Source organism: Chiloscyllium plagiosum, unplaced genomic scaffold, assembly GCF_037043375.1.
Source record: "Chiloscyllium plagiosum isolate Xiang-an unplaced genomic scaffold, Cpla_swu_hap1 HiC_scaffold_17, whole genome shotgun sequence".
Taxonomy (NCBI): Eukaryota; Metazoa; Chordata; class Chondrichthyes; order Orectolobiformes; family Hemiscylliidae; genus Chiloscyllium; species Chiloscyllium plagiosum.
The window spans coordinates 17,689,799-17,978,156 of record NW_028270155.1 but is presented as its reverse complement, the minus strand read 5'-3'; the positions used below and the strand labels follow the sequence as shown (position 1 = coordinate 17,978,156).

Below are 288,358 nucleotides of genomic sequence, written 5' to 3'. Positions count from 1 at the left end.
CACAATTAAAAGTTTAATATCTGTGTTAGTGATGTTACATTACTGTTATAATCTGTCGTCATGTCATTTAGCTCTGCATGATGATTGAAATGTAATTCTCATTTCATGACAAAATGATGAAAAGAAACAAAAAAAACATAAAACACCAAGCACTCATATTCATTCCTCCAGCCTTGATCATTAATATTTCTTCAGTTCTAGGGTGGCATGGTGACACAGTGGTTAGCACTGCTGCCTCACAGCTCCAGGGACCTTGGTTCATATCCAGCCTTTGGTGGCTGTCCGTATGGAGTTTGCACATTCGCTGCGTGCTCTGGTTTCCTTTCACAGTCCAAAAATGTGCAGATTAGGTGGATTGGCCATATAAATTGCCCATAGCGTTAGGCGACGGGGTAAATGTAGGGGAATGGGTCTGGGTGGGTTGCTCTTCGGAGGGTTGGTGTGGACTTGTTGGGCTGAAGGGCCTGTTTCCACACCGTAAGTAATCTAATCAGGACTTCTTAATTTCTGGACATGGCATCTGCAATCACATTTGATTTCCTGTCAATTTGGGTGAGTTTTAGATTGTATGTTGAAGGAACAAACTTCATTGGAATAACCCAGTGTTAATGTTAATGAGTTGTGGTCAGTTTAGACTGTGGTTTCTTTGTACCCATTCTGGGCATATATCTCAAAGTGTTTGAGAGCCAGTAATTAACCTTCTCCACTGAAATGAGCTGGAAGCACAGGCTTACATATTAATATGGCCTTCAGTTTGGTAAAACATCTCTGTTATTTCTCAGCCTATACAACCTTTGCCTTGTTTCGTAGCAAGTCTGTCAGTGTTGCAGCTATTGTGCTGAAGTTGGGGACAAACTTTTAGTAGAACCCATATCTTCCCAAGTATCTCATGACTTCCTACTTTGTTGTGGGAATGGGGAATTGAGCTCCTTGTTTGTACCTTTTTAGTCCCAGCCAGTCCTAGCCATTGATCCATCATGTGTCCTGGACAGGACACTTGGGCCCTACTGAACCGACTCTCTATGAGATTGACCATAACAGTATTTTCAGGAAGAGGGACTCCAGTCACTCTAAATGCATTCCCCAGGTGTAGTTGTCCACCAGGAGTTTGTCTAGGTGCACTATACAATTGGGTGATTCCAATACTATCTGGTTCAGCGGTCTTTCAGAGATTGTTCAGGCATTTTGGAGTCCAATTGGCCAGAATTAACACAAGTATAACCCATCCAGGATATGAAGGCTGAGATTTCCTTCACATGGATGCATTGTAGACAAATTGTCTGCTCAAATCAAGGTAACTAAATATGATCTCATACCCATCATAGGAACATGGTTACAAGGAGATCAAAACTTGGAACTTAACATTCAGGCATATTTGATCTTTTGGAAAGAAAAGAAGGATAGAAAAGGTGGTGGGGTAGCATTGTTAATAAGAAATGAAATGAGGACAGTTGTGACAGATTTAGGCTTGAATGACGTAGGGTCTAATTGGGCGGAAGTAACAAAGAAGACATTGGTAGGTGTAGTCTACAGACCCCGAAACAGTAGCCACTCTGTGGGAAAGGCTATAAATCAAATAATAGGAGCATGTAAACAGAAATAGCAATAATATATAGTGATTTTAATCTTCATGTTGATTCGGTTAATCAAATTGGGAAGTGTAGCTACATAGCGTACTCATAGTTTATTTGGGATAGTTTCCTAAAGGGACAACCAGGCAGCACTGGTAATGAGTAATGAGACAGGTTTAATAAATTACCTTCAAGCAAAAGATCTCCTCGGAAGTAATGATCATAACATGGTAAAATTTAACATTCAGGTTGATAGTGAGGAACTTGGGTCAGAATCAATTATGCTTAACTTTAATAAAGGAAATTACAATGAAATGAAGATAGAATGAGTTAAAGTGAACTGGGCAGATAGATTAGCAGAAATGACAGTGAACATGCAGCAGCAAACATTTAAAGAGGTAATTCATGACTCTTGGCAAAAACACAACCCAGAAAGGAGGAAAAATTCCAAGAGTGGGATAGACCAACCATGGCTAACCAAAGCAGTTAAGGAAAATATTAAGTTTAAAGAAAAACCATATTAGATTAGATTAGATTCTCTACAGTGCGGAAACAGTCCCTTCGGCCCAACCAGTCCACACTGACCCTCTGAAGAGTAATCCATCGAGACCCATTTCCCTCTTATTAATGTACCTAGCACTATGGGCAATTTAGCATGGCCAATTCACCTAACCTGCACATCTTTGGACTGTGAGAGGAAACCGGAGCACCCGGAGGAAACCCACGCAGACATGGGGAGAATGTGCAAACTCCACACAGACAGTTGCCCGAGGCTGGAATTGAACCTGGGACCCATAAGGAGGACAAAATCAGTGACAGCCTCAAAGACTGCGATAAATTCAGGATCCAGTAGTAAGACTAAAAAGACAAGACTAAAGACAGAGCAAATAAACTATGAGGGCAAACTAACGAGGAATATAAAAACTGATTATAAAAGCTTCTTTAAATATATAAAAAGGCAGAGAGAGGTCAAAGTGAATACAGAACACTTAAAAGTGAATCTGAAGAGGCAGTTATGGGAAAACACACAAATAGCAGTGGAGGTAAACAGATATTTTGCATCAGTCTTTATGGCGCAAGATATTTCAAACATTCCATAATACTAAAGAATACGGAGATAGAATTAAGTACCATTCAGTAAAGATTAGTATCAGACAAACTAATGGGGCTAAAGGCAGATAGGTCCCCTGGCCCTGATGGCTTGTCTCTTAGGATCCTATAGAGATAGTTAGTGCATTAGTTGTAATTTTATAAATATCATTGGACTCTGGAGAAGTATCAGAGAATTGGAAGATTGCTAATGTATCAGCCTTTTTCAAAAAAATGGGATTGAGACAAATAACAAGTAACTACAGGCTGATTAGCTGAACATTTATTTGATTTGATTTGATTTATTGTTGTCACATGTACCTAAGTACAGTGAAAAGTTTTGTTTTGCGAGCAGTACAAGCAAATCACAGCAAACAAAGACATACAGATCATAGGGTGCTTAGGTAGAGCAAGGCATACAAGGTTATGGCTGGACAGGAGGTGTACAAAAGCAAGATCAACATTACATTTGAAATTACAGAATCCATTCAGCAGTCCAATAGCAGCTGGGAAGAAGCTGTTCTTGAACCTGTTAGTGCGTGTGTTTAAGCTTCTGTGTGCCTGATGGAAGAGGTTGGAAGAGAGCATTACCAGGATGGGAGATCTCTTTAATGATGTTGGCAGCCTTTCCATGGCAATGGGAAGTGTAGATGGAGACCATGGATGGGAGGTTAGCTTTTGTAATGGTCTGGGTTGTGTTCACAACTTTCTGCAGTTTCTTACGGTCCTGGGCAGAGCAGGTGCTGTACCAAGCCATTATACACCCAGGTAGAATGCTTTCTATGGTGCATGTATAAAGGTTGGTGAGGGACTTTATGGACTTGCCAAATTTCCTGAGTCGCCTGAGTAAGAAGAAGTGATTTATTGTTGGGAAAGTATTGGAATCAATTAAGGAAGTAACAGCAGAACATTTGGATAATCATAATCTAATCAAACAGTATCAGCATGGATTCATGAAAGACAAATCATATCTAATTAATTTGTTCGAGAGTTTTGAGCAAGTCTCAACCCGAGTGGATCAAGGGGATCCAGGAGATATGTTGTGTTGGACTTCCAAGACTGTTCTGAAAAAGGATCATTGAACCCACACATTAACTCTACTTTCTCGCCATAGATGTTGCCAAACTTGCTGAGTTTCTCCAGCAATTTCTCTTTTTGTTTCTGATTTCCAGCATCTGTAGTTCCTTGGGTTTATTTTCCACCAAGATGATCCCTGGTATTTAGGGACTGTCTTCTGAGCAAAGGCTAAACAGGTTGGGATTGGGACCTACATACTGGTGTTTAGAATAATGAGGTGATCTCATTGAAATATATAGGAATCTTAAGGAACTTGATAGGGTAGCTCTGTCAAAAGGCATAGTCTCAGAATAAAGGAGTGCCAAATTAAAATGAGATGAGGAGGAATTTCTTCTCCAGAGTGCTGTGAGCCTTTGGAACTCCTTGTCACAAGGAGCAAAAGTCCATGGGTATATTTAAGGCTGAGATAGATAGATTCTTGATCAGTCGTGGAATCAAGGGTTAGGGCAGTAAAATGGACATGAGGAATTTCGGAACAGCCATGATTCTATTGATTGGTGGAGCAGGCTGAAGGGCTGAGCAGCTTACTCCTGCTCCTATTTCTTATGGCCTTAAGGAAACTTGCCAGTAAGACTGGAGTAGTCTATCTTGGTAACACAGGTTGCATTACCGTCCCCATCAATGCAATCTCTCAACCAGTCTATGAGGGGGTCTCCATTTACTCATCAGGATCTCATGTTTGATGGAGTGCTATTCAGGGACTGCTCCTGTCTCAGCTTCAGACTCAGCTCATGTTTTTAACAGTGGGTTAGCTAGTTAGGCTGCTACCAAGCGACTTCTCACCATTCCCTCCATTACGCTTTCCAGACTTCCGAAAATGGTTTTAGAAAATCAGACTGGTTCTTCTGGTTGTTTGTGCTACCTCCGTTTCTACAGGCTGAGCTTGTCTGACAGTGGACTGTGTGGCCACACAGCCAGGCAAAATTCCAGGCACTCTCTTCTGCAGCTTTTCCATCTCCCTGATCTCAGGCAGTCTTGGAGAACACTCAGGGACGTTCTTACCTTCGATCCTGTCAGGACATTGCCGAGTAAAGACTCAACCCCATTAAAAGACAAATTGGGGGCGACTGCCATAGTCATATGAGGTTGCATTCCAGATGCACCTGCCAAAGAGGAATGGGCACATACCCTCCTTCACTGATTTCTGATGAAGAGCTAATGCTTGAAACATTGACACTCCTGCTCCTTAGATGCTGCCTGACTGGCTGTGCTTTTCCAGTGCCACACTTGAAGTACCATATATACTCGTGTATAGGTCGAATTTTGAAGACATCTTTTAAAATCTGAAATTAGGGGGTTGACTTATACACAAGGTATTGTTTTTGAGGGGATGCATCTTTATCTACAAAACAGATAAAATGGGAAATTTACCTTCCCAGCTGCCTCCTAGTCTCTGGTTCTGGAATCTTCCCTGTAAGCCGTAGGTAACTGAAACCAACTCCATGGATATAGCGGACGCCCTTTACTTTCGTACCATTACAGTAATTCCGGAAACCTGGAGCAGAGTGTGATGGCTGGCGGACTGGAAGACCCAGAACAGAGCGGAATGGGCCAGCCGTCTGGAAAGCTGGAGCAGAATGCAACAGGCAGGCATGCTGACTCATACATGCTGATCTGTAACTCTGAAGAACTAGGGTTGACTTATACACAAGATATATGGAAAATACAAGATTTTTGGCCAAATATAAAGGATCGACTTATACATGTGATTGACCTATACACGTGTATATACAGTAAATTTTTGAATCAAACATAATTTTTTTCAAACCCTGATTTTTCAGTGTACTTTTATTTTATTGATCAGGTCCCTTTTGTTAAATAAATGAAACTGAGTTCATAAGAAGTTGCCTGTCAACAACCGTCACTAGGTAAAAATCTTGGAACTCTATTCTTAACAGCACTGTGGGTCTACTTACACCATGTGGACTTTAGCTGTTCACAAAGGCTGTTCACCATTCCCTTCTCAAGGGCAACAAGGGACAGGCAATAAATGCTGACCCAGCCAGAGATGCCCATGTCCCACGAGAGCATAAAACACTCCCAGAAGCTGATCGAAGCTGAGCCAATGTACAAACATGGTGTGAAATGAGTTTTATAGTGACTTTAACCCTTGCAGCTTTGGTAATGGGATGCATTGCTTGCAGAATGTGGGACTTCTTCTGATTGAAGTATTTGATATCAGGGCCCGGCAGGATTTTTGAATTGATACCAAGGGCTTGTTCCTGGCACACATGAGTTGCAAAACATTTCCTGAAAGACTTATGTGAGGAACGGAGCATTTGTCTCAAGTTTTAAAATATGTTAGCACTTACAGGAAAGTTCCTCCCACTACCTAAATTTGTAATAGATCAGTCCAGCTGTCTTGAACTAATAAAGGACTAAAGTGTAATTAAAAGTGAGAACTTTCCCAGTCTGTTACTTGTCATTGTCTCTCTCAACTGAGAATCAGCATTAAATGATTTTGACCTTCTAATAACATACATGTTTGAATAGTGCCTTTAACATAGTAGAACATTCCAGAGTGCTTTTCAGGAGCATCATCCGACAAAACTTGACACCGAGCCACATTATTAGGACATGTGACCGACTAAAAGGCAAAAATCAAAACATTGCAGATGCTGGAAGTCTGACTGCTAATTCTGTTTCTGCCTCCACAGTTTCTGCCAAACATGTTGAGTATTTCTATGTACGGCAAACTTTATTTCAACTGGGACTTAATGAACCTGCACTCTCAATAAACTGGCAGAAATTGTATATCTCAAATACTGGGCATTTGCTGTATTGTGATAAGATTACTCTGAGCAGTCAGTTGAGGGTACGAGTGAGAAGTCTCTCTGTGGTAAGTTTTTTTTAAGGCAAAGTTGCATTATTATTTAAGAGATTTATGCTGTAATAGAACATAACAGTGATGTGTACACTCCCTGCATTATGTTTCTATTACTTAGTGTGTGTTTTTCCATTCATTATGTGCACCTCTTGATCAATTAAAATATTTGACCAAACTGTCCACTCCTAGTCCCATAGGTGCCAGTTAATAAAACGTTTTCTGTATATTCACTGGTTTCCATATTTTATATATCCGGCTACCTCACAGCAGTGTAAAGATGATATGAAGTCTAAGCCTACAAATGGTTTATTTTCAGCAATTTAAAATCTCTCAGCAATCACAGGATTTCTGTACATTTGTTCCTAGCTATGGCTTTGCAGGTCTTTCAGGAAATGTTTGTTTACTTCAGCTCTCAAAGCCCACACTCAGACTTGATCAATCAAGCACAAAAAATATCGATCAGTCATCAGACTAATATAATTAAACACAGATCAGTTAAACCATGAACACTGATTTCCATTTTTATTTAAGATTTTAAGGAATGTTTTCTAGCAGAAGTGGAGTAGGTTTGGGGAAGATACTGCAGAGCTTACATCCTCAGCAGCTAAGGGTACTAGCACCAAGATTGGTGTGAAGAAAATTAGCAATGACTGAGAAACCAGAGTTGAAAGAGCATGGGGAGACTGGATGGTTATTGAGCCCAAATATTTTTTAAATCCAAATTTCTTTACTTCTCCTCCTTGAGGTTTTAACACCTTCTGGAGCAAGCAATTTGGAAGTATAGCATACAGTGAGGAGATAGTGGAATGGGAGTATGTGTGGAAGACAATATTAGATTCCCTACAGTGTGGAAACAGGCCCTTCAGCCTCCAAAGAGTAACCCACCCACACCCATTTCCCTCTGACTGATGCTCCTAGCACTATGGGCAACTTTGCATGGCCAATTCACCTAACCTGCACATCTATGTGACTGCAGGAGGAAATCAGAGCACCCAGATAGACATGGGGAGAATGTGCAAACTCCACACAGACAATCACCTGAGGCTGGAATTGAACCTGGGACCCTGGTGCTGTGAGGCAGCAGTGCTAACCACTGAGCCACCGTACTGCCCCATTTAAAAGCTGAAAAATGTGAGGTGATACATTTTGTCAGGTAAAAGGAATAGAGGTAGTACATAATAATTGGTATTATTGGCACTATTTTAAAAGTGAATTAAGAAGTATGCTGGGCATATTTCTGCACAGAGCTGTGAAAGCAAGTTGACAAGGTGGTTAAATTGGATCCCTGGGTATTATAAACAGATGCAAAACTGTAAAAGCCAGGATGTTATATGAAACCTATAACATGCTAGATTAGCCTAAGCTGAAGCATTATGTCCAATTCTGGGCACAACACTTCTCGAAAGAAGTGATGAAGGCTTTTGACAGAGTATAGAACAGATTCACCACAATACTTGCAAAGATGAGGGATCTCAGCTACATGGACAGACTGAGATTGCTCTGAGGGCCGAAAAGGTTGAGTGGAGATTTAATAAAATAATAAAATGTTTGGATAAAGTAAATATATTTTAAAAATGCCAAGTATTTTCAAAGGTTGGAGGATTGCCGACCAGAGACTATAGATTTAAGATAATTGGCTAGTGGCTCAGACATTGTCCACAGAAAAATGTTTCTTGAAACAAATGGATAGGATTTCGTGTGCACAGTCTGATAGGTTGATGGATATCGATTCAATAGCAGCTTTCAAAGGGAATGGAATAAATACTGGAAGGTGTAAAAAAAAAAGCAAGGACATGGGGAAAATGTGGGGAGTGGAAAGTGCTCTTCAAAAGACCTACTGCAGGTTTGAAGAACTGCATGGTCCCTCTTCTGTGCTGTACTGATCTGTGCTGTGATGCTCTGCAGCAACAAAGGCTTGCAATGCTTCATTCAACTGCCTCCACTTCATATAGTAGGCTGTTTAGTGAATAACATTCATACGGTGTGTGTATGTGTGTGTGTGTGTGAGATTGAGTGTGTGTGTGATTGAGTATATGGATGGGGGTGGACGTACAGAGCATCAGCTGCTGTCTCTTTCAAAGCTGAGCCCTTGATGTCTTTGAGAGAAGAGTGCTGAAAACAATACTGATGCAAACTCATGACCATTTATTGACTATTTACAGAAAGAGATTTTAGTAGGACTCCTTTAGAGTCTGCTTCCCTGTTCCATGTAATCTGGTGTTACTGAGGATGCACTGTTGGTGTTACATAATAGCAGTTCACTCTTTATGCTACACTGTCCCTGCCCAAGGAAGGGGAGAACCGTGATGAATTTGGGTTTATAATATCATGAGGGGCATGGATAGGGTAAGTAGACAAGGTCTTTTCCCTGGGGTAGGGGAGTGCAGAACTAGAGGGCATAGGTTTAAGGTGAGAGGGGAAAGATATAAAAGGGACCTAAGGGCAGCTTTTTCACGCAGAGGGTGGTGTGTGTATAGAATGAGCTGCCAGAGGAAGTAGTGGAGGCTGGTACAATTACAACATTTAAAAGGCACCTGGATATATGAATAGGAAGCGTTCAGAGGGATATGGGCCAAGTGCTGGGAAATGGGACTAGATTAGGTTAGGATATCTGGTCAGCATGGATGAGTTGGACTGAAGGGTCTGTTTCTGTGCTGCACATCTCTATGACTCTAATTCATTAAATAGAGAGAATGGGGAGAGATGTAAAATGCACTGCTATCATTGATTTGGCATATTGATTCTTTCAACCATGCACACAGTAAAACCATGAAAATACCTTAAGGATTTATATTTAAGCAGGCTTTTTACAACCTGGTGATTCTCTGAAGCGTTAATGGAGTACATGGGTACAATGTAAGAAGCAGGAACCCGCACAGAGTACTCTCTCCCTCTTTACTGCACTCCAGGCAGTGGCTGGTCCCTATGTTGGTATCAGTGAGTGATAGACTCCGCTGATCAGCTGGGGGTGGCTGTGCAGAGCTGGGGTAAGATAACTCTCAGATTGGTGGAGACAAAGTTTTAACTATTGCTGATTCCCTGGGTTGCCAGCAGTTGTATACAGATAGAAATTGTGAATCTTGGAAGAAACCTGAAAACTCCTGCATGTTTGAAACCCAGGGGTTTGGAAGTAGGAATGACCAACGTAGTGGGTACCTCTAATAATATAAATCACTCTCGGTACACTTGCGCATGTTATTTGTGAATGGAGTCTATTATCGTATTCACTTACAGGCTTTTCCCAGCAGTGATCACATAGGATTCAATACCTTGGTACTTTGTAACCTTTTCATTTGTACCAAGGACAGCTGGAGCATCTTTAACATTGTCATTCCCAAGACCATAAAAACATCTTTAAATGAGAGTTTAAATCCAAAGTTTTCTGTTACACATGGCTCAATGCTATGCAGGGGGATGGAGCAGAGCACAATATTCACTATGTTCTGTGGATAATCTGCCTGGTTTTTGATAGATGGATTTGTGATTGTATTTTCTAAGGACTTGAGCAGAAAATCCAAAATGATCTTCCACCACTGAGGGAGTGCTACACTGTTGGAGGTACCATCTTTCAGATAGGACAAGAAAACAAGAATCCTATCTGCCCTTGCAAGTGGAAAAACATAGATCCCATGGTACTACTTGAGGAAGAACTTAAAGATCTTCCAGTATTCCATTCAATATGTAACCCCTTTCAAACCAACAGCATCAAAAGTAATCAATAACAACCAATAATCTGGTTATAATTATGTTGCTGTTTTGTGGAGTTTCGCTGTGTGTAAATTGGGGTTTCTTATGTGATGGCAATGACTGTATTTTGAAAGCACTCCATTGGTTGTAAAGTGTGCTGAGGTGTCCTGAGGTCATGAGAGATGAAATTTTTACTTTTGTTTAGGCAAGATGCCCAACAAGGAAACATTCTGTCAGAATGAGGCACTTACTAAGCACATCCTGACTAACCCACTAGAACAGGGAGCATCTCTTAATCATTTATTATCTTAAACATCCCTGGCTAAAGCAAGAATTGTTATTAACGTCTAGATATGAACAATTCCGTTGACAAATTGTCCAATGCTGGCCCTGCTGACAGCCGAACACTTAAACAACAAAGACCGAAATGAGCAAATGTTTCTTTAATCTGAAAGTGGTCATCTTGCGGAATTTGCAAGCACAGAGTTTGGGTCACTGACAATACTCAATGAAGCAATCAATAATTTTGTAGCTTTTAAAGGTACCAAGAGGTAAGGGACAAACCAGGAATATGGCATTGAGATGGAGGATCATATTGAATAGCAGAGCAGATTTGAAAGGCCGAGTGGCCTACTCCTGGTCCTAGTTTTTTGTCTTGCAAAGGATGAGACTTTGCTTTTTCAGCTGCTTACCATCTTATTAGCAAGGATTGAAGACAAAAGACGTACAGACTAGCACAAGGGAAACCAACCTCGGATTAATATACATGTCATATGCAGATTCTTCATTCTTGACATTGCTCTCTCTTGACATGCTTTTTTTCAATTTAGGAACGACTTTATTTCCACTGTTTTTTTTAAAAAAGTATTTCCCCAAATGAAACATGGGGGCCAAAGAAACTGGCAATGCAAGTGGACCTTTGTTTTGAATTACATCAAAAATTTTGCCGTGGAACTTAAAGAAAGAAAAGCTTATCATCAAGTGAAAAATATTTGCGTGGAATGTGTGTGTGTGTTTTCTTTTCGCTGCTTTATGACTCCCTGGGGACTTCCCGACAGGCATTCTGGCTCTCAGCAGCCTCTTACAAATCAGTTTCCAACCTTTCTTTTCCTGCGCCGACCTAGTGGAGTCGACTGTTATTGTTGGCAGTCAGCCAGAGAGAATTGTCGTCCCTGAATATTAGGAGCAGGCTGTTGAGACAACACCCTCAATACCCTCCAGTGCACGAGGGAAAGGGGGCAGGGAGGAGGAGAAGGCAACAGCTCCAGTGTGTCACTTCTCTGTTGTCATCACAGACAGAACAAGCAAAACAATGTGTGACTGAACGTTTGATGCTGGTGGGGCTTGAATCAGAGCCAATCCTATCCAGGGCTGACTGGCAGCAGCTTAACTGTGCTCCTCCAACTTTATTATTTTTAATATTAAAAAATGCCTTTGTTGCAGGGGATGAGGGACTTCAATTACACGGATGGGTTGACAAAACTGGTTCTCCTCTCAGACAAGAGATCTGATGAAGCTGGGCCAAACCGTAAAGAGGGGAGGGGGTCGGTGGGGTGGACGGGGAGTCGGGGACAGAGCAGGCAAGATGAAAACGAAATAACTGCAGATGTGAAACACCAAGAATCTCAGCAGGTCTGGCAGCAACTGTGGAGAGAGGAAAAGCACATAACGCTTCGAGTCTGGTATGACTCTTCATCTGAGAAACTGATTCCACTGGGAGAAGGGACCAGCACCAGAGGATGCTGACTGGAAGGTGACTGGCAAAATCACTGGAGCTGACGTCAGGAGGAACCTTTTCTTTAGACAGCAAGTTTATAGGGTGTAGAGTGCCCTGCCTGACAGTGCGGTAGAGGATGGGTGAACTGTGGCCTTCAAGAGCACACTTCATGGTAATCTAAGTCAAAGATATTTCTAGAACTGCAGAGAAAGGGGGAGGGAGTGGAATCAGGTAGGCTGCTCTTTATAAACAGTCAACACTGATGTAACAGGCTGAATGGCCTCCTTCTATTAACGTTCTATGAAGAGAATTCTCCAATAAATGAGTCAAGTTAGGGCACAAGGGAACTTACAAATGTTGATGGCATTTATTTTAATGAAAGGGCCAAATGGGATCTGTCTGAGAATTCTGAGGGAGGAGAGGGAGGAAATTGCTGAGGCCTTGAACGAAATCTTTATATCCTCTTTAGTCACAGGAGAGTTCCCAGAGGACTGGAATAATCAATGAGAATAAGCAACGTTGTTCCTTTGTTTAAGATGGGCAACAAGGATAATCTGTGAAATTATAGGCTGGAGAGGCTTTCGTCAGTGGTAGGGAAATTATTGGAGAAAATTCTTAGGATCAGGAATTGCACACATTTGAAAAATTATGGGTTTATCAGTGATAGGCAGCATGGTTTTGTGAGGGGGAGATTGTGTCTTGCAATCTAGATTGAGTTTTTTGAGGAAGTGAGGAAGATGACTGATGAGGGCAGAGCGTTGGATGTTATCTACATAGACTTTATCAAGACCTTTGACAAGGTCCCACATGGCAGGCTGATACAGAAAGTGAAGTCACATGGGATCCCTGGTGAGCTGGTAAGATGGATACAGAACTGGCTTAGTCATAGAAGACAGAGAGTAATGGTGGTAGAGTGCTTTCCTGGCTGGAGATCTGTGACCAGTGGTGTTCCGCAGGGATCAGTGCTGGACCCCTGTTGTTTGTGATAGATATATAAATGATTCAGCGGAGAATAGAGGTGGTCTGATTTGTAAGTTTGCACATGACACAAATATTGGGTGAAGTGCAGATAGTAATGAAGATATAGGTAGGCAAGAAACTTGGGCAAAGAAATGCAGATGGAATTTAAGGTGATGCATTTTGGAAGGTCTAATGCAGAAGGGAAGTAAATGGCAGAAACCTTAGAAGCATTAACATACAGAGGGATCTAGGCATACAGCACACAATTCCCTGATCGTGGCAACACAAGTGGATAAGGTGGTCAAGGAGGCATGTGCCATGCCTGCTTTCATTGGTTGGGGCATGAAGTATACAAATTGACATGTTGCAGCTGTATTGAACTTTAGTTAGCCACTAAATATTCATTGGAATATTCATAGAATCCCTACAGTGTGGAAGCAGGCCATTAAGCACATCAAGCCACACTGAGCCTCTGAAGAATATCCTGTCCAGACCCAACCCCTACTTTTTAACCCTGCGTTTCTCATGGCCAATCTGCCTACACATCCTTGGACACTATGGGGTCATTTCCCATGGCCAATCCACCTGACCTGCACATCTTTGGACTGTGGGAGAAAACTGGAGCAAACCCACACAGAGAGAATGTGCAAACTCCACCCAGATGGTCACCTGAGACTGGAATCAAACCCATTTCCCTGGTGCTGTGAGGCAGCAGTGCTAACCACTGAGCCACCGTGCTACCCCTATGTACAGTTCTGGTTGCCCACACTGCCAGAAGGATGTGGAGGCTTTGGAGAGGGTACAGAAAAAGTTTACCAGGATGTTGCCTGATTTGGAGGTTATTAGCTATGAGAAAAGTGGACAAACTTGGTTTGTTTTCACTTGAACATTGGAGGCTGTGGGGGTGACCTGACAGAAGTATACAAAATTAAGAGGAGCATGGATAGAATTGATAGTCAGAATATTTTTCCCACAGTAGAAATGTCAATTACTGGGGAGGACAGGTTTAAGGTAAAAGGGTGAAAGTATAAATAGATGTGAAATGCAAGCTCTCCACCACTTTCTCGAAGCCAACCAGGAACTGGGCAATAAATGCTGGCCAGACAATAACACTCATGTCCTATGAATAAATAAAAAAAAATTTTTTTAACACCGAGAGTGGGAAGTGCTTGGAATAATGCATTGGCAGAGGAGGTGGTGGAGGTGGATACAGAGACATCTTCATAGAAATATGAATAGGCAGGAGATAATCCAATTGTAATGTACAAAATAGCATCTGGCTGAAATAAACTGGAAACAGTGGGCAAGTCTACATTGGAGCAGTGAGAGTCTTTTGAAAAGGAAAAAGTGAAAAGTGCAGGGCCAACATGTTCCTGTAAAGGTGAAGGGTGGGACTTCAAATATTCAGACAACATTGCACGTACAGGATTGGATCAGAAATAAAGGGGTTACCTAAACAAGAAATTAGGAAAATGAAGCAGGGACATGATAAAACACTGGAGGGTAAAACAAAGGAAATTTAAATACATTTTTATAAGTATGTTGGGGAGAAGTGGGTAACCAAGGAAGAGTAAGTTCCATTAGGGATCAAGTGGCAAAACTGTGGGTGGACATATAGAAGAGGTTTGAAATGAATACCTTACATCTGTCTTCACCATCAAGAAGGATGGTATAGATATAGAAACCTGATAAGAGGATTGTGATATACTAGAATAAATTACAATTGAGAGTGCAGAGCTGTTCACAGTTTTAAGTGGTTAAAATTAGATAAGTCCCCAAGCCCAGATGACATGTGCCCCAGGCCACTATGGGAGGCAAGGGAGGAGGTTACAGTGGTCCTGGCATTACTTTTCAAATCCTGTCTGGACACAGCGGACAGGTGTCTTATGAAGGGTCACTGGGCTCAAAACATTAATTTTGTTTTACTCGCCACAAATGCTACTGGATTTGTCCAGCATTTCCTGTTTTCATTTCCAATTTCCAACATCCACATCCCTTTGTATTACTTCAATATTCTGGGTTTGAGTCCTACCATAGCACTTGGTGCAAGTATAATTTGATTACAACCCTGGTCCAGTGGTGATCATGTAGCTGTTGTCATTTGTCATAAAAACTCATCCAGGTTCATGAATGTCCTTTAGGGAAAGAAATCTGATCAAAGTGTGACTTCAGAACTACAACAATGTGGTGGACTCTGGGCAAATAAGGATGAGCAATGAATACTGGTCCAGTCAGTGGCATTGATATCCTGCGAGTGAGTAAAAACAAGCTTGAGGGACCAAATGGCCCACTTCTTTTTCTTATGGACTTATGAGCATGTTTCCTAGATTATTACCAATGTTCATTGGATCCAGTCAATAGTTATGTACAATAGCAATCAAGGTTCTGCTCACACTTTCTAAGATTTCCTTCTCTGTAATCCAAGTCTGGCCTATCCTCAGCCATGGACAGGGAGGTATTGTCACTGGACTGTTAATCCAGTGACCCAGGATTTGGTCTGAGGACCCAGGTTTGAATCCTGCTATGGCAGATGGGAGAACTTGAATCAGTAGGAAAGTCTGGAATTAAGCGTCTAACAATGACCATGAATCCATTGCCAGTTGGTTGGGGAAAAGCCCATCTGGTTCACTAATGCCCTTTCGGGCAGGAAACTGCCATCCTTACCTGGTCTGGCCTACAGGTGACTCCAGACCCACAGCAATGTGGTTGACTCTTAACTGCCCTCCGGGAGATTAGGGATGGGTAATAAATGCAGTGGCTTAGTCCCATGAATGAATAAAAAAAAAGAAAAACTGGATCAAACGTGTGGGGGGAGGGAGGTTCATTTAAAACACAGAGACTTCCATGGGTCACTGTCATCACATGACCTTGGTCTGTGCTGTATATTCTATGTCACAATATGCAGTGAAGGAGCGTTACCTTTCAGCATGAAGTAGCACTGTCACATGATGATCCATTGTTGCCTCCCATTGTGGATAAGGGGACAGAAGTAGTATTTTAAAAGTAGAAACAAGGACTGGGCTCCAAAATTACACACAAGTCCCACTTTAGAGTGAAAGTGTCTACCATCTGTCTGTTGCTAGAATCTCAGCACTGCCTAATACTGCGAGGAACCCTCATCAAGTGTAATTTGTCAGCTGCTACTGTGACACTCTGCAGCCTTTGTCTCCCTCAGCATAATCTGAAAGCAATTGAAATACAAAAGGAACGCAAAATATCAACTCAGAAGGGAACCTGTGCGTAATGAAGCAGTCATAATAAAAGTCTGTGCCCACCGGCAGCCTGAAGGCACATTGTAACACAAAGTGACAGTGTACAAGACCCTGTCTGGAACTCTTTGAACACATGGATTTCCCCTCTCATCTGGCTGGTCAAGGAAGTTGCCAAAGAAAAAGAACTGCTTTTCAACAGGGATCAGTCAGTCCGCCCTCTTCTCTGTGTGCACTTCAAACCATCCTGTTGTTCCTCTGAAGATTTAAAGATCTTCCTCTTGGTCGTGATGTTATTATAATGCAGTGTTGTGATTAGCCTATAACAGGATATGTACATAGTCATAATACATCACAAGCCGTGATGCAGAGTAACATGTGACTCAGCAGTTGGAACAGTGTTGATCCCCCTGTGTCTACTGAGAGCTTTTCTATCACGCTGTATATTGTCTGCCAGCATCTGTGGAGAGAAGTCATGTTGGCCTTCAAATGTTAACTCTGTTTCTCGCTCTACAGATGTCATCAATCCTGCTTTGTTTCCTGGTACTTTCTGTTTTTTTTTGCAGATCTCCAGTATCCACAACACTTTGTCTGTACATTGTCCATTGTTCAACAGTAAAGAACCCAAGTGTGTTACCATTCCATTGAGGTATGACGGATAAGTTTGTGTTAGAGGTCAGTAAAACAACACAGTGGCAACAATGTGCATTTGGAGACTACATTGAACCTTTAATGACAGCAGGACGGTAGGGAATATTAGAGTTGTGGTTATTCGCTCCAGAGACAAAGTCGTGGCATCTGAATATCAGGGAAAGCTTGGGTAACACTGGCAGTCTGCCAGAAAGAGGCAGCAGCTGTGCAGTTTCTATGTCAAATTTGGAGGAAGAAGCACCCTATAATCCATCAAGTGAGTAAAGAAAGGGGAGAGAAACTGGATGGTTAGTCAGCCAGGAAAATTAGTCAGAGACAAAAAAACTGCAGATGCTGGAATCCAAAGCAGACAAGCAGGAGGTTGGAAGAACACAGCAAGCCAGGCAGCATCAGGAGGTGGAGAAATCGACATTTCAGGTAAAGCCATTCTTCAGGAATGGAGGTGGGTTAGGGGGACCTGCAGATAAAGAGAGGGGGCAGTGAAGGGTTATGGGCGGGGACATAGAACATAGAACATAGAAGAATACAGCGCAGTACAGGCCCTTCGGCCCTCGATGTTGCGCCGATCCAAGCCCACCTAACCTACATTAGCCCACTATCCTCCATATGCCTATCCAATGCCCGCTTAAATGCCCATAATGAGGGAGAGTCCACCACTGCTACTGGCAGGGCATTCCATGAACTCACGACTCGCTGAGTAAAGAACCTACCCCTAACATCTGTCCTATACCTACCCCCCCTTAATTTAAAGCTATGCCCCTTGTAATAGCTGACTCCATACGTGGAAAAAGATTCTCACTGTCGACCCTATCTAAACCCCTAATCATCTTGTACACCTCTATCAAGTCACCCCTAAACCTTCTTTTCTCCAATGAAAACAACCCCAAGTGCCTCAGCCTTTCCTCATACGATCTTTCTACCATACCAGGCAACATCCTGGTAAACCTCCTCTGCACCCGTTCCAGTGCCTCCACATCCTTCCTATAGTATGGCGACCAAAACTGCACACAATACTCCAGATACGGCCGCACCAGAGTCTTATACAACTGCAACATGACCTCAGTACTACGGAACTCAATTCCTCTACCAATAAAAGCCAGTACGCCATATGCCTTCTTCACCGCACTATTTACCTGGGTGGCAACTTTCAAAGATCTGTGTACATGGACACCAAGATCCCTCTGCTCATCCACACTACCAAGTATGAATGGTAGTGTGGGAGAGGGGCAGAATGGTGATGTAGTGATAGGTGAATGTAGGTGGTGGCTACAACCTAGTTGAAAATGATTGTCCAATAGAATCAGGTGACAAGAGTAGTGTTGCAAGACACAAAGGGTATCCTGGTGTGTTCTCCCATCAGAAATGTTTTGTGCAGGAAGTAACTGTAAGTGCCATTATTTCTTCAGCTACTGGCCCAAGTGGAACCAGATCCGCAACAACCTTGGCCTCCCATTCAATCCATCTTGTATTTCCAACCATTGACCTCCACAGCATATTTGTCCTGTCTCAGTGTTTTTACAGCTAAAACATTCACCGATCCTTTTTTCACCTACAGACTTGACTATACTATTTATTGACTTCCCATTATCTACTTTCTGTAACTTCAACTTATCCAACTCTCCATTGCCCACATCCTATCCCGTGTAAAGCCTTACCCACCCTTGCCCTTGCTGAACTCGGTTGGCTCTCAGTTCTCCAAAGTTTCTCATTTAAAATTAATGTTCTAAGATTTAAAGCTGCTCTGGAATCAAATGTGGTGGGGGAACAGTTAAAATAAAACTAAACAAATGTGAATAAACAAATTGGAACAGGAGTAGGCCACTTGACCCTTGAGCGTGCTCTGCCCTTCAATGCAATCATTACTATTCCAATTACTTCATGCTCCCACCTACCCCAATAACTTTTTACCCTCTCAATTATCAAAAATCCATCTATCCCAACCTTAAAAATGTTCAAAGCCTCCACTTGCGCTGTTTTATGAGGAAGAGAATTCCAAAAAAAATCACAAACCTCAGTGAGAGAAATAAAAAACTTTTCATTTCTGTCCTAAATGCGTGTCCCCTTATTTTTAAAAGTGACCCCTAATTCTAGATTCTCCCACAGAGGGAGACATCCTCTCCCCATCCACCTGGTCAAGACCCCTCAGGATCTTACATGTTTCAATGAAGTCGCCTCATTTTTCTAAGCTCCGGGGGTTGCGAACTTAGCCTGTTCAACATTTTTTCATAAGGCAATTCACCCATTCCGGTTATTGATGGAAAAGTGTGGTGCTGGAAAAGCACAGCAGGTCAGGTAGCATCCAAGGAGCAGGAGAATCGATGTTTTGGGCATAAGCCCTTCATCAGATATCACACATTCTTGATGAGGTACTTATGCCTGAAATGTTGATGCTCCTGCTCCTCTAATGCTGCCTGACCAGCTGTGCTTTTCCAGTGCCACACTTTTCAACACATACTCTCCAACTTCTCTCCATTCCAGTTATTAGTGTGGCAAACGTTCTTGGAACTGTTTCCAATGCATTTACATCCTTCCTAAAATAAGAAAGGCAATACTGCACGCAGTTCATAAAATGCAAGTATAAAAATATAGAAATATTATGAAGGATGTCAAGACAGACAAGATTGCGCAGTTGTTGCACAAAATAGATGAGAAATATGGAGAAATTATCCAGACAAAGAGACCATACAGCTAAGGGTAAATTCTGGGGAATTCAGCTGGGAGAAAGGTGAGGTCCAATCTTCTCAACACCTTCCAATGTTGTCACATGATTTCAATCTGCTTTGGAAAGAACTTTAACTGTTCTGCATCAAAGCTGAATGAGAAATAGATTTTAGAAACTAATTTCAAAAGGTATGCATTTATCCAAGTTTCAGAAATCTTGGCACTCAACACTGACTTCTGCTAAAATAATTCCTGGAGATATGGAACTGTGCAGCTGATGATTGCTGCCAATGTGTTGAAATAAATACTCAATGCTATTGTCCTCTGCATCATAGATAGAAAAATAATTGGTTTAAAGAAATACATCACGGGCGATACAAATAAAAACAGTCATTATAGTTTATAACATACTTAGGTACAATCATTAAAATAAAGTTTAATGTAATAAAAGCATTGCACAATTCCAGTATGCAAAAAAATGATAATAGGCTGCAAAATGCAGGTCTCCTTAGGTATACTGAATAAAAGTGAAAAGTGTACTGCATTCTGCACTATCATAAATCATATGCTGTCAGGTTGAGTTCTTTAAGTTCTCAGTCATGCTCTCAGATTCCATTTCCTAGCGCCAACTACAAGGAATGGATTCTTGGATCTGCCAGCTTCCACAGGAACTTGATGGATTTGCGTAATTGGTTTATTTGATCACTAACATATAAAATAGGCCATTTTTATAAATCATCTGGTTAACTTCCTGGGGCATTGGCCTGGTATGAACCTATGATAATGGCAGAGGTGGCAGAGAAATATAGTGCAGACCTTGCAATTACACTGTGACAAGGGATAGCAACTTTGAATGGGAAATGGTAATTTACCAGGAAACTGTGAACAGGAGAGCACCAGGGAAAGTTATAGCTGTTGACATGCTTGTGGTTTTAAAGATCCACCTACGGCCAAGACAATTAATGTCCGGAGCCCTGGAATACTGGTTCAGTGCTGCTCTGGTCATTGCATCTTGGTCTGGGACACCAGGAGAAGGAACTGAGTGGATACCAGGCACTCAAGTGAAAGAGGAATTCAGTATCTGCCAGATAACTTGCTAGTGGTTAGCTGGGAGCCATACAAACAGAAAGCTGGTTATGGACATGAATTGACATCAGATACAATGGAAAATTGGAGAGAAAACCAATTTGCACGAATAGGATGAGGGTTTTAATAAACATGTAAACACATACAGTTCAGAATTGAACTATCATGAACTATTTAAAAGAACAATGGACATTTGTCAAATAACCAGAAATTACAAATGCAGATGTTATGAAAAATGATCACCAGCGGCAGAATATTATGTTGCATTTATACTCCAGTCTCAAACGGGGAGCCAATCAGATTTGACCTTGTTCACACTCTTCAGTTCAAACTTTGAATTTTCTGGTTTGAGTTGGTGTTCAGTTGGAGCACACTACCTTAAAGTCTGAAGCCTTTGGGTTCAAGCCCCATTCAGAGCTTGAGCACAAAAATCAAGGCTGACCCTGTAGGGCAAGATGGATGAAGATCTGATCGTCAGAGGTGTGGTCTTCAGGATGTGATCCTTATCCGAGACTCCAGCTGCCTGGTTGGGTGGTTGTAAAGACTCCAAAGGTCATGTTTTGAAGATAAGCTTTGGAGTTATCCCTGGTGTCCTGGGCAATATTGATACCTCTACTGGGTTGTTACTGTTTGTGGGAGCTTGCTTGCACAACATGTTTGCAGTGTTGTTTACATTACAACAGTGACCAACCTGCAATCTACAGGATGCAAACCTGGACAAAAATTATAGAGACACCCAAGTTGCCAGACACCAATGACCTCCTGGTAACCTCTGGAGTTGAGTCCAGAGGAATTCAAAGCATTAGGGTTTTTTTTCCATTTGTTTGATTGCAGGAGGTATCAGAAGGATGATGTATTTGGAAATCAGTACATGTTTGGTCTCCACTCCAGATTTTCTTTTTGTCTGGTCCAAGGTTGGTCCTAGCCCAATGGTTGGAGTGTAGCTGGCACATTGGAAGATGGTTGTGGTTGTTGAAGGTCAGTCAAGTCAGCTCCAGGTCATTTCTGCAGGTGGTCCTCAGGGTAGTTTCCTAGGCCTAACCATGTTCAGCTGCTTCATCATTGACTTTCCCTTCATCATAAAGTCAGAAGTGGGGATGTTTGCTGAAAGTTGCATGATGTGACTCCTCAGAGACTTTTGTGCCAGACAATTCCCTGGAGAGTCGAAGGCTGAGGGGTGACCTTATAGAGGTTTACAAAATTATGAGGGGCATGGATAGGATAAATAGACAAAGTCTTTTCCCTGGGGTGGGGGAGTCCAGAACTAGAGGGCATAGGTTTAGGGTGAGAGGGGAAAGATATAAAAGAGACCTAAGGGGCAACTTTTTCACACAGAGAGTGGTACGTGTATGGAATGAGCTGCTAGAGGAAGTGGTGGAGGCTGGTACAATTGCAACAATTAAGAGGCATTTGGATGGGTACATGAATAGGAAAGGTTTGGAGGATATGGGCCGGGTGCTGGCCAGTGGGTCTAGTTAGGGTTGGGATATCTGGTCAGTATGGACGGGTTGGACTGAAGGGTCTGTTTCCAGGCTGTACATCTCTATGACTCTATGACTCTATAACAGACAATCTAATCATCACCCCTTCACATTCAATGGCATTACCATCACTGAACCCCTCACATAAACATTTTGGTGGTTACCATTGACTAGAAACTAAAGTGGACTAGCCATACAAATATTATGTCTGCAAAAACATTTCAGAAACTTGTGATGGAATACTCCTCACTTGAGTACAACTCCAACAACTCAAGAACCCAGCACAAAGCATTCTGTTTAACTTATACCACATTCACTCCCTCCACCGCTGACATGCAATTGTTTTTTTTCCAAGGTATCCACAAGGCAGTGGAGCAACTCTTCCATATCTGGGAGTTTAGTTCATGAGTGCTGGGACGTGTCCACTGCATGGCTGGGCCCCAAAGCTCCTCTGGGTTCCTCTGAAGTTTTAACCTGGAGGCTGTCTTTTTCATTTGATTTATTATTGTCACATGTACCAAAGCACAGTGAAAACTTGTTTTGTGTGCAGTACAGGTCGATCGTAACATCCAAAGCTTGAAGAGAGTGAGAAATACAAAGTTCCAGCTGCAAAGAAGGTGCATGAAAAGCAAGATCAACATTATATTTGAAATTTGAGATATCCATTCAGCAGTCTAATAATGGCAGTGAAGAAGCTGTTCTTGAACTTGTTGGTGTGTATGTTTAAGCTTTTGTACTTTCTGCCTGATGGAAGAGGTTGGAAGAGATTATAACCGGGGTGGGAGGGGGTTTTGATGATGTTGGCTGCCCCTCCGCGGCAGTGTGAAGTGTAGATGGAGTCAATGGATGGGAGGAGAAAGTGAGGTCTGCAGATGCTGGAGATCAGAGCTGAAAAATGTGTTGCTGGAAAAGCGCAGCAGGTCAGGCAGCATCAAAGGAGCAGGAGAATCAACGTTTCGGGCATAAGCCCTTCATCAGGAATGCTCAATGGATGGGAGGTTAACTTTCATGATGGACAGGTCTGTGGTCACGACTTTCTGTCGTTTCTTATGATCCTGGGCAGAGCGGTTTCCATAACAGCTTGATATGTACCCAGAAAGAATGCTTTCTATGGTGCATCTGTAAAAGTTGGTGAGGGTCCTTATGGACATGCCAAATTTCCTGAGTCTCCTGTGGAAGAAGGGGTGTTGTTTTGCTTCCTTGACCGTCGCATCAACATGGGTGGTCCAGGACAGATTGTTGATAATCGTCACTCCTAGGAGCTTGATGCTCTCGACTTTCTGCACCTCAGCTCCATTGATGTAGACAGGGGTATGTCCTCCTCAGTTCCTGAAGTTGATGATCAGCTCTTTGGTTTTGCTGACATTGAGGGAGTGATTGTTATCTTTGCACCATGTCACCAAGCACTCTATCTCTATCCTGTTTCTGTCTCGTCATTGTTTGATACCTGGCCTAGAATGGTGGTGTCAGCAGTGAACTTTTAGGTGGAGCTCGGGTGAAATTTGGCCACACGGTCATGAGTGTACAGGGAATTGCAATAGGGGGTTGAGTACTTGTCCTTGCAGGGCGCTGATGTTGAGGATTGTGGTGGAGGATGTTCTATTGGCTGACCTCACTGATTGTGTTCTGTAGGTCAGGAAGGCGAGGAACCAGTTACAGAGGGTGGAGCAGAGATGGGAGTTTGGAGATCAATTTGGTTGGTATTATCATATTGAAGGTGGAGCTGTTGTCACCACATGGAGACATGGTTGAGCATTTTCCAAGACAGGGAAAGACTTTCACATTTGCCTCTTGTATCAGCGCAGGTAAGTGTTGTAGACTGAAAATAAGAAGCAAACCAGCTCCCTAAAGCAGAAAGCATGCTGACTCTCTCTGACAACACACTAGGTGCATTGCATCATCCTGTCGAACACGGACCTGAAGAACTGGAGTCAATACTGATGGTTTTGCCTGTGGTTTTCATTCACCAGTGCAGTTATTGTAATTTAACAAGATAGAACTGTTGCTAAGTGTTTCTAGTATCCTCCCTCGTTGGTTGAGCTTATTATACTGACTACTGCAGCTGTGCATCTTTCTAGGAAGTCACAAAAATTACAAGGCATGTGTAATGTGTAATGTGTGTAGTTAAAAGTAGCAAGGTTCAGATATTAGTTCATGAGTGCAATAACAAATTAATATACCTTTCTTGTGTATTTGCTTCAAATGTTATTATCCAAAGTTCTCAGATATATTCTTCATTGTTCAGCAGCATCATAGCCAACCTGACTGTTAAGGTTTCAGCTTTCCTTCAAGTTTGATTGATGTTGGAAAATTTCCATGCAAAGAGTCACTTGTGACTCAGCAACATTGTGCAGACCATGAATGGGATAGTAAGCAGTTATCCTTAACTCTGCTCTTTCACAGGAAGGACACAGACAGGGCCCACCATATTAATTTGGCTAACTGTGATGTCAATCTCCACACTCCACGTCAAGCCTGCCCACACTACTGGAGTATGTTGGGGCATATGCTGAAGTATCAATATTGAATACTTCGTTGTACAGAACCTGTTTATTGCTGAAATTAGATGTTGACAAAGCTCTTTAGAAAAAAAGGTTAACAAAGTGAGGTTTGGTCTTTTATAAAGTGGGCAATTAGTAGTGAAAATTAAGGTGATTCCACTTGAATTTAACTGCATTTGCATGAGTCTTCACTACAGAGGATAGACCGACCACCTCAGAAATAGCTGTCAATAAGGAGTTGGAAGGGAAGGCAAGGGTCAAAAAAATTCCGATCACCAGGGAAGTAATACTCCAAAAATTGTTGGAGCTCTGGACAGACAGGATCCCAGGTCCAAATAGATTACATTTGTGGGTTGTAAAGAAAAGTGACAAATTAGTGACAAATTAGTGCTTGATTTTAAGTTTTCAAAATTCACCAGATACAGGGAAGATTATTAAACAGCTAATGTAACTTTTTCTTCAGACAAGAAGAGAAACACAAAGCAGGAAACTACATGCAGAGAGCGGCGGGAACTGGGCGGAAGTGAAGTTGGAGCGCAGAGCTAGTCGGGAAGGTAAGTGATTGATATTTGAGTGGGTGTGTTCTAGACCCCAGACTCTACATAATAGGGCCTCCCTCCCATCCTCCTCCTCTAACCTAATTTTAAAATCCACAGGTAAGCTACTCAGTGTTCTTGTTTTGGAGACTAAGTGTAGAGTAATGGCAGCGCAGGCAGTGGAATGTTTCTCCTGCAGGAAGTTTGAGGTAGGGGTGACCACCGATACTCCTGCCGACTTCATCTGCAGGAAATGCAGTCAGATTCTGCTCCTCACAGAACGCGTTAGGGAACTGGAACTGGAGTTGGATGAACTGAGGATTATTCGAGAGGCTGAGAGGGTGATAGATAGAAGCTACAGGGACATAGTTACCCCAGAGAACAGAGGTAGCTGGGTAACAGTTAGAGGTGGGAAGGGGAGGAAGCAGGCAGTGTAGGGATCCCCTGTGGTCATTCCCCTCAACAATAAGTATACCGCTTTGGATACTGTTGGGGGGGACGGCCAGCAGGGGTAAGCTGCAGTGACCGGGTCTGTGGCGCGAGGTCCGGCTCTGAGACTCAGAAGGGAAAGGAGGAGAGGAGGAGAGCGCTAGTTATAGGAGACTCTCTAGTTAGAGGGACGGACAGGCGGTTCTGTGGACATGGGCGAGACTTTCGGATGGTTTGTTGCCTCCCGGGTGCCAGGGTCCGAGACGTCTCGGACCGTGTCTTCAGAATCCTTAAGGGGGAGGGTGTGCAGCCAGAAGTCGTGGTGCACGTTGGCACCAACAACATAGGTAGAAAGATGGGTGGGGAGGTCATTCAGGAGCTCAGGGAGTTAGGCTGGAAGCTAAAAGCTAGGACGGACAGAGTCGTCATCTCTGGGTTGTTGCCGGTGCCACGTGACAGTGAGGCAAGGAATAGGGAGAGAGTGCAGTTGAATACGTGGCTGCAAGGATGGTGTAGGAGGGAGGGCTTCAGGTATTTTGACAATTGGACTGCATTCTGGGGAAGGCGGGACCTGTACAAGCAGGACGGGTTGCACCTGAACCAGAAGGGCACCAATATCCTGGGGGGTAGGTTTGCTAGCACTCTTCGGGGGGGGTTTAAACTAATTTGGCAGGGGGATGGGATCCGGACTTGTAGTCCAGCAAGTAGGCTAGCTGTTTGTCAGGATGTCCAAGAATGTAGGGAGGCTGTGGAGAAGGTAGCACTGACAGGGAATACTTGCGGACACAGAGATGGGTTCAAGTGTGTATACTTCAATGCAAGGAGCATCAGAAATAAGGTGGGTGAACTTAAGGCTTGGATCGGTACCTGGGACTACGATGTTGTGGCCATCATGGAAACGTGGATAGAAGAGGGACAGGAATGGTTGTTGGAGGTTCCTGGTTACAGATGTTTCAGTAAGATTAGGGAGGGTGGTAAAAAAGGAGAGGGGGTGGCATTGCTAATTAGAAATGGTATAACGGCTGCAGAAAGGCAGTTTGAGGGGGATCTGCCTTTGGAGGTAGTATGGGCTGAAGTCAGAAATAGGAAAGGAGCAGTCACCTTGTTGTTTACTATAGGCCCCTCAATAGCAGCAGAGATGTGGAGAAAAAGATTGGGAACCAGATTTTGGAAAGGTGCAGAAGACACAGGGTAGTAGTCATGGGCGATTTCAACTTCCCAAATATTGATTGGAAGCTCTTTAGATCAAGTAGATTGGACGGGGCGGTGTTTGTGCAGTGTGTCCAGGAGATCCACCTGGCCAACCTTGTTCCAGTCACCACAGGTTCAATGTTAACTTTGATTCTTCCCGGAATATAACCAGCAACACCCCTCCCCTGCACCCAACCCCCACCCCCACCCTCAAAGCAGACCCAATGAAAGAGATTCATGTATCTAGGTTTAAGACCAGCCTGAACACCATTTAAGACCAGCCTGAACGCCATTTAAGACCAGCCTGAACGCCATTTCTGTTCTTTATGGCTGAATCTTACTGACGGCAATGATTCCAGATTGGCTCCTGACAGAGTCCCTGGGAGCTAGAGGTCTTTACTTAAGGAATTGCCATCACCCTCAAGCCCTCTGCTTGCAAACATTTTCACTGAAGCTCATCAGAATGATTGCCAATTTTCAGGATGATGATTCAGTCCTTAAGGAATGAGCAGATTCTGTTTACAATGTATTTCTCAGATGGGCCAATAATCTGGGATTTTTTTGGAGGAAGCAAATGTTTGCAGACTTCCCCATAGGTGGATAATGCAAAATGCCTGTTGCCCGGAGCCTGGCTGTCATAGATTCTGCACTGAAGCAGATCTGAAGTTTGACTGTTGGTTCATGTCTTTACACTGAAAGGAATTGGTGAGAGACATTGGGTTGAATCTTCAGCCTGAGGCAGGGACTGGCTGAGAGGCAGGCGAGTCAGCAATTGCTCACCAGCAGGTGGCGTTCCTGTCTCTGGTTATTCACATGATGGGGATTTCTGAGAGGTAGCCAGTCACAGCTAGCCAATTAGGCCAAATTAATTGACATTTAGTGAATTCTTCATACACCCTCCTGTCCTCTCAATACCTTCCCCCACCCCCTTGACATGGCTGAACACATCCAGTCATGAAAGATGCCAGCCCCAGTCAGTAGGCCAAATTGGGCATAGACACATCCTGCAAAGCACATAACATAAATGACCATCCTGTGGAGGAGCTACCCCTCTAGTGGCCTAATGGCAAATACAATCTGTACAATTTACAATAACTCTTCACAGGATGACCAAAAACCCAGGCACTTGCAGTGACCTTCATGTTTTTTCATAGAATCCTTACAGAGTGGAAGTCGGCGAAGGAGCCCATCGGATCAACGCCGACCCTCCCATCCAGACCTACCCCATCTCTGTCACTCTGCGTTTCCCATGGCTAACCCACTTAGCCTACAAATCCCTGGACACTATGGGCAATGTAGCATGGTCAAGCCACCTAACCTGCACATCTTTGGACTGTGGGAGGAAACCAGAGCATCTGGAGGAAACCCACACAGACACGGGGAGAACGTGCAAACTCTACACAGACAGTCGCCCAAGGCTGGAATCGAACCTGGTCCCTGGTGTGTGAGGCTGTCGTGTATCTTGTAGACTGTTGCCACTGTGCATTGGTGGGAGATCGGGTGCCAATCAGATTGGTTACTTTGTCCTGGGTGGTGTCAAGTTTCATAGAATGCCTGTGGAAGCAGGCCATTTGGCCCATCGAGTACACATTGCCCCTCCGAACCACATCCCATCCAGACCAATTCCCCTATCTGATCCTACTCTATACCTGTAACCCTGCATTTCCCATGGCTAATCCACCTAACCTGCACATCCTAGAAACTATAGGCAATTTAGCATGGCCAATCCACCTACCCTGCACATCTTTGGACTGTGGGAAGAAACCAGAGCACCCGGAGGAAACCCACGCAGATACGGGGAGAATGTGCAAACTCCACACAGACAATTGCCTGAGGTTGGAATTGAACTTGGATCCCTGGCACTGTGAGGCAGTAGTGCTAACCACTGAGCCACCGTGCTGACCTAAGTTTCTCGAGTGTTGTTGGAGCTGCACTCCACCAGGTAATTGGAGAATATTGCATCACACTCCTGACTTGTGCCTTGTTGATGGTGGGCAAGTTTTAGGGAGTCAGGAGTTGAGTTACTCGCTGCAGAATTCCTAACATCTGACCTGCTCTTGTATCCATAGTATTTATGTGGCTCGTCCAGTTCAGTTTCTGGTCAATGGTAACTCCACACCCCCAAGGAAGTTGATTGCATGGGTAATCAGTGATGATAATATCATTGAATGTAAAGTGGAGGTGCTTAGGTTCTCTCTTGCTTGTGGTGTGCTGTGAATGTTACTTGCCATGTATTGTAGTGGAATAAATACTCTGAAAGTACAAGCGAGTGTCTGAAGTCTAGAAATCTTGGCCAAGACCAGAAAGAGTTGGAGATTCAAGAATTGACAAGATAAAAGTGAGAGCAAATTGCAGGCTTGAGGCAGCAGCTGGCTCGATCTGGCAGTTATGCTGCCAACGCTGTGGTTAATCTTACAAACAGGTGTCTGTCAAAAAGATAGCACAGCCCTTCATTGGACTCTGTTCATCCAAACTCCAGTGAAGATACCACCTGAAGGCTGGGCAAGATGATTTGTAAAACATTACTTGGCAACATCCTCATGTGCACTTTCCCAATGGGTGTGACTGGCTAATGGTGACCTTCACATGCTTTCTTTTAGAGGAATCACTATCAGTTTATTTTTAAACATTCTGTTGCATGACTGCTTTGTGAAAAATAATCCCAACTGAGAATCCTTTAGGAATTCACTTTCTATGCGGCATTTCCTTTTGTCTTCAGGTACAGGAAATAAAGTTGCAGAGTTGTTATACAAACTATTGAACTATTGTAGGGTTCATGCAGTGGTTTGAAATGGAACCCTTGGTGTAAACATTTGAATGTTACGCTGACAGACATAGAGTCATAGGGATATACAGCATGGAAACAGACCCTTCGGTCCAACTTGTCTATGCCGGCCAGATATCCCAACCCAACACCCGGCCATATCCCTCCAAACCCTTCCTATTCATATACCCATCCAGATGTCTTTTAAATGTTGGAATTGTACCGGCCTCCACCACTTCCTCTGGCAGCTCATTCCATACATGTACCACCGTCTGTATGAAAAAGTTGCCCCTTAGGTCTCTTTTATATCTTTCCCCTCTCACCCTAAACCTATGCCCTCTAGTTCTGGACTCCCCCACCCCAGGGAAAAGACTTTGTCTATTTATTCTATCCATGCCCCTCATAATTTTGTAAACCTCTATAAAGTCACCCCTCAGCCTCCGACTCTCCAGGGAAGCCTATTCAACTTCTCCCTATAGCTGAAATCCTTCAACCCTGGCAACATCCTTGTAAATGTTTTCTGAATCCTTTCAAGTTTCACATCTTTCCGATAGGAAGGAGATCAGAATTGCACGCAATATTCCAACAGTGGCCTAACCAATGTCCTGTATAGCTGCAACATGACCTCCCAACTCCTGTACTCAGTACTCTGACCAATAAAGGAAAGCATACCAAACGTCTTCTTCACTATCTGTGCATTTGATTGACTCTTGGAAACTCTGCATTCTGTTATGGACCAGACCAAACCCCCTCAAAACATCAAGGAGATAGCCCAGACTCTAAGTTTTATCTTATTTAAGGGTAAGTGTCAGGCACTACATTCCAGATGTGATTCAATTGGTCAAATTACTAAGCTTTAAGCACAACACTCTTTACCTTTACAATACAATCAAAATACAAACAATAAAGAATTGGCAAAACTTTAACTCTATTCAAATATTTAACAAAACAATATATATTTTAACTACTACTCATCAACTGTTCCAGCATAGCAGCATCCCATAAATACACCCTTGGCAAAGGCAAATTCAGCAAAACAGATTCCCCTCACTTGCTATCTTCTCCAGTTCAGATGGACCACCCACAGAATGAATCGAGCAGCAGCAGAGAGAGAGATGCATCTAGCAACTTCAACTCCAAAACCCAACTTCAACAACCGAAAGCAAAAATGAAAACCCTTGGAGTATGTGATCTTGACTCCATCTGCTCAAACATCTTTTGTTTAGTTTTAAAAAGAACCCGAAGCTACACCGCTTTCCATGCAGCAGACACCTCAGCACCAGGTTAAAAACACCCCTCTTCAAAGGAAACAGGACAGAACAAATCCCTTTCACAGGCACATACTGTCATAATTCATAGTCAAAGGGTCTGCAATTAACTTAAAACTGATGTGTCTTCAAAAGTAAAAGTCAAACTCATCGAGGTAGAGCCTGACATTGTGCAGCAGGATGGACTCTTTCAACAATATATATGCTTTCACACACAGATGTGGACACCTCTGACAAGAGCGGTACTTATTGTCCATCTGTAATTGTCCTCAATCTGAGTGGCTGGCTCTAAGAATTTGCGAGTGCAGTTAAAGATCAACCACATTGTTGTGGGTCTGCAGTCACACGCAGGCCAAAACAGAACAAGATAAGAGCTTACTCCCTCAAGGGCATTAGTGAAGCAAGTGGGTCTTTGTGACAAATGAAGATAACTATGTGGTCACCATGACTGAGACTAGCTTTATTCAACATTTTGTTAGTGGAATGCAGTGAGTGAATATCCCTATGAGTACAGTGAGTGTATGTCCTTATGAATATAGTGGGTATATGTCTGTGAGTGTGTGTCCCTGTGAGTAAGCCTGAGGAATATGGTGTTCAGGGACACCAAGGTCCAATCCGACACCAAGATCATTGTTTACAGAGCCGTGGTTTTCCTGGCCTCCTCCATGGCTCTGAGACTATCTACAGCAGACTCCTCAAGGCGCTGGAGCAGTATCACCAATGCTGCCAGTGCAACATCTTGCAAATCCATTGGGAAGAGAGACGCACCAACACCATGGTGCGTCACCACCCCCCCCCCCCCCCCCCCCCCCACACCCCCACCATCCCCACCCCCAACCCCCAATCAGCTACGATGGGCTGGGCACGATGTTTCCATGACTGAGCTGAGACTCCCCAAGTGGCCGCTGTACTCCCAGCTCCGAAACGGCAGGTGAGTCCCAGGTGGACAGAGGAAGCACTTCAGAGATATCCTCAAGGCCTCACTGGGTGAAGTGCGGCACTCCCACAGACACCTGGGAACCACTGGCCCAAGTGGAGGAGGAATATCCGGGAAGGCATCGAGTGCCTTGAGACTTACCATCGGGAAAAAAAACGAAAGCCCAGGGGTGGGGGGGCGACAGCGAAAGGAGCACCCTCCCACACCAATGCCCTACTCACCCCTTCCTGCGACCACCTTCCGCCCCAAGTGTCACAGAACCTGTGGAAGCTGCATCGGTCTGTACAGCCACCTACAGACTCACCCTGAGAATGGAAGAGAGTCACCCTCATCTGTGAGGGAGCGCCATTGATGGTGATGGTGAGTATATGGCACTATGTACACGGTGAGTATGTGGCCCTGTGAGTACAGTGAGAATCTTTCCATGTTAGTATGGTGCTGGGACCTTCCTAGTGTGGTGGAATGCTGCCCCCCCCACCCATAATTTCCGCATCATTCTGCCACAGATGGACCACCACCTTTGTCTCTCAGACATGTTCCTGTCTCAGCAGTGGGCTGGTGTTAGGGGTGGCCCATGCTAACTGGGAGGCAGTATGGAACAAGGGTAAGAGCCCACCACAAGAGGCAGCAAACTGTGGGTCAGACCCATTCTATGTTTCCAGGATTCTCAATTCAATGTCTTGCTCATCATTGCTAACAACGGCTAGTGGTGAACCAGAAGTTAAGGATATTTTGTTTTAAAATATTTCAAGTTTTGCATTTTGGACACATCCGAAATTACAGCTCACCATAATCTGAAAATAATGTTCATATGCTTTGTATCGTAGTCATGTGAATCATAATCCAGCAAAAAAATTGCAAAGCTACAATCTTCAGCATCTAATGCAGTATACACACAGTTTCCTTTACAATAACAAATACTAATTGGCCTCAATGTCATTTTTTTTGACACAAGTAAAGCATTCCACATTGTCCTCATTAAGGGTTGGATACATTTTCTGACATTGTAAGAAACATAAACTTTAAGTAAAAGGATGTAAATGAAGAAAAATCTTCTTTAAATCTAGCTCGTCAATCAATGAAATTAGTTTTTTCTATGAAAGCATGCACAGTATCTGTGGTTCACTGTTCGTGTCAGTTCTGCTCAGACCTGACACACTTTCCATGCACTGGACACAAGTCGCTCAACTCTTGTGAAAAAGAGCAAGACTGTAAATTCACATAATGCTTAAAATAAACATTCCATCTTTCTTGCACAACCAGGCAGACTGTGGAAACAAACTTTTTGGGTAAATTGCAGAATGATCTTCCATGACCCTTGAGTGAACTGTGCAGCATGTCGAAAATTTCTCTCTTGCTACAATAAACGTTTCTATTTATATACAGCACTTCAATGCATCATTTCAAGGGAATTGCTTTGTATTTTGGTGATGCTTACAAGGAAGCAAAAACCCAACTTCTACAGAAATTACAATTTAAAATTTTGCGCATGATGGGAGGTGTTGGGAGTTGTGTCTGCTCCTGCTGATTTCCTGTCAGATTTTTTGTACAGGTATACCCCACTTTTCGAAAGTTCACTTTCCGCCGCTTCACTTTTACCAAAGACCTACATTAGTACCTATTTTCACTAACCGAAAGAAATCCGAAGAGGATTTTCACTTTTACGAAGAAAGGCAAAATTTTTCCCAGATAAATGAATGCTTCTTCAGTCTACACCATTTCAGCTTATGAAAAGTTTCATGGGAACATTCTACTTTCAGATAGCAGGGGAAACCTGTATCTGATTTGAAGTCAATGTGAACATCAATGCATTTTGAGACTCCTGCTAAAGCTCCATGGAGGCACAAGAATGGCCTGGAGATGAGCTAGCAGTTGGTTTCCTGCCCTTTCTTTGGGTAAGTGCCCTATGTCTTCCTTTGCATTTCTCTGTGCTTGGCACAGCATATTTGGAACTCACCTGGTAGGAAGCCATCACGTGTTGGAACTGAAACTCAATTAAACAGATGAAATTAAACAAGCTTAGAAGGTGTTGAATGATTGCAAAATCCTGCCTAGTTTATTAATATCTTTTATGCAAGGAAATTTAGCTTTTTATCAACCCCGAAAGGGCTAGTGGGTCGCTTAGCCACTGAGAAGGTGCCTCACCACCATTTATTCAATTAAGGATGGACAATCAATGCCAGTCTTGTGAGTGAGCCTACAATAAAAGTCAACAACAGAATTCAGTTTTACTGTCATGCATACTCAAGTACAGGGATCAGGAGTACAGTGAAAAGTTTACAATGTCACCATTCACAATTGTTGAAACTTTATTGCTGGAACAGCACAGCAGGTCAGGCAGCATCCAGGGAACAGGAGATTCGACGTTTCGGGCACAGGCCCTTCTTCAGGATTCCTGAAGAAGGGCCTGTGCCCGAAACGTCGAATCTCCTGTTCCCTGGATGCTGCCTGACCTGCTGTGCTGTTCCAGCAATAAAGTTTCAACTTTGATCTCCAGCATCTGCAGACCTCACTTTCTCCTCACCATTCACAATGCCAGCTTAGGTACAAGGTACTTAGGTACAAAATTGTAGGTTAAAAATTGGAAAAAATAACGAAATAAGGAAAAAATTCAACATTACAGTTCTTCTCAGTGTAAATTGGTAAAGAAGAAATAAAGTTAAAGGTTCCAAATTACAGTCCTTCTTTAGCCATGGGCTTGCAGTCACTTCACGCTGGGTTTTCTCCTCGAGGGCTTGGTCTCTCTCCCGCACTACATTTGATCACTCCCCTGGCACTGAGCTCAATTGTTCTCCCACGCTGGGTTTAATCTCTCTCCCCGGCACTGGGCTCGATCTCTCTTCTGTGCTTGAATCGATCACTCGGTCCCTGCACCTACGTGCTGCTGTCTTGCCGCTGACCGCCGTTTGAATAAAACAATTGCGGCAATCCTGTGCCGCCCATCAAACTGGATGCTCCTGTTGGCGTAACAGACGTTGGGTTGCAATCTCAACAAGACTGTCACATCACTGGCATTGTCGCAAGAGACACACATTAGATGATGAGGGTTAAACCATTGAAGCTTCATGTTTGTTACTGTTTCTGACTGTGGATTTGCCAAGCTACCTCAATTGATTGTGTGGATGGTTGATCTTAGTTATCCATTTCTCGTGGTTAATTTTGGTTTGGGACTATCTTTAGCATGTGCTGTTGATACCATATACACGACATGCAGGACTCTCCTTGCTCAGGCAGTTGAAGTACATCATTAGGAATCAGTCTGTAAAACAGTTGATATTTTCCTTTCTCAGGTTTCTCACAGGTTCTGATGTGTTTGATTACAGATTTGCATGGGTTCATGGCAAGTATATAAAGTGTATGCTCTGCAGTCATGTAGGACTGGAGATTTCCTTCCCTAAGTACTACTGAAATTACCAGCATGACATTGACAAATTCATACAGTATAAAATAGTCAATGAAGTGATTGTCTGCCTCCATTTATTAGGTTACTGCAGTAATAAACTACAGATGTTAATACAGTTGGACATGATTATGACCAACATTTACAACACTCTTCGAACCAACATGCAAGTGTTTAAACAAAGCAATTTTCAGATTCATTAATTATTGTTTGTTTCCATCTGTTTCATGCCATTATTTTGACACTCTGAATAAAAGGAGCACTGTCCTAATTTTATTCCTTGCACACCCTGTACAATAGAGTCCTCTCAGAAGTCACATCGAAGTTTAATTTTCCGATGCTGGTAGCTAGCGAGAGAGGAGAATATCAGTCCACACACCTAGAAACACTTTAAAATTCTAACATGGAAACAGGGCAATTGGCTCAAGCATTCCATAACAGTGTCATCTCTCTTGGTAAGCAAGTATCACATCGATCCATCTTATTCCTTTAGCCTTTTCTTTACTGTTTCTTCACCACTCTGTTCAGTTCCTCCAATCACCAACTTAAACGATGTACTCCATCACTGCAGAACTCTCGAAGTAAAGCTTTGCTGCAGTCTCCCTCTAACTCACATATAATCTTGTAATTATGGCTACTCGTTGAACATCCGTAACGATTGGAACGCTAGTTTAGGGATTTATTACATAAAGTGTATCAAGAGAAATGGAGCCATGTTGAGCAAATGAAGCTGAGGTCATGATATAATTGAATGGCATGACTATTCTCAAGGATTTGAGTGACCCTCCACCTGTTTCTATGGAAACAGTGTATTTTCTATCTACCCTCTCCTTGTCATTCAGAATTTGGAAGACTGTTATCATATTGCCCCTGTTTTATTCTGACAAAAATGGTCTAAGTCAGAGGTGGGGAACCTTTTCATGTTGGAAGGCCGCATTATGTTAGTTGTAATCTAACAAGGCAGCATCCATGGAAGGCCGCATTATGTTAGTTGTAATCTAATAAGGCAGCATCCAAGAAACTTCAATCATATATTCTTCAAAATTCACATTTTTTAAATTGTGGCGGTCAGTCTGTGAGGATTATTTCATTGAATTTTCTTTTACTCTCTGGTATTTTAAATACATTCATTTTAAGATTAAAATAAAAATAATAAAGGACGAAAAAGCACATTAATAAAAAATAAAAGATTTGTTCTGCAAAATTTGGATTCATTCAAAAGGCCACACACAATGGCCTAGAATGCTGCATGTGGCCTTAAGGTCGCAGGTTCCTCCCCCCCCCCCCCGGAAGTATTTCAAGTCTATCTTTGTATTTGTGTGCCTTCATAATGCTGAGGAGTCTAATGTATCTGACATGTATCATTCCCTTAATAATGCAGTCATTCTTCTGAGGTACTGTGTTGGCTTATCATTATCTTTTGATTTAAAAAAAATTCTGGTCCTCTTGTGATCGAACCCCTAATGGTTCTTTGAACCTGAATTCCACAGATCCTACCTGTTTGTCTATAGCATTATACTTCCATTTGCAGTCTGATTACTGCTGATTCTTTCTAACTAAAACAGAGCAACTCACACTTACTGAGCATGAATTCTAACATTCAATTAGCCTTTCCCTCCCCATCTTCTCAATATCCCGCTGTGCTTTGCTTCAGTCTTCTGAAGAATTAATTTTACTGAACAGTGATGAATTGTCTAATTTTCCTTTATTGTTATGATTATGCATGACTTCTGTTATTGATGTGGGCACCATGGTGAGGTGACTTATAAAAGTTTTCACTGTATTTTTCATGCAAAAGTACATGTGATAATAAATTTCTGTTCTATTCCATTTTGTTCTATCTACAAATTTCATTGCCATCCTTGCTGGATTTTTTTCTAATTCAATGTTATGCAAATTGACAAACACATGGCACACTAACAGTTAACAGTCAAAATGAAACAGGTTCCTGAAGACAAATACCTCAGGTCCCCCTGCAAACAACAGGAAAAGCAATACACAGAACCAACAAAGTAAACCACATCTCAATTCTCCAAAAAAAAACACAGCGAACAGCCAAAAAAGTGCCTAAAAGGAAGCCCACATGCCAGCACCCCCAGCGAAATGTAGTGCACATATGGAAACATGATTCAATCACCACTTACATGGTAAGATATGGTGCAAACACAATATTCACATTAGGGTACAGTGGAAACCGCGAGGGGTGCCATCCTTGCTGGATTCAGTAACTGCTAAATATGTCCCTTGACGAGAGTGAAGAGGCTCTAAAACCAGGAGAGCAGCTAAGTGTAACACAACGGATTCACACTAGGTCACAAGTTTAAAGGCCATGTTTGATCTCGCTCTGTGTTGAGTTACCTAGTCCCAGCTGGATTATCCAAATAATTCACCTCCTGTCCTTCAGCACCAATTTTTTTAGTGTTGCACTGTTAGGTTCCAAAATGCTCCCAATCCTCAGTCTTGCTGTGGTTCTTTTCAGCATTGTTAGATTCCCCTTTTAATCGAATACTATCCTTAACCTCCTAAAAGTGGATCTTTCCTGCTGAGATTTTGTTTTTCAGTCGAATGTGCTTTCATTGCACATTTGAATTTTTAAAACATATTTCCCGACTCAAATTAACTACCTTTTGCCTATTCCTCCATTCAACCCTGGCACAAGTTCCTTTCTCCATCACTGTCCACAGATCTCTTTTGAGATGAGTGCATGTGGACACAAGGCATGGAAAGGGCACATCTTGGATATGATGCCCATCATTCAACAGCTGGCACCACTCTAGTGATGAGATTAAATATTGTATTAAATAGCTGTTAACTGACAACTTACTAAACATTTGTAGGAATGCATAACTTTATTTCTGAACTTCGTATAAAATGGTAAAGGTATAGTTGCTATGGTCTCAGGGCACTGCTTTCCCAACAAGAAGAGATGATGGGTGTTTAACCTGAGAGTTACCACACCTTAGGTGTGGGGCAAGATTGAAAAAGTGCGACCTTTGTGGTGACCTTGGCTGGTATGGGAATGGATCTCATGCTGTTGGCAATAATCTATCTCAAGGCCTGTGTTACTCACAGTAAGTCTGCTGTTTGGTAAGATTTTTTAAAATTTCACCATCAAACTTTCACTTATTCTAAACTTTGCAAAATCCCGAATTCCGAAAACCAGCTGGTCCTGAGTGTTTCGGCTAAAGGATTGTGTACTTGTACAATGAAGAGCTTTCATTTATTGCCATGATTTGGCTCAACTTTGAATAATTTAAGAACAAGGAAAAATAATGAAAGATATAGCTTAAAGGGACTCGATCAGTCCTGAGCCAACCATCCAGCCAATTGAGCTAAATGAAGACGGAAGTTGATGTAGGGTTAGGAGCAATGGTGCAATGCATGGAGTGCCCATTCAAGAGAGGACCTGCAAGAAATTTGTTCAACTATAAAAAAAAGCCGCTTAGCTAAGCACCAATAATGTTTTATCTTCTTGACAAGGCCATTGTTTATTGCCCATTCCTAATTGCCCTTGTTTGTTGCCCATTCCTACTTGCCCCTGGTTATTGCCCATTCCTAATTGCTCTTGAGTAGGCGTTGTCAAGCCATCTATAACAGACTAACTTGCTAGGTCATTTCAAAGGCCATTTAGATTATTGGGATGACTCTAGAATCACATGTTGGCTATGCTGCCTTAGGGAGGTAGAACTGCATCACTGAAGAACAGTTGTGAACCAGGTGGGTTTTCTTTTAATCATCATGATCGTCATAATGATGTGAGCATTTTATTCCAGATTCACTAGTTATTAACTTAATTCATTCACTTTCACTTCCTGTAGCAACTGTGATTGGACTTGAACCCTCAGTCCTGGATAATTTATTTGGTCAATGGTACATTTTTCTTTGCAACATAAGTATAGGAGCAAAGCAGACAGCACAGTCCCTGATGTACCGATTTTCAGGTCAGCAAAGAAAGTGTCTGTCGGGGAGAAATGGGGTCAGCCTCAGTTGAACCTGTCCCGCAATTAACCTCCATCCCCACCAAAAAACCCATAGTCCCAATTAGACTGCTGACTATGCAGTATGGACCTCCTGCAGTACTGGCATTGTCCACTGCTCCTCATGGCACTGCTGATACTGGGGAGCTGCCAGCCTCTGAGGAGTCAACAGCTCCCAGAGGTGGGAAACTGCCTCCAACTCCACACCCCTACCTTGATCAGAATCCCAGCATCAACCGGTTAGCTGGATTTAATGGGGGCGGGGGGTGATTTGCACAGACCAGCCATTGAGCTGTTGCCACCAGCTCTTTGCCTGGGAGACTGACCCCACTGCCGATAGCAGCAAATGTTGTCCAAAGTTTGCAGCAGTGAAATGGGCTCCAATCTCCAACTAACGATTAAGCAGCAAAGTTTGCCTTATGCCCTGGATTCAATCTATTTCCTGCAGAATTCTGAACATATTTTCAAATGCCTGAAGAAGATGGTGTCGGAGTAGGGCTCCTGGGCTGGAGCTCATCCACTCTGACTGTTTTTCTTTCTTTCTCTCTTTTCTTATTTTTTTCACTCCATACCTTTACTTACTTCTTGTCCTGAGCTTGGACCGTGGTGCAAGAGCCCAGCGTAGACCTTGAGTGTGGACCTCAAACAAGTCCAGTGCAGAGGAGAGTGAACCCAGTGTAGATCTCGAATGACCCCTTACCTACCTTTCCAGGGCGGGCATGAGGCATTGGAATCGGCGGCTGCTATGTCGACGGAGGCGACGCTGGCAATGTAGGCCCGGTGATGAAAGATGTTGCCTGATGTTGGTTGGCTCCGGCGCTGGCAGCAGTGAAGTAGTGGTGGAAGGTCATCACAGCGATATCGATGGGCCCAGCAGCTAGAGACAGACTCTGACATTGGTGGGTCGGATGCAGGCAACAGAGGAGGATAATCGGCCCAGACACAAAAGATGGCACCTGAGGATCAGCAAATTTGATGTTGGTTGGGTTCGGTGTAGGTGGTGAAGTGGGTGGAGAAGAGATGGCAGCATAGGCATCATTGATGATGAGCTGGCTCAGGACTGATGCAGTCCCTTTAAGCTATATCTTTCATTTTTTTTCCTTGTTCTTAAATTATTCAAAATTGAGCCAAATCATGGCAATAAATGAAAGCTCTTCATTGTACAAGCACACAATCCTTTAGCCAAAACACTCGGGACCAGCTGGTTTTCGGAATTCGGGATTTTTCAAAGTTTAGAATAAGTGAAAGTTTGATGGTGAAATTTTAAAAAATCTTACCAATCAGCAGACTTACTGTGAGTAACACAGGCCTTGAGACAGAATTGAGGCCTGCCAATGCTTGGTCACGCCCACCCATGTTGCATCTGAGTGACATGCATCATGTGGGTGTGGAGCTGGGTTGACTGTTTGCATGCCAAACAACCTTGTTAATGAGAAAAAAGCTTCACGAAAAACCTTCAGATTTTGGAGCTTTTTGGATTTCAGGATTTCAGATAAAGGATTGTTTACCTGTATTTTGTTGTCATTGTACTGTAAAGTACACGTGACAATGCATTATCATTCATTCACTTGCATGTTCCAAACAGTTTTAACTGCTGCACTCTTCTTTTCAATTTAGGTTATGCTTTTTATTTTTTTATTGAGAAAGATTTTTATTCTTTACAAAATTATAAAAAAAAATTCTGAGAGTATGACAACAATAACAATAAACTAACTACAACTTCACAAAACAAATTTTAAACAAACTATCTAAACTACAATTCAATAAATAATTAAACTAAATTACATTAAATTAAATTAAGTTACACCACTCAGTGCAACCCCACTAAAGCTCCCCATCATCAGGAGCATCAGTTAGCATACCCATATTTAGATTAGATGAGATTAGATTCCCTACAATGTGGAAACAGGCCCAACTGAACCTCAAACTGTGCATTTATTTCTCCTTGACAAAGTAAAATAGAAATTCCTATCAGGAAGAAGATACCGCACGCTTAGTCAAAACATGCACATGCTTACAAATACATGCCAAGTCAGCTCTAGATAGAGGTCAATGTAAACTAGTCTGTTTGTTGTTATTGTTTAAACTGAGCCCTTGTCTGTTCAGCAGCTGGTTGTAAAGATCGCATTGCATTATTCAAAGAAAGAATATGGGACATATTTCTGGCCATTTATTCCTCAGGCAACACCTAAATCATTAACTGGCCATTTTCATGTCGGTGTATGTGCGAGCTTGCTCTATGTAAGTAACATTTTTGACAATACAACCAGAGAAATTCTTAACTAAAGTGTGTTGGAACAGTCTGAGGTGATGAAAGGCACTGTATAGATGCAAGTCTTTCTTTTCCTGATTAACCTTGGCCCAGTTTAAGATTAGACTCAAAATAGCGAATGTTTCACGATTTGAAATGGGATGGACCTCAGTTCTTTGATCATGCTGGCATTAAATGTTGTGATCTCATGCTTTAACACCAACAGTCAGTACTGTGAAGGGACCTTTTCAGTTCTCCAGCTCATTTGTTTTGCCTCAATTAGAGAATTGCATCCAGTTCTGAGTGAAGATAGTAAAGGAAGTGTAGAAAACAAAATGGATCCAGAAGAACTTAAGATGATTTGAGCCATAGGGAGAGGTTGAATAGGCTAGGGCTGTTTTCCCGGAACATCGGAGGCTGAGGGTACCTTTATAAAATCATGCGGGGCATGGATAGATAAATAGACAAAGTCCCTTCCCTGGTGTGGGGGAGTCCAGAACTAGAGGGCATAGGGTGAGAGGGGAAAGATACAAAAGAGACCTAAGGGGTTACTTTTTCATGCAGAGGGTGGTACGTGTATGGAATAAGCTGCCAGAGGAAGTGGTGGAGGCTGGTACAATCACAACATTTAAAAGGCATCTGGATGGGTATATGAATAGGAAGGGTTTGGAGGAATATAGGCTGGGTGCTGTCAGGTGGGACTAGACTGGGTTGGGATATCTGGTCAGCATGGATGAGTTGGACTGAAGGGTCTGTTTCCTTGCTGTACATCTCTATGATGCTATGAGAGAAGTTAGGACTGTTTTCTGTGGAGACAAAAAGGTGGAGGAGAGATTTAAATTCCCTACAGTGTGGAAACAGGCCCTTCAGCCCAACAAGTCCACACCAACCCTCTGAAGAGTAACCTACCCAGACCCATTTCCTTCTGTCTAATGCACCTAACACTACGGGCAATTTAGTATGGCCAATCCACCTGACCTGCACATCTTTGGACTGTGGGAGGAAACTGGAGCACCCGGAGGAAATCCATGCAGACACGGGGAGAATGTGCAAACTCCACACTGACAGTCGCCTGAGGCTGGAATCAAACCTGGGTCCCTGGCATTGTAAGGCTGCAGTGCCAACCACTGAGCCACCGTGCCACTAGATGTGTTCAAAATTATGACTGATCTGGAGTGCACAGATAGAGGAAACTTGTTCCCATTTGTGAAAGAATCCAGAATACAAGGCTACTGATTTAAAGCAATTAATAAAAGAAGCAAAAATGACATGAGGAAAAACACTTTCACATGAAGTCTGGAATGGACTGCCTGAAAGTGTGGTGAAGGGAAGTTCAAATAGACAATTGAAAGGGGAATAGGACAATGATCTGAAAATGTGCAGGGTCACAGAGGGGAGACAGGAGAATGACAGCAAGTATGTTGTTCTTTCGGAGAGCTGGTGCAAACATGATGAGCCAAATAGCCTCCTTCTGTAACCATTTCTGTGATGAAGCTGAGTTGCTGAACTCAGGGAGCAATGACTTTTTAGGAAGGGGCATTCAAACCTGAGCTGTATCTTATACTCACTACAGTGACTTATGACAGACTGTCTGACTGACTGCTGACTTATTCCTCACTGAAGCAGTTTGGTTCTGTATATTAACATATGAAGGAACAAGCAAACATTGGAGTTTGACTTTGTCCAATGAATAAACCAAAGGCATTTCTTACTTGTGCAGGATTATATGAAATATATTGAGGCACTGGGAGAGTCCAATAATTGAACAGACCCCCATTTAACTTCAGCAGGAAGACCTTAGGTCAGGTGAATTGGCCATGCTAAATTGCCCGTAGTGTTAGGTGCAGGGGTAAATGTAGGGGAATGGGTCTGGGTGGGTTGCGCTTCGGTGGGTCGGTGTGGACTTGTTGGGCCGAAGGGCCTGTTTCCACACTGTAAGTAATCTAATCTAATCTAACCTTAGATAGTGGCCTTTCCCCACTGCACCTTGGTGGCAGCTGCCCCAGGCTTTAGTGCGTCCCTCAGCACAGAGTCCTGGACCTTGGAATGTGCCAGTCTGCAGCACTCTGTTGAGGTCAACTCCTTGTTCTGAAAGACACTGCTTCAAACACAGAGAGACTTTGTTGGGAGATCACAGATGCAGAGTTGAGACATTGTAGACAGTGCACAAATCTCAACTACCTAACTTCAAGCCCTAATATAACCGCACATGACAGAGTCTGCAGATCATACATTAGTCTGGGCCACCGTCTCACAACTCATCAACAGGAACAGAGGCACGACTTCCTCACTCCCGCGAGGCTGCCTAAGAGAAACTCTGTCATCAACAACAGCAAGGAACCAGGCACATTAAAGAATGATTGCGACCCAACTTTGAAGAGTTGGTAAAAGGGTTTTGTTTTAAGGGAGAAGTATATAATGATTACAGATTCCTGACATGTAAAACCAGAAATTTGAAACAGTATGCAAATGAGGTAATTTGCATATACAAGATAAGCTCCCTTAAAAATCTGTACGGAACTTCAAAAGGAACGGTAGTTATACAAAAGCTTTTATATGCAAAACTCTGCACTTTTTTCCATTTTCAGAGAATGCAAAATGTTGGTATTATGATTTTGATTCACTGTCAACTTCCATGTTCACAAGACAAAGGCAATTAATTAACCAGATGTAACCAGATCGGTGGAGGGGTGTAGTGTGACCCCTCTCTGAGGTCTTTCTGCCAAAGTTAAATGGGGTTTGTTCAGTCATCAAACCTTCCTGGTACCTGAAATGCATGTGGGTACTGTCTTGTACAAAGAAGAGATGCCTTTGAAACAGAAATAGAGATTGCTGGAAAAGCTCAGCAGGTCTGGCAGCATCTGTTGAGAGAAATCAGAATGAAGAAAGGGTCACTGGACCTGAAACATTAACTCTGATTTCTCTTCATAGATGCTGCTAGACCTGCTGAGCTTTTCCAGCAATTCCTGCTTTTTGTTTCTGAGTTACAGCATCCTCAGTTTTTTTTTTCTGTTTAATAGATGCTTTTTGGGTTTGCTTGTTGAATAGAGTCAACCGCCAACATTTGTTTGTTTCCTCATGCGCCACTGTACAGAACCAAACTGTGTTTATGTATTGATATTTTTTATGAATAAAGTGTATTTTTGAAATTAAAAATAAGCACGATCTGGATCTCACACTGCGTTGGGCAAACTCAAGGTACCAATAATAAGATCAGAGTTTCCAGACAGACCCTAGAATGTGGATGAGTTCTGTCCTGAAATCCAGTCATAAGTGGATTTGTACGTGGGAGCACAATGCAGGACAATCTATCGTAGCTGTTCATAAATACATGAAATGTTCATATGTCGAATCTTTAAAATAAGCCCACTCCCCATATTGTGTTTGTATGTACAGTGTTCATAAATCAGAGCCCCACTTTACTGTACACTCCATGTCCTCCGGTTATCTTAACATCACTCACCCCTTGTATTGATCTCAAAACCTCTCTGAGCAGCTGATGTTACCCTGCCCCAGCGGAACCGGAAAATAATTCATAACACAAGGAGAGACTGCAGCTATTGGAGAAGGCTAAGAGGAGATTTAATGGAGGTTTTCGGAAAGAATTTTTGCATGGGTATTGATTGAACAGAGATGGGGAGATCTAACTGGAGTGTCACTGATATTGAAAGTTGCCAATTTAAAATTGTCAGCAGTAAGAAAGATATGGAGATTTTGTTTTCTCTCTCCGAGGAGAATTGTGGAATTGTGCCATAATGGAATAGTAGGGTCAGAGAGCATTTCGTTGTTAAAGGAAAAGAGAGGAAATGCAAAGGGGCACAAAAAATAGCAGGGGATGTTATCAAACCTTTGGGGAGAAAATAGGGACACAGATTCATTTCCAATATCTCCAGCAAGGAGCAGGAGCAGATAAGCTAGACAGAGTGGCCTCCTACATGTTATAAATGGCAGTGGGATAATCCCTGGTGTTGGGATCTGGGCATTTGCCAGTCCAGGCCACTGCTTAAGCCAATGCATCCGGGTATTGTGCAGGCTATTAGCAACCTGGGCAAGGTCAGAGGTCAGGAAAACTTTGTATGTTAGCCAAGGTTCGACTGAATTGGAAGATCTCGAAGCTTGCCCCATTTGTTGATACTCCCTCATGCACATTTAGGTTTTTAAAAGAAAAACCTCCACAAAGTTGCAGGGAGTAGATTGAGACAATCTGTTCTTATTTACAAAAATAAACTCCTGATAACTAGGCGACACTAATTGCAGGTTTTGTTTTGGCAAAAGCATCAATGATGGCTAGAGGAATTTCATTTAAAATGTGAGAGTTAGGAATCTGGCAAGCACTGTCTGATACTGTGCTGGAGACAGATTTAATTTTGGCTTTTAAAAGACAATTGGATAAGCACCGGGGCAGAAGACAAATGCAAAAGAGAGGGAAAGTTGTTCTTTCAGAGAGCTGTCCTGGGACGTGTGGACCCCATAATCTCCTTCGGTGCTAGAACCTAATGAATCTAAGTGTAAGCTGTTAACAGGTTGGCATTGCTAACAGGGCATCTGCACGATGTAGATGTATATCTGGGCAGCAAGGTGGCTCACCGCTTAGCACTGCTGCCTCACAGAGCCAGGGTCCTGAGCTGGATTCCAGTCTCAGGTGACTGTCTGTGTGGATTTTGCACATTCTCCCTGTGTCTGCGTGGGTTTCCTCCGGGTGCTCCGTTTTCCTCCCACAGTCCAAACGTGTGCAGATTAGGTGGATTGGTCATGTTAAATGACCCAGGGTTTTGCAGGCTAGGTAGATTAGCCATGGGAGATGCAAGGTTAGGGCTCAGTGGGATGCTATTCAGAAGGTCAATGTGGACTCAATGGGCCAAATGGCCTGTCCCAACATTTTAGGGATTCTATGACCTGTTTAGCCATCGAGATTATAAAGGATTGAGAAGTTAAAAAAAACAGCAGTTTAAGAATGAGGATGAATCAGAGGGGTGAATTTGATGATAAATCAGTTAAGGAAAGTGAAATGAAGAGAGGCAAAGAAAGACTGAAGTAAGAGGGAGAAGAGAAGAGACAGGAGAAGTAAGGAAAACAGTTACATTTGGAATTTTGATAATGGCTTTTTAAAAATTCATTCACAGGAGGAGGGCATCACTGGCAAATTGGATTAACAGTTCAGCGATAATACCATTAGGCCATCACCTCCCCTCAAGGGGAGGCTTGAAAGAATATGTTCTTGACTCAGAACATTGTGAGCCTTTGGAATTCCCTTTCTCAAAAGGCAGTAGATGCAGAACCTTTAAATATTTTTGAGGCAGAGTGAGATAAATTCTTCATTACCAAGGGGATGAATGGTTACTGGGGGGAAACAGGAGTGTAGAGTTGAGGTGAAAATCAGATCATCCATGATCTGCTTCACGGCGGGGTAGGTTCGAAGGACGGAGTGGTCTATTCCTGTTCTTTGCTTGTACATATGACCTTTTATTTTAAACAAAAGCAACAACAATTCAAAACATGAAGGAATGAGACTTTGTACTTTTAATTGTTCACTTTCTAGGCAAGATAGGTGGACTGGATGTCATTATCAATAATCAGATTTTCAAAAACAAAATGTATATTATGCTGTTGTTGACAGGAGTTAGCTTTCTGAAATATGTTTAACAGGTAATTAATGTGGAAATACTGCAAGTTCAGGAAAACCTTGGTGATCTTAATGATGGGATGCTGTTTTCATGAAAGTAATGGTGAAGCAACACAAACCAAGTAGCTACCTGTGTCTCTTCTTTTCATCACAAAAGTTCCTTGGGTGTTATTACTCTGTTTTAGCAGCATCTTGGTCAAGGTGGGGGCTGAATGAACTCAGTATCAATCCAAGTTGGTACAGCCATTATGCTGAAAGATGCCTTTCTGTTACAAATGTTAACTTGGCTGCATTTACCATACTCATCTCAAACTATATTCCTTAAATAAGGCACGTTTTGGCAAGGATTTATATCAGGACTATTTGCAAGATTATTAATTTCAGGGCAATTCTAGCATTTACACTGTATGAGAAGGGAGTGCTGATTGGTTAGCAAGTGATTGATAGAGATGCTGCCATGAGGGGTGTGACAGTCAAAGATGACTGACAGTTAACTACCTGGACTCGTTTGCATGTTAAGCCGTGCACATTGTCTCTGATTGGTCAACTCATTGCCCTGAGAAATGGCTTTCACCTATTTTATTGAGTTGAAACAGTGTGTGCACATCTTCTTTCGCAGGACCCTGTGCATTCATATACATAGCTTCCTGTACATGCAAGAGTACCATACAAACTATATTTCCCGATGAGCCAACTACCAATGACATTTATCTCCCTCTCGTCCACAAAGTTGCACTCATTACAGCAATCAAAATCATTTCCATATCTGATTGGGTTTTCCAAACAAAATGCACACATTCCTAAAGACCAACAATTTAATTTGCAATCTAAAATCTAGGCTTCTACACCTTGACTATCCACAGATCAAAGAAGCTGCCTGCAGCTTACAGAAAGATAAGCTCAATTTTTATGTTGCAGTTCGCTGAGCAGAAGACGATTTCCACTCAGTGAGCGTGGCATGGTGGCACAGTGGTTAGCACTGCTGCCTCACAGTGCCAGGAACCCGGGTTCAATTCCAGCCTCGGGCAACTGTTTGTGTGGAGTTTGCACATTCTCCCCATGTCTGCGTGGGTTTCCTCCCACAGTCTAAAGATGTGCAGGTCAGGTGAATTGGCCATGTTAAATTGCCCGTAGTGTTAGGTGCATTAGTCAGGGGTAAATACAGGCTAGGGGAATGGGTCTGGATAGGTTACTGTTCAGAGGGTCTTGTTGGGCTGAAGGGCCTATTTCCACACTGTAGGGAATCTAATCTTTATTTGCTGCATTTATTAACTGCCCTGGCATATTTGAAGATTCATTAAAAGAAAACAATGTGGAAGTTTCCCTTATTCAATGCTTTTCTTTTGCCACTATATCACCCAGCTTAATTTCCCTCAGTCCCTGAATAAAACCAACAAAAGACACTGTTACTACGGCGAAAAACTTAGGCTGCTATGCATTCAAAGCTTGTCTGTGCATCAACCTCTCGCTTTCTGATTCACAACCTGTTCTTTCTGTCATCTCATTCTTTTCAAAGAAAAGACAAACACACATCAGAATGAAGCACCAAAGATGAGCCAATCCATGTCTTATCATCGTTGAGCAACACAGTTTCAGCCAAGTAGAAACTTCCTTTAAGCACAGGGCATAATTTACTCTTCATGCAATCACTCCAGTCACGGGCAGACTGCCTTATCTACGCATAGCAGTTGCTTGGGAACACCAGTTGTTCACAGTTACGGGTGGATGGAGCAAGATAGCTGCGTCATGTGGCATTTTAAGTCCTAGCTTCTTTTAGTGTGGAGTGTTTTCTGGAGGCGTGCGGATATCATTCCAGAAAGTATTAATCGCTCAAAGCAAAGAGTGCGTTTTTGCAAATTATGTTAAATAAATCTTTTCCAGTTCAGCACCACTGCAGTCTCTTTCAATGAGCCTAGTAAACTGTTACTTTTGGCAGTCTGCTGCAGGACCCACGGGCCAAAAGGCGCATTTATAGGGATATAAACAAATAAATAAATTGATAAATAAACAAGTGGAGCCTTCTCACTGATATCCCTAATCCACGCCTGACAGGCCGTGGAAAAGCAGTGTAGGGGCCTGGGTCTCTCACATCCTTTGCTGGTCAGCTGGACCCGAGGGGGAAGAGAAAAGAGGAAAACCAGATGCTTGCCCCGTAACACATGGTGCGAATATTTAGCAAGTTGAACAAAGGTTGTGGGGAGGGGAGGAGGCGGACACGAGGTGGACAGATACAGGAGGAGCTGGGAGAAATGGTGATCAAAGAAATTCCAGCAGTGCATTCGCTTTGTACCTTTAACACCACACAAATAGGAAGCTGGGAAATCCTCTCCCATGAGAAAGTGATGGTCTAGTGGTTAGACTGTTAATCCGGAGACCCAGGTAATGCTCTGGGAACCTGAGTTCTGCCATGGTGAAATTTGAATTCAATAGTAATCAGGAATTAAGAATCTAATGACCATGAATGCATTGTCAATAGTCTGAAAAACCCCATCTGGTTCACTAAAGAGCTTTAGGGAAGGAAATCTGCCATCCTTACCTGGTCTGGCCCACATGTGAGTCCAGATCCACAGCAATATCATTCGCACTTAAGTAGGGATGGGCAATAAATGCTGACCTGGTCAGTGATGCCTAAACCTCATGAATGAATTATACTATTATACTTCTCCTTCCTAAGGAAGTTATGAAAGTCAGCATCAGGAAGCAGTTGCCCTGGAAGCTGATGAACAAGTGAACTGCAGGGCTACTTGCAAGTGTTGCTTTCTGGAATGTTCTTCTATTATCTTCGTCACTCACCTGCAATCACTGATTTGGAAGGTTGGGGGCGAAGGGAAGGGATTAAATCAGGCACATTCCACATGAAATATGGGGAAGAAGAGTCAGGCGCTAGTCCCACAGTGCATCCTCAGCCAACGTGAGCTTTGCAAACTCCCAGGATTAATTCCCACTTGCAGACGTTGATCAGTGCTTTGCTGTGGGCAGGTTAGCAGGTTAATTAAAAATCACAGCCAGTCAGGCGGCATCCGAGGAACAGGAGAGTCGATGGTTCTGCTCGAAACGTCGACTCTCCTGCTCCTCGGATGCTGCCTGACCGGCTGTGCTTTTCCAGCACCGCATGTTTTGACTCCAGTGTCCAGCATCTGCAGTCCTCACTTTGTCCAGGTTAACTACCTGGACAAAGATAATGTTTCCATCCCCCATTTTTGTGGCACACGTTCGTTTTTTCAGTCATGCAAATGTTGACAATGAGGACAAAATGGTGCCAAACTGGATGAGGGTGATTGAAGATCATTTGATGAAACCCTCCAGGAATAGGCCCAACCAGAGTTGGCAACCTTAATTAATCCACGGGCATCGACTTTTCAGGAGCTCTTTACTGCTGCAGTGCCGTGGCATCTCCAGAGACTACTCCAGGAGCAGATGTCAGCCACTAAAAAGGGTTTAAGTGCCATGGTAATGATGCCAGTTTTATTTTTATATGTTCAATAAGAAGTCAAAGCAGACAACATAAATCTTGCAATGTTTAATTCATGAATACTTGTTGATATATTCATTTAAAAGTCCCCATCTGGCCTCGTTGGAATCACTCTGTTCTTTTCTGGAATGGATCCCACAGATGATTCCCAGACTCCAAACAGATTACAGGTCCCTGAAACTCCGATGAAGGGTCGGGTCACTGGAGCTGAAATGTTAACCCTGTTTCTCTCTCTCCACAGATGCTACCAGACCTGCTGAGTTTCTCCAGCAATTTCTGTTTTCGCACAGACAGTGACAACAGAGGGGTGTGTGTGGTGCGTGAGGGTCTCCTGTTGCCGGGGGATTGGAAAGGGTGAAAACCAGCAGTCAAAGATCTCATTCCCAGGGCAGTATTTAGGACGTGGGAGATCTCACCTGAACAGTGGTTGTCACTGCTTTTTGGCCAGACCTGCTGAATTATGCGCCAATCAGGCACATACTTGGACACAAGTGGGTCTTCCCTGGGGCCTAGGATGCTAAGGTAGAAGTCTTGTCTCTATCCTGCTTTCCCTTTCTCTCTTGCCGCCACCTCACCCCCAGGAAGTCACAAGCATTTCCACAAAAGTTGTTTTCCATGGAACATCCTCTACACCCTCTCCATCCCTAGTGTAATATTGACAGGGGTAGGATGAAACATGAACTAGACATTAGTTGCCTATCTCTCCAGAACGTTATTTAGTACTGTCACCTGGTGATTCGGGACTAGTAAAACAACTCAAGAACTAGCAATCTGGTGACACGGTCTCAAATCCCACCATGGCAGGTGGTGAGATGTGATCTTTTTTTAAGAAAAATCTGGAACAAAAAATTAGCCAAATGCCAAGCACATGGCAAGTGCCAATTGTTGTAAAAGTTCATTTAAATCAAAGTGCTGATGATTCGAAATAAAAGCAGAAAGTACTGGAGAAACTCAGCAATTTTGGCAGCGTTTGTGCCAAGAAAAACACATTTAACATTTTGAGTTCAATATGACTATCACTTAGAACCCTTATGAAGCCCTATATTTATGTTGACATACAGGCCGTTTAGTCTCACCCAGAAGCAGAGTTAGAATAATTCATCAGTATCTTCAATAGCTATCAGTCCTCCATTAAACTTAAAGCCAAAACATTAATTCCAGAAACACCACAATATTTAAATTGCACAGAAGACAATAGACATAAGTTATCAGAAGTCTTTTTCTTGCAAACAACTGACACATTTTTAGACATAAAAAGTTTTTATCATGAACTCATCTTCTGCAGATCATTGAAGTAACAGCTAATACCTTTCCATTGCATACACACAAAACAATGACTTTAACTTGAAAGTTGTTTGTTTATTACTTTCAGATCTCAATCTCAGACTTAAATTTAATAATTGATACAGACTTCATTATAATAGCATCTGATACATTTTAACCATATGGTACTCTTGAATATATGCAGTCTTAAGCTAGAGATTCCACATGCATTTGCAAAGAGTTCAAGGATTTCACATTTTCTTGTCTCAAATTAACCGACTCTTCTTTTGTGGAGATGATTACAATTGTCCTCTCTCCCTTTAGCTCTCTTCTCTTATCTATGTTAATGTTAATTGTGCTTTCTTCCAAAGAGGCTGCCAGACCAGCTGAATTTCCCAGTAATTTCAATTTTTGTTTGCTTCAGATCTCCAATGTTTGTAGTTCTTTGTTTTATTATCCTTCTCTTATCTGCCCTGTAGCCTTCCTCTTTTACCCAGCCATGTAGCCTCTTTCTCCCTCCATCCATCTTGCAGTCTCCTTCTGCACACTTCACCCCCACTCCCTCCACCAACAACTCTTGCACTCTCCTTCACCCTCCATTCCTATCAGCCTCCATCTACCCACTCCTTCCCTCCCCCTCCCCCCTCAGTGAGAAAGGTGAGAGACTACCGAACCCAGAATCAGTGCAGGGGAAAATGAACTCTCATGGTTGGACTGATGAGGCCACTAAAAGAGCTGTTGTAGCTTTTCTAGACATACTCAAGGACTTTCTGTGTGGAAAGGTAGCTGGAATCAGACAACCAGTTAAATGCGCAAAGTTCCTCTTCAAAGACGTTAGAGACTGCAACAGAAGCATTGACTCTAACACCTGGAAGGCTCTAGCTGACAGCTAACATCATCCATGTGGCTGCATGTACCACTGTAACCATCAGTGGGCACTGTGGCTTGGCAAGCAGGCATTGAGACAGAATACAACAACCCACATGACAGCTGAGAGCCACTTTGTGTACAGAACTTGTGGCAGGATCTGCTTCTCACACAGTAGTCTTGCCGACCGGTCATAAACATTCCCTGTGCAAGGCTGCCTCATCATCCCAATGGATCGGACTTGCTGCCTGTCCACTTTTGTCCATAAACAGGACAGAATGTTGACGAATCACTCATGTAACTGATGGTCAGTTTAACATCTAGAACAAAGGGTCACTGTTTAAAAAGTGCGGGTCACAGATTTGAGGCAGAGCTGAGGTGAAATTCTTTTCTTTCGGGGACTGTGAATCTTTTGAAACTCTCTTGCTGTGTGGGCAGTGGACATGAGTCTTTAAATAGTTTGTGGAGTTGTAAGTGTTGGACTGGGGTGGACAAAGTTAAAAATCACACAACACCAGGTTATACTCCAACAGGTTTATTTGCAAGCACTAGCTTTCGGAGCACTGCTCCTTCATTGGGTAGCTGTGGAGCAGGATCATAAGACAGAATTTATAGCAAAAGATTACACTGTCAGACAGCTGAAATGTTATACTGAACAAAGCTAGAGCTTCCAAATAAACCTGGTGGACTCTAACCTGGTGTTGTGTGAATTTTAATTTTAAATATTTTGAATGCAGATGTGAATAGATTTTTGGTAAGTCAGGGATTGAAAGGTCATAGGTGTTGGTGGGAATGTGGAGAAATCAGATCAGCCATGGTCTTATTGAATGGGAAAGCAGGATTGAAAGGCTGAAGGGCCTACTCTTGTTGTAATCCATATGTCCATAGGTTGCTATCATTTCCCCGTTCCCTGTCTCTTTCTTTACCAGACTCTAATTCCCTTGTGTTCCAACAGGGCACAGAAATAAAGCAGTAAGAGTTTAAATCAAATTCATGGCTTTTCATAGATGGTGCTGATGTCTTGACTTGCTTTCTGAGTTATGGGATCATCCTCACTGGTGATTTAATGCTTTCGATAACAACAATTGCTTATGAACTGTCCTTTCACATGTCTGCTGACAAAGAGCTTGCATTTACCATTTGCAGTGAAGAGGATTTGCTGCCTACTGTACATCCCAGTCTTAATTCGGTTTGGGTTTGATTCATTGAAGGCAAAATCCAGAACTTATCATCGTAACGAAACACAGCCTAGTCAGAGTATGTAGCAGCTACTCGAGAGCAGGAGTCTGTCTTTTCAGTAACTGAGAGACAGCTCTGCTGTTGATGGTTTCACAGAAAATATTGCCTCTTCATTCTTACAATTTGGAAAGAAAATTATTGCACAGAACTGACAGTATGGAAACAGGCTATTTGGCCCAACTGTCCATGCTACTGTCCACACACTTCATGTAACTTCTGCAAACCCTACAGTTCCTAACCCTTCAGTATTTCTCCCTAAACTATACTGATGCTGCAAAGCTCCATATGTTCTTTTAAATTGTTTGTTAAGCAAAAATATTAAGGGTTTGGGCCAAAGGCAGGTATATGGGGTTAGGCCACAGGTCAGTCATGATTTCATTGACGGTGGAACAGGCTTGAGAGGTTTGACAAAGGGTCAGTTAGACACGAAACGTCAGCTCTTTTCTCTCCTTACAGACGCTGCAAGATCTGCTGAGAATTTCCAGCATTTTCTCTTTAGGCTTGAGAGGTTACTAGCCTGTTCCTACGTTCCTATGCCCTATGTTCCTATCTCAGGTGTCTTGGTCAATATTTGTCTCTCAATCAACATCACACACAAAAAAAATGCCTGGTCATTATTCCACTAGGCGGAAGTGAGGACTGCAGATGCTGGAGATCAGAGTGGAAAGATGTGGTGCTGGAAAAGCCCAGCCAGTCAGGCTGCAACCGAGGAGGAGGAGAATGGATCTTTTGAGCATAAGCTCTTCATCAGGAATGAGGGGGAGGCCCAAGGGGTCTGAGAGATAAATGGGAGGAAGGTGGGGCTGGGGGAAAGGCAGCTGGAAATGTGGTAGGAAGAAGGAGGTGGGACTGATGGTGATAGGTCAGAGAGGACGGAGTGAATAGGTGGGAAGTGTAAGGTATAGTGTTAAGATTGTGCAGAATAAGGGAACAGATGTTGCTTCTGCAAAAGTTTACATTTTAAAATTAGGCTGCGCATGCAAATAGTAAACAGTGAGAAGCGAAAAGAGGTAGAATTATCTATGACTAATAGGGCAGAGCGACCGTGTAGCGGGATGTACCAGTAACAGGAGAATAATGTGCCAGTCTCAGGAGGGATGTGGCCAACGGATAGAATTAAGTTTGGCAGGATGATCGCACGAAGACAGCAAATTATGCCAGGATAGTCACATATAAGGAATGAGATAAATAAGAGTAAGGGGCGACAGGCTTAGAGTAATGGGAGAAGTAAACAGAGGTGGAGAGAAGCTAGACAAAGGTGGAGTGAAGCTAGAGCTTGTGATAGGCTACGTGCTACAGCAAAAGTAACCAATGGGGTGAAAGAGGAGGACCGAGAGACGCAGCTGAACAGCATAAATCAGAATGTAACCCTCAGATCGGGTTGCTTACTCGTTAGGCACCCGTTCTTGCAAGTACGTATCAATAAAATTCGCTGCTTCAGAATTTGACTCGGACTGAAATTTATTAATATGTGAGTTTTGTTTTTCACAGAAAGAAGATGGACAGGTAGGACAGTTCAACAGAGCGGTTGGATCTGGGATATGGTGGGGGGAGAGGAAATGGGGAAACTGGTGAAATCCACATTGATCCCTTGTGGTTGGAGGGTCTCAAGGTGGAAAATGAAGCATTCTTTCTCCAGGCATCGGGTGGTTAGGGTTTGATGGTGGAGGAGGCACAAGACCTATTCCATTGTTGCTTGTGGGAGCTTGCTCTGTACAAATTGGCTGCTTTGTTTCCTATTTTGTAACATTAATTAGATTTCAAAGGTATTTCATTTGGCTGCAAGTCATTTTTTTACTTGAGAATCCCCGTCAGGTCATGCTTATCTAAAAAGAAAAAAAGCCACGTCCTGTTTAGCTTTCTTCAATAGATTTATTCTGGTCGCATTTTACTCAAATAAATTGTTGCACCTTCCTGAGTGTCTCTAAATCCTTCTTAGTATATGGAGACCAGAACTCTGTCGCTACATACTGCAGGAGCCTCAGTATTTGACAAAAAAAGGTGTTGGAAGCAGATTCAATAGTGACCTTCAAAAGCCAAATTGGCTCTCTACTTTTTTAAAATAAGATAATTTGCAGCATTCTTGAGGAAAGTGCAGAGGAATGGGTGTAATTGGATTGGATCTGTCAAAGAGCAAGGAGAGGTGTGATGGCTCAAATGGTCTCCTCCAGCTCTAAATGAGTGTATTTAGTTGAGTAGGCAGTTCTTTGCTGCCATCTAGTGAGCTTTGAGGGAAATAATGAGCAATATCTGAGATGAGTGGTGGCTTTGTGTGTTTACCGTCGTTATAACAACCAGGGACTCCACTGCTTGAGCAAGGTTTGCCTTCCTTCTCAGAACGGGGCTGGATATTGTCTACAGTTTAAATAAGGGAAGAACACTTCTGGTGAAATGAATTCTCTATCGAGGTAAGGGCAACGTGTCCTCTCAATATACGCTCAAAAATGTTACCTTAGAGTAAGTGAAAACAAACAGTAAGGTTTAAAAAGTGGGACTGTCAGCCATTGATGCACAAAGCACAACACACAGCCCTTGGTATCAATTCAAAACTGATTAATTTTAGCAGAATTTAAATGTAAATACTTCACATTTGGAGATTTCAGTTTCCGTGCTGTGGCAGTCTGTTTTTCATAAATTTGGAATATGACCAAGATCAAATACAGCGACTATTTAGAGTCACCTTGCCAAGGTAAGGTGCAGTCAAGGGTTTAATTATTTACTGTGAAATGCCTTATAAGTCCTTCCTTTGTGTTTTTGAATGTGCAAATTGATCATAAAAGAGTCGGCTGACAAATTGAAAAATAAAAGCACAAAATGTTTTCCTGTTGAACTTAAGGGGCATTAAAGGACAGATTGTCACTTTAATCAATGTTTATGTAGTGATGACAGCGATAACTTTGTTTGTATCATGCACCACATCTGTCTGTAAATGTTTTTTCTCTGCCATTGGTTTCCTTCCCTTCTTTCAGAAAGCATTGTCATCTTGTGTCAACTGTGAGGAACTGTAGGGAATTTGGGGGGAGGGTGGATATTGATAATCTCCAATGAATCTGCACAAATCTAGTGGATATCCTGCACTGTGTTCATTTATCAACTTTCCATCCCTTGCAATCTCTTTCTGAATTGCCATTGAAATGCTTTAAGTGAGCAACAGTACAGTTATTAAATACAGGCCTGAACGCATGTTAGGGCCCATGTAGTATTAGTTCACAGGTATTGAATAATCAGCTTCCCAAATAACTGCTTGCACTCTGTTTTCTTGTTTGTTTCATATCCTTATTTGCACCAATGCAGCTGATTTTTAACTGTCCGATAGGGTAATTAGGGATGAGCATTAAATGTTGACCTAGCCAGCAAAACCCACATTTCCTGAATGAATAAAAACATGCACCAGTTTATTCAATATCCTGCTGCTTGCTCGCACATTGGTTAGAATATAGAACATAGAACAATACGGCACAGAACATCGGCTCTCAATGTTGCGCCGACCTGTAAATTATTCTCAGCTCGCCCCCCTACACTATCCCATCATCGCCCATGAGCTTATCTAAGGATTGTTTAAATCTCCCTAATGTGACTGAGTTGACTACATTAGCAGGTAGGACATTTCACACCCTTACCACTCTCTGCATAAAGAACCGGCCTCTGACATCTGTCTTAAATCTATCACCCCTCAATTTGTAGTTATGCCCCCTTGTAGAAGCTGATGTCGTCATCCTAGGAAAAAGACTTTCACTGTCTACCCTATCTAATCCTCTGATCATCTTGTATGTCTCTATCAAATCCCCTCTTAGCCCTCTTCTTTCCAATCAGAACAGACCCAAGTCTCTCAGTCTTTCCTCCTAAGACCTTCCCTCCAGCCCAGGCTACATCCTGGTAGATCTCCTCTGCACCTTTTCCAATGCTTCCACATCCTTCGCAAAATATGATGACCAGAACTGTACACAATATTCCAAGTGTGGCCGCACTAGTGTTTTGTATAGTTGCAGTACGATGTTGTGGCTCTGGAACTCAATCCCTCTACCAATGAAACCTAACACACTGTATGCCTTCTTAACAGCACTATCCACCTGGGTGGCAACTTTCAGAGTTCCCTGTACATGGACTCCAAGATCCCTCTGCACATCCACACTGCCAAGAATCTTTCCATTGACCCAGTACTCTGCCTTCCTGTTATTCTTCCCAAAGTGCATCACCTCACATTTAGCTGCATTGAACTCCATAACCTGTTATAACTGACTGGGATAGTGCACTGTAAATTAAGCTCCATTATTTCTGGAGTCACATTGTAGTGATTGTAACAGGGTCAGCCATGTGGACCTGATAGAATATGAGTTCACTGATTGGGGCTGTTAATCTGATCCAATCAGGGAGCCCCGGCTGACAGACATAAACAGGAGTCTTACCCTGGAGTTGTTCAGGGAGAGGTGGGCGCCGCAGGGAGTGGAGTGCATCATTTCTCCCTCCAATTCTATTTTGATTTAGTCCCTACCCTCCCCTTCACTGTTTTGATCACACAGCACTGCCCACCCGGGTGTTTTCCTATCTTCCTGGTGGTGGAAATTGAATAAAGATTGGTGCACTTTGTGTAAGAAAAATAAATAAATAAATGGGACATTAGAGGTGGGCGCCGCAGGGAATGGAGTGCATCATTTCTCCAACTCTATTTTGATTTAGTCCCTACCCTCCCTTTCACTGTTTTTGATCACACAGCACTGCCCTTTGATGCGAAGGGCAGTGTTTGTCACTGGCCACCCGGGTGTTTTCCTATCTTCCTGGTGGTGGAAATTGAATAAAGATTCGTGCACTTTGTGTTTTCCAGTGTGTCTCACACCTGCACACACACCATGGGTGCTGGGGGAAAAAAAATAAGCACTACCGCAGTTAGGTGGTAGTGTGGGGGTTAAAGGGAAAAAAAAAAGGGAAAAAAAAAATATAAACAGGAGTGAAAAAGGAAAAAAAAAACTGGCTGGTTACAGCCTGTGCGTTACCCTAAAAAAAAAACAGGAGTCTCACAGGTTCTGTTTATTCTGACAGCTGACTCTGAGGAGCTGGATCAGTGTCAAGGACTTTCCACGTGTAGATAAAAGATGACTTGGTGATGGGATAACAATCCCTGTGAAGTTATTTTATTGGTGATGAGAATAAAGCTCGCTCCTGAAGAAACTTACTTACAACTTGGGGCAGCATGGTGGCTCAGTGGTTAGCACTGCGGCCGCACAGCACCAGGGTGCCAGGTTTGATTCCAGCCTCAGGTGACTGTCTGTGTGGAGTTTGCATGTTCTCCCCATATCTGCATGGGTTCCTCCGGATGCTCCGGTTTCCTCCCACAGTCCAAAAATGTACAGGTGAGGTGAATTGGCTGAGCTAAATTGCCCATAGTGTTAGGTGCATTAGTCAGAGGGAAATGGGTCTGGGTGGGTTACTCTTCGGAGGGTCGGTGTGGACTGGTTGGGCCAAAGGGCCTGTTCCCACACTGTAGGGAATCTATTCTAATCTAATCTAAACTGACTTCTTTGAGTTGTGGTAAGCATTTCTGGCCGTTATTTGGGAAGTTTGACTTATTCAACCCTGCTGTTGAAAACTGGACCCATTTTGTGGAAAGGAAATATTATTTGTGTCTGGGCAAATGACATTGGGGGATAGATAAAAATCAATAAGTAATTCTCCTGACAGCTTGTGGACCTGTAGTTTTTTCCGATTATGAGGAGCCGAACTTTCTCTGCGATACTAAAACCATTCAAGAGTTGACAGATTTAGTTAAGGAATATTATGACCCCAAGACTCCTTTATTTCTGAGATGTCATTGGTTTTACTCAGCAATTCGAGAACCAGGAAAATCCATATTGGGATTTTTAATTTGGGTAAGACAGTTAGCAGAGGCATGTGACTTTGGTTTAATCCTTAATGAGATGCTGTGAGCCTGGTTGCTATGTGAGATTAACGATGTAACCATGCAAAAGCACCCATCATCTGACACCCAACTGGACTTCAAACAGGCACTACAACTGGCTTTGTCAAGTGGAGCATATGAGTTGCAGGGCATTCCAAAGGAAGTGGACAACCTCACCAGTCTGACTGAGCTTGGTGAACATCATTTGAATGAAGTCAATTACAGAGCCTGACTCAGGACATATTCTGAACAGAGGCACTCTAGATCAGCCCATAGCAAAACCCTAAATCAAACCCAAGCCTCAGCCAAATGGTTAACATTTCCTTCAGGATCTGGGCTGGCCAACTGTTGTAGTTACCGCTGTTATGTGGACTCGAGACAGCAAAGCAGTCCTACTCGACCTAAATTAAGGAAGAGAACTGATAGGCCTATATCCAAGAGAGTGCATACCCTGAAAAGTCCATCTACATCTGGCTTGGAACAATCAAATTGCTGAGCAACTTCCAAATCAGCCAATCAAAATAAACATCTGGTTAAATGGTCACCTGATTCTAATGGAGGTCGATACCGGCATCGCTGTTACAGTGATCACAGAACTAGTCTTTCACAAAATTCGCTCTGGACTCTAACCCTGAAGTTTGTGCAAGACCTCAGCTAGACTGAGAACCTATACTGGGGAACCTTTACAGACTAAGGGTACAACTTCCATTCCGGTCTCTTATGAGAAGCAGCTGGTTCAGTTACCACTGATTGTAGTAAAAGGCTTGGGCCCAAGCTTGATGGGATGAAATTGGTTGAGAAAGATTCACCTTCATTGGCTCAACCATTTCCAATTAGAAAATGAATGCCTGAGTGAAATCCTAATTAAATACCTGGAGGTTTTTCAGGAAGGTCTTGAGACTATCAAAGGAGCCAAGGCCACCTTGCATGGTGACCAGGAAGCAATTTCATGATTCCGCAAGGCCCGCCCTGTGACATTGCCTTATGGGAAAAAATAGCAGCAGAAATCAGAAGGCTGGAAAGTGAAGGAATCATCAAACCAGTACAGTTTGTGGAATGGGCATCATTGGTCATACCAATTGTGAAGCCTGATGGGTCGGTTCACCTTTGTGGGGATTTTAAACAAATGGTAAACCACTTTTCATAGCTGGTTAGATATCCAATCCCTCACATAGAGGATTTATACACAAAGCTAGCAGGGGGAGCTGGACATGAGCCAAGGGTACTTGCAATTGTGGTTGGATGAGGATTCCCAGAAGTATGTTACCATTAATGCCCATAAGGATCGGTACCAATACAGAAGACTGGGTATGGTGAGCCTGTGTACTTTTTCAGCAGATGATAGAAAACATTTCACAAGGTCTACCCCACATCGCTGTTAGATAATGTGCTAAGAACAGGAGAGGCCAATAAGGAGCATTTAGAGCATTTCGACATAGCCTTTAGATGTTTCTCCTAGGTGGGTGTACCATTAAGAAGGGAAATTTGTGTGTTCCACATACCCCAAGCAACCTACTTGGGCTACAGAGTCTACAAGTGGAAATATAAAGTAAGGGTGGTCAAAGGTGCCCCAGCTCTCAGGTTTGTGCCAGAGCTTAGGTCTTTCCTTGGGTTGGTGATTTATTACATAAAGTTCATACATAACCTGGCCTCCATCCTGGCACCTTCACATCTACTCTTAAAAAAGGATGAGCCTTGGAAATGGTCACGTTGCCAAGCCATAGCTTTTAGGGAAGTGAAAAAACAGCTATCATCCTCTAAGGTGTTGGCACACTATGATCACAAGCATGATCTGGTATTGATATGCAGTGCCTCTCCATACAGCTTCAGGCTGTCATTACCTCATAGGTGCACCAGTGGACAGGGATATACAATAACAGTGTATGTATCTAGGACTTTGGTTTATGCAGAGCGTAAATACACCCAAATAGAGAAGGGATGCCTGGCGGTCATATTTGGAGTCAGGAGTCAAATGTTTAGTCCAACAGCGGCACGGTGGCACAGTGGTTAGCACTGCTGCCTCACAGCGCCAGAGACCCAGGTTCAATTCTCAACTCAGGCGACTGACTGTGTGGAGTTTGCACATTCTCCCCGTGTCTGCGTGGGTTTCCTCCGGGTGCTCCGGTTTCCTCCCACAGTCCAAAGATGTGCAGGTCAGGTGAATTGGCCATGCTAAATTGCCCATAGTGTTAGGTAAAGGGGTAAATGTAGGGGAATGGGTGGGTTGCGCTTTGGCGGGTCGGTGTGGACCTTGTTGGGCCGAAGGGCCTGTTTCCACACTGTAAGTAATCTAATCTAATATAGTAATGAGATGCTGACTGAGTGATTACTGATTATCAAGTTGATAGAAAGCACTGGCCAGGTTTCTGTACTCATCAAAATTTATTATTTATTGTAAATAATAAGACTATAGCAACAAGTAAAATGATATAAAACCACTAGCATGTAACGATACTAACAGAAACCCTAATCCCCTCCTTTACTCACATGCACACACAGCCAAACAAATCGGGAAAATAGTTTATTGGCAGCGATAGAAAAAGCTGGTGAATGAATTGAATGGTCATTACTTCCCGATTTTGAGATGATCCTGCTTCAGCTAGCCAGGCCCTTGGTGTAAAGTTGTCTTTCTTCTGGAAGATTCCATTGATTTATAAGAAGTACAAAGTGACAGATTCACGTGGAAAATGTCTCTGATTTTATCAATTCAACTCACTGCAATTGTTGAAGGAAAGATAACTGTTTCTCTTCAAGTTTAAACTTTATTTTTGACTACAGAAAACAGGCATCTTCTGAGGAACACACCCTTTTGTGTCTTTCTCTCTCTGTGTGTGCCTGTGCCTTTGTAACTTATTTCCATTTCCAACCAGCCAATCAGCTTCACTTACAAACTGCCCCATGCTCCCGATTGCACATTGCAGGAGCCCAGAGTCACAACAGAGTTCCCAATTGGTGTGGAATTATACAGCCATCCTGGTAAATACAAGACAGGCTTTTGGCAGGCAGGAGATGAATTACTCACTCGAAGCTTCTGATATACGCTTGTAGTCAAGTATTTATTTATATGGCTAACAAACACGCAGATAATACTGGAGAAATGTGGCAGATCTGAGGAATTCCTGCAATGATGCCCTGTCACAGTCTCAGGACATCAAAATGCAGTTTCTAGCTGATGAGGAGGTTTGAGGTATTGTTTTACACACATTATTTCAGTGGTTTGCTGTTGCCTTCTGCAGCATGGCTGACAGAGCCTCTCCTGCACATATTGCTTCTGTTTAGGCATGTTGGAGGGATTTACCGGTCGGTAATCAACTCCTTGACCATATTGGGTGAGAATTTACATTTATAACACTTTTTTGCTTCGGGCTCAAACACACAGCTTATGCCTCAAGATCTAACTTCCCTGTAAATACTTTGACCTCAAACACTGCCTGAAGTAATAAGTTGCATAGTCTCTCTCTGAGGTGATGATGTTCCTTATGAAATTCCCATTAGATTTGGGAACTGGTGAGAAATATTTAAAAAACTTTAAAAGCTTCAATACATAACTAAAAAGGGCAAGATATGTAAGAAAATAAAGCAACTGCAGATACTAGACATCTGAAATAAATAAATACTGTAGAAACCGAACAGGTCTGGTGCTTCTGTGGAGAGAGAAACCATTCATGTTTCAAATCCAATGTCATCTCTTCCCATTGCAAGCTGACACAGGAGTATTCATGCTGGGGAATGAGGAAATGGCAGAAAATAATTAAATGGATATTTTGTTTTCACAGAGGAAGATAGAAAACTCCTCCCAGGAATTCTAGAGAGAATGGGGAACTGAAAGAAATTAATAAAAGTGGTAGTACTGGAAAAATTTAATGAAACTGAAATTTGATAAATCTGGATCTGATGAGCTACATCACAGAGTACATTGGAAGTGGTTGCTGGAGAGATAATGGAGGTTTTGGTGGTCATCTTTTAAAATTTATGGGTTTAGCATAGTTGCTGCAGATTGGAAGATAGTAAATGTAACCCAACTATTTAAGAAAGAAGGAAGACAGAAAATGGGGAAGTACCGATCAACTCTTTGTCAAATCTGTGAATGGTTTTCTGATGTTGTAACAGTCTGGATGAGGTGCATTCAGAGAATGTTATGTCTTTGGATTTTTAGAAGACTGTTCAGGTCTTGGGCAGGAGGTTATAAGCAAAGCTATAGCACGTGAGATTGGGGATAAAACACTGTTGTGGATTGTGAGAGAGGTCATTCTCCAGTTGGTATGCTGTGACCAGTACTTGGACTCCAGCAATTCACAATTTAGATCAACGATTGACATTTAGAGACTGAATATTATATTTCCAAGTTTGCTGATGTCACAAATCTAGATGCAAAACTAAGTTTTGAAGAGGATGCAACGAACCTTCAAGTGAACTTAGAGAGGCTAAGTGAGTGCTCAAGAACATGGCAGGTGGAACATAATATGAAAAAATGTAAAATTATAAACTTTGGCAGAAAGAAAAAGTGTTTCTTAAATGGTGAGAGATTGGGAAATACTGTTCCATGGGACACAAGTGTCCTTGTTCATGAGTCACTAAAAGCTAGCATGCCTGTAAATGTGCAGCAAACAATTCAAAAAGGCAAATGGGATGTGGCCTTTATTTGATTTGAACACAGAAAAATATCCAACTTTTTAGTTGTGTAGCTTTGGTGAGATTAGATCAGAGATACTGAGTCCAATATTTGTTTAACGAAACATGGATACACTTGCCATAAATGGAGGACAAAGAAGGTTCACCAGATTAATACATTAAGTAATGGGAATGCCTTATAAGGATATTTTGGAGACTGTGCAGAGAGGGCCGAAGGATATTTCTCCTGGCTGGCAATTTTAGAACTAAGTTACAGTCTCCGAATAAGAGGCAGGGCATTCCGGACTGTTTTCCTCAGAGGGTAGAATTCTTTGAAATTCTCTGCTCCAGAGGCTGTGGAGACTTGGTCACTAAATATGTTTAAGACAGAGATCAATAGATTTCTAGCTATTAAACTCATAAAGTGATTTGGGTTTATTGTAGCAAAATGATGAGTTAATTGCAGATTTAACTTAATGTAAATTTTTTTTATCAGGTTGAATAAATTACATTCTACATATATGTGGACGGTTGAGATTTGTTGAGGTCACAGACGCACTTCAGAAAGGAGCTCCTACTTTGTTTTTTTAAAGCGTATAGTATTGGTTGAGTAATCGGAATGATCATGGATTTCATTGAGTTGGGAGTGGCTCTGATCCTTTGATCAGGCAATACCTTGATTTCTTAAAGGGGTAAAAGGATGCTTCTTATTAGTTGTTGGGCTATTGGGTACAGTCTGAAAAAAATTACTGTCATAGTTTTACTTATCAATATGTAATTTTGCAGTTGAATTATATGGTCTGATTTGCAGACAGCTGAGTAATTAAACCATGTGTCAGATCATGCTATTTAAGGGGCCTCTGTGGTGCAGTACTTTTGGACCAGGAGGCGTAGGTTCAAGTCCCATCTGCCCCAGAGGTGTATAATAGCCATGCTACTTCGGAGAACCAATGACCTCCTTCAGTGCTGGGAAATAATTTCTGACTCAGTGACCTTTGAATAACCACAGTCTTCAAGCAAAAATTCATAGAAAGCATAGCCAGATCTCAAGTAAAATTAGATTAAAATGTTCAGAATGTTAGACACTGATGTGATGGCAATATGTTTAGTTGGAAATCTAAGACTGGAGACCTTTCATGACACTGGAGAGGGGTTACCTTTCTCCACAATGGAAATGCAAATTTACAGAAAACATAAGCGATTCAAGTGTGATCACAAACGTGGGCGGCATCGTGTTATCACTAAAAGAATACGCACATTCCTCAGAATGGATGATCCAGTTAACTTGCCGAAAGCTTAAAATTATAGTCACTTTGAAAGAAGAGAAAGCAAGGCTAAGTATGAACCTAATCAATAATGTCCCCTGAATTGACTTGAATGAGAAAAGGCCATTTGACTCATCAAGTCTGCTCTGTCATTTGATAAGATCAAGTTTGTGAATTCTCCTTCTATTCCATGTTTGACCTTGATTCTGTTGTCTGGTGACTCATTACTACTATCTCCTGTTTTGACGAACACCGTTCTTTCTCCCTGATGGAAATTTGCGGCACAGGAGTCACAGGGCATGTCATCTCCTTCTTAGCTATTTGGGAAAAAACTATCCAATTTGTTCCTCCATGTTAGCTTTTCTTTCCCCATAACTGTACAGATTAGTCCTGTTAGAGTCATACAGCACAGAAACAGACCCTTCGGTCCAACTCATCCATGCTGACCAGATATCTTAAATTAGTCTAGTCACATTTGCCAGCATTTGGCCCATATCCCTCTAAACCCTTCCTGTTCATGTTCCCATCCTTTTAAATACTGTAATTGTACCAGCTCCTTTTCATAAACAATAAGTTCTTTCTTCAAGTTGTATTTATAATCTTAAAAATTGCAACTTTAAGTGAAACATTTACTCCTATGGGAACACACAGAAGCTGGAGCTCCGTTTCATCGAACCTTTTGAGAAAATAGATCTCAGAAAGAAAGTACAAATTGAAATACTAAATGCTGCTGAATGAAATAACTTTCAAAGTGCATGTGACAATAACAAATTAAGTCAAACTTTTAAAAATTAAAAATATTTTAATCATATTATATTGAATTTTAATATTTTCATTTAAAAATATTTTAACTGCATAAGTCATGGAACAGAGAAAATCTTTTGTAAATGATTGCTGTAGCTCCTGCCTGTCACTAGTGCCTCTCACACTGGAACTCTGGTAGGTCAGGACTGCAGATTGCAGCGTGAGCATGGGAGAGGATGCAATTTCTGGGGTAGGAAGGAGGGGCCTGCAGGTCAGGAGCACTCACAGGGAGGCTGCAAATTTCAGAGCTAGAAATCAGGGAGTGGTCACGGGCTATGTGTATTACTACTTTTCTGAGTTCTTTGTCAACCAGCAGCTTTGAACTTACATCGAGTAAAATAATTCCACAGAGGCCAGTATCCCATCAAGTGACCCTTTATTTACATATACATAGGACTTGACACTGGTCTCGCTTCCTCAGAGCGAGCTGTCAAAGTGAACAGCACATCTGACACTCTTATTTCTGTCTGTCAGCCAGGGCTCTGAGTGGACCAGATTAACAGCCCCGGTTAGGGAATTTATATTCTATATGATTGACCTGGCTGACCTCATTAAAATCACTACATCCCTCCACCTCGTAAATCAGGTACGTAGGCCTGTTCTTGCTTTTGCAGCTCTCCTGGAGTTTTTTTTCACACTGGGTCCAGTTCCTCCGATTCAGTGTTGGATACGGGCTTTGTGTATCAGACCATAGCATCTTGAAAGAAATTCATTGTCTTCATGAGGTGGTAAATGCATTGAGGCTGAGACATGCGCTGCGTGTAGTACAGACTCGAGGGTTCTTCGAGGCTGGACAGGGCAGGCGAACGCATGGGTTCCGATAGCCTTTCCAGCTGTTTGGAGGGCCCACATATGTTTTGCTCCTGCCGGTTTCCTAATTTGCAGTTTCTATGTGGTTCATGTTCTTGTTCAGGACCACATCACCATTCCTTGAGTAAAGGCAACTGCATAGCCTTACGCCAGGACATATCTTGAACAGAAAGGCTCTCGGTCAGCCCATAGCAAAACACCAAAACATGCCATTGTAGTTGCTATCAGTGTGCCAAACTGAGATTGGAAAATCATCCCACTGGGCCTGAATTGAGTAAGAGAACTCAAAGGCTGGTATTCAGGAGAGTGCGCACCCAGTGAAGCCCACCTCCATCTGGCTTGGAACAGTTAAATTGCTTATAGAATCATAGAGATGTACGCCATGCAAACAGACTCTTTCGTCCAACTTGTCCATGCTGAACAGATACCCCAACCCAATCTAGTCCGACCTGCCCCATATCCCTCCAAACCCTTCCTATTCATGTACCCATCCAGATGCCTTTTAAATGTTGCAATTGTACTAGCCTCCACCATTTCCTCTGGCAGCTCATTCCATACACACACCACCCTCTGTGTGAAAAAGTTACCTCTTGGGTCTCTTTCATATCTTTCCCCTCTCACCCTAAACCTATGCCCTCTAGTTCTGGACTACCCCACCCCAGGGAAAAGACTTTGTCTATTTATCCTATCCATGCCCCTCACAATTTTATAAACTTCTAGAAGGTCACCCCTCAGCCTCTGACGCTCCAGGGAAAACAGCCCTAACCTATTCAACCTCTCCCTATTACTCAAATCCTCCAACCCTGGCAACATCCTTATAAATCTTTTCTGAATCCTTTCAAGTTTCACAACAGCTTTCCCGATAGGAAGGAGACCAGAATTGCATGCAATATTCCAACAGTGGCCTAACCAATGTCCCGTACAGCCGCAACATGACCTCCCAACTCCTGTACTCAATACTCTGACCAATAAAGGAAAGCATACCAAACGCCACCTTCACTATCCTATCCACCTGCGACTCCACTTTCAAGGAGCTATGAACCTGCACTCCAAGGTCTCTTTGTTCAGCAACACTCCCCAGGACCTTACCATTAAGTATATAAGTCCTGCTAAGATTTGCTTTCCCAAAATGCAGCATCTCACATTTATCTGAATTAAACTCCATCTGTCACTTCTCAGCCCATTGGCTCATCAACATCCAAATGAGAACCAATCCAATTAAGTATCTGGTTAAATGGTCACGTGGTTCTATTGGAGGTTGACACGAGTGCAGCTGTATTAGTGATTGCAGAACCAGTCTTTATCAAAATTCGCTCTGGACTCCAGCCCTTAAGTTTGCTTAAGACTTTGACTAGCCGGAGAACATCTGCTGAGGATCCTTTACAGATTAAGAGTACAACTTTGGTTCTGGTCTCAAATGAGAAGTAGCTGGCTCCATTATCACTGATTGCTGTGAAAAGCAGGGCTATTCCCATAGTTTCAACAACAAACTTTGTCCCCTGAAGTAAACAGTCTGTCCCACTTAGCAGAGTCCTGTGTCCAGCATTGGCATTCCTGATGCTGTTTCATTCTCCTCTCCAGGTCCATAAAAATCAGATTTAACCTGGTCCAGAGTCTTCTCCCCATTACCAATCTTGATGGAGCCATCCCTGTAGTAGCATGAGGGATAGTCTGATCGTCGGAAAGGAACTGGGACAGTCTGTGTTGGGTGAAACTAAGCTGTTTCTTTAAGCCTGCCTTAAATTCGGTCTGCTGTTTCCACCACATCGTTAAATGATAGATGGTATGGATTTGTCCTTATATGCCAAATGCCTTTCAACTTTAAGAAATACTTGAATTCTCTGCTGGAAAATGATGGCTCGTTGTCTGTGACCAACACTTCTGGGAACCCACGTATTGCAAATGATGCTCACAGCTTTTCTATCATCGTCCCCATGTTTGATGAATGAACTCAAAGCATGTCCAACTACTTTGAGTGGGCACCCACGATGACTAAGAACATTGTGACCATGAAAGTCAACATGTAACTGAGTCCAGGGTTTCCCAGCCATTCCCACGAATTATGGGGGAGCTGCTGGCTGTACTTTTTGTCCTTGGCGCACTCCGCATTGCCCTACCAAAGCATCTATATTTGCATCCAATCCTGGCCACCACACCTAAGTTCTCACCAACATGTTCATTTTGGAAACCCTTGGATGACCCTGGTAGAGTATAGCTAGTATCTGGTGGTAGACCTTTGCTTGTGACAATCTCTCTTGCTCCCCATAATAAAATGCTGTCCTCTCCAGTGATCTGGTCTCGCTGGGTCAAGTAAAGTTTAAAACCAGAATGGACTCTTCCAGTGGCGGCACCACTGGTGTTGTATCTGCAAGTGAGAGGCAGCTCAAGACATCTGCATTTGCTACGTGGCTGCCCGAACGATGTTCCAACTTGTGATTAGACGCACTGAGAATGAGAGCCTACCGCTGAGTTTGACACGAAGCTATCGTATGGCCTTTGAGTCGCCCTCACAGGGGGTTGTGATGTGGCACTATTAAAAATTTACATCCATAAAGGTGGCATGGTGGCACAGTGGTTAGCACTGCTGCCTCACAGCGCCAGAGACCCGGGTTCAATTCCCGCCTCAGGCGACCGACCGTGTGGAGTTTGCACATTCTCCCCGTGTCTGCATGGGTTTCCTCCGGATGCTCTGGTTTCCTCCCACAGTCCAAAGATGTGCAGGTCAGGTGAATTGGCCATGCTAAATTGTCCGTAGTGTAAGGTAAGGGGTAGAGGTAGGGGTATGGGTGGTTTGCGCTTCGGCGGGTCGGTGTGGATTTGTTGGGCCGAAGGGCCTGTGCCCACACTGTAAAGTAATCTAAAAAATCTAAAAAAAAAAGATTTCTTGGCACCTATCTTACTTTGTTGGCCTCCTACACAAGAGGAAATATTCTCTCCCAGACTACTCTGATTGTCTCCTATAGCCCAGCAACCCCTCAGTTACTCTCAACATTGGTTCCTCAGTGAAGCCTTGTTAGCGGAGTGGGTTTTCTGTGGGGAAGAGGGGGAAGGATGATGGGACAGTGTGCGGACTGATTACCTGTAAAAAAAAACTACCATCTTCAAGAAGAGAGGAAGTTCGGGAAAAGGGACGATGAGTGACTGGGAAGTCAAATAAGGACTGCAAATCACTCATCCACAAAGGGATAAGTAATACAAAATCTCTAGTCAGGCTGAGAGGAGCGCTGATCTCTACATAGAGACAAAACAAGAGCGATGGCGCAGTGCAGGAGTGGGGGGAGCTAGGCAGCAGCTCCATTAAACTACAGATGCTCCTTAGCCCTGAGCAATCTCCTGCAAGTGGCTGACAGGTAGAAAGCCAATTAACAGCCATCAGATTCTGACAAGTAGGACCCAACGTGGAGGCAAATAATTCAAGAATGTTGATCAAATCGTACATTAAAATAATTATACACTTGAATGAGTGCATCCCTTGCAAAATAGCGCCATCAATTATTTAACAGATTGCTGCAGGATATTTCAATTCTGCTTCGTGAAAATTTAATTCATGGAGATAGGAGATGAAACTAAATAGTGTAGAAAACCCCACAGTGGAGAATTCAGAAACAGCAGGTGTAGAGCTCTCATCAGCTCTGTCGATCCCAGCCCGCAGCCTACCATTAAGAGCTTTCTTTCTGAGGATGTAAGTAACAATCATTCTAAGAGGTTTTGACAGTGTAAATGCTGAGAGCTATGTCTTAGCCAGGCAGTATAGAACTACAGAGGGTGAGTGTCTGGATGTGGGGACAGCCATTCAGGACGGAGATGAGGGAAATTGTCATAGCTCAGAAGGTAGTACATCTTGGAATTTCCCATCCACAGAGAGCCGTGGATGCTAAGCTGATGAAGTTGTCACGATTCACAAGGGTAACACACTGCAATTGAAGCCCCACTATTCTCCTGGTCTCCAAAAATGGGAAGTTTTAATGGAACCACCAGAAATCATAATCTGATTGACTGCTACCACTGAACAAAACAAACCACACCAGGTGTCTTCTGTAATGGTAAAAAAACACATTTATTGCAACAGTCTTAACCCTCATAAGAACAGCAAAATAAAAAGGATATCTAGTTCATGCATTCTAAACTTTACCCCCTCTGAAATTTTCACAGACACAAACACTGACACACACACACACGCACACACACACACACACACACATACACACACACACACACACACACACACACACACACACACAAAAGAAAAGCAGATAAATGCAAATATTATGAACAGAGGGGAAAATATTCGGGAGAACATAGGTCAATCACCAGTTCAAATGACAAAACTGGATGGCTTGGTTTCACAATCCTATCTAATTTTCAATTATATCACAATGTTATCTGCACAGCGATGATTAATTTTTAGTTTGCTGGTTACTTGTTCGAGTCAAGGTCTTTTTTTTATCTTTGGATTTTAGAGTTATTTCTTTCAGCCTCTCTGATGTGGCTTGTCAGCTCTATCAGAAGAAAATTGAAAAGAGCAACTTTGTAGAAAGAGGGCTTGAGTGAGGTTGATGCAAACAAGTTCTGGAGGTCTCCTTGCTTCTCTGTTTCTTTCCCCTCACAGAACTGATGCGACCAAACAAATTGGAGGGTTATGACTAGTCTCCCGAATCTGCAACAAATGATTATAATTGATCTATGATGTGGAGGTGCCAGTGTTGGATTGGGGTGCACAAGGTCAAGGTCAAACAACACCAGATTATAGTCTCCCAGCTTTATCTAAAATCACAAGATTTTGGAGCACTGCACTGATGAACGGGCAGCTTTCCAAAAACTTGTGATTTCAAATGAACCTGTTGAACCATAACCTGGTGTCACGTGACCTAATTAATCTTGACCCAATTCCCTCCAAAAAAATATTGTTTCATATGCATCAGTTAGCTTCACTAGTTTTCCAAGTGGCAATCAACTCCTTGAACATTCTCCCCTTTTTAAAGGCAGTGTCCATTTTTCTCAATTTCAGTCCTGTGACAATGCTGCTCCTTTAATAAGGTTACGTCGTCCTTGTTTTTTTTTTCTCAGAGCAGTCATTAAGACACAGGTTCTGGGATGTTTAGGTTTGAAGGGTTTTAGGGCTTGTTTGATTATAGCTAACAGATACTGCCTCAGACAAACGGCTTTCAAGCTTAAAAAAACACTTGTACAATGAAAGGAGAGTGGCCATTTCTCCCAGCTCAGCTTTTCTCTGGTTTGGTTTGGCTTTAGCAAGCAGTCAGTTGTGAAGCTGCTGGACCCAAAGAAGCAAGTCCCATGCTGATCCTCCCTCTCTCTGCCATCTCTCCTGTAAGACCCTGTGATGATTTTTTTCCCAAAATGGGTATTTATGGGGATTGTTGAAAGTATTTGGCAGAGCATAATTAAGTTGGAATAATCTGTTGCGTTTTCAGAAAATGTTAAGTTATTCTACTTTCTGTTATCTTTTGTTTGTTGGCGATTTTTGAGAAGATTTGTAGCTCAGGTTGATGATAAGTATGTAAGTGTGCTTGCTGAGCTGGAAGGTTTGTTTTCAGACGTTTTGTCACCATGATTAGGTAACATCATCAGATATATGGTGAAGCGCTGATGGTATGTCCCACCTCTCCATTTATAGGCCTTGGTTTCTTAAGGCGGGTGATGTCATTTCCAGTTCTTTTTCAAGGAAAGGTAGTTAGGGTCTAAATCAATGCGTTTATTGATGCAGTTCTGGCTAGAATGCCATTCTGCGATGATTTCTCGTGCGTGTCTTTGTTTTGCCTGTCCCAGGATATGTGTGTTGTCCCAGTCAAAGTGATATCCTTCTTTGTCTGTATGTATACAAACTGTGATAACGGGTCGAGTCTTTTGGTGGCCAGTTGGTGCTCATGTATCCTGGTGTCGTTAGTCTGATGTAGTGTTTTTTTTTTACAGATCTTGCATAGTACATTGTAAATTGTGTTAGTTTTGCTGGTAGTATCTAATGGATCCTTTACGTTCATTAGTCACTGATAAAGTTAAGAAAGCAAGACCTATAAGTGGAGAGGCGGGACATACCACCAGCGCTTCACCAGAGACTCTCACTGATGATATTACCTCGTCATGGTGACAAAATGTCTGAAAGTAAACCTTCCAGTTCAGCGAGCTAATTTACATACCCGTTTGTTTGTGTTTCATTCAGTAATCTTGCAAATAAATTTTGGTTTGTTTAAGACTAAGTGGGTAGGCCAGCTACATCACTCCTGAAATATCCACTATACACCTGCTTAAAGCAACGAGCAAAGTTAGGGTCTGGGCTACTTTCTTGAAATGTATTGAGGGGGTCTGGCCTGGTCCATAACAAACTGGGGGCTCTTTGCGGGATTTGTTCTATTGTTCCAAATTGGAATTGTTTGTTGGACTGGAAGGTAGTGAGTGGTGTATGTTAGTGTTTTTTGTTCTGGATATCGAATTCATTTGGTTTAAACAGTGCTTGAGATAGCAATGGCTCTTGCAGTCAGTAAGAGGTTTCTGGGAGTGGAAGAATTGACTCCGGGGACTTTGCAAAAGGTGAAGACCAAGCTGCTGGCATTAGCAGAGAGGCTGAGGGTTGGAGCTGCCTCCTTCTGTAAGAAAAGGAGAGACAATTAAAGCAATAGCTCAGCATTTAAATTTGCTGGAAACACCATTAGCATCTTTTGAGATGGCGAAAGTTCAATTGAAAATAAAGCAGCTTGAGTTAGAGGCAAAAGGCAAGGAAAGGGCAAAAGAAAGGAAACAGTTTGAATTGCAATTAAAAGCAGAGAAAAGAGGAAAAGAACAAATTGCTTTAGCAGAACAAAAAGAAAAAAAGAGATAAGAGAGAAAAGGAGGGAGAAGAGAGGAAGAAAGAGACGGAGTTTTTTCAGAAATTGGCACGTAGACAGGAAAGTCAGCTCAAAAGGATGGAGATGAAGGCCAAAGGTCAGCTCAATGAGGAAGAGAGTGAGGATGAGCAAACCCATGGGAGCCAAAGACCTGGTAAGAGACAGTTTAAATATATTCAAGCATTGTCTACATTTGATGAGAAGGATGTGGAAGCCATTTTCATCTTATTTGAAAAGGTGACTTTTGCGGGGGCCACTGACCATGTGGATTTTATTGATTCAAACAAAACCTGTAGGTAGAGCTGGTGAGGTATTCTCATTACTGTCAGAGGAGGTATCTGAACTCTTGCAGGACCCATTTCCTGTGCTTGTTCCTGACTGTGTGGTAACAAGGTCACAAAGTCACCAGTTGACACAGGAGAGGTTAAATAGTACAGATAAGAATGTTGATGTGGAATTAACAGAGCCCTGTTTGATCAGATGGTTGACACAAACCAGGAGCAGATAGATGTCAAAGCAGACATCTTTAGCTCAGATAAAGTAACTGAGTTACAGCAGAAAAATGAAAATTTAAGACAATTGTAATAAAAGGCATACACAGGAAGAGAATACAAATGTATCCCTGAATACTACATCTTAAAAATGATGTCTGATTGAGGAAATGGAGACCATCACATATTCAGGCAGACGAGAAATGGGCAGAAGTTCATCAAGTCTTATTACCAGTGGGTTATAGAATGGAGGTATTGCGAGTGGGACATGAACTCCCAATATGGGCTCATTTAGGGGTAAGAAAACTCCAAGTTACAATACAAAAACATTTTTACTGGCGTGGACTGCACAAGGATGTAGTTGAATTTTGACAACATGTCTTACATGTCAGGTAATTGGAAAACCCCAGGCAGTAATAAAACCTGCACCTTTAATACCTATTCCTGCATTTGAGGGGCCTTTTACAAGAGTCTAAATTGACCCCTACCTAAAACAAAATGTGAGAATCAGTATTTGTTAACAATAATGGATGTGTCCAATAGATTTCCAGAGACTATTCTATTACCCAATATTACAGCTCAAAGGATTGTAGAGGAGTTACTCAAATTTTTCACTAGATATGGACTACCCACAGAGATACAATCAGATCAAGGGTCAAACTTCACACCGAAATTATTCAAGGAAGTTATGGACAACTTAGGAATAAAACAATTCAAATCTACTGCATACCATTCAGAGTTGCGGGGAACATGAGAAAGATAGCATCAGACATTAAAGACCTTAAAGAGGGCTTATCGTCAAGACTATCCAGAGAAGGGCTTTTTTGCCCGAAATGTTGATTTTCCAGCACCACTCCAGCACCAGCTCCTCGGATGCTGCCTGAACTGCTGTGATTTTCCAGCACCACTCTAATCTAGACCCTATCCAGATAATAGGGAAAAAGGAATTCTGTTTGTACTTCTGTGATCTGAGATGCACCAAGTGAATCGATCAAATTCAGTCCACTTGAATTAGTTTTTAGGCATGAAGTGAGAGGACCCCTAAAATTGACTAAAGAGAAATCGATAAGTTATTATTCAGAGGCCACATATTTGGACTATGTGAAAATTTTTAGGGAATGATTAAATAGAGTGTGGGTGTTGGCTAGACAGCATTTAAATGTATCACAGCATACAATGAAACAGGAAGCAGACAAGAAATCAAAAGCTCGTAATTTTGCTATCGGGGATAAGGTGTTAGTGTTACTTCCAATGATAGGTGAACCTTTAAAAGCAAGGTTTAGTGAACCTTATCAAGCCGAAAGGAAATTGAGTGAGGTGAACTATTTGAGAAGGACTCCAGACAGAAAGAAATCTCACAGAGTGTGTTATGTGAATATGCTGGAAAGGTATTTTGACAGGGAAGGAAAGCCAAAGGAGATTGTTATTGGTTACAACAGAGTGAAGAACCAAATTCTAAGGATTCTGAATTGGATATTCCTCAAATTAAATTGGACAATGAGGAAGTTGTCAAAAATCGGGATACATTATTGAGTTACCTTCCAGAGGAAAATCGAAATGATTACGAAACAGTTATTACTATCACATGGGGAGATATGTGGAAATAAGCTGGAATTACGAACCTAATTATGCATAATGTAGATATACTGTTCCGATGCTATTCCGATTATGCAACATCCTTACAGGCATAATCCTCTAAAGTTGGCACAGGTTCAAAAGGAGATTGAATGCACGCTCCAAGATGACCTAATCAAAGAAAGTTACAGTGACTGGAGCTCAATCATTGTAATGGTGCCAAAACCAGATGGTACCCAACAGTTATGTGTGGGCCATTGCAAAGTCAATGCAGTTACAAAGATGCATATCCGATTCTATGTTTGGAAGACTGCATTAAAAAGGCTGGACAAGCAACTTATATTTCTAAGTTGGACTTGCTCAGAGGATACTGGCAGGCACTTTTGTCCGAAAGAGCAAAGACAATTTCGGTTTTTGTAATGCCAAATGGCCTGTATAAATTTAAAAGAGAAAGTGAGGTCTGCAGATGCTGGACATCAGAGTCGAGAGTGTGTTGCTGGAAAAGCACAGCAGGTCAGGCAGCATTCGAGGAGCAGGAAAATCGACGTTTTGCTTCGGAGCCCTCATTCCTGATGAAGGACTCCGACCCGAAACGTCGATTCTCCTGTTCCTCGGATGCTGCCTGACCTGCTGTGCTTTTCCAGCAACACACTCTCGACACTGTATCAATTTAAAGTCATGCCATTTGATATGAAAAATGCGCCAGCCACATTTCAGAGATGAATCAATAAGGTCATTTCTGGATTACTCAATTGTGTAGTTTATATTGATGACCTGGTGATTTTTTTGTCAAACATGGAAGGAACGTTTACAACATTTATCAGAATTGTTCGATTGACTTCGGGAGGCAGGCTTGGTGATAAATCTGGCTAAAAATTAATTTGCCAAAGCCCAAGTCAGCTTTGTGGGCCATGTTATTGGACATGGACAAATGGCCCCACAGAATACAAAAACAAAGGTAATTAGGGAGTTTCCCATACCATCGGTAAAAAGAGCAGTACTACGGTACCTGGGATTGAGTGGATTTTTTTGAAAATTTGTTCCAAGTTTTAGCAATGTGGCTGCTCCACTCATTGAATTGCTAAAGAAAGGCAAGAGGTTTCAGAATTCAGCAGACTGTCAGGAGGCATTCGACAGCCTGAAAGCTGTGTTAACCACTGCCCCAGTATTAGCCACAGCTAATTACGCAAAGCCATTCAAGGTGGCTATCGATGTGAGTGGTGTGGGCGTCGATGCTGCGCTCTTACAGGAAGCTGAAGAGAAAATCTAAAGATCTATCGGTTGTTCCTCCAGGAAATTGAACATTCATCAGCAGGAGTATTCAACTGCTGAGAAGGAGACTTTGAGCTTGGTGTTGGTTTAACAATATTTCAGTGTTTATGTTACCAGTAATGTATCTGAGACATTCATACACACTGATCATAACCCATTGAAGTTTGTGGGGAAATATAAGGACAAAAGTTCCAGACTGTTTAGATGGCGCTTGTTGTAACAGCCATTCAATTTGAAAATTGTGCATGTGGCAGGACGAGGAAACGTGATTGCCAATGCAATTGGCGAGACTTGAATGAGAAACGAGGGCATTCAGTGGCAGGAGTAAAACAGATTGGAACGAAATGTAGTAGTGCATGTTTGCATGATTATTGTCAAATAATGTATATGGGTATTGTGGTGTACTAACAATTTAAGATTAAGGGCTTTTAAAGTGAAGCCATCATTAGATATTGATGGTTCTTCTTTTTAAAGGGAGGAGGTTTGATGATGCTGCTCCTTTAACAAGGTTATGTTGTCCTTAGTTTTTTTTCTCAGAGTGGTTGTAAAGACACAGGCTCCTGGGTGTCCAGGTTTGGAAGGTTTTAGGTCCAGTTTGATTGTAGCTAACAGATACTGCCTCAGGAAAACGGCTTTCAAGTTATAAAAAACACTTGTCCAATGAAAGGGGAGTGGCCAGTTCTCCCAGCTCAGCTTTTCTCTGGTTTGGCAAGCAGTCAGTTGTGAAGCTGCTGGACTCAAAGGTGCAGGTCCATGCTGATCCTCCATCTTTCTGCCATCTCGCCTGTAAGATCCTATGATGGATTTTTCCTTTTTTTGCAATGGGGTATTTATGGGGATTGTTGCAAGTGTTTGGAACAGCATCATTAAGTTGGAATAATCTGTAGGGTTTTTTGATAGGTTAAGTTCTTGTAAGTTTTGTTCTCTTTTGTTTGTGTTTAATTTGGTAAGCTTGCAAATAAATTCTGTTTTGTTTAAAACTAAGTGGTTGGGCCAGCTGCGTTACTCCTGGAATATCCACCTTACACCTGCTTAAAACAACTCGCAAAGTTAGAGTCTGAGCTACTTCCTTGAAATGTTTTGAGGGGGTCTGGTCTGGTTCATAACTGTCCGTAGTCTAAAATATAAAAACAAACATAGTCGCTATAAAGACTAAGATTGATATTCTTTGGACACAAAGTGGATAGGACAGAAAAAAGAAGTTCAGCCACAATCTTACTGACCAAACTTCAAAAACTGTGTGGTGTTTTATTCCTCCTCGTATTCCTATTTCTTATCCAGGATAATAGTCTACATAATGCCAGGATATCTTTTCATTGGCATAAACGGAAATCCTTCCCTTGATTGTATGAATTGCTGCTAGTTTTTCATGCTAAGTGTCGCAAATATCTTTCTGTTGTCTCAACCGTAAACCCAATAGTAAATGAGCGTGGGTAATCTGCAACAACGGCTTGTCTGACCCTGGGTGACATCGCTGTATAATAGTTATATAATACATAAAGAAATGTTCCTGGGAGGAGCTAGCTGGTTTGGTTTCCATTCAAAGCTGTCTATTTAGGCAAGCTTGAGAGTTATAGTTAGTAAGTTTGCAGATGACACCAAAATCGGAGGTATAGTGGACAGTGAAGAAGGTTACCTTGGATTACAACAGAATCTTGATCAGATGGGCCAATGGGCTGAGGAGTGGCTGATAAAGTTTAATTTTGATAAATGCGAGGTGCTGCATTTTAGGAAAGCAAATCTTAGCAAGACATATACACTTAATGGTAAGGTCCTCGGGAGTGTTGCTGAACAAAGAGACCGTTGAGTGCAGGTTCATAGCTCCTTGAAAGTGGAGTCACAGGTAGATAAGATAGTGAAGAGACATTTGGTATGCTTTCCTTTGTTGGTCAGAGTATTGAGTACAGGAGTTGGGAGGTCATGTTACAGCTGTACAAGATATTGGTTAGGCCACTTCTGGTCCCCTCTCTATCAGAAGGATGTTGTGAAACTTGAAAGGGTTCAGAAAAGATTTACAAGGATGTTGGCAGGATTGGAGAAGAAGTTGAATAGGCTGGGGCTGTTTTCCCTGGAGCATCAGAGGCTGAGGAGTGACCTTATAGAGGTTTAGAAAATCATGAGGGGCATGGATAGGATAAATAGACAAGGTATTTTCCCTGGTGTGGGGGAATCCAGAATTAGAGGGCATAGGTTTAGGGTGAGTGGAGAAAGATATAAAAGAGACCTAAGGGGCAGATTTTTCACACAGAGGGTTGTGCGTGTGTGGAGTGGCCTGCCAGAGGAAGTGGTGGAGGCTTGTACAATTGCAACATTTAAAAGTCATCTGGACGGGTATATGAATAGGAAGGGTTTGGAGGGATATGGGCCGGGTGCTGGCAGGTGGGACTAGATTGGGTTGGGATATCTGGTCGGCATGGACGAGTTGGATCAAAGTTTTTATGCTATGCACCTCTATGACTCTATGACTATAAAGATAATGTGTACTTACTCTTAACTATAGCCTGAGGTCTTACAAGGGACTCTCATGAATCTCGGCTGTAATGTAACTAGTCACTAAATACTATCTATTAAATCTATTCTGATTAATAAGATGGTGCATCGCTACTGTTGAAGACTCTCCCCACTGATTTAGACTAATGTTATTGAGAAGGATTGGTCGCAGTGAATCTACATATTTGAGATGTGATGGATACAGCCCCAATACATACCATGCTGGCAAAGCTGAGATCTGAAAATAGAGCAGTCTTCCTCTGACATCCATGTACTTGCACCCTGCGAACAAAATGAACTGAACAGGAATCAGGAGCAAGAAAACTGGCTGGTTCTTTTCTCCCTGTCATGATGAAAATTGTAGCACTGGAGTTTTGTCGACTCAGCACTGGCTAGTGACCTAACCTGGGTCTCTCTTGGTTTGCACAGGGTTTTAATGATTAGTCAAATGGGTTGGGAAAAGAAACTCTGCTGGGCAATGTGTAAGAAGCATTAGATTTGACCTGTTTGCTTATTTTGCTAAAATGCTTCAGTAGAAAGAGTATTTGTTAGTTTTCCTGTAAATAACAAAACAGTGGAAGTGAGTTATTTAATGTCCAATGCAAAGGTTTGCAGACAGAGACAGCAGAAGCTCATCTGTCTGCTGTATTTTTATGTCATTGTGTTCAGTTTTTCATCCATTCATTTGAATTTCTTCTCATTCTTCAGTAATCTATATTGCTGGTAGCTCCCATCCTTCTGTCCCGATCCTCTCAGTCATTTAAATCTCAGGCGAAACATTCAAAACAGCAAGAGGCATCCGACTGTATGCGGGTATTTGCTAAAAAACTTTACTTCAGCAGTGATCCCCGTGAGATTAAAATAGTGTCCCACTTAGTTGGATGCCTGTGAATATGAAGATTTGACTTACAACAGGGTGAAGCTTAGAAATACGTCAGTCGCAAATTTGTTGAGCCTCACTTTTTTTGGGTGGGGTGATGTGGAAGATGTGGAAAAAGTTACGAGGATTCAATGTCTTCTTCAAAGGTCATCCGTCAACAAAAACAAGTTGACAGTTGCTACAGTTTTGTGGCAGAACGAGGCAGGCCTGTTAATAAAAGTGAATAGAAGTCAGGGAGTGGAAAGTGTTTACTCCACTATATGTGGAAGGCAGTCTTCGATAATTGAGATTTGGTCCACTGAATGTAACAAGCCATCTGAACATCTAACAAATGAGCAACGAGAATTTACAAAAGGCTGAAGAATTGGCTGAATTTGAAATTTCCCGAGTAGGGAAGGATGACAATTGCTGTAACTTTAGACAGATCCTCCTATAGAAACAATGTTGTGAAACTTGAAAGGGTTCAGAAAAGATTTACAAGGATGTTGCTACAGTTGGACGGTTCGAGCTAAAGGGCAAGGTTGAATAAGCTGGAGCGGTTTTCCCTGGAGGGTCGGAGGCTGATGGGGTGACCTCATAGAGATTTATAAAATCATAAGAAGCATAGATAAGATAAATAGTCGAGGTCTAGTCCAAAACTAGAGGGCAGAGGTTTAAGGTGAGGGGGGAAGGATTTAAAAGGGACCTGAGGGGCTACATTTTCATGCAGAGGGTGATGCAAGTATGGAATGAGCTGGCAGAGGAAGTGGTGGAGGCTGGTACAATTACAACATTTAAAAGGCATCTGGCTGGGTATATGAATAGGAAGGATTTGGAGGCATATAGGCCAAATGCGGGCAAATGGGACTAGAATGATTTAGGATTTGTGGTCGGCATGGACAAATTGGACCGAAGGGTCTGTTTCCGTGAAGTACATCTCTATGACTCTATGACATCAATGTGTTTTAGACAGAAATTACTTGGACCCAGTCCAGCATCATTCCTCAAGCTGTGTTCTGAATTGCCTGGGTTACTATTCCAAAGATCCAGTCACTCCTAACTCATTTTTCCTGGGCCTCAATTTCTCATAATATAATCTATAATTGTGACCCTCAGCACAGCCTGCTTTCATCTCCTAATCTTTATTTTGAAAAGGGACGCTCAGGTCAAGATCATGGAAGGGACGGTCAACAATGCAGAAAAGTATCTCGGCCAGTTCTGCATGCTCCTGGCTTCCTACACACGCAAGAATGCAAGGCTGAGAGACAAGGTTGACCTGCTGGTAAGACAGATTATGGACTTTGCAAACACCGAGAATCCAGAGTTACGAAGGTGCCTCAAGGACCTTGGAGAGGAGTTGTCAAAGATTCAGGACTACCGCCAGGCAGAGGTAGTAAATTTAATGGAGATGTCTATGCCCATGGAGCTGGTTAAAGTGTGATCTTTTCATACATATACACACAGAAGCCTCACTGAGGCAAAGGAATATGAGTTAGCTTACCACTGGCACACATTATTGCTTACTGGAATCGTGGTGATATTATTTTGAATGATTGACATAATAATGTCTGCTATTCACACTCTTCAAGTAATTACGTTTTAGACATTTTGTATTTAGGGCTGTAATAGCAATGTTGCTGCAAGAATACTGACCAAGAGCTGTACAGGACTATCCTCGGAGACGTTAATTGTGACTTTTTAACCTTCATTCTGTGGAGGTAGGTAGTACTCAGCACATCTAAAATGACCATGAACAGCTCAGCTGAACTGAGGTATGTGCTGTGTGGGAAAATGTTGGCATTCCACTTCATGATAAAGTTTATTCAAGTTCAAAAGCAATGAGTGTTCAGTTCTTCTATAATTGTGCGGGTTGTGCAGTCACCTGGAGGCAATATAAAGCTTAATACCCATGCTTCAAACAATTTCCAAATAAATAAATCTCACATTGCTGATCTGACCAAATTTTCATTTTCCAGTTTGGGAGTATAAACATAATAAAAGGCCTCATCAAATTCCCAGATCAACTATTTTCAAAGGAGAAAAAAGTACAAATGAGAGTGAATTTTTGCCAAGCTTGACGAGCATTCATTCCAATTTAAGTAAAAGAAATACTTTCAGAACTGGAAACATTTATAATCAATCTTAGTTGATGCTCAGTACGTGAGACCAATACAGTCACCTTGGATTGAAAGTGTTTACAAACTTATTTGGAACATTGCCTAATGCAAGGGGGGCAAATCAATCTCTCATTCAGTGTAAGAGAACTTAAGCTCTTCCTTTTTCTATTTGAAAATAGGAGAATAGAAAGCAACCAGTGTTGAAAATTTTAGCTGTATGGCTCATGGTTAATGGTTCAGCTGTGACCTGAAATTTTGGTAAAGGTCAATGCTGCTGCCTCTCTTTTCTCTTTTAGTGTCTGACCCACTTGTGCATTTGATAGATAGCTCTGAAAGCAACTGGGCTTCAATTCCAAAAGTATATATCTCAGTTTCCATCGATCAGAATTCCATTGATGGTGAGCTATTCAGAGCATTACAGATGTGGAACGTAGTAATGACATTGCTTTATTTATAAATCCCTAGATACAATTCCAAACTTTGACACCAGGAGACTTTTGAACTCTCCCATTTTTCACGAACATATTTCTGTTGAACATTTTAATTTGTTTAGAGTCATAAAGTCATAGAACCGTACAGCATGGAAACTTGTCCTTGCTGACCAGATATCCTAAATTAATCCAGTCACATTTGCCTGCATTTGGCCCTTATCCTTCTAAACCCTTCCTATTCATATACCAATATCATTTATTGTATCCGTTGCTCCCGATGTGGTCTCCTCTACATTGGGGAGACTGGGCACTTCCTAGCAGAGCGCTTTAGGAAACATCTCTGGGACACCCGCACCAATCAACCACACCGCCCCGTGGCCCAACATTTCAACTCCCCCTCTCACTCAGCCGAGGACATGGAAGTCCTGGGCCTCCTTCACCGCTGGTCCCTCATCACCCGACAGCTGGAGGAAAAACGCCTCATTTTCCGCCTCGGAACACTTCAACGCCAGGGCATCAATGTGGACTTCACCAGTTTCCTCACTTCCCCTTCCCCCACCTCAACCCAGTTCCAAACTTCCAGCTCAGCACTGTCCCCATGACTTGTCCTACCTGCCTATCTTCCTTTCCACCTATCCACTCCACCCTCCTCTCTGACCTATCACCTTCATCCTACCCCCATTCACCCATTGTACTCTTTGCTACCTTCCCCCACCCTCCTCCCTGACCTATCGCCTTCATCCCCACCCCCACTCACCTATTGTACTCTATGCTACTTTCTCCCCACCACCACCCTCCTCTCATTTATCTCTCCACCCTTCAGCCACTCTGCCTGTATTTCTGATGAAGGGCTTTTGCCCGAAACATCGATTTTCCTGCACCTCGGATACTGCCTGAACTGCTGTACTTTTCCAGCACCACTCTAATCCAGAATCTGGTTTCCAGCATCTGCAGTCATTGTTTTTACTCATTACACCAGCCTCCACCACTTCCTCTGACAGTTAATTCCATACACGCACCATCCTCTGATTGAAAATGTTGCCCCTTATGTCCCTTTTAAATATATCCCCTCTCACCGTAAACCTACGCCTTCTAGTTCTGGACTCCCCCACCCCAGGGAAAAGACCTTGTCTATTTATTCTATTCATGCCCCTCATGATTTTATACACCTCCAAAAGGTCACCCCTCAGGCTCTGATGCTCTAGAGAAAATAGCCTCAGCCTATTCAGCCTCTCCCTGTAGTTCAAATCCTCCAATGCCAGCAACATCCTTGAAAATCTTTTCTGAACCCTTTTAAGTTTCACAACGTCCTTCCTATAGCAGGGAGACCAGAATTGCATGTAGTATTCTAAAAGTGGCCTAACCAATGGCCTGTACAGTCGCAACGTGACCTTCCAACTTCTTTGAACGTTGAACACTGTTCATATCACCATACCTTTAGCCTATTTAAACAATTAATTTTTGACAGTCATGGTTATTGAGTCATGGAAATGTACAGCACTGAAGCAGATCATTCAGTCCAACTCATCCATGCCAAACAGATTTCCTAAACTAATCTAGTCCCATTTGCCAGCATTTGACCCATATCCCTCTAAATCCTTGTTATTAATGTACACATCCAGATGCCTTTTAAATATTGTAATTGTACCAGCCTCCACTGCTTCCTCTGGCAGCTCCTTCCATACATGCACTACCCTTTGTGTGAAAAAGTTGACCCTTAGTTCCCTTTTAAATATTTCCTCTCTCACCTTAAATTCATGCCTTCTGGTGTTGGACTCCCCTACCCTGGGGTAAGAAACCTTGGCTATTCATCCTTTCCATGCCCTTCATGATTTTATAAACCTCTATAAGGTTACCCCTCAGCCTCCAATGCTCCAGGAAAAATAGCCTCAGCCTATTCAGTCTCTTCCTGTAACTCAAACCTCCAACTCCAGCAACATCCTTGTGAATCTTTTCTGCACCATTTTAAAATTAACAACATCTTTCCAATACCAGGGAGACCAGAATTCAATGCAGTATTCTAAAAGTGGCCTCACCAATGTCCTGTACAGGTGCAACATGACCCCCCCCCCCCCAACTCCTACTGTCAATGCACTGACCAATAAAAGCATGCATGCTAAACACCTTCTTCACTATCCTATCTACCTGCGACTCTACCTTCAAGGAACTTTGAACCTTCACCCCAAGGTCTCTATGTTCGACAGCACTCCATAGGATGTTATCTTTAAGTGTATAATTCCTGCCTTGATTTGCCTTACCAAAATGTAGCACCTCACATTTATCTAAATTAAGCTCCATCTGCCACTTATCGGCCTATCGGCCGATCTGATCAAGATCCCATTGTTCTCTGAGATAATCTTCTTCACTGATCACTACACCTCCAATTTTGGCATCATCTGCAAACTTACTAAAATTCCTCCTATATTCACGTCCCAATCATTTATATAAGTGACAAAAAGTAGTGGACACAGCATTGATCCTTGGGGCACACCACTGGTCATAGGCCTCCAGTCTGAAACACAACCCTCCCCCATAAACCCTCTGTTTCTTAACTTCAAGCCAATTTTTTAGATTAAGTTACTTACAGTGTGGAAACAGGCCCTTCGGCCCAACAAGTCCATACCGACCCGCCGAAGCGCAACCCACCCAGACCCATCCCCTACATTTACCCCTTGACCTAACACGATGGGCAATTTAGCATGGCCAATTCACCTGACCTGCACATTTTTGGACTGTGGGAGGAAACCGGAGCACTTGGAGGAAACCCACGCAGACACGGGGAGAATGTGCAAACTCCACACAGTCGGTCGCCTGAGGCGGGAATTGAACCTGGGTCTCTGGCGCTGTGCTGCTCACATTTTGTATCTAAATGGCTAGCTGTGCCTGGATTCCATGTGACCTAACCTTCCTAACCAGTCTACCATGCAAAACCTTGTTGATCGCCTTACAAAAGTTCATATAGACAACATCCAACGCTCTGCCTTCATCAATCTTATTTGTCCCTTCTTCGAAGAACTCAATCTAGTTAGTGAGACATGATTTTCCACGCTTAAAGCCATGTTGACTATCCCTAATCAGTCCTTTCTTTCCAAATACATGTAAATCCTCTGCCTCAGAGCCACCTTAAACAATTTACCCACCACTGATGTCAGGTTCACCAGTCTACAGTTTCCTGGCTCGTTCTTACCACTTTTCTTAAATAATGGCTTCACATTAGCCACCCTCCAGTCTTCTGGTACCTCACCCGTGACTATCTCAGCAAAAGGCCCAGCAATCACTTCCTTAGCTTCTCACAAATTTCTTGGAACTTCTCCCCTCATGCCTATGGAATTAGCTTTCTTTAAGTTTATTATCCCTGTCTGTGATTGGAGCACGTCACTTTGAAACATAACGTGGAATTCAAAGGTATTATGATCACTATTATGATTTCATGGCGCAATACCAGTTCTAAGGCAGCTTTATCCCTAATCACATCTACAATGTATTGCTCCAGGAAACTGGTTAAAAATCAAATTCATTTAACAAATTAAAATAAATCTTGAACAAGCATTTGACACAAATAATCAAACCTTCCAAACAACCATTACTGACAGACTTCATCTCCCGCAAATCATAGTGGGATTTATACTCTTGATTATGAGTCTTGTAACATAATCATTACCCAAACATAACATAGGTTGAATGCTAGGGAGAATGAGGGAAAAGTAAAATCTTAATTTTATTTTTCCACGAGGATTTCTCAGCATTTGGTAACTGTCCAATAGTAATCATTGTAATTGGCTTTCACTGATTACTGGGTTGAGATTTCCTACACCTCGGAAAAATGAGGTGTTCAGGGAGCCTGCAGAGAACAGTGACAAGAGGTGATTACCACAAGATGGAAGTTAATTAACACAAGAGGGAATTAGCCCTATAGCAAAATTATGTTTCTATTATTTATAAGTCACAGTTCGCTGCTACAGCTTCACAATTTGTTGCAGAAATGTCTTGACAAGATTGGCCATTGAAATAATTCCTGTTTGCCTTCCTCCCCAAATTGTTTTAGGTGGAGAGACTGGACGCCAAGGTTATTGCACCACTAAAGGCTTATGGTCCCCTGACAAAATCCAAACGGGTATTTTACTTTACATCGTTTGTTAATCTTCTGCGGTAACGTTTCCAATGAATCAAAAGCCATGTTCTTTTCCATGCATGTGGCAAAACCCCCAACTAAACAACCACTTGCATTTAGATAGTGCCTTTAACATAAGACAAACAATCTGAGGTGCTTCACGGAGCATGATAAACTGGAATTACCACTGAGCTACATAGAGAGATATCAGAACAGCAGAAAGATTTTAAGCAGTGTTTAATGAGGAAGACAGAAAGAGGGAGATGTGGAGAAGTAAAGAGGTTTAGCATGGAAATTTTAAAGCTTAGAGCCAAGGCAGCTAAAGATATGGCCACCAACCTTGGAGCGAAGGAATATTTAAGAGGACAGAATTTGAGGAGAAAAGATCCAACTGGCCTCTGGGTGAGGTTCCCGAATTTATTATGGTTCTAATCTGTTAAACTCTTGGGTGAAGTGAAGGCAGATGGAGTAGCTCCATTTCTTTATTCACCCGCCAAGTTCAATTGATCACCACAAGATTGACTTAATAAAGATCCCATTGCTGGTCAATACATTTGTCCCAGACCCAAATGCAGCTGTTTTTTTAAAAGGAGACTCTCTTTAGTCATAAAGGATTGAGTTTCTTAATGACCAAACGCGAGAAGAAATAGTCACACATCACGCTCCACCCTGCTCTGAGATTTCTAACAATCGAGTCTTTGCTAGACTGGGTACCAGACAAAGAAGTAACTGGGACTTGGGTCAAGTTAGGATGCAGGCACCATGGTTTAGGATGAGTGAAATATTCCAGAGGTTTCAAGATATGATTCTGGCCAGTATAGTACAAGAGCACAACTGTCACAGCCTGTTCCTGTTAAGCAGAAATGACTGGTAACTATTACTGGGGAATTGTTTCAACTCATCCAAGTTTTGATGTGGACTGATATTGTGGCAACATCTGTGATTCAGACGGTTTTGCCACTTGGCTGGAAGATACACAACAAGTGTGGATAAAACACCGGATGGTGGGGGAGGGGGGGGCGGTGGGGGGAGGTGGTGTATGGAGGCAGTGGCAAACAAAAGGGAGAGGACACACTACAAACACTGGCTGAAATTCCAAATGAAATGCCTGGATAGAGAAATTCAATCACTGCCTGGAAATGAGAAAGGCAGGTTGATCATTTTTGGTGAAAATCATTTAGAACTGGTAGTTGAAAGAAAGATTACCAAGCCCCCAAATAAAGTTGCTAAGCAAAATAGGGATGTGGGGATGGTGGTTGAGACTCCAGATAAAGAGGGGGATTCAGTTTCTTCAAATGTAGATGGAAGAGAGAGTATTTCATTGCAATATGTCACATCCTTAAGTGTTTTGGTAGGGTAGATTCGAGAAAGCATGCTGTGGGGTAACGGGCTGGAGTGACATTGAGGCAACAGGGGTTTCAGTTAACAAGGGCCCTGTGATGCCTTTTCTCAGCAAGGCTTACCACAAATTGTGCCATTCAGCCACTTTACAGATCAGGAGAGTGCCATAACCCCAAACCAATGATCCTGAGAGCAGGAAGGTCAGAGACCAAGAGCTCTTCTGTACTCAGCAGCGCCAGTGGGGAAGTGGTGACTACTTTTGGTGCTGCACTCAACAGAGGCCTTGGATGCAGAGAGATCCAGGTGTGGATGCGTGATGGCAGAAGGGATTTTGCAGGGTTAAGCCTGTGAGGGAGGAGGTCAGCAGTTCAGACTGGGTGCTAGTTTTCAGTGAGATATCCATCTAGATATTGGGTCCCTCAGTCAGGCACTGAATACTCTAAATTCCCCAACTCCAGAAACCCACCAACATGCAAACGTTTGTTTTTCATACTCCCACCATGGTGGATCCCCTGCCTGCCAATGGATTAATACCCATAGTTCACCATTGCTTTCTTGATGGCAATGGCTCAGCGAATGAGAGTCAACGTGCCCTTGATTGTAAATTGTTGTGCTCATTTGAAATTTGGTGTTCTTGTTTTGACAATAATGTCTCTCTTCAATGATAGTTCAAATTTTGTATCACTAAGCAATGGTTAAGTTTTACAAAAGAATTGGAGTGCCTGTCACAAAATAAAATTGATATTAACTTCATTAGTATACTGGTGTATAGAATTTTAACACATTTCCTTGCCATAGAAAACATTACGTTAGATTGGTTTCTCTTTCCACTCTGAAATCAAGGCAGACATCAAGAAATTTAATAGCGTCCGCAATCGTGAAATTAAAGAACTTGAAAACCTGCAAAAGTTGAAGCAGAGAAATCCTTTGGACAGGCAAGGGATTGTATCCTTTCCCAAAGTTCTGCTCTTGAGGGTGGAGACTTTAAAGAAATGAAACATTAATCATTTATACAACTTTTCAAATGCACATAATGGCTGTAATAGGGCCTGTAACTATCAAATAAGGTTTCAAGTCAAATTTAGAAGAATATGTAAAATAGACATAAGCACCTTTGATATTTATGTAAATACTGATTATGATTAGTACATATTAATCACTGGGATTTAAAGCTCTTATATTTGTATTAATCTATAATGTGGTTACATCATAATTAATTATGATCAGTTATATTACTGCTTATACCATCATGTACTATGTACAAACACAGACAGAAATGTCTGCTAAGATATTTTGGAAAAAAACCTTTAAATATATCCATTACCAGTGACTTCAATAATATATTCTCCTCTTGCTGACCTATTGTTAGCTTTAACCCACTGCTAAAGCCTGGAGCAAGCAATAGAATATTAAATTGGTAAAGGAGCAATTTAACACAAAATTAGTTACCATTTGTCAAATTATGATCTCCTGAGCAATTGAGAGATTGTTTTAGTAAACGTTCATCCATTCTTCAGATTCTTCAGACCTCAAGGTATTTCTGCCAATATATACAGGATGATTGGGCAGAGGAAGTCTCCATCTTAAGCTGCTTTAGTTCCAACCTTTAATCAGTCTTGCCCATTTGATGACTAAGGTGAGTTTAAACTAGCTTGTCAGGAGGATGGGAATCTGAGAGGTAACCCAAAATTGAAGAAAGGAATGTAGTAAAATTGGTGACAGGAAGTTGAAAAGATCCTAGGGAGACAGGGGAAGAAAATTAAGCATTGAGAGTACGCTTCAAAGGTGGAATGATGTCACAAAGAGGAAGTGAAGGGGACTCTACTGCCTACAGTATTCACAAGGTATTTGATCTAAAGGCAGAGTTACAGATATATTGGTATGATCTAATTGCCATTACAGAAACACAGGACAAGGACTAGGAAATTAGCATGCAAGGGTGTTTGGTAATTAGGAAAGGCAGACAAAAAGCAAAAGGAGGTGGAATTGTACTCATAAATAAAGGAAGGGATCAGTACATTGGACGTCATAGAATCCCTACAGACTGGAAAGAGGCCATTCAGCCCATTGGGTCCACACTGACTATCCAAAGAGCATCCAACCAGACCCACTCTATCCCCATAACTCCATTTTTACCATGGTTAGTCCATCTAGTGAGTTTATCCACTTTGGAGAGAGAACAGATATGCAAAGTAAGAGGTTGGAAAGTGTCGATGTATAAAGGGACCTAGGTGTCCTTGCCGATAAGTTACCAAAGGCTAATATGCAGGTGCAGCAAGCTAATAGGAAGAATAGCCTTTACTGCAAGAGGAGGTGAGTATGGGAGAAATGATATCTTGCTTCAATTTGATAGGAGTTTGGTCAGACTGCACGGAGAGTACCATGTGTACTTTTGGTCTCTTCATCGTAGGAAAGATTTTCTTGCCATAAAGGCATGGTTCACCTGTTTGAAAGATGAATTTCGTATTCTTATAATTGTTGCTTTCCAAAGCAGCAAATTCTCCAGTGTGGTGATGGCATTTAGAATTAGGTTAAGATGCCTCAATCACATGGATTTGAATTTGAGATAAGAATATCTCAAGGACACTATGTTTACTAGATAATCATAACCTTAATTTTCAAACATGCCTGGTGTAATATCATAAGTGGAAGCTTTACTGTACGTAGAGGAATGGGAGATGGTTTCAGTACAATAACCAATTATAAGGTTCTTAACAGATGGTGCTCAAGACCTGGATACCTCCATCTCCCTATTCAGATAAGCTCTTTCGAGTCAGCACCTCTGTAAGAGGTCACATAAAACTATTCACATCTCAGGGTTCTGCTTGGCATTTCAAAAGCTCACAAGCAACCACTTTCTGCTACCAAGTATTCCCATACAACTCTATACAGATCAAGATGCAAAAAAAGCTTTACTTTTATTAATTTACAGAGTATGGGTATCACTGGCTAGATCAGAATTTATTTCCTGGGGGGCTGTTAAGAGTGAACCTATTGCTGTGGATCTGGAGTCACGTGTAGACCAGACCAGGTAAGGATGGCAGTTCTCTTCCTCAAAAAAAATAAGTGAACCAGATGGGTTTGTCTGACAATCATTTCATGGTCATCATTAGACTCTTAATTCAGAATTTTTATTGAATTCAAACTTCACCATCTGCCGTAGTGGAATTTGAATCCAGGTCCGCAGAACATTACCTGGATCTCTGGGTTAATAGTCTAGTAATAATGGCACTAGACATTCACCTCCCCCTCCAATTAGTCAAGCTCTCCTGAATAGCTTACTCCTTGATAACTTTTCTTGCTCTTCTCTCAGGATGGGATTTAATTTGCATTATTCACATTAGCTCACTTCAATGATCAATCATCATTTCTGTATGAGAAAGATAATTTAACCTGTTCTGATTAATTCTTCAACAATTCCTCCCCTGCCAAGTGTTGCACTTGATTGTGATTTAAAAGTTTCTAAGACTCTGATACTCTTGCAGGGACTCAATTCAAGTATTGATCATTGACTATTGTCAAGAAATTTCCCAGTATTGTTTCTATACCTTTTCTTAGCTTGTGCTCTCTTGCTCATGTAGCTTAGCACAACTTTCTGATTTCAGAGTTAATCGATTTTTACCCATCTTGTGCTGATTTTCACAACCAGGCCACTGGATTGAAATTGAAACTGTCGAGATCCCAACATAGCTCACCCTGGGGAACCTCACTCATTACTTCCCCATAATCTTCAATATATCCTGAAAAACTGGACCCACTGTTCTCTCTCTTTCTTATCCATTGCCAAGTTTTACCTGAGTTATTAAAACTTTGAAGCTAATTACTAATCTATCATGTCAAACCTTATTCAATGCCTTTTGGAAGTCTAATAACCTGAGATGTCACTTCTTCAAAGAACTCAAGGAGGTTAGACAGCAGGATCTAATGCCTAGAATGTGAATTTTTACAAACTTGGATATCCTGCTGACTGCAGCCATTGTGTCAGGATTCACCTCAAATAGTCCTCAAGTACAGTCAGATCTCATATCAGTTTCATTTTCTTTTTATTGTATGTTATGAAAGAATGGTAGGATGGAATGGATTACATTGTACATTTAGATAAAGCACTCTATATTGTGTACAGGCCCAGAAATGTTGGAATTATCTTTGGGAATGAAATTAGAAATTGTTATCTCATCATTCAAGGCTTTTTTTTTTCCTTAACTGATCTTTCCAGTCACTGGTATGTGGTCTTTAAATTTGCATCTGAAGTTTTAAAACTCCCCCTCATGCAGCAGGCTCTGATTATTGTAATCTCAATGTATAATCCCTCCATTGTGAAAACGGCCATTTGGCCCAACAAGTCGACATTGATTCACTAATGACCATCCCACCAAGACTCACCCCATCTCTGTAACTCTGCATTGCCCACAGCTAGTCTACCTAACCTACGCACCCCTGGATACAATGAGCAATTTAGCATGGCCAATCCACCTACCTTGCACATTTTTGGACATTGGGAGGAAACCACAGCACTCAGAGGTAACCCACACAGACATGGGGAGAATGTGCAAATTCAATGCAGATAGTTGCCCAAGGGTAGAAATGAACCCATATCCCTGGTAATGTGAGGCAGCAGTGCTAACCACTGAGTCACTGTGGTGTCTATGAGAATTATGAATTTTTAATATGCTAGAGGTGGGGAGGGAGCAGGGAATGCAGCTGTCTCCAGTGAATAGCTGTTTATCCTCTTAAGTTGCTGGTGATGGAGCCTGTCCAGAATGAATTGACATTTTCAGAACTTCTGGCTACCTTGAACCGTCCTATGCCGATCAGTGCATAATTGTCAGATTCACCGCAGGACCCAGTCCATCCTTTGGATGTGGTTTTGGGACGAATGTGTGGTGTTAACTGGCACCGGCAGGAATGCTGCTCCTTGCCTCACTCTGCAAGCGTACTGACCATTTCATTCAACTCCTTTCAAGGCCCTGCCTGCTCGAATTGGCAAGGCAGCAACAGCCTCCAAAATAATGGCCATCTACCCTTGATGTTGATGGCAGACAGGCAACTCCCATTCCTTGGAGGCAATATGGCGTCACCATTGGAGCACCATATTCAGCTCTTGGCCAATTAGTCCATTTCAATTCAAAAACAGCCAAGCAAGAACCACACAACTTCAGAGTTGTGTCGGAACCCAGACCTCAAACAGGTATGAAGTTCCTGATAAACCTTCAATGTTTAGGTCCCAGTTATAGAAAGTAACTGAAGGCCTCAGCATATACAGTTCTTGATTTACAAGCCCACTGATCAATAGAAATCAGCTGAGGTTAGGCTGTAGGTTTATAGGGATGGTGCATGTTTTATATTGCACCTCAAGTGATAAGCTCTGTAATAATACAACACTGACGCAGGATTACCTCAAAAAGCATTATCAATAATTAACCAATTGACCAATTATTAACCAAAACTACATTCACCTTCTTCATGAAAATGGTATGATGTTGCTTTTCCAAGTGCTTCATATGTGTCAATATGCCAACAAAGTAATTAATGGAAATGCAATGCGGTTTGTCTTCCTGGAGTTTTCCTTTCAGTAAATGAGAAACGTGTCTTCTGACTGATTGCTGCAGTCTGCTTTGGCAGAGGTGAGTTAAATGTCAGATGCATCACCTTCATCAAGTCTATGTTGCTGTGGTTCATTTATATGTGCATGCACTGGCAGATCTCAAATGGTGAAGTTGATGATCAGTATGAAGTGCTTGCAGGGGAAGTGTTGCAGAGAGTAAGTGCAATATTTACAGAGCATGCTTCCCGCATGTAATACATATGTAAAGAAAAGTGAAGGAAGTATTTGCATTTATATACCATCTTTCACAAACTTAAGAAGGCTCAAAGGATGTCACACCGAACTCATCTCCGCATACCTTGACACTGTCCTGTCCCCCTTAGTCCAAGAACTCCCCACCTACGTTCGGGACACCACCCATGCCCTCCACCTGCTCCATGATTTTCGCTTCCCCGGTCCCCAGCGCCTTATTTTCACCATGGACATCCAGTCCCTGTACACCTCCATCCCCCATCACGAAGGACTCAAAGCCCTCCGCTTCTTTCTTTCCCGCCGTACCGACCAGTACCCCTCCACAGACACCCTCCTTCGACTGACTGAACTGGTCCTCACCCTGAACAACTTCTCTTTCCAATCCTCCCACTTCCTCCAAACGAAAAGAGTAGCCAAGGGCACCCGCATGGGCCCCAGCTATGCCTGCCTCTTCGTAGGATATGTGGAAGAATCCATCTTCCGCAACTACACTGGCCCCACCCCCCACCTTTTCCTCCGCTACATCGATGACTGTATCGGCGCTGCCTCGTGCTCCCATGAGGAGGTTGAACAGTTCATCCACTTCACCAACACCTTCCACCCCGACCTCAAATTCACCTGGACAGTCTCAGATTCCTCCCTCCCCTTCCTCGACCTTTCTATTTCTATCTCAGGTGACCGAATCAACACGGACATCTACTACAAACCAACCGACTCCCACAGCTACCTGGACTACACCTCCTCCCATCCTGCCCCCTGTAAAACCGCCATCCCATTCTCCCAATTCCTTCGACTCCACCGCATCTGCTCCCAGGAGGACCAGTTCCAAAAACGCACATCCCAGATGGCCTCCTTCTTCAAGGACCGCAATTTCCCCCCCGACGTGGTCGACGATGCCCTCCACCGCATCTCTTCCACTTCCCAATCCTCTGCCCTTGAACCCCGCCCCTCCAACCGCCACCAGGACAGAACCCCACTGGTCCTCACCTACCACCCCACTAACCTCCATGTACAGCGCATCATCCGCCGCCATTTCCGCCACCTCCAAACGGACCCCACCACCAAGGATATATTTCCCTCCCCTCCCCTATCAGCATTCTGTAAAGACCACTCCCTCCGTGACTCCCTCGTCAAATCCACAACCCCCACCAACCCAACCTCCACTCCCGGCACCTTCCCCTGCAACCGCAGGAGGTGCAAGACTTGCGCCCACACCTCCCCCCTCACCTCCCTCCAAGGCCCCAAAGGAAACTTCCATATCCGCCACAGATTCACCTGTACCTCCACACATATCATCTATTGCATCCTTTGCACCCGATGTGGCCTCCTCTATATTGGGGAGACGGGCCGCCTACTTGCGGAGCATTTCAGGGAACACCTCTGGGACACCCGGACCAACCAACCCAACCACCCTGTAGCTCAACATTTCAATTCCCCCTCCCACTCCACCAAGGATATGCAGGTCTTTGGACTCCTCCATCGTCAGACCACAGCGAAACGACGGTTGGAGGTAGAACGCCTCATCTTCCGGCTAGGAACCCTCCAACCACAAGAGATGAACTCGGATTTCACCAGTTTCCTCATTTCCCCTCCCCCCAGCCTGTCTCAGTCAAATCCATCAAATTCAGCACCGCCTTCCTAACCTGCAATCTTCTTCCCGACCTCTCCGCCCTCACCCCAGTCTGACCTATCACCCTCACCTTGACCTCTTTCCACCTATCACATTTCCGACGCCCCTCCCCCAAGTCCCTCCTCCCTATCTTTTATCTTAGCCTGCTGGACCAACTTTCCTCATTCCTGAAGAAGGGCTAATGCCCGAAACGTCGATTCTCCTGTTCCCTAGATGCTGCCTGACCTGCTGTGCTTTTCCAGCAACACATTTCCATCTCTGATCTCCAGCATCTGCAGACCTCACTTTCTCCTCAAAGGATGTCACAGCCAATAAGCATAGTTTTGAATTATAGTCACCATTGTAATGTATGAAAAGTTATTACAATCCTGTTAGAGAATGTAAACACTTAAAAATATATCAAATACTTTGATCTAACCAACAGAACTCCACCTCAAAATTTCACTTTTTGTTAATGAAACAATATTTGTTGTATTAAACAAAACAATCACGATTAACTTAACAAGATGTTTTAGAATTATGATATGGAGACACTGGTGTTGGACTGGAGTGTACAAAGTTAAAAGTCACACACCAGTCGCAAATTCATTTTTCTCAAGTGAGAACCACATTCTCACTTGAGAATGTAACTTTTAAAAAAATGTTTTGCGATTTACATATGAAAGAGGTGAAACTAACATGGTCATTCTAACAGATGAGAGACTTAACAATCAAGGTATTTTTTAATTATAATTTCAGATACATCACACTGTAAACTTTGCTATAAATTCTGTTTCTTGCAATTGTGTACTCCACAACCACCTGATGAAGGAGCAGCGCTCCGAAAGCTAGTGCTTCCAATTAAACCTGTTGGCCTATAACCAGGTGGTGTGTGATTTTTAACTTTAGAATTATGCATGTTATGCACCTCAGGTTTACTTTCTGCCTCCTCCAAGAATTCTCTTCTCAGACACATCAAACTCAAGGTCACTCACTTCCATAAGGGCCACCCTGCAGTCTTCTGGAGAATTTTCCACAACTCCAGCAATTGTCAAAGATACAACCTTCATTTGCCCTCTCTTGACTGTGGATGCTTTAGTCCATTGGTTACTATTCCAATATTTCCAAGTGAATCTACTTGTGACTTTTTTTTTAATTTGATGGCTTCTCCTACTAGCTTCAACCTAGATAAGTTTTCAGATTCTGTGCCCTCACAGGATTCAATCTGAGAGTAAACCTCATTCACATTCCGCATGCTCAATGAAGATAGAACATAGAACATAGAACAATACAGCACAGAACAGGCCCTTCGGCCCACGATGTTGTGCTTAAAGGTCACCGATGATTCTGACTCTGCCACTTCCACAGGCAGCGCATTCCATGCCCCCACCACTCTCTGGGTAAAGAACCTACCCCTGACATCCCCCCTGAGATGTGAGGGTTTTACTCTGCTTACAGCACAGGTATAGCTGGCTGTTACTTCTCTCGTTGAGCTGCAAGCTACATCAAGTCCAAATTGCAACCAAAAATATCAGCAAGTGCATAGATTAAATTGAAATCAAAAATCCTTCCTAACTCCACCCACATACATGAAGATGTAGCCTGCTCTGGGCTGACCTTTAGATTAATTATCTTCCATGTGCTAATTATTTTTTAATCTGATAATATAAATAAGTTTATAGCTTTTCAGGGTTTCCTGAATACTTTAAAGTTGGTTACTGCCTAAAACCAGAACTCTCTCTCCAGACTACATTTCTTTGCAGGGAGAGTAGCCATCATGCCTCCAGTTAAGTAAAACCTGTTGCTTTATAGCTCTCTCTCTCTTCTCATCTTAAAACTGAAAATATATTCTGAATAACATGAACCAAGAATTAGATATTTGTACTGAAGGCTGCAGCCAATTTGTACACAGCAAGGCCACAAACAGCAATAAGACCACGAGGTAAAAACAATGACTGCAGATGCTGGAAACCAGATTCTGGATCAGTGGTGCTGGAAGAGCACAGCAATTCAGGCAGCATCCGAGGACAGGCAAAATCGACGTTTCGGGCAAAAGCCCTTCATCAGGAATAAAGGCAGAGAGCCTGAAGCATGGAGAGATAAGCTAGAGGAGGGTGGGGGTGGGAGAGAGTGGCATAGAGTACAATAGGTCAGTGGGGAAGGAGATGAAGGTGATAGGTCAGGGAGGAGAGGGTGGAGTGGATAGGTGGAAAAGGAGCTGGGCAGGTCTCCACCTCAATTGTGGAGACTGGACGCCTCCTAGCAGAGCGCTTTAGGGAACATCTCCGAGACACCCGCACCAATCAACCACATCGCCCAGTGGCTCAACATTTCAACTCCCCCTCCCACTCTGCCGAGGATATGGAGGTGCTGGGCCTCCTCCACCGCCGCTCCCTCACCACCAGACGCCTGGAGGAAGAACGCCTCATCTTCCGCCTCGGAACACTTCAACCCCAGGGCATCAATGTGGATTTTAACAGTTTCCTCATTTCCCCTTCCCCCACCTCATCCTAGCTTCTAACCTCCAGAAACTCGATCCCCTGACCTGTCCGGACTTGTCCGACCTGCCCAGCTCCTTTTCCACCTATCCACTCCACCCTCTCCTCCCTGACCTATCACCTTCATCTCCTTCCCCACTGACCTATTGTACTCTATGCCACTCTCTCCCACCCCCACCCTCCTCTAGCTTATCTCTCCATGCTTCAGGCTCTCTGCCTTTATTTCTGATGAAGGGCTTTTGCCCGAAACGTCGATTTTGCCTGTCCTCGGATGCTGCCTGAATTGCTGTGCTCTTCCAGCACCACTGATCCAGCAATAAGACCACGGCCAGATAATCCATTCTTAAGATTAGATTTGGAATGGGTACACTGGCTTCTATTTTCACTCCCACATCTGGAGAACAGGGTTGGGACAGTTCATGACTTCCAAGAAAAAGTAAGTTGAGATTTTTGTGTGACAGCAGGGGAAAATATGAGATGTAGCCATTGCCTGGATCAAGTTCAGAGGCACTCATTAGGCCAGCTGGGTACAGGGGCAGTCTGACTAAAACGTTGCTGCTCTGGCACTCTGTCGAAGCTATGATAAACAAATAAAGCAGAATAAAGCCCTCCTGCCTAAATGCTCAACCCTTCATGTTGCCATAAACTTCTCATGCCCAAATGATGCCAACCCATGACACCATATGAACCCCATACCCCCTCTCTGAGTGGCCCTTTATATTATTCATATCATCCCATGCTTACTCCAGTTCCCTACAGCTATGTTGCCAAATGATAGCAGCTCACGCCAACCCATGGCAACCAGCATCACCACAAAAACCACTTTGACACCCTCAATGCCAGCCCATCCATAAGCAGACATCAGGATTTAAGAGATTAAATAGAGTTTTTCAGCGTCTATTGAGGAACTCAGTATTAAAAAGTACGCTGTCATTGATAAAAATTCTATTAAAAATAAACTCCATTACTCCCATATAATAAACAAGCATTTGAACACTTGTATTTATAGTCAAAGATTTTATGAGTACTTGGAACTGTTAATCAAACTGTGAATTGACAGGAAGCCCAGGGTGACAACGATTGATTGTGAAACCAATCATTCTGCACTAATCCCTGTAATTACCAAATCCTGTAATTATCAAGCTACCAACCAATGCATCACATTAGTAGCCACCTTCATCTTTAGCATTACTGTTTTCTTTTCAAATATTTAATGGACAAGGAATTTAAAGACATTGACAGCTTGACAGTCTATTAATAGCTCCCTTTGTCAATAATCTTTACAACTCAGCTCCAATAGGTTTTTCCACTTTTCATGCACATCATGTCTAGTTTTAACAACCCCAAAGGATACTTTGGCAGGATACCATACTGCACCAAAGACTTCCACTAAGTTTAAAAATTCTCCTAATAGGTATAAAATACACAAGTCATGTTCTGGATTTCCCACTAGTGAAGATCAGATCTCACTGATAGCAGCTGACCTGTAACTTGTATCATTGCCTCTGTGTGAATCACAGATATGCAAACGATAATTTGCTGCCTTTACCCCTCCCACCATGTGAAAATAGTAGGGACCAAGCTCAGAAATGGAACTGCTACATTTAGGTCTCCAGTGCCATTTTTGCTAAGACATAGAGCATCTCCCACCACAGAGTCTTAGGCCTATCCATGAAATTTAATTTGTTGGGCAAGCATTTCCATTGAAGATTCATGAAAAAGACTGTGTTACATCTTTTAACCCTCTGAGGGATTCAGTGGTGTGCTTTCTTCATGTTTGAAGTGCTATTTTGTTAAGCAGAGTGAGTTTATCTCTTTGGACATTATGAAAGATGTTTGAGAGATTGCAGAAACACAATGGTTAGCTTACGCAATCTCTCAAACATCTTTCATAATGTCCAAAGTAAGGGTTTAAGCAAAATTAAAGACTCAAAATATTGCATAATAATGTAGGTACATTTTTATTCCACGTTGACTGATTGTATTGCCCAGAGCTGTAACTGCGAATAGAGGTTGGGTTTTCCATGGAGCAGCTTTCTTGAATATGAGTCTTGAGGAAACAAAGGTTTTACTTGTGACCATTAACAAAAAATTAGCAACACTGCCCTCAGGCTCATTTCTCCTTCACATACCTTTCTATTTCATGGTGCATTTTATTGGAAATAGCTTCAGAGACAGTACACGATCCAGTTTCAGCACATAATAGAAGACAGACTGTACCCTAGATGCACAATTATTTGAAAAAAAATGCTTTTAAGAAATGTAAAGTTTAGCTGATTTAATTTCAGTATAAGATGTGCTTCCTTTTGAGTATCGTCCCTCGGAGTGCTGTGTACACTTCTTGCCAAAGTGAATCTGCACAGGGTTGTTTGCTTGCTCCATGTTAACATGGCTTTCTGAACGTGAACATTGGTTTCCTTCCTTAGGCTGAAGCCAATGTGCAGAAGGCTTCAGTTGATGTCAATCACACCACACATCAGCTGGAGGAGATCATTCTCAAATTTCAGCAGCAAAAACTGAAGGACATTAAGGTATGAAGATTTGATTGTTCATTAATAACGGTTCAATTTCCTAACTTCCTTTCAGACTATTCCTTGCCTCAGATTATTCTTACATCCAAAGCCTTTCACAAAGTGAAAGTGCAACTAAAGGTCACCAGACCTTTTCCTGGAATGGCAGGACAGCCTATGAACAAAGGTTGGGCAAACTCCAGAGTTTGGAGGGATGATAGGTGATCTCATTGAAACCTACAATAGAGATAGACAGGGTAGATGCAGGTATGTTGTTTGCCCTGACTGGGGAGTCCAGAATCAGAGGGCACAATTTAAAAATAAGGGGAACGCAGTTTAGATTCAAGATAGGAAAAATCTTTTCATTCAGACAGTCGTTAACTTTAGAATTCTTCAACACATGCCATTTATTGTAACATATAAAATTCACAGAGGACTTGAGAGGGTAAAGTTGGAAAGATCATTTCCCCCTGTGGGTGACTCTAGGACCAGCGGGCATAATTTCAGATTAAGGCGTCGTACATTTAAGACAGAGATGAGGAGGAATTTCTTTTTTTCAAAGGATAATGAATCTGTATAATTCTTTACCACAGAGTGCTGTTAAGGCTGGGTTGTTTAATGTATTCAAGATTGAGATAGACAGATTTTAATCAGTAAGGAAATCAAGGGCTATTCGGGAAAAGGCGGGGAAGTGGAGTTGAGAATGATCAGATCAGCCATGACATCATTGAATGGCAGAGCAGACTTGATGGGCTGAATGGCCTACTACTGCTTCTATGTCTCATGGTGTTCTGGTCACAGAGGGCTGATGAAGCTTGGTCTTTGAGTATATTTAAAGTAGAGGTTGATAGATTTCTGATTATCAGTGGCCCGCAGGGTTATAGGGTGGAGGTGAGTTAAAAGCATTAAAGTATTCAATCAACAATGATAGTACTGAATAGTGGGGCACTCACGACTGCCTGAATAGCCTACTCCTGCATCAAGGCTGTTACTTGAATCCAATCCTTATGACAATCTCAAACCGGAAAACCTCTCTCCTCCCTCAGTTGCCCTTCATTCTGTGATATTTCGGTCTTTGCTAAATTACCAGCTCTCTTTTCAATCTTAATGTTAATGGTGCTTAACTGGTGTTGACCCTGCACATAGGTTTGCCTGTAGGAGCAGTGCCAGCTCCTTCAATTCTCAAAGGGATTCCAGTGCACCATCAGAACAGGAGTCTTGTGACAGCACCAGAGGGTATCTGAGCAGTCATCTAGAAATGAATGAATGAATTGAATTTATTGTCACGTGTACCGAGGCACAGTGAAAAGCTTTGTCTTGCGGGCAATACAGGCAGATCACATAGTTAAGTAGTATAGATATTAAATAATAGGTAAACAGCGGTGAAAGTAAAACACAGGTACAGGCGAATATTAAGAGTTTGTGAGTCCATTCAATATTCCAACAACAGTAGGGTAGAAACTATTACAAAATCAGCTGGTGAGTGTGTTCAGGCTTCTGAACCTTTCCACCGATGGTAGAGGTTGTAGAAAAACATTGCCAGGATGAGATTAGATTAGATTAGATTCCCTACAGTGTGGAAACAGGCCCTTTGGTCCAACCAGTCCACACCGACCCTCCGAAGAGTAACCCACCCAGACCCATTTCCCGTTTGACTAATGCACCTAACAATATGGGCAATTTAGCATGGCCAATTCACCTGACCTGCACATCTTTGGACTGTGGGAGGAAACCGGAGCATCCGGAGGAAACTCACGCAGACACGGAGAGAACGTGCAAACTCCACACAGTCACCGGAGGCTGGAATCAAACCTGGGACCCTGGTGCTGTGAGGCAGCAGTGCTAATCACTGAGCCACCGATCTTTAAGCATACTGGTGGCCTTTCCTTGGCAGCGGGCCTGGTAGATGGATTCTATAGATGGGAGGTTGGCCTTTGTGATTGTCCGGGCCGAATTCACCCCCTTTTAACCGTCTCCAACCTTGAATGGTACAGTTGCCATACCAGGTCGTGATACATCCAGACAGAATGCTCTCGATGGCGCACCTATAAAAGTTGGCAAGGGTGTTTGCTGTCATGCCAAAGTTCCTCTGCTGCCTGAGGAAGAAGAGACATTATTGGGCCTGTTCACTATGTTATAATTCACTTTGTACAAGTTGGACCATTTTCTTTCATTTTGTTGACAGGCTATTTTCTCAAACTTTGTGACCATCGAGATGATATTTCATGCCAAGGCCCTTGAGGTGTACACAAATGCTTTTCAATACCTGAACAACTTTGATGAAGAGAAGGATCTGAAGGTATGAATGGACTTAGCTTGAATTCAGTTCCTAGTAAAGCAGATTCACAGAAATCTTGACTAGGATAAACTAGAAGCAAAAATACTTTTTTTTCAACAAATGAAACATCTAGATGAAAGCCAAAACCACACAAAGAACGGCATTGCAGAAGCTAGAATAATTGGGGGATAAGACAAGATAATATTCTAGGTGACTGTCGTTTGAACAGCAAAAATTGAAACAGAGTCCATCACTTTGTCTTATTTTCCTCACACCACAATGCTCTGTGGTTGGGATATCTGGTCGGCATGGACGGGTTGGACCGAAGGGTCTGTTTCCATGCTGTACATCTCTATGACTCTATGACTGATGAGCACTACCCTGTGAAAATGAATTATTGCTCTATTGTTACATAGTGCTTGTGAAGCTTGGAACATCATACTGGAAAGCATTTGACATTTAATCTAAACAGATGTACTTCTCATTACAAAGAATTTTTTTCCCATGACAAAAGACAAATTCTGCAAAAGATTTAGAGACTTCTAAAAACATTGAGAGATAAGCATTGAGATCTTTAGTCACGTCTTATATGGACAATGATGAACACAAAGCTCCCTGGTCTATCAGATCTATCCCTTCAAAAACTACTGATACCTTCACAATAAATAGACTCCACTGCCTCTGCTTCTTTTCTGTGAGAGAAGCAAGAATAAAGCAGTTATAAACACAATTGGATGGAAATAATCCAAGGAATTTTTCTCTGATTGATTCCTTCTTTGCCACGTTGATCGCAACTAGTCCAGGAGATCACACAGATCATGAATTCCTCATAGCATATCCCATTTGTAAGTGGCAAGAAATTAGTCTAGCTCTTGCTTCTAGGAATTTACTGTGTTGGCTGTTCCAACCAGCTCTCTGTTCCTCTGGTCCAATATACACAGTGAAACGATCCTCCTCCCAAAATCCACCCTATACCTAGCATGCACACCTGAAAATTGTGACCATTGGTTGTCCCTAACCTATTTCCAATAACAAGCTATATTTATAATAGCATTTATAAATGATAAAATGTCCCAACACATTTTGCAGGAGCTTTATCAAGCTTTATAAGGAGATTTTAGGTAAGATAATCAAACTCTTGGTCAAAGAGTTGGGTTTTAAGGAATTTCTTAAAGCATGAAAGTAAGGTTGAGGAGTGTAGAGGGACGGAGACTGAATTCCAGAGGTCGGGGCCTAGGCAACTCAAAATACAGTCAAGATTAGAGTGTTGCTGGAAAAGCACAGCAGGTCAGGCAGCATCCGAGGAGCAGGAAGTACAGCTGCAGTTAAATTTGGAGATGCACAAAAAGCCAGAATAGAAGGAGAACAGGGTTCTGAAATAGGAGATGATTTCAGAAATGGGCACTCTAAGGCGATGGATAGATTTGAAAACAGAAATGAGAACTTTAAAATTAAGATGTTGCTTGAATGTGAGGTAATATTGATCAATCTGCATGGGGCAGGTGATAGCAGAATGGCACTAACTCGTGAGCAGCAGAGTGTTAGATCACCTCACGTCCATATAGTGTAGAATGTGGGAGACCAACCTCGAGAGCTTTTAAATAGAGCATTTAATTAATACAAACTGAAACACCATCTATTCCCTTCATTATCTCCTAAGCTTCAGTCAGAACAGTTGTAAATCTACACTTCACTGAAATGTAGAGTCCCAACTCTTTTAGGAGAAAGTGAGGACTGCAGATGCTGGAGATCAGAGCTGAAAATGTGTTGCTGGAAAAGCGCTCATGCCTGAAACGTCGATTCTCCTGTTCCTTGGATGTTGCCTGACCTGATGCGGATTCCTGAAGAAGGGCTCATGCCCGAAATGTCGATTCTCCTGCTCCTTGGATGCTGCCTGACCTGCTGTGCTTTTCCAGCAACACATTTTCATCTCCCAACTTTTTTAGCCTAACTTGCTAATAAGGATTTCTTTTCCTGCGAATCAGTTTTCTCCCTTTCCAAAGTTTTAATATTATTTACCTTGTGACATATCAAAAACTAAACATGTGTTTCACATGAAGCCAAGATCTTGGACAAGGAAAAAGTATCATAGTTTTATAATTAATATTATTATGGGCACATTCATCATCGTATTTACACTATCAATTCATGCCATTTACTTTTAGAGATTTATAAATTAGGACACACATAAATCTTTATATTTCTCAGGATTTTGTGATTTTTTTTCCCTAAATGTTGAACATTTACAATGGCAATGTGCATAATATTGCATCATTCCAAACGAAACACAATTTGCCAGTCATGAAGTCTGCCTCCCTACACATCAAGACCAGCCTAAATCAATGCTTCGTGTTACCTTCAAATTTCTAAATTGTGCCACAAAACCTCCATCCAGATCATTTATAAACCTCAGCCTACAACCACTTTTCTCCTAGACCACTCTCACAGCATCACTGATGAGAGTGTTCCATGAAGCAGTGCCAATGTAAACATCGGAGACAGGATTTCAGGCAACTTACAAACTGTGGAATTCCAGGAATTCACATTCACAGCTGGGAGTTCTTCCATCCTCTCATTATTTAGCCCAACATTAACCACTGTTTGTTTCCATTCAACCTTTCGGCAAATATTAGGGGGGTGGGGCGTGGAGGGGAGGGGGGAGGTGGTGCTGGGGGTGGGTGGGGAGGTCTGCATTGATCTATTTTGGATTTTTTTCATCTATTTTTGGATTGTGGGCGCCTCTGACAAGGCCAGCATTTTCTCCCCATTCCTCATTGCCCTTTGTCCACTGTTTATTGAACAGCTAAAAGCGAGCCACTTTCCTGTGTGGTCTGGAATTCTATCTAAGTTAGACTTCTTCCCTTGAAGGATCTTTGCGTTATAAATCTTGCTCAAGCAATTGATGATTTCATGGCCACCATTATGAGACTGGTTTTCGCTTTCAGTAATTGATTAATTGTTTGAACTTGGGCGATTCAAGATGGCGCTGACCCAGTAGGTCCGGTTTGCTGAGCTCTGCCCAGAACCCAGACAAAATGAGGCACCTACCCTCACTTCACCTCTTAAGTAGCTAAAAATAGTTTTTTCCTGGCTGCTATAGCCATTTTCCACCAAACTTGAGTAGCTTGGCGCACTCTAACATGACTAAAGGCAAAGGAGCACAGAACCTACAACACACAGGGACACCCCCCCCACCCCCCTGCAGCAACAGATGCATCTGCAGCCGCCCCAGGGGACTTATCTCCAGAGGCAAGCTAGGTCTCAGAGTTTGTAAAACTCCGAGAGAGGATTGATGCATCGATGGAGGAGACCCGAGCAAGGTGGGAGTCATAGAGTTATAGAGTCATAGAGATGTACAGCATGGAAACAGAGCCTTCAGTCCAACCCATCCATGCCGACCAGATATCCCAACCCAATCTAATCCCACCTGCTAGCACCTGGCCCATATCCCTCCAAACCCTTCCTATTCATATACCCATCCAAATGTCTTTTAAATGTTGCAATTGTACCAGCCTCCACCACATCCTCTGGCAGCTCATTCCATACACGTACCACCCTCTTGCCCCTTATCTTTCCCCTCTCACCCTAAACCTATGCCCTCTAGTTCTGGACTCCCCCACCCCAGGGAAAAGACTTTGTCTATTTATCCTATCCATAATTTTGTAAACCACATAAGGTGACCCCTCAACCTCTGATGCTCCAGGGAAAACAGCCCCAGCCTGTTCAGCCTCTTCTTATAGCTCAAATCCTCCAACCCTGGCAACGTCCTTGTAAATCTTTTCTGAACCCTTTCAAGTATCACAACCTCTTTCCGATAGAAAGGAGACCAGAATTGCAATATTCCAACAGTGGCCTAACCAATGTCCTGTACAGCCCCAACATGACCTCCCAATTCCTGTACTCAATACTCTGACCAATAAAAAAAACATACCAAATGCCTTCTTCACTATCCTATCTACCTGCGACTCTACTTTCAAGGAGCAATGAACTTGCACTCCAAGGTCTCTTTGTTCAGCAACACTCTCTAGGACCTTACCATTAAGTGTATAAGTCCTGGTAAGATTTACTTTCCCAAAATGCAGCATCTCGCATTTTTCTGAATTAAACTCCATCTGCCACTTCTCAGCCCATTGGTCCATCTGATCAAGATCCTGTTGTAACCAACGGTAACCTTCTTCGCTGTCCACTACACCTCCAATTTTGGTGTCATCAGCAAACCTACTAACTATGCCTCTTATGCTCTCACCCAAATCATTTATATAAATGACAAAAAGTAGAGGACCCAGCACTGATCCTTGTGGAACTCTACTGGTCACAGGCCTCCAGTCTGAAAACCAACCCTCCACCACCACCCTCTGTCTTCTATCTTTGATCCAGTTCTATATCCAAATGGTGAGTTCTCCCTGTATTCCATGAGATCTAACCTTGCTAATCAGTCTCCCATGGGGAACCTTGTCGAAAGCCTTACTGAAGTCCATACAGATCACATCTACCGCTCTGCCCTCATCAATCCTCTTTGTTACTCCTTCAAAAAACTCAATCAAGTTTGTGAGACATGATTTCCGACGCACAAAGCCATGTTGATTATCCCTAATCAGTCCTTGCCTTTCCAAATACATGTACATCCTGTCCCTCAGGATTCCTTCCAACAACGTGCCGACCTGAGGTCAGGGTCACCGGTCTATTGTTCCCTGGCTTGTCCTTACTACCCTTCTTAAAGAGTGGGACTATGTTAGCCAACCTCCAGTCTTCCGGGACCTCACTTGTGACTATAGCTGATACAAATATCTCAGCAAGAGGCCCAGCAATCACTTCCCTAGCTTCTCACTGAGTTCTAGAGTACACCTGATCAGGTCCTGAGGACTTATCCACATTTATGCATTTCAAGACACCCAGCACTTCCTTCTCTGAAATATGGACATGTTGCAATGTATCACCATCTATTTCCCTACTTTCTATATCTACCATATCCTTTTCCACGTGAAATACTGATGAAAAATACTCGTTTAGTATCTCCCCCATTTTCTGCGGTACCACACAAAGGCTGCCTTGCTGATCTCTGAGGGGTCCTATTCTCTCCTAGTTACCCTTTTGTCCTTAATGTATTTGTAAAAATCCTTTGGATTCTCCTTAATTCTATTTCCCAAAGCTATCTCAAGTCCCCTTTTTGCCCTCCTGATTTCCCTTTTAAGTATAATCCTACTGCCTTTATACTCTTCTCAGGATTCACTCAATCTATCCTGTCAATACCTTACATATGCTTCCTTCTTTTTCTTAACCAAACCCTCAATTTCTTTAGTCATCCAGCATTCCCTATACTTATTAGTCTTTTCTTTCACCCTAACAGGAATATACTTTCTCTGGATTCTCGTTGTTTCGTTTCTGAAGGCTTCCCATTTTACAGCCGTCCCTTTACCTGCGAACATCTGCGTTCAATCAGCTTTTGAAAGTTCTTGCCTAATACCGTCAAAATTGGCCTTTTAGAACTTCAACTTTTGGATCTGGTCTATCCTTTTCCATCATTATTTTAAATCTAATGGAATTATGGTCGCTGGCCCCCAAAGTGCTCCCCCACTGACACCTCAGTCACCTGCCCTGCCTTATTTCCCAAGAGTAGGTCAAGCTTTGCACCTTCTCTCATAGGTACATCCACATATTGAATCAGAAATTGTCTTGTACACACTTAACAAATTCCTCTCCATCTAAACCTTACCACTATGGCAGTCCCAGTCTATGTTTGCAAAGTTAAAATCCCCTACCATAACCACCCTATTATTCTTACAGATAGCTGAGATCTCCTTACAAGTTTTCTGAATTTCCCTCTGACTATTAGGGGGTCTATAATACGATCCCAATAAGGTGTTCATCCCTTTCTTATTTCTCAGTTCCACCCAAATAACCTCCCTGGATGTATTTCCGGGAATATCCTCCCTCAGTACAAAATTAAAAATCACACAACACCAGGTTATAGTCCAACAGGTTTAATTGGAAGCACACTAGCTTTCGGAGTGACGCTTTGAAAGCTAGTGTGCTTCCAATGAAACTTGTTGGACTTTAACCTGGTGTTGTGTGATTTTAAACTTTGTACACCCCAGTCCAACACCAGCATCTCCAAATCATAACTCCCTCAGTACAGCTGTAATGCTATTCCTTATCAAAAATGTCACCCCCCCTTGCCTCCCTTTCTATCCTTCCTGTAGCATTTGTATCCTGGAACATTAAACTGCCAGTTCTGTCTATCCCTGAGCCATGTTTCCATAATTGCTATGATATCCCAGTCCCATGTTCCCAACCGTGGGCGGCACGGTGGCACGGTGGTTAGCACTGCTGCCTCACAGTGCCAGAGACCCGGTTTCAATTCCCGCCTCAGGCGACTGACTGTGTGGAGTTTGCATGTTCTCCCCGTGTCTGCGTGGGTTTCCTCCGGGTGCTCCGGTTTCTCCCACAGTCCAAAGATGTGCAGGTTAGGTGAATTGGCCATGCTAAATTGCCTGTTGTGTTAGGTAAGGGGTAAATGTATGGGTGGGTTGCGCTTCGGCGGGGCGGTGTGGACTTGTTGGGCCGAAGGGCCTGTTTCCACACTGTAAGTAATCTAATCTAATCTAATCTAAAACCATTCCCTAAGTTCATCTGCCTTCCCTGTTAGGCCCATTGCATTGAATTAAATACAGTTTAATTCATTAGTGCTACCTTGTCCCGGCCTGACCTGACTGTTTGACTTGCTTCTGTTCTCAACCGTGCCAGTCTCAGATCGCTCTCTTTCCTCACTATCTCCCTGGGTCCCACCCCTCACCTTACTAGTTTAAATCCTCCCAAGCAGCTCTCGCAAATCTCCCTACCAGTATATTAGTCCCCTTCCAATTTAGGTGCAATCCGTCCTTCTTGTACAGGTCACTTCTACCCCAAAAGAGATTCCAATGATTCAAAAATGTGAATCCTTCTCCCATACACCAGCTCCTCAGTCATGCATTCATCTGCTCTATCCTCCTATTCCTGCCCTCACTAGCTCATAGCCTTGGGAGTAATCCAGATGTTACTACCCTTGAGAACCTCCTTTTTAAATTTCTGCCTAGCTCTCTGTTTTCTCCCTTCAGAATCTCAACCTTTTCCCTTCCTGTGTCATTGGTTCCAATGTGAACAATGACCTGTTGCTGGCCCCTCTACCCCGTGAGAACATTCTGCTCACCCTCTGAGACATCCTTGATCCTGGCTCCAGGAAAGCAACACACCATTCTGATTTTTCGCTGCTGGCCACAGAAACGTCTGTCTATACCTCGGACTGGAGAGTCCCCTAACACAATTTATCTCTTAGAACCCGACGTACCCCTCATTGCATTAGAGCCAGTCTCAATACCAGAAAGTTGGCTGTTTGTGCTACATTCCCCTGAGAATCCATCACCCCCTACATTTTCCAAAACAGCATACTTGTTTGAAATGGATATAGCCACAGAAGGTTCCTGCACTAGCTGCCTACCTCTCTTACCTTTCCTGGAGTTACCCCATCTATTTGACTGTATCTGAGACTTTCCCCCCTTCCTATAACTGCCACCCATCACATACTGTTGCTCGATCTCAGTCATGCTGCAAACGTATGATCTGGACCTCCAGACTCTCGGGCAGTGTGTCGGTGGGGCGGAGCAATGGACTTCGGCTTCCAAGACCACGGCCAAATGTTCCCCAAACCAAGTCCAGGCCCTGGACCGTCGAGTATGGGCCTTGGAGGAGCAGGTCAAGACCTTAAACATCGAGGTCGATGGAAAAATATCCGGTTGCAGGGCCTTCCCAAACAGGATGAAGAATGCCAGCTTGTTAACTTCCTGGAGCAATGGCTCCCCCAACTGCTGAGACTGGAGTCTGAGATAGGCCAGTGCGGGTCGAGCGGGCCCACTGGGTCGCAGTGCGCAGTCCCAGATCGGACCAACGTCCCTGCCTGGTCTTAGTGCGACTCCAGCATTATAGAGACAAATAAATTATGCTGGAAGCTCCTCGAGCACTGGGGAAGGGTCCCCAGGCTATGGTTTACAAGGGGTCAAGAATAATGCTCTTTCAGGACTTCTCCCCGGTCATGATCTGCAAGAGGAGGCTTTTGATGATGTAAAGAAGCGTCTGAGGGATCTGAATATTCAGTACTCCATGAGATATCCGGCAACACTGTGCTTCAGCCATGGAGTGTCAACGTTTCACTTTGGATCGCTGGAAAAGGCAAAAGAATTTTTGGACGTTCTAAAATAGACTGAATAGCCTGAATTATATGGACAATTATTCTATTTTACCCCCTTCCCCCCCCCCCCCCCCCCCCCCCCGCCCCTTCCACCTCCCTTTTGTTTTCTTCCTTTTTTAAATTTTTATTTGTAATCTGCTTGCTTTACCTGGTTGTTGGGGGGTGTTTGTGATTTTTCCTTCAATATATGTCGGGATTATAATTTTATATATTTTATCTCATGTTGCTGCTTTGCCAAGAATGCCTAGGGTAGTAGTATGGAAGGGATGGGTTGGGTGCCCACCTTTAACTTCCTTGTTATAAGATATTGGTATTTGTTTATTTTCCTTTGTGATGTCTGGGGCAAGGGCATGGCCACAGTGGAAGGAGTCATGGTGGGAGTCATGGTGGGAGTATTGGATGGTCGGAGTGCCCCCGGTGGATAAGGGGGAAAGTCTCCTTTTAGTTATGTTTTATGTTGTTACTTCTTAGGAGTAGTTTTTAGCAGTTTTGATTTAGTAGTTTTAAAGGTTGTATTTTTAAATCTATGTGAATTGTTTACGGTCTTTACTCAGTTATCTATGAGTGGGGTTCTTCCTCCTGGGGGGAGCTCGGACTCTCTTGGATGATCACGGCTAGGCACAGTGGTTAGCACTGCTGCCTCACAGCGCTAGAGACCCGGGTTCAATTCCCGCCTCAGGTGACTCTCTGTGTGGAGTTTGCACATTCTCCCAGTGTCTGTGTGGGTTTCCTCTGGGTGCTCCGGTTTCCTCCCACAATCCAAAAATGTGCAGGCTCGGTGGATTGGCTATGCTAAATTGCCCATAGTGGTAGGTGAAGGGGTAAATGTAGGGGAATGGGTCTGGGTGGGCTGAGCTTTGGCGGGTCGGTGTGGGCTTGTTGGGCCGAAGGGCCTGTTTCCACACAGTAAGTAATCTAATCTAGGCACTCGTTTAAGTGGTGCACCTGGAATGTTAAAGGGAGTCATCCACCAATTAAAAGGAAAAAGATACTGTTAAGTCTTAAAAGAGAGAAGGTCGATGTAGCCCTATTACAGGACAAACATCTAACTGACAAGGAGCAACAGGAAGGATTTGGCCAGGTGTTTTCTCATCTTTTAACTCGAAAAGTGTGGCCATTCTCATCAGGAAGAATCTTTCATTTCGAATGTTAAGCCAAATAAAGGATGAGTCCAGGCGGTTTATAATACTTAAAGCTCTAGTACATGGTGAGGAGTACGGGATCCTGAATGTATATTGCCCTCCGGCACATCCTTTTATATTCGTAATGGATGCGCTGTCCAGATTGATGGTCCTTGGGGGGGGGCATCACACAATTATAGGGGGAGATTTCAACCGTATCTTGATCCTGATGTGGACAGGATGCCTAGGGGCTCTGCAGGTATATCTCTGCAATCCAGGCAGTTGGTGGATTTGAACAGGGAGTTGGGACTGGTAGATGTGTGGAGATGTCTTCACCCTGAGGGTAGAGATTTTACCTTTTATTCTAACCCACATAAGTGCCATACCAGAATTGAAATGTTTTTTGTCCCTTCGACCTTTTTGAACTCAGCACTGTCCTGCAAAATAGGGAATATAGGTGTTTCTGACCATGCGACAGTGTATATGGAGGTTAAGGCTGGTGGTGATGAGATGGATTCCCGGCACTGGCATATGGACCCTCTTCTACTGAAAGATAGTAAGTTTATAGATTACTTTTCACAGGAATTTAAAGCTTTCTGGGATATTATCTTAGGTATGGCCAGCAACCCATTGGTGATGTGGGAGACTGCCAAGGCCTATGCACGGGGCTTGATTCTCTCGTATTCTGCGACCCAGAAACGACAGAGGGGAGAACAACAATGTCTGCTCAAGGCTCGCCTGAAGGCAGCTGAGTCAGCGTATGTTGACAAGCCGTCCATAACCAAATTACTGCGGATTACAGCACTCAGGGCTACTTTGAATGCTGCACATACTCAAACAGCAAAGAGTAGAGAGTATTTGCGAAGCAGGGGATATTTGAGCACGGTGATAAACCAGGCAGGTATCTAGCATACCTTGCCAGAAAGAAGAAGGCTCCCCAGTCTATTACATCTATTAGAGAGAATGCTGGCACTTTGACTTGTGATCCTAAAAAGATCAATGCAGTATTTTGAAAATTCTATTTTGAGCTGTATCAGTTGGAGGACTGTGAGGATAAAATGAGGGAGATGGAGTCCTTTTTTAAGAACTTGGACCTGTCAGGTGTAACCTCGGAGCAGGTGTCCTTTTTGAGTGCCCCCTTGACAACTCAGGAAATGCAGGGGGCGGTGAGGCTGCTCCAGAGTGGTAAAGCGCCCAGGCCAGATGGATTCCAAATGAGTTCTATAAAGAGTTTATAGATTAACTGGCTGGACCGCTTCTGGACATGTACAACTATTCATTCAGTCAGGGTAATCTCCTGTCCTCTTTGAGAGAAGCAAATATCTGTCTCATTCTCAAGAAAGGGAAAACCCCTGAAGACTGTACTTCGTATAGGCCTATATCCTTACTGAATGTAGACTTTAAAATCCTGTCAAAAGTGCTGGCATTAAGACTGGAGAGGGCATTGCCATTTATCATAAAAGAGGACCAGACAGGGTTTGTTAAGGGTCGTAGGTCTACTAAATATGGTGCAAATATGCCAGCAAAGAGCAATACCGGACTTGATCATTTCCCTAGATGCAGAGAAAACATTTGATTGGGTGGAATGGCCATACCTTTTTTATATTATGGAACGGTTTGGCCTTGGAGAGGTTTTTACCAAATGGGTCGCAGTGCGATATAGTGACTAGAAAGCAGTGGTACTTACTAATGGTATGAAATCAGATAGTTTTGGTGTTGGCAGAGGTTGCCACCAACCAACAAGAGGTTGCCCTCTTTTTCCACTATTATTCACACCAGTGATCGAACCACTGGCCTTTCAGACAGACCTCAGCATAACAGCTCCGGAGGTAGGATCAGGCAACCATAAAATTACTCTTTATGCGGATAACGTCCTTCTTTTCTTAACTGATTCATTGACATCTGTGCCCCGCTTAATACAAGTGGTTAATTTATTTGGTGTGTTTTCCGGGTACAAAATTAATTTTATGAAATCAGAAGCCATGCCGGTGGAAGGGTCTTATCAGCATATCCAACTTTGGGGATGGAACTCGTTTCCCCTTTCGGTGGTCACAGGGAGGTTTTCTGTCTTTAAGTATCTTTATCACCCCGGCTTTTGATCAGCTATATAAAGCTAACTATGTGCAGTTATTAGAGAAAATAAGGCAGGATCTTCGGTGTTGGGAAGATCTTCTGATATCCTGGTTGGGAAGAATAGTTCTGGTCAAGATGAATGTTCTCCCTCGTCTATTATACCCCATGAGAATGCTTCCTTTGGTATTGCTGAGACAGGCACTGCGTTGGCTTTATGCTTGGCTCGGATCCTTTATTTGGCATCATAGACAGTCCCTTTTCAAATTAGATAAATTGCAGCTCTCACAAGAAAGGGGGGGGGGCTAGATTTCCCAGACTTTAGGAAGTACCAACTGAGCTCTTTGCTATCATATGTGGCTGATTGGGCCTCTCATGATCCACAATCAATTTGGTTGGACATCGAGGCTTCCCAGGCAAAATACCCCCATCATCAACCTGTTGCTTATGGACAAGATGAGAACTGTCACAGATCTCATCACAGATTGTAAAAGCCCAATTGTCCTAAAAACAGTCAAAGCTTGGAGGATGATGCGACAGAGTGAGGATAATTTACAAAAAACCTCCCCCTTCACTCCTATAGTGGGAATGTTGGGATTTCAGCCAGGTTTGATAGACACTGGTTTTAAATTTTAGGAGTCCAGAGGAGTCTCTTGCTTGGGGGATTTATTTGATGGGGAGGGCATGGTGTCCTTCGAACAGTTGCATCAGAAGTTCAGGTTACCCAGCAAGGTCCTCTTCTGATATTTTCAAGTATGAGACTTTGTCACAAAAAAAGACCACATTGATGGTTAATCCTTATAAATCAGATATGGAGAGGAAAGTGCTTCGGTCAGTGGGTGCCCCCTCGGTCAGTACTCTCTATCACTTGCTCGGTAATAATGTGTGAAAGGACATGGAACGACTATATAAAATCTGGACTCAAGAATTAGGGGTGGAAATCTCCTCAGAGATGTTGGAGGACATCTGGGAAAATGCTAGGAAGATCTCTGTCTATAATAGGATTCAAGCTATTCAGTTGAAGATACTTTATAGGGCCCACATGGCACCAGAACGACTTGCAAAGTTTAAGATAGGAGCATCCCCAATGTGCCCTAAGCACAAAATAGAAGTCACTATTCACACTCATTGTTTGTGGACATACCACAAGATCTGCAGGTACTGGGACAGTGTAGCGAATGCCTTGGCAAAGATCTTGGCTGGATTCAGTGTCTCTCCTTTTGGATTTTCCTAATTTTCCCTCTCTGGATGTGCATGGGAAAAAACTGTTTACTATCCTCTATTTTTGTGCGAGGAAAAACATATTAGTGAGCTGGATATTGGAAAGTCCCCCAGGAAAAAAGGAAGAGAGGGGACCTAATTGAGGTGTACAAGATAATGAGAGGCATAGATAGAGTTGATAGCCAGAGACTATTTCCCAGGGCAGAAATTGTTAACACGAGGGGTCATAGTTTTAAGCTATTTGGCGGAAAGTATAGAGGAGATGTCAGAGGCGGGTTCTTCATGCAGAGAGTTGTGAGAGCATGGAATGCATTGCCAGCAGCAGTTGTGGAAGCGAGGTCATTGGGGATATTTAAGAGACTGCTAGACATGCATATGGTCACAGAAATTTGAGAGTTCGCACATTAGGTTTACCTCACATGAGGATCAATGGTCGGCACAACATCGTGGGCTGAAGGGCCTGTTCTGTGCTGTACTGTTCTATGTTCAATGTTCTATGACTCTCGAACTGGCATAAGATAATTATGGAACATATTCCCCTGGCCTTCCTTACGAATATGGTGCACCAGAAAATGGAATTGTATTATAGAACATGGTGGCCCTTATTGAGTTATATCGATGTCGATATATTGCCCATATTATCTGGGGCCTTTGTCGAGCCGTGAGGATGTCTGTCGGTTCAGGGACTCCTGGGAGGAAGAATCCTGTATAAATACAGGTCTACGCACTATTGTTCCCACTGATGGGGAGCTGTGATGAGAATGCGTTGAGTGTTGTAACTTTATTGAATGTAAATTAAGCTATCTTGTTACGACTTGGTCTACTTCGATTTTGAATGCTTATTTATCTCTTTTTTGTTAGTTATTTACCGTACTGTAGTTTCTTCTTTATATATAGAGCTTTCTTTTTTTAATATATCCTCTTTTTGTGTTTTGGTAGTTTGTATAGTAGATTAGTAGCTTGTTTTCTTTATTTATATTGTTATTGCTATTATATTGTAAAGTGGTTACACTATTTTGTACTAGTTTTGTAATTTTGTAAAAAAACTTAAAAACTTTTTTTTTCATTTTTTTAAATTTAATTGGTGGGAACTAAACCAGTATTCTCAGAGCATTAACCTGAGCTTCTGGATTACGAATCCAATGATACTACCATTAACCCACCATTACCCCATTTACTCCAGTTACCCAAGAGGCTGTACTCACTGTGTGAGTTGCTTCAGATTTTTCTTCCCCACCTCTTTTCCAAAGATACTTCAATCCTACAAGTAGATGAGAAGCTCACTAGTCAGGATAAGAAGAAAGGGAGGCCATTCTGCTCTTGATCCTGCTCTACAATCTTCTACAACATCCCTCTTAGCTCTTAGCTTTCATTTCATTTTAACCTGTTGCATTTGAATTTTGTTCCACAGGCATTTAAGTCGAAGGTATCCATCAGTGAACTTGAGAATGATGCACGGCCATCTTCATCCAATAGCAACTCAACTTTAGAACAGTCCCCAGCCAGTCAGGTAACTATTTTTGCTTTTCCTTCCAAGTTAATCAACTGGAAATGGAATGTTATTGTTCAGGCATAGCAAGGAACCAATGAGACTCAGTCAAACATTCAAAATTCACAGGCAAGAAAGCCTACCACAACCACAGTAGCATAAACAACAGGACTAAACACATATTTCACTCTCTTCCTTCTGCAGCCAGGTAAACCCCTGAGAGAGGCGCGAAAAGACAGAAGAAAGTCCAGTGGCAGTAAGGTAAAGATTACTCTAAAAAATTTCTCTCTTGTCTCCTCTGGCAATTAGAACCAACTCAAGAGATTACAAGAACCAAGTGTCAATTCATAGATTATTAAATTAATTTAAAAAGTTATAGCCAGGCACTTGGATATGTTGACGTTAATCAGGCAGAGTCATCATGGTTTTGTGAAAAGGGTGTTATGCTTTGCCAATCCATTAGAGTTCTTTGAGGAAGTAACATGCACGGCAGTTGAAAGGGGAACTGTGGATGCACTGTACTTAGATTTCCAGAACACATTTAATAAGTTATCTCATCAGATGTTATTGTGGAAAATAAAAGTTCACGGTGTTGGAATTAGGTTAGAAAACTGGCTGGCTAATAGGGAGCAGAGAGTATGTGCAAGTGTGTCTTTTTGAGACTGGCAAGATGTTAATGATTGGCAGGCCACAGGAATCAGTGTTGGGACTTCAATTATATATCATTTCCATAAATTACTCAAATGGAGGGTCAGCAGTTTTGATTGCCAATATTGTAGACATCGAAATGATTGGTTGGAAATTAGGTTTTGAAGAGGACACAAGGAGGTTACAAAACTTATTTATAGGTTAAACTACTTTTCACCATTTATATAAATGATTTGGATGTGAGCATAACTGATGTAGTTAGTAGGTTTGCAAATGACACTAAAATCGGAGGTGCAGTGGACAGCAAAGAAAGTTACCTCAGATTACATCAGGATCTTGATCAGATGGGCCAATGGGCTGAGAAGTGGCAGATGGAGTTTAATTTAAATAAATGCGAGGTGCGACATTTTGGGAAAACAAATCTTAGCAGGACTTATACACTTTATGGTAAAGTCCTAAGAAGTGTTACTGAACAAAGAGACCTTGGAGTGCAGGTTCATAGCTCCTTGCAAGTGGAGTCGCAGGTAGCTAGGATAGTGAAGAAGGCGTTTGGTATGCTTTCCTTTACTGGTCAGAGTATTGAGTACAGGAGTTGGGAGGTCATGTTGCGGCTGTACATTGGTTAGGCCACATTTGGAATATTGCGTGCAATTCTGGTCTCCTTCCTATCAGAAAGATGTTGTGAAATTTGAAAAGGTTCAGAAAAGATTTACAAGGATGTTGCCAGGGTTGGAAGATTTGAGCTACAGGGAGAGGCAAATAGGTTGGGGTTGTTTTCTCGGAGGCTGAGGGGTGACCTTATAGAGATTTATAAAATCATGAGGGGCATGGATAGGGTAAATAGACAAAGTCTTTTCCTTGGAGTGGGGGAGTCCAGAACTAGAGGGCATAGGTTTAGGGTGAGAGGGGAAAAGAGACCTAAGGGGCAACTTATTCACGCAGAGGGTGGTACGTGTATGGAATAAGCTTCCAGAGGAAGTGGTGGAGGCTGGTACAATTGCAACATTTAAAAGGCATCTGGATGGGTATATGAGTAGGAAAGGTTTGGAGGGATATGGGCCGGGTGTTGGCAGGTGGGACTAGATTGGGTTGGGATATCTGGTCGGCATGGACGGGTTGGACCGAAGGGTCTGTTTCCATGCTGTACATCTCAATGACTCTATGACTCTGTGACTTATGAACGTATTCATGAACAGTATGACTCTATGACTCGAAGTGAGTAGGAAAAGGTGTGGCAAGTGGAGTCAAGTTGCCCATTTTGGCCAGAGGAATTTACAAGAAGCAAATGAACTAAATGGCGAGAGAGTACAGAGCTCTGTCTGTCCTTGTATATGAATCACAAGAGGTTAGAATGCAGATACAGCAAGCAATTAGGTAAACTAAAAGAATTTTATCACATCACAAGGGTAGTTGAATGCAACAGCAGGGAAGCTATGCTTCATTCTGGATTAGTGTTGCTGGAAGAGCACAGCAGTTCAGGCAGCATCCAAGGAGCAGCGAAACTGACGTTTCGGGCAAAAGCTATTCATCAGGAATAAAGGCAGAGAGCCTGAAGCGTGGAGAGATAAGCTAGAGGAGGGTGGGGGTGGGGAGAAAGTAGCATAGAGTACAATAGGTGAGTGGGGGAGGAGATGAAGGTGATAGGTCAGGGAGGAGAGGGTGGAGTGGATAGGTGGAAAAGGAGATATGCAGGTAGGACAAGTCCGGACAAGTCATGGGGACAGTGCTGAGCTGGAAGTTTGGAACTAGGGTGAGGTGGGGGAAGGGGAAATGAGAAAACTGCTGAAGTCCACATTGATGCCCTGGGGTTGAAGTGTTCCGAGGCGGAAGATGAGGCGTTCTTCCTCCAGGCGTCGGGTGGTGAGGGAGCGGCGGTGAAGGAGGCCCAGGACCTCCATGTCCTCGGCAGAGTGGGACGGGGAGTTGAAATGTTGGGCCACGGGGCGGTTTGGTTGATTGGTGCGGGTGTCCCGGAGATGTTCCCTAAAGCACTCTGCTAGGAGGCGCCCAGTCTCCCCAATGTAGAGGAGATCGCATCTGGAGCAACGGATACAATAAATGATATTAGTGGATGTCCAGGTAAAAACTTTGATGGATGTGGAAGGTTCCTTTAGGGCCTTGGATAGAGGTGAGGGAGGAGGTTTGGCACAGGTTTTACAGTTCCTGCGGTGGCAGGGGAAGGTGCCAGAATGGGAGGGTGGGTTGTAGGGGGGGCGTGGACCTGACCAGGTAGTCACGGAGGGAACGGTCTTTGCGGAAGGCGGAAAGGGGTGGGGAGAGAAATATCCCCCTGGTGGTAGGGTCTTTTTGGAGGTGGCGGAAATGTCAGTGGATGATTTGGTTTTTGCGAAGGTTGGTAGGGTGGAAGGTGAGCACCAGAGACATTCTGTCCTTGTTATGGTTGGAGGGGTGGGGTCCGAGGGCGGAGGTGCGGGATGTGGACGAGATGCATTGGAGGGCATCTTTAACTACGTGGGAAGGGAAATTGCGGTCTCTAAAGAAGGAGGCCATCTGGTGTGTTCTGTGGTGGAACTGGTCCTCCTGGGAGCAGATCCTGTGGAGGCGGAGGAATTGGGAATACGGGATGGCATTTTTGCAAGAGGTAGGGTGGGAAGAGGTGTGATCCAGGTAGCTGTGGGAGTCAGTGGGTTTGTAAAAAATGTCAGTGTCAAGTCAGTCGTCATTAATGGAGATGGAGAGGTCCAGGAAGGGGAGGGAGGTGTCAGAGATGGTCCAGGCAAATTTAAGGTCAGGATGGAATGTGTTGGTGAAGTTGATGAATTGCTCAACCTCCTCGCGGGAGCACGAGGTGGCGTCAATGTAGCGGAGGAAGAGGTGGGGAGTAGTGCCGGTGTAATTATGGAAGATCAACTGTTCTATGTAGCCAACAAAGAGACAGGCATAGCTGGGGCCCATACGTGTGCCCATGGCTACCCCTTTGGTCTGGAGGAAGTGGGAGGATTCGAAGGAGAAATTGTTAAGGGTGAGGACCAGTTCGGCCAAACGAATGAGAGTATCAGTGGAAGGGTACTGTTGGGGACGTCTGGAGAGGAAAAAGCGGAGGGCTAGGAGGCCCTGGTCATGGCGGATGGAGGTGAAAAGGAATTGGATATCCATGGAGAAGATGAGGCATTGGGGGATGCTTCAGTTACACATGGTGATGTGCACTGAATTAGTCACCTTATCTAAAGAATGTAAATAAGTTGGTGAGTGTTCAGAAGAGGTTTACTAGATTAATAGAGCGAATGTGGGGGTTGTCTTATGAGGAAAAATTAGACAGACTAAGTTGCATCTGCTGGAAGAGTTAAAGGTGACTTGATTGAAATATATACAATCTTAAATAGTCTTTACAGGACAGATGTGGTGAGAATCTACCATTAGGGGTCTCTGTTCAAAAATCAAGTGTTGCCCATTTAAAACAGAGATGATGTGATTTGTTTTCTCACCGAGGGTCCTGGGTCTTTGAAACTCTTTCCTTGGATAGATGGTGGAAGCAGAACCCTTGAATATTTTTAAGGGAGAGGGAAAAGGATTCATGTTAAGCAGAGGTTGAAAAATTATCAGGGGTAGGCTTGAATGTAGATGTCGGGTTACCATCAGATCTAAGATGATATTAAATTGCCTGAGGCCTGCTCCCAGTGGCCTACTCTTACTCCTGAATTGCATGTTCATGTGTTTCTAGATTCATCAGAGAATTAAAAAGCACAGGAGGATTTATGCTTGAGTCTGCATTAGTTCACAACTTTTCTTCACTAACTTGCTAAAATTAAAAATCCTCCTCAAAGGAGCTCTTTATTACCTTTAAGAGTCAGATATATCAAAACGTGTTGAATATTTAAAGCCAAATGAGTGATTCTCTGCCGTAAGTGGCAGAGAGCTGAGAGATCTGCATTTCCTTAGGCCAAACAGGTATCCTCAGAAGTTTTTGAACAAACCGCACATCGTTTGCTTTCACGGATATTCAGATATGTTTTATTTGAATGCAGTTTGGAGAGTCAAAGGTCAGTTTGGGTAATGGCTCAGATCTTGTGATACTGATGGTGTCAAAACTGTCAACACTTTCTGGCATAAATCGGCACATGCACAATTAGATATGGGAATCAAAGACATTGCTGTCAGCGAATCTGCGTTTGCCCAGGAGGCACATTATTCAAAGTCACCACCCTCCAACACCCACCACACCCCCACCGTATTCCCCCAAACCCCCACATCATGACCCACTCTTAGCACCACCACCCAAACTGCAATCAAGTAGAAACTACTGAGCCATTGAATATTGATCACTGTTGGTATCCCTGTAAAAATTATTGAAAATGTCATACCTTGCTGAAGTTGTGGATTTCTGATTGGATTGTATGCTCACAGTTACATCCAAAGAAATCAACCCACTGATCTTGGAAAAAAGTATTATGTATTTGTATGTTTTCAAATTTTTTCATTATGTTTTTTTAAAAATCACATCTTTAAAATGTTTTAAATTCTTTTTAGAAGTATAATGTATTATTCTAGCATGTGTGGCTTTATGAAGGTATAACTGAAACTGAAAAAGTCATTGTACTTCAATTCCTGGTTTACTGTCTGTGAGCTTACTTCAATGTGATTGTCTGCTGAACCTGTTTGGTGATATCACCTATCCAGTGATTCCCTCATCATGGCATTTGATTCAAGCTGGCATCAGGGAAGGTGAAATCAATGCCATTAGAGATTGCTAGGTCTTTGTTGGTAGCTTTTTACTAGCATGGGCTTTTTCTTTGCTACCTTCCGAAACAGTAGAACCTGACCAATATAAAATCCAGTCAGCAACATTTACAATCTGATTGAGAAACACCTTCTTGGATACTGATCTCTTTGGATGTAATTCTAGTACTTCAGCTTTATAGGATCAGTTGCAAATCTTTAGCTTTTGAATGCAGTGTTCATATAATAATCATTTAAGTGAAAACATTCATATTGCGACTGTCAATAAGTGGGCAAATGTACAGGTGGTTCATGATTTACAAAACTAGTTACAAACACTCTTACTTACAAATGGGATACTGTAAATGGCTGTAGGAGCAAATTATTGCAGATGTTGGAATCTGAGAGAGAGCAGGCTAATGTTCTCAGCCTGAGCCTAGATGACTCTTTATCAGAACTGAAGTGAAGGGGCAGCATTTCTGCAATAGTTATTGGAGGATGGGGGAAGGGGCTGTAGAGTGCTGGGGGAGGTAAGCTATTGATAGTTCAGATTAAGTGATCAGAATGTGAGAATGACAGAACAATGGTGTGTTTAACTGCCTCACTCGCACAACTCTTTCTCAGTACATTGATGACTGCTTTGGTGCTGCTCCATGCTCCCGCCAGGACCTTGAAAAATTAATTCATTTTGCCTCCAATTCCCACCCCACTATAATTTTCACACAGTCCATTTCCGACATTTCCCTTTCTTGCCTTGACCTCTTTGTCTCTATTTTGGGGAATAACTGTCCATTGCCATCCACTACAAAGTCACTGTCTCCCATCAGGTGGTTGAAGGAGCAGCGCTCCAAAAGCTAGTGCTTCCAATTAAACCTGTTGGACTATAACCTGGTGTTGTGTGATTTTTAACTTTGTACACTCCAGTCTAACACTGGAATCTCCAAATCATGACTGACTCCCATAGCCACGTTTACTACAGTTCGTCACACCCCACATCCTGCAAGGATTCCATCCCATTCTCTCAGTTCCTTTGCTACATCTTATCTGTTCAGATGAAGCTACCTTGCAAAACAGCGCTGCTAACACGGCTTCCTTCGATAACCGTGGTCTCCCGCCCACTGTGGTTGATAGGGCCTTCAATCGCATCTGACCTACCACCCATGCTTCCACCCTTTCTCCTTCCCATCACTCAAAGCGGTGTGATCCAGTCCCCTTTGTCCTCACTTTACATCCTAACAGCCTCCGCATTCAAAGGACCATTCCCTACCATTTCAGACAACTCCAGCAGAATGCCACCACCAAACACATCTCCCCCTCACTCACTCTGTCTGCATTCCACAGGGATATTTCCCTCTGCTACATCCTAGTCCATTCCTCGACCACTAACACCACCTCCCTTCCCACAGCACCTTCCCATGTAACCGCAGAAGGTGTAACACTGCCCCTTCACTTCCTCCCTGCTCATCATCCAAGGGCCTAAACAGCCTTTCCAGGTGAAACGGCAATTCACCTGTATCTCCTCCAACCTTGTGGATTGTATTCGCTGCACCCAGCGCAGCCTACTCTACATTGGAGAAACCAAACACAGATGGGTGGCCACTTTGCAGAACACCTCCAGTCTGTGTACAAGCATGACCCTGACCTTCCCTTGGCCAGTCATTTTAACACAGCATCCTGCTCACAAGCCCACATGTCTGTCCTCGGCATGCTGCAGTGTTCCAGTGAATCACAGCACAAACTGGAGAAACAACATCTCATCTTCAGACTAGACACTTTACAGCCTTCTGGAATGAACATTGAGTTCAACACCTTCAAATTGTGAAGCTACTCCCATTCCTTCCCTTTCTTTTAGCTACACTTGTTACATTCTCTGTCACCATGTCCTCTCTCCCCTCCCACCACCCCAGTGGGACTGTCAATCCTTTCCAATCTGGCAGTTAGACACACCATTGTGCTGCCAGTCTCATGTTCCAATCACTTAATCTGAACTACCAACATCTTTTCTCCCCAAGCACGTTACACCCCACCATCCTTGCAACTCCTCCTCCACCCAACTGTAGCATAAATGCTGACTCCTCCACACTTCATCACTGATGGAGAGTCATCTAGACTTGAAACATTACCTTGCTCCCTCTCCATGGATGCTGCCTGATCCGCTGTGAACTCTAGTATTTGTTTTTCTCAGTACTGCATAAGGTTGTATTCATTTTAATTTTAATGATCCGATATATGAACATTGGCTAATACATATGAACGGCTGTTTTATATTTTACTGTATTGTGTTTTGGCTTGCATACAAATTGACAGGAGTTGCGAGGTCATGTTGTGTCTGTACAGGACATTGGTAAGGCCACTGTTGGAATATTGCATGCAATTCTTGTCTCCTTCCTATCTGAAGGATGTTGTGAAACTTGAAAGGGTTCAGAAAAGATTTACAAGGATGTTGCCAGGGTTGGAGGATTTGAGCTAGAGGGAGAGGCTGTATAGGCTGGGGCTGTTTTCCCTGGAGCATCAGAGACTGAGGGGTGACCTTATAGAGGTTTATAAAATCATGAGGGGCATGGATAGGATAAATGGACAAAGTCTTCTTCCTGGGGTGAGGGAGTCCAGAACTAGAGGGCAGAGGTTTAGGGTGAGAGGGGAAAGATATAAAAGAGACCTAAGGGGCAACTTTTTCATGCAGAGGGTGGTACATGGATGGAATAAGCTGCCAAAGGAAGTAATGGAGGCTGGTAAAATTGCAACTTTTAAAAGACACCTGTATGGTATGTGAATAGGAAGAGTTTGGAGGGATATGAGCCGGGTGCTGGCAGGTGGGACTAGATTGGGTTAGGATATCTGGACAGCATGGACAAGTTGGACCGAAGGGTCTGTTTCTGTGCCGTACATCTCTATAACTGTATGACTCTGTGACTTATGAACGTATTCATGAACAGTATCCATTCATAACCTGGGGACTGGCTGTAATCTGACCGCTTTTCTGCTTAAATGATAAAACTCTTAATCTTGTGTTTTGTTATGGAGTTGCTCTCTCTGATTCACTGCTGGATCTAAATGCCTTGTATCATTGCAGCTGCAGACAACAACGAGGGTTCTTCATGCCCATTTTCAGGAAGATGAGTCAGAGGAAGAGGAAGAAGAAGAGGAAGAGGTTGAAGAGTTACAGGATGTCAGTGATGATGAGTACAATCCATATGCGAAAATTAGAAAATGAGTCATCTATTACTGGTGGAAAGCAAAATTCACCTAATAATATTATTTTCCGACTAATTGCTTCAGGAAGCAAAATTATTAAAATAGTATCTGGGCCAACCCAACCATTTACAAGACTAATTGATAGGCACCTGTAGCTGTGATGTCTGAGAAGTGTCCAACACCTGACCATTGACTGGAGTCTCTAAAATGGATTGACACCAGACAACCAAACTCTTCAGTGTTACAATCAAATGTGGTCCTTGACATTCAGATTTCAAATTGGTTTAAAGAACTACTTCTCGGTGACCTCGGATGGAAGGAAAATAAATTTGATCAAAGAGGTAAATAGCCAACTGACATTTCCCGAGCTACCATCAGTTCTGAGGAAGGGTGACTCGACCTGAAATGATGATTCGGATTTCTCTTGACAGATGCTGCCAGATCTGCTGAGCTTTTCCAACAATCTCTATTTTTGTTTCTGATTTTCAGCAGCTGCAGTTCTTTTGATTTTTAAATAGCCAACTTTCTGCTGCTGAATCTATATCTAATGAGAGAAACATAGGAATTATTATGGGAACAGAAAGAGAGAAATGTATATGTGTCTAGGTCAAATCAGAGATTTAGAAAAGTCTTCCTAATTTTCCTCCTTTTATGCTCCCTTTAGAATTCCTTAAACATTTTAGCAACTTTGTTGCCTGCATTGTGTCCTCAATGTTTGCACATAGTTCTCTCTGTTGCAGCATTCCTTTTGCATTCAGTGGTTAGCACTGCTGCCTCACAGTGCCAGGAACCCATGTTCAATTCCTGTCTTGGGTGACTGTCAGTGTAGAGTTTCCACATTCTCCCCATGTCTGTGTGTGTGTTTCCTCCCACAATCCAAAGATGTGCAGGTTAGTGAATTGGCCTTGCTAAATTGCCCGTAGTGTTCTGGACTGTGCAAGTTAGATGCATTAGTCAGGGGTAAATATAAGGTAAGGGAATGAATCTGTGTGGGTTACTCTTCGGTGGGTTGGTGTGGTCATGTTGGGCAGAAGGGACTGTTTCCACATTGTAGGGATTCTAATTCTTTCTTTTATATTACTTCTCCTCATTTTTCTAACCAAAATGGATCAATTCATATTTCTCTGATTAAATTCCATTTCATTTCATCCATTCCACCGGCTTGTCTATGTCCTGATGAAATATATCATCGTACACTTCCAACTTTTGTGATATCTGAAGAATTTTTGAAATTGTGCACACACAAGTCTGGGTCATTAATATAAATTAAGTAAAGCAGCGGTCCCAAGCTGACCTTAGGGAAATCCAACAGTACACCATCCTCCAACCCCTTCATTTCTTAGCACTCAGCCAACTTTATACCCATGCTAACTCCACCCCCCCAACTCCCTCTTATTGTATGAGTGTCAATTTTGCTGAAAAGTTGTCATGTAGTACTTTATCAAAAACATTTCACACATTTTTGCACATTATATAACCAAATTACCCTCATCAATCATTTTTGATTCATTATCAAAAAGACTCAAAGCACAATTTCCCCTTAATCAAAGGCTTTCCTGATGTCATTCACTTCATTTTGTCCTGAATTCTGTCTCCGAAAGCATCCCGCCCCTGCATCTTTAAACTGACTGCAAGAAAACGCATTCTTCCTGCTTCTGCTCTGTTGACCCCTGGAAGAATGTTGGATATTTTAATGATATTTGAAATGAAAGAGCCATGTGTAGTGACAGACGTGCTCCTTTGCCAAGTCTGGTTAGAGTTGCCACCACCGCTGATCTCTGGACACGTTTGGGTGGAGTTGCTGGCTTCATCCTTTCTTCCTGCACAGAGATCCCCATTCTGACTTTACACTTCTGTTAGGGAGAAGAAGGTTTCTTGAAGCAAGTATCAGCTTGCTCAGCTTTGAAATGAGTCCATTATTGTCATGAAAAGCTGGAAAATGTTTCCATCTATTTCTGCAGGATCTTTGTGCAAGACATCATTAACATTGAGAAATGACACTGATGCCTGCAATAACCATTTCTTCAGAGATCCTGGCAATTTCTCTGTCAAATGTTGATGGGAGGTTTAGGAGATTTTTGCAGATGTTCAACATCTTTGTGTTCATTTTTTAAAAAAACTTTGTTTGACAAAGGCCTACTAGAGGAGCCATGTGTCATTTTTGCTGAGTTAAACGCACTGTCGTGATACTTCAACACTTTCATCATCATGTCGCTTACTTGTGGAAAAATAATGCTTTTGGATCCCGTCATAGGGCCTTTAGCTTACTGTGATAGAAGAATTAAGCACACTACGGAGGTTCATTGGGGAATTCGACAGTTTGTAGATGTGGGCTTTCCTTAATTTGCTTCTGAGATATGGGCATCACTAGCTGGGCCAATGTTTATTGCTACCTCCCTAGATGTCCTTGAGAAGGTTGTGGTGAAGCTGCCTTTTGAGCTGCAGTCCATGGGTGTAGGTAGACCCACAATGCTATAAGGGAGGTAATTCTAAGATTCTGACACAGCAACACTGAAGGAACAGTGATATTGGCCAAACTCAGGATGGTGAGAGACTTGGAGGGTATCTTGCCAGTGTTCCCATGTGTCTGTTACCCTTGTCCTTCTAGATGGTAGAAGTTGGGGGTTGGGAAGATGCTGTTGAATGAGTTCACAGAATTCCTACAGTGTGGAAATAGACTATTTGGCCCAACAAGTCCACGCCGACCCTCCAATAAGTAACCCACCCAGACCCATTCCCCTACCCTATACATATCCGTAACTAATGCACCTAACCTACACATCCTTAATACTATGGGCAATTTAGTGTGGCCAATTCATCTAAACCGTACATCTTTGGATTCTGGGAGGAAACTGGAGCCCCAGGAGAAAACCCACGCAGGCATGGGGCAAATGTGCAAACTCCACACAGACAGTTGCCCGAGGCTGGAATAGAATTCGGGTCCCTGGCATTGTGAGGCAGCAGTGCCAACCACTGAGCTACCATGCCACCCATACGTTGCTGCAGTATTAACTTTGTGTCTGTTTTCATTAAAAGAGAAAGCATATCTGAAAAAAACTTTCTCATGATATCATAATTAAAGATACTGGTTCAAAATACAGCAAGACAAAGTTTTAAAAATATTTGCTGTGGCATGGTCTAAGGTTGGGAAATGGTCTGGGAGGCAAGTTGCTCATTTGAGGCTAATAAACTACGGTCACTGTGGGGCAATAGTTCAACTGGGTCCATCAGAAGTCCATTAGAGGCTTTGTTTCTTTTTACTGAACACTGTCTTTGCAAATTGGCAGCATTTGAATCCATAGTTGTTGCTCCTGGGGAGAGGCCAACATGTGAAGATCACAAATCACCAGGAATTGACTGGCTTTCTGTTCTTTCCTCAGTAATTGGGATTTGATTTAGCTGTTTCAGGAACGTAGCATTTGACGAAATTGGGTGCAAACCTGACACAGACTTCACAATTGTGACATTTCATGTTGAGAGTAGACTTCCGTTCTTTGTATAATTGTTGAGTTTTACAGTCAGCACTGCAATCACTCCAGCTAAAGGGAACAGTGCCTCGCAGTGCAGACGTTCCTATTAAAGGGGGCACTGAACAACAACATAGTCCTTTACAACAAAGGGGACAGCTTACTGAGTGCATGATAGAGACCAAAGACATTCCTGTGAAAGGAGACATTGAGCCTTAGACAACAGCATAGTCTGTTCAAGTTAAAACAAATATACATATGCAATTATACAGCAAATCCCTGATGAAAGGGAAGCATTGGAGTTATTTTTAGCAGCATTGTCTGTTTATATTGATGGAAATGTTTCTCAGTACACAGTAGCACCTTTTCATTACTGAACTTTAAATATCCAGGTATGTCCAGACCAGTCTTCTCAGATCCTAATAGGAGCTGCAATATGACCCTGAACTCTGGGCTAGTTTAAACTGGTCACCACCCCAGTGATCTCTCTTCTGTCCTCCTGAAACAGCACTGGCACACAATTAGAAAAATGAACATACAAAAGGTTGTAAAGCAAAAGGGATTTTCAGTATGTATTAGTTGCGATATAAAAAACCGTTTTAACTTGTGTAGAGTTTGATGTGATTAGTCAGTGTGATCACAGATCAACTTCGGGAGCTCAGGAGAAGTAGAACAAATGGCCCAAATTGGATCAGAATGAGTTAATTCCACAGAGAACCGTTCGACAGCCACTTTCTCATTGTACTCAAAAATAGAACCATGAGATCGTGTGAAAACTATTTAATGAGATATGTGTGATTTGCTCAAACATAATCAGTGACATTGGTAAAATTAATAACAGGCATTATTGTTTGTGGTTTGCTTTCATGTAAAGAAAACAATTCCTGTTCCTGTTTTTTATTTTGTTTTGTATGGTGTATGAACATCAATTTGCAGCTTATTCATAACCATCACAATGTCTGAATAAAACAGCAATGATCTGTGTCTTTCTGTGATAAGTGGGATTATTCTGCTGACTACCATTGAGATAGATAATTTATAATTGTACAGACTCCATTCTGACTCTGCTCCTGTTGAATTACACCATGACAGAAAGCATTCTTAGAACAGAACAATTTGCATTTAATGAGTGTCAGGAGGCTTACAAATGAGTGAAATACTTTTGAAGTGAAATCACTGTTAAGAAACATTCAACAGTCATGGTAGGCAGAACAAGATTACACAAACATCATTCTATTAATGACCATCTAATCTATTTTCCAGTATTGATGTTTGTTTCCACTACTGAAGGATAAATACTCACATTGCAGGGCACAGGGACAACTCTGCTCTTATATTGAAATCACACCATGGAGTCCTTTATATCAAATCAGGCAGCAACTCAATATAGTGCTCCATCTGAAAGGCACTACCTACTGCCTCAGTACTGACAAGGCAGCATTATCCTTTTGTAGTCAAATCCCTGGCGGGGCTTGAACCCTCAATCTTCTGATACCAAGGCCAACACTGCTACCCGCTGAGACACAGCTGATACCTGACTTCCAGCAGGAATTGTTCTACCTCAGATATCTGAAGCAACATGTTCAGATATGTTATGACAGATCTCTGAGTAGGTGATGTTCTAGATCAGACCAAACCCCCTCAAAAAACATTAAGGAGATTGCCTAGACCCTACCTTTTATTTAAAGGTGACTATATGATGCTGCATTAGATTGGACAAACTACTAAGCTTTAAGTAAAAAATACTCTATCTTTATATCACAGTTAACATACAAACAAAAAATAATGGCATACCTTTAACTCTATCAAAATGCTTAACGAAATAATACATATTTTAACTACTACTCATCAACTGTTCGATTATAGCAGCCATCCATAAACATGCTCTGGGCAAAGGCAAAACAGATTTCTCTCACTTGTGAGCTCTGCCAGTCCTGGAGATGGAATACCAACAGAATGAATCTAGCAGCAGAGAGAGAGAGCTCAGACTTTTTGCAGCAACAGAGAGAGAGATGTATCTAGCAGCTTCAACTCCAAATCCCTTCCCCCCCCCCCCCCCCCAACTTTAACAATTGAAAGCAAAACCTAAAACCCTGGGTCTGTGTGATCTAGACTCTATAGACTCATGCTTCTTTTGTCTAACTTCTTAAAAAAAGCAAAATGATTTACTCTGCTTTCCACGGAGAAAGCACCTCCGCATCAGATTTACATCTTCAAGAGAAACAGGACAGGACAAATCTCTCTTAAAGGCACATCTTATCACATTGGAGCTTGAACCCAGGCTTTCTGAGCCCCAGGGCAACAAGAGGCCTTTGTTCTACCTTAGATGCTGGGCAGAAATATCCAGGAGAATCTCTTGAGGCACACGGAAAACTGCATTCCCACCGGCATCAGGGAAGTTCATGACATGAGCAGCTTCTGCCATCGAAGTACAACAGATTTAAAATACAAAACCACCTTCAAGTATACCTGAACACATTTCTTCCTCTTAGTTTAACATGGACTGAAACACAAGTGCAGAAACAACACAGCAACACTGGGACACCACTCATGATAGCTTAGAAAAAGGTCTTTACTGGACAATAAATACAAAATTGTAAAATACACAAATATACACAAGTAATAAAACTTCTCAAAATATATTGCTCAACAAATACTCTAGCTCATATTTAATTGTTGATTAAAGTAGTGGGTACACGCAATAATAGATACAACTGAAAGCTCCTAACGACAGAGTATTTAGCAACCTTGTCTGGTAATAGAATAAAATTACTGTAGGTTCAAGGCAGAATTTCATCAGACAACTGTTATTTTATTTGCATTAAATTGTTCAAAATATCTTTAGAGGGAAAAAAGTAACAATTATCAGAACAAGAAAGGTTGTGTTTTTTTAATTCTTTCATGGGATATGGGCAAGGCTTACATTTGTTGCTCTAACTGAATCATATTTCAGTGGCTGTAAAGAGTCAAATACATAGCGGTAGATATGTCACATGTTGGCCAGACCAGGCAAGGCCAGCAGGTTTCTGTCCTTGAAGGACATTGAACCAGAAGTGTTTTTACAATGGATCATTGTTTCATGGTCACCATTGCTGAGGCTGAGTTTATAATTCAGACATCTTCTTATAAAAAGCAATTGAATTTTAAATTTCACCAGCTAAATTTCACTCCATGTCCCTGGAGTGCTTCCCTGGGACTCTAGATTACTAGGACAGTAACATGATCACCACAGCACCAGTGGTTAAGCTCGCCATCACTCATTGCTCTTGAATGTGAGTGCCTGGGGCTCCAGCAACTTCCATTTCCACACTATCATCTCCCTGAAGTCTGCCCTTGTTTTTCTCAGAGCTTCCTCTGAGGTGGCATGGTGGCTCAGCAGTTACCACCACTTCCTCATAGTGCCAGGGATCCAGGTTCGATTCTAGGCTCAGGTGACTGTGTGGAGTTTGCACATTCTCTCAATTTCTGTGTGCTGTTTCCTCTGGGTGCTCTGGTTTCTTCCCATAGTCCAAAGATGTGCAGGTTAAGTGGATTGGCCATAGTGTCTAGGGATGTAGGCTAGGTGGATCAGCCATGGGATATGCAGGGATAGGGTAGCTGAGTGGGATGCTCTTCAGAGGGTTGGTGTGGACTAGATGGGCTGAATGACCTGCTTCCACACTGTAGGGATTCTGTGATTATTTGTGATGTGAGTCAGCCTTAGCTGAGATGATTTTCCCTTGAGTGATCTGTCATATTGACACAATTCATGTAGCCACAGACACAACCTCGTCGAAAAAATTATGTATTTGTGACACCGCAAACTGTTAGGGGACAGTTAGTCCCTGTCCAGGACTGCAGTTTTATATGTTGGCCTTGAACAGTCTGGTATGATACCAGGTATAAAATCTTCAAATGGTAACAGAGGCAGAATTGGAGAGAGAGAGAGATGGATTAGCAACTTCCAAAAGCCAGGTTGCCAGTTTATCAACCTTGTCCCACATTAAGGCCACTTTTGAATACTTTGTGTGGGTAGTGGTGACTGACTGTAACTAAGTGGCAGATATCCCATTAAGATCAATGTCCTAGAGCTAACTAGAATTTTCCAATCAGCTGGCTGGCCCCTCAGCTAATGCATAGACATGACCACACCAATACATTGGCCTTGGACGGAGTGCAAAAGCAGATTTCACTGAATAATACTGTGAGTCTAAGGGTCATGGATTGAGGAGAGGTCAGATGAACTGAGCTTGTATTTCCCTGGCATTGCAAAGGTTAAAGATTGATTGAGTGAAGTTTTCAAGATATTGAGGGAAACAGATGGAATAACTCCAGAGAAGCTCTTCCTGTCATTTGGGGAAACTTAGGAGCATCATCTAAAAATTAGCACCAGATCTTTCAGGAATGAAATTAGGAAAACCCTATTCACAAAACACAGTAGAGGTTTGCAAATCTCTTTCACAAAGAGCAACTGGTGATAGAGCAACTGTTAATTTTAAAACTGCAATTGATAAGTTTGTTGTCATCCAGGTGTATCAAGAGATGTGTGGTGGGTATGGAATGAGCTCGTAGATCACGTCGAATGGAAGAACAAGCTGATGGGGCTGAATGGCCTCCTATTCCTATGTTCCTATATATCTCTTGTATTCACTTCTAATGCATCTCCATGGCAAAGTATCTAGCCCTCTTCTTCATGATTTATCACACTTCCAAGATTGCCCTGAAATGAGATTTTCTTTTAGATTAGACTTCCCACAGTGCGGAAACGGGCCCTTCGGCCCAACAAGTCCACACTGACCCTCCGACGAATAACCAACCCAGACCCATTCACCTACTCTCTACTAATGCATCTAACACTATGGCCAACTTAGCAAGGCCAATTCACCTGACCTGCACATCTTTCGATTGTGGAAGGAATTTGAGTACCTGGAGGAAACCCATGCAGACACAGGGAGCATGTGCAAACTCCACACAGACAGTTACCCGAGGCTGGAATCGAATCCGGGTTCCTGGTGTTGCAAGGCAGCAGTGCTAACTGCTGAGTCACCATGCCACCTTAAATCTCGCAGATGGAAGATTCATTTGCTGCTGCAACCAGAAGAAAAATCGAAGGGATATGAAAGCAATCTTGTGTTTCCTTTTCAATTTTTTTGCTGAACGCTTGCATTTATTTGTGATTCAGAAATATTGGGATGGGGGTCAAAAATGTTGCATTGATAGTCAACATTAATCCAATTGGACGACAAAGTCAGTTCTGCTTCCAATTGGTTGTGGGAAGCGCTGGAGAAAGGATCAATGGCAGGAATATGGGGTGTTGGATGACCACAACCAGAGGTCATGTGATGGACCTTCAGGAATGTACCCAATCAGCGTTAGCAACTCCAGTGCCAACCCAAGCTGACCCTTCTCCCTCCTAGGAGGTCTGGAGGCCTTGACCACCCAGTGTGCAGTGAAGCTGCTGCCATTCAGTTCAAAGTTAAAAATCACACAACACCAGGTAATAGTCCAACAGGTTTAATTGGAAGCACTAGCTTTCGGAGCGACGCTCCTTCATCAGGTGATAGTGGAGGGTTCCATTCTAACATGGAATTTATAGCAAAAATTTACAGTGTGATGTAACTGAAATTATACATTGAAAAATTGATTGTCTGTTGAGCCTTTCATCTGTTAGATACAGTGATCGTTTCACTTCTTTCATGTGTAAATCACAAAACCTTTTTTTTAAAAAGTTGCATTCTCGGGTTAGCTGTTAACAATGGTGATAGCTAGACAATATGTTGAAGGTGTTGGACCCCTGTGTTCTCCGTCTATGCCATGATGTTTAGATTGATTCTAATCTAAAAAGTGAGTTTTACATAAATTCATGCAGTTTTTGAGCTCAGAGTTCTACATGAATGCATGCAGTTTTTGAGCAAAGTACAATGTAACCCTGCAAGTACAAATTCACCTCACAAAATATATGTGTGCATGTGGGTCTTTGTCTGTCTGTGTCTGTCTGTCTGTCTGTCTGTCTGGGTTGGGGGTTGTGAGTGTGAGAAAGTGTATGTGTGTGTGTGTAGTGAGTGCAGAGTGTCTTAAGTCTGTGAGGGGATGCATGTGGGATTGTGGGAATGTGTGTGTCTGTAAGGGTGTGTGTGGGTGTCTGTGTGCGCGTCTGCGTGCATGTGTGTCCGTGTGTATAGGAGTGCTTGTGTGTATGCGTGTGTGAGTGTGTGTGTGTAGGAGTATCTGTATGTGTGTGTATAGTGCAATGGTGGTCACCTGTAATGTGACATGAACCCAAGGTCCCGGTTGAGGCCCTCCCTATGGGTACCGAACTTAGCTATCAGCCTCTGCTCGGCCACTTTTCTCTGCTGCCTGTCCCGAAGTCCACCTTGGAGGATGGTCACCTGAAGGTCTGAGGCTGAATGTCCTGGATCACTGAAGTGTTCCCCAACTGGGAGGGAACCCTCCTGTCTGTTGATTGTTGTGCGGTGCCCATTCATCCGTTGCCGTAGCCTTTGCTCGGTTTCCCCAATGTACCATGCCTCCGGGCATCCCTGCCTGCAACGTATAAGATAGACATAGTTGGCTGAGTCACATGAATACCTGCCATGTACATGGTGAGAGGTGTTCCCACACGTAATGGTGGTATCTATGTCCACACTCTGACACGTCTTGCAGCGTCTACTGTGACAGGGTTGTATGGAGTTGTCCTGAGAGCCGGGCAGTTTGCTACGAACAATGATCTGTTTGAGGTTTGGCGGTTGTTTAAAGGCAAGTAGTGGAGGTGTGGGGAAGGTCTTGGTGAGGTGCTCATCTTCATTGATAATGTGTTGCAGGTCACGAAGAACATGGCGTAATGTTTCAGCTCCTGGGAAATAGTGAACAACAAAGGGTATCCTGTCGGTTGCAGCCCGTGTCTGTCTCCTGAGGAGGTCATTACGGTTCCTTGCTGTGGCACGTCGGAACTGGCGGTCGATGAGTTGAACATCGTACCCCGTTCTTGTGAGGGCATCCTTGAGTACTTCCAGGTGTCCATCACATTCCTCCTCATCTGAGCAGATCCGGTGTATGCGTAGGGCTTGTCCATAGGGGGCTTTTTTAATATGCTTTGGGTGGAAGCCGGAGAAGTGTAGCATTGTGAGGTTGTCTGTGGGTTTGCGGTAGAGTGTGGTGCTGAGGTGTCCATCCTTGATGGACAACAAGGCTCAACAGACAATCAATTTTTCAATGTATAATTTCAGTTACATCACACTGTAAATGTTTGCTATAAATTCTGTTAGGATGGAGCCCTCCACTATCACCTGATGAAGGAGCGTCGCTCCGAAAGCTTAGTGTGCTTCCAATTAAACCTGTTGGACTATAGCCTGGTGTTGTATCATTTTTAACTTTGTACACCCCAGTCCAACACCAGCCTCTCCAAATCATGGCCATTCAGTTCCCCAGGATCAATAGAGGGACAGGGGACAGTTATATCGAATCTTCCAACCTACACTCACCAACGTGATGAGGAACCTAACAATAATTTTTCAGTAACTCCTGGGGTTTCAACTCAGGCTTGTTTTTAGCAATCTCAAAGTAAATGCTGCCTTCAAAGGTATTAGAAAACCCAGTTTGATTCAGACAGCAAATTGCCTGCCGGCATTTTCTCTTCACCCACTGCATTTCCCTTAAGCCACTTCCCTCAATGCTGATAGCAATGTTTACTCTGCGAGGTACTGGTTTTACCGACTGTCACTTTGTACCTTGTCATTCAATCACACCTTTGGTATTAAACATAGCGGCTGATACGTCAGCTCACTGGTCTCCAAATAAAAGGACACTGGTGAGAGCAGAATTGGGATTAAAATGTTTTGATCCATACAACAGTGCTTCAGAGTAATGGCACTCTAGATAAGGAATCTTTCATCTACCAGTGTCTTCACAGCCAAGTTCCTTCTTGAAATCGTATTCCTTATTGATTCCAGAATCTGATGACATAAGAAACAGAGAAAAAAAATCCATGTTGGTTTAAAATGGACTTGTAATGAGTTCTGAACCACCTGAATGGAACAAGTTTTATTTGCAAATGAAAAATTTGCATTTGTATAGCACCTGTCATACCTTCAGGATTTTCCAAAGCTCTTTACAGCCAATGAGGTGTTTGTGAAGTGCTACTCATGAACCTATCAAGTCAAGTGCTACTGCATCTACCTATCACTTTCCCAGCTACCTTCCCCACCTCCTCACCCCCCACTCTTCTATTTATCTTGGAGTCCCCTTCACCCAACCTCTACCCCCACCAACCCCCCCCCCCCCCCCACCCCCCCCCCCCCCCCCGACATAAACACACACACACACACACATTCCTGATGAAGGGCTTATGCCTGAACCGTCAACTCCCTCTGCTCCTCAGATGCTGCCTGACCTGCTGTGCTTTTCCAGCGCCATACTTTTCAACATTCATGAAATGTAAAGCAACCAGTTTTGTTCACAGTAAGTTTCCACAAACATCAGTGAAGTGATCAATAGATAATTTGTTTTAATGAGGCTGTTCAAAGGATTAATACTCAAAGAGTCATGGACTCATTCAGCAAGGACACAGACCCTTTGGTCCAACTCGTCCAATCAAGTTTCCCAAATTAAATTAGTCCCATTTGCCTGTGTTTGGCCCATATCTCTTGAAACCTTTCCCATTCATGTACTTGTCCAAACATCTTTTAAATGTTATATCTGTACCTGCATCTACCTTTTGCAGCTCATTCCAAAAATGATCCTTCTGTGTGGAAAAAGTCGCCCCTCACCTTAAAATTATGCCCTCTAGTTTTGAACATCCCAACCCTAGGCAAAAGACCTATGCTATTTGCCTTATCTATGCCCCCTCATGATTTTATAAACCTCAACTTCCTACGATCCAGTGAACGAAGTCCCAGGGAAAGTGAGGTCTGCAGATGCTGGAGATCAGAGTCGAGAGTGTAGTATTGGAAAAGCACAGCAGGTCAGGCAGGATCCCAGGAGCAGGAGAATCAACGTTTTGAGCATAAGCCCTTCATCAGAAATTCTCAGGAATCGACACCCGAAACGTCGATTCTCCTGCTCCTCGGCTGCTGCCTGACCTGCTGTGATTTCCAGCACCACACTCTCAACTCTGAATAAAGTCCCAGTCTATCCAGCCTCTCCCTACATCTCAAAACTTACAGTCCCGGTAACATCCTTGTAAATCTTTGCTGTGCCCTCTCCAATTTAATAATGTCCTTCCTATTTCAGGGTGACCAGAACTGGACACGGTACTCCAAATGTGGCCTCATCAATGTCCCTTACAACCTTAACATGACATCCCAACTCCTATACTCAATGGCATCTGATCCAATTTAAAAACATATCTGCCTAGCAAGGAGAATGCCCATAATTTTCCTTTGAATAGTGCCACAGGATATTTGAATGTCCGTCTGAGAAGGCAGATAGAGTTTCAGTGTAACATCCTATTTGAAGGGATCCACCAATACTGGGTTTGTCTGCTAAGATTTTGTGATCAAGCTTCTGGCATAAGATTTGAAGACACAAATTTCTGCCTCAAGGTGGCACCCATAGAAAGACAATACTCTTGGTCTCGTTGAACTTCTAAATAATATTTACAGAGCCTTCTTAGGGAAGCAAAACATTCATTTCATTTTACAAAGCATCTTCCTGTGGCTTCATCTTGCCATGAGGCTGCATGAGCCAGCAAGATCATGTGACACTGCATCACTTCCTGTCATGATGCACACTGTTTCTCACTGATGAATCACACCATAAGGCGTAACCACTAGCGACAGCAGCCTGTGTCAAATATGCCTGTAATCAGATGGATCTCTGCCTTGATTATATGAGGGCTTTCATTTTAATAATCCTGTTCGCTGAGTCACTCTGAACTAAAACCGATAAAAACCATGAGAAACAGGTATCTCGAGGGTATAGGTGAGGCAGCTCTACCTATGTAGCAGCGATAGAGAGTACGTGCATTGGAAACTGGGAACACAAACGTCACATGGATGCAACCTTGTTTCAATGATTCCATGCACAATATTGGCCTGACTTCTGCTGTGACATCAGAAGTAACTTTGTGTCAAGACTAGATGAGGGTGTTGGCCTCTGTCTCAATAGACAATAGGTGCAGGAGTAGGCCATTCTGCCCTTCGAGCCTGCACCACCATTCAATATGATCATGGCTGATCATCCTTAATCAGTATCCTGTTCCTGCCTTATCTCCATAACCCTTGATTCCACTATCCTTCAGAGCTCTATCCAACTCTTTCTTAAATGAATCCAGAGACTGGGCCTCCACTGCCCTCTGGGGCAGAGCATTCCACACAGCCACCACTCTCTGGATGAAGAAGTTTCTCCTCATCTCTGTCCTAAATAGTCTACCCCGTATTTTTAAGCTGTGTCCTCTGGTTCGGCACTCACCCATCAGCGGAAACATGTTTCCTGCCTCCAGAGTGTCCAATCCTTTAATAATCGTATATGTCTCAATCAGATCCCCTCTCAGTCTTCTAAATTCAAGGGTATACAAGCCCAGTTGCTCCAGTCTTTCAGTGTAAGGTAGTCCCGCCATTCCAGGAATTGAACTCGTGAACCTACGCTGCACTCCCTTAATAGCCAGAATGTCCTTCCTCAAATTTGGAGGCCAGAACTGCACACAATACTCCAGGTGTGGTCTCACCAGGGCCTGTACAGCTGCAGAACAACCTCTTTGCTTCTATACTCAATCCCTCTTGTTATGAAGGCCAGCATGCTATTAGCCTTCTTCACTACCTGCTGTACCTTCATACTTACCTTCATTGACTGGTGCACAAGAACACCCATATCTCTTTGTACTGCCCCTTTACCTAAATTGATTCCATTTAGGTAGTAATCTGCCTTCCTGTTCTTGCCACCAAAGTGGATAACCATACATTTATCCACATTAAACTGCATCTGCCATGCATCTGATCACTCACCTAACCTGTCCAGGTCACCCTGTAATCTCCTAACATCCTCTCACATTTCACCCTGCCACCCAGCTTAGTATCATCAGCAAATTTGCTAATGTTATTACTAATACCATCTTCTATATCAAGGGGAGGCATAGGAATACTAAACGGAGAAAGTTAACTTTAATTTGTTCAGAGTCATGTGTGTTCAGTATTGAGAATCTCACCTCAGGACAGATTGACTTTGGAGACTTAAACACCTCAATCTGATCATGCAGTGCACGCTCACCAGATGACACCAAAAAACCTGGAGGGTAATGGGCTGCCTAAGCTTCGTTTGCAAATTTTGGAGTCGAGCTGACTGAGGGTGTGGTCAGATAAAGGTGTTTAAACTGTTTAAAGGATTTAAGGAGGGAGAGGTGGAAAAATCACTGATCAATTTGGTGAGGGAATTTCAAAGTCACACAAACATCATCTTAAAATTAGTGAGGCTATTTAAGGGTGGAAGTACAAAGTATATTTTCATTAAAAGAATGGTAGAAATTTAAAACCTTGGAACATAGAACAATACAACACAGAACAGGCCCTTCGGCCCACGATGTTATGCCGAACATTTGTCCTAGCTTAAGCACCCATCCATGTACCTATCCAATTGCCGCTTAAAGGTCACCAATGATTCTGACTCTGCCACTCCCACAGGCAGCGCATTCCATGCCCCCACCACTCTCTGGGTAAAGAACCTACCCCTGACATCCTCCCATACCTTCCACCCTTCACCTTAAATTTATGTCCCCTTGTAACACTCTGTTGTACCTGGGGAAAAAAGTTTCTGACTGTCTACTCTATCTATTCCTCTGATCATCTTATAAACCTCTATAAAGTCACCCCTCATCCTTCGCCGTTCCAATGAGAAAAGGCCTAGCACTCTCAACTATCCTCGTACGACCTATTCTCCATTCCAGGCAACATCCTGGTAAATCTTCTCTGCACCCTCTCCAAAGCTTCCACATCTTTCCTAAAGCGAGGCGACCAGAACTGCACACAGTACTCCAAATGTGGCCTAACCAAGGTCCTGTACAGCTACAACATCACTTCACGACTCTTGAATTCAATCCCTCTGCTAATGAACGCTAATACACCATAGGCCTTCTTACAAGCTCTATCCACCTGAGTGGCAACTTTCAAAGATCTATGAACATAGACCCCAAGATCCCTCTGCTCCTCCACCTTACTAAGAACCCTACCGTTAACCCTGTATTCCGCATTCTTATTTGTCCTTCCAAAATGGACAACCTCACTCTTGACAGGGTTGAATTCCTTCTTCTTCATAAAGGTTTGGATAGAGGGCTGTATGGAACTTTCGAGTCATAGCTAGATCGATCTTTGGTAAGAGCACAGAGAGACCTGCAGCAAAGGTGTGAAAGATACAATGCAGTCACCTTGTGACTGAAAGGCATAGCAGTCCTGAAGGGCTGAATGAGCTACTCATGTCCCCACACTCCTCTTTCATCATCACATTTAAAGCAAAACCTTTGTACAAAAGGCAGGTACCAATCAGGAGTCCGTGTGCCAATCAGGACCAGAGTGATACCCTGAATGATGGTGGAGGGTCAAGCGCCTGAGATGTTTTCATGCCTCAAATTGGTGTTTTCAATCTGTTTTTCACCTCTCCCTGGTGGTTTTGGGTGAGATGGGGAATATGTATTGTGTCCTAGTACTGTGGAGACAGGCTAGGTGGAGTCAAACACCTTGTCTTCACTGTTAGTGTTGTATGTCTGTTGTACACAGCACAAATCCAAGCTCCTTACATAAATCGGATTAGCGTCCAATTGCTGTCACTTACCTTCTGTACAAGGTAAGTGATGATTGTTGCCAACACAAAGTCCTGGGTACCCAGATCCACGACAGAGAAAAGGAGAATATCAAACAGTAGCAGAACTAACTCATGGCCGTAATAAAGAACATTGCTGAAGAGGATCCGGTCATCTGAAAACAATAAGATTGGAAAATGATTGAGCTTCGTGTACCGAGTTCTAAACTCTCACATTAAGTGTTGTCTTACAGCTGTAAAAACAGAATGGGAACGCTGTACAAATAGACAGACATGCTCACAAACAGCAAGAGGCATGGCCTCCAGCCCAAAGATGGGTCAAGGCAAATAGACTGTTTCAGTTTGACATGAAGGTGGTGGTTCCAGACACCGAATGTCTGGTGAGATACCTGAAGCAAATCAGCACACCTTGAAGAGACAGTCAGGCAGACTTTGACCTGGAAACAATGATTAGCTTTAGTAAGACGCCACAGGTCACAGTAAAATCCACCTGCATTATGGGAGGGAAAACCAGATTGAATTTCGGACTGGGTCAGAAAAGGCGATCTGAGGGCTAAGGTCCTAATGTTTAGTCAAAGAGATGGGTTTTGAGGAATGTCTTAAAGGAGCAGAGAGTGGAGAGATTTAGGGAAGAACATTGAAGAGAATATGAAATATAGTTGAAGATGTCTTTTTCTTTCATAATTTTGTGAGAAGGCAGAGGGACAGCAAAACATTATGTATCCCCCACAATGGACAGAGTTTAAAAATTACACGACGTGAATGAAGTTCCCAGTCCTGACACAGGGAATCATGATCAGCATTCCCTCTAATTTCCTTTCCAGCTGTACAGGTCTCTGAGGTCTGCATGTGGCAATGACTTCTGGCAGAAATCAATGCCACAATTGCCATGCCAACGCCTATATCCATGCACAGAAACCTGGAGCAGCTGGGTCAAAGTTGAAGGTCCTCTGCCTGCCCACCACTATGTGATTAGTTGTCAGGTCACTGAACAGTTTGGGCTATGAGCGAGACAATGGGCAGCAAAAGTGGCTTAGTGGTTAGCACTGCTGCCTCACAGTAGCAGGGACCTGGGTTCAATTCCACCCGCAGGTGACTGTCTGTCTGGAGTTTGTACATTCTCCGTGTGTCTGTGTGGGTTTTCTCTGGGTGCTCCAGTTTCCTCCCACAGGCCAAAGACGTGCAGGTTAGGTGGATTAGCCATGCTAAATCGTCCAGTAGTGTTCAAGGACGTGTAGGCTAGCACAAAGTAAATTCAGGGACTGTGGATGTGTCTGGGTGGGATATTCTTTGCAGGGTTGGTGTGGTGTCAATGGGCTGAATGGCCTCTTTCTGAATGGTAGGGATTCTATCAGATCAGAAGAAAAACCAGAGGGCCTGACGCAGCCAAAACAATGCTTTCAGTTCTCTGCAGTAAGCCACTTTAAACCTGAAGAAAATCAGTTTATCTTTTCTTCAGTAGATGCTACATAGAGTGACGGATAAATCAGAGTTCTTTCAGGAGTGAAGCAGTCACCCAGTGCCTCTTGTAAACTGGTGGAAGCATCTGGAAAAAGAAATGTTAAGGAGAAACTTGCAGATCATCGAGAAACAATCCAACAGACCTTGTGACGGTGGAACTGTTTTTCCAGTTTCACCCCCACCCATGCTTTTCATTCTCAAGTTTATATCTGTCTGCCTGCATGTGTAAGTCAGAGTTTATAAAGGGTTTAGACATTTAGATTAAATGAGATCAGATTCCCTACAGTGTAGAAACAGGCCCTTTGGCCCAACAAGTCCACACCAAACCTCCGAAGAACAACCCACCCAGACCTATTCCCCTATGTTCGCCCCAGACTAATGCACCTAACACTACGGACAATTTTGCATGGCCAATTCACCTGACCTGCACATCTTTGGACTGTGGGAGGAAACCGGAGCACCCAGATGAAACCCACACAGACACGGGGAGAATGTGCAAACTCCACACAGACAGTCGCCCGAGGCTGGAAATGAACCTGGGACCCTGGCGCAGTGAGGCAGCAGTGCTAACCATTGAGCCACTGTAACATTTATTTCGCTTACTCTGCTATTTATAATTGTGCAAGTGTAGCTGAAACCTAACTACCTATAATAAACAGCACTTCTTGTTTAGTACAGAACCCTGGTATGTGTTTTCCATCAATTTCACACTGAAACTCAGGTAGTTTGGGAATACTGCATATTTTGTTTAAAAATTTTAACCTTTGTGATGACGCTGGGGCTTGATTTCCAGCCCACCACCCTACTGAGGTGTGACAAAGTGCCTTGGTGCATGGTTTTAGTCTGACTTGGGGAGAGAGTAGAGAGGAATTTTCCAGGTCTACTTTTCCTTCATCAGGTTTGCTTTCTGCCTGCCCCAGCAGGTTGCAAGAGAAAGAGGAATTTTAGGAGGGGGCAAACTTTTCAGCAACAACGCTCCAGTTATCAGGATGTGGGCCAAGTTTGGTCCCAAATTCACTTTTCTCCTGGTGTTTTGTTTTGGATTAACTTTAAAAGAAGGTCAAGTGTTGCATAATACACAGCAGTTGAAAAGGGAGGAGAGTCTGAACATTTTTTCACTGGAGTGTAGGAGGTTGAGAGGTGACCTTACGGAGATTTATAAAATCATGAGGGGTTCAGATAAGGTGAATGGCAGGTGTCTTTTCCCTAGGATGGGGGATTTCAAGACTACGGGACACTTTTAAGGTGAGAGGGGAAAGATTTAAACAAGACATGAGGAGCAATGTTTTTTACACTGAGAGTGGTTCATTTGTGGAATGAACTTCCAGAGGAAGTGGTGGATGTGGGTAAAGTTACAACATTTGGATACGTACATGAATAAGAAATGTTTGGAGGGATATGGGCCAAGTGCAGGCAGGTGGGAGTGGGTTTGTTTGGGATTATGGTTGGCATGGACTGGTTAGACCGAAGGGTCTGTTTCCGTGCCGTATGAGTCTATAAAAGCAAAATGACAAAAAAACGATTTCCCATTCAAGACGCTTCACTGAACATCTGGCGAAGAGACTAGTGAAGAAAACAATGACAGTTCGAGGAAGGCGGGAGAGATGTTTTATTTCAAGTTCTGCAGCTGCAAGCAAAAAGACTCCTGACAATGGAACAATTGTGAAAGGCAGCTCCAGTAATTCAATGGAATCTTTTTAATTTTCCACCCAAGTTTTGATTTGCTTCCCCTCGGCCCTGGTATTACAACTCACTCATGGAGTTCAGGTTGCTGTGGCAAAATGCACTGGTACATGCGTGATGTTGGCTGGAGCTAAGGACAGCAATAGTGGAGATTCTACCCGTCTTTCCATCAGATGGACAATGTCTATGGGCACATGGCTGACCAGGTGTCTCCCTTGCTTTTATCTTGTTGGAAGGATTTGCAGGTTGATAACTGATCTGCTTGGCTATTTCTTAGCCATTGAGTCCTGATGCAGGACCATGACCCCCAGGGCTATCTAACTCACAAGGCACACATATTATCTGCTGCTGTGCCACAAGATGTCCTCTCCCCACTGGGACAGTATACAAAATTCTAATTTTGCAACATGCAAATGGGCCTTTTTTGTTATGAAACTTGAGATAATGGATGCAAAAAAAATTTCCCGCAGATTACACCAAAATAGCAACAAATATTTCACAGAATCTGATTACAGCTGTGTCAGTTCAGCCAATGAGCTACATTTAGATTTGACAGAGTGGCTATTGTGGTGAGTAATCCCTCCTAATCATGAACTTTGTATGACTGCTTCAGGGATGCTCTTCAGCCAAATTAAACATGCAGCAAATGCTGCCGACGTGTGTTAAACCTGGTTGCTACAAAACTGAACAGAGACATTCTCGAAAACACTGGCAAACTTGCTGCTCTTACCATTGTAAAAAAAACTCCGGTCATCTGAGCGTTGAAATTCAAAGTCCAGAATTCTCTCCAGGAAGAGCTTTTCCTTGACCACGTAGTCCATGTCTTTATAGGCCTGCATAAGGAACACTCTGTAAGATTATTGATGGAGAGAATAGTCTGCATATAAACAGATGGTAAACATTCACGGGGTACTTCATCCCAAATAGACATCACAAACTGCTTGACACCAAATGATTTATCTTTGAAGTCCAATGCACAGTCAGATCTTGTAAATCCTGAATAAATGAATGATCAGTGAATCCGCATTTGGTGGCATCAGTTAAGGATTGACCGGACTGTCAGGAAGACTTGCTTCTCTTCAAATAACACCAAGGGTTTGTTTACATGCACTTTGCTCAATAGGCAAAGCCTCAGTTTAATATCTCATCCAATAATACAATGCTCCCTCACATCCTATATATGCTTGGTGGGGGGGGGGGGGGGGGGGAGATGTAGTCCACTGGATTAGTAACACAGAACTTTGGGCTAATAGTTTGAGGACCAGGGTTCAAAACCCACCATGGTGACAGCTGAATTCAATAAAAATTTGGAATAAAAAGATAGCCTACTGGTATCCATGTTCCTGATGTCAATTTTTGTGAAACCCATCTGGTTCATCCATGTCCTTTAGGGGAGTAAATCTGCTCGATTTACCTGGTCTGGCTCATATGGGACTCTGGATCCACAGCAATGATGGGGAATTATTGATAGGTGATAAAAGCATAAACAAACTTTGAAAAGTTCCAGATGCTATTTTAACAAGTAACAGCCCAGTCCCAACAAATGGGTGACTGGACAAGGAAACGGGTCAGTGCAAATTTTGTGTAAAGTCAAGAGAACAAGTGCAGTTTACAATGATTAGAGTCAGTAATTATTGAGAGTTTTGGGATCATGTGCTGATGGCATAATGGGGGCCACGACAGCTACTGGACATACTGGCACTTTGGCCAACCATTTAAATAGGTGGTCAAGATCTTGCTGGCCTGCTGCTCTCCAATTTCTGGCAGCAGTGGATCAAAGAATGGCATTTTATATGGTTACTGCTCCTTCACCAGTCTCTGAAAGTTTAATACTACAATACCAACCTCCCAAGTGTATCCTTATCTCAGAGGATGAGGAGAGGGGGTCACCAAAAAGATATAAAGTTGTACTCTTAAAGAAGAAGGTGGCATGGTGGCTCAGTGGTTAGCACTGCTGCATCACAGCACCACGGAACTGGGTTCAGTTCCACCCTCAGGTGACTGTCTGTGTGGAGTTTGCACGTTCTTCCTGTGTTGGTGTGGGTTTCCTCCAGATGCTCTGATTTCCTCCCACAGTCCAAAGATTGGCCATGCTTTAATTGCCCATTGTGTCCAGAGATGTGTAGGCTAGGTGGGTCAGACATGGGAAGTACAGGGTTACAGGGATAGGATTGGGTGTGGTTGGATTTGGGTGGGATCCTCTTTAGACGGTCAGTGTGGAACTTGATGGGTTGAATGGCCTGCCTCCCATTCTGCAGTGATTCTGTGAAGAGGAAAATTAAAGCATGCTCATCTTTCCAAATTTGGTGAGCAGTTCCAAGCTACACTGGGAATTATTCTAGGGCAACGGTGATGCATTGGGAGAAGTAACAAAAATAAAACTGGCAGATGAGGAGGAACAAAAGGTTAAACAGATTATGCAAAAGAAAATTGGTTCAGATTGGACCAGGCTCTTTAAGATCCTGTTTCTTTGACAATTTTTTTTTGTGATTTAAAAAGACTTCTATTTTTACTGATAGGGTTCAACACACCACACCCAGGGTCCCAGCTGTTGTCAAGACAATATTAAAAGCATATTTTCTCCTGTGCCCTCTATTTGACCCTGCAAGTATGCCACTTCAGAAGTATCTCTCTCCCACTGCAGAGTGCATGGGTCTCCCTGTCATTGGGAATGTTGGATCGACGGGTCGGATTGAAGCTTTTGGAATAGACTCTTGTTGTTTTGGACGGCAGAGGCAGTAGGACAGCTGTGCGATTGCATTCATTCCGACCAGTCTTACAGAAGTATTTAACTCGTTGTTAATGTCAGAACACTTCTATGTCAGATGGTGGTCTGTCATTTCAAAATGAAAACATTTGGTTTTTGAGTTTTCATTTGGTAAACGGTCGGATGGTAATCTGCATTTTCACTCCTGAGTTTGCTCCCCTCTACATCTCTCAGAACTGCATCTTCCCTTTGGGTGCTGAATGGTAACAGGTAACAGACAAGACAGCCAGGTAAGGACGGCTGGATTCCTTCACCAAAGGGCTTTAGTGAATCTGTTGGGCCTTTTTTTAAAAAGACAATTTGACACTTTGATGGTCATTGTTACTGATGTGTCTTGTGACTTTGTACATGTTCGTTCGCATAGAGCAATCCAGAACTGGAACAGGCCCTTCGGCCCACCATGTCTATGCCGACCATGATGTCATTCTAAACTAATCCCATTTGCCCACATGATCTATTCCCTGCTTATTTATGTGTCTTTCCAAAGGCCTCTTAAAAATTGCTCCTGGATCTGCTTGTACCAATCCCTGTGGAGGTGCGTTCCTGACACCTACCACTTTCTGCGCAAAAAACTTGCCTTACACATCTCCTTTGAACTTCCCCCCCTCACCTTAAACCTATGCCGCCGAGTATTTGACATTTCCATTCTGGGAAAACCCCTCTGACTATCCATCTTATCCATGCCTCTCATTATTTTATATACTTCTATCAGGTTGCCCCTCTGCCTCTGATCCTCTAGCAAAAACAATTTAGATATGTCCAACTTCTTCTTATAGCTAATACACTCCAAACCAGGCAACATCCTATAAATCCCTGCTGCACCTTCTCCAAAATGTTCAGAAAACATACACCACTTAAAATCAGGTTCTTGTTGAAACAGATATCTTGAAGTTTATTTGCAATGTTAATTATTTACATGTCTATAATATCATGCATCTACACATAGTCTGGGTTCTGTGCTAACTGATGTTACTCTACATTACACAAACGTAAGCCAACTAAACACACTACTAAGACAACATCTAAAGGTGAGGCAGACACCCTTACACTGCAACATCACGTCTTAATGTGACATAACTATCTGGAAAAGGATAAGCGTGCCTAGAGTGGAATCTATGTCTGTCTATCTACTATAGTCACTGATGTCAGCTTCATTAAGATCTGAACTGAGATTCTCAAAACTGCAATGGTAGGATTTGATTGCATGCGCTCTATCTGGTAAATATTACCAATACATTGCTGAATGACTATTTTACAGAGAAAACAAAAAAGACTCAAGCTCATTCCTTTCCACTTAACACTTGCTGTGCTGTGTAGGAGGAACGTCCATATTTTGACCATTCTGAGGATACACAGGTTCTCCTGTCTTATTTGCTGGGTTTATTATGCCTGGTTTTTATTTACTCAAAGACCAATTGTTGTGTCTCTCCCAAAAGAGACAAATCTAATCAGCACAGACTGGAAACTCAACACAGGACCTCTTTAGAACTCAGCCAAGCATTTAATAAATCTGCTGAATAAACCACTGATTAGAAGATTTGGTACCCTTAATGCTGCACTGGGGGTCAGCCCATTGTACAAACATAAACCCTGATACAAGATGTGAAACCATCTTGTATCGGGGTTTATGTTTGTAAAATGAGCTCTCCCGCAGTGCAGCATAAGGGTACCATATATTAAAGTGGAGGTGGTAATGTCAATGGACAAGTCACCCAGATCCCAAAGTAATGTTCTGTGGCAGATAGTGAAATTTGAGCCCAATTAAAATCTGGAATTAAAAGCTTGCCTAATGGCGAACATGTAACCATTATCGATTGTCATAAAAACTGATGATAAATTCCTGTGCCACTGCTAGATGAAAAATGTTTTCCTGGTGAATGGGCGATGACACCAAATTCAGGATTGCTTATTACGTAATCTCATGTTGTTTGTAGGATATTTCTGGTATAGACTAGCAAGCAGTGTTTTCCACCCAACCCCAGCAACCTGAATACTATCATTCAAACCGGCATTCCATCGTATGACTGAGGGATTGCTGCACTGTCTGAGGTGCTGTCTTTCTGGAGAGACACTAAACCAAAGCTCTGTCTTCCCTCTCAGGTGGAAGTAAAATATCACAGGGTATTCTACAGGAGATCTGGATAATATTCACCTCTCAGTCAACAACACCAAAAACAAATAGCTTCTCTGCACCCCAAAAGTAATTCACTGGTATTTAAGACACAAATGCAATAAGGCACTTCAGTGTTAAAAGTAGTACATTAATTGCTGGCCTTGTTGGTCAAATAATGGGCTGTGATACCAAAATACAGACAAGGTGCAGGTGCAGGCCATTTGGCCCCTCGAGCCTGAACTGCTATTGAATAAGATTGTGACTAATCTGATCGTAACTTCAATCTAACATTCCTGTCCGTCCCTGATAATCTTCCATCCCCTCGCTTAACCTCTTCCTTAAGGATATTCAAGGACTCTGTTTCCACCACCTTTTCAGGAAGAGAGTTCCTAAGACTCACAAATCTCCCTGAGAGGAAACAGAAAGTCAAACTCTATTTTCAAGGATCAAAAAAGATAATATTTAAATGATTTAAAATTGTAGGACTGAAGAGTTCTTTACAGTTAAATTGACAGAGGACTAAATTGTAATATGATTGCTCTTAGCATAATGCACACTGACTTAAGCTGATGTATTCAACAGAACTGAGCTCTTGTACCTGCATTAGGTAAAATGGCATTGCCAGGTGAAAGGACAGTGTGTTCACTTTCTATATCCCATATGGTGCCCCAGGTGTGATTCCCCTTGACCTTATAACAAACTTCTAACATTCTTCTATCTGAGAGGCTTCATAATCCCACAACAGCCACACATTAACAATATCCCACTCTCATTCAGACAAGAAAGAAATGAAAGGCACCAGCTCACATGTTCAAGGAAGGATGAAAGGAACTTATTCATTGTGTAGTAGGCTTTCAGATTCTGCTGCAGGGTGGCTGAATCCTCACGAATGCTTCGATTAACTCTTGCTGCCTTCAAGGAGAAAGACAAAACAAACTTGAGAGCTCAATTTCAAGGTCACATTCCACATTAGATTCAGGTCCTTGTTAAAGATGATAGCATTTGGTTGATCAGCTCTCTACTGGTTTTTATGCTGCTCACAGATGTTCTCTCAATCTTCTTTATTTAATCTCATGAACAGAAACTTCTGTTCCTTTCTCATTCACTTTCTTACCTTGCTTCCACTCAAATGACTCTCATCCTCAACTACTCCCTGTCACAGTAAGTTCTACATTTGACATTCTGTCGATAAAAAGTTCTTCTGAATTCCCTGTTGAATTTATTAGTGACCACTATATATTTCTATCTCTGAGGGGGAACATCTTCACAATTTAATGTATCCAATATACCGCCATCAGTCTTTCACTTTCTATAGACCCTCATCCATCTTATATAATCTTGCAGCTCTGATACATTCTTATATTCACCTTTGGAGGGTAGGAAACAGAAGTCGGGACAGTTTTTGACTTGCGCTTGCATGCACACAACACACAGACACAAATTTATTCAGCACACACATATGCACATAACACACATGCATAGAACACACTCAGACTAATACCACACACACATACAGATCACACACACACACAAACACGGATTTTTACAGGTTGTGCCTTCTTGGCATGGTGGAGGCTCCTCTGTCCAACTGAACACAGTATGTGGGTGGGTTATTAAACTGGGAAGGGTATCAGGGGCCTTACAGTTTAGATGGGGCAGCAGAGTGCAAAGTAAGGTCACTTGGAGTTGGGGTACGGAAGCACCCTGCTGCCAATATTGTCATAGGTTTAATTTGAAACATTAATTCAAGGTAACAACTCACTACCACTCTCTCCATGACAGTTAGGGATATGATGTTCCATCAAATAAATAACAAAAAAAATCAGTAGCCAGGCCACCACTCCCTCCGTAGTAGAGGTAAACGCACTAAAGGTGGCCTGTGGCAGCTGCTGAACCCAGAGTGTAGGAAGGGCCTCGAGGACTATCTGAAACACTGATCTCCCTGGCCCCCATCCCCACAGTCATCGACTGCCCAGATCCACACACCAAAACATGCCCACACAATGTCAGGAAGCCTACAGGCTAACAGAAACTTGAATTAAGCTCTTAACGAGCCTGATCAGTGACTTTGTGCTCGCAGGCTCCCATTTCCACCTCTGCTAAAATAGCACGGCTACGAGATAGAGACAAAAAACAGCAAGGAGGTTGTTGGGACTAACATCTGAGTCTACCCACTTCTGACCCCAGTTCCAGTGAGTGCTGGAAATGTAGCCCTCTATATCCCTTTTGCAGTATGCAAGGGAGATGAGAAACTAAATAAAAGAAGCAAAGAGAGCATATGAGAAGAGCATGGCAGATAACATTTAAGTGAGCACAACATTCTGTTACAAGCATATAAATGGGAAAAAGGCTAATGAAATGAGTTGAGGAGCTGAGTAAGGTCAATTAAGAACTCCTATTCTGGAGGCAAACTGCATTACTGAGATATTGAATAAGCACTTAAAAACTGTCTTTTCCAAGAAAGAAGAAGTTGCCAACTCTTAGTGAAAGCACAGGCAGATGAGACACTAAATGCTGATAAACAGAAGGTATTAGAAACACAGCATTCAATGCTGAGCAGCCATCAAGACCAGAAGGGATGCATCTGAGGATGCTGAGGGAAAAATGGATGGAAATTGTTGTTATACTGGCCATAACTTCCAACTTTGCTGAGGTTCAAGGTGAGAGATAGCAACTATTATACTTTTGTGTGAAGATAAGGTCTGGCCAATCAGTTTAACCGCAGTGTGAGGAAAGCTTTTGGAAACAATAATCCAGGATAAAATTAACAATAATTTGGACAAATATGGATTTTTTAAGGAAAGCCAGCACAGATCTATTTAGGGTAAATCACATTTAACAAACTTCACTAATATTTTTGCTGCTGTTATGTTAAAGATTGATGATGGTAATGTGGTCAACGTGATGCGAATGCACTTTGAAATAAAAGCCAATTGTTAAAGTGCCACATAAAAGGCTTATCTGCAAAGATCAATCACATGAGCTAAATAGGAGCAATATGAAGTTGACTGACAGGACAGGGAGAGGGATGGTGAGCAACTGTTTTTCTGGGAGGTATACGGTGGTATCCTCAGGTGTCAGGATAAGAAGGACTGTACGACATAAATTATAGATATAATAGTAAGGCACAATTTCAAATTATGAAGATGTCATAAATCAGTGTGAACTGTGAGGAGGATACAGGCTCTATGAATGGAAACAAAGAGCACAAAACTGGTGAAAGTTTATAAAACAATGGTTCAGCTCAGCTGAAGTACTTTGACTAATTACAGGCCCCTTACTTAAGGAAGTATTGATAAGAATAGTGACTCTGGTGAGTGGCATCAGCTACCTGGATAGTTTTCAGAAGCCAGGATTGTCTTGCTGAGAGAAGGCGTGAATGCATCGTGTTTGAGATGTTCAAAATCATAAAGGATCTGGAAAGAGCAGGTAAGGAGAATATTCCCATTAGCAGAAGTACTGAGTGCCAGTGAACATTGATTTAAGGTGAATGGCAAAAGGACCAAGTGACAGCTGAGGAAAAAGCTATGTTTATTCACTCATCCCTGTAATCCCCATAACCCCCATTAAGCCTGTCATCGTCTTACACTATGTCACAAACACTGCTGTTGTCACTGGAAGAAGCTGAGTTTGTCAGTGCAACACTTCATCTTTTAAGAAGATGGCAGGTCACAAAAACAACTTGAATTAATGCCTCAAGTTTTAAAACAGACAAATGTTCCAGGGCACCTCCTCAGGAATATATGTTCAGAGGAAAAAATAAAAGTCCAAGAGTCGGATTGTTTTGCAGGTGACTAAAGGCTTGGTCGAAGAGCTGGATTTAATTTTTGTCCATATCAGGAAGAAAGATAGGAAATAAGGGTGGATTACAGAGGGAAGTCCAGAACTTTGGGCCTAAACAACTGAAGACACACTCTGAAATAACTCCACAGAGGTCAGTATGCCGTCACCCAGTCACCCTTTGTTTACAGATCAAGAGTCCTTGACTTTCCAACTGATCCAGCTCCCTCAGAGCCAGCTCTCAGAGTGAATAGGATGTCTGACATTCCTGTTTAGACCTATCAGTCGGGACTCCCTGACTGGACCAGATTAACAGCCCTAAGGAGGGAACTCATATTCTATGAGGTCCAGCTTGCTGACCTTGTTACATTCACTACACACTCACTAGTGTGCAGGACAAGCAACATGCAGTCCAAGCTATCAACAATAACTTGGGTGGCATGGTAGCGCAATGGTTAGCACCACTGCCTCACAACACCAGGGTACTGGATTCAATTCCACTCTCAGGTGGCGGCCTGTGAGGAGTCTGCACATTTTCCCTGGCACGGGTTTCCTCTGGGGGCTCCGGTTTCCTTCCATAATCCAAAGATGCGCAGGTTAGGTAGGTAGCCCATGGGAAATGCAGGAATATGGAGCTTGGGTGGGATACTTTTCGGAGGGTGTTTAGACTTGAAGATCTGAATTGCTTACTTCCATGCTGTATGATTTGCTGAATAAACCACTGCTTCCACAGCAGTGAGGACAAATATTACATTTTTAAAATAATTAAATTCCTGAAACATTGTTAGTAATAAAATCTGAAGTACCTCATTCAGCGGTGAGAGTATCCGATCGTATTGTTGTCTGACCTTGTTAGAAATTAAGACTTCAAAAGTCTGGACCTCCATATTGGGCTCGAGCCCTCTCATCGCACAAAGGTTATCCTGTAAAAAGTGAACATTTAGAAAACATTGTAATCAGATTGTTTCTGATCTTTCCTGAACAATAACCTCTCTGCACTCCCATCACCACCACTCCTCATCTCCATAGTCCCTCCCAAAATACACTGACTTCATCAATTTTCTTTCCCCATTGTGCAACCACGAGTTGGCACATGAGTTGATTGGCTGAATGGCCACCTGTTGTGTAATGTATCTGTGTAATTTAGCCATCTCCTACTGTTTCTGCAGCTGGGCCCATTGGTGCGTCTGGACAGAGCAAATTCTGGGAATTCTGACTGGAAAAAGCATGTTCTTGAACGTATGAACCTTTTCTCCCTTGAAGGTGAAGGAAAAGAATAAATGTCCATGATGTAGATTTCCTCAAGTACTGACTTTCCTGTACTCCCTGCAGCCAAGCATCCAAATAACCGCAAAGGAAGAATCAGGAACGTTTCTCCCTCTTTCCCAGTGAATAGTCTGGAAAAAGGGATCATAGTCTTTGAATAGTGGAGATGAGGATAGATTTCTTCATTAGAAGATGGTGAACCTTTTGGAATTCTCTATCACAGAGGGCTGCAATGGTCCAGTTGTATTATCACTAGACTATTAACCCAAGTAATGTTCTGGGAATACAGGTTCAAATCCTGCCATGGTAGAATTTGAATTTAATTTTTTAAAAATCTGGAATTAAGAGACTTATGATGACCATGAAACAACTGTCAGGAAAACCCATCTGGTTCTTTTACGTCCTTTAGTCCTGGTCTGGACTACATGTGACTCCAGACCCACCAATGATCAAATCTCAACGTAGTTAATGACTCTCTGAGATGGACATTAAATGTTGGCCGAGCCAGTGATGCCTGGTCCCTGGTTCTGACAGTTCTGAGACGGATAGGGTCAAAGGAAATTTAAGGGTTATGGAAATAAGGGAAAGTGGAATTATGATAAAGATTCAACCACGATTTCATTAAATGGAGGAAGAAATACAAGACATCATATATCCTATCCTAATTCCTAATTTTTTAATGTTCTCATTTGATGGAAACTTACAATTAATTAAAATTAATCAATTACAAAATCTGATTACCTCTTCTTTCTTAAGATTGAGATACATTGATTCCATACCAATATCAGCTTGTCCATGTACAGACCGTCCATGGATGTAGTAGCCATAGCACCTGTGCAGCAAGACCAAGACCGATACCTGGATGGAATTTAATTGGAGAATATTATTTATACTTGACATAAAAGAAAACAATGTTCGTATTCCCAATCCAAATTCAACTTCTTTCAGTGAAATTTGACAAAAATCACAGGCGACAACCAACTGGGTCATTTCCATCTGACACCAAGCTGCTTGTGAAAGGTGGAAAGGGTCAAAAGGAAATGCAAAATGAGGTGAGGAACATGCCATATTGGCAAGTGATTTAAGCGGAGATAGAAAATAAAATTAGGTCTTTTAATCACTGCTCTGTCACGGTAGCTCCTTGGTTATTCATTGGTGGCATGAGCTGAGGTGATTTTTCAGAGGTTAATTGCACAATCGTGGTTCAGTTGGTAGGAATGCTTTTCTCTGAGTTATAGTCTTCTGGGATTGCGCCCAGCCTAAGGCTCCAGCACAAACGTCCAGGTTGACGCTCTGCGGCTGTACTGAGGGAGTGCTGCATGATGGGAGGCGGCATCTTTCGGATGAAATATTACGCCAAATCCCCATCTGCTCGTTCAGGGTGGATATCAAAGATCCCACTGCACTGTTTCAAAGGACAGCTGAAAATTCTCTCCAGACGCCTAACCAATACTTATCACCAGATCAACGTCAAAGAGTAGATGAGCTGGTCATGAGCTGGTCAAGCAGCACATTGCTGTTTGTGGCAGCTTGGCTTTATATTGGCTCCTGGATATACGACATCACAATAGAGTCAACTCTTCAAAAAGCACTTTATTGGCTGTAGAACATTCACAGATAGTTGGTAGTTGTCTGGAAGGTCCACGTTTAGTTCGGATGCAGCCCTCTGGTACTGACTACAGATCAGTTCCTCTCTTCAATGGTCATTGCTTCCCCAGTGCAGAGTTAGACTCGATAATCCCACTTCGGTTCGGAGTAAGAGGCTGGATCCAATACTAAGAAGATTGCAGCAGCACATTGGGAATATCACTTAGACCAGTAATCCTGAGACTGAGTCTCAAACCCACATCCAGGGCCTCAAATCACAGCAGCCAGGAGGGATTTAAATTCAACTAACAAATGTGAAATAGGAGCTAGTCTCATTAATCATGACCATAAATTGCTTGTTGCGAATCTCTGTCTTACTCATTAATGTCCCTTTTAAGGAAGAAAATCTGCCATCATTACTTGGTCTGACCGACATGGGACTCCACAACAACAGCAATGTGATTGACTCTTAACGACCCTGTAAAACGCCCGAGTGAGTCAATCAATTCAAGGGCACTTACAGATGGGCAATAAATATTGGCCATGCCAGTGATAAACATAAATTCAATCGTAGTACACTGGATCACTGGCAAACTCAGTAAAGACAAAAGGAAACTTTTAGATGGTGTGGCTCAGTCCCACCGTGCCAGGGCAGAGATTTCCTTTGTTTTGTTTTCACCCAGTAACTGTGTAATAACTGAGCCACTTTGTGGAATAGCCAGCGAGAAGCCTGATACTTACGTTGCTCACAGAGCACAAGTCTACAAACTGCTGAATCTTATCTTCAACAAATCGTTCACAGAATCCAACGCAGAAGAGCACCTGTGAAAGATTGGAATACCTCCGGTCAATGTGGAAAAGTCTGCTCAGTTCCAAACAATTTCAATAAGGGGTCAATAACTGGTTAACTAGCCCAGAGTGATCATGTTCTGTATTCAAAGATTTGTTTGGGAAGGGGTGCAGTATAAGTGTCCCTCCTGCCCCTGCGTTTCCTCACCCGACACATTGTGTGAACGGAGAGATGCAAAGATCAAGGACCCTAGGAGAGATGGAGAAACCAAAGGGATGTTTATCGCAGGTTACTCTCAGGTGTCTTCTAGTGACTGTTTAACAAGACAAGGGAGCACTCAAAGAATGGCAGAACACTAGGAAGCTTAGATAAACAGAGAGATCTTGGGTTGCTTCTCCATAGATCTCTGGGGGAGGTAGGACAAGATAATGGGCCAGGAAGATAAATACGACACTTGCTTTTATCAGTCGTCACATGGAAAATAAGAACAGGGAAGTTATGTTGGAGCTATCATAGAATTCCTACAGTGCGGAAACAGGACCTTCGGCCCAACAAGTCCACAATGACCCTCTGAAGAGTATCCCACCCAAAACACCATCCCCCTAACAAATGCACCTAATCTAGGCATCCATAAACATTATGGACAATTTTGCATGGCCAATTCACCTAACCTACATATCTTTGGACTATGGGAGGAAACCAGAACACCCAGAAGAAACTCACGCAGATATGGGGAGGATGTGCAAACTCCACACAGACTGTCGCCCAAGGCTGAAATTGAACCTGGGTTGCTGGCGCTGTGAGGCAGCAGTGCTAACCACTGAGCCACCGTGCTGTCTCAACTGTACAAAACTTTGGCTAGGCCACAGCTGGAGTACAGTGTGCAGTTCTGGTCACTATAGCATGTGATTGTACTTGAGTGGATGCTATAGTGACCAGGATGGAGCATTTGGCCATGATGACAGACTGGATAACCTCAGTTTGGATCAGAGAAGGCTGAAGGGAGACCTGACTGAGGTGTTTAAGATTATGGGGAACGTGGACAGGGCATATAGAAAGCAGCTGCTCCCCTCGGCTGAAGGGTCAATAACAAGGAGGCATAATTTTAAAGTAATAGACAGGAGGTTTAGAGGGGATTTAAGGAAATTTATTTTGACCTGGAGGGTGGTGAGGATCTGGAATGCAGTGCCTGGGAGGGTAGTTGAGGTGAAAAACCTCACAACCTTAAAATGGTATTTGGATAAGCACTTGAAATGTCACATTCAAGGCTATGGGCCTAGTGCTGGAAAGTAGCATTAGTCAGCACAGACTAGACGGGCTAAAGGGCCTCTTCTGTGCTGTATAACTCTATGACTGCTCTGTTATAACTCCATGCCCCCCATGACAATTGGTGCAAGAGGGTGTATTTATGCCAGAGAACTGGTGCCTGCCCTGCCCGTCTCCAGCACCAAGCATCTTCCTTCCAAATGGAAATGAATAAACACAGAAATCAAGCAAACCCATTACTTGTCACCAATAGGCAAGTGCCCAAAACATGGTCAGCACCTATCACAGGCAAATGCACTTAGAACCTCTACAGTGTGTAAACAGGCCATTAGGCCCAACCAACCCACCGAAGAGTATCCCACCCAGACCCATTCCCCTTCCCCTATTGCTCTACATTTACCCCTGACTAATATGACACATGCCTGAACACTATGGGTAATTTAGCATGGCCAATTCACCTAGCCTGCACATTGTTGGACTGTGGGAGGAAACCCACACAGGCACAAGGAGAACGTGCAAACTCCACATAGACACTCGCCCAAGGCTGGAGTCGAATCTGAGTTTCTGGCGCTGTGAGGCAGCAGAGCTAACCACTGAGCCACCACATCACCCTCTTACAGCATGAGAACAATTTACAGAAAACAATGTCTCCTGGGTTACAAAAATAACTTCACATCTGCAACAAAGCTCTCAGACTTCAGCTCTGAACTGAAAATAGAAAACCAAAATTGCTGGAGAAACTCAGCAGGTCGGCATTACCTGTGGAGAGAGAAACAGAGTTAATCTCTTGAGTCCAGTGACTCTTCAGAAGCTACCAGCATCTGCAATTTTGTTTTTACTCAAGAAATTCCAGTCACTTTCTGACCCGCCAATGCGGAGCTAACAAATGTTGTATAAATGTTTCTGTTGCATTTAAAATAATGACAAAGGTTTTGGGATTTTTAAATTCCGTAATTGAATTGGTTATTCCTGACAATCTTTTCTCTGGGGTCAGGGAATCCAGTACTAGAGGTTTAGGGTGAGAGGGGAAAGGTATAAAAGAGACCTAAGGGGCAACTTTTTCACACGCAGACGGTGGTGCGTGTATGGAATGAGCTGCCAGAGGAAGTGGTGGAGGCTGATACAATTACAGTGTTTAGAAAGCATCTGGATGGGTATATGAATAGGAAGGGTTTGGAGGGATATGGGCCGGGTGCTGGCAGGTGGGACTATACTTGGTTTGCATATCTGGTCGGAATGGACGAGTTGGACTGAAGAGTCTGTTTCTGTGCTGTACATCTCTACGACTCTATGATCCCAGCTCTTCTAGTGCAGAGGTAGGGACAGTACAATTGCACCACAAGAGCCCACCAATTTGTTGCAAACTAGACTATACTGTCCGAAGCGAAAGTCTCTCTTACAAAGTCAACATCATTAACCAGTGGTTGGGTCTGACAGGCTCATGATACATTGATAATCTATTTTAGTTTGGTTGGTGTATGCCTAACCAAGATTCATATGAAGAAAAACACAAAACTCTGCAGATGCTGGAAACCTGGGGGCCAGCAGGGAAAGGAAACAGAGAGTTAACATTTGAGGTTCGTGATGTTTCATCAAACTTGAGCAGTGATGGCCTTCTGCCCACAAGCAACCACCTGAAAGGCCTATTAGGGGCACTTGGCTGACACTGAGTGCAGCTGTCCAGTTACCCAGATATCACCATGTTGCTGTTTATGGGATCTTTCTGTGTGCAAATTGACTACTGGTTTGCCTACATCACAACAGCATCTGTTGAGCGCAAGGAGTGTGGCTTGGCTGGAGATTGCAGGAGACATTGTTGAAATGTAAGGCCTTCTCATTTTCCCAGTTTCCTTTCTCCTGACTGAAACAAAGTCCTCTGTCATGTGTCCAACTGTTCAAATTCTTAAAAAGATTTATGTTTAATCAAATCATTCCTTATGGAAAGCTTCTCTTTAGCTGCCAGCAGTATGACAGTCATATGAGGGAAAAATGTGTTTGTGGTAGGATAAGGAACCTAAACTCTTGGTCGGTTTACTTCATGATGCTGATGGAACCACTATCCATTTTGTTAGGGCCCCCAGCACAATAACTGAAGCGTCTGAAAATGTCTTACTTGAGCTAAACCGACTGCCAGCCACATGGATACCGCTATTCCGTATCGGAGAATTGGACTCCAGGGAGCCAGATTGACATCAGGTTCGGGATGCAGATTCAAATTCAGATCTCTTCGGGCAATGTTCTTCAAGCCAATGACCTGGAATTAAAAATATGTAAACAGGAATTCATTACAGCGGCCAAATTTGTGTCTTCTGCTGAGAATGAAGGAGAAAGAGCGAGAGGAACTTCTTTATGCAGACTGGCACTGGAGCACAGAACATTTCACCAAAGGGAGCTGCAGATGTTGCTGACAAGACTCCTTTTAAGGGTAAAGTAGACAGCGCTTCAGGAGTAGAGCAGGATACAGGGCTAATGGGAGAGCACGGGGTAGTGGGATTTATTTTGGAATGCTGTAGCAGAATGTTAACATTGTCAGTGCTGTAAACATTGATATTTGAACCTGCTACTAAGAAGGCGCTAAGAGCCATTGCAGTAAGACCCTCAGTCAAGGAAGTCAGATCATTCAAGTCTAGTTTGTAATCACTGGAAGCCAAGGTGAATGGAGCTCTTTTAACTCTGGCTCCTTGACCAAACCAAATTTTAATTCCTTAATCACTGGACACCATGTTTTCAGTTGCCAAGACCCTAAACTCTCTAACTCATCCTCTCTACCTGCTTTTCTCCTTAAAGATACACCTTAAAACCTACTTCTTCAGTGAGACTTTTGGACATATGACATAGTCACTCCTTGTGTGGTTTGGTATCATGGATTGTTTGTGAGTTACCCTGCAACGTTTTAAAGATGCTATATGTATGGAAGTTGGTAATTGGTGGTGTAATGATGCCCTGCCTCAGCATTGACTGGTTAGGATTAGTTTGGGGGAACTAAGTCTCCTCAAGTATCAATTTCTACATCAGTGCTGAACTCAAGTATTCATGACGCTTCGAGATAATGTCATATGGCCATCAGAATGTCATATTGGTTTCACCAGAGACTGGATGGTCGAACCTAATGGGGGGAGTGAAGTCAATGGGAGAACCTTTCTCTGAAGAAATGGACTATATTGGCTAAACATTCTCCTGCGAGGATCCCAAGTAGAAATGAATAAACAAACAAACTATTAGCATAACGTCCCTTAGCCTCTGTTCCCAATAACCAAGACCAGCAATTTCCTACCAGACACCATGTTGCCACAGAGGGTGGCATTATTGATACACCGAGAGCAATGACCCAGCCATCTGTCTGACCTATAATATCAGTGTAGCCTCAGCAGCCCACTGTTATAATAGGAGAAAGCGACGACTGCAGATGCTGGAGATAAGAGTTGAGTGTGGTGCTGGACAAGCATAGCAGGCCAGGCAGCATCCGAGGAGCAGGAGAATCGACATTTCAGGAATAAGTCCTTCAACAGGAGAGGGATGCTGATGCCCGAAACGTCGATTCTCCTACTCCTCGGATGCTGCCTGAATTGCTGCGCTTTTCCAGCAACACATTCTCCACCATTATGATAGGTCCTGGTTAATTTTCCAGAATCGGGATCACTGGCAGTGGTATTTGGTCTTTGACAGTCAGAGAGGGGGTGGTGAAGATTACCTTTTGCAGGTCTCATCATTTTATGACCCGCGACCACTTTGTTACTCAATGATATGGACAATCTGGACAGATTTCAGCCCCATAAGCAATTGCTTATCTCGTGACTGATTTTTGGCACATTTTGACTCATTAATGTTTAAAACTAACAGCTGCAGCCAGGGATGGGTACACTCCTGGGCCTGTCCACTTTACTAGGATGGTAAGGCCCTTGGGAGCACCCCTACTTATATCCAAATTCCCTATCTTTGCCGCTGTATTTGTCCTATCCTCTGTTGTTCATCTTCCTCTAGCCAGAACAGAATTGCCAGAAGGCTGTGAGTGGGGGGAAAAAAAATCTGGCTTGCCTGAAACCCTTAATGTCTCCATAAGTTTCACACCCACTGTTAAAATGATCTACATAGACAAAAATGCAATAACTACCAGTTCGGTTAGCAGCTTCTGACTGATGTACTGACGTCATGTTGGCCATGAAGATGTACAGGGATGTTAGGAAGGCAGAGGATTGTACTCAGCAGTGATGCTCACTCAGTCAAACAGCTCAGTGATGATCAGAAGCACATATGAAACAGGTGCAGGAGTAGGTAAGGAGAAAGTGAGGACTGCAGATGCTGGAGACCAGAGTTGAAAAATGTGATGCTGGAAAAACACAGCAGGCCAGGCAGCATCCGAGGAACAGGAGAATCGATGTTTTGGGCATAAGCCCTTCTTCAGGAGTAGGTAAGTCAGCCTCTTAAGCCTGCTCCTTCATTCAATACAATCCAGGTTGATCTCATCACAGCCTCAACTCCATTTTCCTGCCCACTCTCTATAATTCTTCAACACACTATAAATTAAAAATGTCCCCCTGAAGTTTACTCAGTGTCCTGGCAACCATCACACTCTGGGGTAAAGAATTCCATAGATTCATGACTCTTTGAGGGATGTAATTTCTCCTCACCTCTGTTTTAAACCTTCTCGCCCTTATCCTGAAACTATATCCACTTATTCGAGATTGCCCCACATCCTTTCTGCATTAACTTTGTCAATCCAAATTCAACAGCCAATTTTTGGCCCATTCATGTAATCTATCCACATCCAGTTGTAAAGTTCTTATTTCTTCATTGCAACTTACTTCCCCACTTATTTTAATGTCATCTGCAAAAATGGCTATAGCACTTTCTGTCCCCACATCCAAGATATAAATTGTAAACAGTTGTATTGAATTAATTGAATTAGCTTTATTGTCACATGTACTCAAGTGAGTACAGCGATAAGTTTACAAGTCGCCATTTATGGCGCCATCTTAGGTACAAGGTACCAACCTTCAGCACAAGTCCTGAGCAAAAACAAATTACAAAAACAAAGAAGTAAGAAGTCCAGCATCACTGACTGTAGGAATAACTTAGAAAATAGAGGAATAAAAAGTTCAGAACAACAAGCCTTCCAACCCAGTACATACTGGCAACTAACCTCCAGTCCGCACAGGGCCTTGACTCCAGTCCAACTGGGCCTTGACTCCAATCGCACAGGGCCTTGACTCCAGTCTGCACTGGGCCTTGACTCCAGTCTGCACTGGGCCTTGATTCCAATCTGCACTGGGCCTTAATTCCAGTCCACACTGGGCCTTGACTCCACTCCGCACTGGGCATGACTCTAGTCCGCACAGGGCCTTAATTTCAGTCCACACCGGGTTTGGTTCCAGTCCGCACAGGGCCTTGACTCCACTCTGCACTGGGTCTTGAATTCACTCCGCAATGGGCTTTGTCTCTAAATCACAATGGGCCTTGACTCCAGTCCGCAATGGGCCTTGACTCCAGTCCGCACGGGGCCTTGACTCCAGTCCGCACGGGGCCTTGACTCCAGTCCGCACGGGGCCTTGACTCCAGTCTGCACGGGGCCTTGACTCCAGTCCGCACGGGGCCTTGACTCCAGTCCGCACGGGGCCTTGACTCCAGTCTGCACGGGGCCTTGACTCCAGTCTGCACGGGGCCTTGACTCCAGTCCACATCGGGCCTTGACTCCAGTCCGCACGGGGCCTTGACTCCAGTCCACACGGGGCCTTGACTCCAGTCTGCACGGGGCCTTGACTCCAGTCTGCACCGGGCCTTGACTCCAGTCCACATCGGGCCTTGACTCCAGTCTGCGCAGGGCCTTGACTGCAGTCCACACCTGGCCTTGATTCCACTCCACACTGGGCCTTGACTCCACTCCACACTGGGCCTTGACTCCACTCCACACTGGGCCTTGACACCAGTTCACACTGGGCCTTGTCTCTAGTCCACACCGGGTCTTGACTCCAGTCCACACCTGGCCTTGACTCCAGTCCACACTGGGCCTTGACTCCAATCCGCACTGGGCCTTGACTCCAATCCGCACTGGGCCTTGACTTCAATCCGCACTGGGCCTTGACACCAATCCACACTGAGCCTTGACTGCAGTTCACACTGGGCCTTGACTCCAGTCCGCACCGGGCCTTGACTCCAGTCCACACCTGGCCTTGACTCCACTCCACACTGGGCCTTGACTCCAGTCTGCGCAGGGCCTTGACTGCAGTCCACACTGGTCTTGTCTCCATTCCACACTGGGACTTGACTCCATTCCGCACTGGGCCTTGACTCCAATCCACACCGGGCCTTGACTCCATTCCGCACTGGGCCTTGACTCCAATCCACACCGGGCCTTGACTCCATTCCGCACTGGGCCTTGACTCCATTCCGCACTGGGCCTTGACTCCATTCCGCACCGGGCCTTGACTCCATTCCGCACCGGGCCTTGACTCCACTCCACACTGGGCCTTGACTCCATTCCGCACTGGGCCTTGACTCCAGTCCACACTGGGCCTTGATTCCAGTCCACACTGGGCCTTGACTCCAGTCCACACTGGGCCTTGACTCCAGTTCACACTGGGCCTTGACACCAATCCACACTGGGCCTTGATTCCAGTCCACACTGGGCCTTGACTCCAGTCCACACTGGGCCTTGACTCCAGTTCACACTGGGCCTTGACTCCAGTCTGCGCAGGGCCTTGACTGCAGTCCACACCGGTCTTGTCTCTAGTCCACACCTGGCCTTGACTCCAGTCCACACTGGGCCTTGATTCCAGTTCACACTGGGCCTTGACTCCAGTCCGCACTGGGCCTTGATTCCAGTCCGCACTGGGCCTTGATTCCAGTCCGCACTGGGCCTTGACTCCAGTCCATACTGGGCCTTGACACCAATCCACACCGGGTCTTGACTCCACTCCACACTGGGCCTTGACTCCAGTCCGCACCGAGCCTTGATTCCAGTCTGCGCAGGGCCTTGACTGCCGTCCACACCGGTCTTGTCTCCAGTCCATACCGGGCCTTGACGCCAGTCAACACCGGGCCTTGACCCCAGTCCACACCAAGTCTTGACTCCACTCCGCACAGGGCCTTAACTCCACTCCGCACTGAGCCCTGACTCCACTCCGCACTGGGCCTTGACTCCAGTTCACACTGGGCCTTAACTCCACTCTGCACTGAGCCCTGACTCTACTCCGCACTGAGCCCTGACTCCACTCCGCACTTGGCCTTGACTCCAGTCCACACTGGGCCTTAACTCCACTCCGCACTGAGCCCTGACTCTACTCCGCACTGAGCCCTGACTCCACTCCGCACTGGGCCTTGACTCCAGTCCACACTGGGCCTTGACTCCAGTCTGCGCAGGGCCTTGACTGCAGACCACACCAGTCTTGTCTCTAGTCCACACCGGGCCTTGACCCCAGTCCACATCTGACCTTGACTCCAGTCCACACTGGGCCTTGACCCCAGTTCACATCTGACCTTCACTCCAGTCCACATTGTCCTTGACTCCAGTCCGCACTGGGCCTTGACCCCAGTCCACACCGGGCCTTGACTCCAATCCGCACTGGGCCTTGACTCCAATCCGCACTGGGCCTTGACTCCAGTCCATACTGGGCCTTGACTCCAGTCCGCACTGGGCCTTGACTCCAGTCCGCACTGGGCCTTGACTCCAGTCCACATCTGGCCTTGACTCCAGTCCACACTGGGCCTTGACTCCAGTCCGCACTGGGCCTTGACTCCAGTCCGCACTGGGCCTTGACTCCAGTCCGCACTGGGCCTTGACTCCAGTCCGCACTGGGCCTTGACACCAATCCACACTGAGCCTTGACTGCAGTTCACAGTGGGCCTTGACTCCATTCCGCACTGGGCCTTGACTCCATTCCGCACCGGGCCTTGACTCCACTCCACACTGGGCCTTGACTCCATCCCGCACTGGGCCTTGACTCCAGTCCACACTGGGCCTTGATTCCAGTCCACACTGGGCCTTGACTCCAGTCCACACTGGGCCTTGACTCCAGTTCACACTGGGCCTTGACTCCAGTCTGCGCAGGGCCTTGACTGCAGTCCACACCGGTCTTGTCTCTAGTCCACACCTGGCCTTGACTCCAGTCCACACTGGGCCTTGATTCCAGTTCACACTGGGCCTTGACTCCAGTCCGCACTGGGCCTTGATTCCAGTCCGCACTGGGCCTTGACTCCAGTCCATACTGGGCCTTGACACCAATCCACACCGGGTCTTGACTCCACTCCACACTGGGCCTTGACTCCAGTCCGCACCGAGCCTTGATTCCAGTCTGCGCAGGGCCTTGACTGCAGTCCACACCGGTCTTGTCTCCAGTCCATACCGGGCCTTGACGCCAGTCAACACCGGGCCTTGACCCCAGTCCACACCGAGTCTTGACTCCACTCCGCACAGGGCCTTAACTCCACTCCGCACTGAGCCCTGACTCCACTCCGCACTGGGCCTTGACTCCAGTTCACACTGGGCCTTAACTCCACTCTGCACTGAGCCCTGACTCTACTCCGTACTGAGCCCTGACTCCACTCCGCACTGGGCATTGACTCCAGTCCACACTGGGCCTTAACTCCACTCCGCACTGAGCCCTGACTCTACTCCGCACTGAGCCCTGACTCCACTCCGCACTGGGCCTTGACTCCAGTCCACACTGGGCCTTGACTCCAGTCTGCGCAGGGCCTTGACTGCAGACCACACCAGTCTTGTCTCTAGTCCACACCGGGCCTTGACCCCAGTCCACATCTGACCTTGACTCCAGTCCACACTGGGCCTTGACCCCAGTCCACATCTGACCTTCACTCCAGTCCACATTGTCCTTGACTCCAGTCCACACCGGGCCTTGACCCCAGTCCACACCGGGCCTTGACTCCAGTCCGCACTGGGCCTTGACTCCAGTCCGCACTGGGCCTTGACTCCAGTCCGCACTGGGCCTTGACTCCAGTCCACACCGGTCTTGTCTCTAGTCCACACTGGGCCTTGACCCCAGTCCACATCTGACCTTGACCCCAGTCCACACCGGGCCTTGACCCCAGTCCACACCGGGCCTTGACCGCAGTCCACATCTGACCTTGACACCAGTCCGCACTGGGCCTTGACCTCAGTCCACACCGGGCCTTGACCCCAGTCCACACAGGGCCTTGACTCCACTCTGCACTGGGTCTTGAATTCACTCCGCAATGGGCTTTGTCTCTAAATCACAATGGGCCTTGACTCCAGTCCGCAATGGGCCTTGACTCCAGTCCGCACGGGGCCTTGACTCCAGTCCGCACGGGGCCTTGACTCCAGTCTGCACGGGGCCTTGACTCCAGTCCGCACCGGGCCTTGACTCCAGTTCACATCGGGCATTGACTCCAGTCTGCGCAGGGCCTTGACTGCAGTCCACACCTGGCCTTGATTCCACTCCACACTGGGCCTTGACTCCACTCCACACTGGGCCTTGACTCCACTCCACACTGGGCCTTGACACCAGTTCACACTAGGCCTAGTCTCTAGTCCACACCGGGTCTTGACTCCAGTCCACACCTGGCCTTGACTCCAGTCCACACTGGGCCTTGACTCCAATCCGCACTGGGCCTTGACTCCAATCCGCACTGGGCCTTGACTCCAATCCGCACTGGGCCTTGACTCCAGTCCACATCTGGCCTTGACTCCAGTCCACACTGGGCCTTGACTCCAGTCCGCACTGGGCCTTGACTCCATTCCGCACTGGGCCTTGACTCCATTCCGCACTGGGCCTTGACTCCATTCCGCACTGGGCCTTGACTCCATTCCGCACCGGGCCTTGACTCCACTCCACACTGGGCCTTGACTCCATTCCGCACTGGGCCTTGACTCCAGTCCACACTGGGCCTTGATTCCAGTCCGCACTGGGCCTTGACTCCAATCCGCACTGGGCCTTGACTCCAATCCGCACTGGGCCTTGACACCAATCCACACTGAGCCTTGACTCCACTCCACACTGGGCCTTGACTCCAGTCTGCGCAGGGCCTTGACTGCAGTCCACACTGGTCTTGTCTCCATTCCACACTGGGACTTGACTCCATTCCGCACTGGGCCTTGACTCCAATCCACACCGGGCCTTGACTCCATTCCGCACTGGGCCTTGACTCCAATCCACACCGGGCCTTGACTCCATTCCGCACTGGGCCTTGACTCCATTCCGCACTGGGCCTTGACTCCATTCCGCACTGGGCCTTGACTCCATTCCGCACCGGGCCTTGACTCCATTCCGCACTGGGCCTTGACTCCATTCCGCACTGGGCCTTGACTCCAGTCCACACTGGGCCTTGATTCCAGTCCACACTGGGCCTTGACTCCAGTCCACACTGGGCCTTGACTCCAGTTCACACTGGGCCTTGACTCCAGTCTGCGCAGGGCCTTGACTGCAGTCCACACCGGTCTTGTCTCTAGTCCACACCTGGCCTTGACTCCAGTCCACACTGGGCCTTGATTCCAGTTCACACTGGGCCTTGACTCCAGTCCGCACTGGGCCTTGATTCCAGTCCGCACTGGGCCTTGATTCCAGTCCGCACTGGGCCTTGACTCCAGTCCATACTGGGCCTTGACACCAATCCACACCGGGTCTTGACTCCAATCCACACTGGGCCTTGACTCCAGTCCGCACCGAGCCTTGATTCCAGTCTGCGCAGGGCCTTGACTGCCGTCCACACCGGTCTTGTCTCCAGTCCATACCGGGCCTTGACGCCAGTCAACACCGGGCCTTGACCCCAGTCCACACCAAGTCTTGACTCCACTCCGCACAGGGCCTTAACTCCACTCCGCACTGAGCCCTGACTCCACTCCGCACTGGGCCTTGACTCCAGTTCACACTGGGCCTTAACTCCACTCTGCACTGAGCCCTGACTCTACTCCGCACTGAGCCCTGACTCCACTCCGCACTTGGCCTTGACTCCAGTCCACACTGGGCCTTAACTCCACTCCGCACTGAGCCCTGACTCTACTCCGCACTGAGCCCTGACTCCACTCCGCACTGGGCCTTGACTCCAGTCCACACTGGGCCTTGACTCCAGTCTGCGCAGGGCCTTGACTGCAGACCACACCAGTCTTGTCTCTAGTCCACACCGGGCCTTGACCCCAGTCCACATCTGACCTTGACTCCAGTCCACACTGGGCCTTGACCCCAGTTCACATCTGACCTTCACTCCAGTCTGCACGGGGCCTTGACTCCAGTCCGCACCGGGCCTTGACTCCAGTTCACATCGGGCATTGACTCCAGTCTGCGCAGGGCCTTGACTGCAGTCCACACCTGGCCTTGATTCCACTCCACACTGGGCCTTGACTCCACTCCACACTGGGCCTTGACTCCACTCCACACTGGGCCTTGACACCAGTTCACACTAGGCCTAGTCTCTAGTCCACACCGGGTCTTGACTCCAGTCCACACCTGGCCTTGACTCCAGTCCACACTGGGCCTTGACTCCAATCCGCACTGGGCCTTGACTCCAATCCGCACTGGGCCTTGACTCCAATCCGCACTGGGCCTTGACCCCAGTCCACACTGGGCCTTGACTCCAGTTCACACTGGGCCTTGACTCCAGTCCACACCGGGCCTTGACTCCAGTCCACACCTGGCCTTGACTCCACTCCACACTGGGCCTTGACTCCATTCTGCACTGGGCCTTAACTCCAGTCCGCACTGGGCCTTGACTCCAGTCCACATCTGGCCTTGACTCCAGTCCACACTGGGCCTTGACTCCAGTCCGCACTGGGCCTTGACTCCAGTCCGCACTGGGCCTTGACTCCATTCCGCACTGGGCCTTGACTCCATTCCGCACTGGGCCTTGACTCCATTCCGCACTGGGCCTTGACTCCAGTCCACACTGGGCCTTGACTCCAGTTCACACTGGGCCTTGACTCCAGTCTGCGCAGGGCCTTGACTGCAGTCCACACCGGTCTTGTCTCTAGTCCACACCTGGCCTTGACTCCAGTCCACACTGGGCCTTGACTCCAGTCCACATCTGGCCTTGACTCCAGTCCACACTGGGCCTTGACTCCAGTCCGCACTGGGCCTTGACTCCAGTCCGCACTGGGCCTTGACTCCATTCCGCACTGGGCCTTGACTCCATTCCGCACTGGGCCTTGACTCCATTCCGCACTGGGCCTTGACTCCATTCCGCACCGGGCCTTGACTCCACTCCACACTGGGCCTTGACTCCATTCCGCACTGGGCCTTGACTCCAGTCCACACTGGGCCTTGATTCCAGTCCGCACTGGGCCTTGACTCCAATCCGCACTGGGCCTTGACTCCAATCCGCACTGGGCCTTGACACCAATCCACACTGAGCCTTGACTGCAGTTCACACTGGGCCTTGACTCCAGTCCGCACCGGGCCTTGACTCCAGTCCACACCTGGCCTTGACTCCACTCCACACTGGGCCTTGACTCCAGTCTGCGCAGGGCCTTGACTGCAGTCCACACTGGTCTTGTCTCCATTCCACACTGGGACTTGACTCCATTCCGCACTGGGCCTTGACTCCAATCCACACCGGGCCTTGACTCCATTCCGCACTGGGCCTTGACTCCAATCCACACCGGGCCTTGACTCCATTCCGCACTGGGCCTTGACTCCATTCCGCACTGGGCCTTGACTCCATTCCGCACTGGGCCTTGACTCCATTCCGCACCGGGCCTTGACTCCACTCCACACTGGGCCTTGACTCCATTCCGCACTGGGCCTTGACTCCAGTCCACACTGGGCCTTGATTCCAGTCCACACTGGGCCTTGACTCCAGTCCACACTGGGCCTTGACTCCAGTCCACACTGGGCCTTGACTCCAGTCTGCGCAGGGCCTTGACTGCAGTCCACACCGGTCTTGTCTCTAGTCCACACCTGGCCTTGACTCCAGTCCACACTGGGCCTTGATTCCAGTTCACACTGGGCCTTGACTCCAGTCCGCACTGGGCCTTGATTCCAGTCCGCACTGGGCCTTGATTTCAGTCCGCACTGGGCCTTGACTCCAGTCCATACTGGGCCTTGACACCAATCCACACCGGGTCTTGACTCCAATCCACACTGGGCCTTGACTCCAGTCCGCACCGAGCCTTGATTCCAGTCTGCGCAGGGCCTTGACTGCCGTCCACACCGGTCTTGTCTCCAGTCCATACCGGGCCTTGACGCCAGTCAACACCGGGCCTTGACCCCAGTCCACACCAAGTCTTGACTCCACTCCGCACAGGGCCTTAACTCCACTCCGCACTGAGCCCTGACTCCACTCCGCACTGGGCCTTGACTCCAGTTCACACTGGGCCTTAACTCCACTCTGCACTGAGCCCTGACTCTACTCCGCACTGAGCCCTGACTCCACTCCGCACTTGGCCTTGACTCCAGTCCACACTGGGCCTTAACTCCACTCCGCACTGAGCCCTGACTCTACTCCGCACTGAGCCCTGACTCCACTCCGCACTGGGCCTTGACTCCAGTCCACACTGGGCCTTGACTCCAGTCTGCGCAGGGCCTTGACTGCAGACCACACCAGTCTTGTCTCTAGTCCACACCGGGCCTTGACCCCAGTCCACATCTGACCTTGACTCCAGTCCACACTGGGCCTTGACCCCAGTTCACATCTGACCTTCACTCCAGTCCACATTGTCCTTGACTCCAGTCCACACTGGGCCTTGACCCCAGTCCACACCGGGCCTTGACTCCAATCCGCACTGGGCCTTGACTCCAATCCGCACTGGGCCTTGACTCCAGTCCATACTGGGCCTTGACTCCAGTCCGCACTGGGCCTTGACTCCAGTCCGCACTGGGCCTTGACTCCAGTCCACATCTGGCCTTGACTCCAGTCCACACTGGGCCTTGACTCCAGTCCGCACTGGGCCTTGACTCCAGTCCGCACTGGGCCTTGACTCCAGTCCGCACTGGGCCTTGACTCCAGTCCGCACTGGGCCTTGACACCAATCCACACTGAGCCTTGACTGCAGTTCACAGTGGGCCTTGACTCCATTCCGCACTGGGCCTTGACTCCATTCCGCACCGGGCCTTGACTCCACTCCACACTGGGCCTTGACTCCATCCCGCACTGGGCCTTGACTCCAGTCCACACTGGGCCTTGATTCCAGTCCACACTGGGCCTTGACTCCAGTCCACACTGGGCCTTGACTCCAGTTCACACTGGGCCTTGACTCCAGTCTGCGCAGGGCCTTGACTGCAGTCCACACCGGTCTTGTCTCTAGTCCACACCTGGCCTTGACTCCAGTCCACACTGGGCCTTGATTCCAGTTCACACTGGGCCTTGACTCCAGTCCGCACTGGGCCTTGATTCCAGTCCGCACTGGGCCTTGACACCAATCCACACCGGGTCTTGACACCAATCCACACCGGGTCTTGACTCCACTCCACACTGGGCCTTGACTCCAGTCCGCACCGAGCCTTGATTCCAGTCTGCGCAGGGCCTTGACTGCAGTCCACACCGGTCTTGTCTCCAGTCCATACCGGGCCTTGACGCCAGTCAACACCGGGCCTTGACCCCAGTCCACACCGAGTCTTGACTCCACTCCGCACAGGGCCTTAACTCCACTCCGCACTGAGCCCTGACTCCACTCCGCACTGGGCCTTGACTCCAGTTCACACTGGGCCTTAACTCCACTCTGCACTGAGCCCTGACTCTACTCCGTACTGAGCCCTGACTCCATTCCGCACTGGGCATTGACTCCAGTCCACACTGGGCCTTAACTCCACTCCGCACTGAGCCCTGACTCTACTCCGCACTGAGCCCTGACTCCACTCCGCACTGGGCCTTGACTCCAGTCCACACTGGGCCTTGACTCCAGTCTGCGCAGGGCCTTGACTGCAGACCACACCAGTCTTGTCTCTAGTCCACACCGGGCCTTGACCCCAGTCCACATCTGACCTTGACTCCAGTCCACACTGGGCCTTGACCCCAGTCCACATCTGACCTTCACTCCAGTCCACATTGTCCTTGACTCCAGTCCACACCGGGCCTTGACCCCAGTCCACACCGGGCCTTGACTCCAGTCCGCACTGGGCCTTGACTCCAGTCCGCACTGGGCCTTGACTCCAGTCCGCACTGGGCCTTGACTCCAGTCCGCACTGGGCCTTGACTCCAGTCCACACCGGTCTTGTCTCTAGTCCACACTGGGCCTTGACCCCAGTCCACATCTGACCTTGACCCCAGTCCACACCGGGCCTTGACCCCAGTCCACACCGGGCCTTGACCGCAGTCCACATCTGACCTTGACACCAGTCCGCACTGGGCCTTGACCTCAGTCCACACCGGGCCTTGACCCCAGTCCACACAGGGCCTTGACTCCACTCTGCACTGGGTCTTGAATTCACTCCGCAATGGGCTTTGTCTCTAAATCACAATGGGCCTTGACTCCAGTCCGCAATGGGCCTTGACTCCAGTCCGCACGGGGCCTTGACTCCAGTCCGCACGGGGCCTTGACTCCAGTCTGCACGGGGCCTTGACTCCAGTCCGCACCGGGCCTTGACTCCAGTTCACATCGGGCATTGACTCCAGTCTGCGCAGGGCCTTGACTGCAGTCCACACCTGGCCTTGATTCCACTCCACACTGGGCCTTGACTCCACTCCACACTGGGCCTTGACTCCACTCCACACTGGGCCTTGACACCAGTTCACACTAGGCCTAGTCTCTAGTCTACACCGGGTCTTGACTCCAGTCCACACCTGGCCTTGACTCCAGTCCACACTGGGCCTTGACTCCAATCCGCACTGGGCCTTGACTCCAATCCGCACTGGGCCTTGACTCCAATCCGCACTGGGCCTTGATCCCAGTCCACACTGGGCCTTGACTCCAGTTCACACTGGGCCTTGACTCCAGTCCACACCGGGCCTTGACTCCAGTCCACACCTGGCCTTGACTCCACTCCACACTGGGCCTTGACTCCATTCCGCACTGGGCCTTAACTCCAGTCCGCACTGGGCCTTGACTCCAGTCCACATCTGGCCTTGACTCCAGTCCACACTGGGCCTTGACTCCAGTCCGCACTGGGCCTTGACTCCAGTCCGCACTGGGCCTTGACTCCAGTCCGCACTGGGCCTTGACTCCATTCCGCACTGGGCCTTGACTCCATTCCGCACTGGGCCTTGACTCCATTCCGCACTGGGCCTTGACTCCATTCCGCACTGGGCCTTGACTCCAGTCCACACTGGGCCTTGACTCCAGTTCACACTGGGCCTTGACTCCAGTCTGCGCAGGGCCTTGACTGCAGTCCACACCGGTCTTGTCTCTAGTCCACACCTGGCCTTGACTCCAGTCCACACTGGGCCTTGATTCCAGTTCACACTGGGCCTTGACTCCAGTCCGCACTGGGCCTTGACTCCAGTCCGCACTGGGCCTTGATTCCAGTCCGCACTGGGCCCTGACTCCAGTCCATACTGGGCCTTGACTCCAGTTCACACTGGGCCTTAACTCCACTCCGCACTGAGCCCTGACTCTACTCCGCACTGAGCCCTGACTCCAGTCCACACTGGGCCTTGACTCCATTCCGCACTGGGCCTTGACTCCAGTCCACACTGGGCCTTGACTCCAGTTCACACTGGGCCTTGACTCCAGTCTGCGCAGGGCCTTGACTCCAGTTCACACTGGGCCTTGACTCCAGTCTGCGCAGGGCCTTGACCGCAGACCACACCGGTCTTGTCTCTAGTCCACACCGGGCCTTGACCCCAGTCCACATCTGACCTTGACTCCAGTCCACACTGGGCCTTGACCCCAGTCCACATCTGACCTTCACTCCAGTCCACACTGGGCCTTGACTCCAGTCCACACCGGGCCTTGACCCCAGTCCACACCGGGCCTTGACTCCAATCCGCACTGGGCCTTGACTCCAGTCCACACCTGGCCTTGACTCCAGTCCGCACTGGGCCTTGACTCCAATCCGCACTGGGCCTTGACTCCAGTCTGCACTGGGCCTTGACTCCAGTCCACACTGGGCCTTGACTCCAGTCCCCACTGGGCCTTGACTCCAGTCCCCACTGGGCCTTGACTCCAGTCCCCACTGGGCCTTGACTCCAGTCTGCACTGGGCCTTGACTCCAGTCCGCATTGGGCCTTGACTCCAGTCCACACCTGGCCTCGACTCCAATCCGCATTGGGCCTTGACTCCAGTCCACACCTGGCCTTGACTCCAGTTCACACTGGGCCTTGACTCCAGTTCACACTGGGCCTTGACTCCAGTCCACACCGGTCTTGTCTCTAGTCCACACCGGGCCTTGACCCCAGTCCACATCTGACCTTGACTCTAGTCCACACCGGGCCTTGACCCCAGTCCACACCGGGCCTTGACTCCAGTCCACACCGCACCTTGACTCCAGTCCGCACTGGGCTTTGACTCCAGTCCGCACTGGGCCTTGACTCCAGTCCGCACTGGGCTTTGACTTCAGACCATACAGAGCTTCACCTTGAGGCTCCCAAGGCTAGGAGACCATTCTGGAATCAATTCGAGGCTGGAAGTCCACGCTGAGGCCATGCCAGGCTGACAGACCACCACACTGGGCCAAGATACCGCCAGGCTGGGCCGAGTGACCGCCAAGCCAGGCTGAGAGACCACTATGTCGGGCCAAGAAACACCCACACTGGGCCGAGAGACTGCCACACCGTACTGAGAGACCGCCACATTGGGCCGAGAGACCACCACAATGGGCAGAGAGACTGCCACACCATGCTGAGAGATCACCACATCGGGCCAAGAGACCTCGCGCCAGGCCGAGAGACCGCCACGCTGGGCTGAGAGGCCACCATACTGGGCAGAAGGACTGCCATACCAGGCTAAGAGAGCACCAAACTGGACCAGGAGACCATCACACCGGGCCGAGAGACTGCCACACTGTGCTGAGAGACCACCACATCGAGCCGTGAGACCACCACGTGGAGCCGAGAGACCGTCACGCCAGGCCGAGAGACCGTCACGCCAGGCCGAGAGACCGTCACGCCAGGCCGAGAGACCATCACGCCAGGCCGAGAGACCGTCACGCCAGGCCGAGAGACCGTCACGCCAGGCCGAGAGACCGTAATGCCAGGCCGAGAGACCATCACGCCAGGCCGAGAGACCATCACGCCAGGCCGAGAGACCGTCACGCCAGGCCGAGAGACCGTCACGCCAGGCCGAGAGACCGTCACGCCAGGCCGAGAGACCATCACGCCAGGCTGAGAGACTGTCACGTCAGGCTGAGAGACCGTCACATTGGGCCAAGTGACTGCCATCCTGGGCTAAGACCGCCACACCCAGCCAAGAGACCACCACACTGGATATACACTGAGGCTGGGAGTTCAGGGTGTCTCCGAGAAGGGACGTAGCAGGCGTGGTCTGGCTGAAGCGTCCTAACTTGCTGCTATCTTGGATCTGAGTTGGAGACCTGAGGACTCATCCTGCAGCATCCCACTAGTTAAGCTTATCAATCAGAAAAAGACCCACTTATCTTGACCCTCTGCTTTTTCTGGGTTTAGTCAATCCTCTATCCAAGCTAATAAATTACACCTATGCCATGTGATCACACCTTGTGTATTAACCTTTTGTGCAGCATCATATCAAGTGCACTATCACTATCAAAGCTCATTCAACAACCAGTGAAAAAAGAATTACAGCTGTGTGGTAAAAATAACCTTGGGGACCAGCCAATGGTGGTGGTGAGAGAAGAAGGTGGATTTTCCTAAACATATTCCTGCACATCCTGTAAAAACTGTATTCCAAAACTTTGATCTTTAGAAATGACAATGCTTTAAAATTCATACACTGCATAGAGCAGAAAAAAAATATCATTTTCAAATCACTGATTAATCAATAGAAGGACAAATATCAAAAATTAGTTTTTAATGTCTATTGCTTCTTTTCAACTTGACAGAGCTGGCAGGAATCAGCAGCAACAGCTTAGCTGACTGAAACAACTAGCAGAACAAAGTTCTCCCCAAGAACTTTCCGACATGCTGTCCTGGTGACTCGGATCTGGAACAAATAATGCGTTCCTTCCTGCTCACTGATAAAAGACAGATCCTTCAGCTCAGCTACACCAAGAGGAATTTGTTTCGTTCTTTGAAAAGTGGCCAGCGGAATTTCACATGTGGAAGGTCACTAATCCCCCAACTACAGTAACTTGGGGGGAATTCTGTGTTCTTGCATTCAAACCCTGCCCATGCCAAACCACAATCTAATTTCCTACTAACCTGGGAGAATAACAGGATTCTTTCCCTGAGAAAACAGCCTGAGGACGCTGCTGGAACCAGATACATCCCCTGTGATCTTTCTCCCTCTTCCCTCACACCGCCTCCTCCACCATCTCAGTTTAATGCAAATCTGTTACTAACTCCACACACTCCAGCTGAGTTGAGTCTTGCCACAATCTTAGTGGAAACACATGGAGAGGGTGGAACTTTCACTTGTGATGTTCTAACTAACTGTTCTGGCCAGGACATGTCTCCATTAGTGAGACAACACTAGATGGAGGGCTGAGTACAGGTAAGTACCCATCCCTACAAGATTACTCCAAGGCAGCTGGCATAAATTGTGGCTCAATTTCTGCAGGCAGGTAGAACACGTGAATGAAAATTGAACACTTGAATCAAAATGAGATTGGCAAGTTCCTATCAGAGCTGAATTTAAACTCACTGCCACACAGCAGCCAACTCAACACAGAGTTCATACAGTACACTGTAGCCTCACTGTTAAATCCAGAGCTTCATTGCTCGGCCATCAGACCCATCATAGAGTTTAACCCTCCAATGTAAGCTAACTAAAGTCCAATACTATGCTATTAAATTCACTATATAAACCAACTCTCCTTATTACAACCCACTGCAAACTTTAACATTCCCCATTACAGCCCACTCCATACTCCAACACTCCCCATTACAGCCCACTTATTACTCCAACACTCCCCATTACAGCCCACTTATTACTCCAACACTCCCCATTACAGCCCACTCCATACTCCAACACTCCCCATTACAGCCCACTCCATACTCCAACACTACCCATTACAGCCCACTTATTACTCCAACACTACCCATTACAGTCAAGATTAGAGTGGTGCGGGAAAAGCATCGCAGGTTGGGCAGCATCCGAGGATCAGGAAAATCGATGTTTTGGGCATTCCTGATGAAGTGCTTTTATATGAAACATCAATTTTCTTGCTCCTTGGATGCTTCCTGACCTGCTGTACATTTCCAGCACCAGCCTAATCTTGACTCTAATCTTCAGCATCCCACTTCCGACTACCCATTACAGGTCACTCTAGACTCTGACACTCCCCATTACAGCTCACTCCATACTCCAATACCACCCATTACAGGTCACTCTAGACTCTGACACTCCCCATTACCACTCCATACTCCAACACTACCCATTACAGGTCACTCTAGACTCTGACACACCCCATTACAGGCCACCCCATACTCCAACACCACTCATTACAGTCACTCTAGACTCTGACACTCCCCATTACCACTCCATACTCCAACAACACCCATTACATGTCACTCTAGACTCTGACACTCCCCATTACAGCTCACTCCATACTCCAACACCACTCATTACAGGTCACTCTAGACTCTGACACTCCCCATTACAAGGGCTCCCTGATGAAGGGCTTATGCCCGAAACGTCGATTCTCCTGCTCCTTTGATGCTGCCGGGCCTGCTGCGCTTTTCCAGCAACACATTTTTAAACTCCCCATTACAGGCCACTCAGTACTCTGATAATCCCCAGGACAGCCACTTACCTCCAACAACAACAGTACAGCAAACAGTTGCAGAATTGGATTTATCTTTCTCTTGGTCTGAATTTCATTCCACTCATTGGCAATGAAGTAAGTTCTCCAGATACTGACCGAGGATGGAACTGACCTGTTTGCTGCAGGAAGGAATAACATTAGGATGCCAGGCTAATGCACTTTAGATTAGATTCCCTACAGTGTGGAAACAGGCCCTTCGGCCCAAAAAGTCCACACCGACCCTCCAAAGAGTAACCCACCCAGACCCATTTTCCTCTGACTAATGCACCTAACACTACAGGCAATTTAGCATGGCCAATCCACCTAACCTGCACATCTTTGGACTGTGGGAGGAAACCGGAGCACCCGGAGGAAACCCACGCAGACACGGGGAGAATGTGCAAACTCCACACAGACAATCGCCCGAGGCTGGAATCAAACCTGGGACGCTGGTGCTGTGAGGCAGCAGTGCTAACCACTGAGCCACTGTGCCACCCTAAGATCAGCAATAAATAAAACCAGAAGTTATGTTCCAACCAAGGAGGAAGCCATTGTTGGACAGATTTGAATTGTAGAATGGAATCACTGAATGTATATAGCATGTGATGAGGTTGTTCAGCCCATCCAGTCTGTGCTCACTCTCCGTAAAAGCTTCATCCCCTATCCCTGTGGCTCTGAGAATCTTCTCCCTTGAGCAGCTTGTTTAATACTTTTTGAAAGCCAGGAATGTATCTGCGTCCACCAGACCCTGAAGGCGGACACTCCACATCCGATCCACTCACTGCAGGACCATGTTATGACTCAGGTTATTGCTGGTTGTTACATTATTCCCAGATTGCTTCTTTCACCAAACACCTTCAATCTACACTATTTGGTTCTTGAATGTTTAACCAATGGGAACAGTTCCTCCCTATCTCATCTGTGTGGCAAGACCCAGCGTAGGGGATCACATCTCTAGGGACTGGGAGACAAGGAAGCTCTGTGCCCAGGGCAAAGGGGGAAGAGGATTCTGTGCCTGGGTCAGAACTCCTGGTTACAGAGCTTGGGTCAGAGTTCAGGATTATAGAGTGCAGGTCAGAGTTCAGGGTTATAGAGTTGAGGGATGCAGAGTTTGGAGTCAGTAGCCTGGGGCCGAGGACATAAGTTTTAAACATCTCTGTCGAACGTCTTCTCCTCTCCCAGCTTCGCCAATCCTTTCACTTCCAATGCAAACCAACCCCTCAAACTCCAGTCAGTGAAGTGATGACATTATGCAGTGTTAATCTGACAGGCTTTCGGTCAGACAGGATACATCGAATGCTAGTTTTAGATCTGACTTAATCTTACTTCCCTCACACAATAACGGTGAGTCAGCGCCCACTTCCCTCACACAGAAACGGTGAGTCAGCGCCCACCTCCCTCTCATTGTAACGGTGAGTCATCACTCACCTCCCTCTCACTGTAACAGTGAGTCAGCACCAACCTCCCTCTCACTGTAACAGTGAGTCAGCGAACACCTCCCTCTCACTGTAACGGTGAGTCAGCACCCACCTCCCTCTCAATGTAACGGTGAGTCAGCACCCACCTCGCTCACACTGTAATGGGGAGTCAGCACCCACCTCCCTCACACTGTAACGGTGAGTCAGCACCCACCTCCCTCCCACTGTAACGGTGAGTCAGCACCCACCTCCCTCTCACTGTAACGGTGAGTCAGCGCAAACCTCCCTCTCACTGTAACGGTGAGTCAGCACCCACCTCCCTCTCACTGTAATAGTGAGTCAGCGCCCATCTCCCTCTCACTGCAATGGTGAGTCAGCGTCCACCTCCCACTCACTGTAACGGTGAGTCAGCGTCCACCACCCTCTCGCTGTAATGTTGAGTCAGCACCCACCTCCCTCACACTGTAACGGTGAGTCAGCACCCACCTCCCTCACACTATAACGGTGAGTCAGCACCCACCTCCCGCACACTGTAACGGTGAGTCAGCACACACCTCCTCACACTGTAACGGTGAGTCAGCACTCACCTCCCTCAAACTGTAACGGTGAGTCAGCACCCACCTCCCTCACACTGTGATGGTGAGTCATCACCCACCTCCCTCTCACTGTAACGGTGAATCAGCACTCACCTCCCTCACACTGTAACGGTGAGTCAGCACTTATTTCCCTCTCACTGTAACGGTGAGTCAGCACTCACTTCCCTATCACTGTAAAGTGAGTGCTGACTCACCATTACTGTGAGAGGGAGTTGGGTGCTGACTCACCGTTACAGTAAGAGAGAAGTGAGTGCTGACTCACCATTACAGTGAGGTGGAGGTGGGCACTGACTCACCGTTACAATGAGAGGGAAGTGGGTGCTGACTCACCGTTACAGTGAGAGGGAAGTGGGTGCTGACTCACCGTTACAGTGAGAGGGAACTGGGTGCTGACTCACCTTTACAATGAGAGGGCGAGTGAGTCAGCACCCACCTCCCTCTCCCTGTCACGGTGAGTTAGCACACACCTCCCCCACACTGTAACGGTGAGTCAGCACCCACCTCCCTCTCACTGTAACGGTGAGTCAGCACCCACCTCCCTCTCACAGTAATGGTGAGTCAGCACTCACTTCCCTCTTACTGTAACGGTGAGTCAGCACGCAACTCCCTCTCACAGTAATGGTGAGTCAGCACTCACTTCCCTCCTACTGTAACGGTGAGTTAGCACCCAACTCCCCCTAACTGTAACGGTGAGTCAGCACCCACCTCCCTCTCATTGTAACGGTGAGTCAGCAACCACTTCCCTCTCACTGTAACGGTGAGTCAGCACCCACTTCCCTCTCATTGTAACGGTGAGTCAGTGCCCACCTCCACCTCACTGTAATGGTGAGTCAGCACCCTCCTCCCTCTCACTGTAACGGTGAGTCAGCACCCACTTCCCTCTCATTGTAACGGTGAGTCAGTGCCCACCTCCACCTCACTGTAATGGTGAGTCAGCACCCTCCTCCCTCTCACTGTAACGGTGGGTCAGCACCCACTTCCCTCTCACTGTAACGGTGAGTCAGTGCCCACCTCCACCTCACTGTAATGGTGAGTCAGCACCCACCTCCCTCTCACTGTAACGGTGAGTCAGCACCCACCTCCCTTTCACAATAATGGTGAGTCAGCACTCACTTTCCTCTGACTGTAACGGTGGGTCAGCACCCACCTCCCTCTCACTGTAACGGTGAGTCAGCACCCACCTCCCTCTCACTGTAACGGTGAGTCAGCACCCACCTCCCTCTCACGGTAATGGTGACTCAGCACTCACTTCCCTCTTACTGTAACGGTGAGTCACCACGCAACTCCCTCTCACAGTAATGGTGAGTCAGCACTCACTTCCCTCTTACTGTCACGGTGAGTCAGCACCCACCTCCCGCTCATTGTAACGGTGAGTCAGTGCCCACTTCACTCTCACTGTAATGGTGAGTAAGCACCCACTTCCCTCTCCCTGTCACGGTGAGTCAGCACCCACCGCCCTCTCACTGTAATGGTGAGTAAGCACCCACTTCCCTATCACTGTAACGGTGAGTCAGCACCCACCTCCCGCTCATTGTAACGGTGAGTCAGTGCCCACTTCACTCTCACTGTAATGGTGAGTAAGCACCCACTTCCCTCTCCCTGTAACGGTGAGTCAGCACCCACCTCCCTCACACTGTACCGGTGAGTCAGCACCCACTTCCCTCTCACTGTAACGGTGAGTCAGCACTCACCTCCCTCTCACTGTAACGGTGCGTCAGCACCCACCTCCCTCTCACTGTAACGGTGAGTCAGCACCTACCTCCCTCTCACTGTAACAGTGAGTCAGCACTCACCTCCCTCTCACTGTAACGGTGAGTCAGCACTCACCTCCCTCTCACTGTAACGGTGAGTCAGCACCTACCTCCCTCTCACTGTAACAGTGAGTCAGCACCCACTTCCCTCTTACTGTAACAGTGAGTCAGCACTCACCTCCCTCTCACTGTAACGGTGAGTAAGCACCCACTTCCCTCTCCCTGTAACGGTGAGTCAGCACCCACCTCCCTCACACTGTACCGGTGAGTCAGCACCCACTTCCCTCTCACTGTAACGGTGAGTCAGCACCCACCTCCCTCTCAATGTAATGGTGAGTCAGCACTCACTTCCGTCACACTGTTACGCTGAGTCAGCGTCCACCTCCCCTCACTGTAACGGAGAGTCTGTGCCCACCTCCCTCTCAGTGTAATGGTGAGTCAGCACCCACCTCCCTCTCACTGATATGGTGAGTCAGCACTCACTTCCCTCTCATAGTAACGGTGGTTCAGCGCCCTCCTCCCTCTCACTGTAACTGTGGGTCAGCACGCACCTCCCTCTCAATATGTAATGGTGAGTCAGCACTCACTTCCGTCACACTGTTACGGTGAGTCAGCGTCTACCTCCCACTCACTGTAACGGTGAGTCAGCACCCACCTCCCTCTCACTGTAACGGTGAGTCAGCACCCACCTCCCTCTCACTGTAACGGTGAGTCAGCACCCACCTCCCTCTCACTGTAATGGTGAGTCAGCACTCACTTCCCTATTACTGTAACGGTGGGTCAGCACCCACCTCCCTGTCACAGTAATGGTGAGTCAGCACTCACTTCCCTCTTACTGTAACGGTGAGTCAGCACCCACCTCCCTCTCACTGTAACGGTGAGTCAGCGTCCACCTCCCTCTCACTGTAACGATGAGTCAGCACCCACCTCCCTCTCACTGTAACAGTGAGTCAGCACCCACCTCCCTCTCACAGTGATGGTGAGTCAGCAACCACCTCCCTCTCACTGTAACGGTGAGTCAGCAGTCACCTCCCTCTCACTGTAAGAATGAGTCAGCGCCCACCTCCCTCTCACTGTAATGGTGAGTCAGCAGTCACCTCCCTCTCGCTGTAAGAATGAGTCAGCACCACCCTCCCTCTCACTGTAACGGTGAGTCAGCGTCCACCTCCCTCTCACTGTAACGATGAGTCAGCACCCACCTCCCTCTCACTGTAACAGTGAGTCAGCAACCACCTCCCTCTCACAGTGATGTTGAGTCAGCAACCACCTCCCTCTCACTGTAACGGTGAGTCAGCACTCACTTCCCTCTTACTGTAACGGTGAGTCAGCACCCAACTCCCTCTCACAGTAATGGTGAGTCAGCACTCACTTCCCTCTTACTGTAATGGTGAGTCAGCACCCACCTCCCTCTCATTGTGACAGTGAGTCAGCACCCACCTCCCTCACACTGTAAAGGTGAGTGAGCACCCACCTCCCTCTCACTGTAACGGTGAGTCAGCGTCCAGCTCCCTCTCACTGTAACGGTGAGTCAGCACTCACCACCTTCTCACTGTAACGGTGAGTCAGCACCCACCTTCCTCTCACAGTAATGGTGAGTCAGCACCACCCTCCCTCTCACTGTAACGGTGAGTCAGCACTCACCTCCCTCTCACTGTAACGGTGAGTCAGCACCCACCTCCCTCTCACTGTAACGGTGAGTCAGCGTCCACCTCCCTCTCACTGTAACGATGAGTCAGCACCCACCTCCCTCTCACTGTAACAGTGAGTCAGCACCCACCTCCCTCTCACAGTGATGGTGAGTCAGCAACCACCTCCCTCTCACTGTAACGGTGAGTCAGCAGTCACCTCCCTCTCACTGTAAGAATGAGTCAGCGCCCACCTCCCTCTCACTGTAATGGTGAGTCAGCAGTCACCTCCCTCTCGCTGTAAGAATGAGTCAGCACCACCCTCCCTCTCACTGTAACGGTGAGTCAGCGTCCACCTCCCTCTCACTGTAACGATGAGTCAGCACCCACCTCCCTCTCACTGTAACAGTGAGTCAGCAACCACCTCCCTCTCACAGTGATGTTGAGTCAGCAACCACCTCCCTCTCACTGTAACGGTGAGTCAGCAGTCACCTCCCTCTCACTGTAAGAATGAGTCAGCGCCCACCTCCCTCTCACTGTAACAGTGAGTCAGCAGTCACCTCCCTCTCGCTGTAAGAATGAGTCAGCACCACCCTCCCTCTCACTGTAACGGTGAGTCAGCAGTCACCTCCCTCTCGCTGTAAGAATGAGTCAGCACCACCCTCCCTCTCACTGTAACGGTGAGTCAGCAGTCACCTCCCTCTCGCTGTAAGAATGAGTCAGCACCACCCTCCCTCTCACTGTAACGGTGAGTCAGCAACCACCTCCCTCTCACTGTAACGGTGAGTCAGCAGTCACCTCCTCTCACTGTAAGAATGAGTCAGCGCCCACCTCCCTCTCACTGTAATGGTGAGTCAGCAGTCACCTCCCTCTCGCTGTAAGAATGAGTCAGCACCACACTCCCTCTCACTGTAACGGTGAGTCAGCGTCCACCTCCCTCTCACTGTAACGATGAGTCAGCACCCACCTCCCTCTCACTGTAACAGTGAGTCAGCAACCACCTCCCTCTCACTGTAACAGTGAGTCAGCAACCACCTCCCTCTCACTGTAACGGTGAGTCAGCAGTCACCTCCCTCTCGCTGTAAGAATGAGTCAGCACCACCCTCCCTCTCACTGTAACGGTGAGTTAGCAGTCACCTCCCTCTCACTGTAACAGTGAGTCAGCACCAACCTCCCTCTCACAGTAACGGTGAGTCAGCGCACACCTCCCTCGCACTGTAACGGTGAGTCAGCGTCCACCTCCCTCTCACTGTAATGGTGAGTCAGCGTCCACCTCCCTCTCACTGTAACGATGAGTCAGCACCCACCTCCCTCTCACTGTAACAGTGAGTCAGCACCCACCTCCCTCTCACAGTGATGGTGAGTCAGCAACCACCTCCCTCTCACTGTAACGGTGAGTCAGCAGTCACCTCCTCTCACTGTAAGAATGAGTCAGCGCCCACCTCCCTCTCACTGTAATGGTGAGTCAGCAGTCACCTCCCTCTCGCTGTAAGAATGAGTCAGCACCACACTCCCTCTCACTGTAACGGTGAGTCAGCGTCCACCTCCCTCTCACTGTAACGATGAGTCAGCACCCACCTCCCTCTCACTGTAACAGTGAGTCAGCAACCACCTCCCTCTCACTGTAACAGTGAGTCAGCAACCACCTCCCTCTCACTGTAACGGTGAGTCAGCAGTCACCTCCCTCTCACTGTAAGAATGAGTCAGCGCCCACCTCCCTCTCACTGTAATGGTGAGTCAGCGTCCACCTCCCTCTCGCTGTAAGAATGAGTCAGCACCACCCTCCCTCTCACTGTAACAGTGAGTCAGCAACCACCTCCCTCTCACAGTGATGTTGAGTCAGCAACCACCTCCCTCTCACTGTAACGGTGAGTCAGCAGTCACCTCCCTCTCACTGTAAGAATGAGTCAGCGCCCACCTCCCTCTCACTGTAACGGTGAGTCAGCAGTCACCTCCCTCTCGCTGTAAGAATGAGTCAGCACCACCCTCCCTCTCACTGTAACGGTGAGTCAGCACCCACCTCCCTTTCACTGTAACGGTGAGTCAGCACCCACATCCCTCTCACTGTAACGGTGAGTCAGCACCCACCTCCCTCTCACTGTAAGAATGTGTCAGCACCCACCTCCCTCTCACTGTAACGGTCAGTCAGCACTCACCTCCTTCTCAGTGTAACGTGAGTCAGCACCCATCTCCCTCTCACTGTAATGGTGAGTCAGCGCCTATTGCCCTCTCACGGTGACAGTGAGTTCGCCCACGGAATCCATGGATCAACAGAAATTATTTATCTCAAAGAAGCTTTGTGTCACTTTGGAACTCTTTGCCTCAGAAGATAGTGGAGGCAGGGTCATTGAATATTTTTACAGAGGACGTAGATAGAAGTCTGTTGTGCAAAGGAATCAAGGGATATCAGAGGTTGATGAGAATGTGGGTTTCAAACCTCAAACAGATCAGCTTTGATCTTATTAAATGGTCAAACAGGATAGAGAGGCCGTACGCTCCAAACATTTGCAATGGTGCAGTGGGTAAGTTCCCCTGCCTCTGAGCTCTGAGCTCTGGGTTCAAGACCCATTTCAGGACCTGATGGCTAAAGAAGGTGCTTTGATTAGGCAGTTTCTGAATCACTGGCTGAAGTGATTCTATCACTTGCAAATAATAGGGAGTGAGAGCAACAGAGTTTCCTCATCAGCTGTGTGACAGAAGGTCCATTGGATCCTGTATCGTTGCTGTCCATTGCTCCAGGTTAGAAGACGTTTATGAAAATGCATGTTTCCTCACTAACTCTTACTCCCTGAGTGAACTGCAACATAACCAGTCACTGCTGTATCACAGGAAACATGGGAACCAATCTGCAAATTGTCAATACTCATCACCAGAACACAGAATGACAGTGCGTTACCGTACCTGCTGGTTTTGGCAGAGGTCTGCCCTTTGGCTTTTCCCAGTCTATCAGGAAGATTGATACGGTGACCTGAACAATCAAGATGTGAATCAGCTCCAGTGCCTGAAAGATACCGGATATCTCAATGTTAGGGGAGTATGCCTTCCACAGAGACTCTCAGAGTAACAGGGACATTGTGAGCTGTTTGTATCTTGAACAATTTATCACAGAGACCTTCCTATCCTGGCCCGAGAGTCAGACAATACCCAGTAATAGATGGTGCTGTGTTCAGAAACAAATCTGTTGGTACATTTATTTTAGAGCTGAAAATGTGTTGCTGGAAAAGTGCAGCAGGTCAGGCAGCATCCAAGGAGCAGGAGAATCGACGTTTCGGGCATGAGCCCTTCTTCAGGAATGAGGAAAGTGTGCCAAGCAGGATAAAATAAAAGGTAGGGAGGAGGGATTTGGGGGAAGGGGCGTTGGAAATGCGATAGGTGGAAGGAGGTTAAGGTGAGGGTGATAGGCCGGAGTGGGAGTGGGAGCGGAGAGGTCAGGAAGAAGATTGCAGGTTAGGAAGGTGGTGCTGAGTTCGAGGGTTGGGACTGAGACAAGGTGGGGGGAGGGGAAATGAGGGAACTGGAGAAGTCTCAGTTCATCCCTCATGGTTGGAGGGTTCCTAGGCGGAAGATGAAGTGCTCTTCATCCAGCCATCGTGTTGCTATAAAGGAGTCCAAGGACCTACATGTCCTTGGTGGAGTGGGAGGGGAAGTTGAAGTGTTGATCCACGGGTGGTTGGGTTGATTGGTCCGGGTGTCCCAGAGGTGTTCTCTGAAACGCTCCGCAAGTAGGCGGCCTGTCTCCCCAATATAGAGGAGGCCACATAGGGTGCAGCGGATGCAATAGATGATGTGTGTGGAGGTGCAGGTGAATTTGTAGCGGATATGGAAGGATCCCTTGGGGCCTTGGAGGGAAGTAAGGGGGGAGGTGTGGGCGCAAGTTTTGCATTTCTTGCGGTTGCACGGGAAGGTGCCGGGAGTGGAGGTTGGGTTGGTGGGGGTGTGGACCTGACGAGGGAGTCACGGAGGGAGTGGTTTTTTCGGAACGCTGATAGGGGAGGGGAGGGAAATATATCCCTGGTGGTGGGGTCCGTTTGGAGGTGGCGGAAATGACGACGGATGATACGATGTATCTGGAGGTTGATGGGGTGGTAGGTGAGGACCAGTGGGGTTCTGTCCTGGTGGCGATTGGAGGGGCGGGGTTCAAGGGCGGAGGAGCGGGAAGTGGAGGAGATGCGGTGGAGAGCATCGCCGACCACGTCTGGGGGGAAATTGCGGTCCTTGAAGAAAGAGGCCATCTGGGTTGTTCAGTATTGGAACTGGTCCTCCTGGGAGCAGATGCGGCGGAGACGAAGGAATTGGGAATATGGGATGGCGTTTTTACAGGGGGCAGGGTGGGAGGAGGTGTAGTCTCGGTAGCTGTGGGAGTCGGTCGGTTTATAATAAATGTCCGATGTCCGTGTTGATTCGGTCGCCCGAGATAGAAATGGAGAGGTCTAGGAAGGGGAGGGAGGAGTCTGAGACTGTCCAGGTAAATTTGAGGTCGGGGTGGAAGGTGTTAGTAAAGTGGATGAACTGTTCAACCTCCTTGTGGGAGCACGAGGCAGCGCCGATACAGTCATCGATGTAGCGGAGGAAAAGGTGGGGGATGGTGCCAGTGTAGCTGCGGAAGATGGACTGTTCCACATATCCTATGAAGAGACAGGCATAGCTGGGGCCCATGCAGGTGCCCATGACTACTCTTTTGGTTTGGAGGAAGTGGGAGGATTGGAAAGAGAAGTTGTTCAGAGTGAGGACCAGTTTAGTCAGTCAAAGGAGGGTGACAGTGACATTTATTTTAAGAGGACGTTTTGGATTTCAACTTTGTTTTGTTCATTGAGGGAATGTCGAAGTCACTGGTTGGGCCAGCATTTATTGCTCATCCCTAATTGCCCTTGTGAAGGTGACAGTTAGCTGACAATCTTGAATCGCTGCAGTATATTTGGTATTGAGGCATCTTCAGAAGGGAATTGAGAAGGGAATTCCAAGATTTTGACCCAGCGGCACTGAAAGAACAGCAATATATTTCCACATCAGGATGGTGAGTGGCTTGGAGGTGAAACTGCAGGTAGTGGTACTCCCATCAATCTGCTATTCTTGTCCTTTTAGATGGAAGTGGTTTTGCTTTTGGAAGATGCTGTCTAAGAAGCCTTGGTGATTCTAAGAAGCCTTGGTGATTCTAAGAAGCCTTGGTGATTTTTTTGCAGGAAATATACACCATGATTGAGCCATGGAATATTCAAGGCTGAACCCTGAGTTTGTTCAATTGGCTCTGTCTTCAGTGTTGTAATGATTAGATTCTCTACAGTGTGGAAACAGGCCCTTCGGCCCAACCAGTCCACACCAACCCGCCGAAGAGTAACCCACCCAGACCAGTTTCCCTCTGAATAATGCACCTAACACTACGGGCAATTTAGCACGGCCAATTGGCCTGACCTGCATGTCTTTGGACTGTGGGAGGAAACCAGAGCACCCGGAGGAAACCCACGCAGACACGGGGAGAATGTGCAAACTCCACAGAGATAGTCGCCTGAGGCTGGAATCGAACCTGGGACCCTGGTGCTGTGAGGCAGCAGTGCTAACCACTGAGCCACCATGGCACCCCTGTGTTTAACAGAGAATCACTGCTCTTACACTGGTTTGGTAAGTAGCACAGATTCAATAGACTTGAACATCTCAAACAGTTTACCTAACAAAACAACTAACAACCTGCAGTTACACAACAACTCCTACGCCTATCCCTATTCGAACATGCTGCTGCTGAATTCCTCATGGCTGCTGATCATCTTGGTTCTTGATTCATTCACAGATCCAGTACTTAAAGCAGACACACAACATTCAGAATGAACATTTTCTACAAAAACCCAATCACTTTGACCATCCCAAAAATGAGACAAAGCATTCACAGAATCACAGAGGTCTTATGGCATTCAACTCGCTGTGTCTGCATCAGCTCTTTAAATGAGCATCGTTACCTCGTGTAAAATTCCTGCTTCTTCCCTGTATCTTTGCACAATATTTTTATCCAAATAATCACTCAGCGTCCTCTCAAATGCCTCAATTCACCACCACACTTCCAGGCAGTGCATTCCATACCCTTACTGCACACTCCTCATATCACCCTCACTTCGTTTGAAAATTACTTTAAACCACTAATATACTGGCAGGGAAATTTACTAGAGGATTTACTAGAGACTGGGAGGATTTAAACTACTGAGGTGGGGGTGGGACCCAGGGAGATAGTGAGGAAACAGATCAATCTGAGACTGGTACAGTTGAGAACAGGAGTCAAACAGTCAGGGCAGGCAGGGACAAGGCAGGACTAATAAATTAAACTGCATTTAGTTCAATGCAAGGGGCCTAACAGGGAAAGCAGATGAATTCAGGGCATGGTTAGGAACATGGAACTGAGATATCATAGCAATTACATAAACATGGCTCAGGGATGGGCAGAAAGATCTCTCCACCCTTCAGGCACTCTGCCTGTATTTTTGAAGGGCTTTTGCCCAAAACATCGATTTTCCTGCTCCTCAGATGCTGCCTGAACTGCTGTGCTTTTCCAGCACCACTCTAATCCAGAATCTGGTTTCCATCATCTGGAGTCATTATTTTTACCCTCAGGGATGGGCAGGACTGGCAGCTTAATATTCTAGGATACAAATGTTTCAGAAAGGATAGAAAGGGAGGCAAGAGAGGAGGGGGAGTGGCATTTTTGATAAGGGATAGCATTACAGCTGTGCTGAGGGAGGATATTCCCGGAAATACATCCAGGGAAGTTATTTGGGTGGAACTGAGAAATAAGAAAGGGATGATCACCTTATTGGGATTGTATTATAGACCCTCTAATAGTCAGAGGGAAATTGAGAAACAAACTTGGAAGGAGATCTTAGCTATCTGTAAGAGTAATAGGGTAGTTATGGTAGGGGATTTTAACTTTCCAAACATCAACTGGGACTGCCCATAGTGTTAAAGGTTTAGATGGAGAGGAATTTCTTAAGTGCGTACAAGACAATTTTCTGATTCAGTATGTGGATGTACCTACTAGAGAAGGTGCAAAACTTGACCTACTCTTGGGAAATAAGGCAGGGCAGGTGACTGAGGTGTCAGTGGGGGAGCACTTTGGGACCAGCGACCATAATTCTATTCATTTTAAAATAGTAATGGAAAAGGATAGACCAGATCTAAAAGTTGAAGTTCTAAATTGGAGAAAGGCTAATTTTGACGGTATTAGGCAAGAACTTTCGAAAGCTGATTGGAGGCAGATGTTCGCAGGTAAAGGGACAGCTGGAAAATGGGAAGCCTTCAGAAATGAGATAACAAAAGTTCCAGAGAAAGGATATTCCTGTCAGGGTGAAAGGAAAGGCTGGTAGGTATAGGGAATGCTGGAAGACTAAAGAAATTGAGGGTCTGGTTAAGAAAAAGAAGGAAGCGTATGTCAGGTAAAGACAGGATAGATCGAGTGAATCCTTAGAAGAGTATAAAGAAAGTAGGAGTATACTTAAGAGGGAAATTAGGAGGGCAAAACAGGGACATGAGATAGCTTTGGCAAATAGAATTAAGGAGAATCCAAAGGGTTTTTACAAATATATTAAGGACAAAAGGGTAACTAGGGAGAGAATAGGGCCCCTCAAAGATCAGCAAGGCGGCTTTTGTGTGGAGCCACAGAAAATGGGGGAGATACTCAATGAATATTTTGCATCAGTATTTACTGTGGAAAAGGATATGGAAGATATAGACTGTAGGGAAATAGATGGTGACATCTTGCAAAATGTCCAGATTACAGAGGAGGAAGTGCTGGATGTCTTGAAATGGTTAAAGGTGAATAAATCCCCAGGACCTGATCAGGTGTACCCGAGAACTCTGTGGGAAGCCAGAGAAGTGTTTGCTGGGCCTCTTGCTGAGATATTTGTCTCATCAATAGTCACAGGCGAGGTGCTGGAAGACTGGAGGTTGGCAAACGTGGTGCCAGTGTTTAAGAAGGGCGGTAAAGACAAGCCAGGGAACTATAGACCAGTGAGCCTGACCTCAGTGGTGGGCAAGTTGTTGGAGGGAATCCGGAGGGACAGGATGTACATGTATTTGGAAAGGGAAGGACTGATTAGGGATAGTCAACATGGCTTTGTACGTCAGAAATCATGTCTCACAAACTTGATTTGAGTTTTTTGAAGTAGTAACAAAGAAGATTGATGAGGGCAGAGCAGTAGATGTGATCTGTATGGACTTCAGTAAGGCGTTCGACAAGGTTCCCCATGGGAGACTGATTAGCAAGGTTAGATCTCATGGAATACAGGGAGAACTCGCCATTTGGATACAGAACTGGCTCAAAGGTAGAAGACAGAGGGTGGTGGTGGAGGGTTGTTTTTCAGACTGGAGGCCTGTGACCAGTGGAGTGCCACAAGAATTGGTGCTGGGTCCTCTACTTTTTGTCATTTACATAAATGATTTGGATGTGAGCATAAGAGGTACAGTTAGTAAGTTTGCAGATGACACCAAAATTGGAGGTGTAGTGGACAGCGAAGAGGGTTACCTCAGATTACAACAGGATCTGGACCAGTTGGGCCAATGGGCTGAGAAGTGGCAGATGGAGTTTAATTCAGATAAATGCGAGGTGCTGCATTTTGGGAAAGCCAATCTTAACAGAACTTATACACTTAATGGTAAGGTCCTAGAGAGTGTTGCTGAACAAAGAGACCTTGGAGTGCAGGTTCATACCTCCTTGAAAGTGGAGTCGCAGGTAGATAGGATAGTGAAGAAGGTGTTTGTTATGCTTTCCTTTATTGGTCAGAGTATTGAGTACAGGAGTTGGGAGGTCATGTTGTGGCTGTACAGGACATTGGTTAGGCCAATGTTGGAATATCGCATGCAATTCTGGTCTCCTTGCTATCAGAAAGACATTGTGAAACTTGAAAGGGTTCAGAAAAGATTTACAAGAATGTTGCCAGGGTTGGAGGATTTGAGCTACAGGGAGAGGCTGAACAGGCTGGGACTGTTTTCCCTGGAGCATCGGAGTCTGAGGGGTGACCTTATAGAGGTTCACAAAATTATGAGGGGCATGAATAGGATAAATAGATAAAAGTCTTTTCCCTGGGGTGGGAGAGTCCAGAACTAGAGGGCATAGGTTTAGGGTGAGAGGGGAAAGATATAAAAGAGACCTAAGGGGCAACGTTTTCACGCAGAGGGTGGTACGTGTATGGAATGAGCTGCCAGAGAATGTGATGAAGGCTGGTACAACTGCAAATTTAAGAGGCATTTGGATGGGTATATGAATAGGAAGGGATTGGAGGGATATGGACCGGGTGCTGGCAGGTGGGACTAGATTGGGTTGGGATATCTGGTCGGCATGGTCGGGTTGGACCGAAGGGTCTGTTTCCATGCTGTACATCTCTATGACTCACTGCCCTCTCTTTCCTGTGCGTTTTAAAAACAGAAACAGTTTCTCAATATTTACTCAATTCAGCCGACTCATGATTTTGAAAATCTTTATCAGATCTCCTTTCAGCCTTCTTCTCTTCAAGGAAACCCCAGTTCCAACTTCTCCAATCGATCTTCATAACTGCAGATTCTGCTCTCTGGAACCTCCTTTGTAAAGTGCTTCTGCACTCTCTCCAATATATTCACATCCTCCTTACAATGCAGCATCTAAAACTGCACAAAACCCCAGCTCAGGTCTGACAAGTGGCTTACACAAGTTCAATATCACTCCCTTGCTCTTGTGCTCTATGCCCCTATTTATAAAATGAGAATACTATATACTTTATTTGTCGCTGACTCCGTCTATCCTGCCACTTTGAGTCATCTGTGCACATGTCCGCCCAGGTCTCTCTGTTCCTGCCCCTTAGAATTGTGCCCTCTAATTTATATTATCTTTCAATGTTGCTCGTACCAAAATATACCAGCTCTGTCGACCCACCTATTCACCCACTGCACCAATTTGTCCATGTCCTCTGGAGTTCAACACTGTTCTCGAGTCAAAGAATCATACAGCACGGAAACAGACCTACTGGTCCATGCCGAACATAATCTCAAAGTAAACTAGTCCCACCTGCCTGCTGCTGTCCCATATCCTCCAAACCTATCCCATTCGTGTACTTATCTAAGAATCATTTAAACATTTCTCACAGTTTACAAGTCTTTCAAGTTTCATGTCATCTGCAAACTTGGAAATTATCCCCTGCATACCAAGATTTAGATCATTCATATCTATCAGTGAAAGCAAGTTTCTCAATGCATCTTACATTCTATAATTTTGATTAAATAGAGAATCCTGTAATTTCTGCATTAATATGTAAAATACATACAGATAGATATGGCATTGAGAATATGTGGACAGTAATAAGACACTCCCTCCTTCCTCACATAAGCCATAAATCATATTAAAAGATAAAATAAATGTGCTAAAATTGCATATAGAAGAATCTCAGAGGAACATATGAAATATTCACAAGCCACTCTCCCACATAATGACTCGTTATTAATCTGAAGGAATTTCATAAGACCGTAAGATATAGGAGCAGACTTAGACCATTCAGCCCATCCAGTATTCTCCTCTACGTGGTCATAGCTGATAAGTTTCTTAACCCTATTCTCCTGCCTTCCCCTCATAAGCTTTGATCCCCTTACTCGTTAAGAAGAGTAATTTTCATTAACTCCTTAAAAAGACATCTACTGAAATCAGTTTTGGAGTATTTCTTGTGGTTATGCAAATCAAGTGCAAGGACCCAAGTTAAACACTGTGTATTCCATGTTGTACTGAGGAAATCTAAGGCGACTCCCAGGAAGAAGTTCATTAGAAATGGAAGATGTTAAATACCTTCAGCCCAAAGGCACAAGCCACATAGATGATGAAGTCAGTTTCAACCTTCCCGCCAGCAGGGGGAAGTGTTACCTCAACTGTGGACTGCTGACCCTGTGGAAAGGAGTGCAAAACCAGGATGAATGCATCACGACTAAATGGTCATATTTTAAATCCTTCCCTGCACAACCAGCTCTTGAGCAATGTTTAAATCTTCCTGTGCGAGATGCATTCGGCCTGGAGTTTTAAGATTTGGCAAAGAGATGTCATTTTAACAAAGAGGTAGCCCCACCAAGCATCATTCACTTCAAATTTTATTTGCATATTCATGAGGTTTTCTGGCACAAACACAGGGCACTAAAGTTAGTAAAGTTAGTGGGTCCAATACTGTGAATGACTACAGATAATATAATGGGATAAATAAACTCTTCCAAATGGCAACTTTTCAAGATTTCTGTGTTTCTGCTCTTGTATATCTGAGATTCCATTGATGACTCTGCCTTCAGCTGGCTGAGCCCTAAACTCTGGAATTTCTTTTTTTAATTCTCTCTGTCTTCTGTAATACTCATTTAAAAAGAAACATCTTTGGCTAAAGCTGGTTACCTGTCCTTATTTCCCCTCTCGTAGTGCCTTGTGGACACGTTCCTATGCTAAAAGGCATTACATAAATGCCAACTGTTATGGCATCATCATCCTTCCTGATGGCTGATGATGTAATTAGGATTTGAGGACCTGGACATAGGGTGTGTGGAAGGATATATTTGCAGTTAGCAAGGGCTACACTACAATGGTCATCCGGCAGCAGTACAAACCGTGTGCTGCCAGAGGTTCTCTCCACTAGTTTCAACAGGTTACGGAATCGGGACTAGGCTTCCCAGTCAAAAGGCTGGGAGTTGAAGCCCAAGTCCAGAGACCCGATCTCAAAATCTAACCCGACACTCCGATGTCAACACTGAGGGAATGCTGCATCAAAAGTCTTGTTGCATGATACAGTAAGTGCTCTGCCTGCACTCTCAGTTGAATTCAAAAGATCCCATGGCATTAGTTTGAAGACAAGAAAGGGAATCCTTCCCAATGTTTTGGTTAATAAGTATTCTCCACCCAAAAGTGCTAGAAAACAAAAATATCTGTCGTTCTTGCTGTATGCAAATCAGACATAGAATCCCTACAGTGTGGAAGTAGACCATTCAGCCCCACCAGACCTAACTCCCCCCCAACCCAACCCTACCCCTGCATTCCGCATGGCTAAGCCACCTAGCCTGCACACCCCTGGTCACTGTGGGCAATTTAGCATGGCCAATCCAGCTTAACCTGCACATCTTTGGACTGTGGGAGGAAATTGGAGCACCCAGAGGAAACCCGCGCAGACACAGGGAGAAATGTACAAACTCCAAGCTGTCACAAAGTTGGCATTGAGCCCTGGTCCCTGGCACAATGAGGCAGCTGTGTGCCACCTGTGACATTATAAAACATTTCCAAAAGTTATTTGTTAGCTTTGGTTTTGAAATTGCTCAGGGGCTATATAATGTGTAGCATGCATTCCCACTGTGGAGGGATTGGGAGGTGAGATGATAATAAGCAGTTCCCCCTTACCTTGTACACAATGAGCCAGTAAACCCCTGTCCCAAACGTGACGACGAAAAAGGCGTTGGACAGAGCACCGGCAAAGTAGGCAAAGTACTTCACAATGGTCTGCATTAAAGTGCAAAGAGTTAATAAGGAACAAGACACAACATGACCATGTCAAAATCAACTGGTATGCAAGTGATGACAATGGATTTTTTTTTTCTGTGTTGATGGATGTGCATATACAGTTAAAAGGTTCAGTGTCAGGGATTGGAAGTGTAACAGGGCTCTGCCTGGGTAGATGTAGAGTTATTTCTCTCTAAAACCAAGTTGTTCTTAACAGTTCTCACTGACACGCTGGAACGCTGACCTCAGGAGATTCCTATCCGGTGAATGGCTATGATTCACTCACTTCTCCTCCACCCCCTCCCTCACATTCTCTCAGTTATAAACCGTCTGGCTGAGTCAGATTGTCAAATTAGTGCTGAACTTTAGCACCAGTATATGTCGAGACACTGTCCCTGGAGAGAAACTCATGTCTTTAGATGTAAGCAGCTGTTAAACTTCGACTGTCAGTAATGGACTAAAAGATGAACTCTTGTCATTTACAAGCAAGGCTGAAGATTTTAAGGCATTTTCTCCTAAGTGTATTGAAATAACAGATATGTGGCCAATAATTAATGTTCTTATTTGTTCACGAGACATGGGTGTCACTGACTAGCATTTATTGCACTTCCCTACTAATTGCTGTGGATCTGGAGCCACATGTAGGCCTGACCAGGTATGGGTGGCAGATTTTCTTCCTGAAAGGACATTAATGAACCAGACAAGTTTTATAATAATTGATGCTGGGTACATGGTTACTATTAGGCTGGATATTTAATTCCAGATTTTTTATTGAATTCAAATGTCACCATCTGCCACTGTAGGATTTGAGCTCAAATAACTGTATGAGAATCAAAAATCCCGACAGTGTGGAAGGCCATTCAGCCCATTGAGCTCACACCAACCCTCTGAACAGCATCCCGTCCAGAGTCGCCCCATCCCTGTAATTCCCATGGCTAATCCATCTAGCCTGCACCTCCCTGGACACTATGAACAATTTAGCATGGCCACTCCACCTAACCAGCACATCTTTGGACTGTGGGGGGGAAACCCCCGCAGACAAAGGGAGAATGTGCAAATAACACACAGACAGTCACCTGAGGCTGGAATCAAACCCAGGTCCCTGGCCCTGTGAGGCAACAGTCCTAACCACTGAGGCGCCGTGCCACCCCAAGAGCAGTTAAAAAGAGTCCAGGTAGTATTCAGTTAGAATTAGCATTGAGCAACAGAAGTGTAGGTAGAAATGGTCAAATACTCATTTGAAAAGTACAATCGGTAAGGCAGCATCTGAGGAGCAGAAAAATCGACGTTTCGGATTCTGGTGAAGAGCTTATGCTCAAAAAGTTAACTCGCCTGCTCTTCGGATGCTGCCTGACCTGCTGTGCTTTTCCGGCAGCACACTTTGATTCTGAACTCCAGCATCTGCAGTCCGCACTTTCTCCTGGTGAAATACTCAGTTGAACACAATCAATACACAACTTGTTACGTAGAAAGGCTGTACTTTCCCAAGGCACTGACCGATAGAATCAAAGCCCTTCAGCCTGAGACTTCTCGAGCAGTGTTCCCCATGAGTGTCACTCACTCATGGGGAACCTGGGATCGGTCCTTACATACAGACTGTGTCTGCATGGAAGAAGTCTTCATTCTACAAGCTTTCTGCACAGGCAGCACTCTGAGGGAGGTCATGGGTCATATCTGCACCAATGACACAAGAGAGATGAGCTATTTGCGGGAAGATTTCATGGAGCCAGGAAAGACTTTAGCGAGTCCTGGTCATCATCTCAGGATTACTCTGGTGCCACCAGCAAGTCAGTCCAGGAATAAGAGGACAGTGCAGATGAATGCTGGACAAGCGATGAATGAGGGAGGATGTTAGATTTTAGCGGCATGGGGACTGATTCTGAGGGGATGGAACCTGCACATGACAACATGACAGGACCGGATCTATAACATCATGGGGAGGTTTGCGAGTGCTGTGGCTGAGGGTTGAGGGAGAGGGATGGATAGCTGAGCTTAAATTCAGAAAGGGAGAGCAGCAAAGCTAGAATTGGAAAGCAGGGAATTAGTGAATAACCATGGATGGCAGACAGAAAAACGTTGTCTACGGAATGGACAACAAGGATTTGTGGAATGTACCTCAATGCAAGGAGCAGAGACTGAACACATAGACACTTGGAAGTATGTCATTGCTATTGGCTTAAAAGCAGGATGGGAATAGCGGGTCAACATTCTTGGTCATAGGGTTTTCAGGCAGCATAGTGAAAGGGTTGGGAGGGTGTGAGGGTTGGCCAAAAGTTAGATGAAAGAAAGAAGCAATGTTGTTGGGTGACTGTTATCTATTGGGTGCTGTGGTTCTATTCGCCGAGCTGGAAGGTTTTGTTGCAAACGTTTCGTCCCCTGGCTAGGCGACATCATCAGTGCTTGGGAGCCTCCTGCGAAACGCTTCTTTGATGTTTCCTCCGGTGTTTATAGTGGTCTGTCCCTGCTGCTTCTGGTTGTCAGTTTCAGCTGTCCGCTGTAGTGGTCAATATACCAACCACTACAGCGGACAGCTGAAACTGACAACCGGAAGCGGCAGGGACAGACCACTATGAACACCGGAGGAAACATCAAAGAAGCGCTTCGCAGGAGGCTCCCAAGCACTGATGATGTCGCCTAGCCAGGGGACGAAACGTTTGCAACAAAAACTTCCAGCTCGGCGAACAGAACCACAGTGACTGTTATCTGCTTAGGGGTCTTGTGAAAATTGGCTGTTACCTTCCCCACATTAAAACCATAACCCCACTAATGAAAGTGCCTCATTTTTTGTCAGTTGGTTGGGTATTTTTCTTTATTTCAAAAATAAACTTTATTCATAAAAATATTTTGATATCTATACAATTGGTGATGCCATTCATCTGTGTACATTGCATTTCTTTACATACACAGATCAGACTGAATCATTTGTATATATAGGTCTGTATGTTGACCATCCAGATGTTTAGCTGAGGCGTCAGCGGAGCCCAATTATTGAGTGTGCCCCCTGTTCTTCTTCGACAGGCAGACCACACACGGTGGTCTTTGCCCACCCCGCCTTGGTGGCAGCTGCCCCAGGCTTCAGTGCGTCCCTCAGCACATAGTCCTGGACCTTGGAATGTGCCAGTCTGTAACACTCAGTCAGGGTCAACTCCTTCAGCTGGAAGACCAAAAGGTTTTGGGCAGACCAAAGAATGCCTTTCACCGAGTTGATGATCTTCCAGGCACAGTTGATGTTCATCTCAGTGTGCGTCCCGGGGAACAGGCCATACAGCACAGAGTCCCACGTCATGTAGCTGCTCGGGACGAACCTTGACAAACACCACTGCATTCCTCTCCAGCCTTCCTTTGTGTAGGCACATTCCAGAAGGAGCTGTGTGACAGTCTCATCCCCTCCACAGCCGCTTCGAGGGTAGCGTGCGGTGGGGCAGAGAGTCCGGGTGTGCATAAAGGATCTCACAGGCAGACCCCTTCTCACCACCAGTCAAGCCATGTCTTGGTGCTTGAATGGAAGTTCTGGAGATGAGGCATTCTGCCAAATGACTGACAGTCTACTCAGAGAACTGCTCAACATGACCTGCCCTCTCCATTTCCCGAAGTTGGTTGGGTATTGCTGAGATCATGAGGGTTCTATATAAATGCAAGTCTTTTCTTTATCAATGGAGAGATGCATCTATACAGCAACTTTAAGGCTGTACTTACCACCACGTCTATAAATTCTAAACCGCTCCTCCGTCTCCAGCTGCTTGTCTCTAGCATAGCAACGAAAACAGCCAGAGAACCAAGGACACCCAAGGCTATCTACACAGTGAAATAAAATACAGCAAGTCAGAGGAGCTAAGGGCAAATTTAAAGAATCAGGAGACTTATGAAAAATTGTTGGTAACAGGTTCATAGGATAATAAACTTAAATAATATACATTTTATTATCAAACATGTGCTTGATAGTACAGAACTTGAACACTTTTGTCAATGATTTTTCATCTTCCATTCATCAGGACTAATGCAGAAATATCAAAATTCAAACAATCACCATGATTTACACCTCGGATAAAAAGGTACAAATTAATGTTAACTCTGATTTCGCTCCACAGATGCTGCCAGACCTGCTGAGATTTTCAAGCAATTTCTGTTATTGTTTCTTAAATTGATTGTTCATGTCGTTATTAAAAATGGTCTGCCTACGACATAATTGAGCAACATAATGAGTGAATTTCCATGCTGCTGTGATTGATACCTGGACATACATCCCAGTTGGAATCAAAGAGCATGTTCCTTTGGTTATGTGTAACAGGCAGTGTATAGATTGTAGGCAGAAGTGGGTACTGCAGATACTGGAGATTAGAGTCAAGATTAGAGTGGTGGTGGAAAAGCACAGCAGGTCAAGCAGCATCTGAGGAGCAGGGAAATCGATGTTTCAGGCAAAAGATAGATACAGATAAGAGAGTATAGATTGTACTCAACCACCCTGTATACACAAAACCCAAAGCAAACCATCCACTGTTAAATATAATTTCACAATTGGGCAGTACTTATTATGCAATCCTGAGCGTGCTAAGAGAGACTTATTGCCTTATGGACTTAACATTTTGTTCAACTACCTCACAGCATGTATAGAGAGATAAACCCACAGTAGACTATTACATTTGTGAGACCTTGCTGTGTGTAAATTGAGTGCTAATTTTGACTGGACTTGCTACTTGTATTTCACACATAGTTACATGTGTGAAAGAATTCAGCTGAAGAATTCTCTCCTGGAATACAGTAGCTAATCTAAACTGCTTGTGAAGAAGTTTTTTTTAGAAAGTAGAGTCCTTCTGATGATTGGGAATGTGACAGACCATCCTGACCCATTATCCAGATCTTCATTATCAATGTGGTTGGGTCTGGCTGCAATTAGCCTCTTCACGTTCAAATCATTGTTGAAGCTCAACACTGGGGTAAGGAACCAAAGGAGTAAACAATTTCACAGCAAGGAGTCAGAGTTTTCAGTGGAAGAGAGGCAGATCAGTGCAGAAGGAAAAGGCTTCAGAGTCATAGTGAGATGGCAAAATTGTGAGTCTTTGGAATTCCCTTCCTCAAAAGGCAGTGAGTGGTTACAAAATCTTCAGAATATATTTAAGTCAGAGTAAGATAGATTCTTGATTACCATATTGAAAGATTGTCAGGAGCGTGAAGGATCCCAGAGTTGAGGTCAAAATCAGATCAGCCATGATCTTATTGAAGGGTGAAGCAGATCTGGAAGGGCCGAGTGGCCTACTCCTGTCCCTTATCCATATGTTTGTAACATGGCACCGTTCGTTCCTGGCAAGGGGCTGGATTTCAGTGGGATGCACTTTATTGTAGGGAACCAGCCCACAGGATTGGTCTCCCACCTGAAACCAGGAGACCACGTCTAGGACAGGAGTGACATCCGGGGACAGTGACCAGGTAAATGACGGCGGTGTGGAGGTTGGCGGATCTTTGGGAGAAAAAGGTTGGCGGGGTAGTCTGGAGCAAAGGGAAAGCCTTGTGAGACTAAAGGAGCACACTAGCATTTCTCAGACCCACAAAGAAGAGCTCTAGGATTACCTGAAAGGATTTTCCCATATTCACGGCTAGTTATAGACCGTGTAGTAGAGCATGGACACGTCTTCTACTCTGAGACTGGTTAAAATCCTACTGGAGTCCGATAGGTGCATTGGTGCTGCCTTTTATAAATCTCTGACACATCCAACTCACCAGGAGGTGGCTGCCTCATTTGCCTGTAAAACTCCATTTATTTTGTAAATGGTAAGGAGTTTGTCAATCTTCTAATTTTTAGTTGCAATCCTATTCCATTTCCATTAAGCGGAAAGAGTTAAAATCAACCACTCAACACCCTAACAGCAATGACCTACACTGACTCTAACATCACAAAACATTCCAAGGTCTTTGACCAGAGCAAAAATGACAGGTTTCATCAAATATGAAAGAGGGAAAGATCCGTGCGTTACACTGACACTTGTTTACAGGAGTCACAAAGATAAGAACAGCGCCTGAAAGAGATAACTCTGAACAGACATTTGGCACATGTTCAAGGCTGCAACATAATCTTGCAGTTTTAAAGTCTATTTACTGACATTACCCAAAACCCTGTCTGCTTGTTAATTCTCTGAGCCATTATCTAATCTCCGGGGTTACCATCAACCTTTTGGGCAGCACGGTCGCTCAGTGGTTAGCACTGCTGCCTCACAGCGCCAGGGACCCAGGTTCAATTCCAGCCTCGGGCACGTACTCCCTGTGCCTGCATGAGTTTCCTCTAGGTGTTCCTAGCCTCTGACAGTCCAAAGGAGTGGAGTTTAGAGGGATTGGCCAGGCTTAATTGCCCATGGGGTCCAGGGATATGCAAGCTAGATGGATTAGCCGTGGGAAACGCAGGGTTTTAAGAATGGGGTGGGTCTGCGTGGGATGCTCTTCGGAGGGTTAGTGTGGATGTGATGGGCCGAATGACCTGCTTCCACGCTATCAGGATTCTATGATTCATTTGTTGAGGTGAAATGCTGAATGCAGAACCCTGAGAGACATGCTTTCAAATCAGGGACAGATCTACAGAACCTTAGACTAAGCCTGCAATCCTTACCCTTAATCATTGAAGTATCCACTATAGCAGAGGAAAGTTATTCCTTCCCTCATGTATGTATTTACTGTTTCACCTTATGCACTACAGTGAATGTATAGGTTCTTCTTCAATGGTTGCCAAGATATTCACTGTCAATCATTTGCCCACAATGTTTCATTATTAAAATTGTTACAAGTAAAACCACAGCAATTTAGAGCTGAGGAATCAGGGAACGTACACTCAGAAATAAGGAAAATTGCTGGGAGAAAATTAAGAAGGAAACGTGAACTACACTGATCCTGGAATAACTCATCAATAGAAACGATCAATTATGAACTAACTAAATCACAAACACTCAGCATATATTCCCAGAGTTCCCATTCCCATTTGTAATTCCCTGTTCTCTCGGATCCTAGAATCTGTTCCCTAAATAACTCTGGAGGAAACATTCTTTCCTCTCAGAAGACTATGAGCCTTTGGAATTCTCTCCCTCAAAAGGCATTGGATGCAGAATCTTTCAGTATTTTTAAAGTCAGAGGTAAATGAATTCTTGATTGCCCAGGTGCTGAAAGATTATCAGGGATATGTAGGGATGTAGGTTAAAGTCAGACCAGCCATGATCTTACTGAATGGCGGAGCAGGTTCGAAGGGCCGAATGGCCTATCTTGTTATTCGTTCGAATACTTCTGATGCACACCTCCTCCCAAACATCAATATGCATTTATCTAGCACTTTTGGAAAGTATTCCAAGCTGTGGTTTTCAAGCTAAATTTGACATTGAGCCAGGTAAAGAAATATTATTCCTGATGAAGGGCTTTTGCCCGAAACATTGATTTTCCTGCTCCTTGGATGCTGCCTGACCTGTTGTGCTTTTCCAGCACTACTCTAATCTTGACTCTAATCTCCAGTATCTGCAGTACCCACTTCTGCCTAAGGAAATATTATGACAGGTTAACAAAAGCATGGTCAAAAAGGGACTGTGGAGTATGAGTTGACCACTGAAGTTTCGATAATACCTTCCAAAAACAAGGATCAGTTTACACACTATATTTAAAATGTGTCAAGTCAAGCAGCAATAAGGAAGGTAAATACTCAACCTGTCTCCCTTTGATGAGACAGGAAAAACATACACCACTCATGGGGGATGTTGGCAAAGCTGGCAGGAGAGAAGGAATTTGGGTGGCACGGTGGCTCAGTGGTAAGCACTGCTATCTCACAGCACTAGGGAACCAGGTTCAATTCCAGCCTTGGGCGACTGTCTGTATGGAGTTTGCACATTCTGCATGGGTTTCCTCCCAGAATCCAAAGATATGCAGATTAGGTGAATTGGCCATGCTAAATTGCCCACAGTGTTCAGGGATGTGTAGGTTAGGTGCATTAGTCAGGGGTAAATGTTGAGTAATGGGTTTGGGTGGTTTCTCTTCAGAGGGTCGGTGTGGACTTGATGGGCTGAAAGGCCTGTTTTCACACTGTAGGGATTCTATGATGAATATTTTCAGTCTTTCACTTGATAAATCCAGTTTGTCCTGTTGCAAATGACGTTTGTACCGAAACCAATCACTTTCACCCGGGGGGGGAAATCTCCCATTATTAACTGGTCTAGCCTCCAAGTGACTCCAGACCAACAGCAATGTGTCTGACTCTTAACTGGGCAGTTAGGGATGGGCAGGAAATGCTAGTCCAGCCAATGATGTCCAAATCCAATGAAGTAATTAACAAGAAATATATTGAACATGTGTTAAATGGTATTGCAAATGTTAGTGTCTTTTTCCTCCCTATTATAATTTACCAAAAGGAAAACATGTTAATCTGTACTTCCCTAATTGGTCAATGTAGAACTCCATTAAAAAGTTACAGTGCTGCTTTAAGGTCAATCAAAATCCTGCACACTCTGTAAATATAAAAACTATTTGTTTATTCAACTTCAGTGGCCCTTTAGTGTCCCTGGCTCAAATTTCAGCAAATTGCAAAATCTCTGCAGGTTACTTTTCCCCAGGGCAGGATTGACTGGTACGAGAAGTCATAGTTTGAAGATATTAGGAGGAAGGTATAAAGGAGACGTCAGAGGTAGGTTTTTTACCACAGAGAGTTGTGAATGCATGGAATGCGTTACCAGCGGTGGTGGTGGAAGTAGAGTCATTGGGGACATTTAAGTGACTGCTGGATATGCACATGGACAGCAGTGAATTGAGGGGTGCGTAGGTTGTTACTATGTTTTACATTAGCATTAAATCTTGGCACAACGTCGTGGGCCAAAGGGCCTATTCTGTGCTGTACATTTCTACGTTCTATTTTACAGCAGTCCCCAGTGTTGTTTTGGTACAATGTGCACACACCTCTGCCTGTAGAGCCCTGTTTACAGTGTAGTTTTGTAGGAAACATTTTCCCAAGTGTTTTACATGAACATCCTGATCTGAAAAATTTTACCTGCATAATTTTTTTGTAAATTGTCCACATTGTTTCAATATACAATACAATACCCTTTTATTGTCATGTGTACTCCATTGTAGGAGTACAATGAACAGCGCTTACAATATATGCCTTCTTATGGTGACATCTTAGGTACAAGTATGAGGTACAATTCTCAGATACAACAGACATCTCAGTAAATAGATATTACAATACATGATGCTTTTAAACATAAACCTTTATCTTTCATACAACTATAAACCTTGATGATGTTTCCCCATGAATTAATTCGTATAATCACACTTGATTTCCAGATTTAATAAAAAAAATTTGAAGCTAGTAAAATTGAAGCAGCCAGGACAAATTATTAGTAGAAAAGAGCAGGAGGTGAGGGTTGGGGCTCTCACATTATAAACTGAGTAAAGACCTAACAGTGCACTTTGGTATTGAATGGGGTCACCTTCAAAGCTCCCCCTAATATTTCCTGCCACTGCCTGCAGTTCAGAGAACCGTGTATGGCAGTACCTTCCAGAAACAAAAACTTTTCCTCAGAATGCCAATCAGTGTGTGCGGAACCTTCTGGCTGCCTTGCAGCTTAGAGGGAGCACGTTTCATCTTACACGCAGGGTCAACTTATATACTGCACTATACCATGGGATTCGAAAAGCACCCTAGAGGAGGAAAGAAAGTGGTTGAGGGGATCAGGGAAGGTATTCCATAGTTTAAAGCCAAAAGAAGCAAAATCCCAGATGTCAAGACTTCTTTGTCTAATGCCCTGACATCTCAGAGCCTGTCCCCATTGTTTTCAGAATTCCCCCTCTGCTACCTCTCAGACTCTGGATTACCTTCAAAATACTAGACCCTGAGACCCACACTTGGCGACTGTCAAAGCCCAGAGTCTGTTTCCTGGGGCGGAAATGCGTTAATACATCAGGACCATAATAACACTTAGAGAGTGTTTGCTCTATTCTTGTAAAACCGCAGAGTCTTTATTAACATGGGCCCTGCCAGATAAAGAATGTTTTACTTTAAAACTTTTACAATTAAAAAGAAAATCATCCTTCCATTGTCTGCAGACACTCGGCAAGGCCGACATTGGTTGCCCATCCTTAGTTGCCCTAGACAGCAAGAGTCAGTGCCATTGTTGTGAAGCTGGAATCATATGTACACCCAACCAGGTTAGGATGGCAGATTTTCTTCTCCAATAATAAACCAGATGAATGTGGGGACAATAATTGACCAGCATGAACCTGATATAGTCATGATCGAACCTTGTATAACTGAGAGACCTTATAAAGGAGACATTAACCTGTAAATAAATGTTGCTGTTCAAATGTACCTCAATGGCAGACATATTTAAGAGGAAATAAGACTGTCCCATATCAACCAGCCAAAACAATAGGTTTTCAATGACAATGCATAGTCACCATTACTGAGATCTCCTTTCCTTTTTTAATTATACAAATTTTATGAAGTTCAAGTCTGTCAGCTACCACAGTGAGATTTGAACTACTGTCCCCAGAGCCCATGTTTCTGGAGTGCTAGTCTAGTGACGCTACCACTATCCCACTGCGTCCCCACCAGCACTCAGCTGAAAATTATCTTTAATATTCGGCAAGTGTTCCGCCGAAGTTATCTGCAAAAACAGTACGGCTGAAAGGCAAAGAGATGATTACTGGGTCTGTGATGCGTTAACGGTGTCATGTTCTAATTATCCTTCAATAAGATTAATGGACGGAATTAGCAAAAAATGTGGGCTTTATCATAATACTTACATCAGTGTCTCTCTTGTGTGCAAAATAGTTCATTTCATAATGTGTAGTAAATGTCACCTAGAGGATAAAACGATAAATAAGGAATCTTTCACAAGGCATTGTCAGTTCCTACAGGTACACTGGGTAACCAAGGCAACATTCATTACAGAAGTAATTCTTTCCTGGCATCAATTCACAAGAACACTCCACAGCTAAAGATATAATGCCTCAAGTATCTTCTAGAAATGTTTTTTGATTTATTTGGAGCTTATTCAGCCCTTTTCAAATCACAATTTATTGCATTGTGACCTAGTTTCAAGGATGTGAACTGAGCCAAATCAAGTTCCTACAAGAAATGCAGCCCAGTTCTCCTGTAATTTCTCACTGCAAGATTCAGGAGAAATCTCACCACCCAGTGAGAATATGGAACACATTAGCACAAGGTCCGCCTTCAAGTGAATAGCATGGATGCATTTAAGGAGAAACGAGATAAGCATGAGGGAGAAACGATTTAGAAGTTCATCTTAGTGAAGTTAGATAAAGAGGGGAGGGAGATAGTTCACATGAACCATAAACACCATGGCAGACAGCCCATTTCTGCACTGCCAACTCTGTGTAATTTAATGTAAAAGTAGCTGCTTTTGTTCACCCCACTTGCTCTGTCTCTTCAGAACCACTGAGAATATGAACTTCGTCAAAATGATTGAATTATTTACTAATCTGTTTCAATCATAATTAACTTCTTCATCCAAGAATGAGACACAATGGAAGTGGCTTGATTTTTTTATCTGTTTATTTTTAAAATGTGCTCCCTCTTCAATCTGAAGGCTCTGATGTCTACCAGAAGATCAAAGTCTGGGTGGTTAGACCCAGTAAACTATTCAGCCCTGAAGGCCTCACAGTCAGACTTGACCCTGTCCATATCAACAATTATTTCAATAAGAGTGACAGAAATAGAAAGGTTTTCCCCTACATTGAGACATTGAGCTAAATTGAAGCATCTCAAATGCAGTCTCAATGGAAGGCTGAGCAGACCAGCAACCTATTTCAGATTTCCTCCTTGTGGAATGGTTTAGAACACTGAAGGTGCGATATAAATGCAAGCTGCTTGCTGTTCTACCTTAGCTCCATAAGTCACTGCTATGGATATCAGGAATCATTGGGAAGTATCTCGAAGGTAACGTGGCAATGACTTTGGGTCAGATTTGGGGGAATATAGCAGCAGCAGCAGACCATTCAGTCCCTCATACCTGCTCCACCTTTGTGATCGTGGCTGATTATCAACCTCCACCATATTCCCAAGGAATCCCCATTACTGTTGGGGTTATTAGTAATCTAATAATCTCCATCTTGAATTTTCTTAATGACCAAGCTTCCACAACCCAATGGGGTACAGAATTCTAATGATTCACCATCACCTGAGTTAAGGTTTCTCCTCATCTCAATCCTAAATGGTTAGCTTTTTTATTCTGAGGTTCACATTCCGGGTTTTAGACCGCACAAGCAGGGGAAATACCCTTTCTGCATCTACTTAGTTGGTTCTTTTTGTAATTTTCTATGTTTCTATTCTTCCATATTTTAGACAATAAAGTCCCAATGTCATCAGCCACTTCTCATGCATAGTCCCACTGTCCCAGGCGCCCATTTGATGAACCTCTGCTGCACTCCCTCAGCAGTAAGAATCTTTCCCTTTTATCATGTGATAAATTTATGGCTTTAAGAGGTTGTTTTGTCCTGTTTTTTTTTTAAGAGGTTTTAAGGCAGAGCTTCTGAGTGGTATACCAGAGCCACTAGACTAAACAGTTTGTCAGTTTTTTTTTGTGGAACAACAGAAGAAGCCTGAATGGGTGTAGTCAGGCTTCTACAGAACCAGGATTTTCTGTTTTTAGTTTTCAGCAGTTATTGTTGGGGTCTTGAAGAAATGGAAGTTATTTTTTTTCCCCTCTCTCTCTGTCACAGCCAAAAGCTGGGGTTTCTCTTCCTACTCCTGTGGTTGCATGAGAGACAATCTGTTTTTAGAATTTGCCCTTTGCTCAGGGTGTGTTCATGGGATGTTACTATAATGGAAGCTAATTAGTAATAGCTACTGTATCCATTATTCTGTTATGTTTTCCAATAAAGTTATGCCAGTTCCTTCTTTCTTTTGTGGTATTTTAACTGTAGTGCATGAATAAAGTGTGCTTTGCTTTAAACCCAGTAGTTTGGCCAATCAAATTGCATCTGGAATGCAACATCTTAAATGTAACTTTATATAAGAAAGAATTTAGGGTCTAGACTATCTTCGAAGTATTTTGAGGGGGTTTGGTCCAGTCCATAACATCAAGGGGATCAGAACTGCACACAATCCTCCAGGTGCAGTCTCACCAGTGTTCTATACAATTGAAGCAAGACACCTTTGCTCCTATACTCAAAGCCTGTTGCAATGAAAGCAATTATACCATTTTCCTCCCAAATTACTTGCTGCATCTGCATGCTAACATTTAGTGACTTTTGAAAGTGGAACATCAACACTTTCCAATCTCTCACCATTTAAGAAATACTCTACACCTGCATTCCTCTGACAAGAGTGGATAATCTCAGGAGTATCCACATTATATTCCCTCTGCCATGCTCTTGTTCACTCACTCAGTCTTCCAAAATCTCCTTCAAATCTCTTTATATCCTACTCACTTCCCTCCAAGTTTTCTATCATCTTTAAATTTGAAAATACTGCAATTGGCCTCAAATACAGATGTTTTCTATTCAACCTATTCATAGATATTATTATATACCTCTGGAGCAGTGGGACTTGAACCTTGGCCGCTTGACCTAGAGTTAGGGGATACTACTGCTGTGCCACAGAGCCTTTTAGATACAGTAACCACAGTCCCACTCTCTCATCACAGTGAGTCAACTGTGGTGGTTTAACCTGAGGGTCACCACACTTTAAAACAAAAGGAGAGGTGTTGAAGAACAGACCTTCATGGAATTGAACCCAAACTCTTGGCATCACAAACCAGCCATCCATCCAACTGAGCTTTGGTCCCTCATCCAAATTATTAAAGTAGCTGGGGCCCAAACATTGATTCTTGTGAAACCCCACCCATCACAGCATAACAACCTGAGAATGAGCCATTTATTCTCACTCTCTGCTTTCTGATGCTTAGCCGATCCTTAAGTGAGACTCATTTATCCAATCACATGAACGTCAACTTCATTTACCAACCTCCTATGTGGGACTTCATCAAAGGTCTTCTGAGTATGCAAATACACCACAAGCACTAGCTACCCTCTGTCAACTCTGCTAGTGTGACCTTCCAACTAAATAAAAACCGAAAGAATAGCGGATGCTGTAAATCAGAAAATAAACAGAAGTTATTGGAAAAGCTCAGCAGGTCTAGCAGCATCAGTGAAGAGAAATCAGGAATCCCCTCCAACTGCTGAAAGTGTAACACCTGACCATTTACCTCACTATCTAAGGGCCCAAACATAACTTCCAGGTGAAGCAGCACTCACTACTCACAACGTGGTCTCCTCTACACTGGGGAAATGAAGCGTAGACTGGGTGACCACTTTGCAGGACACCTACGTACTGCCTGCAACAAAGACCCTGAGCTTCCAGTTACCTGCTGCTTTAACATCCCACCCTGTTCCCTGGCCAACATCTCTATTTCAGGCTTGCTGCAATGCTCCAGTGAAGCTCAGCGCAAGCTGGAAGAACAGCATCACATTTTCTGCTTGGGGACCCTGCAGCCCTCTGGACTCATTAACGAGTTCAATACTTTTAGGGCCTGAACTCTCCCATGTCCTGGCCCCCTACCCCACACACCAGGCCTTGTTATCACATAGTCTGCCATTACACACTACCTATTGTTAGCCACCAACAGTCTCCATTAACAGTTATTCACTATCCCAGCCAGATTGTTATCCACTCATTTGTCTGTCCAATTGTTCTTCTCTCTCTCTGGGCTCTATTCTCACTTATCAGCTACTGTTTAACCCCTCCCCCCACCCTACCTTCTGCATATAAGCCAACATTTTTCTAGCTACCATCAGTTCTGAGGAAGGGTCACCGGACCTGAAACGTTAACTCTGATTTCTCCTCACAGATGCTGCCAGACCTGCTGAGCGTTTCCTCCAACAATTCTGTCAGGTTAGCTCAGTTGGCTGAATGGCTGGTTTGCAATGCGGAATGATGCCCATAGTGCAGGCTGATTTCTTACACCAGCTGAGGTCATGATGAAGGTCCTGCCTTTTCGACCTCTGCCCTTGCCTGAGGTGTGGTGACCTTTTGGTTAAATCACCATCAGTCGCCTCTCTCACTCTCTCTCTCTGATGACGGTGCAGGACTGTGGTGACTTTACCTTTAACATGATTTTCCCGTCATTACTGCATGTTAGTTCTGCACAAATTGATAATTATTTTAAAACTTCAAATAATCCTATCCCTTATAAATAGATTCCACTATTCTTCCCATTACTGAGACAGTCTAGCAGAGCAGCAGCTCCCTATGTTCTCTGCCCCTTCTTTATTAAATACTGGGGTTACATTTGAAATCTTCAAATTTGTAGGCACTGTTGTGGAATTAATAGGTTCATTAGATGCTCTATTAATATATTATTCTTAAACATGACATAAAGATTCAACTTTCTTCTTCATTTTAGATGCTGTGTATTGTATTTCACAAACTCAAGGCATCTTATTGTGTAGACAATGAAGTAGGTTTTAAGCTGTAATCCTTGGTGGAGTGTAGGAAATACAACAGAGAATTTCACGCAGCAAACTGCCACAGACAGCAATGTCATAAAGACTTTATAATGTGCTGTAGCGATGGTGATGATGGGAACCTATTGTCCAGGACATTGGTGACAACTCCCCTCCAATTAGTCACAAGATTATTTGATTTAATGGATAGTCTGATGGTTATCAGAAAGATGGCAACTCCAACTGTGCAGCACTCCCTCAGTGCTGACACTGGAGATGCTTCATCACTTTGACCCCCTACTCATTTGCCAGGACTTCAGAACTGATGAACTCTTGATCTATTCTCCTTGCAGTCCTCAGCGTTTAAAAAAGACAACCTTCAGTGAAAATTGCAAGACAGAACAATATTACAATTGTTTTTTTTTAAACTTGCTCATGGAACATGGGCATTACTAGTTAAGACAGTCTTTATTACGCCTTCCTAATTGCTGTGGGTCTGGGGTAACATGTAGGTCAGGCAGCAGCCAACGAGCAGGAGCAGGATTCCTGATGAAGAGCGTATGCTTGAAACATCGATTCTCCTGCTCCTCGGATGCAGCCTGACCTGCTGTGCTTTTCCAGCACCACTCGCTCAACTCTGAACTCCAGCACCTGCAACCCTCAGTTTCTCCTGGAGTAACATGGAGGCAAGACTAGTTAAAGAAGGCAGATTTCCTTCCCCAAAGATAATGGTGTCCAGCAGACTAAGTTTGTACTCCAGATGTTATTTTACATATTGAGTTCAAACTTCACCACGACTTGATGGAATTTGAACCTACATACCCAGACATTAGCCTGGGGATATGGATTACTAATCTAATTATATTACCTCTGCTAAATAAATTATGGGGATGAAGCTGGGGCCATTTTGCATTGAAATGAAAATAAAACATACTTGCGCCTCTGCGTGGAGATCCCGTACTTGAGCATACTGCACGGTGAGCAAAAATGGCGGCTCGCTGGTTGGGTTCCGAGTCGGCAAGTAGCTCCTGTCCAATGAAGCATAAGGGATTAAAATCAATGGACAGACTCAGGTAGGGCTTCAGGCCTTGTCAAAATCATATTCCCATTTAAAAGAAAACCACTGCAACAATGACAGGTACATCAGCAAAACTCCACAATTTAATACTTTGATCAAGATTACCTGCAGCCACCTTCAAAGGGTCTGGCTGTACAATTATAAAAAGGCACTGGAGAAGGTACAGGAAAGGTCTTCAAGAATAATGCCAGAAATGTGATGTTATATCCATCAGAAATGGATCGATGGGCTGGGTCTGCCTTCTCTTGAAGAAAAGAGGCAGAGGACTTTAATAAAATGAAAGTGGACACAGTGAGTATGTGAGAGAAGAGCAAAAAGTCACCAATATTAGTTCATCGAGACAAAATTCAGAAGGAATGTTTTCCCAGAAGGTGGTGAGAATGTTGAATTTACCGCCATGATTGTTGCATCATGGCATTGAGTCCCATAGCTCTGAGACAGTCACATGACATTGAGGAACCTGCCTCACATGTAGTCACTCTCTCTGTGTCATGAAATCAGTCAGCTATATGTGTGTAACATACAGTGACATAGAACATAGAAAAATACAGCGCAGTACAGGCCCTTTGGCCCTCGATGTTGCGCCGATCCAAGCCCACCTAACCCACACTAGCCCACTACCCTCCATAGTCATATCCAATGCCCGTTTAAATGCCAAATGACATCAGTAAGCACATAACCCAGTCTGGGATATTGCAGTCTTATCCACAGTTAGTTTTCTAAACTAACTTCAAGACATTCATCTCACAAGAACCTGATTGTCTGTGGTATATATTTGTGGTATGTGTTACAAAGTCTAAAACTGCTAACAGCATCAATAGTGAATGGTTGAGGTACACAAGAGAAGGCTATGACAATAAGTTAGGTAGGGAATGAGTGGAGAAGGCTCGAGTTGAATGTAAATGCTAGCATCAACTGATTGGGCTGCATGTCCTGTCTCTCTGTCTCATATTCAAACTAAACCTATATAGGAATACCAACATCAAACTTGCTATTCATCTACAGAAAAAAGTAACCTTTCACTTGAAAACTTAGTAAATCCCTTCAAAACAATAATGCCCCAAGTGTGAAATAGTTCTGCTGATTAAGATAAAGCTGTAGGTTTTACTCTAGCCAATACATTTATCAAAAGACCAGGTGAGCCCAACTCTGAAACCCAGCAAATGTTGGCACTGAGCATTGATCCTCCTTAAACAACAGGTAAAAAAGTTGATGTTAGGAAACGTTTTGGCTGCAAGCTCTTTTATAAGTGGTTTGCATATTTTTTCTCTGCACAGTTTTTCAAAACAGTTTTACAGCTTTCAAATAAACCTTTCCCGAACATTGGTCATTTGCAGAATTGTGGATGAAGTTGACAGCAGCGCCCTCTACAGAAAATAAACAGCAAATATCAACAATAATGCACTATATTTGAACACCATGGCACACACAACATAGAGGTAAAAACAATGACTGCAGATGCTGGAAACCAGATTCTGGATTAGTGGTGGTGGAAGAGCACAGCAGTTCAGGCAGCATCCAAGGTGCAGTAAAATCGACGTTTCGGGCAAAAGCCCTTCATCAGGAGGTTGGAAGGCTGTTACCATGTTTTATTTAATTTTTAAATTGAATCTATAGCTGGTTAGATGCACACCTATTCTTAATTGCCCTGGAGATGGTAGTGATGAGCTGCCTTCTTGAATTGCTGCAGTCCATGTAGTGACAGTAGGTCCCCAGTGCTGGGAGAGAGTAACATGAAAGAAACAGTGATACATCATTGCTAGTCACAGGAACCCTGAGAGTGTCGGACACCCTTTGATCCCAAAGTCATTCTCTCTCTCTCTCTCTCTGCCTCTAGTTGCTAGAAATCATATATTTGGGTAGTACTCTTGAAGAAATTGTGGTGAGTTGACATATTCAATAACCCTTGAATTACCGAATTGCATTCTTGCAGCAGGCACCAGGTTACACTTCTGTTTAGGACTGCCATAAAAGCATCGATATTTTATGTCTTACAAGGCTCCAAATCAATGCAGCACGAGGCTAAAGATGGCACAGTTCGATTGCACCTTGTGGAGGCATTAACCGGAGATAGGGAGTTAGGGACAGCAAAGTGGGAAGCCTGTACTGAGGCAGGTTTGTTCAGGTTTCACATGTTCTGGGCAATCTGTGCAGCTCTTAACCAGTCTTCATTTTTCACTGACCTATCTGGTCACGAGGCTGTGGGTTATCCTCACAGGAGATGGGTATGGGATTGTATGTGGAGGTGGGAGACATGATTCTTTTGGGGAAGTTTTTATTGTCCAGTATGAATTGCAGTTGGAAACTTGGGATGAAGGTTCAGATAAAATCCACTCAGCAGCAGCATTCTGACATCTTCAACAGGCTGGCCCCCGTAACCATCTCCCCCAAACTGGACCGCACCTCAAAATGGGCCACTCCACTCCCTCACTCAACAAGATGACAATCGCCCCTAACCAACCCCCACAGCCAAACAGATTACACCCTCCCATCATCCAACTCGAATAGGTCATACACCCTCCCACCCCTCTCAAACAGGTCAACCCCCTCCCACTAACAGGTCATCTCCCCATTAAACAGGTAACCCCCACCATAATCAGGTCACCCCCCCCCTTAAACAGGTCAACCCCCCCACAAACAGGTCACCTTCCCATAAACAGGTCAACCCTCTCCCACAAACAGGTCACCTTCCCCCCCCCCCCCCCCCAAACATGTCACACCACCCCCAGAAACAGGTCACACATCCCACTCAAACAGTTCACACACCCCCAACACCGTCTAAAACAGGTCCCTTCCCACATGAGCACACCTTCACCATCCCAACATTCGATAACTGGGCGATCTCTGCTTCAGTTGTATCGGCTGCATTGACCACCACCTGTATTCCTGCCAGGATTTCTATGACACTACAGCTGCTCTACATAGCGACTACCTTGTGGACTGTGTTGGACACTAAGGGCATGGATGGGTTCACCAACCACATCATGATGGGAAGAAGGGATTGAGACTGTGGAGGTCCAGAAAACTGAAGCACAGAGCAAACTAAAGTCTCAGGCAAAAGGATTCTGCACTGGAATCTTTCATGATTGTTCTCTCACCTTAGTACAATGTCTTTCGCGAAGGTGACAGAGCTCGGTGGGTTACTCAGGCTGCTTCTCCTCCCTGTCAAACCATCAACCAAAAAGAATCTCCGGAATTCTCCTGCAAACAAGAAGAAAGCTCCTATTTTGATAACACCTTGCACAGCCTCAGGAAATCCCCAAGTGCCCCCACAACCGATTCGATACCTCTGAAGGGTGCAGTCACTGACACTATCGTAACGCAGGCAGCACGACAGCCAATTTACACTAAAGCAAGCTCCCATAAACAGCCATAACCAGATAACCTGCTTCTCTGATGATCATCAAGGAGTCTGGGACTCTGGGAATAACTCCATTGCTTTTTTTTTGAAATAATGCCACAGGTTCTTTTGCATCTACCAAGTGAGAAGATAGGGTCCTTGGTCTCATACCTCATCTGTTCAACAGTGTAGCTTGACTGTGCAGCACTTCCATTGTACTGCACTGAGTGTCTACCTGCATTCTGTGTCTAAAGTCTGCAACGTAGAGGGAAGAATGCTAGTAACCAAGCAAGTTTTTTTTAAAAACATTAACTCATGGGGCCAACATTTATTGCCCATCTCTAGTTGCCTTTGAGAAGATGGTGGTGAGCTGTCTATTGATGAGGTCTTTCGTGGTGTTTGAAAGATTGAGAAATGCCCCCATTCAAACATATAAAACTCTACACGGTTTGACAGGGTTCCTTCATCATTCTTTTTTCCAGTGGTGCCTTTCCCATTTGATTGGCTTTTATAGATGGCATTAGTTGTCAAGGTTGGTCTGAGATGTCCCAGCACTCTCCAACATTCAGTTCCTTTCAATATGGTTTTAAACTGTATCACCTTTTTTATTTAACCCATGTTTTTCCAGGTTGAAAGCTCTGACAGAGTTCAGAAATAATTCTAATTTGTAAAAATGATCTCTCAAGTTGGCAGATTGTTGTAAAAGCCACTCGTTCAATTAATTTCCAAAAACTCTGCCATCGTTACCCAACCCAGCCTCTGCCCAACACTATAAGACTCTCAACCATATTTCTGAAATGACTGAATCAAGACAATGCAATCCAGGATGGACCATAAATGCCAGTGAGGTTGAATACACTCGATAACTGGATGAATATACGGGGAGGTTCTTGAGTCCATTCACAAGTCGAACAGAATACATGGTTAAGAACATGATACAGAACAATATAAAATAGTCGTTTGTAAGTATGAGAAAATGTTTGTATGTCAGATTTTTGAAATTATGCCTTTGTGTGGGATCACATTTGTAAGTAAGTATGACCATTCATAAGTCAGATGTTCATAAATTAGACTCCCTGTTACTGTAATTTATCCAACAAGGAAACCAACCGGTTGGAGTTAAAAAAAAGTTGCATTAATCTGTCCAGGAACAATCAGTTCATTCCCAGAACTGAAGCAACTAGCCCACTACAAAAGCAAGGATCCACTCTGGAATTCCCACTTCACCACAATCCCTCCCCCATCCTGGTATACAGTAACATGCCAGTCAATCTATTTTGGCATCATACATCAAGCACCTCCACACAGAGCTACTTTCATATGTTCCAAAATAACTCCACAGAGGCCGGTATCCCGTCACCAAGTCACCCTTTGTTCACACATGGAGAGTCCTTGACTCTGAACCAGTTCCTCTGAGCCAGCTCTCAGAGCAAACAGGATATCTGACACTCCTGTTTTTATCTGTCAGCCAGGGCTCCCTGGTTGGACCAGATTAACAGCCCCAATTGGGGAACTCACATTCTATGAGGTCCACCTGGCTGACCTCATTACAATCATGCCATTTTCCTAATGAGATGTACAGTTTACCTATTCAGTGGGCCCCTGACATGTCTAGAGGAGAAATAAGGTGTCTCTTGCAGCTGACCTTGTTCAGCAGGTTGCAATAGGAAATAATAGGAAATAAGGAAGAGTTCATATATACTCGTCCCTTCCTGAATCACTTATGTCTGCTGTACTGAGGACAGGTACAGGTACACAGAGGTTTGCCCCATCACCTACAGAATGTTTAAACTTGGAGACAAAGCACACAATGTGATCCATGGCGATAATCACCCTTTGGGTAATCATTAATTTCCTAGTAATGGACAGTGTTGTCACACAGTTCATGCTGAGTGTCCATTTAAGTCATGTGTTGTCTTTGAGGGAGTTTGCTATTGGTTCAGTGATGAGGTGCTCGTTCTTTACTGGTCTGGAACTTCAGACCCTGCTGGTCTTAGAATCATAGAGATGTACAGCATAGAAACAGACCCTTAGGTCCAACTCGTCCATGCTGACCAGATATCCTAAATTAATCTAGTCCTATTTGCCAGCACTTGGCCCATATCCCTCTAAACTCTTCCTGTTCATATATCCATCCAGATGCCTTTTAAATATTGTAATTGTACCAGCCTCCACCACTTCCTCTGGCAGCTCATTCCATGCACCGTACCACCCTCTGCATGAAAACGTTGCCCCTTAGGTCTCTTTTATATCTTTCCCCCTCACCGTAAACCTATGCCCTCTATTTCTGGACTCCCCCTCCCCAGCGAAAAGACCTGTTTACCCTCTCCATGCCCCTTATGATTTTATAAACCTCGCCTGCTGATTTGCTCCAGCAATTTGTTTTTATAGCAGGTGATACTTTCGACATTTAGTTCACTAAAACTCATTGTCCCCATAACACCATCCAAGAGAACAATGGGTTTTCTTGAACTATATGTTTAGACTATGAGTCGCTATAAAAAACAGAAAATGCTGAAGAAACTCAGCAGGACTGACAGGATCTCCAGCATGTTCTGTTTTTATTTCAGATTTCCAGCAAGGGCAGTGCTTTCCTTTGAGTTGAGTATTAGTTGCTACTGCCCAGAATGGTCTGATGAATGCATAGCTGTTGGCAGGCTTCATATGGTCCTTCCTGACTGAGATGACTCACCAAGAACTTTGTTAAATTACTTCCCAGGACATGGGTGTCACTGGCAACACCAGCATTTATTATCCATCCCTAGTTGCCCTTTAACTAAGTGGTTTGCTTGAACATTTCAGAGGGAGTTAAGAATTAACCACTTTATTGTGAGTCAGGAGTCACACATAGGCCAGGTAAGGATGGCAGATTTCCTTCCTTCATGGGCATGAGCCAACCAGATGGACTTTTACAACAATCAATGGTAGTTTCCTGCTCAGCATGATTTGAACCCATATCACTGAAGCCCTCTAAGCTGTTTGTTCAGTGATATTATAACTATGTCAGCATCACCCTCCTCAACTAATGTCATCCAGAAAGCAGCCAAATGCCTGAAAGTGGGTTCCTGGTACAAAGGTAAGAGGATATCAGGAAGTGATTAAGCACCATGACTTACGTATATCATTCCTGTCGAGATTCAGATTGCGAATAGGGATGGGCCAGACCTTTTGCAGTCCTTGACTATCATTGAACATGAGAAAGAGCTCGTAAAGGATGGGCTCTGGGAATCGACTGAGAAGATCTGAGATCCGAATCTTGCACTGCAACAAAATAGTAAGATTCACTTGCTCCCGAACGCTGTCTCCAAATCATACTTACATTGCACAAGAAGTCATTTCCATAGTTTGTCAGTTAGATTAGGCTTAGAACAAAAGCACTTCTGAAAACAATTGGCAACCTTTCTCATTGTTTGCTTGTTTGGATTAAACAGGCTCAAAGGCATTTACACAGCACAGTTCGACTATGAAAGGATACTGTGCTACTTTTAACGATTTAAATGTATGACACTGCCTGTAATGTATTTTGAGACTAGTCAGCTCATGTGCATGACCACCCATTCAAAGCGCCACAGTTTGAAAAACGTATCAGCACCATCGGCAGAGACAGTCACTGATACAGCAGCACACTGGATACCTCAAGGAATTCCAGGTTAAGTAAATGAAAAATATACATTTCAGGAGACTGAGGTCGGGACAAATCCCACGCTCCTTTCCCCATTTTCTACACCCACCTTTCCCCACCTGCACCCTCTACAACCCCCCACTCCCTCCAGCCCTAACCTGGAGAGATGGTTTACAATTGCAGGACCAGGAAGTCCAACTCAGTCTGTGTGTTGTTTACTTCATAAAATCCAAGGAATTTTTGCATCCAATCTATTTCATCTATCTCATTTCAAAACTCCAACACACTGGATTCAATAGTTCACTGACAGTGCCTATTGGCAATAGATAATGGGAGAATCCCTTTGTTTACAAATTATTAGGATATAATAAATACATTCTTTTATATATCCTACTCATTGAAGGCTGAACTGTAGTCAACACCATTATCCCCTCCAGACTTATTATTAAACTTAGGGATCTCGGACTAAGCCCCACTCTCAGCAACTGGATCCTCAGTTTCCTGACCCACAGACCACTTTCAGTGAAGATTGGGGACAATATTTCATCCTCACTAGCACTCAACCACTGGAGCACCCCCAGGGGTGCGTACTCAGCTTCCTACCATACTCACTGTATACCCATGACTGTGCCGCCAAATACCAGACTAATGCCATTTATAAGTTTGCTGATGACGCCACCATAGTCAGTCGAATCTCAGATGGTGAAACGGACTACAGAAGAGAGGTGGAAAACCTGGAAAAATGGTGCATTGAGAACAACCTAGCATTCAATGCCAGCAAAAACAAGGTACTCATTATTGACTTTCGGCGGGATGTTACTAATGCTGCCCTTCCCCCCACCCCCACACACACACATTAACAGCACAGAGGTGGAATGAGTAGAAACTGTCAAGCTCCTGGGAGTGGTCATCCACAACAAGCTTTCTTGGACTCTTCATGTGGACACACTGGTTACAAAGGCCCAACAACATCTCTTCTTCCTCAGGCAGCTGAGGAAATTTGGCATGATAGCGAATACCAATGGCAACTTTTATAGGTGCGCCATCGAGAGAATTCTGTCTGGATGTATCACAACCTGGTATGGCAACTGTACCATTCAAGATTGGAGACAGTTACAGAGAGTGGTGAACCCGGCCCGGACAATCACAAAAGCCAACCTCTCATCTATAGGGTGCATCTACCAGGCCCGCTGTCAAGGAAAGGCCGCCAGCATTCTCAAAGATCCATCCCACCCTGGCAATGTTTTTCTACAACCCCTACCCTCAGGGAGAAGGTACAGAAGCCTGAACACACACACCAGCCGGTTTCGTAACAGTTTCTATCCGACTGTTGTTAGAACACTGAATGGACTCACAAACTCTTAACATTCACTTGTACCTGTGTTTTTGTTTTTGCCACTGTTTACCTATTATTTACTTGTCTATGCTACTTAACTCTGTGATCTGCCTGTATGACAAAGCTTTTCACTGTGCCTCGGTACATGTGACAGTAAATTCAATTCAATTCAATATATTCCAGTCATGATTTAATAACATTTAAGCAATATTTAGATATTCACTTGCATTGCCATTGCCTCTAAGGCTATCGATCAAAAACTGGAAAATGGATTGAGCGTAGCCTGATTGGCATAGACTGAATGGGCTGAATGGTCTCTTTCTGTACTGTAAAGGTCCATGAGTCTATGAGATTTCACCCGGGAGAATAGGGAAGAGAAAATCCTCAAAACATTTCAACTTAGTTCAAACAAATAGTCAAACAGGGAAATCTGCCCACATTGATCTCTACTCACAGACTGGACATAGGAAGAGCCAAACTTGAAGGCAGCATCCAGCAGTATTTGAGTGTCAGGGCATAGCTATTAAGAATGACAAATATTAGTCAGATTGAAGTAATTATATGATTAAGTGAAAATTGCTGTATTTTATTCATTCTCAACTAAAGCTGTTTATCCATATTATCTCAACTATTTCTTTTCACAAGATCAATAGTGCAATGAACTCTAAAGTTTACTTTATGATGTATGCTATGCACAAGAACCAAAGCAAAAGAGTGCAGATGTTGGAAATCTGAAATTAAATGCTTAGCAGACTAGACAGTACATTTGGAAAGACAAATACAGCTAACATCTCAGGTCAATGATCTTTCCCAGACATTTGGGCACCAGCTTGCATTCCTTCATCACCACCAGGACTTCCATCACCCCGTTGCTACACAACTTCCCCATACTGATGCACCCTCTCACTTTCTCCTGGTTCTCCTGTCAAATCCCATCAGGGAGGTGCTTGGATCAAGAGCAGGGTAAGGACTATCCCCAAAACAAAATAGATAAAGTGGTTAAGATGGCATGTGGGATATTTGCCTTTATCAGCCGAGGGATAGCGTTTAAGAGCAGGCAGGTGATGCTGGAACTGTATAAAATGTTGGTTAGGCCACAACTATGTGCTGTTCTAGAATCCAGATTATAGGAAGGATGTGATAGCACCAGAGAGGGTGCAGAGGATGGTGTCTGGGCTGGAGAGTTTCAATTATAAAGAGAGATTGGACAGACTGGAGAGGTTTTCCTTGCAGCAGAAGAGTCTAAGGGGGAACTTGATTGCGATGTACAAAATTATGAGGGGCATAGGTAGATTGGAAGGGACGTTTCTCTTGCTGGAGGGATCAATGACCAGTGGTATAAATTTAAGGTAAGGGCAGGAGGTTCAGAGGGGAGGTGAGGAAAAAATAATTGTCTGGGTGTGGCCGGAATCTGGAACTCACTGCCTGTAAGGTTGGTGGAGACAAAAACCCTCATAACATTTTAGTATTTAGATGTACATCTGTGATGCCAAGGTACACAAGGTAACGAGCTGAGTGCAGGAAAATGGGATGAGAATAGATTAGATTCCCTACAGTATGGAAACAGGCCCTTCGCCCCAACAAGTCCACACTGACCCTTGAAGAATAACCCACCCAGACCCATTCCCCTACCCTATATTTACCCCTGACTAATGCACCGAACACTATGGGCAATTTAGCATGGCCAATTTAACTGGCCTGCACATCTTTGAACTGTGGGAGGAAACCAGAGCACCCAGAGGAAATCCACGCAGACACGGGGAGAATGTGCAAATTCCACACAGACATTCGCCCGAGGCAGGAATCAAACCTGGGTCCCTGGTGCTGTGAGGTAGCAGTGCTAACCACTGAGCCACTGTGCTGCCCCATAATTAGGTGGTTTTTGAATGGCACGGACTTGATGGACCGAAGGGCCTTTTTTCATACTGTAGACCTCTGTAACTCAATGGTTCTAACTGATGCACTGGGGCTTTCACACCCAACACTTTTAAACCATTTACATTGTCACGTAAGCAAAACCAGAGAGACATAAGATACATCTCACCTGTAAAGTGCCCCCTCTGACATCTTCCCAGCCCAGAAAATTCCCACGAGCATCATATTTCACAACTTTCAAGGCAATCTGTTGACAAACAAAATGTAAAAGGGGCACTGCCAAGGTTGCTGAGCAAGTTCACAAAGATACAGAATTTGTGTATTGCTGAAATGAAAGTGACTTGATGTTGGAACTTTCCATTTTGCACTCATCACGACAGACACAAGAATGCCAAATTTCAAGGCTAACAACAGCTTATACTGCAAGTGAAAGGGTTATGATTAGTTGGCAAAGCGACTCTGACCAATAAGCCCCTTTACTCACATGAGGCAAGGTAGCGTAATACGTGAGAGGAAAGGGCAGCCTGAGTTATACCTCAACTGACAGAAATAAGGCCCAATGGGAAATGGAATGGTTGACAAGGAAACTAGAAGCCAATAAATTTCACAAATTTCAACTCAACTACCCATTAAATGGATTGAGGAATGGTTGCTCCCATTGGGATGACTATGGTGTAAGGAACTAACCTCACAATTCAGCTGACATTACAATCCATGAGATTAATGAGAGAGCTTGATAATGGTTAGCAAAACCCAGAGGTTGCATTATACTCTTGAAATCAGTCCAGGACATCTGGCTTTTACACAGTTAATTTTACAGCTTAGCTTTTAATCCAATTCAACAGGTGATTTTAGACTGCAAGCAGTTATTGGTGCAAATATGGAGAATTGCTATGCGTTGATTTAAACCAAAAGCTCATGACATTGGTATTGCCAAATTATTGAGAAAACATTTGCAACTAACTCTGGAGGCAGTAAGGTCAGTGTAACTGACCAGGGGGCTAATTTCGCTCTCATATCTGTCAGTCGTTTATTGACTTGCTTTTGATGATCATTAAGAAAGACGATGCTTTTACATGGTGCCCATTTCTGACTTCAGGACATCCCAAAATGCTTTCCTGCCAAAGCAGACTTGGGCCACAAACTGTTGTGCAATTTGTAACACTTTTGCCTCTGGTCACTAAAATGCTGGGTTCAAGTGCCTATACAAAGGGTTTATGCCCGAAACATCGCTCTCCTGCTCTTCGAATGCTGCCTGACCTGCTGTGCTTTTCCAGCGCCACTATTTTCAGCTCTGATCTCCAGCATCTGCAGTCCTCACTTTCTCCTCAAATATATAATAAATCATGACTGACTGCAATACTGCGGGGATACTGCACTTCTGGTGATGCCAGCTTTAAGGTGCAATGTTAACCTGAGATCCCAATTGGCTGTCCAGGACGATGTAAAAAAAATTCCATAGCACCATTTTGAAGAAAAAGAGAGGAGTAATTCCTGGTGTCCTAGGCAATATCAATCCTTCTACCAAAATTCCCAAAAAAGCAGATTATTTGGTCATGACCACTTTGATGACCATTCACACAAAAAAGTGTTGATAGAATATAGACGTTAGTTTGTGAGGCTGATATAACTAAAGTCAAAGGTACTTTTAAAATGCAGCAAACATGCTAGTCAATCTATATACAGCAATGAATTTTGAGACTTGATCACATGTTTTATGAATAAGTACTGGCCAGCACACCAAGGAGAACTTGTGTAGCTCCTGACTAGCATCCATTTGGCTTGCTATAGTCACCTGCGAATGCAGTACCTCATCTGAAAACAGCACCTCCAGCAGAGCAGCGCTCTTGTAGTACTGCACTGATGTGGTGGCTGGGAGTGAAACTTGAACCTACAATTGTCTAACTCCCAAGCAGGAATGGTACTGCTGAGCCATAATGCAATTACACTATGCCAACTTTCTTATCCACTTGTCAAACATCTAAGAACAATCAAAATGAGCATTTCCCCAACACCGAAAGCAAGATTTAAATGTTCTAGCTACTCACATTTGGGAAAGTATACTAAAAACCATATTATTGAGAAGGAGTTATATTTATTACTGATAGTATGTTCTTTGACTCAGTTTGTGGTGGCTAACAGCTTAGACTTGAAGGAACTTATGAAAGAGGAGAGGGAGTAGACCATTTGGCCCATCAAGCTTGCTCTGCTATTTGACAGAGATCATGGTTGGTTATTTCATAATATGGTCTTCCCTCCCTATCCGTTGATTCCCACATCATACTCCCAGCAACAGGAACAGGAATATTTAGCGGTCCAATTTCACCTCATCCAAAAAATATTGATTTATTAAATCTTTTGGTGCTACATTGAATTCTCATAGACTACATTCTTATTGAACTGTTGATGCCATCAGAAAGTTACGGAAAAGACAAGTGCTCTGGTTTTGCTGGAGTTGAGAATCAACAATGGTTGTGTGTACTTAGAGACAGAAAACATTTGCTGTTTGAAGCATTAGCAAGGACAACAGGGCAGTTTGAATCTTGCTGGACAATGGGATAAGATATCTCCAACGACCAAGGTAAAAATAATGATTGATAAATAAGTGCAGAGGCTGAGGGGGTGGGGCAAGGTGAATTAAAATGTGTGAATTCAAGATCCAAGAAAAAGATTGTGTTTTTATAAAAAATGACAGAAAGGCAGTAAGAACAAAAAAGTAAAATTTGATATATGTTAAAATTAGCAATAACAAATCAAAAACTGGGGTAATGTGCTGCACATTTCACTGTCATTATGTTAAAATGGTACTTACACAATTAAATATTAGACAACTATCTGTTTAATGAGTGACTGAAATGCAAAAGCAACAACCACATGATTGAGGTAGAGAATGAGCTGCTGACATCCCAAGGGTAAAGGGGTAGCATAGTACTCAGTGGTTAGCACTATGGCCTCACAGTACCAGGGACCTGGGTTTGATTCCAGACTTGGGTGACTGTCTGTGTAGAGTTTGCACATTCTTCCTGCGTCTGTGTGGGTTGCCTCCCATAGTCCACAGATGTGCAGGTTAGGGTGGATTGGCCATGGGAAATGCGGGGTGATAAGGTAAAATGCTCTTCAGAGGGTCTGTGTGGACTTTGTGGGCTGAATGTCCTGCGTCCACAGTGCAGAGATTCCACAATTAAATGTGGAGGAGTTGATACCATGCAACAACCTATGGCAATTCCAAGGCATCTGCTCTTTACCACATGTTACTGACTGATTGGCACATTGATAACAGCAACATTGTTTAGATGCCTTTACTCTTTCCTTTTGAGTTCCAGGGTGTTGTTCACATAACCTTTAACCTGCATCGGTATTAAAGGATAAGGACAGCAGGTTGTCAGGATTGGGAAAAGGTATGTCAACAACGAATGAGGTTAAGGGGTCTGATGGACAGCTGTGGAAGTTACTATATAAATGCAATTCTTGTTTTTCTAATAATCCTTGGGACACCTCAAAATGCTTCAAATGATTTTTTGTCATGGAGCCACCGTAGACATAAATGCAGCTACTAAAATGCAGATTTTTCACTAACTGGCCTGACACCTCCATTAGCAATCCCTGATAACAAGCTACTGTACATGTCATACATTTACTGTCATCAATTGGATATTGCTGCCTTCTGGATACCACTCAACTACCAGTTAGATTAACCAGGAGGAGGCTAACTCTGCCCCTGTCACTATATGGACATCACCATGCACTTGCCTTTGAATCCTTTGTGAAAGAGAGTCCCTGAGGAGCCATTTGCCATAGAGATGCTGCTATATTCGTGTCCACATAAAAGAGTTTCGGTAGGAACTCAGTACTGCAATGGAAAGGGAAGAATTAAAATGAACACAGATCAGCCATCCCAAAAACTAATGAACAATTCAGTAACCTTTCTACTGTTTGTCAATAAGCACCATCATTACAAGGTAACAATCACAAGCTCAGAAATATTATTTTCCAACACGTGACACCAATTAATCTTAAAACATATTTCTTCATGTGATGTGAGCAGCGATGGCTGGGACACCATTTAATTTACATCCCTAGATGTCCTTGAACTGAATGACTTGCTTCAGGAAAAATTTAAGAGTTAACTACATTGTTGTGGAGACATATATAGGCCAGATCAAGTAAGGATGGCAGATTTCCTTCTATAAAGGACATTGCTGAACTGGATGAGTTTTTATGATTACGTGATCACCATTAGCTTAGCTTCTAAAAACTCAAATTCAAATTTCACTATCCACTATGGCGACTTCAAACCCATGTCCCCACAACATTAGTCTTAGTCTTAGATTATTAATTCAGTGACATTACCACCCAGACAACCGTCTCTCTTTGAACCTAACGCCAAGAATTCTTCAAAGAACTTTGCCATCAATTGCCCAGTGAACTCGTAAAACACAACTCGAACTCTTTGCCAAGAAATACCTTTTCTGTTACAAGAATACTTGTCAGTATATTGTTAATTCAAGGTTAGAGGGTAAATTCATTCCTCCACTCCAAGTTTAAAAGAATATACAATTTGCCTTTATGCAGTGTTTGCACAACTGTGCAACCATAAGCCACAGCCTACATGTATCTCTGCTTCAGGGAGAAACAAGTGATGATGGATTAAGGGGCACCACTGTAAATCAAGGGGTAGATGGCAATGTAAGAGTTGCTTTTACTGACAAGAAATCCACAGGTTGACACTAAACTCTGGGAAATGTGGATTGAAATTGCACCACAACTGCTGTAGATAAAGGTGAATCGCAGGTGCCTTTTCACTAAGGAAGGGGATTCAAGACCAGGGGGCATATTTTTAAGGCAGGAGGCAAAAGATTTTAAAAAAAAACTTGAGGGACAATTTTTTTAACACAGAGAGTGCCTTATGTCTGGAATGAACGTTTAGAGGAAGTGGTGGATGTGGGTACAGTTACAACTTTTAAAAGATATTTAGATAAGCATGTGAACAATAAATGCTTGGAGGGATATGGGTCACATGCAGGCAGGTGGGGCTTGGTTAGTTGGGATTATGGTTGGACCGAAGGGTCTGTTTCTGTGTTGTTTAACTCTATGACTATGACTCTAATAAAAATCTGGCTTACAAAGCTGGTCTCAGAGTTAGGGACCACAGTGTTCTGTCATTAACAGTGATTACAGGTCATCAATTGTTGTAAAATCTCATTTAACTCTTTAATGCCCTTTAGGGAAGGAAATGTGCCACAGCAAGATGGTTAACTCTTCACTGCCCTCCTCGATGGCCAAGCAAACCACTTAGTTCATGGACAATTGGGGATGGGCAATAAATGCTGGCCTTTCTAATCCAACCATAATCCCAACTAACCCAGTCCCACCTGCCTGCGTGTGACCCATAGCCCCCCAAGCATTTATTATTCATGTACCCATCCAAATGTCTTTTAAATGTTGTAACTGTACCCACATCTACCATTTCCTCAGGAAGTTCATTCCACACACAAACCACTCTCTGTTTAAAAAGAAAACTGCCCCTCAAGTGATTCTCATGCAAGAAAGAGAAGCATGACCAATGAGAAACTCCCCCAAGCAAGTTGGAAGGATTCGCAAGTTGACTGTCAAGCTGCTTGACTACATCATGAATGTTCTATCCACAGCCCCCAAACCCTAGAGTGGAACTTGAGCCTCTGATCCACGGGCAGGACTGCCATGTACTGAATCTAATCAGCTTCAAAGCCAATAAAGTACAGGTGAAGTGTACTCAGTGTTAAGGCAGTGATGTGTCCTTGTCTCAGAATGGAACAAATTAGTTTAGATGGCTGTACCAACTTGGTGAGCTAGCAGAAACATCTAACAAGTAAAACTCATAAGCTAGACCCATTAAGCCTGGTATGGTATTAAATGGCTGCTGTTAAACTGACTGACTGCTTTCTTTTTTTTCTTATTAAGCACAGAATTCCATGAGAAACTCGACTGAAGAAATTTTGTTTATATTCAGTTTGAATTAAATTCAATTATACATAAATTACACGTCCTAAAATTATAACAATGATTTCATTTCTATTGCACTTTTAAGTGCACCATAGTTCTTCACAGGAGGCACTGGCTCAAAAAGAAAAACATTAAGTTAGTTGGTCAAAAGCATCATTAAGGAGAGTCTTAAAGGACAATGAGAGGCTGAAAAAGAGGTTTAGGAATTATAAAGCTTATGCGCTAGAATACAGGACACAGGCACAAAAGGTTGTACACGAGGGCATCATTGAAGGAATGCAGGGATCAGTGAAGGTTGTATGGCTAGAGATTATTAAGAGTTAGGGTGGGACCAGACCATGGAGGGACCTGAACAGAATAATGAGAACATTAGATTAGAATTTCTATCTTCAATAGGCAGTGCTGTATCAAAGGAGCATTCAAATAAGAGTAGGCCATTCAGAACATCATCCTGATACACCCTTCAACTACATCACAGTTGATCTATGTCAATCCCATCTTGCTGCATTATCTCCTTATGTGATATCCAGAAAACTAGTGGTCATTAATTAAGCACTCTGGAATTGGGAATTCCAATGATTCACCACCCAATCAGTGAAGAAATTCCTCTCATTTCAATCCTTAATAGTCTGCCCGTTATTCTGAGACTGCGTTCACTGGTTCCAGATCCCCCAGTCAGGGGAACCATCCTTTCTGCTTCTACCATATTGATCCCTGTCAAAGGTTTACATGTTGCAATGAGATCATCTCTCATTTTTCTAAATTTAGTGGGTAAAAGGCCAAGAATCCTAGAAGACAATGCTGTTGTCCCAAGGGTCAATCAGCCATGAAGATGCTTGAGATTGTATGCAGACTAGACATGTTTACAATTATTATTCCTCAATTGACTAGTTACTGAGTGCAGCCGATTGTGCAGCTGCACTCATCCAGAACTTTCCATTAGAACCACAACCTAATTACAACATTCCTTTCTGTGCTCTCATCAAGAACGGAAGAGTCACAGACTTTGCTGATGAAGTATATTTTTGATACCGACTCACACAAACAGGGTGGCACCTGGTTTTGAGTCCTGGACAGTGTTGACTCAGTTGATCGTATCTGGTGAGAATGTGAAAGCATTGCAATCAGTTAAGGTTCAGGGACAAGAAGAAACAAGTGTAGTTGCTCATTCCGGTCAGGAGCCTGTAGCTCAGAAAAGCTGTAACCTGTTCTCATGCCACTTCCAATGAAGTAGAAAAACACTTGGCAGCACAGTGGCATGGTGCCAAGTGCAATAAAAAGCCATTATCTTGCAACATGGACTATTTACAATTCATATACTTTGTAGGAAGTGAGGTTACGGGACAGGGTGGGGCGGGGGTGGGGGGCATGGTGGTAATGTTACTGAACTAGTAACCTAGAGTTTCAAGCTAATGGTCTAAGGTTCAAATCTTGTAATGGCAGATGGTAACATTTGAACTGGGGCAGGCAATCTGGAATTTTTAAAGGAAAAAAGCTATTACAATGGCAACTACGTAGCCATTGACATTAAAACCCATCTGGTTCACTAATGTCCTTTAGGAAGGGAAATCTGCCAGCCTTACTTAGTCTGGCCAACATATGACTCCAGACCCACAGCAATGTGGTTGACTCTGGACAATAAATGTGGGCCAAGCCAGTGATACCTGCATCCTATGAACAAATAACCAGCTGAAACAATGACACAAGGGTGAGCATATTTACCTTTTTATTCTGCTCTGTAATTTACCACTGAGATAACAGAACGTATCATAATTCCAAAGGTTTGTTGATGGCAGTCTCTCACCAAAGACTTTCTTTTCCCTCCAGCTGAGCAGCAACAAATCCACAGCGAGATTTTGCTAAGGTCAAACAGATGGCATTGTACCATCTGCATGTTATACAGCTTTCTTACTCAGGAGAGGTGTATGTAAAGATCAACTGGTTTGAAATCAGTGTGAAATTGTGCCCTGCACACTGAAGTCTCAGTCATTAATACTGGTCTCTCTCTCTATTGAGAGAGCAGACTTATGGTTTGGTTGGACTATAGTGAGTTTCCCTTAACCTTTAATAGCCATCGTGAAAAGTTGAAATCCTGTTCACAACCGCTGGGGGAATTCATTATATACCATCCTCCAGTTTGAAGAATAACTGATGGCCACTACTCTCTGTTTTCTGTCACTCAGCCAATCTAATGCTACAGCCTCTTTTATACCAAGGATTTCACCTTTGCTGACAAGGCAGTTAGGTGATACTTTATCAAGTGCCTTTTGAAAGGCTATATACATCACATCGGTCATCTTACTCTCGTCAATTCCTTCTGCAATTTAATCAAAAAACTTCATCAAGTTAATTGACGTGAGTTTCCATTACCAAATATGTTCTGGTTTTAATAAGTTGATTCGAATTTTTTTAAGGGAAGATCAATCTTTTCCCCAAATCTTCACTTCTAAAATCTCCTTTCGCAGCACTCGCCCCTGACCACTGTTAAACTGACTGCCCTGTCATTGCTAAAGTCAGAAATCATACGACATCAGGTTATGGACCAACAGGTTTATTAGCAATCACAAACTTTCGGAGCACTGCTCCTTTGTCAAAAGAAGTGGCGACAGATACCTAGTGCTTCCCTCCACTTCCTCTGATGAAGGAGCTGCACTCTGAAAGCTTGTGATTTCAAATAAACCTGTTGGACTATAACCCGGTGTTGTGTGACTTCTAACGTTGTCCACCCCAATCCAACATGGCATCTCCACATCACGGCTACCATTGAACTGAAGTTGCTAAGTTTGTCCTTATTCCCTATATTGAACAGAGGTGTAACATTTACAAGTCTCCAATTCTCTGGCAATACCAGTGCCTGCTCTATCTCCAACTACACTTCCCTCAGTTCCCTGATCTGAGGGTCACCAGACCTTAAAAGTTCATTTTGATTTCTCTCCACAGATGCTGCCAGACCTGCTGAGCTTTTCCAGCAACTTCTGTTTTTGTTTCTGATTTACTTCATCTGCAGTTCTTTCGGATTTTGTTAAGATTTTCTTTAGTCTAGGTGACTTTTCAAATTTAAATACTGCCAGCAATTCTGAAACCTTCTCTGCACCAATGTTTCGCCCTTTCAGTGGCTTAGTGACCTCCTCTTTCAATATTTACTGTCAGCATCTTTTCCCTTGGTTAAAAAAAATACGCATTACACATTTTCTATCGCAGACAAGTTCCCAGTCTCCATGCATAAAACACCTTTAATTGGCCCTAGTTTGCCTGTAACCACTCTTTCATTATGTATCTGCATATAGAAGATTGTACTCCCTTTTATCTTAGCTGCCAAGCTCTACTCATGCTAACCCTTTGTTTCTCTTATTTCCTTTTACACATCTTCTCTGTATTTTCTATATTCAGTCAGGTTCGCTCTTGTATTGTGAACTGAATGCACTCTTTTCCTGCTTCATTTCACTTTCTTTTTACATCTCCTCTGTCATGAGGATTTGGTTTTCATTTCCCTTTTGGGAATGTACCTCGACTGTACCCAAAACATTCTGTATTTTGAGGCAACCTACTTTCCTTTATTGGTTTACCTGTCAGTCTTTGATTTCAAATTACCAAGGACTAATCTGTTCTGATCACATTGATGTTAGTCCTCCTCAAGTTAAATACTTTTACACTGGAATGTTTCTTTTTGCTGTCCCTCACTAATCAAAATCATTTTACTATGACTGCTGACCCTGAAACAATCTCTTACTGTCACTTGATCCACTGAACCTGTTTTATTCCCCCCTAAAAACAATGTACCAATACCTCCTTCTTATCACTATTTCATCAGGCAAATTACAGATCATAGAGTCATACAGTCCGGAAATGTATCATCAGTTAAATATTCACTGAGATTTATATCATCTCTCCAGATGTAATCATCTTTGTTTTGAAGCCTTTTTAAGGCATTATTCCTGTGCATAACTCATAAAAGGGTGGTGATGCAGGGTTGGGAAAGACTTAGATGGAAAATTACAGGCCAATTAGCCTAACCTCGGTTGTTGGTAAAATTGTAGAATCCATCATTAAGGATGAGGTTTCTAAATTCTTGGAAGAGCAGGGTCGGATTAGAACAAGTCAACATGGATTTAGTGAGGGGAGGTCGTGCCTGACAAACCTGTTGGAATTCTTTGAAGAGGTGCCAAATAGGTTAGACCAGGGAAACCCAATGGATGTGGTCTATCCAGACTTCCAAAAGGCCTTTGATAATGTGCCACACGGGAGGCTGCTGAGCAAGGTGAGGGCTCATGGTATTCGAGGTGAGCTACTGGTATGGAGGTATGATCCACTGAACCTGTTTTAATCCCCCCTAAAAACAATGTATTGAGGATTGGCTGTCTGACAGAAGGCAGAGAGTTGGGATAAAAGGTTCTTTTTCGGAATGGCAGCCAGTGACAAGCGGTGTCCCGCAGGGTTCAGTGTTGGGGCCGCAGCTGTTCACATTATATATTAATGATCTGGATGAAGGGACTGGGGGCATTCTAGCGAAGTTTGCCGTTGATACAAAGTTAGGTGGACAGGCAGGTAGTACTGAGGAAGTGGGGAGGCTGCAGATGGATCCAGACAGTTTGGGAGAGTGGTCCAGGAAATGGCTGATGGAATTCAATGTGAGCAAATGCGAGGTCTTGCACTTTGGAAAAAAGAATACAAGCATGGACTACTTTCTAAACGGTGAGAAAATTCATAAAGCCAAAGTACAAAGGGATCTGGGAGTGCTAGTCGAGGATTCTCTAAAGGTAAACATGCAGGTTGAGTCTGTGATTAAGAAAGCGAATGCAATGTTGTCATTTATCTCAAGAGGGTTGGAATATAAAAGCACCGTTGTGCTTTTATATTCTTTATAAAGCTTTATAAAGACTTTATAAAGCTCTGGTTAAGCCCCATTTGGAGTACTGTGTCCAGTTTTGGTCCCCACACCTCAGGAAGGACATACTGGCACTGGAGCGTGTCCAGCGGAGATTCACACGGATGATCCCTGGTAGGTCTAACATATGAGGAACGGCTGAGGATCCTGGGATTGTATTCATTGGAGTTTAGAAGATTAAGGCGAGATCTAATAGAAACTTACAAGATAATATATGGCTTGGAAAGGGTGGACGCTAAGAAATTGTTTCCATTAGGTGAGGAGACTAGGACCCATGGGCACAGCCTTAAAATTAGAGGGGCTAAATTCAGAACAGAAATGCGGAGACATTTCTTCAGCCAGAGAGTGGTGGGCCTGTGGAATTCATTGCCACAGAGTGCAGTGGAGGCTGGGACGCTAAATGTCTTCAAGGCAGAGATTGATAAATTCTTGATGTCACAAGGAATTAAGGGCTACGGGGAGAATGCAGGTAAGTGGAGTTGAAATGCCCATCAGCCATGATTGAATGGCGGAGTGGACTCGATGGGCCGAATGGCCTTACTTCCACTCCTATGTCTTATGGTCTCATGGTCTTAGGTGAAATACCAGCCGGAATATTTGTTTGTTTATTCACAAGATGTGAGTATGGCTTAATGGGCCAGTATTTATTGGTCATTCCTAACCTGTCCTTGAGAAAGGGGTGATGTGCTACATTCCAGAAGCACTATAGTCCATGTCATGTAGGTATACCCACATGCTGTTAGTGAGGGAGCTTCAGGACTTTGATGCAGCAGCAGTGAAGAGATGGCGATATAGTCAGAAAGGTGTGTGGCACGGAAGGAACAGCATGCCACATGGCATAGAGGTTATGGTGGTCATTCATTTATCTACAGCCATTGTCCTTGGAGGTGGTGAAAGACACAGAATTAGAAGGTGCTGTACAAAGAATCTTGGTGAGTTGTTGCAGTACATTTGTAGATGGTACACACTGCTGTGTGTCAGAGATGGAGGAAGTGGAATGGTGAAGATGGTTGATGGGGTGCCAATCAAGAAGGCTGTTTTCTGGACAGCCCAGTCATTGTTTTTTCACGATAAGAGGGACTTCTAATCTTAATTGATTGATATACCGTGGAAAGAAGCAAAATGTATCACAGTCATTGACTGGGTGATTCATTTGCTACAGCACCTCAGCATTGGCTGGGAGGGTACATGGGAATTCTGCACACCAACGTCTGCAAACCCACTGCAAATCCAAACGCTGGTCCCGACCTCTGATTTTTCTCATTCGAAGGAAGAGAAATCACCATTGATGGTGCCGACGGGAACTGTGTCAGGAAACTCCAACAATCCATCACCCACACTTTCTGCTCCCCACCCCCTGCCAAAACACTGATTCTGCAGCACCTGTGTTCAGCCATCTGGGGGCACTATAATTGGCCTCAGTTCCTGAACCCAGTGACCTTCTCATTCAGTTGACTGGGCTTGGCTGCGATGGTTCAGAATACTTGCTCTCTGGACTCACATGTGAAGAATAGTTACTTTGACTGGTACCCAAGAAACTATCCCTTAATACTCACAGGAAGGAAGTGATAACTGTATGATATTAAGCATGATTTATTAAATTAGAGACCGAAATTTGTGGCATCTGAAGGAGAGCAGCGAAGATGTTTTACTGACCTGGATTTTAACTCTTTATATAGAATGTAGGCCTCACCATCGACTAAGGTGTTCACACTCAACACCACCAGGTTAGTGAGCAGCTGGCAGGCTGTCTGGTTACTGTAAATCTTGTTGTGAATAAAAAACTCTTGTTAGAAAAAAGACTCTTAGTTTCCACTTAGAAAAGCTTCACATTGTCGAATCTGACGATGAAAGAAGTGACGACTCAACCCAATTTGGGAAAGGGGAGGATTGCAAAACCAAACTTGGCATTAATTTTCCCAACTGGTTTTCATGCTGGGATCTACATCAGAACTGGGTAAGAGATAGCCAAATCCCCATGCTGTTCAGCAGTCCCACATCGTTCAGAGGGACACAGAAATGCACAGGCTCAGTGTGATGCAAACTTGTGATAACCACATGTTTCTCAATGACAAAACAGACTTCTGCAATTTTGAAAAAAAAAGACATATTGTGAGACAGAATGCTGGGAAGTAATCTGTTAGTCAATATTATAGAATAATTAAAGATCAACCATTCATGGCTTTGTGAGGGGCAGGTCATGCCTCACAAACGTTATCGAGTTCTTTGAGGATGTGACTAGAAAAGTTGATGAGGATCGAGCTGTGGATGTGGTGTATATGGAGTTCAGCAAGGCATTTGAGAAGGTTCCCCATGGTAGGCTCATTCAGAAGGTCAGGAGGAATGGGATACAGGGGAACATAGCTGTCTGGATACAGAATTGGCTGGCCAACAGAAGACAGCGAGTGGTTGTAGAAGGAAAATATTCTGCCTGGAAGTCTGTGGTGAGTGGTGTTCCACAGGGCTCTGTCCTTGGGCCTCTAATGTTTGTAATTTTTATTAATGACTTGGATGAGGGGATTGAAGGATTGGTCAGCAATTTTGCAGACGACACAAAGGTTGGAGGTGTCGTTGACAGTATAGAGGGCTGTTGTAGGCTGCAGCGGGACATTGACAAGATGCAGAGATGGGCTGAGAGGTAGCAGATGGAGTTCAACCTGCATAAATGCAAGGTGATGCATTTTGGAAGGTCGAATTTGAAAGCTGAGTACAGGATTAAGGATAGGATTCTTGGCAGTGTGGAGGAACAGAGATCTTGGGGTGCAGGTACATAGATCCCTAAAAACGGCCATCCAAGTGGATAGAGTTGTTAAGAAAGCATATGGTGTTTTGGCTTTCATTAACAGGGAGATTGAGTTTAAGAGTCGTGAGATCTTGTTGCAGCTCTATAAAACTTTGGTTAGACTGCACTTGGAATACTGCGTCCAGTTCTGGTCGCCCTATTATAGGAAAGATGTGGATGCTTTGGAGAGGGTTCAGAGGAGGTTTACCAGGATGCTGCCTGGACTGGCGGGCTTATCTTGTGAAGAGAGGTTGACTGAGCTCGGACCTTTTTCATTGGAGAAAAGGAGGAGGAGAGGGGACCTAATTATGGTATACAAGATAATGAGAGGCATAGATAGAGTCGGTAGCCAGAGACTATTTCCCTGGGCAGAAATGACTAACATGAGGAGTCATAGTTTTAAGCTGGTTGGAGGAAAGTATAGAGGGGATGTCAGAGGCGGGTTCTTTACACAGAGAGTTGTGAGAGCATGGAATGCATTGCCAGCAGCAGTTGTGGAAGCAAGGTCATTGGGGATATTTAAGAGACTACTGGACATGCATATGGTGGTCACAGAAATTTGAGGGTGCATACATGAGGATCAGTGGTCGGCACAACATCGTGGGCTGAAGGGCCTGTTCTGTGTTGTACTGTTCTATGTTCTAAGAAACGTACAGAGTGTTCAGCCTTAAATTCATTCCCTGATTGGTCATAATGTTTATCCTCTCTTCGTATCATCTGTTGCAGATCGTATTTATTGAATCAATCCTCGCTCACTCTGAGAAAACATCTTGAAAAATTTATTCCTAATTAAAACATGTTGGACTGAAGTTTTGTGAAGACACAGTGTGGGGCAGGAGAGAGCAGGCAGGTTACACTTTGTATAGCTGTGGTTGATGGAGAAAGCTGCACATATAAAATTGTAGCTGCCTTGAGTTCGATTTCATTGGTGGGATATCTAAAATGCAGCAAGTATCCTTTAGACATATCAGGAAGGATATATGGAATGTTAAGCTTTCAAGGGAATTATCAAGCTCATTCTTTGAAACTGCCAAGTTGTCAAGGAAATGAAATGTCTCAGCTTTAAAAAAAACTGTCTGCATTCTGAAACTAAAATCAGAGCTTGCTGTTTCACACTGCTTGTTGACATGAGCCTGAGGGAATTATGGGATTTACATTGCATAACTGATATCACAACCTATCATTATCACAGTGGAGCGTTTGTCAGCACAGCTCCAAATGCTTAGAAACCTTTCACTTTGGACAGTAAATATAAGTGTTTTTATATGAAGGATTAAAGGAAGTTAAATGTAGCAAATGTTTCTTTTTCTATCAATAAGGGTATTTCTTTTTAAAACAGTGATTTCATTAATAGACATTTACAAAGTTTATTTAATCACAGTCTGCATCCTGCCATCTTGTCTAAGGTAGATATTAAGCAAAATGCAAGTGCAAAAGGTGTGGGACATATAAGAACATGGGGCATGAGTTGTGAGTTGGCATTAGGTTAGCATAGCTGCTATAATGGGTTGTGAAGGTGGGTAGAGAGAACAAAGGTTGGCATAGGTGGGTATGAGGGATAACGTGGGTGAGTGTTTGTGCAGGAGGTAAGGGTATGAGGGATGAGGACTGTTTTTTGTTTTTTTGGATTCTTTTAAACAATTTTGAACAATCTCAAAGGCCTGAGGAAAACCCTTCCCACATCCAGTACTACACAACATGGACTGCAATGGTCTATGATGGCAGTTCACCAGCAGCATTAGTGCAATTAGGAATAATCTACAAGGGCAAAGCCCGTATTCTGTCAAAGAATAAGAACTCAAACACGTCAGGTCATTTGTGATTTGAAAGCTACAACTTACCGAGCATGCCAGATAACTTGCTTGAAGATGTGTTTCATACCAAATAGAATTTGGCACGCTTCCTGTTTGAGACTGAAACAAAATATTACCAAAAATTAATCTTACACAAGAAGCAGTAGTTCACAAGTTGGCTTTAATCCCCCCGCCCTGTTCAACTCTGGGTACAGTAGGCTAGCACTTGCCTTGTGCTAGCCGGTGCTATACTCAGCTACTTTAACTGCGATATTAGTCACCTGAGCCCAGAGACAATGTGGGGTCGGGGGCTGTGCCAGTGTGGGGGTTGAGGGGGATCTCAAACAAGTTTGATTCCCATTTCCACCCAGTGCCATGGGTTCTCTCTGTCTAACAAGAGTTAGTAAAGAGCTGCAAGATATTGAGGATTAAATTTCATGGAGGGTGCAAAACCAAACCTGTTCATTAACCTCCTGATGTTTCTGGACAGGAAGGCGATGCAAGCTGGATATTGATTGATCTGTAAATATCCATGATGCTATATCTCCTCAATAAAGGTGTCGTTAACTTATTTAGTTGCATTTTCCTTACTTAGACTGGAAGCACTGAATACCCTCCTTTCTGAGTTTAGTTATTTCACGAATCTTTCTGCTCCTCTGTTTGGCTCAGATTGAAGCAAAACATTTACAAACCAAACCATCAGAATCTACCACACTAAAAATTCTAACTTTCATTTTGAAAACTGAACATTGTTGACAGTCATCCATTCTTGTTTCAAAAGCTCAGATTGTGATGTCAATTGAGGCTCCACTACCCTCACAATTTTCCTAGTCAAGGAGTGGAGGCCAGTAGGTGTTGTATCAATGAATCTTCTAGCTGAGAGCTGAGGAAAAGAGTGAAGTGAATTCAAGCCACCACTGGCCACTGTTAACTACAGACTTCCATTGGAATGTCAAGGAGCCAGGTCTCATAAGAAAATCATTGACCAGAAAATGCCTTTGAATATTGGCAATAACAGAAACGCCACAGACAGAGAGAGACAAAGAGAGAGAAAGAGAGAGAGAGAGAGAGAGAGAGAGAGGCCATCGCTCTCATAATGGAAGCACAGGATGCTCAAACCATCAGCCAAATCCAAAAGTATTCATTTCAGATAAGGTTATGAGAACAAGTCTAAACCATCACATCTCTTGAGTCTGGTTTGCTATTCAAGGGTGGAAAGGGTGGACGCTAAGAAATTGTTTCCGTTAGGCGTTGAGACTAGGACCCGTGGGCACAGCCTTAAAATTAGAGGGGGTCAATTCAGAACAGAAATGCGGAGACATTTCTTCAGCCAGAGAGTGGTGGGCCTGTGGAATTCATTGCCGCGGAGTGCAATGGAGGCCGGGACGCTAAATGTCTTCAAGGAAGAGATTGATAAATTCTTGATGTCACAAGGAATTAAGGGCTACGGGGAGAATGCGGGTAAGTGGAGTTGAAATGCCCATCAGCCATGATTAAATGGCGGAGTGGACTCGATGGGCCGAATGGCGTTACTTCCACTCATATGTCTTATGGTCTTATAGTCAATAAGGTCATGGTTGATCAACTGGCTCAGATCCACTTTCCCACCCTTCCTCCCCCCCAACAACCTCACGTCTGTAATGACCAAAGATTTGTTGATCTGTATACAAAGACTGACCATTCATAGTTATATATTGAGTGTCAAATGATTTTGCTTATAAATTAAACACAAAACAGAGATTCAGAATCTAATGTTTGGGTGCCGTTTTGACCCCAGTTGTTCTATGTTTAAAAAAATAAGTAAATGCTTACTGGCAATTCAGTGTTTTTAAAACAGAGGCCTCCTTTCTGAAAGGAAAGTCAGAAATTAATTACAGAGTATGACAAAATAACAAACTTATCATCATGTAAATCTGACCATTCAAAGATTGCGATTTTAGGTGCACATTAGTTTGGAGTTCAGTAACATTGATTATACCTTGTTATTTCAGTCACCACACAAACAAAACAAGTGTGAGCAAGATTATCTAATCAGGAACAATGTATAACTTTAAGGTTAATATATGTTCTGCAGTTCATGTATCAAGGATGGGGAGACATGGTGTGATCTCATTTTCGAATTGTTCTTGTGAACTTGGTACAGAGATGTCGGGAGGCCAATTTGTTCAGGGATAAAGTGAATTTGCATCCTTATTCAATGTTTGTAATGAAACATTTCCAATCTTATTATCTAGTAGTTCATTCTTTTTCATTCAAAAACAGAAAACTGCTGGAAAATAATTCAGCGGTCTGGCAGCATCTGTGGAGAGAAAGCAGAAACAATGTTTTGAATCCAATGATCCTTCTTCAGAACTAGCTGTATTGTCTGCCCAATGCAATCCAAAGTTGGCAAAAGTTAGGGGCCTCATCTCACTACCAATTATCTCAGACTAGCCTGTCCCCAGTGTGTAACCTGTCAGACTTAATCCCAAGTCCTTGTGTGAATCTGAGGACCCTTTCCCATAATTTTGCCTCCCTACATCCATCCTTTCCCTCTATCTTTGCCCAGCATGATATGCCCAGAAACCCCCTCCCCTACTTCACTGTTATTCTAGTCCCAGAATAATCTCAGATGGCCCTGGATCTATTGCTGAATGGGCCCACCATAACTTGAGGTACCAGTGTGCAGAGCCACCAGCGTCCCGATTGGCTGGCTGCTCTAGGAGGCGGGGCAACAGAAGTCCCACCTCTTACCCATTAAGAATTAAAGGGCCATCAACTGAAAAGTTGAAGTGGGGAGGCTGGCCAAGAGGAGGTGAACTCAGCCTCGAAATTTCCGGGAGTCTGCCTTGGTGTAAAAGCTAGCCCCACATCAGCATTTAACTTCCCTGCAAGGCAACTTTTCTTAATAGCTTTATCAACCCATCATTCATCCTCAGCTTAATCCTAAATGTTAAATCTTGACATTGCTTGTGGCTCAACTTCCAACACAAACAAAATCCCACGTCTTCAAAGAACAGGATATAAATTCCCTCTCTGCACTAAATCTTCCATTTATTCTTGCAGCTTGAGACCCTTCAGTACTGGAAATGACAAGCTTCCATATCCTCGATAGTGCTCTTTCATGCCTTTTGTACACTTTTTATCGGATAGTCTGCTTTGTTCTGGTGAGGAAATGCTGAAATTTCCATGTTTTTGGTATTGCCTCATACTGGACAGAATCTGCTTTGTGAAATGCAGGTATATTTTGGGTAATATGTATGTTCACCCTATGTGTGTAATACTGGTTTTACACAGGTGCTCTGTTGATTCCAGCCAACAGCAAATCACTTACTGAGAGGGAAGAAGGACAGGTACAACCACCATTTGCCTGAATGAAAGTTTCGTGACAGCGTGTGCACCTAGCAGAGAAATAAAATGAAATGCATAAAACTGGAACTAATCCAGAGTCTATTATTAGTACAGCTAACAAACAAGACACACAAAACGATAAGACAATTTGCTTTTCCATATAACTAGACACGGAGAAGAATCCATTTCCACTCCTTAACATCCCAACAAACTATTTTTCATCTTTCTCGTTTGATGAAGTAGGCTTGGCATAGTTTGGCTGCCTCTCAAATAATTGTAGCCTTACCCTGTTCCAAGACTTTTCAGTATTTCTGCAATTTTCTCCTGGTGGCTTCATCGTGTTTGGTATTTGGCAACTTCTTGTGATAATCAAACTCCACCCAGATCCATAATTTTGGCAATTCTCCATGTTTAATCACCAAGCTTGCCAGTCCTGCCCTATAGAGATTGCCGACTAGTCATAAATGTGGCTATTGGCAATACCATTTTAGGCCCATGCATGAATTTTCATTTAAAAAACACCCATTCGGTAAATGCAAAAGACATAATGTAATTTGCATACACTTACCTAACAAAATATCTACCACCATTGAGTAAACAAGGAAACAAAGCAGAGTGGAAAAGTGTGGCGCTGGAAAAGCGTGGCGCTGGAAAAGCGTGGCGCTGGAAAAGCACAGCAGGTCAGGCAGCATCGAGGAGCAGGAAAATCAATGTTTCGGGTTTATGCCTGCTCCCTGGATGCTGCCTGACCTGCTGTGCTTTTCCAGCGCCATACTTTTCAACTCTGACTCTCCAGCATCTGCAGACCTCATTTGCTCCAAGGAAACAAAGCACCCATTCTGACCAAAACATTCACACACTTGTTTTGCAATTTACCAAAAAAAGATAAAGGGTGCACATTTGTTGGCCCATTCAAGTATCTGTCTCCCTCTTCTTACTGTTATTAATCAAAAATACAATTATCCACATCAGATTTCCCAACTGACAAGATACGACTAAAATAGTGACCAACATTAGCATTAGCAACAATATATAGTGCCTAGTAAGCTACAGACCCAGAATATCCCAGATTTGTACCCTGCATGGAGTTGAACTAAGAATAGAGGAATGCAGTGCACAGGGAGCACTCAGGATAGTTCATTAACTTGTTCAAACATCTCAATGTTCAAAACGAAGGTCTCACACTATTGTCTTTTTCAAATGTCAGACGATTCCTTTGCTAACGTTAATCTAAAAAGAATACTTGTTTTACATTCCACCTTTTGTGACCAATAGAATGTTTCATAGTGCACTGAAGCTGATAAGTTTCTCAGATATGAAGCAGGTCCAAGTGTAGCAAGGCCGGGACAATACTCAGCTTTGGGTTGACAAGTGGCAAGTAACATAGGTATAGCACAATTGCCAGGCAATAGCCCTTGACACCATCCAGGCGAAAGTGAGGACTGCAGATGTTGGAGATTAGAGTCGAGAGTGTGATGCTGGAAAAGCACAGCAGGTTAGGCAGCATCCGAGGAACAGGAGAATTGATGTTTCGGGCACTGAAGGGCTTTTGCCCGAAACGTCAATTCTCCTGCTCCTCGGACACTGCCTGACCTGCTGTGCTTTTCCAGTACCACACTCTTGACTTGACACCATCCAGCACAAAGCAGCCCACTTGACTGGCACCACATCCACAAGCATCCACTCCATTCACCACCAACACTCAGCAGCAGCAGTGTATATCTATCCACAAGGTGCGCTGCAGAAATTCACTAAAGATCCTTCGACAAAATCTTCTAAATCCACGACCACTTCCAGCTAAAATGATATCTGCAGCAGATTCATGGGAATACCACCACCTGCAAGTTCCCTTCCAAACAGCTCACCATCATGGCTTGGAAATATATCGCCATTCCTTCACTGTCACTGGATGAAGTTCCTGGAATTCCCTCCCTAAAGGCACACTGTTGTTCTGTCTCACCAAATGGACTACAGTGGGTTAAGAAAGCACCTTCTCAAGGGCAACTAGGAATAGACAATAAATACTGGCCAGCCAGTGACGCTCATGTCATGGGAATGAACCATAAAAGGTCCTTTTGAAGTGCTGTAACATACAAAGTGCAGCACACACAAACACCACCATTCAGAAAGAAATACTGGTTGGATCACTCATGAAAACTCCATGGCTCTTTTTTCAATACAGCATCGTAGAATACACTGTGTTCACCGATGAAGGCACTCAGTTTAACAGATTATCTGAAAGATGTGACCTTTACAGTGCAGCACTCCCTCAGTCCTACACCATCGGCCTTGATTTTGTCCCCAGGGTCCTGCAGTGGGATGTGACTCAACAGCAAGAGGGTTTCCAACTGAACCATTGCACACAATCAGCACCCCCTGGTCTTAAGCTCGCAGATTCAGTAAGTGTTGTTGGTCTGCTTTAACTAGTCATTCCTGACTGAAAAGTCCATGTCTGTAACCAACAGCTTCACACTAGTATAACACAAACATTACTCAATATTTACTGACTCTTATGCAGTTGAGCCACACTGGGGAAATACAGGACGTGAGCCAAAGTATATGGGACCATACAACAGACAGAGTCAACATTTTGTTGGGGGAAGTGGGGTATGTGGAAAGGAAGTAAAGGGGAGAAAATATTACAAAACGATAAACTTTAAGAAGAAGCTAAGAACATCGTCAACAGCTTGGTCATGTTTAGGGACAAGTTCTGACATGAACAAACATTGAGGGTGAGACACTTACATATTTCCCAAAGCATTTGGTGTCGTATTTTTGGGACAGGTATCACAGCTTGCTGTGTTATTGGAGAAGTCTTCCACTGTAAAAAGAAAACACTGTACATTCTTTACAATTCCAAATTGCACAGAATTCCTGAATGTAAGCATTTTTCTCACCCCATCAGTATGAGAATTTCAAACATAAACGAAAATTGTAAATGTTTCTCTCTTAACTTTTGTGCTCCGGTCTAATTCTAAATGCTCTTGGAAATAATGGCCTGGATTTTCACTCCAGAGTCAGGAGACTCTAGGAGGCACATGTCAATAGAATTCCTGCCTGTCAGCCCACCCTACACCTGGCCACACTGCCACCTCCCCATCACTGTGCTGAGCTAGCCTTACCAGGTGAGAAAACAATAGAACCAAAAACATCCTCACACTTCACACTCCTGTGAATCATCTATTCCAATCCATGCCACCTCATGGCCTCCAACCCCCAAGTGTCCCTCATAACTTCCATTCCAATCTTATGCCTGTGTACTCACATCCCTATAGCCCTTTAAAACACCCGTGGCAAAATACTGTCAATTCACACCAATCCATGCTTCCTCATCCACTACCATTGCCCTGACACTCTCCATGCCAACTCACCTAATACCTACCATCAGCAGACCCCAGGACCCAGGCTGAGATTAAACAAAATCAAGTTCTAAGTGTAATTCACTACTGTATTTGAAAAGACTTGAAATGATAAAAACCCATTAGTCACACTTAACTTTCTTCAACGTCTTTATCCCTCATGTAAACACATATTTGTATTCATAGTCCCACAAAGACTTCACACCATTTGGAATTGTTCACAAAACTGCAAACTTGGACTGGATGTGAAATCAGTCAGGGTGGTTAACCTGTAGAACTCATTGCCACAGAAGGCTGGGGAGGCCAAGTCACAGGACATAGAACATTACAGCGCAGTACAAGCTCTTCAGCCCTCGATGTTGTACTGACCTGTGGAACTAACCTGAAGTCCATCTATCCTACATTATTCCATTTTTAGTCACTGAATGTAATTAACACAGAGATAGATAGGTTCTTGGTTAGTGAAGGGATCAAGGGTCACATGATGATGGCAGGAGAATGGAGCTGAGAAACATATCAGCCATGATTGAATGGCAGAGTAAACTCTGGACCAAATGGCCTAATGTTGCTCCTTTATCTTATGAATACAGCACAAGTTCTATAACAATAATGGTCTGACTTATGTCAACAGGCACAGTAGAATAGTGATGACTGATTCTTTTTAAAAAGATTACAAGAAATTTTACATTTAAAGGCTAGGAATTAAAGTCTTGAGAATTTGACACTTCATTATTAACGCACATTCCTGTCAACTTTTAACAAACCCACAGCACACCCGACTGCTCCCAAAGGGCATATTACCTTTCCAAAAGGTGTCTCGGGACTTAACTAAAAGGACACCTCTCCTAACAGGGTGCCATACTTCTCTAAAGAACTGCAGCATACATCCCAATGCAAAGGATTTGGGGGCAGAAATTCTAGAATGGGAGGCTTGGTACTATTTTTGCCAGGATATTGCTTAGCAAACCTCTCCACTGTCGTCAAAGGTCAGGCCTATGGATGCAGACACTCCAGAAGGTAACAAAGAAAAACAAAAACATACCTCGGATATGTTCTTCATCTGGACAAAGCTGGCAGTCCATACACGTCAAACAGTGCTTCTTGTCAACTGACACAACTTGATTCTACACAGTTGGTAAAGTATCATAAAAGCAGTGTTAATCATCTGTATATCATTTATAATTGTCATGCATTTTACTGTTCAGTTGAAATCTTGGAAATGGACGGGCTCTTCGTCTATGAGATGTGATTCTCATGGCCAACACTGCGATTGAGATGACCGACATAGTGCATCATTTTATAAGCAGGAATAAAACTGGCAGCATTTGTCTTATTAGCAGATGGGCAGTTGCTGTTCAGTCACGAATCTAATAGGAAGGACTCTCCACACAGAGAAGATAGACCGCTAGTATGGGGGGGGGGGGGGGGGGGGGGGGGGGTGGAAGACAAGAAACAATCAACAGAAAGCAGTAAATTAGGCAAAACATTTAGTTTTGCTTAAATTAATTTCTCTACTTCCTTTGTCCAATCTATTGATGTCCCAACAAAGACATAAAAAGCCACCAGACACCTAAGAGTTAACAGTCTTGGTTGCCATCTAGTGACTGCTCCTCCTAGGACATACTTGATTAGATTTTGCACAAGGACTGAACAGACCCTGACTGGAACGTCACTACCACCATATTGTGTTGGTACCTGCCCACGCACACTGTCTAGACTCAAACAAGGTCATGAACAATGGCCACTCAGATAAGGAGGCACTGGGAGGAGAAGGAGTCAGCATGGCACACAATCAAACTGCAGAAAAATGTCAGTCCCACTGGGAGGGAAAACTGGCTGGCAAAGGAAATATTCATCCAAACATAGGATCAGAGACTGAGACAGCTCGGAAAGAAACCTCTACGTCTTACATGTTCATGTCAGCTCTTTGCTTGAGCTATCCCAGTTCTTGACTCTTTCCTCATTGCACTGTAAACAGTTTCCATTCCAAAATTTCAATCCTTTGCCATGTTACCCAGTGGCTAAAAGCACAACTGAATAACATGGTTAGCTGAGTCTTCAGCTGTTTGTAAAACACTTTGGGGGAATTAACTGCAGAAAGGTTGCTTCTCCCTGTGGGAGAGTCTAGGACCGGAGGGCATTATGTCAGAACAAAGAAGTCACCCATTTTAGACAGAGTTGAGGAGGAATTTCTTCTCTCAGAATCTGTGGGATTGTTCACTGCAGACAACTGCTGAGGCTGGGTCATTACGTAGATTCAGGGCTAAGATAGATTGAATTTTGATCAGTAAGGAAATCAACGATGACGGGCAAAATGCAGGAAAATGGGGTTGAGGATTATAAAATTAGCCACAAACTCATTGAATGGTGGGGCAGGCTCATGGATTGAATGGTCTATTTCTGCTCCGACATTAACCTAATGTTTACAGTGTTGTATTGTGTCCAGTTAGATTATCACACAACTGTACTGCAAATGCCTCGACTTTTCAACTAAAACACTTGATGAAACATCGATTACTGAGCAGGGAGTTGTCATTTATTACCTTTCCAGTGCAGGGGTCACATCGTATTTTGGGGGATCCCGTATCCACCATTGTATAATCATCTTTACAGGCACATCGGAGGCCTAGAAGTGAAGTGAAAACATGTTATCAATGAATTAAATCAATGATGAGCCATATGGGATCATGTTTCCATCACAAATGATGTCTGTCAGAATCAGGCATTCTTGGACTCTCCAATTTTACTGATATTGAAAAGCTTTTTGGCCATTCTAATTTACTGAGAAACCCTGGATGCAAAATCCATAGCTGCCCTCCAGTCAACCCAGATTAAAAATTGCCAAAGGGAGGGCACACGATTAGCCTTGCAGGTATCTAATCCCTTCTTCGGACGAGTTAGGTACAGGAAATGGGCTTCGGAGGAAATCCAAATCATGATTAAAAAGCTCCATTTATATCAGGGCAAAGCTGTGCTTTATTTCTTTTGTTCTGTCCAGACTTCAGGAATACAAGCCACAGCCCAGGCCACACTCATAGGGACGAGAGCTGGGTAAACCTGAATGCAGTGTAGCCAGCGAGTGGGAACCAAAGCAGGAGGTCAGCAACTGAAGTGACCAAGGAAGAGTTAGGGACTAAGGTCAGTCAGGCTAAGAGGAAGAACAGACATGGAAGGGTTACTGAACACAGTGGGATAGCCTGTCTGAAGTGCATTTGTTCCAATGTGAGGAGTGTAACAGATGAACTTACGAGTGTGGATTAGTGCACGTAACCATCATGTTGTAGCTATTACAGGGACTAGGTTGAGAGCGGAATAAGACTGGCAGCTTAACATTCTGGGATGCAAGTGTTTCAGGTGAGATGGAGAGGGATATGAAAGAGATGGGGGAATACCACAGCTGTATGGAGGGAGGACACCTTGGAGGACTCATCCTGCGAGACCACATGGGCAGAACTCAGATCTGCGGATGTTGTAAATTAGAAACAAAAACAGAAGTTGCTGGAAAAGCTCAGCAGGTCTGACAGCAAATGTGAAGAGAAATCAAAGTTAACATTCTGGGTCTAGTGACCCTTCCTCAGAACCAGAAGAGGCCATACTAGACCTTATATTGGGGAATGAGATGATCAGAGTTTCAGTGGGGAAGCATTTTGGGAACAGTAATCATAATTCCATACGTTTTAAGTTACTTATGGACAAGGATAAGAGTAGTCCTCAGGCGAAAATACTAAAGTGGGGGAAGGTTAACTATGACAATATTAGATAGGAACTGGAAATGTAGACTGGGGGGGGGCAGCTGTTTGCGGTCAAATCCACATCTGTAATGTGGGAATCTTTTAAGAGCCAAATGATTAGAGCTCAGGACCAACATGTTCCTGTGAAAATGAAGGATAAGAATGGCAAGATTCAGAAACCTTGGATGACAAGAGAAATTATAAGCTTAGTCAAAAAGAAAAAGGAGGCATACATAAAGTTCGGGAAACTGAAAACAAACAGAGTCCTCAAAGAACGTAAAGAAAACAGGAAAGAACTTTAAAAAGGGGGATGGAAGGCTAAAAGAGGCCATGAAATGTCTTTGGGAAACAGGATTATAAAAATCCCAAAACATTTTTTTACATACATAAGGAGAGGACAATTAGGAAAAGTGTAGGTCCACTCAAGGACAAAGAAGAGAATTTATGTGTGGAACCAGGGGAAGTGGGGGTGGTACTTAATGAATACTTCTCATCAGCATCCACAAAACAGAAAGACATGGTGGAGGGTGCGTGTCGGGGGAGGGGAGGAGGGTTACATTGCTATTCTAGGGCATGCCAATATAAAACAGGAGGAGGTGTTAGGTGTTTTGAAAAGCATTAATGATTTGGAGATGCCGGTGTGGGACTGGAGTGTACAAAGTTAAAAATCACACAACACCAGGTTATAGTCCAACAGGTTTAATTGGAAGCACACTAGCTTCCATAGTCACCTGATGAAGGAGCGTCGCTCCGAAAGCTAATGTGCTTCCAATTAAACCTGTTGGACTATAACCTGGTGTTGTGTGATTTTTAACTTTGAAAAGCATTAAGGTGGACATCTCCACAGGATTTGATGGGATCTATCCCAGAATACTAAGGGAGATGAGGGAAGAAATTGTTGGGGCCTTGTACAAAATCTTTGTATCCTCTTTAGTCACAGGGGAGGGCCAGGGTCTGGAGAATAGCCGATGTTGTTCCTTTGTTTAAGAAGGGCAACTGAGGTAATTTGGGAAATTACAAGCTGGTGAGCCTTATATCAGTGGATGGGAAATTATAGGAGAAGATTCTTAGGGTGGGATTTATTAACATTTGGAAAAATATGGACTTACTAGCAATAGACAGTATGGCTTTATGCAGGATGGTCATGTCTCACAAACTTGATTGAGTTTTTTGAGCAAGTGACAAAGATGGTTGATGAGGGCAGGGTGGTGGATGCAGTGTACATAGACTTTAGCAAGGCTTTTGACAATGTCCCTCATGGCAGGCTGATACAGAAGGTAAAGTCAAATGGAATCCATTGCGAGCTGGTAAGACCAATACAGAATTGGCTTGGCATAGAAAACACAGTAGCGGTGGAAAGGTGTATTTCCAATTGGAGATCCAGGGTCAGTGGTGTTCCGCATTGATCAGTGTTGGGACTCATGTTATTTTTGACACTGAGTGATTGAGTCTTCACAGTCCCCCGAGGAAAGAATTCTGAAGATTCACAGGAAATTTCTCCTCATTCCACTCTGAAATGGGCTACCCTTTTTTGTCTGAGATTGCATCCTCTGCTTTTTAGCCCCTCACCAAGGGGAAATATTCTTCCTCGTCTGAGAATTTCTTTTTACTTTCAATGAGATCACCTCACATCTTTCTGAACTCTCGAATTTTGTGGGGACCCAGTCTCCTCAATATTTCCTCACAGTACAATATCACCATCCAAGGTAAACCTCTGTTGCATTCTCTCTGTAACAAATAAGACCTTCTTCAAATAAGCAGACTTATCATTTTGATTACAAATCAATTCCCATTGCAAAAAATTGGTTGGGCAACCACAACGGAAAAAAACTCCAATCAATTATTTTCAGAAGTATATGTTTCCAGAACCTCTCCTTTAATCTAACTTACCATTGATTGTCTGATGCAGCTGGGGAAACTGACATAATATCACCGAACAATAAATTTTAAAATGCAAAGGCAGAGTGAATTACAGCAGATAGCAAAAGCTAATATTTTGTAGATGTGTGTTTTCCAAATTCTCCTTCTATCAGTAAACTTACTTGCTCAGCTCACTTCCCCTATTTATTCAAGAAATTTGCAAGCTTGTGGTCAATATTTTAAAGGGCCATGCACCATTTGCGCTATTGCTTCATTTTATTCAAGAAATAACAAATAACAGACTTATGCTTACTTAGTGTGTTTCACAACCACTGGACAAACAATTAATTTTGAAAAAAATTAGAAAGAAGATTTATACTGGACTTGAAATTTTAACTCTGTTTCTCAGATGCAGCCAGACCTGCTGAGTTTCTGTATTACCTTCTGTTTTTACATCAGATTGCTGGCCTCCGCAGGACTCATGGCAGACAATTTGCTCAGCTGACATTCAGCAATATGATTATACCCAGATTAACTGCCTTTGTAAGGGATAACTATTGGTCAGAGCACCAGAAATAATTACCTTGCTCTTCAGAGAACATAAGAACTAGGAATAGGAGTAGGCCATCTGGGGCCTGGAGCCTGCTTCGCTATTCAATAAGATCATGGCTGATCTTTCATGGACTCATTTACACTTATCGCTCTGCTCACAATAACCCTTAAGTTCTTTACTGTTCAAAACTCTTTCTATCTTTGCCTTAAAAACATCCAACGAGGAAGCCTCAACTGCTTCACGGGGCAGGGACTTCCACAGATTCACAATCTTTTGGGTGAAGAAGTTCCTCCTCAACTCAGTCCTAAATCTGCTTCCCCTTATTTTGAGCACTGCCCCCTAGTTCTAGTTTCATCCACCAGGGGAAACACCTCCCTGCTTCTATCTTATCTCTTCCCTTCATAACTTTATATGTTTGCATATGATCCCCCTCATTGCTCTGAATTCTAATGAGTATGATCCCAGTCTACTCAATCTCTCCTTATAAATCAATCTTCTCAATTCTGGAATCAACCTAGTATATCTCCTCTGCACCCCTCTGGTGCCGGGACATCCTTTTTCAGGTAAGGAGACCAAAATTGTAAGCAGAACTCTTGGTGTAGCCTCACCAGCACCCTACACAGGTGCAACATAACCTCCACGTTTTTAAACTCCATCCCCCAAACAATGAAGGACAATATTCCAATAGCCTTCTTAATTATCGGCTCCGCTTGCAAACCAACATTCCGTGATTCGTGCACAAGGGCACCCAGGTCTCTCTACACAGTATATTGCTACAATTTTTTATTATATAAACAATAGTCCATTTTGCTGCTATTCCTACCAAAACTATGACCTCATATTTACCAAAATTGTACTCCATTTGCCAGACCCTTGCCCACTCATTTAACCTATCTATATCCCTCTGCAGATTTTCAATGTCTTCTGCATATTTTAGTGTCATCTGCAAACTTTGGCATGGTACACTTGGTCTCCAACTACAAACTGTATATGTAAATAGAATAGCACTATGGGATCTCTCCCATCAAACCATGAGGGCAAATTGTAATTTCACCCTATCGACAGCACTGCTGACAACACAGTACACCCAAAACACCACAGCAGAGCATCATTCTTCAATTTTTGTGTTGGAGAAGGACTTAAACCTGGAACGTTCCAGGTCAAAAGCAGGCATATTCTTCTTTGACCCAGTGAACCACAATCCCACAGTACATTTAGAATGTTCTCAACTATTCCTGTCTCTAAATTAGCAGAATTTACCCTCACCTTAACCTCCTTCCAACTATCGCATTCCCAACGCCCCTCCCCCAAGTCCCTCCTCCCTACCTTTTATCTTAGCCTGCTTGGCACACCCTCCTCATTCCTGAAGAAGGGCTTATGCCCGAAATGTCGACTCTCCTCCTTTGATGCTGCCTGACCTGCTGCACTTTTCCAGCAACACATTTTTAAGCTCTAAATTAGCAGAAGCCTATTTGACTTTGACAAGGGCTCCAGTGCATGGTGCAGTGGTGGTGTCTGTACCTCTGCATCAAAAAGCCCAGATTCAAGTCCTACCTGCTCCAGAGGAGTGCAATAACATTCCTGAACAGGTTGCTTAAAAATATCAGTTTGACTTTCACAGCTAAATATTGTACACAGCTAAATATTGTATGTGTCTAACCTGCTATGTACTCACCCACAAGCACTTTGCTCTGAAGGTCACTGATCATTCTGTTTATTTCTACTTCCTGCCCCAGGGGGCACTGAAATTGGTTTTCTTGATACTGCCCATTGCTATATTAACTGAAATCAGATATCTCAGTGTATCATTTAGTCTGACACTCCAATTTCAGCAGCGAGGGTACCTTTCACTGACGATGGTGTTTTATTTCAGAGTTCCAACACCTCCTATATATCACCTTTGTAGTAATTTTCACTTCTAGCACTGGTACATGTCCAGCTGCAGGCAGAAGAGGAGATCTGGCTCATTATTCCCTCGCCAATTTTAGAAGCTCCAAACCCAATTGTAAAGCACCTAATGGATCTGATTTTTATCCTAATTGCTTGAGCTTTCAAGTCGTCTGAGACATTTTATCAACTGAGGCATTTTATCAAATGACCTAAAAACCAAATTGAAGAATACATGATGGATTTTCCTGTGTCAGCCTGGAAATATAAAACTCTTGTTCATTTATTTTTAATGTGGTGTTTTGTTTTACAAGGTACATTAAAATTTGAATGCTATATCATAACCAGTTATTCTATTTACTCTATTTCAATTTATATTTATATTTCTATTATATTACAACACATTTTGCAAGAAAATTTATTCATGCTTATTATTTTGCAGATGTTAACTCTGACTTGCTTAGGTTTTCATTTTGGGAGGACTACTTTGGGCAAATGCTCAGAAAATGGTCTTATTTTCCCTATTTCTAAACAATTTGCCATAAAGACAACTTTCATTCACATAGTGCCATTAACTTAGTGAAACATCTCAAAGTGCTTCTGTGCTCAAGGTTAAGAAGACAGAAAACACTCATTGTTATAATTCAGCACCTGGTTGTGTTAGGTACCATTGAGTGATACTCTCATCTTCAGACTGCGACAGACCTGGTTACACAGTGCTTTGTTCTGCATTTTGCCAAATAGATTTATTAAGTGCAAAATGAACAGACAAACAGAGAAAATGATTGCAACACAGTAGAGTTGTTGTAGGCTGAACTGTTCCTTTCAGTAGCCTAAATGATTACCATTACTCTCAATGCACAGCACAAATGTCCCATTAGCCTTCGACAAGCGGGTTTCGTGACTGTGCTGAAGTAGCCACTGTATTAACTAAACGATTAGGTAAAAACAATGACTGCAGATGCTGGAAACCAGATTCTGGAATAGAGTGGTGCTGGAAAAGCACAGCAGTTCAGGCAGCATCTGAGGAGCAGTAAAATCAATGTTTCAGGCAAAAGCCCTTCATCAGGAATACCTGCCTTAACTAAACGTTTGACAAACAAATTGGAGTGATTGTAATGTGGGCAACCAGGTGGATTTCATAGAATATGATTGGGGCTGTTAATCTGGTCCAAGCAGGGAGCCCTGGCTGACAGGTATAAACAAGAAAGTCAGATATTGTGTTCACTCTGAGAGAGCTGGATCCGAGTCAAGCATCTTACACATATAAATAAAGGGTGACTTGGTGATGGGATATTGTCCTCTGTGGAGTTACTTCAGCGGCAACGAGTGAAATTAATGATGTGACCATGCAAAAGCACATACTAGCTTAAGTCCAACAGCACTACAACTGGCTCTGTCATTAGAAAATGCAGCAGGTGGAGCATAATGTTACACGGTATGTAGAAGTGGACGACTTGCCAGGCTGACTGAGCTTGGGACACAGCACTTATGTAAAGACAATTGCACAGCTTCACTCAGGACATATCCTGCTAAGAGGGATTCTAGGTCAGCCCACAGCAAAACCCCAGAACAAAGCCAAGCCTCAGCCAAGCAGTTACCATTTTCTTCAGGATCTGGGCCAGCAAGCCATTCTAATTGCTACCGGTATGTGAATTCAATACAGAAGAGTCCCACTAGGCCTGAATTGTGTAGGCCAGTATCCAGGAGACTCCACACACTAGAAAGCATACCTACATCTGGTTTGGAACAGTTAAATTGCTTAGCAACTTCCAAAACAGAATCAATCAAAATAAACATCTGGTTAAATGGTCACCTGGTTATCAGCATGGCTGTATCAGTGATTGTAAAACCAGTCAATTAAAAGTTCACTCTGGACTCTAACCCTTATGTTTGCATAAGACCTCAGCCAGACTGAGAACCTATGGTGGGAAACCTTTACAGATTAAGTGTACTACTTCGGTTCCAGTCTCATAAGAGAAGCAGCTGGTTCAGTTACCACTGATTGTAGTAAAAGGCTCGGGCCCAAGCCTGATGGGATGAAATTGGTTGAAAAAGATTCACCTTGATTGGCTCAACATTTTCCAATTAGAAAATGGCTGCCTAAATGAAGTTCTACTTAAATACACGCAGGTTTTTCAGGAAGGTCTAGGGACTATCAAAGGAGCCAAGGCCACCTTGCATGGTGACCAGGAAGCAATTCCATGATTCTGCAAGGCCCATTCCGTGACATTGCCTTATGGGAAAAAGTAGCAGCAGAAATCAGAAGGCTGGAAAGTGAAGGAATCATCAAACCAGTACAGTTTGCAGAATGGGCATCATTGGTCATACCAATTGTAAAACTCAACAGGTTGGTTCACTTTTGTGGGGATTTTAAATAAACGGTAAACCACTGGATAAATACACAATCCCTCACACAGAGGACTTATCTGCAAAGCTGGCGGTAGTTGGGGGAGGGTGCTATCCTTCACAAAGCTGAACATGGGGCATCACATCCAGAACTGAAACCTTTATGGGTCCAGTGAGACTAGATCACTGTAGAAGATGAGATTTATTATGGGGAGCAAGAGTGACCAGCCCAGGTCAGATACTGGCTGAACTCCACCAGGGTCACTGAGTTTCCAAAATGAAGGTGTTGGTGAGAAGTTATGTCTGGTGGCCAGGATTGGACACAGACATAGCTGCATTGGTGGGGCAGGGCCCAGAGTGCCAACAAGGACAAAATTTACTGCCGGTAGCTCCCTAACATTCATGGGAATGGCCGAGTAAACCCTGGACTCAGTTACACATTGACTGTGTGTGTCCTTTCATGGGCTCAATGTTCTTAGTGTTTGTGGACGCCCACTCAAAGTGGTTGGACATGCATAAAGATTGTTTGTCAAACACAGGGAATGATGATAGCAAAGCAGCAAGTGTCTTTTTCAATACGTGGGCTCCTGGAAGTGTTATTCACAGACAACGGGCCACGATTTACCAGCAGGGAATTCATGTATTTCCTAAAGTCGAATGGCATTCAGCATATAAAGATAGGTCTGCACCATCCAATGTCCAATGGCCTGGCAAAAAGAGCAGTCCAAACTTTGAAGGCAGGCTTAAAGAAACAGTGTACAGCTTCGTTAGATACCAAACTGTCCTGTTCCTATTTGATTAAAGGACCGATCCTTCGTGCAACTACAGGGATAACTGCACCAGAGTGCCTAATGGGGAGAAGACTCCATACCAGGGTAATTCCCAGGCCTGGAGGGAACAGCTGAAACTGCCTCAGGAAAGCCAACATCGGACACAAGACTCCTCCAAGCGAGAGAGATGGTTTACTTTAGAGTATGAAGTTGGGTGCTGAAACCACGGGAGTGGCCCTGCATGGGTAAGAGGCAGGGTTGACGTGAGGTCAGGTTCTGTGAAGTACAAAGCTTGGATACCTGAGGCAGTCCTGAACAAATACTTGGATCACATGAAAGCTGCAAACTCACAAGTGGGGCAGGAGCAAAACATATAGAACAGCCAGAAAAGCAGTTGGAACCTGTGGTTCGCCTCCTCTGTCTCGCGTTGAAGAAGCCTTGGAGTCTGAGATGAACATGTCGGATGTTGCAGCCTCAATGCCTTCACCGCTTGGGGAAATGGATGAGTTTCTGGTGAGATACTCCAGGCGCAAGAGGTAGGCTATGGGCCGATACACGCCACTCGTGTCTGAGGCTGCCAGAGGAACCGGACCTGGTGGGTAAATGCCCTAGGAGAAGCTACAAGAAAAAGAACAAGCAAACGTCCCCTGGACTTAGTCAGGGAACAATATAGTGACTGTATCAAGGTCAGCCATATGAATCTCATAGAATATGAGTTCCTTGAATGGACCAGGTTAACAGCCCTAATCAGGCAGCCTTGGCTGACAAAATAATAAGAGCGTCAGATATCCTGTCCATTCTGAGAGCTGGCTCTGAGGGAGCCAGACCAGTGTCAAATACTGTACACACGTAAAAAAAGGATGACTTGGTGATGGGATACTGGCCTCTGTAGAGTTATTTCAATCAGTGCCACTGAACAATCACTCTATCACATCAAGGTGCCCCTGTTTTATTCAAGGGTTTCTCTCCTTGAGTGGACAGGGTCAAAATTCCCACCATCCAAACGGCATTTGTTGATGATTAAAGATCTAAATAGGTCATTTTAGTCACAGAATTATTTCCCTCAGAAATCCAATCTCAGTTACACAGTGCAACAAACCAAAGCTTCCTCAAATAAACTATTTCCAAATCTGAGGGGCCTAATTCTGTCCACTTCTTCATTTCTCTTGAAGGCCAGTAGGACTAAAGGAATTGGGCTAGAAACATGGGTATTATTTTTAAATGGGCCAATATTATTAACCTTGCAGAAATAAAACAGATTAAACGATCACTAAATTACTATTCTGTGCAACTTGCTGTGAATAGCACACTAAACACATTCAAAACCAAGTGTTCTACACCATAGAAAAATTACTGTTCAAATATATCTCCAATAGCTTAAATGAAAAATCTGTGCAATCCCGTAAGAATGTATAATATCCTATGCAGAAAATGAAATAAAAACAGAAAGACTAGAAATATTCAGCAAGTCTTGCATCTGTAGACAGAGATAAAGAAGCAGATAATTCAAGTTGATGACATTTTATCAGAGCTGTCTCAAAATTTTGATTCAAGTGAAATTCATTAAATTGAGAGCAAATCCTTAATCTATGATCACGTGCTGATATTAACAGTTTTCTTTTGTTAAAAATATGCTCACACAAGTCAGTGAACTAACATTGTGAATTTTCTGGTTTAATTTGCTGACAGTTACAATAACTTAACCAGTTAGTTAATGTATAGTAATCAAACTTTGTACGATATCTGATTGAACATTTAAATCTAAACAATTTGCAATAGTAAACAAAAATGTTTTGACTTTAGATTGAGAGGTGGAAATGTGTTGCTGGAAAAGCGCAGCAGGTCAGGCAGCATCCAGGGAACAGGAGAATCGACGTTTCGGGCATAAGCCCTTCTTCAGGAATGGGGAAAGTTTGTCCAGCAGGCTAAGATAACAGGTAGGGAGGAGGGACTTGGGGGAGGGGCGTCGGAAATGTGATAGGTGGAAAGAGGTCAAGGTGAGGGTGATAGGTCAGACTGGGGTGGGGGCGGAGAGGTCGGGAAGAAGATCTCAGGTTAGGAAGGCGGTGCTGAATTTAGATTGAGAGGGCCAAACCAGCCTGGTTTCAAGGTTTGTATATTTATTGTAAATGGACTCTTGGTGAAATGTTACATTTATTTCTCAAACCTGTCATTCAGTTTTCTATACTCTGATCACAAGAAGCAATTTACATTTTGGAAACCTGTACATTTGTTTGATCATGAATCAACTAATTTAAACACACAGGATGTATTATGAACCGTACTAGATCTTAACCGCTTAATTTCATTTCTCTACTCACTGCCTTTTCCACCTCCCATTAAAAGACAGAATGCTTCCATTACTATTTCAGCTATGTCATTCCATGTCCTACTAACCTTCAGCATGCCAAGTAACAATTCCATTTTAGAATTAAATTATAGTACCAGGCATGTCAGAGGTTGATTGCACAATCAACTGCTTTTCCAGTTTATTACAGATGGATGGGAGTTCAACAGCAAGTCACACAGGTTGGTGTCCAGGAATTTCTTGCTCCTTTGGGGAACAGAAAACCCTGGCCTCCATCTTTCCTTTCAACGTTTTGGTGATGATCTTAAACTTAAACCTCCATTCACAAATTCAGTAAAATTTGTTGTCACCCGAAATACCTCATCAAAGATCCTCAGTGGTTTTACATGGCGAGCAAATTTCCTGTCTGCTTTCTGTGATCTCATAACAATTTTGTCAGACTTCAGTCAACTTCAGTACATAAAACAACAGACTCTCCCACCACAACAGTTCATCATTGCCAGTAGATCAGGATTTCCGTAGATGGCAAGTCAGGACCTCGAGCTGAGTTACAAGCTGATGTTTTATGAGGTCTACAGCACCAATGGCCTCTGATAGATCACCAGCTAGTTGTGCCCCTGTCTCACAGGCACGTGTTCTCACAGCAACCCTCTCTCTTTCTGGTAGCCAAACTTCACCTAAAGATCTCTCCCCTCTCCCCATCTCCACTCTTGCAGGTCTCTCCATCTCTCCCCCTTCCTACATCCCCAGACCACCCCCTCCCCTCCACAACTCTCACAGATCTCACTTAGGGATTGCTACTATATTCAAGCCTCAAAATAGGGCCATGGTGGGTAAAGCTTTGGAAATCACTGCATTAGATAATGTAGTTCATAATTTTGTTAACATTTCAGGTTGTCTTTCACAGTACTGACTGGGCCTGAAGTAGCACAGGTCCATTTAGTGCAGGTTCCATTCAGCTACTTTATTATGTCTAATGAAGAGTCATAGAGTTTTTACAGCACTGAGGAAGGCCATTGCACCTGCGCTGGTCATCACTCATCCATCTATTCTGACCCCATTTTCCATCACCTGAGGCATAGCCTTATGTGCTCTACTATCTCAAGTGTTCATCTAAATATTTTTCAAATGCCTTGAGGGTTTCTATCACCTTTTAAGCAGTAAGTTCCAGATATCCACTAATGTTGGGTGAAAAACCATATCCTCAAATCCTTTGAAAACTCCTACTCCTTACCGTAAAACTATGTCCCCGGTTTTTGCTCACTTTACCAAGAGGAAAGATTTCTCACCATTTACCCTATTTTTCAAATCAACCTGTTCACAGATGTTATTACACACCTCTAGAACAGATGGGACTTGAACCCAGGCCTCTCGACCTAGGGGTAGGGACAATACCACTGCCCCACTATCCTGTCTATGCCTCACATAATTTTGTACACTTCACTCAGATCCCACTTCAGCTTTTTCTGCTTTTTGGAAACAGTCCCAGCCTCTCTAGTCTCTCTTCATTGTTGAATCCTTCCAGCGCAAGCAACCTCCTGGTGAATCTGTTCTACACTCTCTCTAGTGCAATCTCATCTTACCTAATGTATGGCAACCAGAATTCCACCAAGAACCACTGCTGTGGCCTAACAAACACTATATACAGCTCTGTATTAACCTCCTTGAGTCTTGTATTCAATGTCTTCACTAATAAAGGCAAGAAACCCATATGCCTTCTTAACCATCTTATCTACCTGTCCTGCTGCCTTCAAGGATTCATGGGCATCCCCCGATCCTCTGTACACCTTACAGTCCAAGTATTCAATGCTTTTTCAGTCTTTGCAAACTGCATCACCTCACACTTTTCAGGATTAAATTCCATTTGCAATTGTTCAGCCTACCTGACCAGCCCGCCTATATCATCCTGTGGCCTAAGGCTTTCCTCTTCACTATTTATTGCCCCACCAATTTCATGTCATCTGCACAGTTACTGTTCATCCCTCCTGCATTCATCTCTAGATGATTATTGTACACAGTAAAAGCAAGGGGCTCTGCACTGAACGCTGTAGTATGCCAGAGGGCTTCCAGTAATGAAAACCCCCTTTGACCATCGCCTTCTGCTTCCTACCACTAAGCCAATTCCGGATTCAATTTGGAAAATTGACCTGGATCCCATAGTGGCCAACTGATGACTAACATCTGGAAGGCTCTCACTTCCTCATTGCACTCTTAATGAGTTAAAGTGATTGTGCTTAAACTAAGACCCTGGCATAAAGTCTCTTATGGCATAGTGGTACAATCACTACCTCTTAACCAGGAGGCCTAAGCTCAAATCACATCAGCTCCAGACTTCTGTCATAACATCTCGAAACAGGTTCTAGAATGTAAGTTTTTCTAAACTACAGCTGTAATAGTCTGAAAATGCCCAATCTTATCTGAGCTCAGAAGCTAAACAAACTCCAGTCTGATTATTATTCTGATAGGAGAAAGTGACACAGTGGTGGTGTCCCCACCTCTGAGACAGGAGGCCTAGATTTTAGTCCCACCTTCTCAGGAATGCATGTGATAACTACTCTGAGTGGGTTGATTCCAGAAAACAATAAGAGGCTGGTATAAATGACGCACATTAAACAGACGGTGACTAGATTCTCCTTGATCCATCAGTGGCCATTGTGCACGTACAGCAAAACTACAACTGACATTTCTGTGGCATCTTTAGCACATCAACAATGTCCCAACGCTCTTCAAAGGATTATTATCTTACAGAATCAAGTAACATTAGAACAGCTGTTCAACAGCATGAACTGCCAGAGAAAGTGGAAGTGGCTGTACAAATTTGTTGTACAAATTACAACATTTAAAAGGCATCAAGAGAAGTACATAGGAAGGGCTTATGGAGCAAATGCTGGCAAATGGAAGTCGATTAATTTTGGATATCTGGTCAGCATGGACAGCTTGGATTGAAGGGTATGTTTCGATGCTGTACAGCTCTATGACTCTAGGTCAAGGTAAGCACTATGCTCCATTTAATAAGTGCCATGGAAGAGCCGCAGCAGGCAATCAGTGCATAGCAAGCTCCCACAGACACCAATGTGAGTGATTGAGGGACAAATATTAATCAGGACCAGGGATAACTCACTTGTTTTATTGCTATGACATGTTTCACAACGGCCTAAAATGACAACTAAGGCCTCAGTTTATCTGGAAGACAGCACCTCCAATGCTTCATCGGAGTGTCAGCCTTAATTCATTTGTACTTAATTCCCAGACTGGGACTAGTGACCACAGCTTAGTCAAAGAGTGTGATGCTGGAAAAGCCCTGCAGGGCAGACAGCGTTTGAGGAACAGGAGAATCAACGTTTTGGGCATAAGCCCTTCATCAGGAATGAGGCTAGTGGGTCAAGGGGGCTGAGAGATAAATGGGAGGAGGTTGGGGCTGGGGGGAAGGTAGCTGAGATACAATAGGTAGATGAAGGTGGGGGAGAAGGTGATAGGTCAGAGAGGACGGTGGAGCAGACAGGTGGAAAGGAAGGTGGACAGGTAGGACAGTTCAAGAGGGCGGCGTCAATTTGAAAGGTTGGGACTGGGATAAGATGGAGGAAGGGGAAATGAGGAAACTGGTAAAATCCACACTGATGCTTGGGACGGTCCCAAGCCGGAAGATGAGGTGCTCTTCCTCCAGGTGTCGGGTAGTGAGGGTTTGCCGGTGGAGGAGGCCCAGGACCTGTATGTCCTTGATGGAGTGGGAGGGGGAGTTGAAATGTTCAGACACAAGGCAGTGGAGTTGGTTGGTGCGGATGTCCCAGAGATGTTCTCTGAAACAATCTGCAAGTAGGCAGATCGGTTGCAATGGACACAGTAGATGATGTGTATGGAAGTGCAGGTAAATTTCTATCGGATGTGGAAGGATCCTTTGGGGCCTTGGACAGAGGTGAGGGGGACTGAGGTACGGACGCAGGTTTTGCACTTCTTGCAATGGCAGGGGAAGATGCCAGGAGTGGAGGGTGGGTTGGTGAGGGACGTGGACCTGAAAAGGAAGTCACGGAGGGAATGGTCTCTCTGAAATGCAGATAGGGATAGGAGGGAAATATATTTCTGGTGGTGGGGTCTGTTTGTAAGTGGCGGAAATGGTGGAGGATGTATCTGGAGGTTGGTAGGATGAAACGTAAGGACCGGAGGTTCTGTCCTTGTTGTGATTGGAGGGGTGGGGTTCATGAGCGGAGGTGTGGGAAGTGAAGGAGATGTGGTGGAGGGCATTGTTGACCACATGGTAGGGGAAGTTGCGGTCAATGAAATAGAAGGCCATCTGGGATGTTCTGGAGTAGAATTGCTCCTCCTGGGAGCAGATATGGTGGAGGCGGAGGAATTGGGAATAAGGGATAGCGTTTTTACAGAAGGCAGGGTGGCAGGAGGTGTAGTCCAGGTAGCTGTGGAAGTCAGTGGGTCTGTCATAGATGTCCGTGTTCAGTGGGTCACCGGAAATGGAACGGTCCAGGAAGGGGAGAGAGGTGTCTGAGATGGTCCCGATGAACTTGAGGTCAGGGTGGAAGGTGTTTGTGAAGTTGATGAACTGTTCAACCTCCTTGTGGGAGCACAAGGTAGCACCGATACAGTCATCAATGTAGCGGAGGTAAAGGTGGTGAAAGGTGTCGGTGTAACTTCGGATGATGGACTGTTCCACGTACCCAACGAAGAGACAGCCATAGCTGGGGCACATGCAGATGCCCATCACTACCCCTTTGGTCTGGGAGGATTGGAAGGAGAAATTGTTGAGGGTGAGGACCAGTTCAGCCAGTTGAATGAGATGACGATGGAAGGGTACTGGTTGGATTGGCATGAGAGGAAGAAACGGAGGACCTGGAGTCCTTCTTCAAGGCGGACAGATGTGTACAGGGACTGGATGTCCATGGTAAAGACAAGTCTTAGGGGGCCGGGAAACGAAAGTCGTGGAGGAGGTGGAGGGCATGGGTGGTGTCCCGAACATAGGTGGGGAGTTCCAGGACTAAGGGGTCAGAACGGTGTCAAGGTATGCAGAGATAAGTTTGGTGGGACAGGAGCAGGCTGAGACAATAGGTCGACCAGGCAGTCAGTTTGTGAATTTTGGGTATGAGGTTGAACCGAGTGGTGCAGGGTTTCCGAACTATGAGGTTGGAGGCTGTGGATGGGAGATCCCCTGAGATGATGAGGCTGTGTGTGGTGTAGGAGATGATGGTTTGGTTTGGTGAGGTCACGGTTGAGATGCCAGTAGAAGGATTTGGTGGGCAGGAGCAGGCTGAGGCAATAGCTCGACTGGGGCAGTCAGGTTTGTGTCCCCCTTAGTTCAGGATTTATCTCTGCATGCCTTGACACTGTCCTGTCTGCCTTAGTCCAGGAACTCCCCATCTACGTTCGGGACACCATCAACACCCTCCACCTCCTCCATGACTTTCGTTTGCCCGGCACCTAACGCCTTATCTTCACCATGGACATCCGGTCCCTGTGCACAATCCTTCCATATCCTACAGATCAAAATTGGACTACACCTCCTCCCACACTTCTTCCTGCAAAATCGCTATCCCTTATTCCCAATTCCTCCACCTCATCTGCTCCTGGAAGGATCAATTCCACCACAGAACATTCCAGATGACCTCCTTCTTTAAGGACCCCAATTTCCCCTCCTATTTGGTCGACGATGCCCTCCAGCTCATCTCCTCCACTTCCCACACCTCCACCCTTGAACTATCCCCTCCAATCGCAACAAGGACAGAACCTCCCCCTACCCCCAGTCCTCAGCTTCCAACCCACCAACCTCCAGACACATTGCATGATCTTCCACCATTTCTGCCACATACAAACAGACCCCAGCATCAGAGATATACTTCCCTCTCACCTCTATCTGTGTTTCGGAGAGACCATTCCCTCCGTGATTCCCTTGTCAGGTCCACGCCACCCACCAACCCACCCCCCACTTCCCGGCACCTTCCCCACCACAGCAAGAAGTGCAAAACCTGCACCCATTATTCCCCAACCCCCCCCCCCATTCCCGCTCACCTCTGTATAAGGCCCCAAAGGATCCTTTCACATCTGATAGAAATTTACTGACACACGTCATCTACTGTATCTGTTGCACCTGATGTGGTCTCCTCCACATTGGGGAAATAGGACGCCAATTTGTGGATTGTTTCAGAGAACATCTCTGGGACACCCTCACCAAGCAAACCCTCCACCCCGTGGCCGAATACTTCAACTCCCCCTCCCACTCTGCCAAGAACATGTGGGTCCTGGGCCTCCTCCATCGCCAAACCCTAACCGCCCAACGCTTAGAGGAAGAAAGCCTCATCTTCTGCATCAGGACCTGCAAGTGGATTTGACCAGTTTCCTCATTCCTCTACGCACCCCCCCCCCACCTTATCCTAGTCTCAACCTTCCAACTGGGCACCACCCTCTTGACCTATCCATCTTCCTTACCACTATCTGCTCCACCCTCCTCTCTGACCTATCACCTTCTCCCCCACCTTCATCTCCCTATGGCATTCCCAGCTGCCTTCGCCCCACCCCTCCCCCAAGCCCCATCTCCTTCACATTTATCCCTCAACCCCCTTGGCCCACAAGCCACATTCCTGATGAAGGGCTTACGCTTGAAGCATTAGTTCTACTCCTCCTGTGATGCTGCCTGACCTGCTGTGCTTTTCCAGCACCACACTCTCCAACTCCCATCTCCAGCATCTGCAAACCTCACTTTCACCACAGCTTATTCAAACGGTGCTACCAACGTGCCCTATAGTTAACATGGAAAAAAGTTATTAGATGATCTTGAATGCTGCAACTGGACTGTCCATTCATCTTATACATTTAAGGCGACCTCAACAAAATACCTGAATTACTGTGAAGTGTATTTCTTTCCTCAGAAGGCCAATTCTGGGCCTTCCTGTAGCAGCTCAAAGCTGCCACTAGTTGAGTTGTTATAAATCTGGGCTGAAAATGTGTTGCTGGAAAAGCGCAGCAGGTCAGGCAGCATCCAGGGAACAGGAGAATCGACGTTTCGGGCATAAGCCCTTCTTCAGGAATGTTATAAATCTGGGTCAGTTTGTCTTCAAACAGACCATCAGACCCAGGCAGCTGTTCATTCAGAGCGTCTGTGGGCAGGAGAAATCACACAAATCAGGGCCTTACCGTCAGCGCTACGGGTGCTCCCAGCGCCGCACTGGGAGCACTGCAGACTGGAGACATCGTAGAACTGGGAGTTGGAGCAGGAGTGAGGGAGCACGAAGGGAAGAGAGGTCCTGGTGGTCTGAGGCCGGCACAGCCTGGGCAGGAACACAGCGAGGCAGAGCAGGGGTAGCATTCTGCAACACACACTCACAGACACACACACACACACAAGCAGCTGCTGCAACAACAGAAAGAAATCCAGGGCGATCCACCCCAATTCCTCCCATGCAAACCCAATCAGCCTAGGCTGAACCGTCAGCAGCAGCTTTGTGTGTACGATCCGTGGCTATGGTTTCCAGAGGCGGTGTCAAATTACAAATTCAAACCAACCCTTTGCAACAGCCATTGGCTTTGTCCCGAGAATCTCTCCCACACACGGGTCCTAGAGTCACATCGTCCACAGTGAGAGAGCAGAAACTCTAATGGTTTCTAAACTAAATATCGTTTGCCCTTTCGAGTAAATTGCGTAGGGAGTGAAAAGGCTTGCATTTCCAAAAGACCCGCGGATGCTGCCAATCAGAAACAAAAACAGAGGTTGCTGGAAAAGCTCAGCAGGTCTGGCAGCACCTGTGCAGAGAAACCAGAGTTAACTTTTCGGGTCTAGTATGGAAAGGTGACCGGACCCGAAAAGTTAACTCTGATTTCTCTGCACAGATGCTGCCAGACCTGCTGAGCTTTTCCAGCAACTTTTTTTTTAGTCCCTCACCACACAATGCCCCCAAACCTTCACAAACCATTTATGATGCGCAATCAGTGTTATAAAACAGGAAAGGGAATGGCCTAATTGCGCACAGCAAGTTTCCACAAACAGCAACATTAATAATGAGCAGATAATATTTATTCACTGATGCCTGTAGAGGGATAAGTACTGGCCTGGACATTGGGGAGAAATCCCCTGCTCTTCCCCAGCTTCACCTCCCCAGTGCCCTCACAGTCCCCATATGCACACCCAGGGCCTTATTAATGTCACAAAGCCTATAGCTTTCCCTGCCTATTTCAAACTCTATTCATTTGGTTGAGGCTGCCCTTTGAATACTCAAATGACACCACGTGTGCCATTATCACAGTTACTGACACAAACTGGGTGAGAAACATGGAAGTAAAATGTTTAACAAGGTGGCTCAGTTAAAGAACCATTTGATACACGTGCTGCACTATGGTATTCCTCAAGGGTGACCAGGAAATTCCACCCACCTCCCAACTCCAATCCTGTATCCAGAGTTTGGAGAAGCCAGAGTTAGACTGGGGTGTACAAAGTTAAAAATCACACAAAACCAGGTTATAGCCCAACAGGTTTATTTTGGAGTGAAAGCTAGTGCTTCCAAATAAACCTGTTTGACTAAAACCTGGTGTTGTGTGATTTTTAACTCTGTATCAAGAGTATCTCCAATTCAAAACATAGCCAATTGGGTTTTCAGCTCACAAATAGGTCACTCAGCCCAAATAGCTCTGTCAGTGTTTATGTTTGGCACAAACCTCCTCCCTTCCCTGCATCTAAACCCATCATCATTATTATCCCTGAGGACCATCTCCATTACTCCTTGTGGTATTGAATTCCACAGTTCCTTTATCCTCTAGTCCCAGAATGCCTCAGCATTATGGTTATATGAGTCAGTTAGATCCCTGTAGACTCCACCTGCGTGATCTGATTAATTCCATTCATCTCTGGCTACAGATGTGAATGAAAACCCAGGTAGGACAAACCAGTGTGCAAGAAATGTGAAGGCCATTGGAGTTGATTTGCCTGGGCTTCACAGGCTTGTCACTAGGCTCCTCATATTGCATACAACTTGTAGAATAAATATCTCCCATCCTAAACATTGGAACATAAAGACTGTGGAATACTAATACTGTCAAAATACCATGTTTACATATTGTCTCATAATCAAAGTTAAAAATCACACAACACCAGGTTATAGTCCAACAGGTTTATTTGGAAGCACTAGCTTTCAGAGCGCTGCTCCTTCATCAGGTGATTGTCCACTCCAAATCATTCTCATAATCAAGAGTTGCAATTTACATAACATCATAAAATCATGAAGGGCACGGATAGGGTGAAAAGCCGAAGTCTTTTTCCCAGGTTATAGAAGGCATAGGTTTGGGGCGAGGGAGGAAAAAACTAAAAGGGACTTAAGAGGCAACGTTTTCACACAGAGGGTGCTGTGTGTGTGGAATGAGCTGCCAGAGGGAGTGGTGGAGGCTGGTACAATTACACTTAGAAGGTTTTTGGATAGAGATAGGAATAAGAAAGATTCAAGGGGATATGGGCCAAATGCTGGCAAATGGGACTAGATTAATTTAGGATATCTGGTGAGGATGGACAAGTTAAACTGAAGGGTCTTTTACCCTGCTGTACATCACTATGACTCTATGACTTTATGAACTTAGTAAAATGTCTTGAGACATTTCACAGGAACATATTCATAAAAAAAATACATATTAAGATGGATGAAATAGCTATGTTTTAAGGAGCATCTTGAGAGAGGCACAGCTATGGTGAGGTTAGGTAGGGCCTACACTGCTTATCACATGGCCAACTATAACTGGGCAATTAAAATCAAGAATGTTCTTGAAGACAGAATCAGAGGAGTGCAGCTAACTCAGAGGGTTGTAGAGCGGGAAAATATTACAGAGATAGGGAGCGGTGAGGTGTTGCAGGGATTTCAATAAAGATTCCCAAACAGGGCACTGCTGCAACAGAGACTAGTATAGGATTGGGAAAAGGACATGGAGACTATGACAATGACATTTATTGTGAGCTCAGAGACTGGAAGCAAATATTTGATGAGGCTCACATTTAGGGAAGGTGCTAAGTTGAGCTTCCAGAAGAACATTGTGAATTTTGAAGCTAAAGGTAAATTGAGGAATCAGTTTCTGATGAGCTCAGACAATGGCAGTACAAATGGAGCTATAAAGGTTTTTCTGTCATAGCAGCATGGGATGAGAAAGCCTAGTTGGTTCATCCTGATTGGTCCTTACCACAGGTCTTCTACAACACATTCCAAGCCCCAGTCATTATCCCTCTGTGAGAAAAAGTTAAACACTCCCCAAAGGTTTACATAGAAATTCAGAATTATCACTTGACTTCACACTTCCCATTGCCACAATTCAAGCTTGGTAGACTAGCTGGAGGCTGGAAGTGCATAGCAAGTCAGTCAGCATCAGGAGGTGGAGAAGTCGACATTTCAGGTGTACCCCTTCTTCAGGACTCCACAATTCAAGTTTGACTGACTGTTCTTCATCTAAACAGTTACCAAACAAACTATTCTCACACCCAATCTCCCTCACTTTCTCTCTCTTTTTTTGTCCATCATCTCTAAGCCAAATGCTGATTCATCAATAGTAAAAATCTTTCTAGCTTATTTCAATCATTCGTGTTTACAAGTAAATTAAAACGATGGTTCCCAAATCTTTATCTCTTGCTCATCTACTATTGCAATTGATTCCTTGGGACTCCAAAGCCATGAATAAGTTATTCCTCATTCAAAGGTGGCAGGAACACTGATCTTTACAATATGGCTATGTTTGAAATATACATTTAACTTAAAGTAAAACAGAGGATTCCAGATAAACACTGCTCTGAGGCAGGCAATGGTAAGAGAAGCTCAAATAGAAACTCATTGATGTGGGAATACCTTTACACAGTATCTCGCAGGAAAGGAACAAGTTGCCGTTTATAAAAACAAAGGCACTGCTAATGGGAACGCAGGAGGGATAGTCTCACATTCACAAGCCAGCAGGATGCTTATGAGAGTTTGTTTTCTATGTCAACTAAGGGAAAAGAACAGAGAGTGTCTCTGTGGTTTAGGTAATAGGAAGCCATTGATGCATACCTTGTTGATAATAAGATCTGGAAAACTCAAACAGTGAGTGAAACAATTGTCAAAGGATACTGGATATTTTAACCTGGCATGTTGAGGAGAAATGAACTTCCATTGCAGAACTGGACTTGATTGTGGACCATTCCTGCAATGGTGCCAATCTGCCTGAAGCATGGCATCGTGTCAAAACATTCCATAAGACGTATTTCAGTTGTATTACTTCGTGAAGGCAAAACTTGCCTTTTTCTTCAGTTTGATTTATTAGTTGCGCATTGATTAGTGTTCAATGATGGTTTCAGTTTATTTATGACTGTAAGTCTTAAAAAGTGAAATCTTGTCCACCAGACTATTTCCGTCGGTCTCCGGGAAATTAATCCCTTCTGAGAAGTTATCAAACATATGCGGCATGTTCACTTACCATCAGCATCTCGTAGTTTATAGAAACCAGCCACGCCCCTAGGAATTAGAATGCAGGTATTAATTTGTTAAGTAGCACAAGAGAACTATGAATGCTATTCAGGCCATCTTCAATCATGCATTGAGAAAGATGATCTCAGTGCCCATATTATGGTATCTCATTGAAGATTACTGAAGATTATTGAAGAGTATCGCATTGAAGGGGTGGCACGGTGTCTCAGTGGTTAGTACTGCTGCCTCGCAGCGCCAGGGACCTGGGTTCAATTCAAACCTTGGGCAACTGACTGTGTGGAGTTTGCACATTCTCCCCGTGTCTACATGGGTTTCCTCCGGGTGCTCCAGTTTCCTCTCACAGTCCAAAGAGGTGCAAGTTAGGTGAATTGGCCATGCTAAATTGTCTGTAGTATTAGGTGCATTAGTTAGGGGAATGGGTCTGGGTGCGTTGCTCTTTGGAGGGTTGGTATGGACTTGTTGGGCCGAAGGGACTGTTTCCATACTGTAGGCAATCTAATCTAATTAGGCTCCTTTTCCTTTTTCAGGTTATATTACAGAGTTTTATCAGCTTTCATATAACTCAATGACTTTTGCTTCCCATTTCACAGCTCCTGTTGTACTTTGCCCCACCTGCCAAACCCCTAAATTGATAATACTTGTCAGAGGCAACTGAGTAGCATTTAACTATCCCCTTTTGCCCTGTTCATTTGGTGTTGGATCGCTGTGATTACTAGAAGTGTTGACAGGATGAATTTCAGCTATTCCTTCTGCTCCATGTCTGAACAGTATTCAATGTCTTGAACTTCATCTACATAGCAAACATCAAGCCTTGCTGATTGACTGCAGATGATTAAAACACTGCTGTGTTTTTCATTTCCAATATCACTTCCTTTAACTGAGGCCGACGAAATGGGCCAACAAATCTTCTTAGTCGTATAATGGCTGACAAAATTAATGGTGTGTGGGTGAAGGAGATTGAGAGCCAATAATGTGCACTGCGAGTGCTGGGAAAAACACACTCCTGTTGTGGTGAGCAGCCCTGTTGCAAATCATCCTGACAAGACAATTTGGGGGAGGGCAGTTGTGTTGTTTAGTAACCTGGATTTCCCACCGACACAATGAGCTGTGAATCTTATAAATTTAAGGAAGCAGCAGTGTATCAAAATTATAAGAAAAACTAGCTAATGCAACAAATGCAGATTAGCACTAATCCAAATTATATATAAAGGCAAGAGAACATCTTACTGATTGAATCTTATTGCTCTATTTACAGTCCCTGAGGGCATTGATGCTGGTTTAGTTTCTGTGAAGACTGTCTCATGCATCCCTCACCCACTGAAAAATTCACTATAATATTCTAAATTCTTCCATTGCAAACAATTTCTCAAACCATGCAGCAGCCTGAATTTACTTATGCTCACTCTGACCCCATCACTTTGCCACTGGTGTAGTGATAAGGCCATTGAGACATCTAAGTGATGGTTCCTACTTTTAATTGTGAGATTTGCCGGCAACACCAGCATTTGTGGCTGTCTCTAATTGCCTTTGATTGTGGTGGTGGTGGAAGCCATTTTCAACTGATTAGCTTGCTAGTCAATGCGAGTCAGTCGCATTATTGTGCATCTAGAGAGAGACTTTTGTGGCAAACCAGGGCAAGCATTTTATTCCAGATGTATTAATTAATTAAACTTAATTTCCTTTGTGTTGGGGTTTAACCACTTGCCTCCAGTGTATTAGTCCACACCTCCAGATTACTAGCACAGTAACATTAGCATTACGCTCCATTCCTAACTGTTGCTGGGATAGCTGGGATCAGACTTGAGGAGCTTAGTGGCTGTTGTGTTTAGTTTGCTGGCTTGTGGAATAAGTATTAATCCTCAGATAATTACTTTGGAGATGCTACTGTCTGACACCTTCATTCTCAAACTCCCAGCACAAGATTTCATCATCAAGATGGGTGGAGGAGCAGGGCACTGGGCTGGGGCTCATCCTCTCCAATTGCTTTTCTTTCCTTCTTTTTCTTCTTCTCTTTTCTTTTTTTTCCTCCTCTTTTCCTTTACTTACCCATTGTCCTGAGCTTGGATGGTATTGGCAGTGGCGAGGGATGCCAGTAGAGACTCATGGCAGCAGTGCGTGAGCCCAGAGTGGACTCGAGTGACCCATTACTTACATTGCCAGGGTGATTGGAATCGGTGGCTGCTACATTGGCGGAGGCAACATCAGCGAGGTAGGTGAAAGATGGCGTCTGAGGATCTGAAACTTTGTCATTGGTTTTGTCCATCACTGATGACAGCGAAGAGGTGGTGGAAGGGCATCACAGTAACATCAGTGAGCTGGGCCCAGTGACAAGAGATGCAACTCTGATATTTGTGGATCCAGTGCAGACGGTGAACTGATGGCAGAGGGGAATTGGGCCGGTGGCAAAAGATGGCTCCTGAAGAGCAGCGACTTTAAAGTTGTTTGGGTTTGGTGTAGACGGCGGTGGGCGGTGGAGGAGGGATGGCCGCACAGGCATTGTTCATGTTGAGCTGGCTCAGAACTGATGGACTCTACGCTATATCTTTCTTTTTTTTCTTATTCTTAAACTATACAGGATCGTGGTGACAATGGAAAAGCTTTCCACTGTATTTTACCATTTTTTCTCACGGTAGCATACATGTGGCAATAAAATCATTCATTCAAGATCTTTATTATTAATTTCCAAATTAATTCTGACTTCTTGGTTTCCTTCTCCATTTAAAATATTTTCACAATTCTCATTAATCAACATTTTGGAGCACCAGGAAGACAACAGATATCCAGGATTCCCAAAAAGGCAATCCATTGATCTCATTGAGAATCTATCTAGTACTATTAATATTATCATTATTGACTGTTTGTTATTTGTCTTTTCCCCTTGAATAAACAATAGCTTCTTAGCACCTTTGGGAATTGCTGATTACTGTCACTGTCCTCATCTACAGCACAAGCATTCATCATTGATAAGGTTTCCCACCGTAGGCTATTGCACAAAATATGGAGGCATGGGATTGAGGGTGATTTTGCAGTTTGGATCAGAAATTGGCTAGCTGAAAGAAGACAGAGGGTAGTGGTTGATAGGAAATATTCATCTTGGAGTTCAGTTACTAGTGCGGTACCTCAAGAATCTGTTTTGGATCCACTACTGATTGCCATTTTTATAAGTGACCTGGATGAGGGCATAGAAGGATGCATTAATACATTTGTGGATGACACTAAAATCGGTAGAGTTGTAGATAGTGACAAAGGATGTTGTGGGTTACAGAGGGACATAAATAAGTTGCAGAGCTGGGCTGAGAGGTGGCAAATACAGCTTAACGCAGAAAAGTGTGAGGTGATTTACTTTGGAAGGAGTAACAGGAATGCAAAGTACTGGGCTAATGGTAAGATTCTTGGTAGTGTAGATGAGCAGAGACATCTCGGTGTCCATGTACATAGATCCTTGAAGTTGCCACCCAGGTTGATAGGGTTGTTAAGAATGCATACTGTGTTAGCTTTTATTGGTAGAGGCATTGAGTTTTGGAATGATGAGATCATGCTGCAGCTGTACAAAACTCTGGTACAGCCACACTTGGTGTATTGTGTACAGTTCTGGTCACCGCATTATAGGAAGGATGTGGAAGCTTTGGAAAGGGCTCAGAGGAAATTTACTAGGATGTTGCCTGGTATGGAGGGAAGGTCTTACAAGGAAAGGCTGAGGGACTTGAGGCTGTTTTCATTAGACAGAAGAAGGTTGAGAGGTGACTTAATTGAGACAAATAAGATAATCAGATAGTTTGATAGGTTGGATAGTGAGTGCCTTTTTCATCGGATTGTGATGGCTAGCATGAGAGGACGTAGCTTTAAACTGAGGGGTGATAGATAGAGGACAGATGTCAGAGGTAGTTTCTTTACTCAAAGAGTAGTGGTGGTGTGGAACGCACTGCCTGCAACAGTAGTAGACTCAGCAACTTTAAGGGCATTTAAATGGTCATTGCATAGGCATATGGATGAGAATGGAATAGTGTAGGTTAGATGGGCATTCAGGTTGTTCCACAAGTCGGCGCAACATTGAGGGCTGAAGGGCCCATATGTTCTATGTTCTATTATTTATCTGTTAGACAATTGTTATGAAGTTATGAAGTACTGTACCTTCAAGAGCGAGTGAATGCTGTTCTGCACTGAGAGCATACAAGAGCAGTCTCAGAAAGTACTGTAAAATTAAAGATATGTAATATTTGGCTGTGAAATGGATACCTGAGTTGGTTGTTGTTTTGACGACAAATTGAATTTAACTAATCAGTTTAAATTATGCCCTAGGATACTAAAACCCAATTGTGTTTGAATTTATTGTTTTGCCAATATCAAACCAATGAGATGATCTGATGTTAGGGATATAAAAAAGGCAGGCATTTTGAAAATTGGAGACAGAGCAACTACCATTGACAGAGAGACCCAAAACATTGAAACCCTCTCTATCAAAGGTCCCTTTTCATATGAAACATATTTGTGGTAAAAGAAAGAAGACGAGGGAGATTTTCAGCCGGAAGAAGAAAGACACTGAAGATGAAAGACACTGAAGACGGCAGCCGCGGTGTGGTTTTGAAATGAAGTTGATGTAATTTTAATAAGTGTTTTATTGGAACAGTATATTGTTACAGAGTTGGAAGCAGGTAATAAGCAGTTAAGAGAAAGGGGGGATTAGAGTTGCGAATAGTTACTGTTTAATGTTCACTCTTAGAGTTAAAGAATAAATTGATATCATTTGCTTTAAATGGTGGAATTTGGGAGTTCTCTGTCACTCATATTTTAACAGTTTATGAGATGGGGAAACTTTTCTGGGTGTTTGGTTTAATTAACAGAGAGGTTCACTGCCGTGTTGTAACATAATATTGTGTTCACCAACAGTTGTTATGGTTGTTCCTTCCAAGTCCTTTCTTGCCAAGATAGATGCATATATTTCCCACTTTTCTTCACCCTTCTTACCCAATGGATGGATATCCATCCTCTGGAATCTACATTCGAAACAGCTTCTTTGTTCTTGTAGATGGCATCAGGACAGGAGTAAACCAATCAGCCCCTCAAAACATATTCCAATATTTAATCGGATCATAGGTAATCTATACCTGAACTCCATTTATCTGCTGTCATTCACTGGAATTTAGAAGACTGACAGGGGATCTCCTAGAAACATGTAAATTCCTGATGGGACGGGACAAGCTAGATGTGGGAAGAATCTTCCCGATATTGGGGATTTCCGGAAATAGGGCTCACAGTCTACGAATAAGCCATTCAGGAATGAGATGAGGAAGAATTTCTTCACAGAGAATTGTGAATCTGTGGAATTCTCTCCCACAGGAAGCTGTGGGGGCCAGTTTATTAGATATATTCAAGATGAAGCTGGGCGTGGCTCTTGTGGCTAAAAGGAGCAGTGGGTATGGAGAGAAAGTGGGAATGGGATACTGAGATCAGTCATGATCATATTGAATGGTGGTGCAAGCTCAAAGGGCTGAATGGCCTACTTCTGCACCTATTTTCTATGTTTCTATGATCTATTTATATGTCTAAAGGAGATCTCGTGGTCCAGTGTGTGGTGTTGTCCTTATTTACAAAAACTAACCAACCTCACAGCAGGACTGGTGCCTGGGTTGTTTACTTAAAATTATGTATTAGGATTGTTCAGAAGACAGATTTGTTACAGAAGTTCAACAAGTGCTGTCAAATGAACACGCAGTTACTACGCCCTTAGAACAACATGCTGCAAGCTATACTTACATTGGCTGCTTGCCATATGTTCTACATACTGGTCATTAGCATGTTCTCTTTTAAAGTGATATCACAGCAGGTACAAAGTCCATGCATGAGCCAAAGCACTGAATTTGAGTTCCACCTCAGGATTTGATGGCCAAAAGAAGGTGCATGCAAAATAAATAGATTGATTACCAATCAGCAAATTCTTGTATGCCAATGACAGTTGACAAGAACGAAGAGAGATTCTTAGTCAATCATGTAATTGAAGCCTCTAGAATCCAGACTACAAACAAGTAAAAGTGTATGTTCCCACAGATATTGGACCCCAAGTGGACTGTGACACACCACCATTCTGCATCCTGATAGTTTTTTTTTCCATTTTTACCTTATTGAATCCAATTCTAATTGAAAAGTCCTTCATTATATCACCCCTCAGTTGTCTAAACAGATGAGTATGCAAACCAATCAAAGCATTTAATGAGGTAATAGTCAGCGACTGTCCCCAAAGATCGGCATAAATTCAGAATCCAGCAAAGGAGGACCGGTAAGAGAGGGAAAATAAACTACAATGGCAAACTAGCGAGGAATATAAAAACTGACAATAAGAGCTTCTTTAAATGTATTTAGTGGTAGAAGTCAACGTGAACATTGTTGCTTTAGAAAATGAATCTGGGGGGATGGTTATGGGGAAACAAGGAAATGGCAGAGGAATTAAACAGATATTTTGCATCAGTCTGTACAGTGGAAGATTATTCAAATATCCCAATATCTGTACTATTAAAGAAAATGGGAGAGGAATTATATACTGTCACTGTCATTAGAGAAGGGGTGTGAGAAAGCTAATGGGGCTAAAGGTAGGTAAGACCCCTGGCCCTGATGGCTTGCATCCTTGGATCCTAAAAATGGTAGCTACAGAGATAGTGGATGCTGTGGTTGCAATTTTCCAAAAATTCTTAGATTCTGGAAATGTACAAGAGGATTGTGTTATGAACTAGACCAGACCCCCTCAAATATTTTAAGGAGGTAGCCTGGACCCCAACATTTTCTTATTTTAACTGGTTAAACCACTTGGCATTAAGCAAAACATAATTTATCGAAACACAAAAGAAGGACTTAGAATAACAACTCTATTGGAAAGCTTAATACAACAATAGATACAGTAACTATTACCAATTAACTGTTCCAATATAGTACTATTCCATAATACACCCCTTGACAAAAACACAAATTCAGACACAGATTCTCACATGCAATGCCCCCAGTAGAAAGAGAAACCCCAGCTTCTAGTTATAACCAAGAGAGAGGAAAAAATAGCTTCTATTTCTTCAAACCTCCAGCAGGTTCTGTCAAATCTAAAAACTAAAAGAAAACTAGAAATTCTAGTCTTTGAGAGCAGGCCACACCCATCCAGGCTGCTTCTACTGTTCGAACTTTAAAAAAAAATCAAGGCCTCACAAGCTGTTTATGTTACTACAGATGGCTCTTCCCCTCTTGTTCAATCTCACTCTTAAAAGAAACCAGGACAAAAATGTGTCTCTTAAAGCCACAGCATCTTCTAAATTGGAAAACTGCTAATGTAATACCTCTATTCAAAACGGGAGATGAACAGTGGGTATTATATGCCATTCAGCTGACCGTCTATTCTTGAAAAAGTATTTCTTCCTGTTCTTCCTCAACTCTAGGAGTAAAGGTGAGCGTTCATCTTGATATGGTGAAGGAATGTCCCCCAGCTGCTCTCATCCATGGTTTGCAGTTCCGAGATGCAGAACACAAGCTCCACTACAACTGGATTCAGCAAGGTGGTGGCAAGATGGCAGCACAAAAGGATGCCCCAGCTGGAGCCCATTCTTTTTATGTTTCTCTCCTTTTTTCTCCTTTTCTGCATTTTCTTTCAACTTCTGACTTACCCAGAGGGAATGGAGGAGGCAACTCCAGACCAGACCACCATTGGTTAGTCCCGGAGGCAAGTCGACCCAGTGGAGGCCAGCACAGGGGAAACAGTTGCAGAGTGGAGGCCGGGATGGGGAAGCAATCCTGGAGCTAAGGCCAGTGTGAGGAAACAAGTACCGGAGGGGAGGCCAGCTTTGGGGAAGCAGTCCCAGAGCAGAGGCCGGATTGGGGAAACAGTCTGGGAATGGAGGCCACAATGGGGAACTGAGCCTGGAACAGAGGCCGGTATGGGGAATCTGTCCCGGAGCTGACACCAGCGAGGGGGAAGTGAGCCCGGAGCGGAAGAAGATAAATGAGGAAGCAGTCCTGGAGCAGAGGCCAGTGAGGGGGTAGTGAGCCCAGAGTGGAGGCCAGTGAGGGGGGGAAGCAGTCCCAGAGCAGAGGCCGGTGAGGGGGAAGCAGTCCCAGAATGGAGGCCAGTGAGGGGGAAGCAGTACCGGAGCAGAGGCCGGTGAGGTAGAAGCAGTACCGGAGCAGAGGCCGGTGAGGGGGAAACAGTCCTGGAGCAGAGGCTGGTGAGGAGGAAGCAGTCCCGGAGCAGAGGCCGATGAGGGGTTAGTGAGCCCAGAGTGGAGACCAGTGAGGGGGAAGCAGTACCGGAGCAGAGGCCGGTGAGGTAGAAGCAGTACGGGGGAAAGGCTGGTGAGGGGGAAGGAGTCCCGGAGCAGAGGTTGGTGAAGGGGGAAATAGTCCTGTAGCAGAGGCCGGTGAGGGCGAAGCAGTACCGGAGCAGAGGCCGGTGAGGGGGAAACAGTCCCGGAGCAGAGGCCGGTGAGGGGGAAGCAGTACCGGAGCAGAGGCCGGTGAGGGGGAAACAGTCCCGGAGCAGAGGCCAGTGAGGGGGAAACAGTCCCGGAGCAGAGGCCGGTGAGGGGGAAGCAGTACCGGAGCAGAGGCCGGTGAGGGGGAAGCAGTCCTGGAGTAGAGGCCGGCGAGGGGGTAGTGAGCCCGGAGAGGAGGCCAGTGAAAGGAAGCAGTCCCAGAGCAGAGGCCAGCAAGCGGAATGAGAACCGGAGAAAACTTACCTTAGAACAGTGGAGAACCGATGCGGAGCAACTGGAGGCTTAGAACAGAGCGGGGACGGTTGTTGGACTGGAGGTCAGACCGTGTGTGGAAGCCCCTGCGCTGAACTACTGCAGTGTAATGTTTATTTGTAATTTTTTATCTGACTGTAATATCTATCCTTTTAACTAGGTCATATTTCTAATTTATACTATGAATCACTGTAAAGTAATGTAACTACCTTTTTCTTTTCTATTACTGTCTTTGTACCTAAGATTTGCACCGAGGCACTTTATACCTGGGATGGTGCTATAAGAAGCAACACTGTAAACTTTTCATTGTACTCCTGTACTTCTGTACTTGATTACACGTGGCAATAAGGGATATTGTAACTCTATTGGAATCAATTGTTAAGGAAGTAATGGCAACACATTTGGAAAGTCATAAGAGAAAGCATGACTTCATGAAAGGGAAGTCGCGTCTGAATAATTTATTCAAGTTTTTCAAGGAAGCCTTGATAGAAGGGATCGAGTAGATGCTTTGTACTTGGACTTTCGGAAGACTTTCAACAAAGTACCTCACAAAAGGTTAAGCCATAATATAAGAGGCCACCGTGTTGAAGGTAGTAGATTGGCAGTGATAGAGAATTGGCTCATGGGCAGGAAACAGCATGTTCCTGCGATAAGGGTTTCTTTTTCAGCTTACCAATGAATGACCAGACTGTTTCCACAGGGATCAGTGCTGGGAGTGAAACTGTTTACAATACATATTAATGATTTGGAGGAAGGAAAGGAATGTACTGCAGCCAAACCTGCAGGTGACACAAAATGAGTGGAAAGGCAAAGAGGATGCAAACAGTTTACAGAGTGAAATTGAAAGGTAAGTAAGTCAACAACGTCGGCATATGTATAAAGTGGTTATAAAATGAGAAAATGTGAAATTGTTTATTTTGGAAGAGAAAACAAAAGAATAGAATATTACTTAAAGTCAGTGTGATTGAAAATCAGTCTGCAGTATAACCTGGACCTTCCTCATTCATATTTCTTCAACACACATTTGGTCAGTTTTTGGAATTTCTGAATGAGAAGGAAGAGGCTAAAGAGAAAAAAATATAAAACCTGAAATAAGCAACAGGAATGATGTCGAGGTGCCAGTGTTGGACTGCAGGTAATCAAAGTCAGAAGTCACACAATACCAGGTTATAGTCCAATAGGTTTATTGAAAGCACAAACTTTCGGAGCACTGCTCCTTTTGTCAGGTGAAATCATTTGAAAGGACGGACGTAGGGAGGGTTTATTAAGGCTAGATGATTCATCTAGCTTTGACTGAAGGGAGGAATCTCCATTCATTCCTCACCAGTTCTATAAATACAGGATTCCTGGCAGAGAAGGGAAATCAAAGAAGACAATCTTTGGGAATTAAGGATCATTTTGGGCTGGTTCCAGGAGAATAAGAGTATCTGCTGAAAGGACAGAGTAAACTATAACCGTGGAAGGGGATTTTCAGCTACTTAAATAGAAGGGATTGTCTTTCTAGTTTGGAATATAGGTTGCTTACTGAAATAATGCTTAGTCAATATTGCTTTCAGTTGGATGTGAGCTAAAATGTGATGTTATTGTGTGACCCTTACAGTCATTTACTAGATGTTCAAATTTCTTTGTAAAAATTATTGGTTTCTACAGGCATCATACAGTTCTCACCTATGATGTGGAGGAGCCGGTGTTGGACTGGGGTGGACAAAGTTAAAAATCACAGCACCAGGTTATAGTGCAACAGGTTTATTTGGAAGCACTAGCTTTTAGAGCACTGCTCCTTCATCAGATAGTTGTGGAGTAGGCGCTCCAAAAGCTAATGCTTCCAAATAAACCTGTTGCACTATAACCTGGTGTGGTGTGATTTTTAACTTAGTCCTCAGCTAGTTCTTGGTTGATTAAGGGACTTATCTGATCAATTCCTTTAACACTGACCGATCAGACAGCTTTGAAGCATTTAATGTTTTTTTTAAATGTGGTTATGATTTAATGCATGTGTGAGCAGCATAATTTTACCAACTTATATTTGTGCTTCTATTTGAAGTAGGATGTACTGAAATAACTAAGCAGAAACAGTGTGTTAAGAAAATGGACACTGGCTTATTGACAAGCACTCTGAAGAGAGAGCTATAAATATGGATGCAGGAAAAGAAGACAGGCACTGAGGGTAATTAAATGAATCGCTGAATAAATCTGATTGTGATTCCAGAAAGTGGAAGCTCAAATAACCTGCAGCAGAAATGAATCTGCATTTTACTGATATGCATAAAATAGAGAAAGTGGGATTGTTTTCCAATTGTATATTTATCCTGGAAAGCTTTCAAATTGTCTAAAGGCACTTACAAAGTGTAATCATAGTTGCATAATGCAGTCTCATGCGATATCATCCAGCCTGTTTTTTGTCAGAGTGCAGACTTGACAGGAACACAAAACTAACCACCTGTCTATTCCATATCCGGTGATCAAGATGTGCTCTGTACTGAACACAGGTTTAAGTGAGTGTCTTCATACCATTTCTTCTTCCTATCAGAATGCACTCAAATTTCCTGCTTCTTTCCAACTCATTTCCCTCTCATTTCTCTGGCTTTTTTCATCAATACAATTCTGATCAAACCTCATCTTTCTGCTGGGCAATTTGTATCCCTCAGTCACTGACTCAAACCTTCACTTCAGATCACATGTCTTTACAGCACGAGATGCTGGCCAGGTGAGATGGGTGGTGTGTTCACCCCTTTGCGTAGGAGCTGAGGATCGTGCAGTTGGCACAGGAGAGGCCAGGCTTATCCTGAAAGTAGGTGGCATCCTCCTGGATTGTCTCCACTCACCCTCTCCTGCTGTTCTAAAACTATGAGCACTCACCTTGACACTACCACACACCCCATTGTACAAACATTTGAATTAGGTGCAGGAGTAGATCACTCAGACTTGTTCCACCATCTGATAAGAATATGGCTGATCTAATTGTAGTCTCAGCTCCATTTTCCTGACTATATTATATCCTTTCACTCCCTTTGTCAATTGAGAACCTTACTAACTCAGCCTTAAAAGTAATTAGTGACTCAGCCTCCTCACCACTCTGGGAATGAGAATTCCACAGATCAGTGGTGCTCCAGTAGGAAAATGAAAGGTCTCCTATCTGTGTCTTAAATGGGAGACTTCTCATTTTTGAACTGCATCTTCTAGTTTGAGTCTCTCCCAGAAGGGGAAACATTCTCTAAGCTTCCACCTGACGAATCCCCTCAGGATCTTGTATTTCTTATGTGTACTAGTCCCCCAACCCCAAGTATTTATTATAACCATCAAACCCCCCCGCCCCAAAGCCTGCCAAACAACCCTCCTTCCACCATGCCCTAAACCCCAATTCCAATCCCAACCTTCCCTATCCCAAATATCCCACGATTACACCACCCCAACTGACCCCATCATCACAGCCTATTCCCCCTCCCTATTACTTTAGTTATTCAAGTGATCTCTTACTGTTGCATGTTAACCTCACAGCACGCATACACTGTGTTCCATTCCATCAGATCATGGCTTGTTTAAACACATCTCACTCTGAACATGCATGTCGACTTTTCCTTTCCCTCAATTTTCTCTTTTTCCTTGTTCCAAACCTGTTTCGTTGTTATTTTGCTTTAGTTTTTAACAAAGAGTTGAACTTAAAATGAATACTGACTGCTATTTTTTCTCCCACTAACCCTGACTGACATGCTGAGTGCTTCCAACGTAATGTGCTTCAGACTCAACAGCAAGAAGGGGATCAACCTCTTTCCCGGGATGTGAGTCAATCCATCCAATCTATAAAATACTCAGGATTGACATCCAGGGGATTTTGGTTTTAATGAATTAAGGAGGAATCAACTAGGAGAAAGTGAGGACTGCTGATGCTGGAGATCAGAGTCGAGAGTGTGGTGCTGGAAAAGCACAGCAGGTTAGGCAGCAGCCGAGGAGCAGGAGAATCAATGTTTCAGGCATAAGCCCTTCATCAGGAGTGAATTAAGCCTGATCAACAGCTATAGCTGAGGTTAAGGAATCAGCAATTTGCATTTACTTATAATAAAAACTGAAAGAACTGCAGATACTGTAAATCAAACAAAAATTACTGGAAAAGCTCAGCAGGTCAGGTAGCATCTGTGGAGAGAAATCAGAGTTAGCATTTTGGGTCCTCAGAACTGGTTGTTGCGTTTATATATATCTTTTAACACATATTCCACGACATTTCACAAAAGCATCAAACTAAGTCTGTGACAGTCCATGGAGAGGTACATTTCTGTAGAGTTGTTTTAGCATAGTAAAGGTCTCAAGGTGGGTCAGAGAGGTGAAGAAAGACTTACATAGGAATAGATCAGTGGTTGTATGTAAGGATGGCTCAAATCTTGGTCAAAAAGATGAAGGCCATGGAAGACTTTTAGCGAAACATGCTTCATTTGGCTTGCCTCCTAAGACTAGGTAAAAACAATGACTGCAGATGCTGGAAACCAGATTCTGGATTAGAGTGGTGCTGGAAAAGCACAGCAGTTCAGACAGCATCCAAGGAGCAGGAAAATCGACGTTTCAGGCAAAAGCCCTTCATCAGGAATATAGGCAGAGTGCCTGAAGGTTGGAGAGATAAACACTGCAGCTAGCAGCTTCTAACTACAAGCTTCTATCTGGTGCCTGCACCCTACTCAGCAGAATCAAAGGAGTTCAAGCTAATGGTTAGCCATAGGATATCTAAGTGATCCAAACTCCAAGGGTCAGGTCAGTGATGAAGGTTATTGAAAGGAAAACATTCATGTTTTCAGACATTGTGGTGGTGGGATGAGTAAAATGGGTGATCAGTGTAAACATGCTGATTGCAGGACATACTATTTTCTTTGACTGGTGACATATTTTACAGCAATCTATAGTCGTGATTTGAAAGAGTGTGGGTTCCTCCACCTATCAAAGGTGGGATAATCACAACCTGGCCCATTAAGCTGACAAGGTACAAACTGATTCGTTGGGGCTGGGAGGCCAGTTCAGAGAGGTGAACTACAGTGAATCCAACAACAACAACTTGCATTCATATTATTGCTCACTCCTGGCCACATCACGGGAGCATTACCAAACAAGCATTTGACACCAAGCCACCAAAGGAGACATTAATTCAGCTGACAGCATACTTAATCAAAGGGGTGATCTTTAAAGGGAAGCCTTAACGGAGCAAAGAGAGGTAACAATTGAGGCTCAGATTGATCAGAAAGGCATCCCAAAGATTAGGGCCCAAGACTTCTGAAGTAACAGGCATTATACTATGATGTGATTAAAACTGGAGGCATGCAGAGATGTCAGTTTAATTTTGTTACTACGCTTTATAAATATTATTTATATTATAATATTTTGATTGGAGGGTTTGGGGAGCTGACAGAAACAGAGAGAAGTGAAGATAAGTTTAGGATTTGTAAAGAAGAATGACAGAAAAGTAAATAGTGTTGGACAAGGAGCCAATACAGGTCAGCAAACACATGGGTAATGGGTGAATAAAGCAAATTTAGAACAGTCCTCTTTAATTGACCAGTTTCATGTATCTGAATTAATCCCCCATCAAGGTTCCTTTTCTGCCACAGTTGGGCCTCCATAATATGCACTGTTGCACCGGAAACAGTGCCTTGCTTTGTTCTCAAGACACACTGGTCTTTTTTTGATCTACTGATGGGTTTGTTGGTGTTGGGCTCATATCCAAACTTCAGGTTGCATCAATATCAAGTCTTGGGAATTACACAAGCAATCAAGTTAAAGTACAAAGGAAATTTAATTAAGCTCTTTAAAAAAAATGTAACTCTGTAAAACATGCTTAAACTCTGGATAATGTTAACTAAGAGTGTTGAGAAAATCCGAAATGGATGCTCAGTGTATGATGTGCAAGACTGCCCAATAGAAGGGGGTTAATTTTGATTTTAAATTTGGCTTTTAAATCAGATCATGAACACAAGTTTACTTTTACATACAAAGGATGGCAGGAAAATTAACAAGCAGGTGCAGAACATCAGTTCATGGTGCTGTTTATTCACCAACAACTGCGTAGTGACAGCTTACAGCATATAATTTAAATGGGAACTGTGAGGGAAAATGAGAAAAGCAAGATGAAATATTCTGATACAAGTAATTAAGGTTTGTGGACAAAGCGTACATCACACATAATATTTTAAATTAATAAAGAAACAAAAGAAATTGTTACTAAAGCCATTACTGAAATCAGAAGAATACTTTCTATTTTGATTACTTCACCAAATATCTCAATAATACGGGGTTAGAATTTATTCAAGCCGATGGGTTTTCCTTATGGATCAGTTACAATGCATCCACGCATATTGAGTTCTAAAACTTAACTCCCTTAAGTTGTTGATTTACTACTCTTCTACATAACATTTTCTTTCATTGCTTCTGCTTAGCTGTCGCTAGCCTGCAAGCTGTCAAAGTTAAGAGTTCTTTCTGGAACATTCCTAAAATTTTCTTCTAGATTAGGGAAGAGCTGACAAGCTCAAAAGAACACAACGCCCACAAATGAAAGCTATTAACCAGAGCTCAGTTTGCATAGATCTCTATCAAGTTGGAGATGAGCAGATTGTTCAGAACATTGTCCAGTTACATAAATCTAAAAGTTCTATTCGTATCATGCCTTCATTAGGTAAGACAAGGACAGGAAAATAAACTATCAATAAATCCTATGGAAAATGCAGGAGAAACATTCTTACCAAAAGAATGGTGAAGGATGCTTTTTGGAAGCTGGATATATTCATGCACAGGGACCTGTCTCCTGCAGGAATAAGGAACATTTTGGAAGTATTACGCACTCTTTTAAACTAAACAAAAACCTGGGGCACTTTAGAGGAAGGTGATGGCATAGTGGCAGTAATGCCATTCATCCATTAATTCAGAACCCCCAGACAAAGTGCTGGGAATTGGGATTAATGTCCACCATGGTGAAATTTGAATTTAATAAAAATCTGAAATAAAAAGCTAGTCTAGTGATGATCATGTAACTGTTGCAAAAACCCATCGAGTTCACTAAAGGTCTTTAGGGAAGGAAACTGACATCCTTACCTGGGTCTGGCCAACATGTGAATCCAAACCCATAGCAATGTGGGTGACTCACAACTGTCTTCTCGGTTATTAAACATGGACAATAAATGCTGGCCGAGCCAATAGCATCTACATCCCATGAACAAATTTTTTTAAAAGTTCCTGGTGCATTCACCATGGCAACGCCTTAATCAATCAGAGTCGACTTGCCAACTAATCCTTTCCTTATGCAGTATAAATAATTGCTCGCTTTGAAATTTGACATTCTTGCATGTGTCCTGATGAGTCTGTGACCTAAAAAGGGTTTGAAGCAAGTCTCTTTCTACAGCAATACCCAAATGGTGAGAAAGTGGAACCTGCGACAAGGAACAGTCAGTGCAAATGGCATGAAGTTTTTTTTAAAGAGGTAAACTAGTACAGTTTATGAGGAAGAAAGGGGAGCAATTTGTCTTAATAAGATGTAATACAGTGGGAGAATACTTTTGAAGGGCAAAGACAAATCTTGGAACACGAGCCAAATAATCCATGACTATCCCAAATTGTATTCCCTAAATATGAATTACAACGTCTTTGGATTAAATATTCAGTCATTTTATATAACTTCAAAATATTTAATCAGTGCATGTAAATCTAACAGGTGCATTAGAAACCTCATTATCTCAAAAATAAGTTACAAAAGTGCTGGAGGAGATTTAAGTCAAGATTGGCACCCTGAAACGCTGCACTGTGATCTGAAGGAATATAGATTCTGGATTAGTGGTGCTGGAAGAGCACAGCAATTCAGGTAGCATCCGAGGACAGGCAAAATCCGAGGGCAGGCAAAATCGACATTTCGGGCAAAAGCCCTTCATCAGGAATAAAGCCTGGTGAAGGGCTTTTGCCCGAAACGTCGATTTTGCCTGTCCTCGGATTTTGCCTGTCCTCGGATGCTGCCTGAATTGCTGTGCTCTTCCAGCACCACTAATCCAGAATCTGGTTTCCAGCATCTGCAGTCATTGTTTTTACCTCTGAAGGAGTATAGCCAACTTCAATATAAAGACCCAGTGATGTTACATATCGTGAACATTTAGTCCAGTAATGGAATAAAGTCTCTTACATGGTTTAACTGTCCAGGTCATTCTGCAGATGACAAGGCCAGAAGAGCTATTGATCAAACATGGTAGAGTTTAGAATCCTTGGATCAAGCAGCCTAAAGAACAGGAAACCTGAGAGGCTTGTGATTAAAGGTATTGAGTAACACATAGCAATTCTTATCAGTACACTATGGAATCTTGTGCATATTTCCACATGTTAACAGTTACAACATTATAGTTGCAACATCAAAGGTCTCTGCAATCAAATTGCCCTTTGATTGTTGGGAGCACTTGAAGTGAATTTCTAATTAGGCTTGTCAAATATTTAAACTGTCTACTTACCTGACATCTTGCAAAGTGTCACAAGTTTGTGAAGTTGGCTGAGACATTGTTGAAA

At 44.0% G+C, this 288,358-nt stretch overlaps 2 protein-coding genes and 1 long non-coding RNA gene across 9 annotated transcripts; 2 read left to right on the top strand and 1 right to left on the bottom strand.

The window, feature by feature from the left end:
- Nucleotides 1–16,621: 16,621 nt before the first annotated feature.
- LOC148147287 (uncharacterized) lies at nucleotides 16,622–29,407 on the top strand. The gene is made up of 3 exons (XR_015759856.1): nucleotides 16,622–16,786; nucleotides 24,981–25,071; nucleotides 27,828–29,407. It is a non-coding gene; the product is annotated as an uncharacterized LOC148147287 (long non-coding RNA).
- Nucleotides 29,408–56,048: 26,641 nt separating this feature from the next.
- On the top strand, nucleotides 56,049–126,956 carry LOC122558239 (CBY1-interacting BAR domain-containing protein 2-like). 3 transcript variants are annotated; one of them, XM_087995564.1, is made up of 9 exons: nucleotides 56,049–56,142; nucleotides 81,802–82,036; nucleotides 87,240–87,308; nucleotides 89,490–89,591; nucleotides 100,977–101,081; nucleotides 103,246–103,359; nucleotides 117,383–117,481; nucleotides 117,665–117,721; nucleotides 125,859–126,956. In XM_087995564.1, exons 1-9 carry the CDS (start codon nucleotides 56,126–56,128, stop codon nucleotides 125,997–125,999), a joined length of 939 nt encoding a protein of 312 aa, XP_087851690.1. In that variant the 5' UTR covers nucleotides 56,049–56,125; the 3' UTR covers nucleotides 126,000–126,956. The 3 variants fall into 3 exon arrangements, with proteins under 3 accessions (XP_087851690.1, XP_043562527.1, XP_043562529.1); XM_043706592.2 differs by lacking the exon at nucleotides 89,490–89,591; XM_043706594.2 differs by lacking the exons at nucleotides 87,240–87,308; nucleotides 89,490–89,591.
- A 9,792-nt stretch (nucleotides 126,957–136,748) lies between these two features.
- Nucleotides 136,749–279,854, bottom strand: LOC122558236 (meckelin-like). 5 transcript variants are annotated; one of them, XM_087995724.1, is made up of 28 exons: nucleotides 279,836–279,854; nucleotides 248,793–248,875; nucleotides 247,292–247,373; nucleotides 245,636–245,711; nucleotides 242,874–242,940; nucleotides 241,373–241,408; nucleotides 239,609–239,680; nucleotides 236,642–236,751; nucleotides 227,869–227,968; nucleotides 224,288–224,365; nucleotides 222,698–222,763; nucleotides 220,402–220,546; nucleotides 217,044–217,146; nucleotides 213,802–213,895; nucleotides 208,206–208,262; nucleotides 201,144–201,242; nucleotides 197,349–197,447; nucleotides 195,774–195,869; nucleotides 187,892–187,991; nucleotides 179,610–179,740; nucleotides 160,997–161,137; nucleotides 157,569–157,649; nucleotides 155,982–156,098; nucleotides 154,781–154,897; nucleotides 151,002–151,106; nucleotides 146,045–146,147; nucleotides 142,183–142,325; nucleotides 136,750–137,378 (listed from the first exon to the last, which is right to left on the bottom strand). In XM_087995724.1, the coding sequence occupies exons 2-28, from the start codon at nucleotides 248,841–248,843 to the stop codon at nucleotides 137,298–137,300; spliced, it is 2,550 nt and encodes an 849-aa protein (XP_087851850.1). In that variant the 5' UTR covers nucleotides 248,844–248,875; nucleotides 279,836–279,854; the 3' UTR covers nucleotides 136,750–137,297. The 5 variants fall into 5 exon arrangements, with proteins under 5 accessions (XP_087851848.1, XP_087851850.1, XP_087851849.1 ...); XM_087995723.1 differs by lacking the exon at nucleotides 279,836–279,854 and adding an exon at nucleotides 278,768–278,950; XM_043706586.2 differs by lacking the exon at nucleotides 279,836–279,854 and adding an exon at nucleotides 266,842–267,137.
- Nucleotides 279,855–288,358: the final 8,504 nt, after the last annotated feature.

Bases quoted from the DNA above. Each gene is read 5' to 3' on its own strand.
- LOC122558239 (XM_087995564.1), top strand. The intron at 89,592-100,976 runs GTATCCTTTCCC...TTCCTTCCTTAG, and splicing joins CTTTGGACAGGCAAGGGATT to GCTGAAGCCAATGTGCAGAA. The intron at 117,722-125,858 runs GTAAAGATTACT...GTATCATTGCAG, and splicing joins GAAAGTCCAGTGGCAGTAAG to CTGCAGACAACAACGAGGGT.
- LOC122558236 (XM_043706586.2), bottom strand. From the start codon at position 267,013: ATGCTACCCCTGCTCTGCCTCGCTGTGTTCCTGCCCAGGCTGTGCCGG. The intron at 245,712-247,291 runs GTATGTTTTTGT...TTCTTTTTACAG, and splicing joins AGATGAAGAACATATCCGAG to TGGAAGACTTCTCCAATAAC. The intron at 161,138-179,609 runs GTAAGTGGCTGT...TTTTAATTCCAG, and splicing joins CTGTACTGTTGTTGTTGGAG to GTCATTGGCTTGAAGAACAT.